This window comes from Cygnus olor, chromosome 4, assembly GCF_009769625.2.
Source record: "Cygnus olor isolate bCygOlo1 chromosome 4, bCygOlo1.pri.v2, whole genome shotgun sequence".
Taxonomy (NCBI): domain Eukaryota; kingdom Metazoa; phylum Chordata; class Aves; order Anseriformes; family Anatidae; genus Cygnus; species Cygnus olor.
In genome coordinates this window covers 15302125-15534729 of record NC_049172.1, presented here as the reverse complement: position 1 = coordinate 15534729, position 232605 = coordinate 15302125, and the positions used below count along the sequence as shown (strand labels likewise).

General features: G+C 43.1%; 1 protein-coding gene and 3 long non-coding RNA genes across 11 annotated transcripts; 1 reads left to right on the top strand and 3 right to left on the bottom strand.

Moving 5' to 3' along the window:
• The first annotated feature begins 1618 nt into the window (after nucleotides 1–1618).
• On the top strand, nucleotides 1619–230017 carry SLC4A4 (solute carrier family 4 member 4). Of its 8 annotated transcripts, none has more exons than XM_040556785.1 (27): nucleotides 1634–1740; nucleotides 55540–55613; nucleotides 72370–72549; nucleotides 123757–123892; nucleotides 130409–130569; nucleotides 133286–133465; nucleotides 139519–139614; nucleotides 144961–145037; nucleotides 164641–164798; nucleotides 173908–173995; nucleotides 175400–175554; nucleotides 176020–176133; nucleotides 177639–177813; nucleotides 183109–183242; nucleotides 187976–188247; nucleotides 193750–193820; nucleotides 198916–199104; nucleotides 201735–201848; nucleotides 202460–202621; nucleotides 207028–207206; nucleotides 208615–208687; nucleotides 213162–213230; nucleotides 214906–215079; nucleotides 217534–217695; nucleotides 222454–222550; nucleotides 224981–225060; nucleotides 225997–230017. In XM_040556785.1, the coding sequence occupies exons 1-26, from the start codon at nucleotides 1730–1732 to the stop codon at nucleotides 225022–225024; spliced, it is 3345 nt and encodes a 1114-aa protein (XP_040412719.1). In that variant the 5' UTR covers nucleotides 1634–1729; the 3' UTR covers nucleotides 225025–225060; nucleotides 225997–230017. The 8 variants fall into 8 exon arrangements, with proteins under 8 accessions (XP_040412723.1, XP_040412719.1, XP_040412720.1 ...); XM_040556786.1 differs by lacking the exon at nucleotides 1634–1740 and adding an exon at nucleotides 32065–32436; XM_040556784.1 differs by lacking the exon at nucleotides 1634–1740 and adding an exon at nucleotides 32564–32583.
• Nucleotides 151188–158220, bottom strand: LOC121070135. The gene is made up of 4 exons (XR_005819919.1): nucleotides 158002–158220; nucleotides 154112–154315; nucleotides 151390–151639; nucleotides 151188–151299 (listed from the first exon to the last, which is right to left on the bottom strand). It is a non-coding gene; the product is annotated as an uncharacterized LOC121070135 (long non-coding RNA).
• Nucleotides 179144–206386, bottom strand: LOC121070133. Its single transcript, XR_005819917.1, has 4 exons — nucleotides 206232–206386; nucleotides 200718–200776; nucleotides 184773–184889; nucleotides 179144–181460 (listed from the first exon to the last, which is right to left on the bottom strand). It is a non-coding gene; the product is annotated as an uncharacterized LOC121070133 (long non-coding RNA).
• Nucleotides 217703–226032, bottom strand: LOC121070134. The gene is made up of 3 exons (XR_005819918.1): nucleotides 226005–226032; nucleotides 222780–222789; nucleotides 217703–218172 (listed from the first exon to the last, which is right to left on the bottom strand). It is a non-coding gene; the product is annotated as an uncharacterized LOC121070134 (long non-coding RNA).
• Nucleotides 230018–232605: the final 2588 nt, after the last annotated feature.

Below are 232605 nucleotides of genomic sequence, written 5' to 3'. Positions count from 1 at the left end.
ATGCAAAAGTGAAAAGGAGAAATGGAGAACAAGCTGAGCTGTTTATCCTAGGCCCCCTGAGTTGAAAGCCTCAAGAGTGCTCAGCATTATTACGTGATTGTTCACTGTGCTGACTGTGGAGGGTGAGAGCATGGCCATGGGCCCTTTGCAACTACCTGGCCCTGCTGCATGGGCTATGAATTTCTCCATTCACTTGCCATGTGAATAGATTGGCAAGCTTTGGAGCCGAGCTGCTCAAAGCTAAGGAGGCTGGATCTGCGTGTTCCTGTAAACCAGAACCAGTCCTAACTTAAGATGTCAATCTTCTGTTTTTTTATTTATTTTTATTGTTGGAGTGTTTGCTGTTTGTCTCAATAGTAGCAATGCCATACACTTTCCATTTGTCATCTGTGCTGAGCTACAATGGCATGTGGCACTTTTTTTGGTTCAGAAAGGACACTGGAATAATGGCTATATGCTCTCATCCCCCTTTTTACCCTCTATGTATGCTGTAAAGCTTCAGGCATTGAAAAAAAAACAAACAAACAAAAAAAAAACACAAAAAAACAAAACAAGGAAGGAAGCAAGGTAGCTGGAGCTTACCAGGCAGCCTTCACCAGGTGTTGTGTGTTGCAGGCAGGAGTAGAGAATTTCAGCTTTGGAAGAGAGAGTTTGACTAAGGCAGTGAGATGTGGAAGCCCAGCACTAACTCTGAGCCAGTAGATCACTCCTGGTTTTGGCTGGTGTTTGCTCCTTAAGCAAACATCTGACACACCCAGCAAAATGAGCCCTACAGAAAAATCCTGTTTGTATGAAGAGGCCACTAGAGATGGGTGATGGGATGGATGCTCTTGCTCCCTGTGGTCTTGGAGAGATGGACTGTGTGTGGAAGGGCTGTCAGTGCACTTGAGGTGGAAGGAGACTAACTACTGAAAATCATTCCCGTACTGATCCTTCTGATGATTGTCCTTGCTCCCAGGTTACCTACCTCTGGCTGCAGGTTACAGTTTCCTAGTGTGTATGTAGTGTTTTTTTCTTCCTATTTCTTTCCTTCATTTTTTTTCCTCCTTTCTGCTAATTGGCTACTGAGCCCTAGGTCTTGTGTGCTGATGTTTATTTTTCCCCTTTTCCAGTGAGTGTGCCTTAGGAACAGACTGGTTAATCTGATACATTAATGACTGCCACAATAGCCCCAGTTACTAGGGAAGTTATAGCAGCACAGATCACCCATTTCATCCATTTCTTTGAGATTCCCTTGCCTCTTTCCTACTTTTGAAGAAAGAGGAGACATTTGCTGTATAGGCAAGGAAAGGTAGGAGAAGCCCAGTGCTTGTGATACAGTAACAGTCTGACTGCCTTCATTAACTCCCACAGTTGCTTGCCTTGACCACAGAGAGAAAAAGCTGCTTGTTGCTCCATGTTAAGCTGGTCCGGTGTCCTGGTGGGAATTCACTTTCAGCAGAGCCCCAGGGCCTGCACAGGTAATTGAGAAGAGTTTTAAGCTGAAGACTGGATCAGCTGGGCTGCTGACTGTTTCACCTGGCAACTGGCAGTCCTGTTTTGCTGCAGTTTGGCCCTGGGCCCTTTCAGAGGCCTCTGAGCACAAGATAAATAATCTCTTTTATTTGTCCTAGGCACCTGTACAGCTCCTGGTATGGCTGGCCATGTCTGAGACTCTTGCAATCCTCCGGTGTGTGCTGCTGTAAAGCTGCAAGGTGACTTATTCCAGTTGTACAAAGAAAGAGCAGAAATGCATCAAAGGTAAAGGAAGTCCACAGCCATGGTTGTGGTCATCAGTTTCTGACCAATCTGTAACCATTGTATGCTTCAGCTGTACACATGACTTAATTTTTTGGCTGGGCACATCCATCTTGTGGTTATGTGACGGGAAGAGAGGAAAAACAGACTGATTCTCTAGTGTTAAGGTAAACAGATGTCCTCTGGTATGCTTGGGACAGTGCCTGTGGGCTGAGCAAGTGTGCCCTGAGTTGCAGCCTGGTGGGGAAAAAGTCCTGAGGGAAGAATCTCTGTAGCCCTGTGACTCTGAAGGAAAGTAGGGTTAGAATTTCGGGTTGTGCCGTGCCTGAGTAATGTCACAGAAGGAACTCTGGTCCCTTCAGGGTTTAAAACATGGTCTTAACAATGGGACACTGTGTCCGTGCTACTGTTACAAAAGGTTTAAGTTCAAAGACCTGCCAGCATTTAATTACAGTTGACTTTTAAAATAGTCTTTTGTAGGTAAAAGAGCGTTTTATTATTAAATCTGAACTTACCTTCACAGACTCAGGAATTCTGGGTTTTTAAATTGACTGCAGAGTCAATTAAGCACCTAAATCCCTTTTGAGATGAGATCATGCCAGTTCTTTTCATAACAAGGGTGTACAGTGTTTATTCCTCCTTTTCACAGAACTGCCATTTATGGTATTTTTTCTCTCCTCTACTCTCTCTTCTCTCATAGAATCATAGAATATTCTGAGTTGGAAGGGACCCATAAGGATCATCAAGTCCAACTCCTGGCACTGCACAGGTTTACCCAAAATTTTAGACCATGTGACTAAGAGCACAGTCCAATCGCTTCTTAAATTCAGACAGGCTTGGTGCAGTGACTACTTCACTGGGGAGCCTGTTCCAGTGCGTGACCACCCTCTTGGTGAAGAACCTCCTCCTGATGTCCAGCCTAAACCTCCCCTGCCTCAGCTTGACACTCTTTTTTTGCCCCTCCCTTTTTTCACCTCCCCCTTCCCCCCCCCTCTTTTTTAGCCCCCCCTTTTTTTGGCCCTCCTTCTTTTCTCATTGTCCTTTGGCTCAGATAACTAAAGGTAATGTCTCTTGTTTTATTATGTTCACTGAGGAACCATTCCGTTCTTAGATATAAGGGCTTCTCCCTAGAATGACTGTATTAAATAATGTTTTGAATGTGTAAACCACAGGAAAATATACAAGGGATATCTGTGGCAAGCAAACCTGATGCCGTCTGAAAACAAGGGACTCACAAGATTTCAGAAATGGCCACTGTTTGTGGTTATCTGTCCTGTTAGGGATCTGTCCTGTTAGGGGTTGCTCCTTTTAGAATCAAGTTCCACTTTGTCTGAGAAATCACCTGCGCGATTGAAACAGAGGGAGTTCATGTAACTTTTTATTTCTGAAAAATCTTTAACTTCATACTCCATAGTTCTTCAAAACGCTGTCTGGAGAAAGGGCCACTGGGTGGTGCTGTTGTCTTGTGATTGGCCAGCATAAAAACCCTGATACTTCAGAGAAATGACCTAAAACGTTAAGGAATTCCACTAGAAAACCTGTCTTGTTATAAGGTGATGATCTGGGATTCAACACTGACAAGCATGGTAGTGATGATAGCATTTTACAAGCAATTAATGTCACCTGAACAAGTAGGGAAGGTTAAAGTTGCCTGGTTAGTCAGGAGCATCTGAGAAATCAGATTCATAAAACTATGGAAAGATTGGCAAACAAAGCAGCAACACCACCAGTTTGGATGAAAACCCCAAGCCTCTAAGGCAGTAGGTAAGTAAGGATTTGGTCTAAACAGATGCTTTTGAGTTGTATTTTTTTTTGAGTAAGTTGCTCACCTGAAAATCAAAAGACCAATGAGGAGTTAAAAAGAAAGAAGTCAGAAGTTGTTTTGGGAAGGCCATTTATCCCAGAGAACATGAGTGAGAAAGTGGGAGGGAGTCTGCTCACAGACTTTTCCAGAGGTGAATAGGAATAACTTTAAAATCAAAGTTACGTGTCTGTACAGTTCACGTAGTTAATAAGTCAGAAACAGAAGCATTTCAGAAGAACGTGGCATTTGGCTTTGTGAAAACTTGTTTGGTCTAACTTCATCCTTGTTGTTGCCTCGGAGGAGCAGAATTGCAAAATTTGAGCCTCAGATCTGCTGATCCAAATGGTATTAGGAGCAGCGATTGCAAGCAGTCAGGGTTCAAAGTGAGATCATGGAATTAAATCCTGATCTAACTGATGGTTTGGAGCATTGTCTTGGAGGAAAGTGCTTCTGTGCAAGAAGTTTCCAAAACTTAGTTTGCTCTTGTGCTGTGACAAAGATGTTCGCTAAGACATTTTTGTTCTAAAAATGTTTGGTGGTATCGAATATCATTGCTTTCAGGTGCACAACCTGAGATTATTTTTTTGTCCCCTTTCTAGCAGTGAAGAAGGGGAAGACAGTTACTGGAAATCTTCTGCTGTTTAAAAAAAAAAGCAAGGCAGCCAATCAAGTGTGTCACTGGACTTTACCACAGGACTTTCTAGAGCTCAGTCATGCCACTTAATGTTTTAGCATCTGTCTTTTACCATCTGCTTAAAATGGAGCTATTGATAGTTATGTCTCGTTAGGAGGATAGAAGAAGTAATGTTTATGGCATACTGTTTAAGGCATGGAATTCCTTCGGAGGAAGAGATTGGAACTGGACTGCTTCCAAACTCCAATTTTAATGAACTATGTGACACTTCAGAAAAGGAATAGTTTCTTCATTTTTAATAGCTGTTGTAATTTAAAAAAAAAAAAGTGTGTGTGTGTATATATATATATATATATATATATATATGCATACATACAGACATGAATGTTTTGTCACTGCTTTCCGCAAAGTTTTAGGATATGGAACTCTGTGACTTCTGGGTTGTAAAAATCAAGCAGCAGAATGAATTGTTTTAAGGGCTGGCTTGCCACCTGTTCTTTTGAATTTTCTTTTATTTATTTATTTTTTAAAATCCACCATTTTGGGCCAACTATTTGCAAATGACCTGAATCCAAAGAGTGAAAGTGTGAAAGCTGAGAATACAGAGGGTTAAGTGTTTACTTCATGAATTCGGGGCTAGCTCATTGCCTGGGATAGTGTTTCAAATGCAGTCATGCTTCCAGTGCTTTGTTTTCTCAGCAAAAGCTATCGAGGATCTCATTTGTGGCTGTTTCCCCCCCCGGCATTCAGGGAAGGGCTAACTCTGCCTCTTCAGCTCACAGCCATGACATTTCTAATGAAAATTTCTTAACTCTGATTACTCAAAGCTTTCCCTGTTTTGTGTCTGTGTAAAGGTTTAAGAAAGTTTTTAGGTGCTAGTGATAGCCAGAGGGCTGAGAATGTAGCTGAAACTAAAGGCTTAGATGGTGTGAGGCGTTACTCTCCTTGTGCTTGTCACAGTGTGCTGCCAGCTACTTTGTCTGCTTGGTGTTGTTTGGACCAAACATGGCTTTACTCCTCTTTGAGAGGAACGCTTGTTGGCACAAGCAGCAACTAGTTTTGATTTCTCAAATGAGAAACTACAGCTACTGCTTTCTTTTCACTAAGTCTTCTGTGACCTTGTAGGTGAAGTCAGCATTTAAATATGAGAGAATGCCTTAAAGTTGCTGTAGGAGCAAGTTTGATGTATATGGTGTGTTCAGAGTGGCAGTTGATGATAGAGATTGCACTCAGTGAAGCAGAAATGCTGACTTCACATCAGGGTGGGCTTGAATATTAGCGGTGAGCTCACTGTAGCATCTATTGACCGAATTGCAAGTTGTCTCACATTTAGTTAATTTTGAACTTGGTGCATGGAAGATAACCCTAAGAAAATAAACCTGCTTTGCTTGCCCCACTCCTTTTCCCTTCTCAGCCAGAGTGCATCATGATTCACTGGTGACTGGGCACACATTTCTATCTTGCTGTCCCAGCAGCGGGGAGCATCTGTGCCGCACCATATGGTTCCCAAAGCCACTTGGGTTGCTGTGTGGGTGAGGCGCTGCTGGTGAAGGAAGGAATTGAAAGAGGATGTGGGTCACTTTTTAATTTTTTTTTTAAATTCTTGATCACATATGGGTTATGGCACAGTGCCAGTTAAAAAGTAGACAGCATTTCAAGTTGAGTCATGCCCTGTGCTTATTATAGTTAGGTTGTGGGATTCCAACAGCTTGCCAAACACGGGTGCCTGTCATTAGACAGTCATCCCAGCAGCAAAGCAATCTGCCTTGTGGGTGGGAAGAGCCCCTGACAGCTGGCTTGGGAAGAGCTGATGCCCAGACAAATGGCATGCTGATCCTGAGTAGGAAGGGGCTGAGATGCCAGCCACACAGGACAGGAATTGTCATCAGGCAGGTGTCCCCAGACCCAGTGTCTACCCAGAACAGGCATTTCTCTGCTTTGGCAAGTGCTGGCTATCCCAAGACAGTAAACACCTGGGCAAAACATCAATAGAACTGATGTAGGTAGGAATGTAACTCTGTTAAGCCTGGGTGCCTATGAGCATAGCTGGGGAGGTTAATGAAGGCGTCTCTGCAACGTAAGCTGCATACAGGAAAATTCTGCTGCCCAAAGTTGCTGCTTGCTTGCTGAGCTTTGACCGCAAGAATAGCTAATAACTGAGAGAGAGAGTTAGAGAGCTCTCCAGGAAATGAGCAGTAGGATGGAAGCACTGTGCTGGAGGTTGCTTTTCAGCAGTCGGTATTTTCTAATCTGAGGTTACAGCGCAACATTTAAACAAATAATAAAAGAATACAGTTGCAAAAGTGACTTGGAATGCTGAAGGCTAGTTTTGCTTTCTGGTTTTCATTTAGCTCAGAACTGACTTTGAACGTACTTATGTGATGAAGACATCATAGCTGCACAGTTGTTCAGAATGAGGCGTGCATTCTAACACAAGCCTAAGCTGATGTAAACATCATGCAGAGTGTTCTCAGCACACTGTTAGAACTTCCTGGTAATTGCATTGGTTAATTTATGGCCAACTGCATTGAAGAATGACCTCTTTCCGAAGTGGTATTTAGTGAGTTTCTTTACTATGGTTTTAGCAAATAGTCTCCCAGACTTGGCAGTATGAAAAGTGGCCTCATTGCACAATAATCTAAAATCTCATTAAAACCAAAAGAAGCCTATAAGTTAATGCAATAACTTTGATTTATTAACTTGGGGTAGTTATAAACTTTTTCCGTCTGAATCTTGACAATGTTTGTCATTAAATGGAGATGCCTGTCGGTACATATTTACAGGAGACCTGGGATCTGTAATAAGTATTGTAGGCTTCTTTCAGCCAAGTCAACCTCTGATACATCCTTTAGTACCGTTAAGCTGAAACTAACTGAAAACCCATCTAGGTAAATGGCTGAAAACAGCTCAGGGATGCTGTTACAGAAATAGACAGGAGGCTCTGAGGTGTTGCTAACTCTCTCGGTGTTGGAGGCCTGGCTTACCAGCAGACGCTTCCAACTGGGTTGCGTCGAAGGGCCGTGCGGAAGGACCTGGCCTCTGCCTGCTTTCGCCCCCGGGTGCCGGGCTCCAGCGCTGGCCGTGGTGCTGAAGGGCAGAGACACCTGGGGCAGCTGCCCAGGCCCTGTGGGCAACCTGCTCCTGCTGGGGGCAACCGGGAGGCCACACGGCTGCCTGGTGGTGGGTGTGTGGGGCACAGCTGTCTCTCCCTCCCTCTGATGTGTTTGGAAGTTCTGGAGCTGTGTTGGGAATGCCCTTGCCTTCTTTCTTCATTCTGCGAGAGTGGAGGATCGTCCTGGAGGGATTTCAAATGGAGTGTGGTTTATCAAAAAGTGCAGCGTTCCTGCTGGGTCTCATTTAAACCAGCTGAAGGTTTGGAATGCAGTTGGTGTTTATTCTCAAAATGTAGAAAAATGGGTATCTGAAAGTCCTTGTGAGCAGATGTGCAATTGCTTGCTTGCCTGGAAATTGTGTCTCTTCTAAGAGTTGCTTTGGGACTTCAGAGTGAAGTCTTTTAATGGGAGGGATGATACAACCCACATAGCCTTAGCCCCAGAACTGCATTTCTGTGCTAGAAATTTTTACCTGTATAGAGTGGAGAAGAAAATTCATCTTGTTTCCTTATGCTTATTTGTTTGAATGACTGAATGTGTTCAGGATAGCTGTTACATTATGTGGCAAGAAGGATCACTGACACATTCAAAGCAAGTTTTTCCAGGGCTTAGGCTTCTGCAACTGTAGACTGTGGGGGTGCAGGCTTAGCTAGTAGTACTAACAGCAGTGTTTTCAGATGGTTCATCTTTGGTCTTCTTCCAGCCTTTATTTCTGTGTAAAAAGTTGTCGTACAAAACACCTTGCAAGGGCTGATCCCTACAACAATAAGCAATTAAAAGGAAGAGCTGGATCCTCGTTCTGGTAGAAAAGTGAAGCCAGAGGCTGAGCTTCCAAGGAACTGTGTTTCTTTGATGCCCTTGATAACAGTAATAACAGTAAAGGTCATGATGGCTCTGCCATCCTGAGTCGTGCTGTTGCTTGCTTAGAACAGTGAACCCTGCTGAGACTAAGATCAGGTACATCTGATAAGGGTGGCAGAACCAATGTGTTTATTTCCAGAATGTGTCAGAGAACCTGTTTCTGGTCCTTGCTCTTTTATAAAAGGCAGGTATTTATTTACATGATCTGAGACTCAAAGGCTTCTTCCGTAAAAGGGAGTTAATACATTAGAGCAGTTATTACTTTTCCTTCCCCTGCTGCATGTTGATGGCATGAGATTTTAGTAAGAAGAAGGGGAATGGGATGTTGGGAAGTTCCTGATCTAAGATTCTACTGTTACCAAGAAAAGCAGTTTCACCCTGACCCTATTTGCACATTCCTGTCCCTTTCCCCACTGTGCTGGGGGAGCAGGGTAAGTTGGGATTAAGCCCCAGAGTTCTGGTTACTTTCCTTCTTGCTCTCAGCATAGTTTAGAGAGGTTACTTTTTCCTTGGTAGGTGACTGAATCTGAGGTCCAGTACATCTATGGATATATTGCTTTAGACAGCAGTTGGTTACCTTTCAAGCAATAAAATTGGAAATTCTGGTGTTTTAAAGTATTATTTTGCACTGATACTGTGTATTATAAAGTATTATGCAATGGGCACAGAAATATAACAAACTATTTGTAAACAGTCAACAGCGTGTTTTTGCTTTGCGTGCTAATCAACCCCGAGGAAAACAAAAGAAATCAAGCATTTAATTGATAGCCTTACACTGAAGAGAGAGCAAGTTGAAAAACTTTAAATGGGTTAAACATGAATCTGTGCCTGGGTATTTCATATGTTTAGGATATTTATATATTAGAAATATTTGCAGCAGCTTTGAAAATGCATTGAGAACACTACATTTCCATTCAAAATATAGATAATACATATTAGAAATCTTTGAGCTGTTCAAGCAAGTAAAAACTAAATAGCAGGAAGTCTGGATGCGCTAACACAGGCTGTTGTTGCAAAACCATTACTTCTCCAGTTGGAAATAAGAAAGCACCAATAATGTGTAAACTGGGAAAGGTCTTTATTTTAGAAATCTGATTTCACATTCTGTTGGTGGTGGTTGTTCTGTCTTATTTGTTTTTAACACAAATGTCTGTACAGCCATGAATTTGTTATACAAATTTTTGTTACTTCTGTCCTCAGTGGGTTCAAACAAGGTGGGACACAACTTACAAGTGCAATAAAATGCTTTTGTGCTAATGAAGATAGTCTTTCCTTAGCAGAAGGATAGCTGAACATAACCTGAGGTTATTGATAGACACTTGTCTGTTGTTATCGCCAGGACTATGTGACTGTGACACATTTTTGGTCATTGCAACTACACCCTCTGCAGTACCATGCTGTAAAGCAAGGTGATAAATGCTGGAGGCCGGTGACTGGTACTCTGTACAGTGTCCATATGGGGTACCCTGTATGAGTTGGGCACTGCTCTGTAACTGAGGCGAGTCCTTTCTGTGCTGCTGTTGCTTCCACTGTCTCTTTTTATAGAAGGTCCACAGCATAATTACTGTCTTGCAGCTGGTAACAGAGGGAGGTAACATAACTGTGGATGCAGGCAACTGTGTCCTCTTTCTCAAGATATTTAGTGTGTTACCTATTCAATTCCATATGGCTGAGGAAAGCGATATGGACTTCTTTAAGAGACACAACAGGAATGAATGAGCAACTTGTATTTTTCTTTTTCTGTTTCCTATACTGCAGATAAATCCTATTTATGTTACTGATAGGATGCTGAAAGAGGAAAAAGTAGGCCGACTTTTTCATGTCCCAGGTTGTGTGAGTTTTCAATCTGATTTCAGACCTGCAAGCAGTACTTAAAGTCGGTGTGCACAATGATGGTAGAAGCTTTAAAGAACACACAGGTGAAAGAAGTTAGTCTGTTAGGACCGAAAACTGTTTTCCTCTTGCTGTCTCCTCCATTAAGTCACCATTAATTTATTAACTGGGAGAGGAAAGGGAGTAGATCTGGTGTTCATGGAAAAGATGCTGCACCAGATGCTGCATATCGCTGCTTGTTCATTGTAAAGTTTCCTTGTCTGGTGCTGCGTGCATGATAACTGTTAGGTTGTGATGAGTGATTGAATAGGGATGACGAATGACCAAGAGTGAGAGGTAGTGTATTCTTAGGAGTTCAATATCAGAAGAGCCGGACAGGTGAGCAGAGCACTGCGGAAAACAAGATATGGTGGATGAGAATGTGTTTCTGTAGTACTGGAGTTTAATGATCTCACCAGACGAAGGCAGATGGGGAAAGGTTAAAGGCTGAATAGAATAGTCAGCTTTTCCTGCCAGACCACACTTGTCCAGGGTAGGCAGAGGAGAAGTGAGTAAGAAGAGGCAGATGTAAGCGGGCCCTTCCAAAAAAAGGGAGAACATGGTATTATGAAGCCAACCCTTGAAATCTGTCCTAGAGCCTGCAGGAGAGATCCTGGGACTATTTCTGTAAGCAGAGACTCTCGCAAGGGTCATGGAGAATGTGTTTCAATTGCCAAGTGAGCAGGAATATGCTACTTAGTAGATGAGGGATTTTACCAACAAAGTTTAGAAAACTGTGCAAGATCTGGATACTTTTGTAGTTTTAGGCACTTCTCTATACAGATCCAAGACAGGCTGTTTAAAGACTTCCAGGAACGCTTGGTCACAAAATAAATGTGGATGCTAAACATTTCTTAAATATTATATCTTCCTGGCTGCTTTGGTAAGAAATGCCTGAATTGTTCTGCTTGCCACTAGAATGCAGCCTATTCTGGGAGACAGGCTAAAGCTCAGTCAGCAGCTATGAAAAGTACAGTAGCTTGGGACTTAAGTGGAGGAATTTGTATAGCTGCAGTGCAGTCCTCTATATAGGATTGTCAATCCAGTGTTACACCATTGTACATAGGAAAAGATGTGTTACGTCCACGGGAGCTGTGTTGAGTGCTATTTTCTGACACAGCACCTCCAGCAGCAAAAGAAAAGACCGTGTTTGGTTGGTGATCAAAGCTACCTTTGGGGAAATTTAGCTACCAGAGGAGTTTAACAAGGCTCACGTAAACTTTATGGCATTGACTGATGACACCAGGAATATTTGAAGTGACTCAACAGAACACAGGGCTGTTGCACTATTAAAAGTTGCTTTCTCTTTTTGCTTGATATTTTGAGAACTCCTTCCTCGCACTTGACTGAAACCTACTTCTCTTGTAAGTTGACTGATAGTTAGCATAAGGTTGGAAATGGATATGCAGAAGGATGATGGGGATGAGAAAGAACTCTTCCAAAGAGGTGCCCAGAATTGTTTTCCATTTCAATAGTCTGATTAGGTTCAGGTGACTTTATTAAGCATATGGGAGAAGATATCTATAACTCTTGAACCTGTAAGGTTAGTAACCTCCGAAAAGTATGGGATCATTGTTGGGATCTCAAAGGACAATTTTAGTCCTCCCATTGTAGAACAGCGTGGCATCACCAAGTGACTAAGAAGCGAGAATCAACCCGCCCTGCTCCAGCAATATTAAGTTCCCTTTGGTTTTATTTATATATTAAAGTGCCACTTTTCACGCTTATACAGTTCTGTTAGTATTTCAAGTTAGTTGTGCTGTATTCATAACAGCAATTTGTATAAGGTTTTAAGAGGTCTTGATACTTGTATTATCCTTACACCTGTGGCAAGGATGCTGCAACGCAGAAGGTAGCTTGTCTTATAAATACTAATCTTTGTGAGAGGGCTACATATAGGTGGTGGTGTCGTTTTTATCAAAATAATTAGGGACAGGAAAGAATGGTTATGTTTTCCTGTAGTACTCTGGGGATCTTTATTGGAACACATTTTTCCTAAAGGTTATGTAGACTCAGAGAAACTCTTCTGAATCCATATCTGAAGGTTTTTGAACTTTCTTTTACAAATGTGTTTAGACAAACGAATGTGGTAAGCACATTGAGATTTTATTGTGTGTGGTTGTCATGTAGGTTTTTGTTCTGACTGTTCAGATTTGCAAGTAGTATTGCGTGAATGTCATAGATGAAATGCTGTGGGCTGCAATGGTGGTAACGCATTCTTGCTGCTTCCTGGTATTCAATAAAACCGGTGGACTTAAAATAAATCATGTTCAATTGCTTTAATTTTAGCGTAAAATTAAGATAACTTGTTGACTTAGCTTTATTGTTCCAAAGAATACAGCATTACCCAAGAAACCAGCAGGACGCATAGATGTGTTCTGCTGGAGAGGGTTCACACAGTATTCACCATAAATTGTTGTCTGTTGCTATGATACAATCCGAAAAGATCAAATGGTACATAAACATTGCGCAAGTCATCAAAGAGATCTAGTAATGTATACAGATAAGGGATGGAAGTAATTGTGGCATTGGTAGAGACCAGGGGAGAGAGGCTCTTGACTTGAAGAACAGTACCAAAATGTCGTGTGCTAGAGAGCAAAACAGAGGTAGATTAAGAACCTTGATGATAGAGGAAAAAGAGAGGATGCCACGTAGGCAGGAAGGAATAGGCATCCTGGTTAAAATGCTAGCAAAAGCTCTTGTAGGAATCTCTACCCACAGTGCTTTTTTTGGCCTGCAATATCTTAAAAGGATTCCTCTTTCTTCCCATACAGGGTAGTCTAGACAGCTTCCTAAGGACACCTTCCTACAAAAATATTTATGGCAGATGTTTAAAAAATTTAGAATAAAATAAGAAAAAAAAAGTCAATTTTATTGATTAGTTAGATGGTTCTTCATCTTAAAAAGATGACTACTGTCTTTGTGATGACTGCTTTTACTAATGTGATTTTTTTCATTGTGACAGAGCAGCTAGGTAACAACAGAGTTGTCTTCCCAGATCACCCCAGATTCCTGCCAGCTGTTTGTTTCTTTCATGTATTTATGCAGATTTATTATGTCCATTCTTGTCTTCCCTTAGCACAAGAGATGAAACAGAAGATAAACCACTCATGCCTGCAGCAGCACTCCCTAGTTGCCTAACTGCCTATTCTTCTAGACGCACCTTACTCCATCCCACACTGGGGAAAGTGCTTTGGTGAATAGCCTGGCTTTGTACTGTGTTCTCAGGGTCAACGAATGGAGAGTCTGGCAGGTTGACAGAAGAGGGAGGATTTTCTAGGCAGCCATTAAATCACCACTGAAAATACCTTGCCACTCAAATAAGAGGGAGTACTCTAAACCCTTCGGTTGACTAGCTGAAAATAACAAAACAAAAAAACAAATACTGCAGGGTCCATTTTAGAGCTCTTGTTTTTGGTGAGCTTTTAACAATGCACAGCAGGACTGGAGTTAGCAGTGGTCAAGTTCTCTGGCTTTAGAAAAATGAAACCTATTTTCAGAAGCTGGACTACTTTGTCCAGTGATATCTGTGGCATGTGACATTTTACAGCATCCCAGTGACAACAAATGTGTCAACTAGGTGTCAGCATGGAGAGGAAGAAGCCTTTCTTATGTCTTTGCATCACATAAATTCCCTCATGTTTTGAGTTGTGGTGTCTTTGTTGATTAGTCATGCACAAGTGTGAGAAGAAATACTACAGAGTGAATTATAATCACTTTTAGATCTTGCAGCGACTCCAGCAATAATTTTAAGGATATGAAAAAATATAACAGCAAGGATAGAGTGAAACTTTGTATATCTGGTTGGAAGGGAAGAGAAAATGAAGATGGAAAAAAATAATACTTGGATGTAGAGCACCACAAGAATTGTATCTGAACGGTATGCTCAGAAGACAGGGGTCTGGCTACTAACAACCAAGGAGGTACCCAGGTTGTTTCTGTCCAGCTTTTCCTCCAAAATCACATATGTGCCCTGCTTAATAATGAGGAGCACATCAATTCAAGAGATATTCCCCGTCTGACCAGCTTGAAAGTTTCCATCCATTCCCTGGAGATGAGGACTGAATAGGCAGAATCACTGACATGGGAAAAAGCAGGGAGGGGCCTGCAACTTTCATAGCTGAATTCTTTTACACTGGCTTGAAAAGGAAAGTCATTCCTTGCAGGTTATTTTTATGGCTGTGTTCTTCTTCCCCCTGCGCCTCCATCTCCAATTTTAAGGACCACTTAACAAATGCTTTTTACCAGATAGACCTGGTAGTCTAGTAGGCTCTTTCTGCTCCTACCTTTGCAATAGGACTGTCAAAATTAGAAAGAGGGAATTTCTTGCAAGGAGAAGAAACAGGATTTAGGCTTCCTTTTTATCCCACTTCTATGCCAGCAGCTGGGAGATGAGAACAGAAAGTGATTCAAGCAGTGATCAAGTCCTTTAGTGGTGGAAGGCAGATGGGAGAGGGTAGATGACACTATTGGGAAGGTACTACTAGCTTAGTAAAGCAAATCTTGATTTATTTATTTTTTTTCATATTGGAGAGCAAAGGTTTACTGAACCAGGGAGAGAGATTGGTAGGGATTGATTGCTGTTTAAACAGCATTTGGGTGTGTTGAGATTTTTTCAGGATTTGGAAATTTAGTTTGAATATTTTCTCTATGGATCAATAGATGATGCACACATTTTTGGAGTTTGGTGCTATTTTGGAACTGAAATGCAAAATGCCACAGGTCTCTGTGGTAGTGAGCTTGTAGATGCAGCACTCAAGCCATAATGCCCTCCTGCAAAGCTATGTGCAAAGAAGTGTTGGAATAGAAAGGCCTGTAAATATTCTGCTGATATTTGGGAACTTGGAAAAGTAGCTAACAAAGGAGGAATTTCTGACGAAATTTCTGGTTGTGCAGGAGTGTGAACTATTTCTAACTACCTTGCTATGTCCTGAATGTGAAATAGGCCTTAGAAAACTGTTACATAAAAAGGTCTCACAGAATTATCTGCTTAAACCGTGTGCTCTTACACCCCACCTGTAGTATTAGCAACAGGAATGAGTGGTGTTATCCTGTGAAAGGCAGGTCTTGTACATTACGTATTGCCATATGGGTGGCTGTAAGTCTCCTGTGTCTCTTCTATCTGTGATTCTCATTATCAAAAATGCAAGCGCATAAAAATTCTTCCCCTAAGTGGACGATATATCACTGTTGTTGGATAAGCCATGCTGTAGTTTGGTTTGCCATGTGTCAAAAGAGTGAACAGCAAAAGATAAATAGAAATCCCAGGAGAGTAATAGAAATTTGTAAGAGCTCTCAAGAGGCAAAAGAACTGGATACTCTGTGGTCTGATGGACAGTGTGCTGACTGAAGAATAATTAGGGGCTCTGATCTTTTTGGAACAGTCAAGCTCCTGCACGTGAAAAAGGACATGTTGCTTTATTCCTCCTTGTCTTTGTTTGCTTTCCTGTCACTTCCCTGTTGAGACCTAATTTGTCTATAAGCTCCTCAAGCCAGGGATTCTTCCACCAAAGGCACAACAGGACTATGAGTTCTACTCGGGCTGTCCTATAATAGTCCGACAAATGATGATAAAACATTTGTTGCCTCCCTGGCAGCCAGAGCCTTGTGTCTGCACAGCTGATTTCTTTGAACCGGTGCCTTCCTCCTCCTCTTGAGAAAGCAAGCTCAAAGGTTTTCAAAACCTGAGTTTTACTATTTTTAACTTGATGTATTAGGTGTGTCAAGTTGTGTCTATCTGCTGTGCACTGTAGCTTATTTAAAATCTGTAGAGACAATAATATGCTGACAAACATTATGCTTTTTGCTTCTGACTTAAAAAACAAATAGAAACTTAAGTTTTTAATTTTGTTTACTACTCAGTGCCTCAGACTATTCAAGTATCTTAAAAAACAAAGCAAGGAGAGGAAAAAATGTTAACAGGAAAAGTCCTTAAGGAGTACCTTAGGAAATCCTTGAACTTGTAAATTGGTGTATAACTTCAAACATTCCAGAAAAATAAACCTGTACTTTTAAGGAGGATATGCCCTACTTTTCTTTCAGGATGGCTGAAATGCATGGCTGAGAATATTCTCCCTTCACTTCAGGGCCTTTGCTCTTTTATGTTCCTTAATTCTCAGACTCTTCAGAGAAGGCAGTTATCCTTGGTGTTTGTGCAATGGGAGTTAAGGCATAGAGAAGTTAAAGAAACTTTGCCAGCGTTTCTGGGCAAGTCAGCAGTTTTTTCTGAAATTCGTGTCAGGGCCTCTGACTGAAAACCTGGTCCCAGTAGCAAAATAACAGAGGGGCAAGTTTCTGCACTTCTTTTCTGCTAATAATGCACATAAATGAATTTCTACTGATGTTCTCAAAGTGCGTTATAGGAGTCAAGGATCTTTATTCTGATTGTAAGGACAGGGAAAGTCAGACCATGTGCAACAGTGCAGCATTGTTCAGGCTGTTTCAGCAGGGCAGTGGCATCCTCAGGAATAAAATCTACGTTCTCTGTGTTCCAGGTGGGTGCCCCAGCCACTAGGTGCCTCTGCCATCCCCTGCTACACAGTGCTTGTGCAAGCAGCTTGTCATCTCTAGGCAGGATCTGAGAGGAATAAATGGCAGCACTGGTAGCATGCTAGCCAGCCAGAGTCATTTTCCTCAGTGCACTGCCTGCATGTAACCTGAGATGGTGGAAGCAATGCGTGCAATGTTATACAAGAACCCGTGTGGTGAGGACAACGCATTTCTATAAATACAAGCTGCTAGAGCAATCTAGATGGTGTAATTCCTCTCACAGATACAGGATTTCATTGTTTCTGAAGGGCTGGGACAAGTACCCTCCTTAGGAAAGCAGAAGCTATGACTTAGAGCGTAGATGTTCTTCTGTTTCTTTGAATGCTGTTTTTCCCTTCCTTCCATCAGCAGTCTTAATTTTGGGCCATTTACATCCCTGCTTTCTCTCCTCCCTATTGTTTCCTTTCTATTTTCTCCACTGCTGTGGTGGGACTGTGGGGTCCTCTGAGTAATCTCTGCAGGTCTAACTCTGCACTTCAGGGTCGCTTTAAGTCAAAACTGTGTCTGACCGAGCAAGAATGGTGACAGGCCCTCACTAGGGTTCTTGACAATCCTTCCCCTAATACTAACTAAAAATCAGAAGAATACAATATGTTGAGAAAGCACGTGGTACAAGTCTCCGTTCCTGACAGGGTATATGTAAACTAGTAATAATATAACATACAGATGTAATGATACTTTTTAAAGAGATCTGCGCTGCTACCTCGACAACAGATAAAACAGGTTCATCAACTTTATTATTAATGTTTTAAACACCTCAGAATAAATGTGTTTGGGACTGAATTTTGTAAGTTTTCCAAGAGAGTGTGTTGCTTTTAGTATGGATTTAGAGGGCAGTACTGATACACACATGCACAAAAGCTAGTAGAATGGGATGGAGCTGGCCTGAGCAGTGATCTGACTCCAGCCTGGCATCCCTGTGAGGTTACAAGCCCTCAGTTGGGTGCCCAGAGGTTTGGCAAGAAGAATTGGTGCAAGCGGCTTCCTTCTCTCTAGCCAAAGGGCCTTGCAGGAAGGAGCGCAGAGCTGGGCATGGAGCTCGGATAGAGGCTAGCACTGCTTGGTCCCTAGGGGCTGGGTAGGCTCCTCAGTTCTCTGGCTTCTCAGCCGTGTGGGAGTGATGGACCTCTGATGTCGAAAGGAACAGAAAAAAGTGACTTGCAAAGAGAGGTAACCAAGAGAGAGGCTGAGGACAGCTTTTTTCTGGCATCTGCTATGGCTGAACACAGGCAGCTGAGCTGGGAGAGAGCTTACGTGTGTGTCTAAGAAAATGAATGCCTGGTACCTCTTCTCTTCTTGTCACTTGCAGGTAAAGAGAAACTGGTAGCAATGTCTTGAATTTACATAAGGGAGAGCAGGCGAGCTGCTATGCAAGGAGCTCTACCTCAGCTTTCAAACACATCTTTTCAGGATCAACTCCCTGCATTCAGAGTGCATTCCTACCTCAGCTTTACACCAATTTCCTGGCACCTGGTGTATTCCTCACCTCAGCAGCTGCAGGTTTTGTATGTCCTGTGCTGCAAAGCAGGCTCTCAAGAGAAGGAATTGGCTTTCACTTAACCTTTGTATATTGTTCTGTGATTTATTTTTAAAGATGCTTCCCAAGTGCTCAGTGCCACAATACGCTGTGGTATGCCCTATTACTTGTCTGAAAATTGTTCTAGCTGTAGCAGCCAGAAATGTACATTTTAATACTCAGTTAAAAATAGCTTTGTTTGTTTTAAAGCACCCTCCCCTACTTGGTATTAATTTCCATGGAGTTGAAGAATTAGAAATTCTCTTGGTTTCTGTGATGGCTGCAGACTGAATTTGGAATAGCACCTCTTCCAAGCTGAGTTTTAATGACATCAACAGTAAGTTTCTTCCAATATACCGAAATCCTTACCATGATATGTCTTAAAGGAGACATAACTATGAATACTCTTCAGTGTTCTCCTATGTTTTCTCACTCTTCTTTTCTGTCCTTTCTTTTACGTTTGGGTTGAATGCAATTCAATTCTTTATTAGGTGTTCTTGGACTGGTAGCAGTACTGCTTTGGCTTTCTTCCTAAGCAAAAGTTAATGTAAGGGTGCCATTCCAGCTTTGCAAAGGAAGAGGAGAAAAAAAACACATGCGCGCACACAAAAAAAAAGACTAACCAAAAACGGTATAACCTGACAGGCTAGTTATCAGACTGCGATTACATATTGAGGTGTATCAGACTTGTATGTTATCAGATAGTTTGGCAGTATCAGCTTCTTTTGAACCAGGCATGACAACACAGTCATATTTCTATTTCGTAAACCAGAATACATTAGAGCACATGGTAGCTGAGCTGGCTGCAGGAGAAAAGATGATAATCTAGTCAGTCTTGAACATTGTTCCATAAAACATGCATTGGTACGGTGAGGTTGTGCAGCTTGGTGCTTTCTTTTTTGCCATGTGGCCATGGAGTTCTTGTTCTGCTGCAATGCCCCCCAGAATCAGGCTTGCTGTTTTCTGGCACTACAACTTGTATTCCTTATTTGTGTTGCTAAGTTTGGCGAGTTACTTGGAGAGCTTTGAGTGGGAAGATGTAGTGACAGGGTTGGGAGAAACCTTGTTGAAGGGACCTGCATGTTAAGAGCTACATTAGAGCTGAGATAAGTGTAAGGTCCCTGGTAAACTTTGTTACCTTAGTGGGCATCAGAAATGCTTTTGAGACGCTGCAGCTGTGTATCCAGGCTTGAAAGGGAGCTGGAATACTCAGCATACGTCGTGAGCAGCTTAAGAAATTGCTGAAATGAGGCAATAGGAGGGTTGGAACTGTCTGTGAACAGGAGAGAGCAAAAATACTAGAGTAACAAAGGGAGAAAGCAGTTGGAAGGCGATGTGCTTGGAGATGTGTCAGGTGGTCATGTGAGGTAGAGAAGGAAGGCTTCTCTGCATCAGGTACTCTCTGAAAGACACTGGAGGCTGTAAGCCCAGAACCTATTGCGTTTTATTTGATTCCACCACTGCTTAAGGGAACAATACCTTGGGTAGCTTTGTAAAGAAAAGGCCTTGTATCACAGTGTTCAAACCTGCTGAATTTTTCTTTTCCTGTAGAAACTCTCAATTAGTTAATTTTCAGAGTCAAAAAACAGATGATGCTTTCTGCGTTACACTGCTATCTTGCTGGTCTAAATGTTCTTTCTGTTCCGTATTACCATTCTTTAAATCACAGATCTTTGGTTTTAAAACTTATTTTATCTACTTCCCCAAAAATTCTAGAAAAATGTTAGCAAGAAAAAGTAAACATTATGAAGAGTTAATTATAGAAGGAAAATCTCCTCTGAGCCTTAACTGGGGGCTAATAATGAGTTTCCATTGCCTGGAAGCATGTTCCCATGTCATAGAGAAGAAACTGGGTGACGCGCTGGAGTGGGGCTGAAGTTGGTTTTGTTCCATCCGTGCTGCAGATGAATAAATCAGTTCTTTGTACCTCCATCGGTAAAAGAGATGATAGCACCTCCTTAGCATGCCTGGTCCACTTAGATACTAAACATTTTGGAGCAGAGGCTGTCAGTGAGTCTTTGTACAGCACAGCAGGGTCTCAGTCAGAGCAGTGTGCTGGCAAGCTCCACGCAATAACATCCAAATGTTACAGTCAATGCTGATGTTTCCACAGCTACACAGGCCACAGCAACTTTTTTTTTTAAAAAAAAAAGTACTTGAGCCATACATGATCTGAGCTGATTCATGTGAAATGAAACTATTTCCAGAAGACTTAGTGTCCAAGATGGAGGGGAGATAGGAATTCCTTGGAAAGAGCTTTCAAGTTTTGTGTTTTATCTTGTATGCAAATGTGCTCTGTTTGCTCGTCTGCCCAGAGAAGTCACTGTGAAGTTAGGTACAGCTTACTTCTGGCTACCATACCCCACCACGGAGAGAGGTGGGTGGGACGGCTGAAACCGATGGCCAGAATGGCCTCCAAGCCACTTCTTCCTCCCTCAGGGTCAGGGCTAGCAAGCTCAGCTCTCTGCCTCTCCATCCCAGTTCTGTTGCTTGCCCTTTTTTCCATTTTGTTGGCAGGTGTGATCTGGCTGTCTTCTGCAGCTTAGACGCAGCTCTCCTTTCTCAGCATGCAAAATTTATTATTGTTTATGCTTCTTGGCAGCCTGAAGCTAACTGTGATCATGCCTACGTCCATATATATGTGGGCATGCAGCAGTAAGGTGATGGGGTCCCAAGAAAGGAATAGAGGATTAGAAGTTTAGCTGGTTTGTGGAGGGAATGCATTTCCAGGAGCAATACGTGAGGGAAGGGATTAAATGAAGTGAGTGGGGTGGAAGGTCAGGTGGTTGGAGAAGGCCTCCTGGGGGCAGGGGAGAAGGCCAGTCCAGCTCCCATCAGCCCCAAGAAGTTTGGACCCCAGACAGATAGCTGACACGTATTAGTTTCAATGTCACTAGGTGAAGGGCTCAGCTTACACGTAAGGGATACGCAAGGCAAATTGTAGTAGTGGGATATTCCTATTTGTTCTGGACCCCATGTCCTGTTTCCTGGCAGTAGAAAGTTTAGGTTTTTCTCAATGTTGCCCCTACTACGTGTGCTCACCCCAGTGCCGGCTGGCGTTGCTGCTCTCGACTGGCCTTCAGTGGCTTTAACAGAGACACTCCCACAGTTGATTGGTCAAATGCAGCAAAATGTCACAGGGGGAGACTATTTTGATCCCTTTCACTGGGGGGGCAGAGGGGAGGGAAGCAGGGGGCCAGAATAAATGTCATAACAGACCTGAAGTTTAAAAAGTGTTCCTCTGCACGTGGACAATGCTTGCTGGGCTCTGACTCCCTGTGAGCTGGAGCGAATGTGGAAGGTGACCAACAGTGAACGACTGTTTCTCCTGCTAAGGGAACCCAATGGAACAGCTGGATGTGTGGGTGGACTGGAGGTAGGTCTGGGCAGCCTTGTTTCGGACTGCATGCTGAGAGGCAGGATCCCTCGGGACGGATGCACCAACTTTCAGTCAGAACTCCCGATGCTTCCTTTTCTTTCTGTGGCAGACTTTATATTTCACAGAATCTCCCTTGCTGATACAGGATGCAAGCAGTACAAGATTTTCTCAGGAGCAAGCTCTTTTGCACCAGGTTCTGTTGTTTTAATTCAGGAGAGCTTTCTAGACAGTCTTAGGAGCTAGAGAATCCTCTGAAAGCAAGCTCTGGAGTTTCCTCAAGTAGCTGCTAAACCTTGCGCCTTGTAACACGCTTGAAAGAGTACAAACATCCAGTGGAAACCTGTCCATTTTGTCTTGTGTTACTGCTTGCTTAGGAGATGCTATGTTGATGATTACAGAGTGATTTCATGAAAATTCATTTTTATCCCATGTATGATCTGTCTAGCCCGTGCTAGCATATTACAGTTACTTCTTGGATAACATCAGTGTTTGTGGTTTGTTGTCAGTGGCAAATGCTCTTGGTGAGCCAACTTTTTGATCTGTTTAAATCATTAGGATGAGTAGCATAACATCTCCCTGGAACCCTGTGATAGCAAGATAAAGTGTGTTCAGTGTTAGGAAAAGAGGGGTTGTATGTCTGTCTATACCTCTCAGAAACTGTTGAATGTTTTTAGCCTTAATCTGCAGCCTTAACTACCCAGCTCTACCCTGCAATTATTAATTGGGAGCAGAGCCAGCAAACACCGCAGCACTGGAATTGATATTCTGAGAAGTGTGGAAAACAAAGCTGGGGAGCAGAGCAGCAAAGGCAATTGGTTTGTGATAACTGCACATACAAGAGACATGTATAATGGGCTCTGTTTCTTGTAGAGACCTAGTCAGAAAGATGTGAAATAAGTATATCTTTGAGTCATTCTCCTTTCTATATTTGAAAGACTCCTAAACATGTCGTCACAAACCATCTGCATGCTGAAGATGTGCAATTTGATAAGGTATGATAGATTGTGTTATAAGTGTGACAATAAGGGCATGTCTAAACACACAGCAAATATTTTCCTTCTCCTCTGGAAAATGTTTACACATGAAAGCAGAGTTTAGGTTTTGTCAGCCAAAGGAGGAGGAGATGACACCAACAGCAGATGCCTCTAGTAAAGCTGATTTGTTTCAATAACTAAGTGTATAGCTGATTTGTGCAAACTTCGGGGTGAGGGGAAGAATGCTGGGAGTCCATTTATATCTCTGCAAAAGGTATGTAATATGCTAGTACAAGAAGGTGAATGACTTTCCAAAGTGCTAAGCGGCAAGGAACGAGGTCACATAGGAAAGAGTCAATGGTTAGTTCTTGACCTGAGAAGGCCCTTTTTTCTCTTTGGGACCAGCCTATGTTCCTCAGTGAGTTCCTAACCTGAGTTAGTGTGATGTGTTGCTCCTGCCACAGGAAAGGAAAGGATGGGGATGGCAAGCTGGGGGAGAGATCTGGAGAGGAAACCTAGCTCCTCCTCTGCGGGAACTGCTGCCCCACTCTCTGGTCTTTCCTCCCCCCCCCCAGCTGCATGTTGTGCCCACTGCCATTCTCCAGCACGGATGTGAGGGCATGGGTGGCTGGGATCTGGCCAGAAAACACTGCGTTAGGACAAAACATTCTCTTCCATGATGTCTGTGCTGTGAAACAACTTGTGGGAGTACTCAGGGCTGCTCTAGGCTGCAGCACAGGTGAGAAAGCAAGGAGCATAAAGCTGGCTTACAGCCAATGGTATTTCTTCTTACCATTCTTCCTCCTTCTATTTTCTTTCTCCACCCTGAAGCATGGGAATGTAGTAATTGAATTTTGACCCAGTTTCCAAATTCACTGTAGCATGGCCATTGCAGGGAGAAAAAAAAAAGACTTAAGAATGAGAAACAGCCATTAACCAGTACCAGTGGGGCAGGAATGTCAGCATGCTGTTGGAAGTATGCTCTAACAGGCTTGTAGAACAACTGTTATCCTGCATGTTTTTGTTGAAGAGAAAAAAAAGTATTTGCATTTACATTTTTTGATATTTGATCACTGATACACAAACCTTATGAGACTGATTTCGGGTTGACTTCAGATGAAGCACTCTAAGCATAGGTGCTTGTGTAAAGTGCCTGGATTTTCAAAACTTGGCCAGAGATTTCATGGCAGCCTTTCTTGTGGTTATTTCTGGCACCTCTGGCTGCCAGTTGGAACGCAGGGCCGTAGATATGTGTGGAAGTGGAAAGGCATGGGTGTGAGCCCTTGTGTGGAGTAGAAGCCTTTTAATAGAAGCAGGCTTGATTTAAGATGGGTATTTTTAAATGAGCAAAGATTTGGGGAGCAGATGCAAGTATGAAATCCAAACCAATTTCCTCATTCCGGCTATTAATACAAGAGGGGGAAAAAGGTCCTTTGAAGTGATTTCAAACGGCAATTAATATCCCTTGGAATCTCCCCAACAACTCTGTAAGAAGGCTTGATAGGAGGAGGAAGCCAGAGCTTAACCTCGTGAACTAAGGCAGGAAAGAAGAAAGAAACAGTCAGAAGACTGTCTCGAGGGCTGGGAATACCATTTCCCTTGACTTGTGCTGCATATGTGTCCTCACTGTCTCTGACGCTGTCCTGAATCAGTCGGCTGCCTGGCCCAAGTAACAATGCCTATTCCTTTTGGGGCAGGGAACTGTAAAATCCTCACTGAGGGATGGCAGGAGGCAGCTGAGCACTGATAGGAGAGGTTAATCGTGAATTCCTGATGGTGCTTATTTGGGACCTGCTTTCTGCAAGCTCTGATCCCCTGCCTTCCTTGTTGAACCCTGTGATGGGCTCACAACCTGGTATCATCTCGGCTCTCCCTGCTCTCTATGTGCTTTACCCTGGCTTCGGTTGGGGTGGCCTGTCCTGTCTGTCGGATCGTGTCAGGGAGGGCATCACAGAAACGGGTGCTGCAGGTGGAGAGTTTGTTTCCGTGCCTTGAACTGCAGCAGGATGTTGACCCTTCTAGGAAATTGCCATAAAATGCATTAAATGTTAATGCATTTCAGGGGGGAAAAAAGGTTGAGCTAATGCTGATTCTAATGCTTAGGTGGCACCTGGAATAGTTGCCAAATAGTTGTAGGGAACGTATCATGCTGTCTGCTGCAGCGGAGAAACAGAGGGCCCAGTGCCCTGGGCTGCATTTTCCCACCAAAAGGAAGACTGAAAGTGAAGAAAAGACTGTGCCCTGGAAGGCAACTCTTTGTTGCTCCACTGCAGCCAAGATCTTCCTAAGAAAACGGTCCAGTCTCAGAGGACTGAGGAGGTGCCTTGAAGATGCCCTCTCCTGTGGTGGGAAAGGATGAGAGCTGTGAGATGGGACCGAGATGGTGGGAGGGGAAACACAGGTGAAAAGTTCATGGCTCTGAAAAATGGAGATAGTCCTCTTCTGTTTATACTAATAAAATGAAGTGTGAGATACTCCAAAGGAAATATTTTATTCGGGTGTTTTGTAAGCATAAAATGAAAGCTTGCCCTTTGACAGCACTACTATTTTCTTAAAATGCTCCACCAGAACATGCTGTCCCTTCATATCTGTCAATACTCTGTCATGCCCCGAGTCCCGTAAAGCACACAGAACAGAATGTTGACACAAGACAGTCATCTCCCGTTGCTACATAAATGTTGAGGCGAATCCCAAGTTTATTTGTTTTTAAGGCAGAAGATATTGTTTCTGCATATTTTTACTTCATACAGTGCCTTAATTTCCATTAGTCTTAGGCTGATATGCCTTGAATGTATTTTGGTTAGCAGAAGGTAGTATATGTTGAGGCCAACTGCGTACTTCATCCCTAATTTGTATGTGGCAGCTTGGCCATGTAGGCAGTTCTTGCAGATGGGTGGTTTCTGAGGTGCTTCTCAACAACACGCCACTGTCACGTGCAGGGCACCAGGCAGTCCTTGCCCTTCCTTTCCACTCGGAGAATTGCCTCCTTCCCCCGGAGAGAGGTGGGTTTCGCTCTCGTGTGGTTTCCTCGCTGCAGCCTTCTTCGAGGACTGCTGCTGCAGGTATAAGCAAAGGGTGTTTAAAGAGGTGTTGTGTTCAGCAGTAGGTCGTGTGGGTGGATTGGTCCCCATTGCAGTGTCTCTGAACTCTCACCGGTTTTGCCTTTTGTCAAGCACGCAGCTCTGCCATCATTCCTCTTGGGCCTCGACTTGGGAACAAGTCAGAAGAAAAGGCAGGTTCAACAAGGGAGGCTTCTATATCTAAAGGTGTCTAGCTGTGGGACTCAGGTCTTTGAGTGGAGCGTGCTGCCGTTAGGGGATTTCAGCTCAAGTTGCTTCTTTGTGATGGGTCCCTAGGGTTTGGGGCTATGCGCTCCTGAGCCCCATCTGTACAAACTTGCAGAAGCGGCTGTGGCAGAAGGCTGTGGGGCCAGGGCGAATGTTGAAGGAGCAGCCAGCTCTCTGCGGTACCTCTACCCTTGAAGTCTCGAGGCTTTTGAGCAGTCACCCTGCAGGCAGCATTGCAGCATCTCCCTTTCCTTGTCTTTGCATTTCTTAGTGCATTTTGATATGAGAAGGGCTCCAACAGCTGTGCTGCTCCCTCAGGAAATATTGTGATGAGAGGGGGACAGCTGTTGGTAGTGGTTTCTGCCAGGATTTTTCCATTGCAAAGATAGTTGCTTAGCACCTGCAACTTCTTGCATGAACGCTGCCTGCAACAAAGCAGTAGCAAAGGTGTCTCTGTGGCTGCTGGGGTGCTGCATTTGCTTACAGGAGAGGGAGAGAGCAAACCCTTTGTTAATAACACGATCGCTTCTCTTGAGATTGCATGTAATTCCTGAGCGAATAAGAGCAAAAGCTCTTTCTGCTGGGTTTGATTTTTGCCTTGCTTTGGCTTGAAGAACACAAACTTATACAGTTCTGCTTTTACTCTGCATTTTTTTCCTAGGACACTGTTTTTCAAGCTCTCTTGAAGCGGCAAAAACCTTTGGGAGTTGCATGGGCTGCTGAGAAATTGTTGTTTGCTTTAAAATATTCAGTTTCTATTGAAATTACCAAACAAAACATTTCAAAACCATTATGTCCTTAAAGTTTTATTTATATAACATACATTTCTGGCTAGATTTGACCTGAAAATATTTGCTTTAAGTGTTTTATTTAGCATATGTTTACTTAAGAAAGTAAAGAAGGAGCAAGAGATGTGAAAATCCAAAATAGTGAATGATAATGCTGTTATTTAATTCTTTGGAAAGCAAAGCCAACTTTTATGATGACCCAGATTAGACAATGGGGTCACACTGAAGCCCTTCCCAAAAGAAAAAAAACAATCACCTTTGGTATGTAGCATTATAAATTGTCTGGCATAAAAATGACTTGGAGTTCAGAAATGAAATGACAGAAGGGAAACTATGAGTGAGTTACTGTGAATATTAACTTTATTGTACCACTTGCTCCAACGTAGCCTTCTTCTCAGTACCAGAAGAGGGCACCCAAGGGAAAAAGAGGCAATACTTTAAGAGCTAAGCAATGGAAACCCTTTTGTTCACTGGGAATCACAAGTGTGCCTTATTACATTAGGAGAAATGTTAAAAAGCTGAACTGAGAAGGTGATGAGGTAACATTTAGATGAATGTCTGTTGTTTAAAGCAACTAAGTAAGGAAAAATGGTGTTCTAAGAACATTAACCCAAACAGTTCTGGAAATCAAATAATAGTTAATTGTCTGGAGGTAGGTAATACTGAGAAGGATACTCAGGTGTATGTATATAGCTGTGGAGAAGTGGAGAATCTCAGAATTTACCAGTACAGTACCTGTGGAAGTGATGCTGCCGTTAGAACAAGAGGAAGCCACCCATGCCCTGAGTCTGGTTGTGGAGATAAGCGTTTCTATCCAAGGCATTTCCTATAAATATTCAGTCTGTGGCTTATTCTGCCAAACAATTGTTGTTCTGTTTCAGAAGATTCACCCATATACAAAGTCTTCCAGTTCTGGCAGCGTAGCTCTGGGTGGGTTTGCCTTGTGAGGAGGGAGCATTCCCCAGGAAGTGGGATTTCACAAGGAAGTTGCATTTTCCTGTGGCACGCTGCATTTCACATTTCCTCCTGCTGCCATTTGGCATCTCCAAACCTCGGGGGGTGGCGGGGGTGGCTGCAGAATATTTTGTCTTGATGGAGGCTCAGATGTAGGGCACATTTTGGAGAAGACCGTAATAGCTGGAAAGCTGTTAGGTTTGAATCCCTTAGCTGAGCCTAGAGCTACCCTGCGTGTGTCTTGTCAGTAACTGCATCAGAAGGAAAGTTTTGTTTCAGAGGCAGCTTACCATGTCCCACCTTTCAGGCCTTGGCACCGTTATGTATCCAGCCGGGATTTTTTTCCTGTCCGGAAAAAGGTGTGGCCTTGGATTAGAAGGGGATAGTAGTGAGCTGGCATTCCAGTTACTCTTTCCTACAGGATACTCTGTGCTCAAGACCAGATGCTATCAGTGTAGGAGAAGCAAGGGTTTGGTTTGAGAGGAGCAGGCAGAGTTTGTTTTACTGACATCCGCTGGTCCCTAACGCTGCCTGTCACCATCTGCTCGCTGGAGGGGATCTTCAGCCAGGGGACAAGGAAGCTGGTTAAGGGGGCTGCTGTTTTTTGGCAGCTTTGTGCTAGGCATGGTGGGCTTGGCCTGACACTGAGAGTGGGTAGAATGTCTCCATATTCTTCCAGTCAATGCTAAAATATGAGAAGTCTTCCTAAGCAGGTGCACAGTGAGAAGGATTTTGCTCAAGTTTGTGGTTAACACTTTGTAAGGAGTTGGTGCTCAGAGGGATCGGTCTGGACCATGGTGCAGGTGCTGTACAAGTGGACTGAGGGCATGCTGGCCCCCGCCTCGTAGCTTTCGTGCTTTTGGCCCAGGATGCCATGAGCTGAGGAATGAGGAAGAGAAAAACTGATCAAAGTGACAGCTATAAATCCTCCTGACATAAATACTGTCCCTCTCATCGGCCCTTTTCCATTGCACAGCACCAACTGCTTCCAGTTCTGTTCCTTATTATCCGTGCAGATGCAGTTTGCCTTGTGCTCAAGGGGGCTGCCTCTACCCTCATGATTCTCACATTTCAGGATGGGGAGAAAAACCTGTGTCCCTCCTGAGCTGCTGGCTGCACGTCCTGGCTCCACAGCAGAGGAGAGACAACATGTCAAAGCACTTCACTAGGCTGGGCTGCCCTATTCCTTTTTAGCCCCTCTCCTGTTTCCCTCATTCTAGAGGGGGGGAGTATGTGTTGTTTCACTATCCCAACACTTGTAGGTGGCGGAAGCATGTGTTTCAGCATCCTATGCCCCGGTGGTTTCTGTGGGTGTAGAAACAACCGCACTTTTACTGTAACAAAGCCCTGCGTTTTTGGCTCTCCGACCAAAAGCTGCCTTGGCTTTGCGCCCTCCAGCAGCGAGCACCCGAGAGCGGCCAGGGCGCTTGGGGAAACCCACAGAAAGCTGCTCTCGCTCGCAGGGAAAGGCAAAAACGGCACGGAAAGACGGGGGTCGGGGCTGGGGCTTCGTCCCGGGGGCAGCTTTCCAGCAGAGGGCCCCAGCGCAGCGCCGCCGGGCCGGCAGCCTCGCAGCCCCTCGGCTTGGGGAGCCTCTCCAAAGGTGCGGCATCACGTACGGCTGTCGTAGCGGCAGGATCGCTCACTCCTCTCAAGCAGACACGATGTATTATTAATTATAATCGCATCAAGTACCCGTAGCAAAACTGTAAGTCTTTGGCTTTCAATTCTGTTTTGCTTCAGCTGGATGTTTTCCATCACCTCTTGTTTCTGCCTCCTTCGAAAGACAAAAGTGTGACCCTGTGCAGGGGAAGTCAGCAGGAATGTGAAGATTTGCTGCTTTGGCCCCGTCTGCGGTTGCACGGTGAGTGGGCAGAAGCTCAGTCAGGATGCTGAATTAGGACTAATGGAGATGGAAAAGTCAGCTCCGCATTGAACGGTGTTTTCATGGCTAACTGAGGCAGGACTATCAGAAAATGCAGAACCTGCTAATCAGGTTTCAAAAGCCAACAGGTTTACTTGCATTATACCTTTACCAACCAGTTATCAGCAATTCTTGCTGAGATGTGACCTATCTAGAGTTCCTGGGAAGTGGTTTGGTGACTTAACACCAAACTTGAAGCCACTTTGGTGACTTGAAGTGGGGAATACAAATATTGGAGCTACAGAATTGTTTTTCATGCTCGCCCTTAGAAATTGACGCTATTGGACTAATTCAGCTCTAATACTGAGCTCATTGTGTAATGGAGGAACTCATTCTGCAGAGTTCAACAGCTAGAGCAAGCTGCATACCTCTATCTTTTTTTAAAAAAACAAAACAAAAAAACCCAACCCCAACATCCTTAGGAGTAGCCATGACCACGAGATGAGTCCTGACGACATGCCTGACTGCTATTGCTCATATAAAGAGGATTGCCTGCATGCACAAGTGTTTTCAGGGTTGAGCCTGCTGTTGTCAATGATGACTTAGCAATGACCATTTGTCAACAAAGTAAAGACACAAAAAGCCTCATAGGCAAGTGTAGCTGTAGTGTCTCTGCACCTAGTTCTTTCTATTGAAATGGTTTTATCCTGTGAAACTCTTTGATTTGCTCAGAATTACTCCTGACTTAATCCAGTGCAAATATTTTTTCATGCAGTAGTCTCCACAAAACCCTGGAAATACAGGAGCTGCCAGTTTCCATCTAGTTCAGCATTGTCTCTGACATGCTGTGGTCAGCACAAGCGGCTTCCTAGAAATCTACCAGAAATTCTGCAAGATATATTTATGGAATAACCTGCTCACAGGCAAAGGTTTTTTTCTTTCCAATTGCGCTGAGCATGTGCGTTTATGTATTTTCTGCTTTTTACTATTGTAACTTTGGCCATTCTCATTATATATACAAATATACAATATATACATAATGTCAAATGCTGTCATTGATGTGCATTTTTCTAACATTCTCAGAAAAACTGTATGCTGGACAAGAAGGCAGAGGCATAACTTGTGTATATCAGTGGGCATTTAGCTGAATGTGGCAGCCTGTCCTGTGCGATTGTTTATGCAAGCTGTATCGCCTTTGTCGTGAGTTGGAGGCTTGGTTTAGTGATGGCTAGGCTTCAGAAGGCCATTGGGCACACCTTGGCTTTGCTACATCTTTGTGTTCAGGGCTTAAGCCAGTGGACTGAGAAGGTGTGTTTAAACAGCCAGCTGGAGACTTCACAGATCCAACTGCTTCTTCAGTGCCCGTTTTGTGAATGGGAAGTTGGCAGGCTTTAATCCGGAGCGACGAGCACATCTGAGTTTATTAAATCAAACAAACAAACAAAAAACCACACTGGAAACAACTGGATGATTTGCAAAAATCTGCATACACACTGTCATATGAGCTGGGTCCAGCTAGTGGCTTTTGAGTTTGCCCATCGCACTGATGGCTGGGACTATTAGGTCATTTTACTTGGGCGTTTCTGTGTATGTAGAGTGCGCTCATTTTCAAACTTGGCTGAGCTAGCTGCCTTGGCTCTTGATGTAAGGACTCCTGGAAATGTTTTTGGTAGGGTTTTAGATCATTATGTGTAGTGATGGTGTATTTAAAAGACCGGCTGAAAATCATGCATCGTAGCGCCAAAACACTTTTTTTTAGCCAGAAAAATAAATGCGTAGGTTTAAAATGACAGTATTTGAAGGTATAACGAATCATGAGGAAATGGAATTGCAATGGGAGTTATTGAGATTTGTTACTGAAATAGTGAGCTGAGAGCCAGCTGCCCAAGGCAAGCACCAAGAGCTGCTTTACCGAGGGAGCTCAACACTGCGTGTGGGGGAAGAATTTGCTAAGTAGAAAGAAACAACACCGATCTTCTGCAGTAGCTAACATCTTTTCTTTGGGACCTTTCCCTTTCAGTTGTAGGTATAAGTGAAGTTGTAAGTGTGCAAACTGACGGGAATATCACTAAAAGTTAAACCATGGAGCGAGTAAACCTTGGCGCTGAGCTGCTGGCACGGGGCAGGATGTAATGTGGTGTGGGTTGGAGCTTGGCTCTGTAAAGCTTCTCAATGCAGTTAGTGCCTTTCTTTTGTTAACACAGGGCTGTCACTAGCTGGAATGAAACATCGCTCAGAAAGACTTGGATATCACAGACAGCTGAAAGCCTTTGCTATGCTGTCAGCGACCCACTGGAAACCCACTGCTGGCTTAGAAACAGCTACTTAAAGGCCATGAGTTCTTAAAGTGGAGTTGTGCTCTCCAGACCTACGGGAGTCCCCTTTTCTGTCCGTGTCCCTTGCTGTTCTGCCGCGAGCCTCGGCGCTTGGAACTATCTCGGGGCTCTCTCACCTGCCCCCGAAGCTTTGGGGTACAGCGATGAGCGCAGACTTGCTGCAAGCCGCTCTTGCTCGCAAACCGCTAATTGCGCCGCGCCCGGCTGCGAGGGGGCCGCGGGCAGCCCCCGGCACCTGCCCGGGGCCGGGAACGGGAACCGGGGCTGGTGCTGGGGGCCGGCCCAGCCTTCCCCGGCCGGGCAGCAGGCGGAGAAGGCTCGGCCGGCCCCCGGCCCCATCCCCGGCCCCGCAGACTCCTCCTCCGGGCTCCCCGCCCCGGGGCCCCGTGACGCCGCGCCGCTGCCCGAGCGGCCGGGGAGGGAGCGGGGGCTGGGATGGGACGGGATGGGAGCGGGCGAGGGGACGGCCGAGCCCGCGGGCGCCTTTAAAAGCGGCTCTGGCCGGCCACCGCCACCACAGCCGCTTCTGCCGGCGGCGGCTCCGTTCCCCCTGCCCTCCCGCTAGCAGCCCCCCGCCCGGCCGCTGCGCGGCAGGCGGCTGTGCGCGCCCCCGGGCGCACGGGTGCGGGTGGCCATGCCCCGCAGCGCCTGCTGAAGCCTCCCCGCCGTCGCTTTCTGCTCGCAGCTTGCCTCTCTCCGCTCCGCCGCCGCCCTGCGGCCCCCGCCCGCCGCCAAGCTGGAGGAACGCCGCAAGCCCGAGCCCCGCAGGTGAGGCCCCAGCATCCGCTCTCCTGCCCCCAGCCGGGCTGGGCTCGCACCCACCCGCAGCCCCCCGGCGCTCGGAGCGATGCAGAGGAGCGCTTCCCCCTCGCCCTGCTTCCTACAGGTCCCTAACACACCCAGCTCGCCGTGCCGGTGGGTTAGACACAGCGCTTTTTTTCTGCTTTCAATTTATCTGCGCTTTAAGAAGTTGTCAGCAGCGCCCGCTCCGAGGAAATGGTGTTTCCTCGCAAGTTTTCAGTGCTCTAGCTGGAGGCTGGCCGTACGGCGGTATTTTCCCTGCCCTAAACCGGCGGAGGAGAGCTCCTCACTTCTTGTCTTCCCTTTTGTGAGCTTCCTGCTGCGAGCGGCACTCGAGGTGCTCCACTCGAGAGCGAACATGGAAATGGGAATTTAATCATCCTTTCGCTTACACATACCTTTGTCGGGTTTTTACACCAACGTTAATTATTAATGCCTTTCCCCTCTGGTAGGAGCGCATCCTTTGAGTACTTGCTTCCAAAAGAAGCTGGCATACTTACACCGGCTTCCTGGGGTGCCCAGTTCTGGGGGACAGAGGAGGCAGCCGGGGTCCCGCAGGTGCTTTTGGGCCCCCAAAGTCGTAGGGCTCAGGGAGCCCCAGGCACGACTCGCCGTGCAGCCATCCGTATGTGCAGGAGGGGCTCCATTTATTCCTTCTGCAGAAGTGCTCCTGGAAGGAAAGTTAGGCGCATGGAGGTAACGAGGCTGGGCCCTAAGGCAAACAGTAACAGCTCCCTCGGAAAACTCTTCCACTAGTGGAGATAGTTACACTCTTTTGTTTCACAGAGACACAGTTTACTTTGCATCTAAAATGGCATTGTACTTGTAGGCTGCTAGCTGCTTGGTGGCTTTGCTGTTCTGGATATTCCTGAAATGTACAAATTCATTATTAAAAAAAAAAAAAAAAGGCTAGCTGCATTTAACAAAATGCAAGAATTGCATATTGTATGCAGGAATAGAATTTGCTACTTGCTAATTGCTGATGTGATGGTCTGCAGGAATATGCCTGGTTCTTACTTTGGCTGGTGTTCAAAAGGAAATTATTTGTGCATTAAGAGTGAGGTACAGACACCTCCCCCCTCCAGCAACAACAAGAAACCCTGAAGGCTCCCAAACCCCAGCAACTATTTCATGGTAGAATTAGTTTTGTCGTAATAATTTCCAGTCATATGCTGAATGTTTAAATGGGGTTGTTTGCATCGCCGTGTGCGCTTGTCTGCGTGCTTGCTTGCGTGAACTAACCAATTTGTATTGGTCTCTGTTCATCCTTCTGTCGCCCGTGATCCCGTGCTGGAGCAAGTGCTGAAACAGTTTTCCTAGTGACTTCTATCATGCCAGAAGATCGTAGGGTCTAGTTTTGCAAGGCTTTATTTCAGCTACTGACTTCAGTTCTCAGTAAACTAAACAGGATGGCACTTCGCCTGCCTGTGAGCCTCAGTATCATCTGAGGGGCGAATGTTAGTGCAATCTGCAGTGATGCTTTTTATGTGCTCCCCCCGTTCAGGTGCAAATGAGAACTAAAATTACTCTTACATTTCTAAAGAAATATGATGGGAGGCATTTGCTTGTTAAATTTCCTTCACTCCTGGAAGATGGGAATTTCACATTTGTAAAAGCAGTGCCTGGACTTCAGGGAGGAGGCTATGCTAAGCTGCGTTTCCAAGCTTTCTATGAGCTGACAACTGTAGAGGAATTACTGATTGCTTAGAAGGAGTTGACAGCTTTGTGCCTTGCTGTTGTCCAGAGGTGAAAGTGGGGTGAGAAGGAAGTTTTGGCTTTTTTTCTTTTTCATTTTTTTTCCTTTTTTTCTTTTTCAGTGGGAGGAGAGGAAGGATGAACTTTTCATTTGTGTGCACAGGGCATTCCTAGCAAGTTAACACCTTGTGCACATATCCATTCAGCTCCTAGCAAGGTCCAGCAGTGTTTCCTGCAGCTGATAATCGTGAAGACTTTTTCCTTTAACCTTCCATGTTATGGTTTTTAAATCTTGAGATGGGTGTGCAGTCAGAAAAATCCCTCATATACTTGTGTTGCATTGTGATAATTCGTTCATAGGAGGGTTTTAAAAGGAATTCAGTAAGGGAACTTTCAATGTGCTTTTGCAATCCTACTGTCTGAGTAGGGCAAATGCTTCAGTTACTGATGTATTATGCTGATAAGAAAAGGTTGAATTTGTACACAAAGTGCACTTCAAAGGACATCATCCCCGTGAGAAGGGAAAATCTGTAACTCCTTTTCTCAGATCTACCTACTTATCAGAGAGGGCGCCTTACTCACGTATAGACGTGTTCTTTCAGCAGTGGTGGAGAAGCAGTTTGTGTTTCCGTCTGAAGGATTTTTAACTATACTGCCACCTTGAAGACCTGCAATAAATAACAAGCTGGAAGTTGCTTTGGGCAGGGTTGTGAATGAAAATTACCATGTGTGAGCATCAAGAGGAAAACCTACGTTTCTTTTTCTGCCAATAAGTTTGCTAGCCTGTATTTTCAGGTAGCACTTGTTGGAGTCAGAGATTTTGTCCTGCAAAAGACAGGCAATTGTGAAAGTGAGATGTTTACTTGATAGAGGAAGGATTTCCTGGGTGAAAGCAAGGTGGATCTGTGACAATGCTTATTCGTGTGGGTACAGAAAGTGATGCTCCTCCTGCGTGCCTATGTGCCAGTCTGGTAGAGTGGATTTGGTAGTCTTTTGCCAGTTATTACACAGTTATAAGGAGCATGCGTCCCTGTCAAGAAAGCAATTAAAGTTCTGGTTAGTGCCTGAGTTCCTTCTTCCAGGCTGGGAATACCAGAGGACTTCAGACTGGGTTTAGAGATGCCTTGCTGAAAACAATATTTGCAGCGTTCTAACTCTGGTGCCGTGGCATTGGGCCATGACTTCTGTCGCACTGGTAAAAATGACTTCATTGCCTCAGCGAGATAGCATCCATGTCACTCTTCAGCGACCTGCTTTACATGTATTTTCTTTGTGCGTTAGGTTTAGAATTTGGAGCCTTGCTTTGAGGGAATTAAAAGAGTTCTGATAACTGCTATCAGGTTTTCTCGTTCCAAGTCAATTAGCTGCTTCCAGCTTCAAATCCATTTAGAAGGCTCCAAAGGAGTGCTCTTTGAGAATCCGGTAATAGCAGTTTCCAGTTAATATTGATAAAGGAGTGTGTCTCTGTGGGTAGCCTGATGTTATTGTGCTAGTCTGATGAAAAGGAAAGCTTTTCTTTTGAGCTGCTTGTAAACAACTCGAATGGGAAGGTAGAGGTATTTCTCTTTAAGTATCTTTAACTGTATGGCTTGAAATGAAAATACAGCAATAATATTATTATCAGGGTTCTGGCGAAGTCCTGCTACCATTCAAAGCAGTGCTTCCGCCCTGCCCTTGAACTTTGAGTTGCTGCAGCATCTCATTTCTACTGACTTTGCTCAGGGTTGTATGTTGTTTGTGGCAGGAATGGTTTTTATTGCTGTTGGACAGCATTGAAGATGGTTATGGCACCCAGTTACATGATAAAACCGCGTATGGCCAAGGTAAAAACCAGGGAATGTAAAGATACCTAGTTGAATCTGTTCCCCAGCCTCTCTTGGTTAGAGCTGTGCCATTGTCTCCCTAGACCTTCACGACTCGATATTGAATAGCAGCTTCGAGCAGTGGCCGCAGTCTTTCAGGTCAGAGCTTGCATGAAAATGGAGCTCAAAGATGATATAACGTGGAATTAACCGTTAATGTTAGCCTTGGAAATTAGTGCAAGGCATGTCTTATGATGAATATACTTCCTGTGAAATAAAAGTGCTCGGTACAGTGTCTAGTACCTGTTTACCTGGATATTCCATTGCTCGGAAGTGCTCTTGCCTTCTGGGTCTGGGAGAAGCCCATCTAAATGCAGCCCGTCTATTGCATTGGGCGTTTCTTAACTCTGATGCCCTGCCGAGCCAGGAAAAGCACATGGTATCATCCGTCTTCTTGGTTTTCATTAAGAGAAAAGAAAAGATAGAAATGTCTTTCAATTTACTCTCCTGCAATTACTAGTTTTTCACATAACTTTTGAAGTTGCCGCAGGAATTACCAGTGGAGGGAATGGCCATTTGTGTGGGTTTTATGGGACTAGCAGAAACCTGAGAAATACAGCTCTCAGTTTTGTTTGGATTGGTATTGCAGATTTCTGTCCAAATTTATAGCTGTTTAAGTAAATGGAGAGTAAGGCTCGTAGCAGATGATGGTCAATCTGTGAACCACACTGCTGTGTGAGTATGACTGATCCTCCTGGGGTCATCGAAGGTGAGTGCCAGCAACCCTATTTTCAACAGCATTTCTCACCAGAAACGTCAGAAGAGGCGATCTGACTTCACCAATACCAGAATCCTTTTCATTTGTGGCTCAAATGAACTTTCAATATCAGAATTGCAGAAGTGTGGGCTGTTAGCAGAGCTAATCCTGCTTGAGAAATAAGAGGAAGACAGAAGGGGGAAATGTGTGTGTGTATAAATATATATATATATATATATATATATATATATATGTAAGTATGAGAGAGAACCAGTTAAGTTTGTTGGTGGTAGTGTCTTCCAAGCCACAGCATTTCAACTCCTAGTTGTATTATACAACTGCACTTACAGGGAGACAGGTTCGTACGTCTATTTTGCTACTATATAATATATGCTGGCTAAATACTATATATTTAACACAATTTGAAGTAAGTTTTAGTTGTCCTTAAATAAGCCCTGATCCGTGTGTCTCTCAGCTTGAAGTGAGTCTTGAACGTTTGAACTCGATGATGGGAACTGTTCAAATGACTTTTTTCAGAGTGAGGTTTACTAAAACAGCTTTATTCCCCCATTAAACATAGGTTTAAAAAAATGCTTCATTCAATTCTAATGTTACCATGATAACTGAAAATACTTAAAGATATTCTGAAATTTAAAATGCTGTCTTAATGCGTTATACAGCATTTGTCTCCTAGTAAACAAATCCATACCTGCAAGGTACAGTCCACAGTGAATATTTCCTCTGGGTTTCAGAGGAGAAAGAGATGATCCATCCAGAAACTATGAAACAAATAGCGTTTATGTATAAATTAGAGCAGGTTTGTCTGTGCTGCTGCTTTTTAGGCTTATTCAAGGACTGCTTTTTCAGCTTCTCAGTTACTATTTTCACTTCCATTAGCTACAGATTTCTTTGCCTTAGGATTTCTGGGGGTGGTTTTGAACTTTATTTTTTGATCAGTTTGAGTGTTCATACTGCTAAGCTGGGAACTTGGATGTTTCCATGATCTGCCTAGCTATGGACACAAATAACTGGGTGGCAAAGTGTGCTCTGAATTGTGAGGGCCACAGTGGGAATAACTCTTTCTGACCTGTGAAAGGTGACCACTGCTCATCTGCCGAATTAATGAAACAGGCTGAAATTTTGTGTGATTGTTCTCCAGCAGAGATGTAATTTTGTGTTCTTTTTCAAGCCATCACAAAGAGCTGGTGTGACGCCAAAAATCCTAGTGGGTTTGCATGTGCAACAACTTTTTTAAATATATATATTAATTCACTTCAAGTTGACTCCTCTGGTTTATCTTATCTTTTTCTGCTATGATTTTCTGAAGAAAGCATGCAAATCTTTTTAAATTGAAGTCTATGTCTAAGTACAAGTTTAGTCAAAGAAGAGGAATGGAGTCTTGCATGTCAGATAATGACCTTTATTAAAATATTCATGTTTTGTCCATTTTGTATAGTAGGTGCAGAAACAGAACTTGGCCTGTCATCGTATGTGGTGTGTGCAACTTTGAGATTAGAATACTTCCGCCTTAAGTTTCTTTATGCTTTTACTTTATTTTAATCACCTCTTGAAGTTTACTGATCTCAGTCTCTAGTCTCACCTCTTAACCTTGAACAAAAGGTTGCAGTTAACTGCTTTTATTGTACCTGTGACTATATAACGCTTCAGACACATCATCAACCTTTATCCATAAGCATGGAGATTTTTCGTCAAGGTTGCTAAATATAATAAGACTTTGTGTTTAGATTTGAAGTTGGGAAATAGTTACTCAATAGCTCAAGGAAAAGTAGCGTTTGAGCATATTAAACCTGTTTCGTTGCACTAGAATTGAATGCAAGTATATGGGAGCTGTACATGTAAATCTTACTTAGGTCTCATAGTTGGTAAATTTTTTGCTAATGAAGTGAATTTTACCCAAATTGTTGTGAAATTTGAGTAGTCTGATATCATTTCCATGTCTGACAGTTCCTGCTTTCAGCAGACAAACAGAACAGCTAAAGAACAGTAGCACTGTTAAATAGCCCAGCTTGTGTGTCTTTCAAGGCAGAAACAATAATAGCAATGAAGAAGTAGATGGGTGCTTTGTTCTCTTCTGTCCCCAATGAAGCTTCGTTCCAAAGCCTTAATGGCACAACAATACAGCGTGTAGTGCCCTGTGAGTAGTTTCACATAAATTGTTTAACATCTAGTGATCTATTAGGCCTGGGTTGTGAATAATAACTGAGTTTGAGAAGCAGTGTCCTGGGTGAAGGGTCAATGTAGTGGGCTGTGGAAGTGGTGCCAGATGCCCTTGTAATGCTGCTAATACACGTGCTTAAAACAGCGCTGAGCTGGATGGAGCTGTGGTCAGCATCTGTATCGGTGCACAGAGGAGGTTTGGAAATCCAGAGCCTCAGAACAGTGGCTCTGATTTTCATACCTTCCTGGTATGGTTCATGGTATGGATCATGGATGTTGATTTCCGTGGGGCTGTACCTTTAATCCCACAAAGCTCTTCACCACAGGTGACTTCTGCCCTTGGAGCAATTGAACTGATGGAACTTCAAGGCCAGCTTAAGTGCTTTGCTGGACTGAGGTCTGTGCAAACAGCTCCGGTGCTATGAGCGAGAGAAACGTGTAGTAAGATAGTGCAGTGAGTGAAGAGAACTGGCAGAACTGGGCCTGAAGGGTGAATGCCAACCTTCCCTTTATTCGGTCTATGGACAAAGTCCGGATGCAACCATAAATTGCTTTTGAGGTAAGGTTGGAAATTGGTTGAAGTTCTATGCAAAGTATTCAGTGCATCCTTGACTGGGACTTTAAGGGTGGTGGTAGAGTTTCTGTTTCAAGTTTCAGAGTTCACCTGTAGTACTGTCAGATAGTATCACTAATTTTGCTGAGAAAACATCTTGAATAGACAGATGGTGTTAGCAGAGTATTAGGTTTAAATGGTTTCTGTTCCAGAGTGAGTACATGTCTCCAGTGTGTTACTGACACACACATCACCAAAATGTGCTCAGAAGAAAAGATCATTCTTCCTAAAGAGCAAGTACATCTTCTGAAGGAATATGATAGATGTGAAGTTTTTCCTGTTGCTGTGTAAATACTTCTTACTCAGGTGAAAATAGTATTGGCCTTTTTATGAACAGTATGTGATAGGTTTACTTATTGGATGGCTACCGTTGGGGTTTTAGAAGGAAAGGCAGCGTAGCTCCCACAACTTCTGCCTTCCCTGGCATAAAAGCTTTGAGGGTGCTTTCTGTGGCCTATTTTACACCCAAATGTGCCTAGAGAAGTGGATTTTGATATTGTGATAAGATGAATCTGAGGCCTGAATATGGTGTCATGTCAGACAAAAGAGGGTTTGGGTTAATGTAGTGGAGGAAAAGGTGAGCATGTGACTTTTCTGTGTTTTGAAATTGGAAAACGCTTCCTTCGATTAACATCTTAATCTGCCTGACACTTCACTCTGTTGAACTTCCATAGCTTGTGTAACTGTAGAAGGACTTAAAGTTTTAACATTTAAACGGAAAACAGATCCATTCAGAAAGAGAGTGCTTTTAAAAATTGTGTTACATGGGTGAAGGAAGTGTATGAAGTAAATTTAGCTAAGCCTTGAATGCAGAATGAAGGAAGGCTGAGTACTCAAGGAGATTCAGTAGATTACTTCTGTCCCTTGGATACGTGACTGAAAATGTGGAGGTCCACTCTCGTTCCTGTTGCGGTGAGAATGACCGTCGCAGTGGGCTGCAGGAGAAAGGACCGACCTGTGGCGCACCGAACTCTGTCTCTGGCAGTGTCACTCTTTTGCTTGGAGCTTGAGTCTACGAGTAGGTGTAAGCATGTGAAGGTAGACGGCGCAGCTTCCCTTGCTCAAAGCCTTGCTTTACAGGTGGAGCATCCATGCACCGTGCCTACACAGAGGCTGGCTCGCGGCGCCTGCTGCTGTGCCACAGTGTACTGGCTTGTACGTGTGTGTGGCCTTGCTGGTGGCATGAAGGAAAAGTTGGGTCTGCTGGGCTTTGTGGTAGGCCTCAAATTTTCCTTCGGAGAAGTGCTTGGAAGCTGAGGCTGAGCGCCTGCTCGCGTGGAAGGAATGTCAGCAAGCCTGGGCTTGAGTGCAGGCTTGGGCCCGTGCTTCGCTGACAATGTAGGCAAGCCCAGGCACCTTTCCTTCACTTCTGTGGGCACTGAACTGCAACTGTGATGCTCTGGCTGCTCAGTTCCATGGGTTATCCCTGTTGGCAGTATAAATTAAAGGAGTGGGCATGTAACCATTTCATGTTATTACGGTGTAAATGTTTCACAGAAGCAATGAAATGGCAGGAATTGTTGCAAAAGAGAAACCTTCTTATTTTTAAAGTTTGATTTGGATCACCCATCTCTTCTCTTTGCCAAAAATGCACTGTATGTTTTTTGTTGAAAGGGAATATGCCGCAAAACAACTCAGTGGAAATCCCAGCTGTGTCATACAGTGTCAGAATCCTCTCTGGACAATGAGTAAAGGGAGATCATGTCTCCAGTTTTTACAATAATTACTCAAACGAAAGATCAAACTAGAGGAGCCCAGAGCCTGTGCAATTCGTTGAAGGTTAGGTATAGAACTTAACTTACAAAAAAGCACTTCAAAACCCTCTTATGGTCATCATGCTGAAAATCTGCTGGCAAGTAACGTGAAGGTCCTTTGAGCCTTCAGTGCAGAGAAAAGCAGGAGTGCATAAAGGCTTTGGCGAACTCTGCAAACTTCTGTAATTACTTTTCAACAAATGAAGCCATCTTCTTTAAACCTCTTTTTGCCTTTTTAATCCCAAATTATGAGTAAGACACCTTTGCATTAAGTATTCCTGGTATGGTGATGCCTTGGCTTGCAAACAACCTAGTATTTTTCTGGGGAGGCTTGCTTCGTAACTCGGGAAGGGTACCTAATCTTTTCCAGGAGGAGTTTGGTACTGTCCTGGATTTGACCCGTAATTTGAAATTCTCAGAATTGCGTATGTAGTCGTGAACTGTGGTATCAACCGAATTTCTCTGGCTTTGTTCCTCGACCAGTCATTCCACTCAGCAAGGCAATAAAAAATGCGAGATAATGGTGTAGATAACTGGGACTTAATATTATCATGGACTATTTTCCTTTTACCTTTAAACAGTCATATTGCAATTAGGTGCTGGGCATAAAGCAGTTCTTTGTTAACAGATGTCTCCACGAAATTTGTGACTACGTCAAGTTTTACAGGCTTGGTTCAGCAGTAGGTGGGTCTGCTCTGCATTTAAGAAAGTATCAGCAGCTGGTGGTTAAGGTGTGTGTGACTTGGCCAGAGTCACCAAGAAGTATCTTTTATCTCTTTTGCTTATTGAGGACCTTATCTCTGGAAGGACAAAAGGCAGCTTCGCATCCAAACTCTGTTGAAAATTATCTGGAGTTAGGAACAGCTGCACCCTCTTTTGAAGTGAGGATTTCTAGTTAAAGATGACTAGTGAGGTTTGCAGGTGTATGAGACTTGTGCAAGTATAGTACGCAGGACTGCAGGTAGAATGTTTTAGGCCTGTCTGGGAAGTTTGTGCGTAGGGACTAAGAACCCTGTCATGTTACTGGAGTCAGAAAGAGTATCAGCCACTGATATGTAGAGAGAGGAACTCACTCTAGTGACAGACCTGCTTGAGAGGCTGTGAAAGTGCTACAAGAGCCTGTGTAATGTGGATAGCCTTCCTTTGGCCCAGAAAGATGCAAATGGTCTTAACTTTTGTTGCTGTCTTCACAGGAAAAAAAATATTTTTTTCAAAGGCCATTCCTAGAGTGGATGAAGATGTATGAAAGAAATAGCTGTGGTAGAGTCACATTTTCTCTGCTCTTCCAGAAGTCCCCTTGCCCTTCTTAGACAAGCCTGTTAGGCACCGCACTAGTTTCTGGGTTACTGTGGAGGACCCAGGACCTCCTGCAACAGTGCTGCTTGTCAGCATCACTGCTGCTACCGGTTTCTTTCCACAAGTGGCTCTTCGTGGCAATGATCACTAGAATGGAGTTCATAAGAAGTAGCCATGAATGCTTTCTGGCAAGGAACTAGTTTTCAGCTCTGGGTTATTGTTTTGTTCTCTGTCTTGTTTTAAGCTGACATGAGTAAGTCTATTTTGGGCTGCCCTTAAATGGATGTCATCTAGAGGACAGTCTTGTTAAAACTTGGATGTTGCCTGTTCAGCAGTTCAGTTATGTGCTCTTGGCTGTGGTTGGAGGATACTGTAAATCCAGCTTTAGGGCACTTAGAACCAAATGAAGAATATTACTCTCCCATGAAGCAAAACGTCAATCCAGCAGCAAACTCATTTTGCTGGTAAAGTGAGTTTACCATTTTAAATGGGTTGACTTTATGCAGGATCGTGTGTTGTCTGCCTATACCCCTCTACTTTATGCTGTGTCATGTTCCCCCTGTTCTGGTGGCAAAAAAAATCCCCTATCACTTTGTTTGCTGACTAATACAGCAGAAATGCAGTCATGTGCCCCTGCGTGGTCGGGGCAAACTCACTTCTGGCTGATTGATAGTCTGCAGGTCCAAGATTAAAGATTATGGGCTTGGTATGTTCTTGACCAGCACCACACTTGAAAGTCAAGGTAGTAGGTCACTATGGCGTATCACTCTTCGTCACTCTATCAACTAAGCACACAGGAGGGCAAGGAGCGTTGTGTTAACGTCAGCTGCTTTCTCACTCTTGTCCCCTGCTGGGAATTTGGTTGAGAAGTGTACAAAATCTCTGCTTGCTTTCTTTGCAGGAGCAGTCAAGGGAGTGAATGTGTGGATGAGCTCTTCTGTGAGGCTAGTAGTCATGGCAGTGAGGTTCCTCTAGACTGTGTTTTATCCCAGCTGTTGGTGCTCCGTGACAGATATTTTTTCTAATCACACTGGAAAAACCATGCATATACATGCCCCTCTGATATCACCGTATAAAATGTTGAGCAACAGAAAGGTTTCCCTGCCTGTGGGTGCAAGTCTGGTTAGTGATAGCTGGGGATCAAACATACTTGATTCTGTCTGATCCTAACTCCTAGAAACACACTGGAACAGTCACAACTCTGCTGTGGTGATGCAGAATGGATTGTCACTTGCAGTCACATTTCCCATGAATGATTCTTGTGGGTGTCGTTCACAAAGGACCTGCATCCTTTGGGTGCTGGGGCTTATGCTGGCATAATTAGTATTTTGTTAAATAATTGGCGCACTTAAGAGACAGAATGGCTCTAGGCTGTGAGCTGTGGGCTGTGATTTGCTTTTTTCTGTTGTTCTGACAGGAGCTTAAATTGGTGGAAGTGAGGAAATTCTTCTTTATTTCAGTTGCTTCCCAAACAGCTCTGAAATGACTTGCTTTTGCTTTGCTCTCCTCTCTGGCAATGTTTCTTCAGCAAATTTGTACAGTGTCTTGTTTTATTTTACTATTCTCTTGCAGGTGGTGGAGGCAAAAAAGGGCATTTAGCTTGAAATTTGGCTGTTTGCATTTCTAGCTATTAGGTCTGCATCAATTTTGATTGACTGTTATTAAATTAGCATCTTTATGCATGCACTGGGTATGATGCAAGTGTCCTTTTTCAGAAGAGATTTAATCTCCCTTGGGGAGCAGTCTCTATAAAATGTGGACAAGCAGTTGTCGCCAGGTGAAGGTGAGGTGGGCTTGTAGTACTTTGGTCACTGAACCCCCTCGTTTTCGTTGCTCGTCTAATACTTTTGGAGAAGTTTTCTTTCCTCTTTGTGGGTTGTGCACACACTGATACTCAGATCTGGTGACTCTGCCTTGTCTGTCTTATTCTTACATCTGTGTGCTTTGATCACAATCTTTTTGATGCGATCTCAAATGCTACCACATCCTGCAGTGTCGAGTAACTGTTGTCTAATTTGCAGAAATGACTTATTCTTCCAGAGACTTGCATCTAGTCACCAGTTCCAGGTTGCAGAGGTCCGTTTCCCCCCATCGTTGCAGGAGGATTTCAGTGATGAGCAGTTCAAGAAGTTCCTGCCCATGGCATATGGTTCTGTGCTGCTCAGTTGTGCCACATGGTGTGCGTGTAAGGTTGACTATTGAAGCAGATTACTGAAATCATCCCTGTTAAAAATATCCTTTATGCTGGATTATATTTTTGAGACCAGCATATCATGAAACCTCCTATCGCTTCGGCGTGCCGAGTATTGGATCAGAGATGCTGCAGCTGCACTATGTGAAGTGCTGAATGCACAGTAGCTCCCTTGGCTGCTTTGGATGTGTCCAAAACATTTAATACAACCAGGCTTTCTGCCTGGTAGGGGCTGCCTCTGCCAGAGCAGTTTTGTGCTGGATCAGGTATTATCAGTCCTCCTCGTAGCAGAAAGCTGGCTTGTCTCAGACCTAGTATTAGTGTTGGGGCCCAAAGTTTTGTGATGCTTTTCTGCACCTCAGAGATGCTTGGGGAGGCAATGGGGAGGAAAGCACGCAGCTCTAGGAGCTGTGCATTTGAGACTGTGAAACTTGAAGGAAGGGAAAAGCTCCAACCTGTAATTGCAGAAGTGAAATTAAGATATAAGCTGGTTTCATGCATTTAGTGGGGTTCCTGCTATGGAGAGAAAACTTTCCTCCCAAATAGTCACATGGGAGGACCAGCGCAGGAGCTGCTTGCTGGGAAGCCGCGACTGAAAGCACTTGATTGTTTTCCCTGGAGAAAACCAGATCTGGGTTAATGGTGTCACTTGGTGTGCTGCTCCACCCCACATTGTACACACTGCCTGTTCTTTCGCTGAATGGGAAATGGACGTAAACCGAGGAACTCCCATTTCAGATAATGTTTTTCTTTCAAAAGGCAGTCTGGCAAGACCGAGAGACCTACTTTAATGTCCCTGTCTACGGGTAGAAAACCCTGTATTAGATCCATGCTATCCATACATTGATTTTGACACTCTGTGTAGGTATATTCAGCAGATGCTGGAAAGATTTCCCACAGTTGCTGTTTCCTTGTCTAGGTTTATATATCCATGTCTATTTATATATAGGTGTATACAGGTGCCCTGTTTTATTTGCGCTTTTAAAGTCTGCACTCAGTTTAAACTTCTTTGCTGAGCTGATGTAAAGTACATGCTTATGATGTTGCGGGCAGTTCTTAGTCCACCATACCTAGTCTTATGACATGACATACTTCTTTAAAAGAGCTCTTACATGAGGCTTGTACAAAGAGCAGCTACTCTATAAAACAGGGATGGATTTCAATAGATCCTGGTTTGGGTGAAGAGCACATGAATATGCTCTCATAAATCAGCCCACTGGAGCACTTTTGTGTAAGGGTTACTGAACCTCAAGTCTTGTACTATGTCATGAACTTGTTGTACACACTGCCTAATCTTCTTTAAGTGGAGCAAACAAAAAATATGGGCAGCCAATTAGGCATGCAAAACATAGTCAAATAAGAAGTTGCCTATAAGGCAAAAAACGGTAAGAAATCTATTGCAGGACATGGCATTGTCACAGTAATAAGTGGCAGAAAAAAACCAATCAGATCCTGCAGGCAGACTTGAAGTAATTTTTATGTGAAATCTGCTGCAGCTTGTGGCTTTAAAAACTGACACCATTCTGTCTCCAGAGAAAACTTTTTTGTTTTATATTTCATGCTTCACAGAAAGTTAAGCAACAAAAGTGCCTGGTTTACATTAGCTTCACGCAGATACATTCATAATATTTGTAGTCAGAAATCACTGCTTCCTGTTGAAAGCGACATCCCATAAAACTCCTATGTAAGCACAGTCTTGAATTCCTCTCACAGTGTTTCATTACCCTCTCCTGGCTTCGGCTACGTTCAGTATAGCAGGTGTACGTGGAAGACAACAGGAACCAGCACCTCAGCTCCAAGAGGTTGCCCTGGTCAGCTGGAGGGAGTGCTTTACCTGAGGTGCTACCAGTTAAAAGGTATGGTTAGATGAAATATGGGCTTCTTGCTGGCTTCGGTTCAAGTTACCAATCCACGAGTTTCTTTAACAGAAGGAAAGGAAAACAAACAGGCAGCTGACTTGTTTAGTTTTTGGAGTTGTGTCATTTTACGGTAAGCAATCTAAACATAATAAAACAATGGCTTCAGCTGCTGCACCTACCCTAGGATCCAGTGCCAATCCTCCCCCCCACCCCATTGTATTTCCCTGTATTTTGATAACATTACTTTCTTGTCTGTGCAGAAGAAAGCTCTTCTCTCACTAAAGTTATGAGAGTTCTTCATAAACCCAAAAGAAGAAGATTCAGTTTCGTTCACTCCTAATTATTATTTTTTTTTCTGGTAGTTATTTTTGTGATGTATCCAAATTGAAGAGTTTTCTGCAGCTGACAGATTTAAGTTGAAATCCAAATGATATAATTTAATTTGTCAAAGTAAATTTAGACAATTCTTACCCTGCTTTCATAGGCTTTACCTGTGAGTTGAGATGGACCTTTAGAATTCCTGATGTTTCAGTCGTAAGGGTTTTTAAAAACAAGAACTGAGACTTGTATTTAAATCCTGTAATGGGACTTGGGTAGATTTAAATATGCTGAAGGATTTCAGCAAACAGGGGCCCAGCCATGGTTCCTCTTTAACATCCTAAGAAATCTTGCCTGTTTCAGAATTACCACAGAGCTTATTCCTTCTCAGAGTAAAAGCAGCAGAACTTCACTCTGGATATAAAAAACAAAACCAAAAGCAAAAACATGCAACCAAATAATAATAATAATAAAAAGACACCCCAACAACAAAACAAAAGCTGTAGGAGTACAACTGATCAGAATAAAGCAACTGGAGAAATGCAGTTGTTTACTGACTTTGTTGACTTAAGAGTTTGGGATGATATCCCAATGAGATGATATCAATTAAAAATCATGACAAATTCTGTAATTTATAATTGCATTATTCTACATTAGTGTGTTCCAAATCACTCCTGTCTAAATATGTCAGGATTTATACTTAAAAAAGAGGCTAATGGTCTATTTTAAATCTCAAATTCAATCCCTGAAAACACCTCTAGAGAGTGAAATATTTCATGTAACAATGAGGGGACTTACTTGGGCATTTAAAAGAACAAACAAATAATACCTCCCCCACCCCAATTTTCAAAAATGTCTCATTAATACTAAAATCACTGAGTAATCTAAATAGCACAGCACAGGGATACTGAACAAACGGGCTGCATTTTCCTGGGTGGAATCCATGTAACTGAGAAATTTCTGATAAATAACCTGTATAGGGGTGCTGTATTCTGCTTGATGCCACGTGTTTGATCAGAGACACCCAGTAGCCTTGCTGGCATTTTTTGCTAGGTCCTCACAACCAGCTGGCAGCACGGTGTAAGTGGACAGGGAAAATATTTAACAGAATGAACAGGCAGCAGTGTAAAGGTGAATGGCTGCCGCAGCACAGACACCTGGAGCACTGCTGGGGAGGCAGCCTCTGAACAACAAGTTTTTGGAGGGACGAAGAAGCGCTGAGAGAATGTGTCTCATTAAATGATGTTCTCAAGAGTATCATCGGACTTCCAAGGAAGGACCTGGAGCGAAGGGGAGGCAAGGAGCATAACCTCAGTGATTTACATTGGCTGTTGAGGAGCATACTTACCCTGTGTTTGGTTCTCCTTTTTCCAAAGCCCCTTTAACAAGTGCACGTCGGTGTCAATAAATGAAAGGCTTATGTCACTGTAGTGATTGAGAGATGTTAGTGAGCAGCAGAGAACCTTTGAAAAGACAAGTAACTAGAATATGCAGTTGTAAGATGATAAAGTTGCAAAGCTGTCTTGCTCTTTGCTTCCTCCTTCTTTCCCTCCAGCATGCACAAGTAACAAGCAAGCCTGTCACCTGCATCATGGTCCAATGCATGCAGCCAGTCATCGAAACGAGGAAACTGGTGGCAATACTGCAAGCAGTAAAGCACAGCCAAAACCAAATGAACAGTCTGTGCTCCTTTGAGGTTGTATGTTCCAGTCTTTTCCTATGTGTCCCACACTTTTAGAAAAAACGTGTGCTTTAGCACCTTCAATGTGTTCACAGATTTTAGTCTTGCAGCACCTATAGTGCTGGTGTTTTTATCTCCTGATTACTCAGAGATTGGCAGTGCTCTGGAGAAGGGAAATGGTGTTCTCCATTCAGACAAGTCTGCTGGAGAGGGAGGAGATGAGATCAGTCCTTCTGCATCTGATGGCACTGTGCAAAGCAGTCACTTCGAGCATTTGTTCCCTGTTGGAACGTTCTTATTTTAAAAGAAGCTGGGTTTGAGTTTGGGTTTAAAACTACCTTAGTGCAAGTTCTTTGTGCAGAAGGAGGAGGAGGCTTCTGTCCTCATGGTGAGTGCAACCTTTTGTTGAGAGAGCATGTAAATAAATGTTGGTTTCAAACTGACAAGGGGAAATGCATCCAAGATAAATATGTCAATCTGTTCCGTGAGTGCATCAACCAGAGTGTGCTGAGTATAGTCAGAAGCTCATTTTTCTGTGCACTAGAGTACAGGTGCAGGTATTTGAGGAAAAACAAACAAACAACAATGTAGCCCCTAAAGATGAATTGCTCATATTAGGTCTGTTAACTCAAACATTTGCTTATGGGCTGTAGGGGAATCAATTGGGACCAAGTCTCCTTCATGATTTCCTGTTTACTTAACCACTGCCGTCACAGTAGCTGAATGCTTCACAGGTTGCAGAGAAGGTAAATAACATCTCAGTCTCCTCGGTCTCTTGATAGAAGAAGCTTGTTTAACTTTTTGATTCATTATCTTTGAGATAGGTGTAAGCATACACCCTTGGCATCCACCTTCAGCCGCTTGGTGAAGGCACTAGTTGGCACTGACAGCAGGGAAGCTGTTGGCGGCTTTTCTCCACCTAGATCCAGGCCCTGCTCATCCCGTCTGTGTGAGCCTCCAGGTCTGGTTGACACTGGTGTTGTTCCACCTGCTGCTGAAGGTTGACTGATGCTGTTCATCCAAAGTGGCAGGCCTGCCTCAGTTGGACTGAATGCCAGCTTGGTTGTCATGAGCAGGCCTTTTAAACCTCATCATGAGCAGTGCAGAATGGTGCTGTGGCTGGATCTGTGGCTCTTTCTCATGAGCCACATCATATTTCTCTCCAGGCGCTCTGGTCATGATTTCTAGTAGCAAAAGTGCAGCCTATGGGTATGTGCCTGTGGCTCTCTCTGTCTGCTCCTAGCAACGCCGAGGAATCACAGAGCTGGAGGAGTGCTTTGTAGTGGCTCTTGGAGTGTCCAAACAGATCAAGCTGTCAACGGCAGGTGTCTCTTCTGCTGGGAGATACCGAGGCTCCTCATCTGAAACCTGTCTTCTTTTCGCTCCTAAGAGGAAAAAAGGGCTCTGTGATGGACAGAATCTCCCTTTTGTGTTTGGGAATTAAAAGGGGTGTGGGGATGGTTGTTTATGTGCAGACTTAAGTGTAATCCTTGCAGGACTGTGAGACCTGCCAAACAGCTTAGCAAGCAATGCCTGGTACTTTACTTGTTTTTGTCTTTTTTTTTTCTTGCCCAGTGTCCCCATCCCCAGTACTCCCGCTTCATTGTACGGATGGCAATTTTCTGGGGAAAAAATCCTGGCGGATAAATGATGGCAGGCTTTGAGAAGCGCCAGGAGCTGTTTGATTGTGTGTGCTCATGAAGATCTTATTTCATTTGCCTTGCCCACGAATGACCACAGCTTCCACACACCTGGGTGCGAGCTGTAATGAGGAGCAGGAGCTGCAGTGCTGGGGAGGCACATTTCCATCAGCGGGGCTGCTCTGAGCCCCATCAGAGCCCTGCCATCAGGGCTTCTGGTTTGGCCGGCCAGCGCTGTGGCTGTGTGACCCGACGGTAACAAGCCTCTCTCCTCCCTGAAGCCCTTTACGCGCTCTGCACCCTGGCTTATTGCAAAAGGATTGCTCTTTAAATGTGACTTTCACATGGGTTATGTGTTTTGCTATCCGTTCCAGTCACAGAGCTGGCTCGGTTTTTCCTTTATGCAGTCCAGAGTTTGCTCTGGTTTCTTCCTGATTGCAAAACGTGTTTGAAAAGGAATGGATCATAAAAACTTATCAGCAAGTAATAACTCTCATTTCTTACTCTCCAGCTTTGTTATGTATTATTTATTCACTTGGGTGAGTTGTATCTCCAGACAACAGCTAGCATTGCCACATCAGCCGTGCTGCTTTCTTTCAGCCAAACGTGACATTTACTCTTCCCATGTCATAAATCGTGAAGTTATAAAAAGTGCGAGTGATGATGACAGCGGGAAGGTGCCGATGGTCTCTGTCCCTACAGCTTGTTCAAGCTTGCAGGAGCTTGGCGTGGTCCCTGCTGCTGTGCGAAGGCTGCGTGGCCAAAAGGTGGCAGCACTCCATCTGCTTAGCTCGTCGGCGTTTGGGGGAGAAAAGAGGTTTTTCTGCAGGTCGCTGGTGCAGAAGGCTCTGCTGTCCCATTGTAGGCTCTCGTGTTGGCAAGAGAGGACCCTTCTGCACCCTGAACATTTCCATGTGCTGTAAGGAAGTTTTCATAGGCTTCCAAATGCAGGTTTTTGTGCAGAAACAAACTTTAATCAGATCATCTGTAGGTTGTGGTTTGTTTTTTTGCCTTATTTTTGTTTGTTTAGAGACTGCTTCTAGTGCTGTAAACTCAGCAGTGACTTCTATTAGGGACACCTAAAACACGAGAAGCAGTGGAAAGAGCACAAAGTAGAGTCATGGCGTTATTTTTCCTCACAAGTCTGGTGGCTTTCACATAACGATCTCAAAATAAACCTGGAGCCTTGCTACATCTATGCAAATAAGGCCTGAGTTATCTCATCTCAGTAATGGCTGGGGACAATAAAGCTAAGGTTACTTGCTACCTTACACCGCTTTGAAGATGTTGCAAGTGTTTGGTGCTATAACAAGGCGACCTGCAGGAAAGATTTATAATGTGATGACAAAAACAGAGGCTGCAAGATAAGCATAGCCAAGGGGAAGGAATCGAGGAGTTTTGTGGTAGGTTAAAAGAAAACACTAAACTTAAGTAATTCGGTCTTGAGCCACAGTTGTTTCCTTTGGAAGCCAAGTCAGGTTTGCTCTGTTAACATGGAGCGTTTGAGAAGTTTTCACCTCAAAAGTGGTCCCGGATCACACACATATGAGCACATATGAGAGGCAAACTTATGTGCTTGTTTCTTAGGGAGTGCTCTGCTCATTGTGGAATAGCTGGCAAATAGGCTTTTCATCTTCTTTTCTGCTCTGTGCTACTTAATTCCCTTCACTTTTGCCCATCTATACTGACCTTTCTCTAGATCTCAAATTCTGGAACTCTTTTGGGGTATTAAATTGGTCTTGTTTGTTCTTCTTTGTCTGGCAGGCTGTTTCTGGGAGCTGTAGTTGAGAGTGACCTGCAAATTTAGGTGTGAATTGCATGCTGTGTTGGGTTGGCTATGTGAGACCTTTGTCTAAATCCTATTGATGTACAGTGTCGTTTCAAGAAACGTTGGGTATTGATCTAATTATGTACCCAGAGAGGCCAATTACTTGAGCAGCTTGTATTTCTTTTTACTGAAGCATACTGTGTTGGAGTGCGTGACTTGCTCAGATCTAGGCCCTGAAAATAGAAAGCCATTATTTTTAATTATTTTGGGGGTTTGTTTCCAAAGCACTGCGATAACAATAATGAGGATGTCAGACTAGATAAAAAAGTGTCTAGGTGTCCCGTCCTTTTACCTTACTCAAAGGAGCTAGTAAGCCGAGCTTCAAAGTAAGGCACATTTCTGTTCAGAGGCCCTAAAAACATTTCTGCCCTTTCTCACTTGTATCCAGTGTATCCCTTTCTCTTCCCTGGGGTAGTGAAAATGCTATTTCTTGCTGCAGTGCTGCACTGCTAGGACTCTGCCACTGAAGATTTTCTGCTCTTTCATGTAACTTATTTTTTTTTTCCTGCAACTCTCATTTAATGTTATTTGAAAAAGTCCAAGGGATTGAAATATTCCCCCTGTGCATGTTCATAAAGAATGGTTCTTGCTAGGTTTTGGCCTGAAGAAATCCCGCAGTAATCTGAGAAGGGCAGAAAAGACCAAGTCAAGGGAGGTGGTGCTTCGGGGTCTAATCACTAAACTCCTGTGGATTAGAGTCGGGGCGCCGTGCCAAGGCGGCCCAGGCTCTATTCCTGGCCCTTTAAACCCCCTAGCTCCTTCGGATCTGCCCTGGGCATGTTTCAGGGAAAGCATCAGGCTTGCGATGTGTCGTCAGCAGTTTTTGAGCCCTTTGCAAGCTAGGAAGTGCGGCCCTTAAATGTGATGAACTGCCCCAGGGAAGGAGAGGTGCTGGTGGTGGGGGACAGGGTTTTGGCAGGGGTGGGGATGGCGCTGGGGGCTTCACAGGGCACCAGCAGGACCCCATCTGCCTGCCATTTGAGCTGATCTGAGCAGACATTTCAGTAGCACCTGGTGAATCCTCGGCACTGTGCACTAGAATTTGCTCCTCTCTTCCCTTTGCCCTCTTCTCCCTCTCTCCCAATGTGATGTGACTGTTCATTTGCAGCTGCTGTGCACTTGGACCGATGCTGCCAAAGTTGGAGTGGAGAAACCAAGCTGGAAACGGGTGTTTGGGCTGGGGCTGCGGGATGTGCAGGTGTGGTTGCACGCATACACGCGTGCTGAACGGCCTGGGTGTGTTGGTGCACAGGGAGCAGAGGCGAATGCCAGCACTCTGGGAGTGAAATGAAGAACTTTGTGGAGTAATAAAGCGCGTGCGGTTTGTGTTTGGTCTGGAAACCTAGCCCTATCTGTTCCAGATGTTTTCAGTTGTGTTTATAGCAAGTAGCTACTGTGCTACTCTGGGAAAAAAACGTAATTGGGGTGTGCCTACACAACCGTTGCATGCAGGCAAGAGCGGCATTAACAGCGTTGAATAATGTAATGGAGAACTTGAGCTTTCAGGAAGGCTGCTGTGTGTGCGTACCTGTGTACTGGCTTGGTGTGTTTTGTTGGGAAGAAGCATGTCCTACCCCTCCACGCAGGGCAGCAGCTGCTTGTGAAATGGTGCCTTTCTCAAGTCAGAGAAATTTGCTCTTCCAGTCTTCCAGCTCTCTTACATACAGTGCAGGAAGAAACAGCCAGCGAAGGAAAGGTGGGCCTTGCTTCAAACTTCTGGGTTGGATCTGAACTTAGTCAGGAGCTGAGGCTCGTGTTCGTTTCTGGGTGCGGTGCTGTAGTATTGCTGCCATCTGGTAATCCAGATGAAACGTGTATTTCCATATGCGTGGTCAGTGGTTTTCAGTCTGAGCTTTTTTGCTTCTTCCTTACCTGCAAAATATCTGGGAGTCATTCACGTGAGCTGAGCTGCAGACTACGAGTCAAAGAGGAGGCTGATGGGCTGTGTTGGTCAAGGTGCTTGAGGTGGGGACAGGGTGTCACAGGTGGGAGAACTGCTGCCTGGGGACTGATTTTAGAAAACGAGGGCTCTGCTGCTCTTGTGGCTGAATGCTTCTTTGTTCGGGTAGACATTGACATGCAGTTGCAAGGTAGATATCCTAGGATGTATTCATTGCTTCGTATTTACCTGTTTGGGTTTTTATACTGTCCTGAATTTGAATGTGCCTCTAAAAATCTCTTTTAAGCATTTGCTGCTACTGCGCTTGAAGCATCTTGTGGAATCCTAAGTGGAATATAGATGTGAAGAAGGTTGAAGCGTCTTTTTCTTTCTGTATGAGGCTTGCCCCTATTCCATCTACAGAATAAAAGGAAAAGGTATTGTTTTTCAGTTGTTACCCAGACATGCCAGTTTCTTACCTTTAGTAGGAAAAGAGGTTACAAACGGAGCCTGCAGTTCTATTGAGAATTATACTGCTATTAAGCTTACACAGCTCATTGTCTAGCAATGAGCAGCAAATATATGCTTAGCCTCCAAGCGATATGTAAGTAGATTATTTAATATAACTAGAAATGTTTTCTTTGTTATTTTGCCATTTTTATATTTGCCGGTCAAAAATGAGCTTGCGGATGAGCCCTTGGAAAGCATGCAGGGTCTTTATTTTGTGCATGAAATAGAGCAGGGCAAGTTCTGGGCAGTGCCAGAGGAGGACTTCTTGGCGGAGGTGTAGAATTTAGAGCCTCCTCTGTACAGAGGAGCTGGTAAGAGGTGGAGAGAGAAAGGGAGGGGAAAGAAAGCAACTACTAAAATCAGTCCCCAGATGGATGAATGAATGAGTGGCACACATACATGACTGCCGTGATGGCCTGACTTACTGTAGCTTGGTCTCTGGATAATCCTCGTATGTCAGATTTCTGTAAGGCCAACATGTGACACAAAGCTTGCCTCTCGACAGACAAGTGTGCTTTGCTGGTATTAAGAGGCTGGCTGAAGCTGAGTCTCCCACTGTGCATGCGAACGCGTGTGTGTGTCTGTGTACAGTATGCATGCTTGCTTGTATACGTGGCTCTGCAGCCAACATCTTTTAGAAGAACTTTAAAGGGAAACGGGAATTCCACAAACTCTTGGCTCTCGCATAGACAGTCCCAAACTTGCCTGTGTGTGTATATGTCCTTGTTAGAAAAAAAGAAAAAAGGAGGAAAAAAAAGAAAGAAACAGGAAAAAGAAACAAGGAAAAAAAAAAAAACAACAAAGACTTCTAGCCGGGATTACCTTTCTCACACCTGTCAGCAATGATGTCCTCTCAAGGTTAGAATTCGAACGACGTGAGGCCAGCTTATACCAAACGCCATTTGAAAGGAGCTCTATGAAGGAACAGCAGGCACTAGAAGGAGAACGGGAGTGCCCACAATAACATGAACAACAGCTTGCAAGTTAACCTGCCCAGGACCTGGGCTGTTTCAAATAGCTCGCTCCAGGAGAAGTCTGAGCATTCCTTTTTTCTTTTCTATTACTATAGGATGGAGGACGAGGCAGTACTGGATAGAGGGGCTTCCTTCCTTAAACATGTATGTGATGAAGAAGAAGTGGAAGGTAAGAGACTGTGGACTGCTGGGGAGAAAGGGTATCTTCACAGTTTGTATTTGTATATAAAATTGCCAGTCGGATAGCAGAGAAAAAGGGCACCTTTGTTTCGGCTGAGTAATTAATCCTAAAATTGACTGAAACACCTATAAGCTTAACCAGAGCGAAACTGACTTTTAAATTTAAAGACATTCTCTTTTTCAGTTCGAGAGTGAACGTTATTGTGTGCTCCTGGCATGTTTCCACTTCCCGCAGAATCGCGTTCGCTGTCTCTTGCACAATGGCTGTGAAACATTGGGGCTTTTTGTTTTTCTTTCCCGTATGAGCCTTCCAGCAACAGTTGCATATCACCACTGCACCTTGGAGTGCTGGAATACGGTGGCAGGTGTCACAGATGGCGAAGCAAACTGGAAAGAGCGGCAGAATATGTACCGAGTGTTGGGGGTGGGCATAAGGCAGCAAGTGGATGTTTTCCTGGGTTATTTTTTTAGCTTAGGAGGTGGAAAAATAAGGTTTTACCCTTGGGAGAATAACTTTTTTAAGACAGCAAAAAAGTTTCCTCGCTTTTTAGGAAAAGAGTAGAGTTCTTTGAAAATGTTTTTATTTTCTCTCTGAATAAAAATATTGTGAAATCTGAAAGGAGAAGGGAGTTCACAGGAGTTTACCTTTTTAAGGTTGGTTGTGGAAAATTCTTAAAGCTGATAAGAATGAATTATTTGCAGCAAATTCTGTTTTTCTTGTTTTATGAGGATCAACTGACAGTGTGTTTGATAAACTAATGGAGGAAGAGGAAAAGACAATAGGGTATACATTCTAGCTAGAAGGGAAACGGGACCAGAATTTCACCTCACAATATTGTCCTTTCCCTTTTGACTTGGGTGCATAGTTTTATTCTAGTTTATTTGTAAACAAACACCTGTGGCTTTCAGTTTAAAATATTTTGAAAAGTGTAGAGTTACAGCTGTGTCACTGTCACCAGTGGTGGACACCAAAGGATCAAACAGTATGGAAGAAAATAATCTGCAGCAACGATCGATAAGAACACTTCCCGGAAGTCAGAGCAGACATTTCCATGTAAACGCTTCTGTTTTCTTCCCCTCTTGTATGAAGTGATCTGGGCTCAGTAGCTATAAATCATCATGTTGGGTTTAATGAGGCCATTTGCTGTCTGCAGGGATGGAATGACAGGGTTTTTGTATTGCCTTCTGCTCATGGAATAATTGATGCTTTGGCACAGCGGAAACATTTGAGAGGGGAGGGAGGGGGAATATTTCTTGTAATTTACTGCCTTAAACGTTGCCACATGCTCTTATGGTATGTATCACTCATATGTGATGCTCCAAGAATATAATACAGATTGTTGTTTGTGAAGAGCAGTGTGGGAGCGACTGTTTTAACTGTCTGAAGGTGCAGTGAAAAAGGTTGGGTTAATGTTTTAAGTATTTATCTCCATGTTGCAATGCAGATATCCTCGTATGATTTACTTGGGCTAGCAGACCACTTGCTGTTCATCTCACTGGGGTAAGGGGAAGAGGAGGTGAAAAAATATGCAGTGTTTCTGTTTGCACACAACAGGCCTCTGAGAACTGTAGCTGCTTGTCTGAATCTCCAGAGACTTGGAGCTGTGTAACCAGCTAATTCCCTTGTTCGTGCAGAGGGCAGTGCCTTGATTCTCTCCAGGCTCCTGTGAATGACCTAGCTAAATCACAAAAGGAGTCGCCAGCTGTGCCAGAGCCAGTGCTGATGCTGTAGCATCTGTCAGTGTCACGCTGCAGAGGGGCGCATGTAAGATTCGACCGGCAAGTTGCTGCTCGGCCACTCTGCTCTTCTGCACGGGGACAGCCTTACATTCAGAGCTTGCCTTGCAAACTGGAGGCATTACCACAGTGCGAAGAATTGGTAAAGGTTTTTGCACTTTGAAGGGAACTTATTTGCCTCATTACAGAAGGTGTGTGTCCCTAATTATACCTAACTCTTTATGCACACAGCTGTATGTCTGTATGTAAGTAATGTCTGCGTGCACCTAATATGCGTACATGCACCCCATGTACAGTTACAGTCTGCATATATCTATTGGAAGGGTTAAAACGCCAGGTTGAAGGCCCTTGGCTGACACTTGGTGCAGATGGTTTTAAGTCTCTTTGCTAGATTTCTGCATTAGAGGTGGAGTAGCACAGTTTCAAGGAGGAGAGCGTTTGTCTAGAGACCAGGAGGTGTTAGCTTCAAAACCCTCTCCATTACATCAGCCAGTTCTGTGGTGTTGTTATAACTCACTTTTCTGAATAGCTTATGCTGGTGGCATCCTCTGTAGAAGAAAGTAACTGCAAGCAGAATTGTCACCTCCAGATGTATTTTATTTTTTTACTGATAGTTTTTGTTTTTCACCCGATTTCATGGAGGAAAAACATACCTCTGACAGTTGTTTGCCTCTTTCCTAGTCATTCCTCTGCCAATAATTTATTTTTTCACCAAGTAGTCAATTTTGATCCAATTCCTTAGGAAGGTTGCTTAAAGCTATTAATTTCACCAAACCTGTAGGAAAACAACTGAGCAGGGAGGTGAGGCATTATGATACGCTTAGAAAGCAGGCTGGTTTTGTTGCTTTTCAATCTGTTTGATTTAAAACAAATGAAGACAGTATTTGAAAGTCGTCATTCTGAGCATCCATCTCTTGCATATTAACTCTCCAGAATGCAACTCTTGAAGTCAGTCTTTTATTTTTTATTATTTTTTTTTTTACTGGCTGGTGGCCCTGCATTATGTTTGTGAGATGGAGATAGCAGCTCTGGATTAGCATGTTGCTCACTGATTTGGTTATGTAGTGGTGTGGTGTAGAGGGAAGGACTTGGTTAAGGAAGGGGGGGAACAGGGCATTTCTGGTCAGTAGGATGTTGAGACATTTTCAGCTTGGAGCGATTGTCGGTCATGCCCTTGCTGAGTAAATATAACATTAATAGAAACCCTACATACATTACAAAAGTATGTCCCTTTGGCCTAGCTCCAGAGATGATTTAATGCTTCTCTAAGGTGGCACCTCAGTCTAATCCTACACTGCATGTCATTGCTATTTTATTAGTGATATCAGCTGTTGACATTCAAAAATGATTCATTTGCAGGTACCCCCGTTTTTCAGTGAGACGGCTTAGTTAAGAAATTCACTGCATTTTAGTTACAAAGAGCTGCTTTGCTGTCCCCTCACTGATGTGGAGCAGAAGTGCCCCGAAACATGACTCGGCGAGAGAAGGGAGCTCCCTAGGTCCAGTTCAGAGTGTAGAAGGAAAGTAAGTGAGAAAGCGTAGGCTTTCGTGGGGGAAATCAAGAACAGGCACTGCCCTAAGCTGAACCTCCTGTGTAAGAAAGCCATTCCCATTCATTTAGAGCACTGCACGTTCCTTTCCTTGAAGGTAATGACATAGTGCTGTAATGCCACTGTTAGGAGTGCTGGTATGTGTGACATGAACAGATTACTTAATAACCAATTTTGCAACAGGGGAAAAGTAAAGCTCCACCTTATCCTTTGAGATAAGGTATTCTTGGCTCTTTAAGTGTAACTTCCCTCAGGCTTGCTGCCGCCCTGACTCTGCAGTGGGGTGGAGGATGCTTGGTTTCAAGTCTGACAGCTCTGTTACTGGAAGGCCAGGGTAGCTCTGGCTGTGTCCCTTAGGAGAAGGGGACCAGCACTTCCGTCAGGTGTTTTGTCCCACATTTCGATTGATTTGCAAAGTGAAAGTGTGGAGAGTACATCTTAGAAAGAACTAACTTCAGGAAGAGGTTCTGTTACAGTGAAAACTTTGCTGTGGATCCTGTTAACATTATGGGATTTAAACCAGGGTCTTTGTAGCAACTTGCAGTGACATCCTTTGCCATTTTAGCTGACTGCTCCCCACACTTTCCTCCTCCGTTCTTTCTATTCTTGACCCTGTAGTGTCATTACACTTTGCTGGTAGAAAGCTGTGTTATGATTTAAGCCTATGATTATTTCTTGATGGTTGGATCAATGAGGAGAGAGGTTAAAAGGGCAAAGATGCCTGTGAAAATCTTTACCTTTATTAACAGCAGGCAGAAGGTAGGAGACATAAGTTATGTTTGCCTATTTAATTTGTTTTTTTCTTCTTCTATCCCAACCCTCGGTTTTTGATCACTGATTGTAGGCAGACCTTCTCTGTTTTCAGAAATAATCTGTTTTATATCAATTAGTTTTTATTTGTTTCTGAAATGAGTACAATTAAAAAAATAATCATGTAAAATCCAAGTACGCACTGTACTTCATTAATTTGCTTTGGTGCCTTTAATTTAACTGTAGAGGTAGAGTAGGCTGTATTTTGTTTTGGTGAAACTGACTCAGGCTATGCTTGTGCAAAAGCTTAATGATGAGGACTTAGGGACTGCCTTTTTTCTCTCCTCCCGTACAGCAGATGACATGGCTTGGGACCAGCAGGCACAGATTGGGACCTGAATGCTGCCCTGTACAGTTAGTAAAAACGGGGTGGGTGGTTTGGATCTTCTCAACTGTGCAGTGTCTGAATGAAAGATTCCAGTTTAGACTCTGTCAGGACACTTTACAGGATGCTGAAATGTGCCGTTATCTGGTTCATGATAAATAGCAAGGTCCTAGTGCTGTGACTTCACTGCAGACTTTTTGACAGTATGGTAAATCCCTATGGAAAAGTTGGGAGCCATTTTCGTGTGTGTGGATTAGTTAAGTCGATCGTGTACGTGCTGCAAGGTCTGTGAAATGTAAGTCACCGGTGAAGTGGTTTGTTCAGAACTTCACTCTCATTAAGGTAGTATCACTGCTCGGTCACTTGGAAGCTCGACACTAGCAAACCCATGAGCATGTTTATTACTGGCACTTTCCAGCCTGTGTCTGTTTTACCCATTGTTGTCTGAGGTATTGTTCTGGTCATTGCAGATGCTTTTCAGATCTGTTGGCAGGAATCAGCGTTAGCTTTAAAGGTGCTGGAGTTGTGTGAGAAGGTGCTGACACCCACCTACTGCACACTTGGTGAGGAAGAACTGCAATCAAAATGGAGGTGATGATAAACTGACTTCACATGAGGTAGTGATAAGTGGGCTGTGGTTATAGAAGAAATGGAGAAAATGGTTTAAGAACAGCTGAGTCAATAGATGATGTGTTGTGCCCATTGCAAAGGAAAGATTGTGTTTGCTTCTAAGTGAGGGTAAGTTTTTCACTGTGCTCGTTCTGAGCCTAAGGTACGTGGCAGTGTAGGAAGGGGTTTCCATACCACTCTGACAAGTGACTACCCTTTCAGTTGGGTCTCGTCCCTTCTCCAGTTGCACAGCGCTGTGAGAACTTTCTTAGTATTAAAAAAGGGGCTGAAAAGAGATGTGGAAAACTTTCGTGCTTCCTTGAAGGAAGCATTGTGCCACTGGAGAGATGTCAGGAGGCCTTTGTGTAAATGCGGCTCCCACCAGTGAGTGCCCTGTGGTTTGCATTGCATCCTGGTGCCCTGCTGGCAGCTGCTTGGCCTCCACCTACACCCAGCTCTGCCCAGCAGTCTGTCTCATAAAACGTGCTGTGCCCTCTCACTGGTTAGTTATAACTGCAGCCTTGGAATCAAGGTTTGTTTGCAGCAGGGCCATTTTCTTATCTCATGATTCACTACTACAGAGTCAGGCAGTTAGGAGGACTTCCCCTGAGCTGCCTGAGACTTGCCAGAGGAAATGGGATGGTGGTTTAGGCAGACTTCTGCCTGGCATGTCGCAGTTGTGTATCTTGTTTTTGTTGCTGATCTGTGCTCAGTCTTCACAGTTGGTATCATGATGATGGTGGCACTTTTAGTGTTGGATTTTCCCTCAGAGAAATGGATATTTTTTCCTCTCTGCCTGTCCCTGCCTTGAGTTTGTAGGGGATAATGTTGAAGCTGACCAAACTGGATGCTAGTTGTGTCCCTACTGAAAAGGCCAACATTTAACTTCTCTGCATAACCACAAAAGTTACCCTTGTATGTAAGGGAGGGGAAGTCTCTCTCTGATAGACTTGCATGAAGCAGTTCATCAGTATTTATAAGACTCTTGGTCTCCAAATAATGCAGTGCACTTTGCCTGTAAAATTCAGAGGAAGAATGTTAGAAGTTGTCCCGGAGTCAGTGGCCTGGAACAAAGTCAGTGGCCTCCCACTGAATACCTAGGTACACAGTCTCAGCAGCTATGAAAATTGAGGCTCTTGCTTCTATTGGAGAGTGGTCTAAAACCTACCTGCATGTATGCGTTGAGCAGTGCCAAGTACAGCTTGGTAGTCATTTGGTCAGCCTTGGTAATTAATGAGATGGAAATATGGGAAATAAAGTCAAGATTTTCAGCCAAGATGGGTTGTTCTGGGCTGTATCCACTTTGGGTGGTAATTCGGGCCATTTCAAAAGAGGACGTGATTTTTTTAAAGGAGCTGTGGTCAGCGCTGAAGGTGGATGCCAGAAAATCCAAAGGTGCCATGTTTCTGAACAGCTTAGCCTAAAACTTGAAACAAACAGCCCTGCCCAGCACGGCTCCCTTCCTCTGCCCTGTTCCCAAAAGCTTTTTTTTTTTTTTTAAAGTTTCTTTTTCTTTCAGTAGAATCCAAGCAGTACTGGCCAGATTAGATCAGATAACAGCAAGACAGGTTCGGTGGCTTCTGTAACCTCACACAGCTCCAAAGAAGAGAGAAAGAAAAGCAGCTTATGGGGTTGTGGGTAAGAGTCTAGCAAAGGCTTATATAAAGCTCAGTGAGAATGCCCCAAACATGTTTATTGTTCTGTCTAAACAATGCCAACCAATTAATTTATTGCGGTACCTTTTAGCTGTCATTGGCATGTGTCTTCAGGGCTTCATGGCACAAGTTGTGATCCTTTCCTAGCAATGACTAATTAATTTCCTCCTTCTGAACAAACAGGGTTTGTAGGATCTTCAAGAAGCCATATGAAGACATCGTTTTATTTTTTCTCTTCCTATTTTAGACCTTCTTGGCTTGAATGTAAGTTAGCTCTGTGTTTCAGAGCTGTGCTGTTCTTCAGGGCTAACGCACCTTTCAAACACGCTTCACTGGAGCAGCCTCTGAATCTTGTTAGGAATCTGGCAGTTTGTCTGGGTCATTGGTAGGTAGCAGGTGAGCATATGTTTGAAATTGAGAAGTGCAAGCGTCAGACAGATGGCTAGGAGCACTTTCTGTCTGGCTAACTATAGTGTTGTTACGTGGGAACCTTTTAAAGACTGCAGAGGTCACTTTACGTAAAGATTAAACTGACCTTTTGAAGATATTGAAGGTCTAGGAGCCTGATGTTACCAAAAGATTCTCATGTTTGCATGATATTTTTCACTGCCTAGCTCAGTTCCCTACCCCTTGCAGTTACTTTAGTAAAGGACTGAATACTGAGGTGTAAAGTGCAGTAATACAAATCCATAAAATGATCTTTGGTCAAGTTTCCTGCTTAATTGAGTAAATCATTGCATCTTCACTGCCGATGCTGGGTGCTCTCATGTGCCCTTCCATCCTAGCAATGAATGTGGGGTCCTTTTGCCAGAGCTGGCAGAACTGAGGAGAGCCTTGTTGTTTCTAATCTTGTCCCTTCCTATTTAATCTCTCTGTTGAATTGTAGCTTGGGTTTTGTCTCTCTTGGAGTTTCTGTTTTGCATTCTACTGCACGTTGCTCACTGCAGGCTGTTCTCCTGATGGCCTTTATTAGGTTGTGAACCCCACACTCGGCCATATGTAGCCTATTTATAAGGATTTGGCCCCATTCCTCAAAAGCCCGTCATCTGATCGGGTCACACGGACCCTTCTCTTTGGCCAACTGCCATATAGTTGTGAATTAGTTTATTGCATGTTACTATTGGTTTAAAGACCCTTAAGCCTGAGGGACTTCCCGATCTCAGTTTGTTCAGCTACCTGGTTACAGATTTTTGCAGTCATTTCCATACAGACATGAGTTTTTCTGCCTCTGCCACTCAGCCCAGCATCCGTTGTCCAATTCTAGGCATCCACCTGCTGTTGCTGGTCCTCTGAACCTGTGTGCTCGGTCCCTTAAAAGACCTTCGGTTCCCTTCACGGGAACCTCTTGCAGAGGTCATTTTAGTGCCCAAGCATTACCATTATGAGACATGCATGCTTCTGCACTCATAAAATTGTTACTGGGACCCAAAGAGCCAAATCTCTTCAGGGTCTAAGGTCTGCCCTCAGTTCAGAGGGTTCTGGTGCTGCTTTGCTGTGGGGAATGACAGTGATTTGGGTCTGATTTATCTCCAGCTGGAATGTTACCTTGTTTAGATTTCATTCAAATTTCAGCAAACTTTTCAGTAAAGCCTTGTGAGCTTTAGGGTAAGTTCCTACTCACCTGGAAAAGCAGTGACTTGAGTATTAGGGTGAATACTGAAACACTGTGAGGTCCTGTGAGGACCAAGTGGTGAGCCCAGAAGTATGCTTGGTCAGCCTATCTAGAGGATTGCTTTTAGTTTAAGTTTTTGCCTCTGTGTTCAGATTCAGTAATGGGAATAGTACTTGGTGCTTACACTGTGCTGGAGGAAATAATTGTGTTCCTTGTTTCTAATGCATGAACCAGCTGTGTTCACTAACAGGCCTTGTGAATTTCCATGGCTCTTCTCCTACCCAGAGTACTTCATCTTAATGCATCATTGAAAACATCCCGGCCTGTCTGTTGTTTCTTGGAGGCCTGTGTTTTCATCTGTGGGGAAATTAATGCTCTTCCAGATCCCTCCTGGGAAATTTCAAGGTGCCGTATGATGGGAAGGTTATTTCTGTTCCACTGGCGCTAACTGTTCTCTGAAGCAGGGTGTCGCACAGGCTGTGTCCCATCCTATTTGCGCTTGGGTACACGCTGTGATAGCCGCATCCTGGGAGGTGGAGTTGGTTGGGGTGGAGGGCCTGCAGCTACTCTGCTGCTGGTGCTGGTCCAGAGAGGTGTTTACTACCTGTAACCCCTTTAAATCAGGTAGAGTTAAGTGCACTCGGCACACAGCAGCATGGCCTTTTGTTCTTATTTCTTGAGCTGATTTGAAACTAAGCAGGGCTTACTTTGGAACTTGCTTAGTGCTACTTTTAGTATCTCCCCTTTAAAATGGATCATCCCTGTGATTTATTTGTCCTTCTGGACCGTCAGCTCTTTCTGTCATTGATTTCCTTAGATTCTTGCACAAAATGAGAACCCTTCTGTTGCCACCTCCGGTTTTGAAAAGAAGCCACTAAAAACTGCACTAGACTCTCTCTGGTCCTCGCAGTGTGTTGACCAGAGCCACGTTTAGCTGTGTGCTTGGCAGTACACCAACACTTCCTTCTTGCCCATCGAGATACAAAGGTGTGACATGCGGTCTTCTGCTGATGAAACTCGTGGCAGGCTGCATCCCCTGCCAGTCTCATGTGATTTCAGAGCTGCTGTAGGTGCAGATTGCTGAATGTTGGGCATCTCTGTCGAGCAATTTTTCATAAAGTTAGTGACTTGTTAGCAGTAGGAATAAAAGCCATATGCTCTAGGTATGTGTCAGGAAGCCATGTGCATACCTAAAGCTTCCTTACCCTGGGGTTAAGCTGTGTGTCAGCTCCATCCAGGTTTGAAACTGATTGTTAGGCTATGAAAATGGCACACCTTTGTCTTCCTGTGTTATTAGGTCAGCCCTGTCCCAAAATTAAATGACTGGAGTGTGCTGAGCGAAGCCCTTCGTTCAGGCAGCCTGAAATATCTGCCCCAGTCTTCTCTGAGAGCCTGGATACACACAGAGCAGGAGGTGCAAGTGGCCAGAGCAGCTGGCTTATGGAGAAGAGGTTGGCTGTAGAGATGTCTTAGTTGTAACCAAGTGAGCTTGTCCAAGCCTGATGAGGTTTAATGTAACTCTCCCTGCTCTCTGGAAAAGAGCCTTGAAAGTAAAAATAAGGACCAGGTGAAAACTAATACTCAGCTCATTTTCGTTGCTTTATAAATTTTTAATGTTAGTTTTTGATCTTGTTTCCTTCTAAGGTGCCAGTCTGAGATTCTTTATGGCCATGCTCTAAGTCTCAACAACCCTGGTCATGTGGAAAGGATTCCTTCTTAGATATGCACCAAGCAGACTTTATCCTTTGATCCTGTAACTTTCAGCTCCTTTCTTGAAATGACCAGGTTTTGTTTTGCTAAGCAAAAGCTGTTTCACTGTCACCTTTTTCTTAAAAGAAGAGAGTTGGTGTTTTAAATTGAAGAGGGTATTGTAAATAAAGTGTGATCTCTTTCTGCTTGTTTGTTTGGCTGTAGATAACCGGAATGGAAGAAGAATTTCAGTCTTACACAATGTTAGGCTAAAGTCTGTCCTTGGTCCTGCACTAAGATGTCAGGACGTGGTAGACTGAGCTCAGTGCCCAGATTAACAGAGACCTCAGGCACAAAAGTTATTGCTGTATTTAAATAATCTAATCATATCTGCTGATTTTTTTTTCTCATGCTAAGGCAATTATTTCAGTTTGCATTTCTGCCAGAAAACACAGATTTTCTGGTAGTGCCCTACATTTGGATTACTGCCATGGTCACTAATACGATGTTACACATACGTGTTTCTATATACCATCCAAAAGGTTTTGTGAAAAGGTTTTGTTGCAGGACGAAGCTCCTCAGAACAGCCTAAATTCAGATTTTTGAGAAACCTGAACTGCACAGCTATTCATAGGTGCATGAGACAACAGATTTAGTCTTTATGATCCTTTTGGGGAAGATTCAGTTTTTTATCAAGGAGATTGTAAGAAGCAATAATGCTTTTTGAAGCAAATATGGTTCCAGAACTAGTCTAGGAGGCAACCGAACACCTGATTTCTCTCTCTCTAGGTATGTTTTGGCCATTTGCCAGCAGTATTATAGCATGAATAGATCCACGTGTTTTAAACAGTATAGACAGTTTGTGCTCCAGAGGCTTTGGGATGTCAAGTTTGGGACTGACGTGATTGCACCGAGAGTAATTCCCTGCTGCCGGCACACTTCCCATGTGGGCAGATCCCAAGCTTTCTTCATCACTTACGTTTAGCCAGATACTCAGCTGACTGTGCAAGACTTGTCCTGGTTGTTTCACAGGGCTGTATTGCCCCTTGCTGAGCAGTGAGCAGACATTCAGCGTGCATGCATTGCACATGCACCCTGCCTCTCAGTCTCTAAAAACTGTCATCCTTTCTTCCTTGGACAGAGAAGCATCCTCACTGACAGACTCCTCAGGCTTGACTCGAGATTTGTGCCACAGCGACTGCAAAAGCCGCCAGGCAGTGTTACTGGTATAGACCCATGGGAACCTGGTCTGTTTCTTACACATGTACAGGGCCTGCCTTGTTGCACTGAGAAACCCCTGTGAGGCTTTGTGCGAGCCTCAGTGGGCAATGAGGAGCAAACACCTGAATGGAGACTGGGGTTGTGCAGGTAGCGGGTCCTGAGGCCATGCTAACACACAAGTTTAGCGATGTAAAGGCATGCAAGTGACTCATGAATAGCAGAAACTTTACGAGGTCAGAAAACTTCAAGCCTGCAGATTTCTCAGTTTTTATTTTTCAGTACACTTTTTTTTTTCCCTCTCCTATTTTTCCATTTCTTTAATCCCCAGGTTCCCTTAAATGGAAGAACTCAGAAAAGGACTAGAGAGCGTGGTGTCGCATTGTAGCAGCATGCTTGAGGGACCTGACCCTTTGGAGCAGGGTGTCTTGGAGCTGCTTTCTTCCGTGTGTGCTGTCAGAGTGCTGCTGGGATCAGCGCGTGAGCTTGTGTGCTGTGCATGACTTCAGATCCAGGCAGTTTCACTCCCAGTACTTCAACAAGACCATGCTTGGCGAGGACAGAGATGAACAGATATCCTTGCAGGCAGGGATGGAATTCTGCATTTTACAAAACTTAAATTTGGCAATGTGTGAGTGGGTTTTCACCAATAAAACTGATTCAGGGAGACTCGTGTGCCCGTCCTCTAAGTCTGGACTCTGAATCATGAGCTGCTTTCTTCAGTAGCTCTTAATGAAGCAGAAGTTGTGGTTTCAACCAAAAATTTTCCAGGGGAAAAATACCTCTCTGATGATGACTGCTTCTTGCTCTATTAATAATGAGATGAACCAATTTTGTTTCAAATTTGGTACACAGTAAAGTTTATCTTCATGCAAAGAAAATTTAACTTTGAAAGTTTTATCTACAGTAGGAGTAAGTGTGAGGAAGCTGTGATCCATTGCTGTGCTTTGGAAGAGAAAATGCAGGCTGCTTTCACCTGCAGGTCTTGCTGGGCATCTTACCCGTGAGATTTTATAGCATTGTGAAATTCATGCCTCTGGTCAACCAAAACAGTTCTGAAATTAATGAGGTGCACACAGAGACTAGTCATTTTCCTGGGGGAGAGTGGGGTGGGAGGGAGGAAGAGGTTGTGAGTGCAGCAGGGTCTATAGGAGGAAACTTGCAAATGGCCTCCATTGTGTGCATGAGAGAAACCTGTGGCTCGGTGGGACCTGGATTATCAGAAGTTTGCCGCTCGTCTCTGCTCCTCCCATCCTCCTCCAAGCTGCAGGATAGTAGTGAGGTGCATGTGTGTCATGTTGGATTTATCAGGCATTACTGCTTGTAGTAAATCGTTCTCATGGGAAAGCTCTGTTAGCCCAGTGAGTAGGAAATGTCTCAGAAACCCCGTGCATTGAGAATACGTGTCAATTGTTTCCTTCCAGGCACTTTGGGAAGGGAGCCTAGAAGTTTATCTCAGCGTTCACAACAATGTAAACAGATGCCAAGCACTTACTTCAAGTATGCAGAAAAGGAAAATGTCTTGCTTGGCCACCCTGAACATGCTGGGAGAGAAAAAAATCAAAACTGAAAAAAAGGGGGAGGCAGGGGGAAGGACAAAAAGCTGCATTAAGTAAGTGTCTCCCATGCAGAACAGGGAAAAGCAGCTAAGTAATGCAGATATTTGCCCGCATATATACAACTTAGTTTCATATCACCAAAATTTGCACTGTGCACACGTGATCAAAAGATTAAAGAGATTGTCTGGTTCTGTTGGCAGCATATTAAAGCATTAAGACTACAGGCTTACTATGATGTATTTTTATTATCAAGCTGACCACAGAATTAGTGATTCAAAAGAGGACCGTGTCTAAATACAAATAGCTGGAATTGCCCCATCCTTTTGCATCTGGCTTTTGGATGCGATTTGGTAAGAATTCCTTGGGAGCAGCTACCACTGCCTCGTTTGTCCCAAGGGCCACCCCTACCCTACAACTGCTGCTTGTGCTCAGATAAAACTCCCCCTTCTCTCTCTCTATGCAGCGTTTATGCCATCTGCTGTGTTACGGCTGATATTTCCAGTTGCTGGAATAGCTTTCCTGGTTTTGCTTGATGTGCCAGAGCTAAATGGTGTCTTCAGGTGCTGACCTGCAAGGTCTCGCTGTAGGTATCCCAACGTTGGCATTGTGCCTCTGCCCCTGCCCAGGGCCCTCAGAGGTTTGAGCCCATTTCTGAAAGATTGTGATGCTGGCACACTGGGCTGGAGGCAGCAGATATCGGTCCCTTTCCTTCTGCCACTGTTGTGCTGCCTGATTTTTGGACCTTGCTTGGCCCTGGATTTCTGTTTCTTTTTTTTTGTCCTGTTCCCTGAGATGACAAGTTATTGGTGGCTGGTACTGTGCCGGGCAGTTGTACAGCTGTTAGCAGCCTGGAGCATCGGGTGATGCACACGTAGCAGTGAACTTGTTGGCTTTTAGACTGCAGGCATTGGTGGAGTTTCTGCAGTGACCCTTTTGATACCCTAGCCTAGACAGTACTGGCTAAAAAGTAACTTTGAGAGGTTTTCACTAACACTTCATATCTGTTAGTTGATATCTTTGTATCACTAATACTCTATGTAGTTGTATATCTGTTTTATTAATTTAGCGTGGTCTTCTGCATAGTTGCAGCCAGTACAGAAACTATAGCACATGAGGCACCAGAACGATGATGTGATAGCTTTCAGGGCCATCGCCAGCACTTGCAGCCCCATTATGGCTGTGGGTGAGCAGGGAACTTCTTTGTAAGCCTCTGCTTTCTATTGCAATTCCCTCCTAACAAATTACTTTGGAGCCAAAATGTATCACATTTACTGCCAGTCTGGGGATGAGTCTGTTTCTTTAAGTCATCAAATTGGGGAAGATTTTTTTCCTAATCTTATTAGTCTCTAATAATTAAGAATGCAGTTTTTAAAAAGCCCTTTTTCAGATGTTTTTCTGTACTTTAGTGACTCAACAACAGTTTGCACTTAATTTCTCATTTCTCCTGTGCTTGCTTTCCAAAGGAGCTACTGTTAGAGGTCTGTATGCCTAAATAGTCTTACTGGGCTATGAAGTATGTGTGTAGATGGGGATGAGACAGTGTAATATGCATAGGGCATGAGCTATTTTCATAAGCTTCTGTCCCTGTCTTTGCATACAGCTCGTTATTCCATTCTTTGCAAAGTCCCTTAGCAATGCTATTAGCTCTTTTCAAGTTGCTATCAGAAAGGGCAACACTGGTCAAGCAGTCTTTTAAAAGACCTCAGATCATTTCAGCAAGAAAATTCATGTGCAGGGAAAGGGAAAGAGTCTCCAAACTTTGCAGCTGGCCTCAAGAATATGTGGAATATGAGATGGCAGATGTGGAGTCTGAGAAGATATCTCACAGATAAATCCAATGAGGAAAGGTGGGAGTACCAGAAAAGCACAAACACACCTCAAGCGCAGAGCTGCTTACAGCAGTTGAGCAGAAAGTGTCTCAGCTGTCCCTGTGGAAATCTTCAGTTAAAGATCAGTGTAGTTTTTCCATGGCAAATTCTGAGTTTTCATCAACATCCCTCCAGTCTTTATTTTATTTAGTATGTTGTATATACATACATATATAAACACAGACACGTATGCCTTTATGCCTGCACCGTATACTTTTGAGAAGGGATTTCACAGGCTTGTGTCCCACATACAGCTCTGTGGGCTGCCTGGTCACCCTTCACCACAGATGTGGTGATCCATCTCCATCTCTTGGTGTCCTCAGACAAGGTGTCTCATTAGAGAGGAATATTTTGAAAGGCTGTTTTTCATTGAAAAATTAGTTTGTTATGGAAATCAGGGATTTTGTGATGAGATTTTCAGTTGCTCAGTCTCAAAGACTGGATTTGACCTAATAAGCAATTACACGCACATGTTTAGCAGTGAAATTAACTGGTAGCTGCTGTCTCTGCCTTTACTGTTGTGCTGGCATTTCCAAAGCAATTTCCTGCGTGTTGCAAATAAGTGGTTAATCTGAAACCAAGTGATGCTGCTGAAAAGCAAACAACAGTAATAGGTGCAGCTTGTAGATGATAGCAAAGAGCAATGCGTAGTCTGTAATGAGGGAGAATCAGCAGAGATGGGTAGACAGCAAGGGCCACTTTTCTCCCTAACTTTCCCAAGTGCATGACTGCTTTATCAAGTGAAGCCTGGCTTTCCTTACTTGCTTAACTCCATTCTCCATTCCTCGCGGGGAGATGCCCCCCAATGAGTTGGGCTGGGACAGTGCTGCAGGAAGGATTTGAGTGTATAAAAATAGGCTTATTATTATTATATTTTTATACTCCCCTAAGGCTGTACCCTCTGCCTTCTCTGGAATATTTGATCAGGTTTGGTTGCATGGGGTTTTAACAGCCATGCATTCATGGGAGGTGTAAGTGTCTAAGAATAGATGTATGTGAGGTGCTGAGACAGTAACTGCAGAGGGGTAGCTTGGCAGAAACTGCCGTTTCTGGGTGTGAGCAAAAGTAGCTGAGTGAATATGCAAATAAATACACTTGTTCTCATGTGCATTTGGGGCTCCTTCACTCAGAGAAATGTACTTCAGTAATATGGCATGCGTGTTTAGCTGCACTTGTCTGAGAAATCAGTGGGGAAACCAAATTTTGTCCAAAACATCAAAGATAGCTATCATTCATCAATAGCTAAATCTGAAGCAGCTGTTTTTAAAGCTTAAACTAAGATGGCTGAATTATCTAGGAACAGAAAAAGACTTGTAAATGTTTTCTGTATGTACAAGGAAAGATGTTTATTCCAATCTGGTAGAAGTGCGGAAAGCCCTGAAAATAAAGCATTTTTAATCAAACTCATAAAAAAGAAATAAGAATTGGTAGATGTAGTTTAAGGGCTTTATTTTTGAAAGAAAAGCCTATATGAAAGGGAAAAGGCATAACTTGTGTTCACAGTGTGCATACAAAATTTGGTACTTAATTCTTATTTTGGAAAGCATCAAGTACTTAGAAATTTGCAGTAACTTATCTTGGTAGTCCTTCCTCACTGCTGTATTAAAGTACCCTAGTGGTACTTTGATACTTGTTGCTAAGTGGACTAGTCAAGTGATATAAATTTTGTTGCTCTGTGCCCTTCAGTTAAGCTGGATCAGTTTGCAAAAGTGAGTGCGTAGTCCAGCCAATGTATTTAGTAAAACAAATGGGAAAAAATAATGTGGAATGTTTTTGAAAATGATTGTATTTTGTATTGCAAAATTAGTTTGATGGCCTTCTGTGGTTTTTATTTTTATTTTTAAATGAGTCACAAGGACTGAATAATTATCAGCAAGTCTGCACTGGAATGTACTCTCAGAAATGATTGTACAAAAAATACTTTTCTAATGGTTGTTCGAGAGGTCTTAGCTCACCTTTGGAGCTAAGAAACACACTATTATTTAATGTTAGGCCAGCGACAATAGATGCTTCACTCACCTATTTGAATGAAACTCAACATGAACTGTACCTATCAGTTGTGCACGAACTGTATGCAGTCCAAGTTAATATTTTCTGTGCTTCTGTTCCTTAGGTCATCACACTATTTACATTGGGGTCCATGTGCCGAAGAGCTACAGGAGAAGGCGGCGTCATAGAAGAAGACCTGGGCACAAAGAAAAGAAAGAAAAGGAGAAAATTTCTGAGAACTACTCCGACAAATCAGACGTAGAAAATGCTGATGAGACAAGCAGCAGCATCCTCAAACCACTCAGTAAGTGTTGGTGTTGGTTGTCACTCACTACAATGGTCTGTTGTCTAGTGATTTGCTCCTGATCTGATCACGAAGGAGGAAAGTGGATCAAGAAAAACAGTCCTCTCATGTTGCAGGGTCAGAATAGTCTAAATCAGTTGCTATCGAATGGTTGCTGTGGCTTGGAAAAGGCCGGAGAGGACATTTCATCCCTCTGTATCACCTGAGTTTGCTACTGAGCTAATGCCAGTCAGCAATAGGACAAAATTTTAAAAGCAAGTTGACACTGTGTGTAAGGAGATAGCAAGGAAACACAAAGACTGAGTATGTGCCTGGACAGATCGATTGCAGCTTCTGCCCTGGCTCTCAGGATGAAAACTGTGGTTCAAGCACCCTCTGGTTTCAGCTCGAAACAACCTCATAGGAGCAGGTTGATAAGAAGCAGCAAGACCATGGCTGTAGGCTCTAAGAAACAAATCCCCTTGGGCTTTGGCTTCATTATATTAATAACTTATGATGCTAATAAGTCTTTCTTAACTTTGGTGATTGGTCAGTTTAAAGTTTTGTACAGAAAAAGGAGAATAAAAAGTAACATGACTGTATGTTTGAATATCTGTAGGGGATGAATATCTAAATTTTTGATAAGCAGATGAGGTCTGTTTCTGGTGCCTTATACCTACATGCATGCTGGAATTGCTAAGCAGACAAGAAAGAACTGGTGTCATCACTATGTCTCTTCAGTAACGTAAGAGACTGTCATGAAGTCTGATTTCTCTGTTGGCCAGAAGCTTATTTTGTAATCTAGAGGATATCTGCTTAAATAGAAGTGGGAGGAAGACGGTGACAGCCTGTTAGAATGGATCATGCCAACAAGGTTTGAACGTAGGGGAACAGCTCAGGACGGTATAGCTCAGATTCTTGAGGCTAATTCCAGGTAGTTGGAGTTTCAGTAAACAACTTGCTTGTAAGGGAGAAAATGCTTTCTGAGCTAGAGGGAGAGAGGAGTGAGCAGGGGTTAAGACCTGATCTTTGAAGAAACTCAGGAGTTATTCATTTTGAAATTGTGCTGCTGCATAGTTGCTGCATGTAAAGACAGTAATATGGGATCAGATCAGTCATGTTTTTAGCCCAGGGCCTGTTATTCTCGCTGGTGTAGATACTTCAGAGAATGATTACTGAAAAGAAAAGCAAGTCACCGAGACCATTTGCTCTTTGTAGCTGTAGTTCCCTAGTTGTTCCAAGGAAGTTTTCTTGTCAACACTCAGAAACCAGTAATTGGTTTTACAGTGAAATAAATAATTATTTGTCTTCAAGAACTCTAGGTATTTATGATTTAATTTTTATATGTACATCTCTGTTCTTTTTTGTGTGTGCCAGTGACCAAATCTGAAGAAGATACCTTTTGGGGTTCTGGTTGTATTGGTATCCTAGGGAAATCATTTCCATGGGCTAATTGTACCCATGGTTGAAAACCTGTTTCTTCCATCAGATTTTGATTTGCTGCCTTTTGTTTTGCTAATCATTGTTTCAGGTTCCTTTCATTTCAGAAAGGGTTAACAGTATTTTTTCCTCTGTTACTGTCACAATTCAGTCTGTTCTTATCTGTTCTTCTTCAGCATGTGAACACATGCAGTCTTGTCATTTCTCTGTGCAAGAATTTCCCCCATAGCCTTTTCTAGCCTGACCTCTCTGCACTGCCTATTTTTGGAATGGGATCACTTAAATCCCACACAATATTCCAGGTGTCCCATGCAATGGTGTTAATACTTGCATCATTTGTAACTCTTTCTGTCTTGTTCACCATCTCATGTGTCCATATATATTACCAGGTTCTCGCAGTGACTTGCTGTTGCGCACTGGTGGCCGGATCTTTTTACGAGCTGGCACAGTTAATTTAGAACACTGTAAAGGATAGGAGTAGTTCAGATGACTGTCTTGTATTTCCAAACGTTGAGTTACGTGTTGCCTCATCATCCCAGGTTTTTTGCCTTCTGAAACTACTATCTTCATAACTGACCTGAATTATTAGTTTCCTATGTTCTTTTTTGCTAGCTACCAGCCCTCCCTTCCCTCCTTCCACATCTGCAGTAACACCAGGCCTCCTTCAGAAATCTGTGCCGTTCTGCTTTTGACATTTCCTTTCATTTATAAGTGTCTCTTTATTTCCATTTAGGTTTCTGTTGCTTAGGCAGTTGCTGAGTTGAGACAGTTGATGGATATTCGGGTTGTGTCAGCTTTTGGTGGCCCTTGCTGGAACTCGGATGAAGGCTTTTTGAGGGTCTGGATGGCTACTGTGCACCATGTATCCAGCTGCTCTGTTCACTCTGTCATGGAAACTATGTCCAAGAGAAGAGCAGTTCTCTTCAGGAAAAGAAAAGCATGCCTCACCAAATTAATCTGATTTTCATTACTGGCAAGAATGGCATTCTTGCCAATCATGGCAAGAAATCTCAGTAGAACCGTAACTTTTTATATCTTTGTTCATTGTAATTGAGTTAAGGCCATGTGGCTAAAGTTCATTTTCAAAAGACACCTCAGAACATTAGGAACAAAGAATTGAGGATTTTTGAAGGGAAATTCTCTGGAGTTAGAAGATAGCTGGAATGAAATATCTTGCATGTATTTGAGACAGCTGTCAGAAGAGTGTATGTGACATACGATGAAGTATCTTTTCTGACTCAACCCTGTGGCTTAGAAGAGTGGGACAGATGGAAGAAGTCTGTGAGGGAATTAGGTGTATGAGTTGGCAAAGAGAAAAAAGGTGGCTGCATTCTGGCCAGGAAGGAGGGAGTGTTGGATTTTGTGTTTCTTCTCTGAAGGGGGAAAACAGCAGAAACTGAGCAAGAAGGGAAACACAGAGTTTGGAGACAACCAGAGCTGACTTTAGAGAATCTAAACTTTTTAGAGAATTTAGAAATCTAACATGCCTTAGGTTGTTTTACACTGATGGATGGTTATAAAGGGGACTGCCCTGGTTAGAGGTAGGTCAGCTGTGCAGGGGCTTGCTGGATATTCACAGGGGTACGCAATGTTTTGATGTCATCAGAAGAGTAGAAAAATCTGTGCTGGACACTAGGGAAAGCAGAAGTCTTGCACCCACTGTGGCATCTTAAACAGTTCAGCGTCTGCCTCACGAAGGGACCCAAGAATAGAAGGGCAGAGTGTGTTGCAGTTTGCAGGATTAAGGGCTGCTGGGACAGCTGTGTTAATGACCTTTGCATAACGCTGCTTTGCACGATGGCTGGATGTAACCGGCACTAGCTGTTACTGGCTGTGCTAACCACTAAAAATGGTATCGGATTCCTGCAGGTTTCAGAGACCTTTCAGACACTGGGGCTCAATGAATACTCAGCAGCAAATATAATGTGTAAGACACGTCTTCAGAAAGGCTTCAGAGGGGGGTAAGAGGTATATGTCAGCATAACAAGATAAAAAAAAATAATAAAAGTGCTATTTATGTAGTTGCTGGTGAAATAAGGGGACTGAGCAGGAAGGTATTTGAATCTTTTCCTTAGAATTGGAAGATATTGGATTTATATATTATGTGTTTTTTTTTGTTTTTTTTTTGTTTTTTTTTCTCAACTATACTTTAAAACAAGCAAACCCTACTTTTAAATTAAGGAAACACAGACTTCTTGGAGAAATGTACGATGTGTCTAAGTCTATAAAAACAGTAATGTATATAGCTCTTTCTCTTTGCTGATTTTTGTAATTGTTAGCTTGGCCAAGCATTAGACACTGTCAGTTCAGCTTGTATGTGCTTCTTAGTTCATTTTGTCTTCAAATATAAGGACAATCATAGAAAGTCATTCACAAAATCTGAAATAATGAAGTTGTTTTAACTATACTGAGAGCTTTGTTTTTACTGAGCAGAAAGCTTAAGCCAGTTTCGATTTGATACATCAGTTTTATTTCTTGATCTGTCCCTAATGACTGTGAAGTCTAAACTCAGATATCTTACCCGAACAAAGGTGATGCCTCAGCTTCTTTGGTGAAAAATCTGCAATCAGATTTTGACCGAATCTGGATTTGCATCACCAGGTCAAGCTGCTTGTACCACAGCAAACGAACCTGATGAAACATGTCTGTGGATACAGAGAAGCAAGTAAACAGTCCATAAATGCAAACTTGCCTATAAACATTTTGTTCCAGTTCAAAACCGGTCTAGCTGCACTTCAGTATTTGGAAATTGGTGCAGTCTAGAAGTGTCAATACTTTTTTTTGAATAAAATCTGTGTCCAGTTCAGTCAAACAAGCTAAATTCTATGAGTTTATAAACAATCCTCAGCTCTCCCATCTGGAGAGAGTTAGGGAAACTGAACCCATACAGATATGTTGTATCTAAAGTCAATTCAAAAATCCAGACAGGGATATCCTCTGATACATGGAGGAGGAGGCATTAAGGCAATGATCCCTCTCCAGAGCCCTTTCAGCATATTCCAGGCCTGCAGGGGCTGTCTCTGCACTCGGAGAGAAATTGCTGTTCACACCCTTGTTCTCAGGCAGGACTGCTGACACTGGTGCTAGCTGAAATGTGGCTTCCTTTAACCGCAGACTATTACAGCTCTCTGCTCCAGATGTACCAGCACCTTATTTCTAAAAGTACCTGCTTTAACTGGCCTTGCCCTGGCTTCCACTTGTGACCAGTAAGAAGGAAACACTTCCTAGCAGTGGTTCTTTTGCACCATCCAGGAAGCTGGCATGCAAGAACTTTGGGGAAAAATTTGTATTGTTATTTGTATTTTCATTACCTTAAGCAGACTTTAAATGCCCTCTTTTTGTCTGCCTAAAACGTGCTTGAGAGTTAGAAAATACATAAAGATTTATGTTGTCAGAACATTGAATTGTTTCTAGAATACCCAACCTGCAGAAAGAGAAGGATAGCGTATTGAGAGAGTTTGGGTGAAACAGGGTTTTCAGGGGGAAAGTTAAGTGATTTTGTAACGCTAATGGCTGCAGTATTGACCTGCTAGGGTTTTAGGCACAATCCAATCTGCCAGGCCTGGTTAACCCACTTGGTGGGGTGAAGGGAAGATTCAGCTGGACAGAGAAAAGAGTCAAAGTGCAAAGCCACAGGAAGCTTGTCAGCTGGCATATGTAGAGGTGTCAGGCCTGATTCTGCCTTCTCAGGTCAGCTGATTGCTTATCTCGATATGAAGCAGATGGTGTAGTTTGCTTTACTTGCAAGGGATGAGACAAGGGAGGAACAAGAAAAGCAGATAGATGCTGCTTCTTCAGGACAGGCTGCGATCTGAACCCATTTCCCTCTTCCTCATTCTTTACTACAGACGTGTGGAGATTTTCCCATGAGGAAACGCATCTCTGCTTGATCTGGGAAGGGGTTTCTTCTCATTGTCTGGTTGCTCTCCAAGTTTATTTGGCTCGCCTCCCTGATACTTGTTTGAGGTGGCTCAAACCCAATGAAAGCGTGTCTCTCGGTAAGCACTGTAGCAGCAGGCAGCATGTAGCACCGTGTTAAGTGTACGCAGCAGCATGAGCTTCTCTGCAGAGATGCCTGCACTTGTGCAGAGCTTGCTTGGATTGTCCTGGGTCTGGCCCAGCCCTGTGCCCCTTAGACACACAGCAGGTGTAGAAGGTACATGTTAATAAAGATCCAAATCTGTGTTTTGAGACTCTGATGTTGTGTTTTGAACAACAACTCTTGGCATATGTGGTACAGAGTTAGGCTGATGTGAGCGATACGGCAGAAACAGAAGTAGAAAATGTGTGATGCTTTGGCAGAATGGAAATCTCTCATCTTTGTTTAGTTTATCTGCTCATGGCTGATGGTTTCTGGCATCTAAGAAACCGTCAGCATGCATTCATGGCTCTGAATTCAGTGGCTAGGGTAAAAGCCCTTTTGTAGGCAAAGGAGATTCCAAACCAACGGAGAGCAAGAAGCTCAAGCTATAAAAGCACCCATCTATTTCCAAAATATTTTGGGGAATTTCATCTATAGTCAAGGACTCGTATTATAAGCTGTAAAGTAATAACTTGCAATACTACACCTCACTTCAAGCCCTAAGGCATTTTACATAAAATAATCACAAAAATGATACCAGCAACACAGGTAGCGAAAGATTGAAAATTCTCTATTGTTCAGACTGATTTTAAAGCTAAATGGCAATATTCATCCTCAAACCCTGTTTTCAGGAGGTTAACTACAGTTATGACTTGCATTTTTAATTTTTCTTTTTTCAATTTAAGAAATAGGAGTGAGAGGGAGGTGGGCATAGCTCTTTTGTGCCTTGTGTTTGTGCAAAATGTTGTTCACTCCTCTGCTCTGTAACATTTTGCAGAGCTGTTAATGCAGCCTGCAGGTCTGAGGGGGATGACAGCCTTCATTCAAAATTTATGGAAAGAAGGTAATAGGCAAGTGGATTGCAGCATTTTATGTTCTTGAGGTCTTTCCTCTGAATCACAGTCTCGTTATCCGCTCGACTTGAGGGTACCTTGCTGAACAAGGGTACGTGAAAATGGGACACTGGAACAGTGTTACTGAACCAGGATAAAGAAGGAATTTGCTTTGATGGGACAGTAAGCTGCCTGCTGACTTTACTCTTCAGTTGTAAACACAGGACGTCTTCATCCTCATACTAAGTACAGGATGTCCCATGCATATGAAGACACACACCTTTGCATATGTCTGTACTCCCCTTCCCCTCCATAGACCAAGAGGAAATCTTCAGCAGTTTCCTCTGCTGACATTAGATGAGATTGATTAGATGAGAAATCTATGAGATTAGATTTTCCTCATATGTTACTGCTATTGGCCAAGTGTGGAGGTTTTATCCCACAGGTTGTGGGATGTCGAGCCTTCCTGCGATTCTGTATGGCTTACTGACTGTTTTAGTTCAAAACCACTGGCAGGTCTGAAGAGTTGTTGTTGCCAAAGTGAGGGATTTGTCTGAACTCAGTGGAATGCTTTAAAAAAAAAAAAAAAAAAAAAGGTTGCAAGGAAAAGAAATGTAATGCCCATTTCCAGTAAACTACAAGCACTACAGGGTGCTCAACCCCATTCAGTGCCAGACTTGGGAAATGTTTGCGATACCTAGCATTGGCAGTGGATTCCGCAAGGTATGTGGGCCCAAAAGCAACAAGCAATAATGAGGCACCTGTGAAACTGATAAACTGCTTTATGTAATAGTATTTTCTTAGGACTTGCATCCTTGTAGACAGTAGAATCTGCTTTTGGCAGGAGTCAAAACATGACAGGTGGATAAATATAACTGCAAAATATAAATTCTGGAAAACCTTAAGAGGACTAAGTAGCTGCGAGTTGAGGCCATCTTTCATCTTACCCTGTTAGTTGCAGCTGTTATGCATATGGTCGCATGTGGGCTAGGCGTACTGAAGGTTTTCTTAACCAGTTGAAGGGTGTAACTATGGTTCTGTTTACAGGACACAAAAGCAGAAACAGGGGAGAGAGGCTGAAAATCTGGATCTGTCTGTTGGAGTGGTTTCCAGAGGACCTGTATAGCAAGAGAGAGGGAAGGGGTGAAATGTCATCCCATCAAAGGTTTGTAAAGGTTTGCAGTTTGCTGAGAGAAATTCCTCTTCCACCCACCACCAGTAGTTCTTGAAGGTTTCAGTAAAAAAAAATAAAAAATAAATCACTCTTGAGCCCTCAGATGTGGGTTAGGAGGAGTTTTGCTGAAGGAGAAAACTTCTGCAGCAGTCATTTCATTAAGGTGCTATTTGAGGCTTGTGCTGCCATTCTGGATGGAGTGCATCTCTCACAGTGAAGGTGAGGTTTGGTCTGGGTAGATCAGATTTGTTATGCAGGCAGCCACCGTCACCCCTGTAATGATGGTCGAGCATCATCCCAGGCTATGGTTTAATATGCAGCTTTTAACAATTCTTATTTAAAAGGCAGCTTTCTCTCAAAAGTTGTGTGTAACCTGTGGTATGGAAGCTGGAACTCTAGAGAATCCAGCTTTCTCGAAGCTTGCTGTAAGTTTTGGGTACGTGTGCTAAGACTTTGCCACCGAATACCTGCATTTAAGTAGTTCTTGGTAGGATGTTTTACATGGAGAAAGAACTGTAATTATCTAAAATGGGTTGTCTGAACCTGACAGATCCTGTAACATCAGCTGGCACCTTATCTGAAAGCTGGTTAATCTGTTCTTGGTTTATTGAGATGCCTTAGGGACATAAAAGATTTTGCGGTGAGCAATCTTGTAGCATGAATTCACCATGCTGATTTGTTTAAGTGGAGGCTTTTTCATTTTTAATCCAAGTACAACAGTTTGTCTATTGGTTCTGGCTGCTGCGGAGCACGCTGAAGTTGTTGTCATTAGTATCCTTAATTTCCTTTACATTTTGTTTTGCTTGTTGCTTAATGAATACTTTTTTGGCCCTTTCAGGTTCTTCAGGTCTTCTGGTGGGTGTAGGTGCCTAGATATGAGTGGTGCTCTATGTATGCGTATAGACACTTTGGGCTGTCTGTCTTTCCAGTGCAGTACCTCTGACAAGGTTCTAGGCAGGGATCCGTGGAGGCCAAGCTTCTCTATTTTTCTGGCATTTTCTCTCACTCACCAACAAGATGTTTATCTTAAAGGAAGGCCCACCTATGGGGTTGGAATCCCAATGGATTCCTTGGTGCCCTTGATTTTTTAAGTGATTTATTGCATCCATAATTCCTACTGAAATCCATAAGACTTGAACATGCATCCAGGTGTTTCTGGAGAGCTAACTGTCCCACCAGTGGGTCAGATACAATCTGTTCGCCTTATGCTTTACACTTCTTTAGAACCATTAGGTTTTGAGGTCTTTCTGCCCCTTTGTTCAATGCCTGTTCTTCTAAACAATTTGCCTACACACGGCCTGAAATGACATTTCACATTGACTATCTTAAGTGGGACACTGAAGTATGCAAATCTGTCTCTTGTAAATGCAGGAGGTGAAATATTCAGAGCAGTGTGCTGAGGACAGTGCTGTGAAACACTCCGTGCTCGGCCTGCAGGGACCAGGGCTCTCTACTGGGGACAAGTGAGCCTTCACATCCAGGAAGCACTTGCCGTGAGCAGGTGGGGACTATGCAGCAGGCTCTGTCCCTGGCACTGCCTCTGAGACAGAGACGAGGGTTTATTTGAAACCACTCATGGAAAAAGCAATTGGAGACATCAGTAATACCTTCTGGAGGGGTTTTCCAGGCTTTCTATTGCAGGCCTCTCCTTAAAAGGAGCAAGCCTCACAACTTTCCAGCACAAAATTGCCTCTTCAGGAGCACTTACACACAAAATGGCGAACAAGTTGTGTGCAGTGTTACTGAAGTGATAGAGTAATTTCAGGGCAATATAGCAAGCCTGATCTGTACGTAAACCTGCCTGCAGCCTGAGCCAGAGACTGCTTGTTAAAATACACGTCTTGGACGCTTATGGGCTTGTTCCCATTTGTCTTACACCTGAGTGTGGGGTGGCTGTTTAATTGTATTTCTTTGTATATATATTCATGATCTTTTTGTCTTTTCTTAAATGGACATCCTATTCTTTAAATGCAGTATGGTTTATAATAAACTAAATTTCTGGTATTGCTTCCCAACTCAGAGTGCTTGCCTTGCAGGCGAAGATCCTGTGTTGTGAAGGACATCCCAGTTGATTATCATTGAGGAGTGGAAGTTGCCAGTCCAACTGTGGAGCAGTCCATTCATAATGAGATAGAATTAATTCAATAGGCATATTTAAACATCAATTTAGGAAGGCTCAGGCTTGGTGTCTACCCTGCAAGTTCATTAAACCAGCAGTTATAAATAGCAGGAGACAGCTACAGGATTGAAATAAATGTACCTACTTAGCAGAGCAGATGCAGCACAGTCCAAGGGTGTGCCAAGAGTCCTCTTCCCATTAATGTGGTTGGATTTTTCAGCAATCCAATTTATTTCCTGGCTCTTTAAGACAAGGGGTGGGATTTTTCAAAAGCTTTTAGCTTCAGCTGACTACAGTGAGAGCAAAGATAGATTAGTGTTGAGAGTCTTTGAAAAATACTATTGAGGATGGCCAAGTATCTTAATTTTTGATATGGATATTTTACATAAGGAAGATCAGGAGGAGGACATTCCCTTAAGTGTGTGGGTATCTGAGGGCCTTTAGAGTTTTGGTCTTGAAAAGCTACTGGATTTGTCCAAAGTGGTGGAGTTGAAGCATGCCTTTCTGCTGCTCCTCAGATCTCTAATGCTGCGAGTAGTGTATTTAGGTCACATGTAGCACAACTGCAGAGGTAAATACAGAAATAATTACTGCTTCAATTGCAAACATGCCTGCTGCGTAGCTGGGGGCCCATCGGAGTGGCTGTTTGGGTGCAGCTGGCCAAGTCAGTGCTGAAGGGTATGGGAAAGTGCTCAGGGGAAGGCAGGCTGTGGGAGAGGAGCAGGTGAGGAGGTCAGCACCGCACCGCATGCTGACACAGCCCTCGTGGCCGCTCTGACAACGCAAAGGAGAGATTGCATAATGCAGGGAGAGACCTCCCGATACCTTCGTGGCACATCTGGCTGTGCAGGATGAAGATGGCCACTTTCTGGCGCTGACTGTTTTGTTAAGGACCTGCTTTCAGTGGGTCGGACTCCTCTAAGACAGGACCCCTTTCATCCCTGGCAGCTTGGCTTGTTCTGCGGTTAATAGCAGTGAGTGGTAAGGTCAGGAAGCTCTCTTGCCTTTCGCTGCAGGGGTTACAAAGCATTAGGTTTCAAGAAGGATACTTTTGCGTTTATGGCTGGGTTCAGGGAAGAGGCTGTGACCTCAAAAAATCTGGAGGAAAGAGGGGGGGGGTACTTGAAATTTTGGTTGATTGGCCTATGGGAAGACTTCTTGTAGGTGTGGGAGTGACAGAGGAGAGACATTTGTAGGAGGAGGGTACTTCAAGCATCAGATAAAGACAACCCCTTTTCCCCCACTAATTACTCCAGCCCTTGTCAGTGGGGGATTTTCTGGATGTTGTTTTTTCCAGTCTCTTAGGCTCTATTCTGCTAATTGCAAATTCTTGCAGCTCTCACTGTAGCACTTTTATGGGATGAAGGTACATGGTGATATGAGGCTGTGTCTAGATTTGAACTGTCACCCTAGGCAAAGACTTCCTTGTTTTCTTGGCAAGAATAGAGGGTTTTTCACAGCCAGTTAATTAAAACAATTGCTTTCTTTGCAACACCTCTTGATTGAACTTTTTTTTTTTTAACTAGACTTCTGCATAAGCTGATCATATAAAGACTTCTTATAAACACCTATGTTTGTTTCAAACACTTTGTGCTTCCCTTACATCTCACATCCACCTCATTTAGGTGTCTGTGTGGCTGAAATTGGACTTAACGCACAGAATGGTGCTAACGGGCACAGTGGTATTGCTTTGCCTTTGCTGTGCAGCCGAAGGCCCTCTGTGGTGAGAGTGGGTGCCAGTCAGACGAGATGCACTGGGGGAGCTGAGAGGAGCAGGCAGTTTCTTTTTGTTCAGCCTTTCTGGCTAAGCAATCAGTGCTTTTTATCGCTGCCAAGGATGTTCACTGTTTCTTTCCTGCACCCCCGATGTATTACGTTTTCCCCTTTTCCCCTTTCAGTGTATTTTTTAAAGTAGTTACTGAAGTGTGCTAATATCTCATTCTGACATAGAGCAAAACTCTGGTGTCTTTGCCAAGCTTTCATTCCTTGCTTGTGACAGTTGGGAAATGAATATATATTTTTTTTTTTTTTAACTTGCAAAGTCCAGGTGATGAAAGGTAAGGCCAGAGTGTTCCTCCTTGAGTGTGTAATGAGACTCCCACATGTAATAACAGAAAGCGATCGTTCTTGGCAGTGCTGGTTGTTAAGGAAGATACTGAGTGTCTCTGGTGCAGGGAATTAGTTATTTTCCTGTCCAGGAAGGTATGGTATTTGCAAATTCCCCTCTAGGGTCATTTCTGAAGTTGTTTTTGAGCTGGGGAAAAGGAGCAGTGTCCCTGAATTACGCTATGTGTATGTTAGGTCTGATTAAATATAGGTATCAGGCTAGTACCCATAGCACTTTGGCACACCTGTTTGGATGCAACACATAGCATCTGAGTGTTGCCCTTCCACCAGCTGCCCTGTGTGCCTTTGGCGAGCCCTAAAAGCCTGGTGTTGAAAATCTTCAAAGGGACAGTTATGTCAGGGATCTCGCATGAGTGAAAATAAATCTCATCTTAATCTACCAGCATTTCCCACATTATCCTCTCTTGTTGACACTCTTTATAGACGCAGTTTTACATCTCACTCTGGCAAATCCTTTACTTTGAAAAAACCTCCTGCCTGAGTGAAGCTCTGAAGCCTGCTCCCCATATTTTACTTTTTCTCTTCCTCTGCTGGGACATCTTTAGCTCTCCCCACCATGCTTCTGCTTCGTACCAGGGCTGAAAATCAAGGGGATAAAAGCTCTTGGGCTTCCTTTCATCCCAAATGCTGCCGTCAGCGGAGTGCCAAGGCTGCTGGGCACACAGGGGTCTGTGTACTGAATTTTTCCCTGGCTGAACTTGGCAGCTTGCCTCTGACATTGTTCTCCTTTCCACAGAGTCAGTAACTTCTCTTAATTTCCAGCAACATTTAAGCTCTTTTCCATGCATTTCTCCAGCCCCTCAAGTGCCACTAAAGAGTCCTTAGGAAAGGAAGGGCTGCTTAGCCACACGAAAGCAGCTCTATCTTTGCCATCTTGCATGGTTCTGTAGAAGTTGTTCACAACACAGACTGAAATGTCACCCTCAAACTTTGCTTGTTTTTTGCTTGTGGATCGTTTCATATAGTGGTAATGTCACTCGGTGGTGGTGTTAGTCACCTTTAATTGTGTCAAAGCTGGGAGGTATCCAGTAGAGCTTGCTGCCTTACAAAGGTTTATTCAAGTGACTTAGAGGTGTGTCATGTAGGACTCAGAAAGCATCTTTTAATTCTAGGATTTCAATGTTTCTTTGGTTGTGATGCAGTTGGACCGATGCTGAAAAGTGACTTGAGTTTGTAAAGGAGTTTTAAAAAAATTGGGATTGTAACATGCCCTTTCAAAGCAGTCACAAATGCCTGGGCCTGGAATAACATGAACATGCAGGAGAGAATTTTCCACCCAAGCAGAGGCCAGGGTGAACTCTGCAGATCTGAATTCTGCTTTCAGAGGTTTCTGGATGTATCTGAGATGAGCAGCCACTGCAGTGGAAGAAAAGGCAATGAATGTGATCATTTTCTTCTCCAGAGAAATGATAATATGCTTTTGATGCAGATTATTTATAGGGCCAGTGCATTTAAAGGCACAGTGTCATGTCCTCAGGTATTTTATTGAAAACCTGCCTCCCCCGGTTTCTTTGTTAGAAAACAAAACACAAGATTGCTATGGTAATAACGCCAGTACAGATAGTGGAGCTGTTGAGCAGTTCAGCTTAGGATATTGTCAACTTCCATGAAAAATCCATGACCCTGAAAGCACAAGACGAATTTGAATATGATTTATATGAAATAAATATATAAAAGTGGAGTCACTTCAGCTTGCCTTCTGGTTTTCTCAGCCTGATGCTGTTGCAGCCCTGCCATACTTCCATGTTTTCTTTGCAAATTGAGGAATTGATACAAATATTTTTGGTTAAGTGGAAGTTAAGATTCTCCTATAGCAACTTCCCTCTGAGAGGAGAGTTAAAATCATAAAAACCCTCCTGGCTAATACTGAATTACTTGGTACAAAGTTTGAGGTAAAAGAGTTACAACTGACTGCTTTGCATTTGATACATATGATCGGGGCATAACAGAGGAAATTACGTATAAAATAAAGTGATGAATCATTCTCAAAATATCTTCATTTTGCAGTAGGTATGAGTGATTTAGTGGTCACTTCTGCCTTGATTAACTGCAAGTTTGCTTGCAGCTTTACACGTAAGCCGTTCTTGATTAAGAATGGTCTTTGCTTTTTTTTTCACCAGGCAGTTTTATTGGAAATCTGCCTTGACCAAAGGTGACACGATTTACCATGCCAGATGTAGAGGAAAGTAATTCAATATAAACTTGACGCTGCCTTTAAAGCCACAGGGTGAATAGCTGTCTACTTTGTGGATTTGAAGTGGTTCTTCAACTTCATCTTGAAACTTCTTCAGTTTTCAGAGGAAAAAGTGCCTCTGGGAAGTTTTTATGAGTTGTAAACTGCCACTTTGACGTGGAATGTTACTCACATAAACATTGTTTTAGATGGACAAAGTAAAAAATAAGCAATTCCTTTCACGGTATGGGGAAGACCTCCTTTAACTGGAAGCTCGCTGTGTTAATCTTCTGTCTTGAACTGATAGCATGTGCCGCTATAATTACCTAAGCCACCTTAATTCTTTGCCTAATTCTGTTCTGTGCATTCACGTGAAACTGCTAAGGGACAGAAAAGTCTAAGGAATTTACCATGTGAAAAAAAAAATCTCATTTAGAAGCATTTTGATTTTAAGCCAAAGATATTTCCATGGCTGAGAAGGGCTGAATGGCGTAGGTGATGGTTGGTTACTCTAAAGCTGCCCTTTTGGGATTAAACTCTATGCAAATCTGTTGGACAGTGTGGGAACAAGCTATCTCAAAGCTCTGGGTTTCTCTCTGTGTATATGTAAACAAGAGTTTGAAGCACTTCACAGCATAAACACTGGACCTGTCCATTGAGCCTGGTAGCTATTTCATCATTCCCCTTACGGTTCGTACAATGCGTTTCATACAGTGAGTTTTCTGACTCATGCTTTACCAGAAAGCACAGCTTTGTTCAAACGAGGCTCTGTCTTACTGATAAACAGGCAAACTGGTCAGCAGCGGTATCACGTTGCTTCTGCATATTTACTTTGTAGGTGTGTATAGCACGCGTGCTGCTTGGAGGTGACTTGGTGGTTGACAAGCGCTGTACTGGTAACGAGAGGAAAAGTAGAGACCATTGAGATTCTTACTAACTTGATGGTAAAGTTGTGTATCGGATCTTCGCTGCTGTCCCTGGTCAGTCACTATCGCCCCAGGCAGAAAAATGCCTCCCTTACTGTATGAGTTGATCAGGCCAGTTGCATGCTAAGTCTTCAAGATGCCCCAAAGTATGTTTTTTTTGTCTTCTTCCCTTGTTTGAGCAGATATTCTTGAGGCGACGAAAGAGTTTTGCAGGCACTGTGATCTCAACAAGACTTGAAAACAATTCTAAGATGGTTGCTGCTCCACCATTTATTGCCTTTTCATATACAGGGTGGCTGACGGCCTAATTCCCCCCCTGCATCTCTATCAATTTCTCTCCCTTTGGAAGCTCTCTGATAGAAGTGAAGCATACTGTTAATAAGTAAATGGCTTTAGCCCACCATCCCCAAAATAATTCCCTCTTTCTAAATCCAGTAGGGCAAAACAACACTTGGAATTAATGGGCCAAGCAGTTCTAGCAAGATGATGAGGTGAATAGCATCATTGAGGAAAGACTCCCCGAAGGGGTGCATCTCTGGCTCCAGGAATCCAACCTACCTGCCCTAGGAGTTAAAGCAAAAACTCAATGCCCCAGGGCTATAATTATCTCTGTGGCACTTCAGCTCCATGGATAGGAGCTAGTGGGAAGAGAGCAGCCAGCTGAACTGCAGGTGTACTCTGGGCAAACTGGGATGTAGGATGCCCTTAGTGATACCACCCTGTGAAAAGTGTTATCCCCAAAGCAGAGTTGGGGAGAGGATATGGGCTTGGTTGTTCAGTGCACAGGGGAAAAAGGGCTGGGCTAAATTTGCTGCATGCGGGACCAGTTGCAGCTGATGCAGTTGTGGTTGTGCTGGCAACCAAGGAAGGGAATAGTCACACAAGCAGAAAAGTGGGTATTTCCAAAGACATCCACAAATAGCTTGCTTGCCAGAGAGACTCGCAGAATGAAGGGGCTCTGACTGCTGTACGTACCGGTGTTGGGGTGGAACAGGGCATGAGGCAGGATCAGGGAGCATTGGGAACAGAGCTATGAGCTGGTAAGTTCTTGTTCCCTGCGAAAAGTGAAAATAATGTCTTCATTCTTATAAAGTCCTGACGTAGGCTTAGTGCAAAATCCACTAATGTGAACGTAACCAACATCTGGATTTTCTTCTGTAAGCCCTGCTCTGTGTTTTCTGTTGCCTTTTGTGAACCTCACTGAGCTGTTCCTATTGGAGCCTTCTCAAACGCTGATCCGTAGTCTGTTTTTTTTTTGAAACTCCTGTCCTTTTCTTCCTTCCCTTTTCATTCCACACTCCGACATCTGCTTATCCATCAGCAGAGCTGAGGATTTGCTTTTCCATTCACTTCTTGCTTCTGCACTGGGAAGAAGGCAGGTCAGCCCCTTCTGGAGGGACTGACGCAGGTTGCCGTTGAGGTCAGCTGGCAGGGGAAGAGGTAGACAGTGTAGGGATGGGTAAAGAGGGGCTCTCTGAGTGCCTCCCGTGCCACAGAGCTGAGTCTCGACTGATCCCAGGAGGTGAGGAGGATTATGCCTGTGACCTACTAACCTCCTCCAGTCAGGATTGGGGGTTTTGGAAATGAGTGCACAGATGGCCACTCTCTGGATGACAGCAGATGCTACCGATCTAATGAGTAGGATCAATCAATGTTTTAGCAAAACTGTGGTGCACGGACGTCTGTAGAACCGCAGTGCTTCTCCCTTCTTCCTAATACCCACTGCTTCTGGGCCCTTTTTCCCTTCTTCCCTTGGCAGCCCCCCATTTGTCTCCCCCTTTGGATCAGGCTGGCACAAAGACGATGCAGATAATTTTGATTGCACAAGGAAGCTGTTAGGGAATTAGAAGATTAAGAAATGTGTGGAAGGAGAGCCAGAGATCTTGGGGCCAAAAACTTGTTTTACTCGGATGCCAGTAGGTTGTTATGACAAAATGGGTGTTAATGAGAAGAAGAAGGAAATCAATCACATACAGAATACCCTGCTGATAGCAGAGCTATAGTCTTTCTGCCTCCCTACAGAGTATTGCTCTAGTGTGAGCTTTACTGGAGCTTTGGCTTGTGTAATCGTGAACCCTAAAATAAATGTTTTTGTCATCATTCACTAAGGCAAGCTTTGTCTTTCCCTCACAAATGCTTTTGAGGAAAGCCTTTTATTCTGACTGTCTTCTGCAGCTGTAGGTCTTGTCCCAAGGACCCACTGCAGGGTGTCTCTTTCTGTCAGGATGATTTCAGGGATGTTGAACTTGCTGTAAAGTTTCTGTTGTGTTGGGGCAGATGCTGTGTTGTGAGCGTGTTCATGCCTTGAAGAAACAACAGCTTATCGAGAGGCAAGAACTGCCTTTCCTTTATCTCTTCTGACTCTCATATCTCTCTGACTTTTTGATAAGCCCAAATGAACTATTTCACCTGTGACCTGCAGGAATGGAAGCCAAAGAACTGCCAGAAGAAATGGAAGTTAAAGGACACTCAAATTTCTGAGAGACATTTCATCAACCTGAAGAATAAATAAGATAGGGTGAAAAAGGTCTGAGTCCTAGTTCATTAGTCATGGCAGATGATTTCCTTTCTTCTTTATTAGTGTCAGCCATTTCCCAGGAAAATAGTATGTTCAGTAAAAGAATTCTGTGTGGTATCTGAAATGAAAGCTCTGAGAGCTGTGCTTTGAATCCTGATCCGACGTCTGTTTGCTCAGGGGAGAGTCTTTCTGTTTGGATTTACTTGCTGATTTGTTATCCACTGAGTGAACTTTAAAATAATGATATTAAGTGTATCAAAACTACGTGTGGGGAAGAGCATTGCCATCTGAAAGCTGAAGAGGAAAGCAGATGTTAGCTGAAATCAGAGCGATTCTTTACAGATGTGTTTGTACTTGTATTGCCAGATTTACATCTATAAAAATGCAGATCCCTCTTGGTGCATTTTGCCTTATGGTTTGTGTAATCACTGGAAGAGTAGTGTAGACATCAGCAGTTAGATGGAAATAAAAGTATGTGTTAATCAGCGGAGACTTTCCTTCTGTTTGTAAGGAAACATATGAATGGACTGGTCCCAACATGATCGTGGTATTGGGCTTGTGTTCAATTCTTGCTTCCAACTAGGGACCTTGATATTTAAATATAGTAATGGGAACTGAGTGCATCCAGCTGAGGAGGGGTGTTTGATTTAGCTCTGAGCTGCTGGTATATAATATCCTGTGAATTACATGGGTGTGCATGAAAGGAGAGGTATTTTGAGCAGCCTGATCGGTGTAGACCTCCAGCAGTTACTCGCTGTTGTGTTCACGCTCCAAGAGCAGTTTCATAACGACGTGACTTATTAGGCTTGGATTTCAGGCTCTGATTAATAACTTGGCTCCTCTGTGCTGAAGCTACATGAGAGGTTTTTTTTTTTTTTTTTTTTCTGGGTGAAGTGTGTGTCCTTATTTCGCACTTGCAGTTCTACTAGGGGAACCTGGAATCAGCAGCAGGAGGGTGAGACTGTTAAATCTGTGCTTTTGCTTGCTTGGAACCAAACAGATTTCGTGGTTTAAAAGTGGTGGCGAGTGGAAGGATGCTGGAAATAAGAAACGGAGCAGAAAGCATATGTGTCGAAACCTGTTTGCACTCAAAAGGAGAGAACTGGGCTCCACAGTGAGTCAGCTGTACACTCAGCCTCAAAGAGCCGCTCATCATGACAGAAGTATGTCTCAGGGCCCCTGTTCCTGAGGGAGCTTTGGGCAAATATGGTCTGCCAGGGATGGTAGAAGATACTGATAATAGATAATAAACTTTATGTACATAATAAATATAGTAATTACACAAGTCTACGGTGCTACAGTGACATTCTGGTCCTTGGCAGTAGAGCACTGATAGCATTGTGGGTTTGGGGGGTATTTTACTTTTTGGTTTTGTTTTTGAAATGGGTAAGTAGCTCTTACAAGGTGAATGAGCATTCAGGAAAAGGGGAGGACACACTAAATAACAGCACTCACAGGGAAGAGTAATCAGCAAGAGTCTGCTGTAGACAGTGAAACTGTGCACTTGGCTTTTTGTGCAGAGAAGTCAGAAAGGCTATTCTGAAAACAGAAGATTCAAAGCTCAGGACATTTACCAAGCATCCTGCACCAAATCTGGGCAGAGAGAGGTGTCACATCCTCAGAGACACTAACTTAAGGTTTTGCTGGGTCCCGCAGTCCAGATGAGTGAGTATCCCCATGAACTGTATGGGAGTGGAGGGTGATGAGCCTCTGTGGATTCTCTGCTGAAGCTGTCTAAAATAAAAATGGTCTCAAAGAGCTTGCACTGGGTAGCACTGTTCTTTGCAGTGACATTGCACCTTACTTCTTCCACAAAATGCTCAGTGTGCTGTGCTAAGTGTATGGCAGCATCTCCATAGGAGGGTGGTAACCGTATCTCAAGGTAGCGGTGATGTTTCACATTTGAACACTTTGTGTGGTTACTGTGGTTTGTGGATAAGGATGAGACCAGCTTGTCACCCAAATTCTTGTCCAAAAAATAAACGTGGGAGATGGCAAATGACAGGTCCACAAAGTTCCAGGAGCCATCCTGGGGGAAGTTATGTGGCTTGGGGCAGATCTGCTCCCAGAGGGGAGATGGGCTGACAGAAATTGCACAAACTACATGGTTTCAAGCGCATGAAGGCAGTGGAAACTTGCAGGCTAGAAAAGTTTCATTCCCCAGGATGTGGGAGGATTTCGATGTGTGGCTTTGGCCTTTTGGTTCTTGGGCCTTTAAAGAGCCATCTGGGGAGTCTTGCAAATCTGCCTGGCTCTGCTGCCTCTGCTCCAGATGCTGAAGAGAAGAGGAAGTCTTCTTCCTGCGCCTTGCTCTGAGGCAGAGTGCTGACTTGAATATTCAGCTGGGTACTGACTCTTCCTTGTGCGCCGGGTATTCCTAGAGAACATGTCTGACCCCGTTTTGTTGGACTCGCTCTTATTTGGGTTTCCCTTTATCTGTCTGGGACTTGTTCTGCCCTCTTTGAATATCATGGTTTTCTTGTTCCAGCCTGTTTCTATGTAAATTGCCTAGGATGGGAAACTTCAGAAGGATGAGTCTATAGAAAAAAGAAATGTAGTCAAGTGACTTCATTCCAGCATGCATTTCATCGTGGGAATGAGAGCTCGCTCTGCAGAAAGAAACTGCTCACCACCAAACAGTGTAAACTTATTTAATGGCAACAATTGTTTGGCAAAGCCTAGCTAAAGCTCTCTAGGGGGATTAGTCTAGGCTTTGCATTAAAGCTGGACTGAAACATACCCCGCATTCCTAGCGGAAGAAAAGTGCCATCCAGAACAGTTGTTTCATGTATGCTTCAAGAAATGGGGATTATTTGGGAATGGACTATTTCAACTAAGTGACTGTTATGGCCTGTAGAGTCATAATTGCTGATTAGGGACAAAAGAAACAGCAATATAACCACAGAATATGTTGATGTAAATTATTCATGTGGATTTCTGGTGTTAAATGTTGTCAGCTGTACAGTTCAGGTATCAAGCTCATGCTCTAAGCTTAGAATTGGAAAAACTTTTCCTTGGGCTTGGCCGTGAGGGGTTTGCAGCTTCTTGGAGCCCCAAGAGGTGATGTGTGTGTGGGTAGCCTTGTACCATGGGTATGAGAATGAGGTGACAGGATCCGTGCTAAAAATCTAGCTGATGAACTGACTGTTCTGGGATCTGTACAAATAAATGGTGCTGGTTTCTTTTTGTTAATCCGAATCTGGTTTCCATTCTAGCTGCGTCAGTGTGGGTTATATTCAGTGGTGAAAAGGGAAGATTTCAAATTCTTTTCCCTGATCTACTTAAAATATATATGTAATATGTAAACGTATGTGCCTGTTAAACAGGCAGTATTTTTTTTAATTAATTGCTTGCCTTCGAATTTAGATTGCTTTCTCTCTTGTGGGTTACTTTAATGCTTTGGCAATAAATAAGAAGCTTCCAACTGCAGACAAAACCACATTTGGGGTTAAATGCATGTGTTTTTTGATTGTTGGACCTTTCATTTTGGAAAGAGGGCTAAAGAATGTCATTTTCTCTTAGGGTTCGGTCTTGCTTTGCTGTAATGATCCGTGTGACTTCAGTGGTACCAGGTCAGGTTGTCGGTGCATTATCATCTGTCAGCACCTGCAGGAACAGCACAGGCAGAAGGAGAGCTGTGATTCAGGACAGCTCTGAGGAACAAATGTAACTTCAAGTATATATTTAAGCCTGGTTGTTTTCAAGAAGATTTAAATCCGTATTTAAAGCTCAGCATCTGTTGAAGTGCTGTGCAGATTGCTGATATAAATAGTTTGCTGAACTGGAGCTGCTCTGTCTACGTGGGGAAACCTAGGAGCAGGCAGATTTCAGGGAGCGCTTTCGGCCTCTCTGCCACGCTGGGATGATGCAAGCAGAACGGCTTTGCCAGATGACTATTTCTGGTATAGGTTCTTGCTGTCCTTTTGCCTTTCCCTTAATTCACTTTCTAGCGAGGACAGCATTTTAGGACCAAATAAGCATTCATTTTGTCACAAGAGGGAGAAGTGAAGCATGAAATGGGTCTGAAGCTTGAGTGTTGACTCCCTACCTCCTGCCCACCCCCCTGGCTGACCCCGGACTCATGCAGGCTTACAGAAGTGTGGCTCTGCTGAGAGTCCACCCCCCCCCCCACCCCCCCCCCCGCCCCCAAGTTTATTGTAAACCGATGCTGGAAAGATGAGCAGGGCTTTCTCTTCACTGGAAAGCTGCCAACTTGCTCTATATAGCTCACCCTAGGGTCTCCCTTTGTAAGTGGAGAAATGGAAAGAGCTTTCTTCTCCCAGCATTACTTTCGAGGAGCATTCTCATTTTCCCTGCTACATTTACTTGTCTGAATGTCTGGTGGTAAGCTGTCACTAAATTAAATGCTAGGTGTCTCTGTAGTTTCTCACTGTTGAATTCTGGGTTGCTAAAAAGGGAACTCCAGTGGCCAGACCCCTGTGGGCTGAGATCTTTCTAGAGTTGGACAAAGTTAGGGCGATGAGCAGCTCCAAGTTCCCCTTGGAATCAGTGATTCAGTTGCTGACCTTCTCCTGAGTCACAAGTGAGCCAGGCTGCCCACCTGTTGCTCCGAGGTCGTGTGCTCACTGACTCTGACTTACATCCAAAAATGTACAGCAAGAGTTGGTGGTGGTCGCTGCGCCTCTACCAACCCTTTCCTCTAGCACTGCCTCGGGCAGCTCTGCTCATCCTGCTGTAGTGCACATTCCCTTTGCATTTCATTTTCATTTTGGGTTCCTGGCTATGCCCCTTTTCAGCGTGGTAACATGTGGATTTTGTCCTAAACCTGTCTGTGCCTGTGGAATATAAAGCATTGCTTGCTCTTATGGGGTGAAGGGGGTACTTAATAATTAGCTGATTAAGAGAAGCAACTTTTCGTAAGTTGTTTATAAAAGGCGTAAGGAAAACTTGAGGAAAACACATTTCAGCAAACTGTCCTCATTAATTTGTTACGGAGAAGCCAAGTACTGCAGAGGACTCGAAGGCTAACAGCTTGCAGCTGGTGCAGCCCATGGAAAGTGATGACTTTCGGGACATCCCATATTTCACAACAGTTGGAGTTGTAGGCTCATAACTGGAACTTGGCAGCGTTTAGGAAGCTCTGTATGTATTCTCTTTCCCTTCATTTTCTGAACATTGATACAACAACTGTTAATTGAAGGGTTGGGGGTTAGTTTTGCCCTGCTGGCAAAGGAAGTGTAGTTATTTTTGCAGCAGAAAGTAGTCTGGTGGATCTATTTCTTCACATATTTCCAAAATTGACATTTTGCACCATAAACGAGCAACTTTATCCTCCCTCCGTGGCTAAATCTGAATGCTTTGGAAGGCAATGCATATCCCTCAAGTGCAGTTGAATGTTATTTGGGGGTTAGCAGAATAGTTGAAGTTTGAATTCTTTACACTTATAGCTATGGGTTTATGATGAAACTCTCTGCAGTACTGTCCTGTGACTAATCCCATCATTTTGTAATTTGTTAACAGAATTGTGTAATTTAAAAAAAAAAAAAAAGGAAAATGAGACGGTATTTTCTTCATCATTCTGCAGTGGTTATTGCATACTTTTCATGGCTAAGAAACCTATTGATCAAAGTTGTGATGTTTATAGCCATTTTTGCCAAGTAATTTGGCACAGAAATGAGCAGGGCAGCGAAATGGAAGTTGTAATGCTTTGGGGAAGAACCTGTTCGTTCCTGTTGTCAAAAGGGAATGTGGCTGCTTTAATCAAATTGAAGGGCTTTGAAGATATAGAGAACTCTCAAAATATGAAGTGATATTAATATGCACATTTTCTGAATTACAGACAAGATTGCTTTCTGGGAAGAAAAGAGGAATTGTGTGTTTATAGATTTCAGGAATGCTGTGCAGTACTTCACGTTACAAGTGTGTAAACACTCCATTGATAAATGCTTATATTGGCTCATCATTTTTGAACCCTTGGTGATGATTATTTTACAGCATTTTTTGGTTAATGAGGCTGAGACCAGAAAAAGCGTTTGTATTTCTTTTCATCCATTTTCTTTAGATGGAGAAGTACCATATTCGTACTAAGGTCTCTCTGAAATTTGGAGACTTGGGAAGTTTATTAACATTTTGGCTGTAGCATGCTGTCTTCAGCACGTTTTAGAAACTGATGAATATTTTGGTTTGCTCCGAGGATTCATCTGGGAATGGAATCTCAGAGGGAGGGCTTTGCAAGTCCTGGGAGCTGGGGCTACCTCTGTTCTTGGTTGAGCTGGAGATGGAAGTCTGAGTGACTGCAGCAGTCAGGTCACCTGCCTGATGACTGCACTCAAGAGTTATGCTCCGTAGCACAATCACTTTCTCTTTTGGTTGAATCACAGTACGCTTCTGCTTCTCACTAGCGTTAACGGATGATGCATTGTAGTGATATAAGCTTGTCTACTTGCGAACTATTTATTAGTAATTGTGAACTATTTATTAGTAAATGCAGCTTTTTAGAAGTGTTTAAAGTTCCTTCAGGTTTTCAAGGGAAGTGATTGTTTTTTTTCAAGTCCCGTTCAGTGAGAATAACATTTATAAACTGTTTCGCACATTTAAAAATGATCATCATTTAAGTCTGAAATCACAGTATGCGTAGCCACAGGCCTCCTCTTTGATTATCTGCTGTAATTTTACATCTGTTTTGACTGTGGGTCTGTGTCGGTCAGGCTTGTATTTATTGCAAATGGTTTAACTTACTGCCTGCACTTGTCTGAAGTATTTGGAAATGCTGGTGACACTGTTTTTCTACAAGCATTTTAACTCAGTGCCTGTAAGAAATGGAACAACACCTTTTTGCCTGGTCAGCATTCACGTGGACGTCGCGTGTGTAGGAGCTACAGCTGGTAGTGACTTCTGGCAGGGAAGGGTCACCTGGACACTGCTGCCACCGAAGCTTCAGGGTGTGAAAGGAGGGGCCATGGGCACATGCCTTAGGAGAGCTTGAGACCTCTATGGATGCAGGATCGCATTATGTGGTATATCTGTCTCTGAAAGAACATCCTTGTGAGCAAGTCGTGTGAGAAGGGATGCCCTTAGCTGCTGCTTTCAGCTCCACCATAAACTGGGATTCTGCAGGTGTGATCCATGTGCTGTGGACATCAGCATGTGCCTTTGGGGAAAAATCAGAGAAGTGGTGCAGCTCCTGAGGATCTCAAGAGGGAATTCTGGCCTCCCTTGAGTTAGTCCGTGGGAGGAAGGAAGGGAGGGGAGGGAGGAAGAACAGCAATTCTGTGGGGGTATCCTCAGCCCCGCCTGTTGGCAAGGTTCATACGGTGATTTAGAAGAGAGCAAGCAGCACTTTGTTTGACAAATGGTATCTTGGAGAAAAAATCCTAACACCAGAATTTCTGAACTTGGGAAATATCCCAGAAGTAAGCCAGCATGCGTGTTTGTTTGTATGGTTATCTAACAAGGTTATCTGCCTACTTCAGGTTCTGCACTGACAAGTGCCTTATTTCTTAAACGACCATTAAAAACCAGGACATGTCTGTGCCATGGAAAGCAAGGAAAGTGAAACGGCCAATCCTTTCTAGTAAGTTGTCTCAGGACCAGACCACACTGACAGTGACTTGTTTGGGGAGCGGTTCTCTCTGTTTCGCTTGGCACACACAGTCAGAGTGGTCCCAGGTTTTCAAAGACTTCCATTTGTATTTAGCTGTAGGCACGCCAGAATTAATCAGCCTTATATATTACACTTCCCAGGCAGTACGCTTGCAATTTGTTTTCATGCTGCTCCCGTGAATGGATGTGTTTTTTGATTAAGCTACTTTCTGCTGTCATGCAGTCATTTGCAGAGCTCACTGGGATGAGCTCGGACAACGCCAGGCCTTCCTGGGGGCCTCCCCAAGTACCTAGGACTATGGCTGATGTGGCAAGCCTTGTACATCTCCTTGCTGATTCCTACAGCTGGAGAGCTCGGTGGAGCTCATCCAAGTTGAACTGCAGCAGTGCCGTTCTCCGTACTGGTACTGAAAGGGGCACGCCTATTGCAAGCACCTGCAGCCAGGAGAGCACTTGGTGCGGAAGAGAAGGTGCTCTGTTCTTGGAAGCCCAAGGCTTCCGAAACATAAGGTCAGCGCCTAACTTGTTGTACAAACATCCTTCTCCGATTAAATCTGGTGTGACATTTCTTCGAGTAATGTGGGTTTGGTGTCCTTCATTTAGGAAGAACAGATTTTGCATAGCAAGAGGAAGAGTAAACATTTTGCAAGAAATATTTTGCTTCCTACCAAGGTCACGTATTTTCAGTTATGCAAAGCATGTGCTTAAAATGGGAATCTCCAGTTGAGGATAGCTTTTAAATGCAGTAATCTTAGATCAGAAATCCTTGAGGTTTATTGCTTACAATTTCCTGTCTCTTTGAGGGCTGGGAGGGGGGGGATAAAAGTGTTTTGAAAAAAGTTTTGTTTTGTTTTGTTTTTAAATCTAAACCAGGTCCTCTTTTGTTTGAGAACCTGCAGTGAATGGAACTATTCTTCGACACGATGTTGTTTGCAGACATATGACTTCATCTCAAAATCGAACAGAAAAGCTTGTGTTTGAGGAAGCAGGTACTTGAAAGAGCCGTCCACTTCTCTGTGGCTTGTCGACTGCCACAAGGTTGGGAAACACCTGGAAAATAGCTTCTGCCTTATTTTCTACATGTTCCTTTATTTAATGCATTTGAGGGGTACGTGTAGCAGGAAGCCCCTGCCTGTTTCTTCTGAAGTTACTTTTCTGTGTGGTAGAGTTGCCCTTAGGGTGTTCAACATCATTAGGATATTGAGAAGTGCACAGCATTCACATGGCTGCCTGTGGGTGGAAGAGGTGCTGGTGTAGTCTAAGTACAGCAGTTAATGCACAGCAGATTGCTGGCAGGTTTATTTCATAATCTTTTTTCTTTCTTTTTTTTTTTTCTTCTGAATTTGCTGCTGCATGAAAATCCATTTACTAAAAACTCAGGGGAGGAAAACAGATTGATGTTGATAGATGAGCACATGTGCTGTCCTCAGTTTGACTTCACATATGCTGCTGCATCAGTCAAGGTTTTAAAATTCTTTGAACTTGTATTTTAAAAGCACGTTCTAGAAGGCAGCAGAGGACTTGTATCATTTCCTCTGTGCAGATCAGTGGAACCCTTCGCAGGGGACCATTTTCAAGTTCACAGGCGACCCTTTTTCTTAAGGAACTGTTGTACAAGGGTCTGTCAAGTTGTTTGTGGCACCAAGCAGCTCTTCTGCCTCGTACATCCTGTGCTTACTCTGAAATAAATGAAGTCCCCTGACAAGTTCGTGTTTCTTCTTCCAAACTTCTTCAGCATAAGTGACCTAGCAAGATATGGTGATGGCGGCTCCTGGAAAGGTGATTTAAATGGCATATATTCATGTTGCTCTTAGTTGCAACCCTGGTGAAGTTTGCATAGCACTTTGGATTAGAGGATTGGGGAAATGAGGAAATTCCTCTGTCTGTGCAGGGGCTTGGTTTTACATATAGCTTTAAGCAAATACTTTGAACTGAGGGGCAGGGGGAGGAGAGGAATTGTATTTCATAGCTTCTGAAAGTCAGCTGCATATTTCTTAACATAATTTCCCCATCTCTTTAAAAAAGTTCAATAGGTTTTAAAACCAAACTTTTTTGTAAAAAAAAAAAAAAAAAAAAAAGAAGGAAAAAAGTCCCTTCTCTGTGTGTATTTGCATACGCAAATCAAACTGTTAAAGTTCTGCACTCTGAAATGCATGAGATGAACACACGTGTGTCTTGGCATGTGTATTGTGCGTTTCAGTGAATTCCTTTCTGTTCTGCAGCCTCACTGCCGCCTCTCGCTTTTGGACTGCTCCCTCCCTTGTTGATTGGGGTAACGTTTCATTCTTCCTAGAGTCATAGAAACGTGCCTCTTACTCTGGCTTTTTAAGTCAGTAGCTGAAGTAATGTATGACACAGTTCATCAGGGAGCATGGTTTGCCCTAAAAAAAAGAATCCTTGTGTCACAGGGATTTGAATCAGTGAGTAGGAAACTTTAATTTAAATAATGGATTTTAATCTGGCTATCTACTTTTTATGATTTCTTAAAGGAAAGTTGATTCTCAACAAGTAATTTGCTATTAATGTTCCTTTCATGTTGAATTATCATTCCATTCTGGAAGCCAAGTCACGCTTCCAAAGATTTTTTTTCAAGCTACAGTTATTCAGCGTGTTAATTTGTGTGCATTAGAAAGTAACAACTAATGCACTTTTCATTTACTAGAGGCAGAACACAAACACCTAAATTTAGGCCTCTCTGTGTGGGTGTTGACGTACAATGTGGGCATTTATAAACTCCCATTATGGCCACTGGAGATGCAGCTAACTTGCACAGTCAAGCCTGGAGAGTGATTCAGCACACCCTGAAGTAGACACCTTCTGGCTGCTCAGACGAATTGCTCCCTCAGCCCTTCTGCTTCTGCTGACTACATCGGCTTTGGCTCTCATAGGAAGGAGCCTGCACACTGCGTGGAAAAATGTGACACGTAGATGTCAGATGTTCAGTTTGGATTGTTTTGCTGGTATCTGGCTGGAGATTCAGAGGAGTACTATTCTATATAATCTTTGTCAAATTCTGCATGGATGCAAATTCAAATTCAGTTCAAAATATGCTAGGAAGGCCTTGTTTAATTGTATTATTGAACTACTTGATGAGTATTTTTTTTGTTTTGTTTGTTTGTTTCCAATTAAAATCAAATTAGGAATCAAGGGAAGTGTTATCTGAGTTAACGAGCTGCTGGAGTTTTCTGTTCTTAGATCTCATCTTCTTACCCTTTCTTTTTTAGCTCAGAATTCAGAAGAAAAATAAAAGCTCTCCTGTTTTGTCATCTCCCATTTAATTTCTTTAATGAGTTGGATAATTCAGAAAATTAAACTGCCAGTAATATTATTTCTGCACTATGGAAGGAGATACCCATGTCAGAAATGAGGCGAGCACATTTGCATAGTTTTGGCTGAGATGCCTAGCTAGTGATTCTCACTTGGATTCAGCAATCTGACTTGCCCTAGTCTTTGGAGTCAAACATATTTTCTGTTCTTGGTTCAGCGCTGTCTTACAACTCGTAATGTTCTTGGTAGATTGCAGGAGAGTGCAGGTCTTTATATCAGTTTTAAGTTTTTATATCAGTTTATTAAGAAGACATTTAAAGGCAGATGTTTTGACAAAGCTATGAACAAATTCTGCATCGCTGTCTTGAAGAAGTAATGATTTGGTGCTCTACTTCAGTGACATCTCAAGTGACTTTCCAATTTAGCTGAAGAGTATGTAGTGGTTGGGAAGTCAGTGGAGAAATATGTGGCCTCTGTAGCAAAGACCACGTATGCTTTGTGGCTGCAGAGGTCTGCTCCGTTCTTTGGATTTGAGAGGAGTTGACTTTGAGCTAACTACTAACACCAAGAACACCTCGTAGCCTTCCATGCCTAAGAAGAGATGGTGGCTGGTAGCTCACAGACCGATACTGCTGAGATTCCTCCTGGCACTCCAGGAATTTGTCACTGGGGTGTGCCAGGAGAATTCCTCCCCTTTCATCCAGCAGAAAGGGGAGAGAAGTTGTAGTCCTTTATTATAAGGATGTGATCTGACTGTCCAGCCATGCAGCCCATGTGCTTGCGCTGTGATGGATCTTCCCATGTAGGAATGGAATAACCTACCCACGTTACTTGTGTGTGGCTTGGGTTTTGTTCTTGTTGTTTTTTTAATACAGGTCTTATAAGCATATGAAGTCTTTCATGGTAGAATGTGCACTGTTGTGATTAGCAAATGCTCCGTGAGCTCTGTGTAAAGGAGAAAGAAGCAGTTACTGTCACGAGTAGGGGCCTGGAGAAGGTAGGAACTGTCTGCTTGTCATGCAGGTTGCTGATGTGGTAGCAGCTGCTGACAAGAGCTAAGGGAAGGTAACTAAGAGTAGAAGATGGATTGGTAAGATTGAGATCATTGGAAGCTCAAAAATTAGCCTGTAAGCAAATAGATAGGTTTTTAAAGCATGTTCTGTTTAGGCAAGTTAAAATGAATGTGTGGAGTTGTCATCTGTACAAAATCACGACTGTGATGAATGCCGTGACTGGGATCTGACTGAACTGACAGTTTAATTGTGTTTTTTATGAGGGAGGGATCGTCACCTGGAGTTAAAAACAGCAGCCGGTTTGCTTCCTTTAATCTGTGTGTATGTACCAACAGCATAATTACTGCAGAAAAGGGCCAAGTCTTCTTACTCTTCCTGCGAGAGACAGTTGACAACTTAGTTATCCTCACCGTAAAAGCAGTGGGTGCTGACGTCTGGTGCGGGATCCTTGGATGCTGCAATTTTTGGCTCGTACTTGATGCAGCAGAAGGAGGAGAAGCAGCAGCCCAGGCGCCTGCACAGCACGCTCCTGGCAGAGGAAGCACACGTGGCGTTACGTGATCCAGGGGTGCTGCCTGAGCCCCTGTCACCATGTGCAGGCAGGGTCTCTATTGATAGAGCTAAGATCCAGGTGATTCCTGGCGTTACGTGAGTGCTGGCTCCGGAGATTATGGGGCAGGCGCTGTGGTTTCAGGCAGTCAGTCTGATGGGACGTGTGTGTTTGCAAGAGAAGTGGAACCTCAGCTATGACAATCTTGAGATTGTCTTTAAGCTAAAAAGACACATTAATGTGGAGACATACTGTGATGAAGAGAGTTTGGTTTTTATGTGCAAGCTAATTAAACTAATTTCTGAGTAGCACAGAAGCTTATGTGCGTATTTGGTGCGTAGTTGCCACTTCTCAGTATTTTGTTAAACTCCTGGTGTGGGGGCTTGGGAATTAGCTGATATTAGTCGGGCACATGAGACATAAACCCAGCACATCAGAACTTGTTTCCCATGGAGGTCGGTAGTGCATGCTGCCAGTACTGTTAGGTGTAGCATATTGTAACTGTGGGGTCAATCACTGCATCAGTTGTCTCCCAGGCTTCACTTTTAGAGGTGCTGTAATGACAAAAAGATGTCCAGTGTGGAAAGGTTTTAAGAAGGAGGTCTGTGCTTAAGCATTTCTTTCTGACAAGGCTGTATCACAGCTGTAGGGTAGAAAAAAAAATGATATTGTCAGCTATGTTGACTCTAGAAGTCATTAATGACAACTTCTTAGAAAATTCTGTGATAAATTCACTGGGGGTGTGATTTGCATTGTAGAAATTTCAGGGCAGTGTAAGAAAAAAAAATAAAGTGCATTATTTGCAGTTTCCTTCCCCATAAGTTACATGATGCATGGTTTTAGAATTGTAAAGCAAGCTAACAAAAGCAGTGAAGAAATCAGTGCACAGAGGGTGGAGCATGAATGCTATATGCAATTGCCAATAGGTAGGTCCATACTGCTCAGTATCCACAGTCATTATCATCATTTCCAAAGGGCTGCAGTAACAAAAAGAAGGTTCTGATTTTGGTTATGGCTTGGTTCATTGTTAATTTTCATTACCTTGTTAGGCTGTATTGTTGTTTCCAGCTGTTGTGGTCTTTACTGTATGATCAAACTATTTCAGCAGCTATGCTTCCGAATAAATTAGCATTAGATTCCTCTTGATTTCTAATTTCCATAAAATAGCGTCTTCTGTTTCATACGGTCCTCTCTACTTGCATCCAAGTAGAGGGGAAACAGGGAAACCTTGAACTTGGAGTACTTGTGGGACCCTTACGGATAAACTGAGCAGGAACATAAACTTGTTCAACAGCAAAGGTAGTCTGAATATTGAAGCATCTGGTTAGATCATTGTCTTTGGGTGGTAGGTTACTCTCATCTTTGCCACCTATACGCTAAACATAACATCCAAACAGTTTCTCAGCTCCTTTATTTTAGTTATATGATAGCACAGAGTTAAAAATGAGAACTGAAGGTCCTGGCTATTTTCAATTACTTGTATCTTTGCCAAAATATAATAATGAGGACTTAAATTTTCCATTTTAGATAGCTACCTCAAGCTCACATTTCTTCTTGGGAACAGGAGGAGGAAGGAAAGCAGAGATAAATTTTTGTTTAAAATTGTGGAAAAGGTTTCAGAGAACCTAACAAAAAGAAGTTTCTAGCAATCTTCTACTCTGGAAACTAGATCACACCTGTTTCACATCAGATGCTTGAAATTAATACCAGGTGGCTGTGTCTGCCAGGCAATGTCCCAGGTGAAAATTTGTCCAAATTAACCAAAGCTACAACCTTTTGAAAGCCTGTTTGCACATGTGCAGTACAAAGACATTTGAATTTAGTAGCTGTGGCCTCTGAGGTCTTTTGATCTTCCCTGGGAATGATTCAGCCCATGTCCTAAATACTGATCCACGTTATGGGCTCACATCTATGTTTCCTACCCCCAGCCTGAATATAAAGAGCAGGGATTCAGCAGAACTCGCACTGGATGTTGGACAACTGTGTCATTATGATCTTTGTCCACACCTCTGGGATCTGAAGAGAGAGCAAGGAACACAGCAGTAAAGTGGAGGTAGGCTTTGGCTGGACAGGAAAGGGCAGCCCTGGGACCTTGCCCAAACGGGCTGTGTTTGCATGGTTGCAGAGCTCTACAGAGAGCCGCAGGTGAAGTCCGTTCTCTCTGCAGTACATAGAGATCCTCGCAAGGTCACACAGTGACAGGACTGGAGGGAAGGAGCTGAACTTCTCCAGGGGGAGCTGAGTCTAGGTATAAGAAAAAAAATATCTTTGCAGTGAGAAGCAAATGGTGGAAGTGGTGGAATTCCCTGCCCTGGAAGTGGTTCAGGACCAAGCCTGAAGGGGCCTCGGGTAGCCTATTCTATTTGAAGGACCTGCTTTCAGCACCAGGTTAGATGATAATTTCCAGAGGCTTCTTCCAGCTCTGGGTTGTCTAAAATTCTGTGGTCTGCAGGTAAAAATTGGGGGGTGGGGAGGAGGGAGTAGGGGGAGGATTTTGCTCCAGTGATTCGTGACAGAAGCACTATTGTTCCAAGTAATGAAAGGTGTTTCCTTGTTATACAATGTCTGCTATGGCTGTGGCATTTTTTTTATTATTATTATTATTTTCCCCAGAGGCCTTAGCCTCTGAATTGTGTTATAGGATGGTTTTTGTGAAATGTATTTTTCCCCCTCAGTCTTGTGTTGTGTTCTTGTAGTTGGATTCGGAGGCATAAATGTCTAGTTTCTGGGTGTCTGCTTTGTCACAGTGTGTGTATTTTTCATTCGGAACCTGTTTTATTTTTTTGCAAAGAAAGGTCCAGAAAGGTAGGCTACATGTCCTATTCCTTGAAAATATTGTGCAATAGTATCTCTGACAGTTTTTCAAGGTGTGAAAGGAAGGATTTTCAAACGCTTGGCTTTATCTCTTTGAAATATGCTGTGATTTCAAGGGAGAGGCAGAAATTGCTCCAAATTGTCAGCTTCTCAAAAATCTCACCAAATCTGCCTGTGGGCTGTTTTTAAACACCAATTCTGTTTGTACACAAAAGATCTTTGGCCGGTGTAACTAAAATCAGGTTTGCAAGTAGTGGGTGATAAATTTAACTTACTGGAACAAGGGTAAGCTTTTGGATCTGCGGGTAGTCCCGCAGGTCTCAGCTCCTAACAGTTTGCTGAGATGTTCTGGGTAAGGGCAGTGTGTGGTCTGATCCACTTCCCTTCCCCTGACACTGGCAGCTGCCAAGTGGCTCGGCTTTTCCCGGCCTGAATAGTTCAATTGTTTGAAAACCGGTGTGCCTTCTGCCAAAGCATTGCCCTTATTGTGGGGAGCAAACTGGTCGTACAAATATAACGTATCCTATGTGCTGGAAGCATCAACAGAAACTTGGGTAAAGCATTTTGGAGAGCTTTTGGCTTACTAGCAGCACCATTTTGGTTAAAAAAATAAATTAAAAAAATCACATCTCTAGCTGAAATAGCTCATTTCTGGAGTTCTACTTGAGAAAAAGGCCTTGGGAAGCCTTCAAAAGCCTTCATCTTTGAAGGTGAACTGTATTGTACGGTACTTTGCTGTTGATGGTGAGAATTCCACAGTAAAATGTGACCCTAAAAGAATCTGAAGTTTTCCATAATAGAGCACACTGGCCTTTGAAAAGGGACTCCGCAGGAGCAGGAGGTTGAGCAGCTTTACACTCAAGACCACAGGCTGACAGCTCCAGAATAACAATGGTAAACAGCACATTGCTCAGACTGTTAATACTTCTGGCTGCAAGAGATTATTCACTGGGAATAATTTTGCAAGCATAACTTTGGCTACTTTTATTGCCATCCAGCTGAAAAGTTTGCCCAGAGCCTCCTTAGCTTACCTTGAGCAGTGTTGTGCTTTTGCTGAAGTTAACGTGTAGGTGGATCATAGATCCAGGATAAATGGCTGGCTGGGTAGTTCAGCATGTCTTTGGCCATAATGTTGCTTTCTTCACCATCATCGAAGTAATCATCTGTTGTTAATCCCCCAAATTTGAACCTGTGACTTCCCAGGGACCTGAAGCCTTTCGTTGATTTTGATTTGCAGCCCTATTATAGACAAATTAATGTACGTGAGTGACAGCATGCCAGAGAGAGACGAGAAGAAAATGAGTAATTAACATATATTGGGTATTACTGATTGCTTTTATGATTATCTGGATTTTGAGGTATTAGCTGGAAAAATAACTCCTAATCCCTTATTAAAGATAAAAGGCAAGTCATTAAAAGTAGAAGGTTGTTTTCAGTCCTGAGAAGCCCTGGAAATATGTCTTGGCTCCAGCAGCAAACTAACCTTAAAAGCTTGTAATTCCAAGTTACTCAGCTTAGCTGTTCTCCTCAGCAAGGGAATTTCTGAAGTTTCCCATGTGCTGGGAGGCGGAGGGGGCTGCAAGACAAAGCGACCGTTGTCATACCAACCGGGCGCTTGGCGCTGGGACAGGAGCCTTTGAATATCTGTATTAGCTGAGCCCTGCCCAGCTGCTGGGCCTTGAACTTTCAACAGCACAGGCTGAGGTCACTTAACAGCGCAGCACGCCTCGAGCGGGAGCTGCTGGGTGGTTTTTTAAGTCGGGCTGATCCCGCTTCATGTTTCCAGTGGTGGGTGACACATCTCCTGTAAGAAGCTCCCAGCACACCTCAGCTCTTTCCCTTTCTCTGTTCCTGACAGCAGTGCCCACCCGCTCTGCTGTGACCAGCTAGGTGGTTTTATGGCTGGGTGCTAAACTCAATCTGCAGAACGGGCCGGTCTGAATGCAAACCACAAATCCCAGCAGGGAAGGGGCAATGAGTGGCTGAAGCGCTGGGAGCAAGGAAGCGTTAAATCTCACGGAAGGGAAACGTTTCCATGCTATTTTTCTTAAACCCACCCTGTGCGTGTGCCTGCTCCCGGGGTTAGAAGGAAAGCAACAGCCCCTTGCTGATTTATAATAATTAATGATTTGCAGAAACTTGCCACACACCAAGTGTTGCTATGTAATCCAGCCCTTTTTAAAAAAACAAACTAGGTTTCTTATTTCTGGATAATGAAATTTGAGCGACAGGAAAGCTACAGGGGTTTTAACTTCAATTCCCCTATTTTATCAGCTTGATGTTTCAACGCATCATGTTTATATACTTCTAATTTCAAAAAGCTATTGAAAATGCAGTAGGACAAATTAAAAAGAAATGAAAATAACATGAAACAACTTTAAGGAGATCAATAGATGTAAAGCAGTTTACATTTGAGGAAACGTTTGTCCACCAAACTGTTTTGGTGGAATAAGTTTCTGAAAACACTGCTCATGCCTGATTTGCCCTTTCCATCCCCAGTTGTTTAAAAAAAATAATTAAGACTATTGCTAGCACCTGGCTTTATTTTTTTTTCTTTTTTCTTTAAGTCCTGAATTCTGACTGTGCTGCTGGGCACCCAGTGCTTTTGCAGAGGAGGCCACTTTTTTGTACTTGAGGGTGGATTGAGAAGGTACAGGTGGAGTTTGACGCCATATTTAGGTGGTTGAGCTCCATTCCCTGAGTGCAGAGAGAGCAGGTGACGGGCTTCTGGCAGCCGTAGCTGCTTGGGGCTAGAAACTCTTTCTGGGGGGACTGTGTAAAGTGCCCCCTGATGTCTGGGTGTGTGCAGATATGCAGGTCGGTTGGTTACAGGGTGCAGATCATGTAAAAGTTTTCCGAGACCCCTTCCTGCACCCCCTGCAGCTCTTGTTGTATGCACCTCCAGACTAAGGGTCCAGTGTCTTTAAAAGCTGAAGATTTTTATTGAGTGTTTTGTTTTGAAATGTTGTGTGTTTACTTTTCCTAGCACATGTGCTAAAGGCATTCAGTCTGTAACGTCTTTGTTTCTGTAGAGAAAATATTGAAAGAGAGGATAGAGCAAAACCAAGCTTGCAGAAGAAAGTTGTTAGTGCTGAAGACTCAGGTCATGCTGAGGAGAAATCTGTCTTTAAGAAGATGTGTCCAGAGTCCATGTTTTCATGCCAAACTCTTCCTTGGTTCCCTTGGACACAAAACATGTTGCATGTGTTGTTTTGCGGTCGTTGTTTTCCTGTGGCTGATCTTGAGGGACAGCACGTGGAGTCAGACTGGTGGTGCTGGGGCAGCTCTTCGTGTTTCCAAAGAGGTAGTTAGCCTAAAGCGTCCTGAAAAACATCTTCCGTTGAGTTCAGAATGCAGTATCTCCTCCAGTGAAGAAGTATCTGATAAAGGTCACTTCAATTTTCAATGAGAATGTCCATACAAGAAATTGACGTGATTTCTTTAATTCACTTTAAACCCAAGCCTCCAGTCAATTGGGTTTAATTGCTCCTGCTGTCTCTGTTTAGATGACTTCTGTATGTCTGTGCAGTAACCAGAATAATTTGGGTGTGGACCCTGAATGAAACATTTTGGGGCTGTGTCATAATAATAGCTCCATCTCACTATGAGCCAAAGAAGTTGGAGATGAGGCACTGGGTGAGAAGAAGCCATGGGAACACTTTCCATGGAAAAGATAGCAAGTAAATTTACCAAGTTGGATGCATTTGTGTGCAAATGCTTCTAATATACAAACTTGGCTCTGTGTTGCTACAATTTCTGATCTCAACTTCCATCCAGACCAAGATGTCAAATAGATCATTAAAAACAGCGTGGAGTTTCCAGTCGCTTTGCATTACTAAAAGTTCTTCTGAAAGCCTGGCAAAGCACTCATGTTTGGGCAGCAGATGTGATAACTGGACTGGAAATTAGCTGGATGTGGAGTTCACTAATGGAATAGAACAAATCAGGTTGGAAGGCACCTATGGAGGTCATCTGGTCCAAACCTCTGCTCCAAGCAGGGCCAACTTGGTAATTATGTTATTAATGTTGGTTTCGAAGTTACGATATAATGCCCAAAGTACTGTTTCATTAGATAAAAGTGAAGGCAGAATAGAGCCCCAAGGAGGCACACTGCTGTATTTCTCACAAGTCACTCTGGTCTGTTTGGATGCGTCGGGGCTGACTGTGCTCCGAGCAGACAACAGTTACATGTCCTTGGGAGCCCTTTTAGCACCAAAACGATTCTTGCCCCCTTACGGTATTGGGATGTGGCCTGGGTGTGCTCTTTCCAAGACACTTGGAAATCTGGGTGCTTGCTGCTGGTTGTCTAGGGAGGGCCCAGGCTCTCCAAATCCTTTTCGCCGTATGGTAGAGAGCCTTCTGATGTGCCTGGGGTGGAAAATGGCTTTGATTTCAGCTGAACGGTGTGTGCCAAGTCACTGGTGTGAGTAGGGAAGCTGGGATTCAGCTCCCTGTTATGGCAGCCAGACTTATCTGTGGGACTTTGCGTGTGCATGTTACAGCGTGTGTGTGAGACATGGGCACCTTGCTTTGTGGAGAAAACTTCAAAAGCTTCCCAAATGCCTTCTGCTGTCCAGAAATTTAGCAGCGTTGAGCAGTGTGCTGATACTGCGGTAACATCACGATTCAAAAAAGGCTGATGTCAAATGACTGCAGTGTTGAGTGGATGTTAATATTGCCAGGACAGCCACGGTGTTAAGTCTTGCGCTGTGCTCTGCAGTCCTGTGTGCATTGCTGGTGTGCTGTGGAAGGAGATCCGAGGCCCGATCCAAAGCCTACTACAAACCGTAGGATTCATGTCATTATCTCCCTCCCTATCCTTAATTCTTATACAAAACCAAACAAAACTTGGAGAAAATAATTCACCGTAGCCTTCTGCAGAAATGTTCATGGACAAGATGGGTTAGCCAGCCTGTACCTCTCTGCGAAACATCCCTCTGGATCCTTCTTGTGATGTTTGCTCCATCTGTTTTGCCTGGAGTGTGTTTAAAACAACTTGCCTGTTGAGTTCTTCATGCCAAGCGCAAGGAACTGCATCTTTTCTCTCTCTCCTCCTATGGTTTCATCTATACTTCACACACACATGCTGTAAGCAATGAGGTTAGTACATGAGTAGTCCTGTTGTATCCTATCCTCATAAGTAGAACAAAGGAGACGTTGTGATCCTGTAAAATAAACCATTCCCTTGCGACTTGGCTGCTTTGGGGCTAAACATGGGGTTGACCATGAGGAAGGTCAATGCTTATGCAAAAATCACCCCCATGCATTTTGCTAATTACAAGCAGCTGTTCTGTTTGGTCCAAGCCATCCTCAAACTGACCTCCTACTTGTTTTTTCCTCCCAACTGTCTAATAATTAACAAACTACTTAATGCACGACAAAAGACCAATTAACCCTAAAGCATTTAGTGAACTACATGTAAATTAGTTGTAAAATGTTGCTGTAAACATTAAATGTTAGGCAATTACATAAAAAAATAATTGATACAGTTGCATTTAGGAGCTTAAAAGAAAAAAAAATCTGCTTAAGTAAGTGCTTGGGTTCTGAGAACTCTGCTAATGGTTTTGTTTTTAACTGCAGCAGCCCCGGTCTGTGTAAGTCCGAACAGGCTGTGGCAGCTCACATTTGCTCTGCTTTCAGTCGTGGAAGAAAAATAAAGGCATGCTAACCTTGTGCACCTTTTGAAACCATAATGTGGGTGAACAGCAGTAGAAAACCTCCAAAAGGCAGTACCTGGCATCTAGAAAAAAAGGGAAATCAGATAAAATAATGAGTTTTTTTTTTTTTTTTTTCTGGTGGGCTTGGTGGGATCCAGTGGTAAAGTGTGCTAGATTAGCTGGGTACCACTGGCTTGATTGTAGTGTTTTCAGTTTCGTGCTGTACAAAATGTTCCAGAGCTTACTAAAACCCCAGTGTTGGTCAGGGTCCTGCTAGGATGAGCACCAGGAGTTTGGTCATTTATTGCTGATGAGTTTGTCTGTGTCTTCCTGTTTCTGCACTTTCATATCCTAACCGCCTCACATTTTAGCTTCTGAAAAATCATCTTTCCACTCACTGATGTGTTCAAGTTCCACACAAAGAAGCTGTTTTGCTTTTCTGCAAAATCTTTAATCCTCTTAATTGGCTCTCTCACTCCATGGTGGTCCCCTTGATCCACCAGTTCCCAAGCTCCTGTTGCTAATATTCTTAAATAATTAATTTTCCTTCTTTGTCTTATGTACTTGTTTTTCAGTTTGTTTGAGTCTTTGTTATATGTCATGTTTGCCAGTTTTGCTTTGACCTAAGCTTACTTAGGACTAACATATTCCTAAATCACAGAACCATTAAGGTTGGAAAAGACCTCAGAGATCATCTGGTCCAACCATCCCCCTGACACCTATATCACCCACTAAACCATGTCCCGAAGCACCAAGGTGCAGTGAAGTGGAGCTTTGATACCTTATTCTCTATAGTTGCCCTGCCTTACTGCTTTCTAGCCTCTGATGTTTGCTGAATGTATATCTCCATGTTGCTTGCTTAGAATTCTATTCCATATTTGTCTCCAGATACCAAATTTTCCCCCCTTAACTGAAAAACATTAGGTTTGTTTGAACTAGCTCTCTCCCTTCCTCGGTTTTGGCAGTATCCTTTTCCTGAGTATATTGATCTTCATTACAGTACAGTCACTTACTGAAAGCTGGCCAGTGCTTAGTTTTACTGTATAAATACTTTGTATAACGGACTATTATTTTTCTCGCACACAGTTCTAGTATAAATCCTAGTTGTATTCCATTCCCAAAAGTGGAAAAATCTTTTACCTGCATTTGGTTGATTTAATTACAGAACTATGCTTAAAGCGGTAAAACTACTTTCCAGGGTAGGTGAGTCCTTAGCAAATCTCTTAAAGTTACTGGCTTGCCAGAGTCAGTTTTCCTTCTTGCTCTTTGGAGTTAGATGAGAAGAGCTCTTTCCTCTTCTGTGCGGTAGACGCCAAGGTTAACCACAAAATCTGGCCGGTTGACTTTCAGCCAAGGAGGGGTATGCATTGCTAGCCTGAAATCGTTTTTCATTAACATTTCATCGACCTTTTTTGTTTGTTTGTTTCACAAGCTTCCTTGGTTTAATCTCAATTTTTCTTCCTTTCTCCAACATTCGCTTTATGCTGTTGCCATTTGCTGAAATGCCTGCTGTGTGATACCCTGCCAGTGTACATCCCTTCCTCTCACTAATGAGAGATCACCTGCCATTTGGGGGCTTATATATAATGGATCAAAATACATACCTCCGTGCAACTCTTGTCAGCAGTTGATCTAACTATGGCAACTTTCAAGTTCCCAGCGCTCCTGAGTTTTATTTGGAGGGATGGGTTTGCGTGTCTGGGCTCTGCTGAGTGGTGGGGCACAGCTGAAGGTGTAGACCTTTGTGCAGCCCGTGTCTGCGGAGCAGCAAGCCTGTTGTTTTCCAGCATAATCATGCTCTGGGGAGGTTTGGTGCTGATGTTGGAGGTGGGGGTGAGTCTGTGAAGCTAAGAGGAAAAAGGAGGCAGAAGCTTGAACGCTACTTGCTGTTGCAAGGGGAAACCGGCAAAGAACAAGAGCTGGAGAAATGTCACCAGGCTTTCAAGAACAGGTTAAATCAGGAGTTTCTTTCTGGGAAGCCAGTTGGAAGGAGTGTATTGCTGGCAGCTTGGAGCCACGCGGAGCCTGAGTTAACGGTTGTTAATTTTTAAAGGCAAGAGCGAAACTGGTTATTGTGTCTGTATCTCAATAGGGTCTTTCTGCTACTGAAATACCACTGCGAATGCCCTCTTCTGAATTGTTTTGACTCAGAGAGAGAAAATTCTCTCAGAGAAACAATTTATCCACCAAAATCTTTGCTTTGCCACACTAGTTACAGTACAGTGACAATTTTTGTCAGGGTGATCATAACATCTCCAAGGATGCCAAGTGAGGGAAGTGCTGAGGATGGGCTTTTGGTAGGCTTTAAACGATGGGATAAAGGAAGCTGCCCAAAGTGCAGGTCTGAAGAGATGGATCTTCCTTGCCTAACTTGCTTTGCTGCAGCAAGGAAGTGTGTGGAAAACCAGCATTAAAGCATGAAATTAACTAGTTTTGTAACGATTCGTCAGGCCAGATCCTGCTGCTCTCAAAGTCAATGAAAGCATTGTCTGAATTCTCGTGCTGGCTTTGTAGCTTTTTAGATAAGTGGCTGTTAACCTTTAAGAGCCAGAAGGGCAGTTTGTCACTGAATGAAGCTTTTCAGAAGGTGATGGAAAAAAAGAAACGCTGAGCATTTTCAAAGCATCTCAAAGGCGGCTGGCGCCTTATTCCTGCTGATATTCAAGATGAGATGGGCTCAGAAGCGCCAAATCGATGTAGGCTACAGAATGCTCGCATTAATGCCTGTGCATTTGTCAGAACAGCCAACAGACACCGGTCATCTCTGTCACATCCAGAACGATACAGTCTTCCACCACAACTACCAGCTCTGGTGAAGACCAACTCAAGTCATATCAAGGATAAATATACCTTTTTGTTTGTTTGTAACTTCTTTTTCCCATTTAAGTGTTTCAGTGCCTGTGTGCTGCATACTCTGTTCAAACCAAGCAAGAGACCTGTATTCAAGTCTGCATGTATGCAAAGCAGTGGCAAAATCAGACCTAATTTATTCAGCTCTGCCTCTTTCCTCTCCCCCAGCAATAATTTGTGCTCTTGAGCCTCACGGCTAACAAGAGCCTGTGTTCTCGGAATGGCATCTCTCTGCTACACCAAGTTTGACACAAGGCAGTTGATCATAAAGAAATAAGAGTCTGCAGAACCCTCTCAGTGCATATATGTTGCTCTCAGACACCAGTTGGTCTCCTGCAATGCCTGTAAGGAATATTAACACCCTTTTCCCTCCGTGCCTGAAGTGGATGAGGTATTTGGCAACATTTAAAACAGAGGGGGCAGAATGAAAAGAGTTGAAAGCAAAAAGTGTTGAATGCCAGAGACATTCAGTACTCCTTGAAATACTGCCTGGCAACAGAGATCAGCTCAATTTCAGCTGGAGACACTGCTGAAAAACACATGGAACGAAGGGCTCTGCATGCAGGAAAGTTGGAGGAGTAAAAAATGAAAATTCTCGCGTGCTTGTGTTTGGCTTTCTTCCTCTGCGATGCTGTTCTGCTCCATTGAGCCATTGCTGAAGAAAACTTCTAGAAGTGCTGAAATGGTCAGAGCTGATGTGGAGGATGATTGAACGGGACAAACAGACTACAATGAGATCCTGCTTGTGAGAAGAGCTTAATAGGCATAAAATTGTCTCTTGCAGCCGGAGGGCTGGTTTTAAAGCGCAGAGAGGGAAGGGAAGGGTGACTATTTCTTCTTGGCACTGCATGGAAGTTTAAATTCAGACAAAGAGTCCAGAGTTGTTATGGCTTTGTCCTTAAAAAGATCACTGCACCCCACTATTCATTACCTAAAAAAAGGAGGTGCAGGTAAATGATCAGTGGTGAGCTCAAAAATGAGTTAATAGTTTGGTAGGACTCTTGTGGCCAATGGATGGGAATGACAGTACTAAGGGACTGCATCAAATCAAAATAGCTTTAAAAATATCTTAGAAGAGAGCTGCACTGCAGTGTTGAACACAAAAGCACTGTCTTTTTTTACTCACCAAATAAAAAGGAATTTTCTCACGTACTATCTTATGTTGAGTAGTTGCTTCGTGCACGAGCTGTGGTATTAATGCCCATGGAAGTACTGGAGGAGCCACATATGGTCATGAATGTGATTAAGGGCACATTTGAGGTACTAGAATGGGAGGGCAGGACTACAGGGAGCTGAACAGCAACATCTCTGCAAACAAACTGTGAAAGCCATACTGTTTTTAAAAAAGGAAAACAAAGAAAAGCCCCCCAAAACAAACAAACAAACAAAAAAACACTGAGAATTACAGAACAGTTTTTGAACTTTGCTATATATGGCAGCCACTGTGCTGCTAAATTGTTTCACTGGAGACTTGACTGTTGTTCAAGTCCAAGCGAGGTGTGATTCCAGACAGCATCCCAGATCCGTGTGACAGTGGGATATGTTACAAAGCTCAGAAAAAAAGCTAGGCTTTCTCTAGATGCAGCTTTTTCTTTATTAAGGTCTATTTGGCAACTGCTCAGTAATAGCTCCTTAAAAATGTGCTGCTGTTGCAGTTTCACATGACTTTAGGTAAGATGGCTGACCTCCAGAACTAGTCAAAAAATACCTTTGTAATCCATATTTTGTACTGAATTGGTTGTTGCATGGCTTATATCATGCCAGGGCTTATAAACAGTGTGGTCTGTCATGATGCATAGGCTATGGTACAGAAGGATGGGTTAGCTGTTCAGTAAAACAAAAGTGTCAAAGGCATCACTGCCTTTAGTGCTATTTTCAGTTACATGAGATGAATCCAGGGGAGAAAAGAAGTGATAAAGAGAAATCTCCTGGTTTTTCAGGCAGTTCAGCACCTACTAATTGGTAATTGCCATCTAGCTACAGCAGGCCTGATTCCAGACCAGCACACGGAGGATCACGCGGTCTACGTGCACCCGACTCTGCACCCTTGAAATCAGTGGAACCTTCTGTGGATCTGAGCAGGCAGAGACCAGAGTGGTTAATACATTAACTATTTGGCCTGGCTCAGCTTGCTACTGATGTATCTGAGCAAGGCTGTTAATAATGCATTCCATTTGGAATATACAGCTGCCTCTGCCCCTGACATGTTACATCACTGTTATTTTTGTTGTCTGCAGCTGAAAAAAGCAGGCACCGATTTTTAAAGACAGTTAACTGGCAGTGTTTCTCAAGTGGAGCAGTGCTGGGAAAGGTTCATAGCCAGACTAGAGGTATAGCATGCAGTGATCTCTCCATCATAACAGTGTGTTCAGAATTAGCGGTGTTTCTTCTTCTATAGGCAATGTCTTTTATATTAAGGCTGACTGACTTCTTCATTAGCTGATGGTGTTTTTGCTTAAGAGGCTGCCAGACTGACGGTCCGCATTGCTCACCTTGTCCACTTGTCCCTATCTGTTATAAATGAGTAGATTTAGGACATTTTTGGAAGAACGGTCTTTGCTGTGTCCCTGTATCTCCATAGAATGTTTCAATAAAATACCTGGAGACATAAGTTCTGTGCATTGTCACAACACCGCTGAAGACAGACGGAGCTGAGAGTGCTCAGCAGATCATTGTATAAAGGCTGCCGTTCTGGCTGTTGAGAGAATATGTTGTTAGTAAGCATTTGTCTAATACTGATGATTTTTTGCAGATCAAAGACTTAAGATATGCCACATGCTGCATAGGAGCTTACAGCAGAACATGCACCATCGTGCAGTACAGTAGTCCAGCAAAAAATGGATTATTCAAGAGGCAGTCAGCGCTATTCATTACGTGTTGGAAAGGGTCATGATCAAGGGATGCGGGATATTTGCTTCAGGATGGATCAAGTGGCTTGAATTGCCTTCTCTGCTTTTGTTGTCTGTAGTAGAGAGAGCGATGGCCCCAAAGGGGACCTGGTAGCATAGTGAGTGCTCCCTGCAGGCTGCCAAGTTCATCCTGTGGGCAAATCTGATCTGCCTTATTACCAGCCAGCACTGTGTGCAAGGTCAAAAAGGAATCATTTTTCTCCATAGGAAAAGAAACTTCTGATGTTGGCTTGTAGTGATTATCTGGAGAGTTGGTCATCCAGAGGTGGATTCTGCAGGAGCCTAGGGCAGGCCCAATGTGTGGTCTCTGAGCAATGTTTTAAGGTGCAGGCATTGCTGTGAAGCAGATTCCGTGTGTAAATCGTTGTCCTTACCTATACAAGTGCAAGAATAGCACAGAGAGTCTGTGTGCTGTGCTTCAACATGAGCAGTGCTCCAAACACATTGAACAGTGTTACGAGTAAACTGGGAGCAGGTCCTTTGCCTTGTCCCCGTGTCAGATACCACACGTGAGCTGTGAAGATGTCCATGGTAACAATCTTAGACTCTGCTTTTAGCCATGACTCCATGTTGGTTAGTGTTTCATGGAAGCTGGTAAAGCTGTGAGCTGTGAAAGCCTTCACTGCTTGCTTTTAGTTGGGGGAATTCCATCTCGTGTTACAATCTCCCTTTCAAATCTTACCTTATTTTCGATTCAAAAGCTTTCTTCCTCAATTTTTGCCAAATTGCGTGACCAAACTACCTTGCTTATATTAATCAAGCCAGGTAGATGCAGAGCAAAAAATCTTGCTGCAGAATCAAGATAGTGTGAATTCTGGTCTTATCAGTAAGGTGTTAATCAGCGCTGGGCCAGGTTACTGCTGCTTCTCATTACATCCCTGTTGTGAAAGGAGATCAAGGGGAGATAGTAAGGGTCTACAGTCTGCACTGCAGCTGGAAGTTGTACGAAGGGAGAGTCAAAATTAAAGGAGCTGCCATTTTTTTCCAAGCTCCCCTCCTTGGGAGCAGCTTTTCCACTGTCCTTGTATTCCGCAGCTCTGTGCTTGTGTTTAACTTCTTGTTATCTGCTAGGTACGATGCCTAGAGAAGGGGTTGTGCTGTGGAGGGGAGCAGACCAGAAACCTGTAAAACTTCTGTACGGGATGGGCCACGCCATCTGTGTTATTGTTTCATGACTTTTGTGAAGACTGTCTGCTTCATTGTTCTCATTAGTAACATTGACTAAAGCATGGTTTTTTGTCATCAGTTATCCTTAGTGGAAACTTGCCTCTGGATAGTGCCTTGAACTGTATGTAAAAGTGTTCAAACTCCAGGGCGTGTCTATGCAGGAGTGCTCAGGAATGTGAATGGGAACTGATCAAAGGTATAAATCTTCAGAGAAAGGATTAAATGGGATAAGGTCTTGTAGAGACATTAACATGCAGAATTAAAGTTGTTTAATGTTAATTGATTCGTTTTGGAAGTGAGGTCAGGTAAACTAGAAAGAAAACCACCTAAAATCTGATAAGAACGTCCACACAGGTGTTTTACTCAACTTGTTCCCTCTGACTTGAGATTGATTTGAACTGAGTTTTGGCTGACTGAGGGCAACCCCAGAAATTAATGGGAGTGTAATCATGTCCCATTTTAATAAATGTATTTGGAAAGCATGTTTTACAAATAACCCTCTTTGATAATGTTACCACAGGCTTTGAGGCAGGATTTATGCCAGGTCTCGTGGGGATTTCTGTAGCTGCTGGTGTACTTCAAAGTGGTGGAGTACCTCATGTTAGACGGGCTCTTTGGCCTTGGATGGAGGAAGCAGTCGACAGAGGTGCAGGTCCCAGCGGTATTCAGAAACATTACTGGTAAAAACAAAATGAAAAAATGCATGGAAGAAACACTGCTGGCTGATTTGAGAAGAGGCTGTTTTAGTTGTACATCATCACAAATGGGTACCCCCCCAGTTAATTCTGAGGAGGCACCGTACACGTGGAGGGCCAGATTATAACCATCTTCCTCGCTGCATCACGTTTCACCTATGGCTAGTGAGGCACTTGCAACTCAGCACTGAAGCATGAGGTGACTTCAGGATATTTGCTGCTCTTGTGAAGCCCCCTGGTATTTCTGCGAGCTGCGGGGAGCCCTGCAGGCAGCGAGCTTGCTGCTTTATCCGGCCGGGCTGTGAGGGAGGGCTCCCTGCGACAGTGAGCAATTGCAGAAGTCGGGCTGACGTTGGGCTGGGAAGTTCAGCTGTGGTATTTTGAAGCCGTCGGGCCACAATGTGTCTCTCTGTATTTCTCCCTCAGATTTCTCTGTGTTGATGGAGATTGATTTTGCCTTTGGGAACCTGAGGGTATAAATTGTACTCATAATTGGCCTGAACTGAACTAGGAGAAAGAGCTGATGTGTTCGTTCTCTTCAGCAAGTGATTTGTTTTATAAGCTGCTTCATGGACCGCTTCTGCCTGAATTTGGGAAAAGGAAAGGGAAAAGGGGGAGGTAGGAGGTGCCGTTAGTGGATGCCAATACTTGTATTTAAATGTTGCATTGGAGCATTCTACCATCTGCAATTCATAGCTTAATTCCTCTCCCATTCAGGGAAAAATATAATCCCAGCCATCTAAATCCGTGGATTAGCATTTTCTCCAATACTTATGTCTGTTGCTCATCAGGTTGTTGCTGGAACGAGACAGCTGCAAAAAGAAGACCTCTCAGCAGTGGCAGCCGATGCTGCTGTCGACGGTGCTGGTTTCAGCAGCTCCCAAAGTGGCTGGGTTAGGGAGAAGCGAAGGTGATGGTCAAGGCTTGGGGAGGCCGGTGGGGCCGGTGCTCAAAGGTCGGGCAGGGGGAGGTCTGCAGGGTTCACCCCCCAGGTTAATTGCTCTGCAGCTCTTAAGCCTGATACTCAGCTGTCCACCCCGCGCTTAGCACACAGTGTTCGCTGGGGAGATTAAGATGAAAATATGTTCTCCTTGCTAAAGAGCACATAAACAACCCATAAACGGCCCATTAACCTACAAAATCGCAATAAAGAACATGTGGTAAAGCAAAGCCATAGGAGACCTGTGACCCAGCAAATTCCTTAATTGGATTTTGAACCTTATCAGTTGTGCTAAATGCAGCTAATCTGAAATTAGCAAAAACAAAAGGAAGAAGAAAAAGAAGGGGAGACTTTGCTTGTCTAGTTGGGGTGGCAGCATTTCTGCAGCTCCTCATATGATACAGCCCAGTGAGCAAACTTTTCTGGCCAGTTGTGGAATTACTGTGTTATGAGATCAGGCATCAGAGTAACACTTCCACGTAATACCAAATGATAACAAAATGAGTGAAAAGAGAGAATTTTTCTCGTTGGCTGCAAGCAATGCCTTCAGCAGTTCTGTAATCACTTCTCTCACAGGCTGCTTAATGCACCAGCCTCTTGCTGTGCTCCAAGTTGCTTTTTGAAGCTGTGGGATATAAATTTATTTTATAGCTTTTCTGGCTGTGATATTTAAATTCTGTTAAGAATATATTGAGAGTCATTAGTGCAGATTGAGAAGGAAGTTGATGGAACATGTATCTGATGGGTTTCCTGCCAGCAGGGCTTGGTCTTCATCTGGAGGATGACTGCAGAGTCAGACACTATCAGCAAAGAGCTGAAGCCTAAATCACCTAGACTCTTTCCATCACTGTGAAACCACCAAATGGCTGGAGAATGGCAGCCACTTACTGTTTTTTTTTCTTGAGCTAAATTCACCCCAATGAAAGGAAGAGGAAAAAGCATGTTGTGGAGGTCTGCACATTCATGCTATAAGCTGTTTGGTGTTATTTTGGCCAGCTGTCATCTTTTTATTGTCTGTAGTGTGCTGTGGAGGGGGCACATATCTATGTACATGTCTGAAGCACTACAGCAAAAGAAATGGAAAAAACCCAAGTACTGATAAACAATCTGCCAGTACAGTGGTATTTAAAGGCCTTAGCTGAAACTTTGGACTCGGCCTTAGTAGGTGTTTTCCCGTATGTACACACAGTGAGATCTCTGCCCTGAAGCATGTGTGATTTGAATAGAGCGGGAGGAGAGAGGCTGGTATGTGGCAGTGAGGAGCTGAGGTCCTGAGCAGCGAAATGATTTACCCCAAGCCAAAGTGGTGTGGAGAAAGCAGAACTTGAACTGTGCCTCCTAGTGCTCAGGTGCATTGGTTTCAGCACAAACTCCTGGCCCTGCGGCTGATCTGAGCTGACTGTATGAAGATGAGCTCAAGTGTTACACCTATTTGGGTTTTTGAAATAGGAAAATCTTAATTATTTATACTAATGTTTATTTTCAATGTGTTTTAGATGCAGATTTTTAGTCCAAATTGCTTTTATAATTGCAAGGACGATTTTCATGCATAAGGCTATGTGTTTGCAGATATATTCTGGAACTATTCTGCCAAGAGCATCTGTTACATCCAAGTCAAGTAATCAAATGCTTGTTATGCACCTCACGGATTGTGAGAAACATTTCTGAAGAAAAAGAAAAAAAATTGTAGAAACTAATGCTTATGTAAGAGTGCTAATTACCAAAAGGGTTAATGTGTATTTTCCAAGAACTAAATGTCTTTTTAAATTCAGCTTAGCAATATTTTTCTCTCTTTTTCAGGAATATCCTGTGGGAATGTTTTTGCTTTTGTGGGAAACTATAGATCTTCTCAAAGGAAGAACTGAGCTTTGTGTAGTTAGTTTGGGAAACTTACTGAATCGCGGGCGATGTTGCTTATGTGACATAATGGCAAAGGAATGGATCAGCTGGTTGTGTGAACTTTGCTTTCTACTGATGTATGTTTATGTTGCTTCACTTACGTTTCATACACACACCTTACACCTTGCTCTCAATCATGGGAGCAAATCGGATGCCCGCTGTGCTTTGACTTGCAAGTCACTCAGTGTGACTGGTAGCACAGGGGGAGACAGCAGCAGGCAAACCCTGCCTGTCCTCAAGCTCTGCTGCCTCCTGGGCACCTGTCCCATGAGGCCAGGAAGCTGTGATGATCTGTGAACTGTGCAGCGATCTACAGGGTCAAGCCCTATTGTCCTGCAATTAAAAGGCAGAAGGATATATGTGATAGTGCCTGTGTTCATAATGGTGACACACAGGCTGGTCTAGTGCATGTCCTGAGGATGTTGTGCTTGTGAAATGGTACCCTTGAAATGATGGGCATGGGAAAGGGGCAGCCATGAGCAGTCATTGGGATGCACATGCTGTAATTATTTGGGTTTAGGATTGAGTTGTGCTATGCAGTTCTGTGAAGAAGAGCTGTGGCCATGTCTCAGGGTAGTGAAGCTGGTGGGCTAAATGGTGGATTTCTGGAAACAGTTCTGGACCAGCACCACTTTGCAGAGCCTTAGATGTTGTGACTGTGAAGACGTGAAGATAGCTTTGGGAAGCACAGAGGTTGGTGCACCTAGCTGGCAGGTGCTTCTGTGAGGAAGGGCAGTGTTGCTGAGGCCTTTGTGATGGGAAAAAGGAGAATCGCAGGGGCAGCTCACGATGCACTGCTGACCAGTGAGCCTGAAAAGCCTTAAAGGAGAGGAAGGAGGTGGAGAGAAGTAAAATGGACCTAGCTGGAAACCAGGCTTCTAATTCATGTAGGTATTTTAGAGCAAAACTCAGATTTGTGAAACAAAACGTTTTCAGCAGTGCATTGCTTTCAGAAGGAAGCCTGGTCTTCTCTCTCACTGCAGGAGCATTCTGAACAGCTTGAGCAAAAATTGCAATTGGCTCTAAAGCTTTGGGTAAAAAATGTTCCCTTCAGTGAGGTATGTCCCTACTGCTGTATTACTGCAATTGGGAGCATTAAAACCAATGCAACAGGGGGAAAAATGTCACCAACTGCAAAAATAATAATAAGAAAAGATAGTTTCATTAAATTATTTTCTTTAACTGTAAATGTACTTTCAATAGGAAAAAAAAGCTTTTTTATTACAAAAGTATACTAGCTGGTGAGAAATTAAATTTGCATCAATGTTTGCTTAATAATTGAAGAAGAAAACTATGAAGGCTTCTTTAAAAAACAAGAAAAAAAAAGACAAATGAAAAGGCCATGTTTCCTATTGGTTTCTTTTTTCACATTACAAGTTGAGACTTTGCTTACCCTGGAAAAATCAATGGTGATTGGACACCTGGTGTAATTAATTATATTGCAACAGCCAGACAGCTGATCTTTTGAAAAGAAAGGAGTTTTTAGCAGAACTGTTCAAAGTTCATAGTCTGCTGTTTAACTCTAATGCTAATAAACATTCAGCAGAAAGGATGTCTGTCTTAAAATTGCCCAGTATCGCACCTTCGTTTTAAGGTGATATGATAAGAAAAAAAGTGTAGACCCCAAGAGGTCCTCCAGCAATGCTGCTTTGGTTGCACGAGCCCCAGTTGCCTCTGGGAGTTGCCCTTAGGTCTAGGCATGTGCTCAGTGAGGTTTTCAGTTTTTAATTTTGAGTCATGTCCGTTTCTTAACCAGGAGGGGGGTTCTGCTCATTCTCCTTTAGGTAGAAACACAAATGAACTTCACTTGCACTACCAAAAGAGCATGTGTTGTTTCTAGTTTCTTCTGCCTAAATGGGCAGTCGTTTCCCCATGGGTACAGGTGTGTTTTTTTTCAGTGCATTGGTGCCTGACTAAATGCATTCAGGCACATTCTTCATGTATAGATGGCACAAACTTTCTGTTAAATATTCCTGTGTTTTCTAGCAATAGGTCTGGGAAGGTTATGGCTTGCCTTGCAGGCCAATGAGAGCATGAGCCGTGTTGACAGGGAGGGGAAAGCTGGCTATGGGATGCTGTCACAGTAAGCCCCAAAACAGTTTGGCTGAAACTGGTTCTACGTCATATAAAAAAGGGGGCTAAGGATCTCAGCTGATCAGAGTACTAAAGGTCCTTGGGCACGCACCATAGAGCATATTGGTTTTGAGCTTGATAGCTCTTTTTTTACAAGGGCTGCAAATTGCTGTAACATAGTTAAGGACTGTAGGAAGAGACAAGTTTTCCTGAACTTTACTCCCAGCTTGAAGTTTTAAGAAGTAAGTGAGAAGCAAGGAAGGGAGGAGAGGGAGATACACAAACCCTCCCTCACGCCCCTCCAACCACAACTAGGATGTCAAATGGAAAAGACAGCCTGGAGAAACAGCTGAATGGCTTTGGGGAGAAGGGAAAGGAAAAGAGCCGCACGTCCCTGGTCATCTCTCAGGCTGTTAACCGCAGTATTTTCACCTCTGCAGTCTCCCCCGCTGCCGAACGCATCCGCTTCATTCTTGGAGAGGAAGATGACAGCCCAGCGCCCCCGCAGCTTTTCACAGAGCTGGATGAGCTTCTGGCCGTTGATGGACAAGAGATGGAATGGAAAGAGACTGCCAGGTGGGTTGTTTTTAACTTTACCCTGAAAGGGAAGGGCAGCTACTCAGAAATCCCATGGAAAATTCCTCTTTAGCACTCAAGGGGGGTAATGTCCACGCTACAGAATGGCTTGGGAAGTCCACAGAAAGAATTCCTACAGGTGAATTTACCTTTCTTGGATAACTGAGAGAACTCACAGATTTGTGTAAATATTAATTTAAAACAACAACTAGAAAAATCAGAGTGCCAGGTTGACTTGAATGGGTTGCATATGGAGACCCAAAATCGATATGGGCTTACTAGTGCATTGCAAACATCAACAATACCATCGCCAAACTAAAGCTTCTGTAAATGTGTTAAAATTACTTAAATTCTATTGCTATAATTACTTAAATTCACACACCACAGATTGGAACATTTTGACCGCATCCTTCTCCTAATGAGTTACTGATAAAATTAACTTTAAATTGGCAAAAAATCCTCAAGGTTTTTATTTTTTTTTTCCTTCCAAATTATTCAAGGTGTGTTAAATTCTGGATTGGATTGCCTGCTTTGAGTTTCTTGACTAAGTTCTCTCCCTGTCTCTTTAATGGTGCTGGTTTAGGACTGGCATGTTTTTTTGCCCTGTTTGACACAAGTTTTTTATGGCTTATTTCTGAGCAACATAGAAGGAGCCATTGGATTGGATTCAAGATCTAAAGGCTGCTTCCTGCCTTGTGTAGTTTTTCTACAGCAAAAATCTTTTTATTGGGTTTGCCCTGAGAGGTAAAGCCCCTAACTGCAAAGGTCTGAAACTTTCCCCTAGAAAGAGGTGCTTACCTAGCTGGTGAGCAGCCTGGGGTTTTCCCATCCCTGTTCCCAATCCCCCTCTCTTAACTTTGGGCTTTTCGTTTTCCTTTATTGTGGCTGTGCTAAGCTCTTTCCCCACCTTCCAGTCTTAGGGGCACCTACTGTGTTTGGAGGTAGCCAATGTTGTTTGGCTACCTTAATCTTCTTTACCTGTGATTTAATGAACTGCTCCACCGCCTACCCCCTTACCCCCTTATCTTGTTTTATTTTTACTTCTCGGTCACTTGTAGAGCCTATTTAAAGACTTTTCACCTTTACTCTTTAACTCCTTTCTTATTGGTCATCCTTTTCTCCCTTTATTTCTTTTCTTCCCTCTTATCATTAGTTCAGTACTTGCATGTTGTCATGTGTACCGCCCGCCTCTGCTTTTTATGGCAAATTATGCGTTCCTCTATGTATAGGCCTTTGAGAAGGGTTTTTAATGACAGTTTGTTAAGGCTCTTCTGCAGTTCAGACCTTGATGGTGTGCTTCATATTGAGCACTATATTGGGTCTCTCCTTTGTAATATAAAAATTGGGAAGCTCTGTTTTCCTCAAGTCCACATTAGCCATTGGGAGGAAGATACCCCATGTCCTGCATGAGAAATGACAAAACATTTATATGTCTTGAGAAGCATCCATCAAGAGCCCTCTGCTTTTACGTTCCAAGAACCTTACAGAGGGATATGCTGGTGCTCTTTTACCATCAGGCAGCTGTAGAGAAAAAGGGAGGTTTTCTTCCTCTTTGAAAATGCTTTCTGATTTCACATGTGAAATACATCTTCAGTAGAAGTGCTAGATTCAGCTGTATATATGCCTCTCTCCCTTGAGTGATACATATCTATATTAAATACTTGAAGAGGGGACAACCTCTTGAAGCACAGTGAAATTCTTAACCTTGGCTAACTTCCTGACTTTCATGGTAATTTGTCGATGGTGATCTTGCACAGTGTATAATTGTTCAGGATTTTTCAGTATCTTCCTGAAATGACTTAATCTAGCAAAACAAAACCTGCTGTAAGCTGCCGAGTGGCTCTTGCTGCAGAATATACGAGCTAGAGCTGGCCAGCTCTGCTTTGGTAGTTGAGGAGCTGCATGCTCTGCCGCTCACTGCAGCTGATGGGTCTAAGACTTGACATAGAGTGGGAGCTGTCAGGAGAGACAGGGTTTAGCAAATAGTACCAGAGGAGTTCTGATCAACAGAAAAACTGGAACATGGCACGGAACATTTCTAGTAGCAACCTTCAAGATACTGACTTTAAAATGCTTCCAGAAGAATATCTTTAATTGCGTAGCTTGACTCTTGATCCATGTGACTTCAGCTGTCTGTGCTGCAACCCCAGTGTAAATGGGCTATAGTTACCCCCCTGCACTCAGTGACATTTCAGATAGTAAGTACATCAGTCCATGACCAGGGCTTGAGGATGTCTTACTCCTTTGTGTGGTCCTGTCACACATTAGTGATGGGGTCTGGTCATGATTAACAAAAAAGAGAAGTTTTGGAAAAATATCTTTATTGTAGAGTGTTTCATAACGCAGCCCTGTAAATGCATTAGAAATAGAGCAGTAAAAGGGAAGGTTTATTGCTGTTAAAAGGTAACCTGAAGATTTGGGTCACTGGGTGTTCCTTGTTCTGTCTTTTTTTTTGTTTTTGGTGCTCATAATCGATTTGCTTGGTGTGGATGGACAAGTTGTTGCACCAACATGTGAATGTTTGCCTTTCAATAGTAGTTAAAGGATACAGAGCAAGCTGGTAAAAGGAAAAGAAAGACCTGAAACAGCTGGAGGCCACCAGCTATTTTGAGGCTCAGTCCATTACATTTGGGAACGAAGATGTGCACACCATAGTGGAGATTGTCATTCTGCAAGGCAGGGAGATGGCAGAAAGATCCTGGTGACAGTGACAAGGACTGAAAGGGTTGTAAGCTGGCGGATAGGCTTTTAAAATCTTTAATTACGGTTGCTTTTTTATGCAAGCTCTGTCAAACAGTACATTTACATCCTTCACCTCTTTCCTCATTACAATATTAACATGCCTTTTATGCAATCCTTTATAGGGCTTTAAAAATAAAAAAGATGAGTCCTGCATACTGGCTAGCAGAGATAATAGCTGTCTTCATGGTATGTCTACGCTGAATATACTGAAGGCTCCCAGAGAAGCATTTGAAGAGTAAGATGTTATTCTGGAGGCAACCAAGTGCACTGGTGGCAGATTTTTCTTGCAAATCTCTGTCCTTTGGAGCTGGTGATGCCTATATGTTCCTGAATTCAGACGTCCACAGTGCCAGCTTTGCTGGAGCTGCCAGTGTAGTAAGGTCCAAGAGGTGTAACACTACATGGGTGTTGTTTGCCGTACCTTGCTGCTTCTCTGATGTGGTCACAAGAATTTTTACTAGCTATTGCAAGTGACTTAAAAGTGGCAGAAAGGAAGAATGTGGAGATGTAAAAAAAACAGAGGGGGATAGAAATAATAAGAAAGAAATTTGGTTGTTAATTTTCTCAAGTAACAATGTTGATAGTTGTTTGCCCTGAAACAGCATCTTGCTGTTATGCTGCCGATAGAGTTGCCTTCAACACTCAGGAAACTCTGTTTTGAGATGTACAATTTGAAATCCACCCAATAGGAAGCATTAACCCTACATCTCTCTCTTTTGTCCTTTCCACTCTCCTCCACCCTAAAAGTCAGACACTTTGTTCCAACGTTCAGAGGCTGCCCATGCAACTTTCTGGGTGTGAGTGAGCTTTTCTGTGTGGTCTTGTGTCAATGGTTGTTTTTGATAGCACATTTTGTGTCCTAGTTTGCAAAGTCTTTTTTGATGATACTTCAATGACCAGGTGCATAAGTATGATCTTTGCCATAGCACAGATGTACACTGTACAAAGTACCAAATTTCTGTCTTGACATGCTTTTGGCTTATTTTCTGAACATTAACAGATATTTCTGGTGTATCCTCAAGTCTTTATCAACAAGAGGGGATGCGTGTAGCTGATGATAATTTCACAGTAGCACGATATCTTCTGGTAGGTTAGTTTAGGAAAGTATTGCACCAGGAGTGGTCTTTCAGTGATTTCCCCTGATGGAATGAGGAGTGACCACGCAGTTCAATGTCCTCAAAGCCACATCTGCCTTCAAACTGGGCACTTCTGGCTCCTGGGAGGTGTCTGGGACTACCTTTGCTTCAGGTTTGGCTCATTTTTATCGCTTTAGGTATCATTTGTGAGTGAAGTAGCACACCAGATTGGTTCAGTTCAGTTCACACTGAAGATGCCTCCTTGTAAACCTCTCCTTTGCTTTGCATGGTCCTTGGCAAACCAGTGTATTTAATTAGGTGAAGTATATAGTAGGGAATAATAATAAAAAGCCCTAAAGAAGAAGACATGTATTAAGCATAAGGAAAGCCATGTGGAGAGCATTGCTTAACTAAGTACTGGCATTGGTTTGCAGAAAGCAAATATTAATAATTGTGAATTATACACTTTCACCAAAAATACAAATGCTTTGTAATTTGCAGCCTTTATGCTGTTGCAGGGTAAGCAGCATCTCACTGTCTTTGATATGATCTCAGTAACTGTATGATCCAGTCATACGCATGTGGCCATGTCACACACCCTTTGAACTCCACAGATGTGCAGGTGCCCAAGTCACTGTGCTTTCCTAGCAAATACCCAGGTGGTGTGAGCTGAATACAACCTTGTTACTCAGAGCTCAAATTCAGTCTCTTCGCGTGGGTTAAAAAGCAACTTCTGAATAATGAAGTCTCAGAAGAGATTATTGCAGTTGAAAAGCATAATTGATTAATCCTCAAGTAATACATTTTTTAGGAATATGATTTCACTTGGCATTAATAATATTCTCTTGAACCACTTTGTGACTTCCTTACCTTCACATGTATGTTTTCTTTGTCTTAGTAATCCCCTTATATTACTCAGTAGAATTTTCATTTAGCCAAGTATATTAAAATAGTATCTCGGGACAGGATTAGAATGCACTTGTACTTTGCAATCAGGTTGCATTAAAACATCTTCCTTTCTCCTGCATTCCGTGCTCACAGCGCAGCCGTAGCTGGGTGCTGCAATAAAGGAAAAGGCCTGTGCCATTTCTTTTCCTTTTATAAGTGCAGCAAAAGTCTGAGCCAGGTGAAATTTCCTCCTGTGGGTCCCACAGAAGTTGTTGTTTGCGCAGGCCCTGGCCGGCCACCTGTGCAAACACCTTGCTGGCAGTGGCAGGAGCCAAGGGCAGCGCGGAGCCACAGCGGGTCACGCTCCGGCTGGCCGCCTTCGGCAGCGGAGGTTAGGGTTGCGATCCGTGGGGTAAACCTCTTGCTTGCCTGCTGTGATGACATGGTTTTAGGGGTGTAAAGAGTATTTCGCACAGAACGGCATTTAACCTTTGCTCTAATCTTCAACTAGAGAGATGAGCTTTCTGTTTTTTCAGACCTACTTTGTTAAATGATTAAACAATGGATAGAGAACAGAGAGAAACAACGAAGCCCTTAATTTGTCTTTTCCATTGGTGGCTCACTTGTTCCTTCCAGAACATGTTTGGATCTGTTTGGGATATGCTGCTCTCCTCTGCCCTTTGCCTCCTGCCAGCCTGCTCCTCTTGGGCAGCACTATGCAGTGCTCCTGACTGTTGGCCAGGCTGCCGAGTTTTGGCAAAGCCCTGGTGCTTCTCCTGTGCTCATACACTTGAAGATGACCCGTGTCTTTGCCCTACTCAGGGGACCTGTGGCAAGGAGAATGGGCAGCAGAGGCTTCTCTGCCTCCAGCTGGCAGACCACAGATTTGAGCTCTGGGAAGCAGGGGTGTGAAACTTTTTGTGTGAGTTAAATATCTGCGCTGTGCCCCTGCTGCCCCACTGCTCAATACCCACTGTTATGTGCAGCCTTGGTAAAGGCTCTGAGCCCTAGAGAAAAAGGGGCTATGTTAGAGCAGGGTGTAGTTACAATCCCATATAGATACTGCCTTTTTGTTTACAAATTGTGAGCAGATGAAAGAAGAGGAACGTAAAAGCTGAGGTCCATTTACTGATATTTATGCCTTACCTTTCTCTGCAGTTTTCTCATACTTTTCCTGCCCCAAGCTTACCTGATTCCTTAAACAGGAGGTGAAGCTTTCAGATTTTGTTGTCTGGATCGGAACCCTTGAATGCAAGTCACCTTATTTCCAGAAATGTTGATTTTTTCCATCCTTTCCATCAGCACCTCTCACCACTGGCTACTTTTGATTAGTTATTAAGTGTGAATATACTTACCTGACTTTGATTTGCTTGGATCTGGTGGAGCAGTTGTACTCAGAGTGATGCAGAGCGTCGTGTTAGGGACTGGGTGTGCAGCTGAGGGAGGGAATTAGCGGGTGTCAGCTGAGTTGTTGAAACTACCTCTGTATTCTTGGCCTGGAGCAAACATGAGGTAAACTGTGTTAGTTTAAGGCTTGGTGAAAGCTATTAAAGATAACATGTTTTACCTTACATTTGGGATAGTTTACAAGCAGATACAGCATTATCACTGCTCAACTAACACATACCAACTCATTAAGCCTTTGCAACTTGATCATGGATTTGTGGCCTTAAGGATGTGTGGGAAAATGTGTACGCTTGAACTTGTCAGTATGTTGTGATATTTCAGCTGTTGCTTCTTTCAGATAGGTCTGCACGGATTGGAGGGAGCAACAACTTCAACACAGTCTCATTGCTCTGCCCTCTTGCAGGTGGATAAAGTTCGAGGAGAAGGTAGAACAAGGTGGGGAACGATGGAGTAAACCTCATGTGGCCACATTATCCCTGCACAGCTTGTTTGAGTTAAGGACGTGTATAGAGAAAGGCTCGATAATGCTGGATATGGAGGCCTCTTCTCTCCCTCAGGTGGTGGGTAAGTAAGTTTCCTTGGCTCTTTCCCTAAACAATGCCCTACAACTTTTAATTAACCTTGATGATGGTTTCTTTTGAAGGCAAGGGACTGAGCGTGACTGTTTTTCCCCCCAGAAAAACACATGAGAATTTATTATTTCCACAGTCTTCCTGGAATAAAGTGTGAAATAACCATGTTGGAAGATTCCAGGCTTTTTCCCCTCTCTTTGAGGCAGTCCCTCCATTTTCACTGCCTGATGAAAGCACTCCTTTTTCCTTAAAGAAGTAAAACAAAGAAATAATCCTCCTAGGAGTAACAGGGAAAACTAGAAAGTGCTTGGAGGTGGATAACCAATAAACGAAAGGGAGCCTTCTCAATTTGTGAAGAAGAGTGAAGGAATCCACTTCAGTGATAATTATGTTTACCTTGAACTATATAGAATCAGTTGCATCTTGAAGTAGATATCCGATGTTTACCATGTGTGTCTGAAAGGAAAGGCATACACTGACAATTGATGTTTACTATCGGAAATGTAGCATTTAAAAGGCTACCTCTCTGTGGTTAGAAGTGTCCAGCAGGTACTGCTTTGAGAAGAACAGTTGTAGTTTTGGGCCCTCGTAGTCAGACCACAGACTGGTTTGGGGTGAGTTTCCAGGGTGGGCTGCTAAAAGCAGGTGAAGGGTCTGTGTGAAATAGGAGCACTCCCCTCTGGCAAAGGAGGGTGAAGAGCAGTCACAGAATCAGCTGATTCTGATGAATGGGATGGCAATTTTTTTTCTGTCAAAATAGCTGTGGCCCAGGATGACACTCAGTGACATTGCCAAGAGCTATACCATGTTCCCGATGACATGTAAAAAGGCATCTAAAATAAACCTAAGAAATGAGCCATCCAGTGGAGGTACATTTAAACAATACACTGAGTTTGATAGGCATTATGTGAAAGAGGTGTAGAGGAACAAAATGAAATAAAAACACTCCAGAACTCAGTGCTTTGAATCATAATCTCAGGACTCAGGCTTAGTGTTGTCCTGGCATAAAATTATCAGATGACAAGTGTTGCATTAGTTTGTAAGACTTGGAATTAGAGAAGCTGCCTCTGATATTGTCTACGGAGTTTTGAACTTTTTTTTGTAGGTGCTTGTGGTGGCATTTATTTTCTTTTATTTCTGTGTCTGTATCCCAGTGCACAGCATTGCAAAGTTTTTAAAAAAATAAGTTATTCTGGATGAAGTCACTTTGAGATATCACCTCGAATAACCCTTTTCACCATCCAAATCAAGCCTAATTTCTGAGAGACTAAATGACAAATCAGTGACTGCTGTTGCTGTACTACTGTCCTGAGTGGGCTATTTTTGCTGTTATAGGTCCAGGTCCTTTAATCAGATACAGAGGGGTGTCTAAGAAGACCACAGACTTGCTTTCCAGAAGTATTTAATCATGATCACCTTGTTGAGGTTCAGTAGTGACAGGCAGGAAAGTAAAATGCACAGAGCTCTCTTTGTTGACTTGAGTTATATCAGAAGCACGAAAGGGAGTAAATACTTGCCAGATGGAGAAGGATAAACTTGATGAAGAAAGGCATTTTGTTCTGAAGGAAGTATTCCAAAAATCACTGACAAAAAATACGAACGAAAGCCTGGAGAAAAACAGCATCTTACAAAAATAAAACTTTTGCCAAACATTTTTGTAACCATACCTACATGCTTATAGTCATTCTTTTCTGAGTTAGGGTGGAAGGACTAGGCTTTTTTCCCTAGTGATTTGAGAGGCATTAATTCTTGGGTAGCAGCATATAGAAGATGACTTTCTGACTCACTGAGTTAGCAAATGTGATGCATGTTCTGCCTCCACTTTCACATAACTTTTATTATTAACACAAATAAAAAGTTACTGGTAGACAAATAAGAGCTACCACATTCCCCGGGGGGACAGCACGTTAACTGAAGTAATAAAAGGAACAGCTTAGTGTGAGATTTAATGCACAATAGTGATTTTTTAAATATATCTGGCTACCTCTCCCCCTGGGACAGAGGAACAGAGAGGAGAGAGTTGATGGAAAGTGAGCAGTCTTTGCAGTGAGTTGGATGTTGTTCTTTTGTGGTGATTCAGTTAAGGGCTAAGCCCCATAATATGGCCTGTGAAAATGGGAGCAAGTTCTGCCTTTTGTAGTTGCTGTCATTTTACTTTAGTTCTAAGAATGAAAGATTTAATTAGTGGCTCATCTCCAGGACTTTTTCCTGGAGTTAGATTAGGTTTTTATCGGGGGCCTGTGAGGTGAACTCAGGCCTTGTTGAATCTAATAGAAGTTTAACCATGCTATTTTGGGGATCATCCTGGAACTCACAGTGTAGCTGCAGCTTCTTTACAAAACCTCAGGGTTGGAGCAGAGTACCATCTCTGAACTAAGAACCATCTTATCCAGGGAAGAGTTGATTTGAAGCCCTCTGAGTGGCATGTATGGAAATAACACAAGGGAGTTTGGGTGGAAAAGGTGTGTGTTGGTGGCTGATGGGTTTTTCTTGATGAAAACACTGCTTTCATTGCAAAAGAAATGATTAGAGGAGATTGCCTTTAGAAATAAAATGGTAAAACCTGGTGGTAGCTTTGAGATGGGAAGGAAAGACTTCAAAATAGGAGGGTGACAATTACTTCCCTCTCCTAGCTATCCCTTAATGTAGCCAAGTTCTGTGCTTTGTCATTCATTTTCCTCTCTTCCTCACCCCTTTGTGTGCAACAGAAATGATTGTTGACAATCAGATTGAGACGGGGCTTTTGAAATCTGACATGAAGGACAAAGTCACCTACACGCTGCTCAGGAAGCACCGGCACCAGACCAAGAAGTCCAACCTGCGCTCTCTGGCAGACATTGGAAAGACCGTCTCCAGTGCAAGTAGGATGTTTACCAACCCCGATAATGGTAATGCAGAGGCTAACTGGCTATAGCCTTCCGTTTTAAAGCAACCCACCAAACTTGCCCGCCAAAAACTAACTCCGTTGCCATGATAATGCTTTTCTAACCCACAATTAGTGTAGCAAGACCCATACTGATAACACATCAGTGGTGGGCTCTGATGGCTGCTTCTGCCGTGGCACATTGCTCTAACCATATCTTCACTGGACGGAGTGGGAGAGGAGGGGAGGTGGCAGGTAGGCAGCAGGATACAGCAGCACAGGAAAAGCGGAGAGGTGCTCCCGCAGCTGGTGTGTAGGAGGTGAGGTAGGAACAGCATTAGGAAAGGGAGGCTGACAACAAACTCCAAGCGTGCCTGAACCAAAAAGGCTGATCCTCTGAAATGCTTGTGCAGAGATGAAGCTTTTGTGCGTGTTCGATTTCTGTAACAGATGGTGTCGATGGCACTCTAAATCAAAAATTATGCGAGAGTAAAATCTAGCTTGCATTTTATTGCCATGCAATCATTGTCCAGTGTGGGTAAAGCTGATTTTCCATTTTGCTTTATTCATCCTAAAATTGCTTTGTGGTATTATGTTGTATATTATGTCTCTGTTTCTCTCTAAAAATTACTTCATGTATAGTGTTGTGTATATTGTGGTGTCTGTGTGTGTGTGTGTGTGTGGATACAGACAGCAGTAGAGGCCTTGGCAATGACACTGTAGTTATTCAAACAAGGAAATTTGCAGTCATATTAGTGGGAATCAAAAAAAAAGAGGATGTTTTAGGCCTATTTTTATGTCTTGGAGTTCTGCAAACTGCCTCATGTTGCAGTATGGAAGCTTGTCTAAAAGTTACCATTTCAAAATATCCAGAAACAGAAATAAGTTGATGGTCATCTTGCTACGTTGAAGGCCTCTAAGCTTTCTGTGTTCTGCTTCTTGAACTCACCCTAACATTTCTCCCTAACTTATTGTACTTAATTAATATTTCCTGCTTTCAATTGTCCTTTGCTTTTGCAACAAGTGTGTATGCACATGTGAAAAATATTTATTGCTCTTGATGATGCATCTTATCATGTACCAGTGTCTTGCTAATGCAATGATTAAATGAGTAACACAAAGGCACAGTAACATGAATCAAGGAAATGTCCTGGATGTGCAGCTTTTCTGTGAATATCCTTGCAGGAGCCCAGTGGAGCTAAGATAGGGACTGTGCTTCGGACTGTTGCTCCTCAAGACCCCCTGCTCATTTCACAGTAGCTTCAGACAGGTGTAAAATTTGTAGGTGCCCCAGTTTTTGCCCTTAAATATGCCAGGCACTTCAGATCCTTGGAGTATGCCTTAATCATGTCGGGACTGGGCACCCAGCAACTAACTCAGATTTGTTTTCAGCTGGGATCAAGAAACTGATTTCTTCCCAGCACATGCTATGGGGCTTTCCACTGTCTTCCCACTGGGCTCCCAACAAACTCCCCACTGCCCCACTGCGTGCATGGAAGGCTTCTGCTTTCTGTGTGTGTGTGTGTGAAAAGTGTGTATGTGTGTGTGTGAAAAAAAGTGTGTGAAGTGTGTGTGCAAGGAGTGGGGTGGATACATCTGTTGCAAGTAAAATGTATTTTTGTGGTGGTGTCTTTCTGGACCTTTGACAAAGTGAGCAGGCTTGCTTTGAGGAGAAGGATCCTGCACTTGGAGCCATGCGGTATGGGAGGCAAAACTTAAGACAGACATCGGCTGCTTCAGTCTCCCTGGGCATGGTGTAGGGGATGCACTTGGTTCTCAGCTCTAGCCCCCAACCACGTGCCTAAAAGTAGGTGCTGCAGCACCCAGGGTTATGGTAACAGACACAGCTATGGTAACAGACTGGCTGTTGGTACGTTTACAATTCCACAAGCAGGGCAAATGTCTCTCAAATTGCGTAGGAGGCTAGAAGGGAAACTCCTGGATGTTGGCAGCGCCTGTGCGTTTGGGCAATGATAGGCTCTTTTCCTATTTTATGGTTAAACAAGAAATCAAGCGTAGTGTTTTATTCAAATTACCTGTCTCAGGGAATTCCTAAAGTATAGAAATGTAAAGAAACCTGTACAATTGACTGTATTATATTACTTTAATTAGCACCTCTTTCATACACAGCAAGAATCTAATTGAAGGGGTTAAGACTTGCTCTGTTTACAACACATATCCACCTTCCACTTCTGTCTTGCATCTATTTTTGCTGAACAATATGCTTGTAACAGCCTCCTCTTTTTTCAGCAGCTGGTGAGTGTTGAATTCTTCCTCTGTGCAGTTAAAGTCACTCATTGAGGAGTCATCAAAACCTCATGGAGTAAAGAGAAATTAAAACTTACTTAGGAGGTTTGAAGGTAAATCATGCACAGTGTATTATTTAACTACACCTCAGATGGTTAGCCCTGTCTCTTCCCCATACGGAGCCAGACATTCACTGCTGGTTTAAAAAGAAAATAATAGCTTGCTTATCCCGGGAGGATGATACTGGCAACGGGTGTTCATCTAAGTTCTCACTCCAGCCCCTGCTTATTTTTCATGGCTAGGGACATGCTTTGCTCAGACAGTCGGTGACTTAGTTTTTCGTTCGTTTGTTTTCGTGTTAGAAGGGACTGTGAGGGTCCTGTCTCTGTTGAACTGATTCTCAAAAAACTTTCCTGGCTTTGCTTAGCCTCCTGACTGACCTTCAGCCACTTCTTCTGTTTGTTTTTGCCTCTGTTTCCCCACCTGGAATGTTTCTATGTTGTGAGAATACGTAATGCGTTCTGTTTCATGACAGTTGAAGTGCTTTGAGCATTAAGGAGGAAGAGACCTGCATACAAAGGGAAATACTTCATGAATAGTTGTTACTGTTATTTATTATTTACACTTTAATGAAAAAATAACTCAATGAAATACATTCTGGAGTTATATCACACTCCATGGAGTTCAGTGAGTGCTCTCCTGTGATTCTGAAGGCAGAATTTGTCCTTTAGACAGATAAAAATTTAATGAGGCCAACAGGAGTGCAGCTGCCTTTCAGCATGGCTAATAACAATAATAAAAGTGCCATCAGCCCCAAGCGCTCATAAATTTTCCTGGAGTTTCTTTCCAGGTAGATACTTTCTTTCAGTTTCTACCTTCTGTTTCAGTGTCAGTGAAACTCTCATACAATATTCATGCTGCATCCAGGTTAATGAGAACAACAGTCCCTCAGGACACGAGACCTGGGAAGTGCTTACTTCTCACCTCTATAGAATAGGATTTTGGGCTGATATGTTTAGGAAGCAGCTTGGTGTTCTGCTCGACTGATGTTTACTGCTGTTGTTAAAAAGGGTAACTCCTCATCTTTGGTCCAACCATAAGGCACGTTGATGTAAATTACAAGGTGTCCTGCTAATTTAGCTTACACAAGCTCTGTGTGTTTGTTAATGAAGCAGGCATGAAGCTTAACTAGACCCTGCAGTATGTTATGTACAAAAAATGTTACGCAACTTACTGCCTCTTACTGGGCAATCACACTTTCCTCGGAACCTATGATTCTGTTAAGTATCTAATTGCATTCAATTACTTTGCAAAACATTTATTTAGGAAGCACTTTAGCATCATGTCATTAGCAGGGATTTTGCCCATGAATTTCCTTCATATTTTTTTCAAGTAATGCTACAGGTAAACTTAAAATCCAAATTAAATAGTGACAAATTTATTCAAGTGTATACGATAGGTCTGAAATCTGAAAATATCCCCTGGATCCATGGTTGTCGAAAATACATAGGTGCCTGCATCTCATCAAAATGATTAAGTGACAAAGCCTTAAAGGCTTGAAAATCGTTTGTGCCTTTCTTACCTTTGCAGTAAACCTGTTATAGACTACTCTTGTGGTATTTAAACAGATTATTCAGAATTAAAAGTTTTGAATGTGTCCTAAGAGATTCTTCATGCATAAAGCAGGAAAAGAAGGTAAAGAAGCAGAAGTTGCTAGGACTTAGCCTCTAGAAAGGAGTGTACCTTCAGTCTGTTGTGTACTGTTGTGACTTTCTTTAAAGTACCTCAGGCCTGGGCATTCGGAGCTGACTTGTTGCATGAATGAGGCAATGCAGTTTGCAAACTGCATCGAGAAACTGTGTAACCTCCAGAGCACCCATCTGCCTCCCCCACGCTGCAGCGGCTCAGCGCTGACCCTCTCCAGCTGATCGCTGCGTGTTTGGAAACCGCACCCAGGATGACCGCGGCTGGCAGCAGCGCAGTCATCCCACTCCCACTTCTTTCGCTTCGCTGCTCCTCTTGATGACAGTCTAAATAGCAATCAGATTGGCAGAAACACTGAACTTTTGAGCGGCAAAGGTGTGCAGTGTGTGCTTTTTATTCATAACCGTGTCATAAAGATGGGTATTTGGCCTTGCCCAGTGGTCGTGTTTGTGGGAGGATGTTTTCTGGGCAAGCCCTTTGCTCTTGGGAAAGAAATTGTGCAAAAGATGTTAATTTCTTGTTTGACGCTTGATGGAGGAGGATAAATCAAAGCAGTTCTTTGCTGTCCATTCAACAGGAAAAAGATGATTATCAAAAGCTGAGCAGACAAAGCTGTACTGAGCAATTACTAAAAGTTACCTTACAAAGACACTGCCCTCTTCATTTCTTTCTATTGGTAGAAATTTGAGATGCACGATATGTTCATCAAGGACCTCCAGATACGTTCCAATTGAGCTCTTGCGTTTTTTTTTTTGATGTTTTTTTTTGTGTGTCTTGTTTTGTCAACTGGCTTTCTAAGAGTTCTCTGTGTTAATTCAGATGTGTCCTTTCCTGGCACAGGATACAGCATTTGAAGCGAGCCCCTGCAATAAATAATGTATATGCTAGAGGCTATCCAGCAGTCTTTGCCCATCTGGCACACCTTTGGGTTGTAATGCAGATCTGCCATTGGTTTGCCACTGTAGAAAATGAGACCAATGCTCACCGTTCCTTGTGCAGGTGCCTGAGGACTGTCTCATAAATGTTTGCCAGTACTTTGATGATGAAATTTGCCATGCGGTGCATATTTTCAACGGTTTTGTTTAAAAGTTTCCTGCCTGCCAGCATTTTGTATAACTTAACACCTGCGAGAGGCTTTGGCAAAAGTGTTGAAGAGAAGCGATCGAATCGTACTGAAAACAAGTTGGCAGAGGCTGTAGAAAACTGTGATGTGTTTATGTGTGAGTATTTAACCCTCATAAATAATGGCATGCTACCATTACCATGTGAATGGTGTCTGCGCTGCCCAAACACCTAATGAATGTTATTTATTTCTGCTGTGCTGACAGAGAAGCTTGGAAACAGTTGAGTTAAAATAACACTTGCACTGTCCTGCATTGGCTGATGCACCGAGAATGGCAGCTAGTAGCTGCTGAAAACTTCTCTGATTTTATTTTGATTCTGTATTAGAGTTCAGCTTTATCCAACTGAGTGTTTTTCATAGAAAATGCATCCTTGATCCCTTCAGAGAGCTGAATGATACAGTGCCAGTTGAATAATAATAGTACAGGAAGAGAGAGGTTAAGCCATAAATGAGATACTTTCAAAAAAAAAAATCAAAACAGTGATGTGTTGAGCTGTTTGCATTATTTGAAGCATTACAGAAGAAGTTATGTATTTCCAAGCCCTAACTGGTGTATGTCTGGGTATGTATACAGTCAGGACGCTGAAGTTGGCTCCTACAGGGAAGTGACCTGTTTTTTTCCTAAAGTACTGTGTGTCTGCCATTCTTACTGACTGTGCTGCTACCTGGCACTGCTCAGCACAACTCGAATCGCAGCTGCCTTACCCACTTGCTTGAAATCTGCTTCTAAGATGCTTGAATTTTAGACACCAGGGACGAAACATTGGTTCCAGAGCTGCCAACAGGGGAGATTTGTGCTCCTAATAAGTAGACTTACACCTTTGGTCACTGAACTATGCAGAAAGATGCACTTATAACTGCGAATGTTCGAACACTGTCACCTAACTCGCTTGCTTGTGCAATTGCTTGAGCGTTTCTTTCTTTTTTTTTTCCCTTCGACTTCTCAACTTTGCTCTCTTCCTCCTCTCTGCTGCTGCTACTGTCTCCTGCTTGCAACACAAAAGCACGCAGCCCACTTGAGAGCTCCGTGCCCTGCCTAGCGACACGCACGCTGGATGATGAAATCCGAGTGCAGCGCAGCCCCAGCGTGGGATGGCTCAGTAAGTTGGGGCAGGGGGACAGGGGAGCGGGCTGGGCTACTGCACTCGGCTGGGGAGATCTGAGGAAGAGCAACGGGAAACTTGTACTCATTGGTGTCTTAATGCTTGCTGCTGTATTAACAGTGGGGAGACTGGAAGCCCATTCCTGGTGGAATGGCTGCTGCTCTGTCTGTCCATTTACTCCCACTATCCCCACTCTGTGCTCCTTTTTCACTTTTTTGCTTCTTCCTTTTGCATTTCCCATCTGTGCTGGAACAGGTAGGTCAGCCTGCGCTCCCTTTCAGGCAGTGGTCTCTCTCCTAACCCATCTAGCAAAATTTCATACACGTATTGAAGTATGCTTTGGCCGTTAAAAGGGTTTCATGAATTTTGCAATCAGTGCAACACTATAAATGCAACAAGCTTAAATATTTTAATTTCCATACAAATTAAAGGCAAGAATAGGTTCCCTTTGTCACACAGCTCGCAGGCACCACCAGCTTTGTCTCTCTGTGATGAGCTGGGCTTTTCTCAGGCCCTGCTTTTCTCTTTTTATCCTTTGTAAAATATTACTCATCAGGAACCTTGCTGATCACAGAGGAGTGTGCTGTTCCCACAGGAAGGCACAACTTACTGCACCGATGACGCAGAGATGTTCTTTATAGCCACAGCAATCTGTAGAAATCTGAATTTCAGGATATTGACTGTGAAGGATGGCTACCAAGCCTATTAGTAGAATGAGGCAGTAACACAGAGGGGTTTGGACTGATTGCCTCACTTTTTGCACCACTTTTTGCACTTCACTGAGCACAGCCAAGGAGAGGCTTGCATTGCCTTTGCTGGAGAGACAGCAATATAAATGAGGCCTGAATCAGGAAATTACCCTTAGCAAACTGTGTAAGGGTGAACATCATGAGCCAAAGTCTTTGGCTGAGGTCTCAGCAGCGGAAACCTTTCACTTCACTGGTTTGTTCGGGGCACTGAGATTCTGCAGACTGATAGGCTTGTTGCTTCCTTCTGCTCCCATATTCTGCTCTATTCAGGGGAGTTACTCGGCTGAGGACTCCAAGTTTTTAAGGTCCCCCTCTTTTTTAAGTCTCTCTCAGAAGTGATGTTGCTAGATTTACTACAGACGTTACTTTGTCACAGGAAGCCCCAAATATCTGAGCATCCATTAGGAATGTGAGTTAGAAGGGATTTAGGCTGTACAAATTTGAACAATGATGTCCACAAAGCCAAATGGCTTTTGATACAGGTTTGCACACACCACGTTGTGCCTTTGTAGTAGCACTTTTCTCTTACAGTGATTTTGCTTGGCAGTCAGGATACATTCAGGGATTTGGGGAAAATTTCCAAATGCAAGCAGGGGCACGGTCAGGTTTCTTAGGTCAGCAAAGCAGGTTGAAGGTGATGTTTGTGGTTTCCAATCTGTGTTCCAGAGATCGTCCAAGTCAGTACTGAGTGGGAGTAATCTGAATTTCAGGACCTAGTAAAGCATCTTCAAAGGATGATATGCACAGACACCAAATTTTAGGGAAAAAGAGTCATATTGCATGCTCAAGAGGTTTTGGCTGTCTGAATTTTTGTTGCAAAGAGATGGAGATATGAATCATGTTACCCTGAGAGCTCTGTTTAAGCTGGGATTATGAGACACTTTCTACCTCCAAAGAACAAAGAGTATCTTTTAAAGTTTTGGTACTCAGATCTTTTAATGCAAGGCCAGTCTGACAACTGAAAAAGGGAGTGAATAAAGTCTGCATGTTTTGCCAAGAAGCTGAAGTTATGGGTAATGTGCTCGCAGCTGCTCTTGGGATTAACTCAGAAACAAGTGCAGGTGCAGGCTGGCTTTCTTCTCAGGCCCAGGTCCTTCTGCCTGGTAGGCACTCTGAAACGAGTGCTATCATACAAGCAGTTTCCTTAGAGAAAGTATCAGAGCAGTGCTGAATTGCCAGATAGGGTCTTAAGGGCAGGAGGGGGACACTCTTCATCCAAAAGGAGTTTCTTGAGACACCTCCACCACAGAGGTTTGTGCTTCTTGTACAGCATTTAGTCTGATGCCCTCACTTCTGGGCTCCAAACATTTGTCCTTGCTCGGCCTTGTAGTGGCAGTTACAGCTGTAGCAGTGATGGCTTAAGAGTATTTGCAAGGTTGTGTTTGTAGGGAAAGGTGGTATCTTTATTAAATCAATAAGTACAAGCAGAGAAGATGCAAGGGTTTTCTTTGGCACATTTGTCTGTCCAAGTTTGGAATAAAAATGGAAAACCTCAAGAAAAGTATGCCTTGAGAAGAGCTGCTGTGAGTTTGTTGTGGTTATGTTGATCATGTTGGGAAATTCAGAGAAAGGGTAATTGGCATTTGAGAAGCAGAAAGAGGCTACTAGCAAGAGGTGATAGTCATTAGCCACTTCCTCTAGCAAGAAGGGTAATTATCTCCTAAGGAATGTTCAGTCCTGGATGAATAATAAAAAGGGAAACAAATGTTGTAATCCAGAAAATGATCAGCTATGAAAGCTGTGGACTCTCATTTTAGTCTGTTTATTCCAGAATTGGACCTAGAACTTTGGAAAACCACCAAAGCAGTATGCAGAAAATGAAGAGAAAGCTTCAGCAGATGCCTTTCTCTACAGTTATGTAGTGCGGCTCTTCCAAATAAAATGCATTAAAACCACACTAAAAACTGCAAAAAATAAAATCATCAATATTTTCTGCACTTCCAAAAAGCTTTTTGGAAGCCATACTTAGTCCCTTCTCAGCTGGAGGCATTAATCTTGCCAGGATTCAAAGGTCTCATGGTAAGACTGGAAGACGAGGGAATTGATCTCTGCAACACCATCTCTCCATCAGCATCAGAGGAACAGCTCTCCTGAACTGGCCTTGTGCACGTGGGCAGTGTGGGATACGCAGCTCTGAGAGCAGCCTGCGAATAAGACCTTCTCAGTAGGTCTCTGAACTTCTCCGGATCTGTTTAACTCTGCTGAACACTTTGGTGTTTAATTTCTGTCACTTCGTAGCACATAAGTGGACTAATAGGAACTTTGCTTTGATTCACTGAACTGCATGAGACCAATTATCAGTGTGCACTAGCTTTCACATTTTCAAGAAAGTGCTTCCCTGTTTCTTTAATTGATTTTATTGGCTCAGATTTGCAAAACAGCCATGTGTGTATCTCTGTATAGAGCTTCAGTCTTTCATTTTAATTTATAGGTACATTTATGTACTTGTCAAAGATTTCCCAGAGTTGGCAGTATCTGAGCAACCTTTCACAGATAATTAATTGCACCATTAAAAAAAAAAAAAAGGAGCCCTGGGTTTCAATAATGGGCTTCAGGTTTCCAAGAATCTTGTTTTATTTTGATTATATTTTCCATCTTTGCTTTTTACCACATGTTTATTAAATATTCATATCACAGAAGGTGTTACGAACACCTTTTTAGAAACACTTAAGTAGTGTCTATTCCATGTAACAGACGCAATACACATGAACAAGTTTGAGCACTTTTTCGCTGTTTTATTTATGTGCTTATCTCCTGCCTACAGATTCATATCAAACAGTCAATCAAACATTGTAAACATTTCTAAGTCTGGCTTGCTAATAATTAATTAGGAGAATGGTTACTAATATATGTAGCTTAAACCAGTCTTACAAGTTGCATTTCTCACTTGATGAGTAAACATACTTGTAAAAACTTTGTAGACATAGGTGGGGTCTTAAACCTGGCTGGCAGTAACAGCAGGAAGAAGAAGAAGCCGGGATCCTCCTTTTATGACATACACTTGTGCTCTGCTTTTGCTGTGTTGTCATCCCTGGTTGTGGCAATAACATGCAGCAGCTATACTGTGATTCAAAGTGGCTCAAAAGAAAGAAAGCCCGTAAGTCTGCCTCCATATACATTGAATATGTTGTAAAGAAAACCCAGCTCTGGAAGTCCAGATCTTTTACTTACTACTTGTTTTTGATTTCTTTTTTTATTATTATTTTTATTTTTTTTCTTGGTATGCAGATTTATTACAGAGCTCGTTTTCGGTGGGAGTTGATGAACATTGCAAGGTTGGACTTTCATTTCATTACGAATATAGAACCATAACTTTAATGAACATTGTCTGAAACCATACCCTAACCCAGAAATACCTCTGTGCCATTTCTTTTTGAGTGTTTTCTGTCCTTCCAGTTCTGTTCACGATCAGAAACTCTGTGATAATGGCTCCTGTTGATACGCTTGTGGTTCCTGTGAGAGTGGAAAAGAGGGGCAAAAAAATTCAGAAGTATTAAAAAACAAAACCAAACAAATGAACATGCTGACTGCTGGGATATCATGCCCATTCCAGAAGTCTTCTTTGCCCTTTAATGATTTTTCTTCTTACATGATTATGGCTATTTCTGTGTTTCTTCAGTTTTAAGACTTTTAGTGGCACTGTAGAACTGAGCTCTCAAATCATGGTAGGGTTGTTTTTGCAAGATCTTTAGGATTATTTTCTTAGGTTTTGCTAGTCCTTGAGAACATAAGAAGTAGGGTTGTTTTTGCAAGATCTGTAGGATTATTTTCTTAGGTTTTGCTAGTGCTTGAGAACATAAGAAGAAGCATGGAAAATGGTCTGTAAAAGAGCAAGCAGTTCCTGACTAGCTCAGCTGACATTGTGTAAGGCTTACAGATGAGCAGTTAGTCTCTGAAAGAGAAGTGGAGGTTAAATGTTTCAGCTCTTGGTCTCTGGTGCTTTTCTCTCCCTCTAGAGAGAAAGAGAAGTCTCACCACTCTGCTGGTGTCAGGTGCTGGGGACTTTTTGGCTTTCATTTTGGTGCACACACAGTTTTAAACAGTAAAACGTTTAAGGTTCTTAAGTTTAGTTAACATGGTTACCTGGGGAAAGGTAGATTTTGGTTTTTGGCTGTTTCAAAAGACCAAGAGCTGCCAACCTTCCTCACTGTGTGAGCTGCATCCTGAAGTCTCAGATGCTGAGGAGTGCGGGGCAGATGCTACTTAAGTAGGTGAACTACAACAAGGGCTTGGCAGGGAGAAGTGACCATGAGGGTTTCACCGATCTGTTGAGAGATGGGTTTGTGATGGGGTGACCCAGTTGCATCCATCTCAGCAGTGATTTGCTACTCTGCTTCCCACCCTGAGACAGGGATTATGGGAAGTCCTGAGAGATTTCTGCTGTCCTAGGAGCTGTGGATCAGTGATGACCAAAGTTTAGCATCTTTTTATCCCATGTGCCACGTGAAGTTACAGAAAGCAGCCTGTCAGGGTCTTAAATTGCCCACATCAACCTCCCTTGAGCATGGAAAGGTGTTGCTGTAGCCTGAGCCTCTGTGTTCTTCTGACTGGATTGAAACAGGTGCTTTAATTGGTATTGACATTGTTCTTACAGGCAGTCCAGCCATGACTCACAGAAATCTGACTTCCACCAGTCTGAATGACATCTCTGACAAGCCTGAGAAAGATCAGGTAAGCTTCAGATTCAGACTTCACTTGGTGATGTGTGTGGTTAGGAGCCGGGTGTTGGGGAAAGAGACTTTGTACCGGAAAGCTGAAGCAGAAGAAGAGAGCGAGCAAGGTGAGTCAAGTATTTCTGAGTCCAGTGACTGGATCCTCCACTTATGAAGCATCAGTCCCTGAAATAAGGAGGTTAAACTCTTGCAAGGTGTGAAGCAAGTGGCATCATGTATGGAAGCTGTCTGACATCCTGCTGATATCCATGAGAAAGGAATGGATGACCTCCAGGTCTAGATGTCTGTCTGGTCGTCTTCTTGCTGAAAAGAGGGTCTTAAGGGGTTTCAGCAAGGGTCTCATGTCACATGGCACAGTAGCTATGGTCACACAGCATTCAGGCATGTATTCACACGGGAGACAGGGTAGATTAGGAGTGTTTAAGGGGATGTGTCCCTACTACAGCAGCTGGTGTAATAGGGTGTGTTGCATTGCTTCAGAAATGCAACCCTGCTAAAAAAGGTAAGTGTGGAAGAATAGCTTCAAAATGCAGATGAAAAACAAAGTTATAATTGGCCTTTGTACCTGCAGAACTGAATTTGACTAATTTCTTAGAATAGGGTAATGTTTATAGTTAATCATTGGGCTTTCTTTTGTGTGTGTTCTCGTCCTTACTGAGAGCATAAGTGTCTGAGGGGTAAAGAGTTTGAATTTGAACTCTTAGAAAACTGGTGTCTGGATAAGGTCTCTGTGCAAAATTTGTCTTGTTTAAAAAGTGGGTTATTCTCAAAGCATGATTATTTCTTTTGGAGAATCTTTTTCCTGTGTTTTTCAGTGCTCTCTACTCCCATGGTTATTCTGAATGCAAATGACAGTTACTTTGGAAAACTATTTGGGTAACACAATATATCCAGGCCAGCTGAGAAGGACTCTAGCTAGGATTCAGCTATTCTTCAGTCCAGTCCTCCTATCTTTTCTCCCTCTCCTGGCATGTGATTTATGCCACTGTTACTTCCAGTTATTTATATATATATATGTATTACCTTCCCATATGGTATGTGAAAAATCCATGTAAAAGGAAGAAATGGCTGGTAAGACAAAAAGCCTCATAATGCTAAATGTGCAGAATTTATATAATAGTGCAATGCAAAAATCCTCCTCTAGTACCTCTTTTAATACGGTGGAAAGAAAAAGCGTGCCGTGTGTTTTGCATTGACCACATTCGTTCAAAGTTGTCATTCAAAGTTGTACCATACAGCGGCATTGTTTATATTTTTTTACTCCACAATATGTTTTCATCATTGTATTCCTCACACAGGGAAGGAGTACAATTGTAAAACAGCTTTTTCATTGGAAAGACTGCTGTTTTGCATTTTTAGTCACACTGTAATTGGGGTCTTATAGACAGAGTAGCAGAAAACTAGGTCTGAACTTAGCAGCAGGCTTCTTAGATTTTAGCGCTACAAACAGCCTCAATTGTCCCTCCTGCTGAAATGTCTGTGGACACATACAGATAATAGACTTTTTGTGTAGAATTGAGTATAAAAATAGATGTCTTGGTTGGGCTCCTACTGAGTTCTGTTAATAAATCCAATTTGGAAGTGTGCTCCAAAGTTTTAACTTTCAGAATAGATAATACTTGACTGTTTATAGTGAAAACCGTTACTTTAAAACTAACTAGTTCCAAAAAGCTGTTTAGTTAATTAGCCCGTGTCCTGCTGATGAACTTTGCACAATGGAACCCTTGTACTGTATGCTTGTTGAAGCTGGCCTGATAGATCACCTCAGACCTCAATTTTCATTACTGATTGACTGAAACTCCTGTCTTGATAAAGTCTGCGAAACTCTGATAATGCCTGGCAAGTTTCTGGAGCAGAACGTAGCATGCTGTACAGCCATGAGGGAATAATTCATGGTGTTATGACAACAGGAGCTGGAAAGAGAACAGATTTTCTTGCCTTGACAGCAGAGTGACTGGCTTTCATTATCTTGGTATCCCATCTGGAAGCCTGACAGTTATTGAGGCCATCCAGTGAGATACGAGTCTGCTAAAGAAAGAGGCTATGCCATTTTCTATTTATTTGTGTATGTGCGTGTATATCAGAGGCCAGCTTGTCTTTAAACTGCGACAGGTTGAAGTTAGTTTGTAACAGTTGCTTGGAGCAGGATTGGGATCTGAGCTCTTTGATCAATCGCTATTTTTGCGAATATAAAGCAGAGTATCGCATGTGTGTGTTTTAAAGGAAAAAAGGCTTTGAACAAATTTTTAGATAACATCAGTAATTTTTCTGCCTACCTAGATCCTTACTTTCAGTTTTGTAACCTTTAATGCTAATTGGAATGGTGCAATTAACAGTAGTGACATTATAACCAGAATACTTCCTTTATCTGTTTCAATAGGTTCTTACTGAGCAGAAAGACACCTAGGTAAAATCGAAGTAGAGGGTTCTGGATGCTCTCTCTTCAAACTGCAAAATGTGCTCCTCAGATTTTTTCCTTCTTTCTCTCTTGCCCCCTGTATGGAGAAGAGTTGGTGGCAAGTGCTTTGCAATTATAGTACGACCTCCAGCTCTCCCTTTATTTAGTTTGGCAGAGTGGGTTTTGTGATTGCCACATGTGACTACACAGAGAGGGAACAGTGGAGCATACTTTAGAACAGCTCTTGCCCTGTAGAGCCCTGCTAGCTCCTGCCAGTAGGTTCAGGACTCTCTCCTACCTAGAAGCAGCTGTAGCACTTTGAAGTAGCCATACTGACTAAGCCTCTGACCCCAGTGATTTTTAACTTTCTGCTTCTTGAGATGCTGTCTCCCCATTCAGCAACAGTTCCCTCGTGTACTGTTGGAAAAGCAGGCTGGTCCTGGGCATCCACCTGTTGCTTTTCCCAGGCTGCCTTAAGGTCAAAGTTGAAAACCGGTGTCTCCCATCGTATGACGCTGGTATTTCTTTGCAACATTTGTTTGGGATTGTTCTCTGTGCACCCAAACCAGGAGCAGATGTCTCTTGGCACGCTGCAGTTGCCTCATCACTAGTGGGTCATTTGCCTTTAGTGGGGACCTTCCAAGTTGGCAGGAGGTGGTGAATCCTCTGCAGGCTTTGTGAAGACAGAGTGGTGGTTATGTGAGTTTTACCATAGACATTGGGTTTACAAAGTGGGGATGTGTCTGCTTTAAGTACTGAATCATTGAGTTCAACTCTATGTTTCTAACAACTGAAGATTTCCAAGAGTGGACTTTGAGGTTAGAGTGAACAAAACAAGCCTGGAAAAGGTCAGAAGAGGAGCCTCTAGTAAGGGGGAAGCTCTCTGCAGAAGAGCGGAATGCGTTGGCATGTTATCTAATACACTTGGCCACTTCTCTCTCCTCTAGGAGCTGGCCTACTACTGGCAACAGTGCTTCAGTGTGGTCACCTGGGCAGTGCTGCTTTCAGGTGGCTTTTTTGTTGTTGCTTTTTAAGATAGTTCAGTTAAGGGGCAGTAAGTGGGCAGGACCTCAGCTACAAAGGCAAAAGCCTGAGACTGATTCTTCCAAACACAAACACTTCTCCAAGGCATCGGCTTTCACGCGTGGTCTCCTGAGCCTATTTTTCAATCTGTGTGGGGAGCTGGGATTGCAGAATCAATTGAGGTTTCAGGTGAGCTGGTTACCTCTTGCACAATTGCCTTGCTATGTGGAGAAGCAGCTATGCTAACACAGCCCTATTAAGAGACTTGAGCTAAGACAGATGCATGCATGACTTAGTGAGCCCATGCCATGGCAGCATCTATTGGAGGTAGCTGTATCTGTCACAGCAAGATGGAGAGGTGTTAAAACTGCCTGGGATATAGCTGAGGACGTGGCAGTGGAGTGTACTAGAAAGCAATGGACAATATTTGGGTTTTCCTTGAAGATGTTTTAGAGAATCCTCCCTGAGGGATGCCTTCCTTGAGGTTTGCATGAGCCTGTTTTGTCCTGTCCTGCAGAATCCTTGTGAGGAAATCAAATGCCAACATTTAAAGGCAAGTACATGGTGGAGCAGTTGGACTGCCGTGCTTCAGGGTCAGAGGAGTAATAAGTGACCGAGGGAAGTGAGAGAAGACAATAACCATCAGCTTTCCCATGACTGAAACCTCTATAATGAGGAGCCAGGCTTTGCTTCACTACACAGATGCTGGACCTGGTTTGATGCCCTGCTCAGCTCTGTGGCCTTCTCACAGAGTGCAAAGATAAGTTTGAAGGCTGGCAGCACTGGAAAGAGGCACATTAGAAAATATTTACAGTGGTTTCAAGACTCACTGACATGAGTACAGGAACTGGTAATAACAAGAGATAAGATTTTATTAAAATCCTACATAACACTCAGGTTTACCTGTATTAAGCTTTGTGAGGTTGGTTCCTCTGCCCTTAGGGAAGGGACTGTTTTATGCTTACTTTGGATTTACTTTGATCTTGGTTTTGTTTTGTTTTTCTCATACTCTTTGCTGTCTTAATACAGTTTTCAGAGTTAATCTTCCTTACTGGGTAACCATTAAGCTGTTGTCAGAGGCAAAGAAAATGAACTTAAGATCCCTCTTGGAAAAGGCTGGAGTCAGGAAAGGACGCTCAGGCTCGTTCCAAAGGATCGGCCGAGCAAGCGCTGCCCATTCCCAAAGTGCCAGGGCAAAGAGCCATCAGCTAGAGGAAGGAGGAAGAGGCTCCTTGGCTGAAAGGCAGTGAAGGAGCAGGGACGCAGGCTTTACTTACAGATGGGTGCTTCCAAAGGGTTCACCATTGGCCTTGCTGTTTGCTTTGAAACCACCAGCATGAGCTCAGTCATGCTAATGCTGAACCTTTCTTAAAGCTGCCATCGTAAGTGTTCTCTGGTGGACACAGATGGCTGTCTGCAGACCTCTTAGCCTGAAAGGAGAAAGTTTTGTACATAGTCTGTCCCCAGAGACAACAGTTTGTGTACACTTAAAGAGCACAAGTCATTTCTCTATTGGAAAGTAAGAGAATGTGGGGGGACTGCAGTTCCCCATTATTATATAATATATAAAAATATTATATATATAATCATTATAAAAAAATAAAAATATTATAAGATATGTAAAAGGCAGTTCTTCATTATGTTAGTTGCCTCTATTTTAGACCTGTGACCTCTGCTACTTACACACTCTCCATGTATGCCCGGTGCTGGCACCTGTAATTTTGTGACAGCATTTTTATAGCAGTAACCTTCATCCAGATCTGCTCCTTGCAGTATCTGACAGGACAGCAGCACAAGTGTCAGTGCTGGGGAAGCACTTCTTGGAACTGGGGCTGAATGTACAAACCCAGCACTCTACAGCTGACCCTGCTACACCGCTGCAGTACTTCAGACCTGTGCAGTTGGTTTATTCTTTGATAATTTTAAGATCATTGCACTAATATTTACTGTCATCTTGTTCTCTGAAATCCATTTCAATGTACCATTATTCACTAAACAACAACAAAAATCTTACCGTAGCTTAAATGTCCATTTATTCTCTCTTTCCCCTCTGACATGAAGTGTTTATGGACATGTGAAAAGCAATTAAGATTAGAAACTTTATCAAAGGAGAGATTGCTTCATGAAAAATGGAGCTAGAACTTTTTCATTTGCTTTGTGTAATTCTGTTTTGTATACTTCAGACTAGATGAAATAACATTGCCATCAGAGTAAGACTGTCAGGTCATAAAATGATATAGAAATCTCAAAGTAATAAAGCCCTGGGTTATTTGTAAGGTAGGTGTCTGCAACATTTAAAATGCCATAGTATGCTTTTTTTTTTCCCCCTTAAATTTATGGAAAGCAAATGATTTTAAAGCTGAGACAACAAAAAAAGGGGCTAGTTACCAAAATGCAGAGTTTGCAGAAAATCTTTAAGTATGTGTTTACTTGTCACGAAAGCTACATTGATCATATTGATACAGATTGCACACGTCTATGAGTCAAAACACAATGCTTCCATGCTTCCTACCTCCACTCCATCTACTGGTTACTCTTCATACACTGGCAGTCACAACTGATGGTCTGGGGAAAGGGATATTAATTATGACATATTTTATTGTCTATTTTGGTAGTGCAGAGTCATAATGTGTGGACATCAAAACTTCGCTGTAACAGCTGTATGGTCAGTATGGTGGGGTAGTATCAAACCAAGCTTCTTTGTACCATGCCTGAACTGTGAAAAACATCAGGCTCTCACTCATTGTGTCCTGGTTTCTTGGATCTTTTTGCTTCTCTCTTTCTGCCTCTGATTCTTTGTCTTTTCACAGGTAAGTCATGGGAAAAGGCTGAGCTGCAACTGTAGGGGGAAATAACTATTTTCCTCTGGTAGAGCACAGCACTGTCCCCATTAATTCATTTTCGACTTTCACCAGACCACTCAGCTCACCTTTTCTGGCCACTTGCATAGAACAGATTGTACAGTGATATCCATAGGCAGCAGCAAGCCATAATTTCTGGTAGAGCAGAAGTATATGTATTTTCTCTGGGGCATGTTCAGTCTTGATTTAGTCTTATGCTGTTATTTCAGGGCATTGGGATCTGTTGACGATCACCAAAGTAATACAAAGCTTTTGCCAGTCAAGTCCCCAGTTGAGCTCGTAGGATAAAAAGCCGTGACAGGATGTTTAATCATCTCTCTACAATACAAAACAGGGAGGTTTACAGGGGACAGAAGCGATGAGGGGAAGAAGGCTTTTCTTCCCATTTTTAATGCCACTTGGTAAACATGCTGTGTTTCAGGAGGTGTAACAACAGGAAAAAAAAAGGGGAGCTCCAAAGGAAGTCTTCCCTTTCCTCCTCCAGAGCATGTGGGAAGCTTGCCCTGGAGCTAAACAAAAGGCTTGATTCATTCCTGCTGCCAATTTCATATCTGTCAGCGGTGCTAAGCACCCAGACAGCTATGTGTGGTTAGCAGTGTATTATTTATGAATATTGAAGTTAGATAATTTGCATGAACCGGCTCCTCTCTGCCATGAGAATGACAACTTGATTCATTGTACTGTATTGCATTTAGATTGCAAAAGAGACTGGTTCAGCATCCTGAGCGTCTTTCAGAAGACGCCAGGGCCCTGACTCAAATTGCTCTAACGATAAGTAGCTTCAATAAAGGGCACTGATTTTTGATTTTGCTGTTTTATCATGTTTTTGTTTCGGAATTGCTTGATGTTTTGGCAGTTTATAAGGATAATTAAGGAAGAGGTGGTGTGTTCTGTTTCATTGTATTTTTATTGGCAGAACAGTTCTTTTTGAGGTAGCAGTGTGGAGAAGTGATTTGCCTTCATTTGTCTTATTTTATGAGCTGTTTTCTGCAGTTAATGTGCTGGTCATTTGCAGCTAGATAGACAAGCAAAGGCAGCAGGACTTTTGGACAATTTCTTTTCTGGTTTCCAATTCAAACACCAGTGCCTCAGCTTCCTGTTCTCTCCCAGGCTCTGGGCTCTCTGTTGCCAGGTACAGCAGTGTGACTGGAGAGGCACCTGAAAGACCAGTACTTCTGGCAGGAGACTTCCTCCAGCTCTGGAAGGTCAAGCTATTTTCTGGAAGTCTTTCACTGACACTGTGTTGAATAATACTAATACCAAATTCAAAATCGAAATGAAGGTTTCTTGGGCTGTCAACAAGTAAAACCTAGTGGTTTACCCTAATCTGGTCCACACTAGAAACAGGTCTAGAAGAAGGAGATGCTTCTGGTGGGCTATCCAGCAAACCTGAGGGAAAGTGAGAGAGAATATACACATGTACATACATTTTAACTGCTTGCTTGTGTTGGGCTGGCTGGATACTGGCATCTTTCCTGCCATTGTGTGCTCGATAGTAACTGGTCCAGTAGGTGGGGAAGTTTGTACTAGCCTAGTGCAGAAAAAGGGACAGGTGTACTGTAAATACACCTTAAAAATCATGCTCTGGTAAATTTAAAAGGATTGTCTTCCTGCCTTAGATTGTTAAAGCAACTGTAGTTAGAAAGGGTCACATTTACTCCTTAATGCTTCTGCAGTCTTAGATGCATGTTAGCCAAGTTATACATCTTCTGTATTTAATGCAAACCAGCTATTCCAATATGCTTATGTCTCTCAGCCACTTTGGAGTTTTAATTGCTCTTGTCTGAACTCCTGCCAGCTTGCAAATGGCCGTTTGTCAAACGGGGTGCCCAAAGCGAGGGTAAGGAGCAAAAGGGCTGTGCAGCTATGACAGTTAAATCCTACTAATAGGACCAGGTGATGGCGTGCACAGAGGCATCCCAGACCTCACTGCCTTCTTTGTTGCTGGTGGCATCCCACGCTCCTGTCTGATTTTATTAGAGCCCTGTCTGTACTTCCAAAGGCTGCCAGTGCAATTATGCCATACTGGCAAGTCCACATTGCAGCCCCAAAGCCTGTGCTGGCTGAAGCCACCTAGCTGGATGACCCATCTAGGTGCCAATTGGTCCTTCTGCTGCTATGAGCTCTGTGAGCTGTGTAGACCACAAGATTTTTTTATTATTTTTTTTTCTCCACACAGATGACTGATGTGGCTACACTGACAAAGCTTCTACGTATGGATAATGGCTAGATCTGGCACATTGACTTCGTGCTCCTGATTACTGGGCTCTTCCTTCCTGCCGAGCATGTGCACCTTTGTGGAAACTCTCTGCTCAGATCTATACTAGCCTTTGCTTTGTCAGTTACACTTGTGAAGCAGAGACAGCAGGTATCTGTCAGCCTAATGGCACCTTTGCCAGCCATGACAAGAAAGTTAAGTTTCTTTCCTGGTCTGTCCTGTCCCTGGTTTTAGTCCCCATACATTCAACTGCATTGTTCCTCTGCTGGTACAGCTAACGCTGTCTGCTTGCCCTGCGCTACCTGGGGATTTTGCTGGCACTCCTCTTCCCTCTCTCTAATTTTCAGTACACCTACAGATACAATTTTCCATGCAGTTTTTAGCTTTCTAGACAGTTGCAAACTATGTTCCCACACACGGGCCTGTAGCTGCAGTGTCCGAGTCACAAGCACTTCAGGAGAATGTTTATAAAAGCATCTCCACATGATTAATCCATGGAAATATTAATGGCTTTGCTTATATTTAGTATTGCTTAAGCTGTGTTTGGGATGAGCTCTCATTTGGCAACGTACCTTTGAATTTCACTTTGCTTATCCCATGTGAGACTTCTCAAACCACATGGTGCCTGCAGCTGGATCAAGGGCTTGCTCCTCTGTTGTGAGGCAAGAGAGGTCAGACAACGTGCTTATAGTTGTGTGGGAAGCAGGGCATATCTCTAATCCCAACTCCCACTTCTTCCTGCAGCTCAAGGAACATGTCTTCTCCATTCAAGCAACCTGTTGGGGAGGACAAGGTTTTCATGGTATTTGTACAAGACACAGTTTGTTGTTCACGGGGTTAGGGCATGGCTTTGTCAGTTAGCTTTTTGGAAAAAAAAAGCTTCCTTTTCAGCTCAGAGGACAGAGGTTTATCTGTGAACAAAAGTTATTTAGAAGACTCAAAACACAGCCTTTATGAGCCCCTTTATAGCGTAAGTGGACCATAGGAAGCTGGGAATGGTGCGCTGTTCCTAGTACTGGTACCACTTCTGTTTCTTGTCCTGTGAGAAATCCTTCAGTCGTGCTTTGTTCAAATGTCCTTGGCATCTCCAAATGGCTGAAGCACCAGGACATTTTTAATGCTCAAGATGTAAAATAAAAGGAACAGTTAAAGAAAATCTGTTTTTACTGGGGACTTGTTATTGCTGAGCTGATGAAACAGCATACACAAAATAAATAATATATTATATAAGGGGAGTTTGCTGACCTGGTGTTATCTCCAGCTTCAAAGGGTTTGTGTATGGGGATAAAAAACAGCTCTGAATGAATATGGTCAGCTGGAATATTTGGTCAGAGAGAGGCACAAAACCCTTCTTATTTGTTGTGGTGTGTGCAGCGCTTGTTCAAACTGGTGTTTCCATATCAACAGGAAATCTGTGCCAAAGCAAGCTCTAAAGTTAAAAAGAAATTGGCCTTGCTGAGAGAAACCCTCATGCCTTTCCTAGGGGGACTGATGGACGGGGAGGAGGGAGCTGATGGGATCCCACTGTTTGGAATGAAGTCCATTGATTAATGGTGAGAGCAATTCATTGCTTTTCCTGTTTGAACAACATCTCCTAATCTCTGCAGTCACAAGCAGAGATTCCTAATTTCTAGGTCTGTCAGCCTGGATGACCTACTTTCACTCCCTGGAGCTCAAATGAAAATAACTGCCTTCCGGTATAGCTCACTGCCACCTTTTTTAAAGGAAAGGAAATGTTTCTAGGAAGTTTAGTTAACTGGTATTTCATTTACTTTGGCTTTTTTTCTTTATGCAGAGAATAGTTTTGCTTGCGTAGTTTTTCCCTACAGTGTATCAGCAGAGCACGTCTCAAGCATTCCTGGGTAATGGAGTTCTGTACATAGACAAAACACAGAGCTTTAACAATATCCCTTTAGGCAAGCATTCATGGGAAACATACATGTGGATAGATACAGAAAAAGAGAGAGACAGAGACAGATATAAATTCCTGGGGGATTTACCCTTTCTAAGTACGAAAGCACTATGTGTCCATGCTCAGATATGAGAACCATTTGAATGAAACAGTGTGCTGTGATCAGGTAGGTGAGCACACATACCCCTGTGCAGAATAAATGGAAGGTAGAGTCAATTTTTATATGGCCTCTCTGTTAGATAATTTAGCCCTCACCTCTTTTTTATTTTTATTTTTTCCCCTGTAACTGTGAAGTAGTTTCTTCCAACAAGCCTTTGTTCACTTGACCCAGTCTCCTGTGCTCTCAGGCAGTCTGTTGCTGCCTGGCAGATTGGAAGATCCCACATGTTGCACTTGGCTTTGATGTAACAGGAGTTTGGGGAACTGGATCCCTTTTCCCTGTGATCAGGGACCGTTAAGCCTTCATTTAGTTGTACAAAGCACTGTGTGTGCAGTTAGGGTTGTGATGGTAATCTGTATACCAGCATTGATTTTGAATGCTCATATTTTGCTGTAGCTTTGAAGGTGGGTGGGGCAGAGCTGCGTTTAATGGGTTTTAGTGAGAGCTCCTACCTTGCTCAGAGAGGAGGTGAACCATTCATCTTGTGCAGATATGGGGATCAGCATGGCTGGGGAGCCCCAGCCTTTGCCTGAAAGGAAAACAGCAGCCAGTTGTGCCAGGGCTGTGCCTTGCTGTGCCATGTGCCTGTGGCAAAATCATACCCTAACCATCACGTGGATTCCTCCCTCCTTTTTGTCCCAAAATTGAGCACCGGCTATTTTTAATACTGCAGTGCTGGAGGGTGTAGTGAACTTAAAAATGCTGTATGGTAGGACGAAAAAGATCAGGTTAAAATGGGTTCTCAGTTGGAGATGCTAAATATGACTTAGATGTCTTCAAATTGATGAAGTGTGACTCAGAGAAGAGGGAGATTTGTAAAATGGTGAAGGCCAGAAAGAAGAGGAGGATCTGAGCATTTTCTCACTGGATGGGATAGTGCCAGTAACTTTCAGCAGGCATTTCCACAAGCTGCCTTCTTGGGATTTAAGGCAAAAGCCCAGAAACTGTACTTTTCATTTCTGCAAGATAGAGAGAGTTCTCAATTTTTCATCCTAGTGGTGTTTACTTCGATCCTTCAATTCCACTGATAATAGCAACTAAATGATGCTAATTGGGAAGAGGAATTCAAGTTTGCACTTCAGACCTTGCATGGCTGGAGGATGCCATGTTATGAAGTTAGTATCTCTTTATGGCTTCCTTAAGTGAAGTCAATGGATGGCCTTTCAGTTCTGATTGTGTTTTGTCACGGTAAGGATGGGAAGAGGGTTATTAGTTTTCTGCTCTACCTATGCAATGTCACTAGATCTGAATAACGTTTTTCTTTTATTTTTCCTTTTACTGCAAGGATGTTTGGGGCTTCCCTGCTGCACACTCAGCAGCTTCTGTGAGGTGAAGGCAGTTGTGATACCCATAAAGGCAGCTGCCTTACCATAGTGGAAAAGCTAAAGCAAATTGTGGCCTTTACTAACAGATTTTCTTTTGCTCTAGTCCTCTTTTCATTTAGGGCTGATTTTTCAAACACGGCGTATCTGCAAAAGCTGTATAGTGTGGTAAAACAGCTATTTGATGACACGTGAGTGTACTAGCTGTGACCCACGTCAATTAATCAGGGGTACTCTCTCCATGCAAACAGCTTTTAAATCCAAGCAATGCTAACAGGCTGAGTAGCCAAAGTCAACAGCAGGCACTGATCACCGTGCCCAGTGCACTAAGGTGTCCTGTGCAAATGCAGAGTTAGTTATAGACGCCATATGGCACACTGCAGAACGCAGTCCCAAAAGAGCAATTTATTTTAAGCTTTCACAGACTAGTAACCTCAACTTCAAAGGGAACTGTTCCTGAACAGGTGGTGTGCTGTACCTAAACTTCAGCTCACACAGACAGAGGTTTTTGTTCTGTAACTCTTCCTTAGGCTAGGGGTGACCAAATAGGAGTATGAAACATGCGTACAGACAGATTCTTGCAAAGATCAGTGCCTACACGTTACTTGCATGCTGTTTTGCAAAGACTGGAACATCATTACAGTAATGTGACTAGCTACAGGGCTTCTCTAGTTGTAATTTTAGTGCTGCTTCGTGTGTGTGTTTTTTTTTTTTTTTTGGTTTTGGTTTTCTGAAACTTAAGCTAATGACTCATTTAATGGAGTTTCCACTTGCCTTGGGTATCCTCTTTGCCATGGACAAGCCTATAAAAGACTTTGCAGAGTGTGTCAGGGGTCATGGGCAAGGGCCATGTGTTTGTTCAGCCATGTGCTCCTTTTTACCTTTTCTTGCTCTTCATTGTTAGGCAGCTATGCTCTTGGTTGTGCTAGGAGCTCCCAAAAAATGAAAGAGACTTTACACACTTTACAAAATATTTGATCCTGTTGAGTGACGTAGGAAAGTTAAGTCTACTTGGCTTGTTAATTTATTTTTGAAATTTTTGCCAGGAAGACCAGGAGCATAACTCACCTGGCTCCTTCTTGGCTCTGTTGACTGTAGTTGCTCCTTAATGCCTCCCCTGCTCATGAGCTGTCTTGCATTTCCTTCCCATCTGCGTTTCAGGCTGGAAACTGCAGCAGTTTGGAGCTGCTTCATGAGCTGCGCAGCAGTGTCTTATGCAGGGAAAGCAACATCTGTGAGAGGACAAGGCAGACAGGTATACAGCACAGTAAAATCACTGAGAGTAAACAGATGTAATAAAAGCTGTGTGTATGTACTAATGGCTTTCGTTTCCAATAAATCTCAAGTGATGCTGATAATAATGGACTGTTAAAATACATTTAGGGAAATGGTCATTTTTCACATTGCTGTGCCCTTTTGCAGGTACAGCACTGGAAGTCTTTGGCCTTTAACATAGCATTAGTGGTCAGGTTAGAACAATGCTCAATTTAGCATTGTGGAGAAAGTGAATAAATGTAGTGCTTCAAGCTGCAAGGCCTCCTTCCCTCCCTCCTCTCTGGTGCTGCTGAGGACTCAGATCTTCTCTGAAGCTTCTTCAGGGAATGGTTCAAAATGGATTTTAAGTGCTGACTGCACCATTCCCATCTTCTATCTGATAAATGATTTAAGAAAGTGTTGAGTGGTGCTGCAAAACTTTTGGAGCAAAAAACACCATAATGATCTCTCTTCAAAATTAGTCATACTGTTCTGTTGTGCTAGACAGCGGGGAGGATAAACACGCTGATACCCACAGCTTCAGGAGCTGATTAGCCATAGCCCTCGAGATTCTTCTTGTCAATTTTGGTTCAGAAAGGCACGTTGGTTTTGAGTAAACGTTGTCTTTGTTTAGGAAAACAGGTAAGAGGATGACCAGCCTATTCAGCAAAGTTGAACATAAGCTTTGTTGTAGAGTTGCCACCTTCCCGGTATATTTTTTCCCTACTTTCCTCCAAAATGCCATTCATAGCTGGTAGTGCTTTTCCAGGCTTCCTCCCCAGAGCTCCTCAGTGTTTGTTTAATATTTTCTCTAGTGGAACTCCTATCTGAAGTGTGTAGCAGTAGGATTGTTCCAGTGGTTTTCTTCCTGCTGAATCAATAATTCATGCCCTTTCATGAGACTTTTTCCATTCTTCTACTTCCTTGAGCTGCCTGGCAAAGCGCAGTGCAAGGCTCATTGTGGATTCGTAGCCCAGTTTACTGTTACCCCCGATCTGTGTTCCTGGCAGGACGCCTACCCTCACCATTCACTGTTAGCCAGGCGGACACAGAGCATCTCCAGAGATCACCCTGGGTGAGGGGCTTTTTGGGAACCAACCGAGGGCATGGTTTACAAAAGACTTCAACTTCACATTAATTCTGCCATTGCTCAAGTGGACAGTTAAAAACAAAGCTGTCTCAGGGCTGAGCACACTCAGAAATCCCTCCCGGCTATGAGGACGCGGCCTGAGTGCTAAAGCTAGATGGAGGGTCATACACAAGAGTGGGGCAGTGGTGCCCCCACGAGCGTGGCCAAGGCTGCAGGAGCTGTTCTGTCACTACTGGGGACGGCTGTGGCTAAGAGCAGAGCTGCTCAGATCCTTCTGCATGCAGCAGACCTGCTGAGCTAACTTAATAACCGAGCAGAAAAGCAATCTCATGCCAGGCTGTGGCCTCTGCTCAGAAGACTTCAAGTGCCAGGATGATACCGGAAAAGAGCCAGGAGAGGCTGATGTTTAAAATACTGCTGGTGCAGTGATTGCCCATTATCAAATCAGAAGCAACTGATGACATTTCTCCATAGTTTGACTTAGATAATGTTTTGTCAGATAGATGATGCATGTTGCAGTGCACTGCGAGCCTGCTCATGTCTGCTGTGGTACATTTATAGTTTGTAGGTGCAGAGACGAGAATAACCTTTGGGCTGTAAGCAACTATTTTTAGTATGAAGCTATAGCTACACTTTGAGAGAAGATGTATAAAGGAGAGTAACTGTGGCAGTTGGCTGGTGAGAAAGATGCTGGTCAGTAGATCTCTTCTGGCACTCCGATCTAATGGTGATGAGCATAGAATTAGACCTCAGATAGCATGCTGGAAATGAGTTAAAGCTTTTTAGATCTTCTTCCAAGCCTGCTTTCATACAGTTTTGAGCCTCACTGTTCAGTAACAAAACAGATGCTTTGTTGCATTTCTAGAAGTGCTGCTTATATTGTGACTCAAATCCCAGTGCTGCTTTCCCTACTGGTGGATTCACCTTTTGTCAGCTCCTCTGGGGCCTTGTGCAGCAAGCAGGCAGCCCTTAGAAAGGACCTTTGGAGCCGAATGACTACTTTGTACACTCACAAGGTGTAAGGAGCAGAAGTTCTTGCTCTTTTTGGTCTCTCTTGTCCAGTCAGAAAATGTCTTAATTTTACTTTGTTTGATCTGGTTTGCTTGTTGGAATATCCACATGCAGTAACTCCCTAATGTAGGAGTTGGAAATAACAGCTGTTTTAAGTTCAGCTATATTTTGACAGGGAAACGAGAGGAAGATTTGGATTAACACAGAGCTTTTTCCTCCATTTATGGCTGCATGCATATCCTAATGCAGGAACTGGGGTAGTTATCTCTAGATCAAATGCACAGAGCTTATTTCCACTGGGCATTGACAAGGTGCCTTAGGTGAAACAGTGCTGACTGTGACTTTGTCATCTGGGGTAATGGTGTTGGAAGAGATGGGAGATGCGATGCATGCACCGCATTTAGAGCCATAGTTAACACTGGGCCTGCTATGATTGAAGAGTTAAACTCCAAATACAACAAAAATGTGTATTCCCGTGTGCTCTCCTCAGTGCTCAGGCAGAAAAAATAGAAAGAGAGTTCTACTAAATATTTTTATATGATACAGTACAGTAAATAGTAACTATATTGTTTTGCTTTGAGATGCAACCTCACTATTTTTTTCTCAAAACAAGAGATCAAGTTCTTTTGTTTGTCAGTAGGCTAACATCTAGATCTAGAGTATGAGAAGGCTTGAAGATGAGCAGTGCAATTGCAGTGGTTTATGCTTATGGTGACTTCACCAACTCCTTTTGTCATGTTTCTGGCATATCTGTTGTCATTGTTAACGAAGGTAACGGCAAAGATATAGATGGATAAATGGAGAGTTGTATGTTAGCTTAATGTGTGCAAGGGAGAGAGTGAAAAATCAGTAGAAAAAGCCCCTTCCTCCCTAAAAGCTGGACTTTGGGGGTATGGGGAGACAGAAAATAAAAAAGCTGAGATAAGAACTCAGGCTCGAGTTACTGAGGACAAAGGAGCAATCAGAGGTGATAAGGGTACAAGGAAAGAATAAGGCTAGAAAGGCATCATGGGAAGCATGTGTTGAAATAACCTGGGTAAGAAAACCAGATTAAGAGAGTGATCAGGAAGTAATTTTCGTCTCACAGTTGAATTTCTTCTCCTACAAAATATTTGTTGAAATGGGCAAGTTCGTTGTATACTATCTTCTCTAATTACCTCGTTGTATTTCAAAAGAATCTCTCTTTTTCCCTAGATGATTTTGATCTTATACTCTGCTCATTCCTTTACCATTCTTTAAAAAGGGTAACCTGAGCCTTTTGGGATAAACAGCTGATCAGAGCAAGCCTGATAGCTGGTTTTGTTCCTTATCCCTAGGTGATCATTTTACAGAATAGTTAGAGATCTTTAATCTTTTATCCTCATGCTGCATGCAGCTCAGCAGCACACAGTGCCTTGCTATTGGCACAGCCCTACGTCGCTCTCAAATTTTATCATAGCCCAGAAATTAAGGGTTTCAAAGCATCAGCAAGTTGCTCTGTCTGTACCTTCAACCATGACTCTTCCAGGAAAATGAGAGGACAAACTAGTCATGAGGGAAAAGCTTCTGGTGAGGGTGGTGAAGGTTGTTTTGAGACGTCTTGCTTTGATGGCCTGGGAGAGGGGGTGTATCTCTGCCACTTACAGGTGCTTGGGGGAAAGCCCCCAAGGTGCTGCCTAGAAAAGGAGGGCAGAGGAACATTGTCCTCCCCTGCTGCTGAGCCTCTGACCATTCTTCTGGCAGCTTTGCCTTTGTTCTAGGTATGGTGGATGCTGTCTGAGGCAGTGGATGCTGTCGTCATTGAGGGAGGACAGTTGCCTGCTTTTTCACCCCACAGACAATTCCTGGCTCAGCAAAGTCGTGTCAAATTGTACAGAGAAGCTTTCAATTAATGAGCACCAGATTTCCTTGTCAGATTTTGCTGAGCGTGTCCCTAAAAGTTGTATGTCTGAACATTTTGTCATTTGCTCGTTCTTCCAAGGGATACATTATCCAGTAGTGAATAGTTGACAGCATCAGTTTAAAGTTACAAGGATTCTGTTGGGGAATTACCATATGCCTCATTTTCTTCCTTGTGCGTTTAAGGTTTTTTTAGCTTATAAATATTAAAACTATCACTCAGCATGTACTTTGGGAGTTATAAGAGCCTGTGGAGCCAAATTGTGTTGTGAGCTGCTGTGAACTGTAGGTAGCTCTGCTGAAGTAGATTTCTTCACTTTGCCAGTGGGCCACACTGATTTCTCAACAGTTCATGCACAGTGGTACGTGTGTACTCCAGATATTAACAGTTCTTTTTCTTCTGGGCAAGACTCTTGAAAACTCTCACTAGTAGAAGGGTATTATGTGGTAGAGGAAAGAGTGGGATCAAGTCAGGAGTTGCTGTGGCAGAATAAAATAGTAGCTGCAGTAACTTGATCGTGAAGCAATGGATGCTCAGCTGATGGTGGAAACCTAAGAGGCCTTATTAGTTACATAGTGATTACTAACCTTTCAGTGTTTGGGTTTTATATGTATTTGAGTTTTGTGCACACAAGAACCTTCCTTCTCATTTCTCTCACACTCATCTTGGCTATTCCAGCCAGGCCTGGTGCTTTTCTTTCCCTCTGAACCCCCCTCTGATTTCCCTCTTCTTCATGGATGCCCCTCCTCACTTCATTTCTTCCCAAGGCTTTCTCTTCCTTTCAGATCTTTGGGGGGCTGAGGGATGTAGCAGCCATCCAGCATTGCCTGTTAAGAAGAGGGAGAAAAGGGTTTCTTCTGCACAGGGGTCAGCAGTTTGTTTTCCCCCGTCCCCCTTCTGCCATGCACTGCTCTGGTTGCTGAAACCTGTGGTGAGGGCTCAGGGCTCAGGTGGTGACGTGGGAAGCAGTAAGGAGCCAGTCTCTCACCAGGACAGTCACTGAGACTGTTAGCATAGTTTCAGAACCAGCATGCCTGCTACTTTTGCCCAGTGACTCCTCATGTACTGGCCTGCACAGGCAATGGGAATAGCAGCTTTGGAAAACCTAAAGAAAAATATTAGATTAGGGCAGAAGCCACAGACATAGGAAACTTGCTTCTAAAAGCCTGCACTAAGTGTAGTCTTTCACTTGGAACTTGAAAAGACATGTACACCACGAAATGCATGTGCCCAGCTCCTGGCATGGTCTGCTGGAAGGACATCCATCCTTCAGGGTTTGTTTTCCTCAGGCCAGTCATTTCTGTAGCAGCAACCGCAGATCCTGAAGTTGCACTTTCACTCACACAAAGTGCGTGCCCTTCCCTGGCGTCCAGATGGCCAGGCAGCAAGTTGATGCAGTACTTCTTCCTGAAGCTCTGCCCAGATCTAGTCATCTTGCTCAGTCCTGCACACCTTTTTCTCCCCAAGCTAACACCATCTCAGATCCAGAAATGGTAACAATAGCTCCAGGAGGCCTGATCTTCTCAGCGCTGGCTTGGATCCAAGCACCAATAGCAGGATTGCTCTTCTGGTGGCTATTTTCTTAGCAGGAATATTCAACTTTCTAAAGGGTAGCATGAATACAAGGGTGGTCATCAACTTCTCTGGTCTGGCTTCTGCTTTACATGTATAATGGGGAGAGGTCTACAGTAAGTAGCAGTGCATTTGTCTCTGCCTTAGTAGACAGCATGGGGATGACACTTACGGGCCAAAAATAGGTTCAGGTCTGTTGTGGTTTAGCCCGGCTGGCAGCCAAACACCACACAGCCGTTCGCTCATCCTCCCCCCTCCCTCTCCGGGATGGAGGAGAGAAACGGGAAAGTGAAGCCTGTGAGTTGAGATAAAGACAGTTTATTAAGACAGGGAAAAGAATAACAATAATAATAATAATAATAATAATAATAATAATAATAATAATAGTATTAATAGTAATAATGTGTACGAAATAAGTGATGCACAATGCAATTGCTCACCACCCGTTGACCGATGCCCAGCCTATCCCCGAGCAGCCGGCCCCCCCCTCCACCCTGGCTAGCCACCCCTATATATTGTTCAGCATGACGTCAGATGGTATGGAATACCCCTTTGGCCAGTTTGGGTCAGCTGTCCTGGGTCTGTCCCCTCCCAGCTCCTGCTGCATCCCTAGCCTGCTCGCTAGCAGGACAGAGAGAGGCTGAAAAGTCCTTGGCTTGGTGTAAGCACTGCTCTACAACAATTAAAACATTAGCATGTTATCAGCGCTCTTCTCATTCTAATCCAAAACATAGCACCCTGCCAGCTACTAGGAGGAAAATTAACTCTGTCCTACCTGAAACCAGGACAAGGTCCTATGACCAAGAGGAAATGTGGCTGAACTGGGTAAATTTTATTGTACATTTCTGTTTGCATGGCTAACAACCTTCATTCTATTTTTCGTTCTCTTTTACTGATGCAGTTGAAGAATAAATTCATGAAGAAGTTGCCCCGTGATGCTGAGGCCTCCAATGTGCTGGTTGGGGAGGTAGACTTCCTGGACAGTCCTTTCATTGCCTTCGTCCGGCTGCAGCAGGCAGTTATGTTGGGTGCTCTGACTGAAGTCCCTGTACCCACCCGGTAAGAGAATTCTGCCCCTAGCAGTGCTGATGAATTGGAAACTGCATTTGCACCTTTTAAAATAATAGCACTAGGCCAAAAGAAGACCTTCTCCATTGGTTTCCATCATATGACTTGCATAATGGTCATACATTTTTTCAGGATTATTGGTTTTTAAAATAGCAAAAACTCACTATGGCTGCCTGATAATTTTCAGGTCTGAAATTTGGTTGTAACATAAAAGCTGTGAAAAGCACACACACTATACAAACACATTAATTTAACAACTTAATGGTAAAGGACACTACCAATGTGAAATGTGACTGCTGGATTTTTTTCTACCCCTCATGACTCTTGCCACACACACATTATACATACCTCAAATTCTCTCTGCGTGCTTTTGCAGTGCATATTTTTCTTCTTAAAAATTCACATTAGATGAAAGGATGCAGTTCTGTCCCTGCTGGGGGGGGGGGGTAAGAAAGAAGTCAGAAAAACTGAGGGATAAATTCTTTCTGTGATTGTCACACCAGATGTTTCTTTGTATTTCACAATGGCTGAGAAAAAAAATGTAGTGCAAATATTTTATTTATTGTGACTCATGTTGCAAATTAATCTGCTGTGTCACAAATACAAATATGTTGTATGTTTTTATGTATTTGAATTAAATTCATATGCTTGTCATATTATACACACACTAGGTAAGAACTATGAAACTGATTAGCATGAAAAGGTAATGAAATGAACTATGAACAGACCACGGCGGTGTTTCAGGGAGGAGGACAGAGGCTGCACTGGACACACTGCAGGTGCTCTGCAGTATCCTGTTTCATCTCTGCATGGGTCTCTGTGGTGCCTTGTTACTCGGTGCTGCTGTGTGGATGCTGTTAATGCTGTGCACCTGGGCTCTGGCGTGCTTTTGGTATCAAGTTACAAAGGATTTACTTTGCATTTTACTTGTAATTACAGAGTTCACACTGCACCTTTCGTATCACTAATGTGCAAATACATATTTTATATGAGCAGTTTTAAGAGCTTTCAATACAGAGTGAAAATTCTATGTTGAATAATGTCTAGAGGGTGAGAGGCTATATGGATTAATACCCTGTGAGAATGGGCGTATTAACGCTACAGAGGCGCATCACTAGGGCCTTACTCGTACTGGCATGAATCACAGCCATTGTATGGAATGAAAGTTAAATGGATGTTACAATCTGTACCTTATTTTAATATATAAAACAATGGAGAAAGACGGTCTAGTTTTGCTATTTGTTTAATTGCCTTCTAGTAAAGCAGCAGTGTTTGTATCTCCTGGAATCTGTTTAAGTAGCTCCTTACAAGAACCACGTCACTATCTGTTTGCACACACTGGGTATTCTTTCAGCAGTATAGGGAAATCAAAGTGCCCTAATTTTATAAACGGTAATTCTTCGTTCCTCAGTATTACTGAGCTCTGTATGCTTCAGTATTTCAATTTCTCTGTCTAATCCACTAGCTACTTTTTTTATACACATCTCAAAATGCTTTTCAGCAGAGGTAAAATCAGGTATTGTTTGTTTTGGTAGTGGGAGCCAGGAAGTTAGATCTAGGATTGTTGAATGACCTCATTACTCAATAGCATTAATCAAGACAAGATGTCCTTCCATGCCAACATTTTTTTCCAGGAAATAATATTATCCATTTGCTGTCCTCCAAACCAAATGTTAGCCCTAATCAAAGTAGGGAAGCTCATTAGATTGCTTTTGTGAGTAATGAAGAGCCATTTGCAATGGCTGCATCCTGTGAAATTCAATCAAGGAAATCCCATAAGGGCCCAGACTAGTTATGATGGAGTGTCTCCTTGCTCAGCCCTTAGTTTCGGCCATCTTACACAGTGGGCATTTCTGTTGAAGACGTGCACTTAACAACCCACAGAGTCCGCAAGATGCTTAGCTGGAGCCTTCAGCGTTCTTCACTCCTGTCCCTCAGGGTTTCTCCTTTTATTTTGTTAAATTATCAAGTTCCTGGTAAAATTATCAAAACCATGCCAGCAAAGTTAGGCCATACACAACCACGTGGGGTAGGGGATGGTTCTAAATAAATGTGAGCTAGTGTTTCAGTGCTCTGGGTTGCTTTAGAGAAGTGTTGTGATGCAGGTTTATCGAGTAACTGCAATGTGAACTGCATCAGTCTGTCTCCAGAAAGCTGGTTGCTTTCATGTAGGGACCTCTGTAGGGTTCAACACCCAGGTTTCAGCTCTCAGCTTTGGGAATCCAGATTTGTAATACAGAGGGGAGGTTGCACTTGTATAGCCATCTAATTCAGCCTTCACAGGCAGTGAAATGCATTGCTGGAGGGGTGCTTGCACAGCCTTTCAGTTCATGTTTCTGGTGTGCTGTGTTAAGAAATTTCATCCTTTTTAGCAACTACAGATGTACTGAATATTTCACAGGAGCCAGCAAAGTGCCCTGCCCTAAAGATGTTACAGTCACAGGGCTTGTTGGATCAACGGCAGAGGGATCACGAACGCCCTCCTGAGAAAGTGAAAGCAGGCAAGAAGGGAGAAATCATTCCCAGTAATATCATCATGTCACATAGGTTTCAGAAGTGCATGAAGCCATCTTGATGCTTTACTTTTCACAGTGCTAACCTAGCAGGGTTTGCAGGGAGAGGGCAGCAACAGCTGATTATCAAGCTGCATCCATTAGCTGGACATCTACGAAATTGCCACAATCTTTTGATGTAGAAACAAATATGACACTAAGCCCTGCAGAGGTGAAAGGCTCGTGGTATCTATAGTCCCTGCCCTGGTTTGGTTTATTCATATTGACCTAGTGCTGTAGAACAAAAAAGGATTATTGTGTGTGCATAAGGAAGATATTATTCAGCATGTAGACTTCCAGTTAAATAGGTTACTTATTTCTGCTGTTTTCTTTTTTTTTTTTTTTTTCTCCACACATTCCTTGGCTTGGATTTTTCTTCTAAGCTACAAAATTTTGGACGCTTTATAGAAATAAAATTTCCTTTGTAGAAATGGCTCTCCCCTAGATAAATTTTATATATATGTTTCCCTGCACACTTCCTTGCTAACTATTTTAAGTATTTCCTTTACTTAAAAGTAAATTTTCACTTAAAAGAAACAAGCAAGACCTGATGAAATCTCCAGGAAAAGTTTCTATGTGGTATAATTTCATACAAGCTTGGTAATAAAAATCAGGGAACTTAATTTGGTGTAGAGAACTTCCAGCCTTTTGCTCTGTCATCTTTTCTTGCTACCACTCAGACTGAAAATTATTTATGGATTTTGGTCTTCTCCTGTCAATTTTAATTCCCCAGTGCTGTGAACTCCTTATTTTGGTGAGCATTTAGTTACTGTACTTGCCCCGTTGCTTTGGTGTGGCTGCCTCTCCTCCTGACAATGCACCAGATGTAGCTTTTTATTTTCATAAAACAGATGTACAATTATGTGTTTAGGTCTGTTCCATTAATGTAATGATGATGGGGAAAAAAGATAAAGAATGAGCAAGGGAAAGATTTTTTGGAGATAAGCTGTACAGACTTGCATAAGTCTAATATGTAGTGCTGGGAAATTGCTTGTGTCTACAAGTCTCAAATGAAATGAAGTAACTTGCCCAAGGTCTCTCAGAAAGCATGTGGCAGAACCAGGAGTCATGCTCTCCTCTCTTGCTTTCTAACCTGAGCTTTTAACTGCAAGGGCATCTCTTCTTTCGGTAGGCAATGATGAAGTGTGTGTCTTGTTCCTTAATTGCAGCACTGAAATTGTTTTTGGGGCTGTGTCCTTTAGGAGCCATTCCAACAGAAAGACTTGCTTTTGGACATCAGAGCTCTGGCAACAAATGAATTTTGTCTGTATTCATATGTTGGACACCATGTGAGATGCCTGCAATGTTGGTACATTGCCCAGAACTTGAAGGAGCAGCTGTGTGAAAATTGAAGAAGGACCAAACACTTTACCTCCTTCTCTCCTTACTGTAATTCTAAGGTGTGGTCCCTTCATTACAGAGGTCCAAGCCTTGGACTCTGGTGGAGAAGCTGGTCATGGGGTTGTTCTTTCAGCCCTTGAGTCCATCAACGTATATCGCGATCAGGAATGCTGGGTGACTTGCAGGCATCTCACGTGCTGTCCAGCAACAGGAGGACATCAATAAAAACATCTTCCACAAGACCTTACTGAGTTTGCTTTATGTAGGTGCCTTTAGCACTTACGGAATTGCAGCTCTCGCTTTCTCCAGATCCGGGAAATAGGCAGGGGTGAGCAGGCTGAATCTGAATGTTGTTTTACTTGTTCTTCCTTTTCTGTGCCTGTTTGAGGGACCTTGTCTTCTGTACTGGCAATCAGCTTGTAAAGAGACCATGGTGAGGTTGACCTGGCCCTGGGGCAGTTTTTACTACAACTCCTACCCCATATTGGTGTTTGTTAAAGCCATGGACATGACAGATTTTTAACAATGTCTTAAACGGAAAACATTAGTGCTGCACTGACTTTAGAGCCTATCTGTGTTGTACTCATTCCTCACCTCCTAAGTGTGCTCTTCATGTGATTTCATGGACATTTCTAGCCAATTTTCTCACAAGCGCAGCGCTTAAGACTTTGTAGTCTCCTTCAGCAATCTGGATTGAAATTCCACCCTGCAGTCTCTGGAGTCATCTCCTGCCAGGGTCCAGAAGGGTTCTGATCAGGCGGCTCACAATGTTATAGGCTTGCGCAGTGTTGCTGCAATGCTTTGTTAAGGCCTTTTCAGTGTGTGGGTTGTGGGTACAGTGCAGTGGCTGGTGCCCATTTGTCTGCTTGGATAGAAGTTACTCATCTGTAAAAATTAATTTATTCTTGTTGGTTTTGGTGGCATCAACCATGTGATGAAGAGGTTAATCAGACACAGTCGGTGGTCATCATCTGCGTAAGGGGGGAAAGTGTCCAAAGTGACAGGAGGAAGAGTGCTTCAGGTAAAAAAGAATAATAAATTAGAGAGTTTCTGACTCACTCTCAGCTTGGAAGCAAAGGAGTGCTGTGAGGGTGCTGTCGTACAAAGTTCAATACGATGCATTCTGGGTGAGGACTATCAGCCCTTTCTGTAAGCTGTTGCCCAGGGCATTTGGAAGAAACATTGAGTTTTATTACAACTTCAGAGAGACTGTGAGCTAAGTGGTAGATGGTAAAATCTCATGTTTTCTGCATTGAAACATCCTTAGAAATGTTAAGTAACAGAAATGAACATTTGATAACTCACCATGTGTTGCGTGAAGCGGAGAGTAATTCTGTGTTGGTTTCAACCCAGCAGATAGAGAATGCCACAACTCCCAGTGAGGGCTTTTTTAGCTGTACAAACTCTTAAGTAAATGCTACTAAATACATGCAAACATAATCTAGTCCACACCACTAAAGTACATTAATGTTTTTGTGTTTGTGTGTATGTGTGCACATGCATGTTTGGTGCTTTAAAAAGTCTTGTTCTACAAGCTGAATCAGTCAGGATGAAGAATTTAGAAAGTCTCACGAACAGGATGTTTTAAAGAACATTTAGTAAATGCAGGAGCATTCAGGTGCTTCTGTTGTGCGTTGGAAGAGAGCCAGGTGATGTAATTATTTCAGGAGATGGTTATGAAAATGTCTCATTCCTTGGAAATTCAGGAGAATGATGAGCAGCAACCTCTGAAGTTATGAACTTTTTCTAAAGTTAATGTATTTTGGATAATTTGCATCCCAGAGTTTTAGAAGTCTTGGCTGAGGAACAATTTCTCTTTAATTTTGTTTTATAACAGCCCTTGAAATGCAGGGAAAGTTCCAGGAGGTAAGAGGAGAGCAAAGGACATGACCTAGGCGTGCATGGGTTAGTCACCTCTGGGTGAACCTTGAGCAAAACTCTTGAAATCCTCATGCAGAACTTGATTAGGAAGTGTTACAGTTAGTAATGCCAATGAATATGTATTTATGGATCCTGTCATACTAATTTGTCTGTTTTATAGGACTGTAGATTTTTAATAGAAGATATTTGCATATAATATGCTTTATAAAACAATTGACTTAGTGCGTTGTGATGTTTTTATTTATATATAAAAATGTATATGTACATTATAAATATGTATATAATTATAATTACAAACTTATAAATTTAAAATTAGATTTATAAAACATGGTCTGAGAGCCACGTTTTTCTAGACGATGCTGTAGGTCAAAGGCTGAGGCCACACCTGGGTACAGCTGACATTTCCGTCGGTGCTGGAACCATTGAAACCTGGTTTCCTTGAGATACCTACTGTGTCCTTTCATACCACCATGCAACAATCCCAGCTTTCCCCTACTGTCCTGCCATTTCCCAAGATTCCCATATTTGTCTACTCATTTTTTGTTAATTCCTGAAGCCCAGTAACTCAGTGTTGCTAAACTGCCAATGGGGTAGGACAGGCCAACTGCCAGACCAGGTTCTGAGCTATCTCTGTGCTGATCAGCCACAGGCTAGCAGAGTAGAAAAGTAAGGTCAGGCCTTGAATTTCTCTCACTGACAGTGCCTGTTTGGGTCTCCTTCCCCTTGCAGCCACTGGCTCTCCCAGCGCTTGTAGAAACATGATTACATTTGGTATCTCTGGGCCTGTGTCCCGTATGAAGTTGGCCACTGGGGTCAGAAAGATGAATGGACAGTGTGAACACACAACTTAATTTTCCTGAATGTTCCTGAGTAGCGATAGTTATTTCATCTGTATGTTCACACTGACAAAACTGCCAGCTCTTGGATGATTTCTCTGAGGAAGACATTGGTACATTAGAGAAGGTTCACAGAAGAACTGTTAAGTGACTAAAGAGAGGAGAAAAGCCTCAAATTACTTAGCCTAAACGACAGATGGCTCAGGGTGAATGGATCAATAGGGCAGGATATTTTAAAAAATTTAATTATTAAGGGTTATTCAATCTAGCTGTAAGAGCCAACTGAAATAGACGACTGGAGTTGGAAGCTAATGTTTCAACTGGAAGTATTCAAACTGGAAGTAATGCAAAGGGTTTTAGATGAGATAACTTACCAAAGGTTATGATGTGTTTATTTTCCATTACTGATTGAAAGGTATGGCTGTACTCGGAAAAACGCTTAATTCAGGAAGCTTTAGGGGTGTTTTGAGCAGCTATTAGTATTTCTGTTTGAAACACAGGCTTACAGAGTTTTCTGAAAATTGCCCCAATAATTTACAGCCTTTGCTAAATTAGGTGAAATGGAAAAGTTGGTCTCCTGCCCTGTGGTTTCTTTTGTTGCTAATTGCAAGGGTGAGTCGATGTGCGGGTGAGAGAGACTCTTATCTCAAGGTCACTAGTTAGATTTCAGCTCAGGATGCACATGTAAAATGACACCATCTGACCAGCATGACGGTCTCCACTGAATTCCCACAGGCCACTGAATGGTGGCGATTGTGTGAGATTGCCAATAGTAGTAACAGAGCTTTCTTAACAAGCCAATTGGCAAAGAGATGAGCATAAAGACAGATGTTTTTTCATCACATAACCATGAAGCAATTCTTTTTCTGGAACAAATCTGAACAGGAGATCTGTAGGAAGCTTGTGTTTCTACAGCCAAGGTGTAGGTGTACAGCATTCCTGTAGGTGTTGTGTGAGTAAATAGTTGCCAGCCTGGATATTGTTGCTGTCCAAAGAGATGATGTAAGAAATGAGCTCCCACTATTTTGTACATCTGGTCAACCCTTCTTATGGTACCTACAACAGGAACCCACACCTCAAAAATTAGGTTGCCTCCTTAAGAATTAAGCTGTGACTGCAAAGCTACCAGATGGGCTTACGGGTCTCTGGTAAGTATTGTATGCTCTGAGCAGAATTTCAAGGCATACAAGTTGGGCTTAATTATTTATAGCTAAAGCCCTATTTAGAATTAATGGTTTTCCTTCACATGTGGGTAGCTGCTATAGGTGCTGAACCATACAGCGATCTCAGCTCCAGCAGAGCACTAATAAGCAAACAGAGTGCTATCTGATAGCTCTGGGAACGAAGAGAGGAGTTTGGAGAGAGATGTAGTTTATGGTAAGCAGTGTGGACAGTTAGCAGCATCTTACCTCTGCTTTTCTATTTGCTGGGTTGAATGCTTACTTCTGTACCCGGAGCTGTGCTGCCCTGCTTCTTCTGTCCCTTGTGCAGAGAGAATGTTGGGTCAGGGTGGAGCTGTGTAGAGCAAACAATCCTTAGGTCATCTTCTGTCCTCTCCTGGCTGTTTGGCAGCAGTTACATCGCTGCTACTGTCACTTCAATGACACTGGAATAGCAACAGGGAAATATTTACTGCAGTTACGTATGCAACGATTGAACAGCTACAAGTAGTCGGTAACATATGAGCAAATCAATCAATGGAGGTGGATAGGCTTTCTGTGATGCACAGAGCATGAGGTCTGATGCACTGTGCTGGAGCTGCATCTCGTGCATAGTTCATTTCTGGGTACTGGGCATTAGACAATGTCCTTCCTTCCTCCTGTGTATTTGTTGCTGGATGTTTTTGTGTAGGGCTGCCACAGCATTTGACCAAAGTGGTCTCAGGGTTAATTTTACAGCTTTTTGGGAGGAAAACTCTGGGTAGTATCTTGCTCGCTAGAGCAAGTATGATTGGGATGCAGGGTGTAACTTGTACTCCAAGATAGCTGAAGTGGAACATAGTGTTACACAGAGAAAAATAAATGCACTGGATGAGAAATCTGAACAAGTCCTGTGCTCAGTGCCTCCTGTGGATGCAAGGCCTGGATATTGGGGTTGCTGAACTCCCATTGACTTCAAGGGAGGTGACAACTCTGAAAACTACCATATGGTGTAAATGACATAGTAAATTCTTCCCTGTGTTTGATGGAGATTGAAATGTAGAAATTTCACATGGAGTAGCTAACATGGTTATCCTCTGGGTTCAGACAGATAGTGTCTAGGGTGCTCTTCACTCACTAACCTCTGTGGCTGCCCAGAGCAGTGATGATCTTACCTTTCACATCAGTGAGACTCATTAACCACTGGCAGCTTCTGGGTCTCTCTAACAAGGGGCAAAACTTTTTTTTTTCTTTTTTTTTTTTTTAAGTTGAATTTACATGTAGGTACTGTATAAGGAGTAAGTGATACATTTTTCTATCCTAAATGGGAACAATTTGTATGTTTTGTCAGATTTCTCTTCATTCTACTGGGACCTAAGGGCAAAGCAAAATCCTATCATGAGATTGGCCGAGCCATTGCCACCCTGATGTCTGATGAGGTAGGTGCCTTTTACAACTAGATCTCTGAATGTCCAACTGAACTATCCCATCCCATCCCATCCCATCCCCTGCTGAAATCAGTTCTCCTGGGTATTACTTCACTAGTAATAATGACGCCTTTTCCTCCAGCATGGCCGACTGGAGCATGCCTGTGGGTGGGATGCACGTAAAGCTGAAATACCCAGATGTCACTTACAATTCCATCTGTTTACATAACTATTTAATTTGCCTTCATGATTTTATAAAAGCATAACTATAGGAAGTTTTTGTCCATCATGCTTATTTTCCTGCTAGCGATCGTTCTTTTAAATAGATTTTGAATTAATGTATGGACTTCCGTTGTGGTGTGCGTCTTGTGTCACATTTTACAATCACAGTAACCCACAGCTGCACTCCAGGTAATTACTGCAGAAATGTTTACACCCAGGATATATTATTCTGTGTTGCACTGTATCCCAGAGCACTTCTTAATTCATGCAGTGCTTATATATTATCCACGAGTAGCTAGCAATTATTTGTTAATCATATACCTCAATAAGATGACTGTGCTTTCCATATACATTTACACCTTTTTTTCTTCCAGTGTCTTTTAGGTTCTGTGAATCTGTGGCTGATTTACGTTATGTTTATTTCTTGCTATCTCCCAATCTTCTGCTTCTGTACAGTTCACTTAGCTAGTGCTCGCCTGGTCCCAGCTCTTTTGTTTTCTGTCATCATGCCCTCAGTGTTTGGAGCAACGATCTAGTTTCCAAAGTTCTCTCTTACCCGACCATTGACTCTTCTGTTTTTTAAGTCTTATTGCATGTTCTGGTCCGCCTTCCCTCCGAGCAGTCCAAAAGATTTCTGTAAAATTCAGCATCAGTGCTCTTTTTTTCTCTCTTTTCTCATTCTCTCTTCTAATACTAATACAAGGCCTTTCAGTAAACTGGGTTTTATGTCTTGTTTTTACTTTGGAGTAAATATTGTCATCATTTCTATTTCACAGATTGAAAACCAAACTTTTTTTTTTTATAGGCTGACATAGAAGATAGCAACAAAAAATTGTCATTGTTAAAGTGTATTTTCAAAGTATAATTGACACTCCTTATTTATTGGAAAATTCTTTTTTTGAATGAAGGAAGTAGGTAATTGCTTTGGTAACATTTCTGACAAAGGTTAAAAATGCACAGTTTGCTAAAAATCAGAAATGCTAAAGAAAAGAATCTTTGTCATTGCACAGCTGAAGAAAGGACTTTCCTGAGGTTCATGCACCCTTGTGGCAAGTGTCCTGATACATTTTCGAGAGGTTTTTGAGACTTAATGAGTTTTTTTTTTTCATAGAGTAAAACTCAGTAGCTGCCTATGGAGTCTGGGCTGCAGAAGACACAAAGCTTTGCTACATGGAGTCTTTCCCTTCCTTGCAGGTGTTCCACGACATTGCCTATAAAGCCAAGGATCGGCAGGACCTGATTGCTGGCATCGATGAGTTTCTGGATGAAGTTATTGTGCTCCCCCCTGGGGAATGGGATCCAGCCATTAGGATAGAGCCCCCCAAGTCTCTTCCATCTTCAGATAAAAGGTACCGGCAGGAGACAGGCAGGGTTATCTCTGTGATGAAGGACAGCACGTGTCACTTCTGAAAAGCTGACAAGAAGACAAGCTGCACCGGGTTTATCAAGTAACTGCACTGTGACCTGTGTCTGTGCCTCCTTCTCTACAAAGCGCTAGAGATATTTTAACGTCTTTCTTAATAAAGTGGAGAAGGTTGTTCTTGCAGTTCTGTACCCTTTTGAGTGGTGGTGCAGGGACATAATGATATACATGATATAATGAGTATCCAGATACTCTGGGGGTTCTGTTTGCTCTTTCTAATGTGCTATGTTCCATTTGGGCAGCCAAAAGGCCAGCTTTCAAGTCTCCTTCATATAACATGGCTTCAGGAAAGGCTGTCTAACACTTGGCTGGCAGGACTCTATCTGTATTCTGTTTTGTGGAGCCATCAGGCAATGCACTGAGCCTCAGCTTGGCTTGTGTTCTTGCTTAGGAAAAACATGTACTCTGGTGGAGAAAATCTGCAGATGAATGGAGACACGCCTCATGACGGAGGACATGGCGGTGGGGGCCATGGGGACTGTGAAGAATTGCAGCGAACTGGCAGGTCAGTAACGCTGCTCAGCATGATGTAGCTGGTGTGATCCATCCACAGTGACAATGTTTACCTTTCAGAAAAGTTTCATCTTTTCAACTGTGCACCCCAGAATACTGTTTGAATCTACACAGGTTGAGCTGTGACCCCCCCCCGGAATACATCCTGTGGTTTTGAGTGCCCAATTTGAGACTGAATGGTTTTGAAATCCAGCCCTGAAAAATTACTAAGCATAGGCACTCAAAAATGAAAGGAGGTACTTGCTGGCTATTGAGAGTCTGTGTGCCTGTGAAGTTAGACAAAGCTGTGAGGGATGTAAATGTGGCAGGTACAGTTCCATTTTGCATTCAGATTGCTGGAAGTGCTTTAGCCAGAAGCAGCGAAGTTGTCTTTTCCAGACATTCCTGTTACAGTGCAATTGAATAGATGAAGGCTTTTATAGGATAGAAATACATAAGGTAACAGAGCCTGAGGCCTTCCTCTCTGCTTTATTGCTCTGTTTCTATGCCACATAAAAGTCCACTGGAGTGTGAATGCAGGTGACCATAAAACAGCACACTCAGCACTTCAGCGTCAATTTATTGTGTTGCTGTTGTAACCTCCCTCCCATGCTATGTTTTTGAGGTTTTAGTAGAATATCTAAATTCTAGTGGAAAAATCTGAAAGTCTGAATTTATACAGTAGTGCATACAAAGCAGTTAATAAGTCCTCGTTCTGGGTCAGAATGTAATATGTGCTTACCCGCCCCGTAGCTCTGCGTAGTGTCTGAACAGTCCTGCAGCGATGCTGGTGCGGGGTTTTCTGGCCGGTGTATAGCCCAGGAGACAGCTGAATTGCGGTGTGTCAAATACATGTGAATTAGTGTTGGTGGTGAACTGCATGCAAGGGAACAAGAGGCAAAACAAAAACAATTTTCATGTTGGTAGAATCAGAGCTATATGGAGTTCCTAAGAGTTAAATACTGTCTTGTCTAGATTGTAAAAATAATAATAATAAAAAAAAAAAGTCTGGAAGTGCAGCTCTTTTGCTGTCCAAGATGATTTCACTTAGTTGCATTTTTACTCCCAGTTCTTTTTCTGGTTAATAGGTTGAAGCATTTTTTCCATTTAGCAGATTGTTTGGCTCACCCAACCATTGTGTCTGCCATGTGGAGAAATTTAGGCAAGGGTTTAGACTAGAGTTAATATATTTTATTACATCAACCAATATAATTGTAAAAAAACAGACAAGCTTCCTGAACTGCAAACTTTTGTGGTCTGTTTAAGCAGAAGTAGGACTTGTGTTTCTGAAATTTGTCTCTTTCCAGCAGCATCACGTGGTCAAGATACTATCTTTCTTTAAAACCTTATCTCAGTGATATCCCTGGACCATCGCCACTGTGATAAGACTATTATGTAATATGATGACCTCACTCCTTTCAGATCATCCTTCACTTCTGGCAGTGCTTCTCATTACTTATCTTAGTGACTTTCACTGTAAAACATTTTACACAAGTCTCCTCTTGCTTGTCTTTTCAGGTTCTGTGGTGGCTTAATCAAAGACATAAAGAGGAAAGCACCATTCTTCGCCAGTGACTTCTACGACGCTTTAAATATTCAATCCCTTTCAGCTATTCTTTTCATTTACCTGGCCACAGTGACCAATGCTATAACTTTTGGAGGACTGCTTGGTGATGCTACAGAAAACATGCAGGTTAGCAGTAGCTTTCAGAAGCAACAAATCAGAGCTGACCTGTCTTACTATCTACGGTCAGAACTGAATTCTGGGTACAATTAACAGAGGTATCACGTACTTTCACTGAAAGCTGGCTTTCTTTCTCTGCTGTTGGATGGCTGTCATTTGAAAAATTGTACAGTTACCTTAAATGGTGTTTGAAAGATGGCCAAGCAACAGAGAATTTAGCATCCTTGCTCCTTCTATATAGAGAAGTTCTTTGGATCTACTCTCTGTGTTTTGTCTTGGTTGTACTGTTTCAGTCAAATTAAGTTTACTAAGTCTGATTCAGACTTTCCATGTCATCAGAGCATAGCGCTGTATTCTCTGCATGATTCTTGCAATCTCTGGACTTCTGCCTCTCTGGTAGAAAGGAAATACTAAGATTCATAGGAAAGCAGTGAATTAGGTGATGTGGTAGCAGAAAAAAATGCAAGTTCTTTAGGAATACAAATTCTGTGATAATGGAAAATATGGAAAATCAGATTCTGGGAAGCATATTGCATATCTGGTGACCAAATGGGTCAGTGGTAAAGACAAAAGTAGGGGCTTCAAGGCATGGCTCAGTTTTACATGAACTCTAAAGGAAGGGATTCAGTTTTAGCACTGCTCTAGATTGTGTTTGACAGAGCAGAATTATGCTCTGAGAGAATGCTTTAGTATTTCCTTTTTTTTAATGAGGAAGAAAATGTAAGAGCTTTTATTTAGACAGATTCAATGCAGCCATGTTGAATGTTCTAACAATAGTCAAGCTTGTAGCAAGTGACTGAATTATTCATTTATGCAAATTTAATTTAAACAAACATAGAAAAGGGGGGCATCTATCCAGACCTCTCAACTTCCCTATCATAAATTACAGGCTAGAGGAAGAGTCAGTGGCTGGTGGAGTGCCAAACATCCTCGCCCCGTACACATATGGTTTTCCACTTCCAAAACTTAGCTACCCAGCAGTTGTGCGAACAGATGCATGATGCACGCCCTTAAAAAGAAATAATAGCACATGGAAGCAGAGAATGAAAAAGCCTCCAGGATCCACCACAGATCATCACTCTTCTATCATAAAGCAGCAGGGGTATGTCTGCCTGCTCTGTACCTGTACATGGTACAATATTTAAAGTAGGGAGAGGAAATGGAAATGCTACCTGATTCAAATTTAGTGCACATAATCATGTACTTGTGCCAAAAAGTCCTTCTGAATCCCTTTGTATCCAGTAAACGTCTACTGTCAAGTTGGAAAATATTTTTGTCACTGGAACGGACAGTATAGTTTCTTAATGCTCACAGACAAAAAACAACCCTCAATAAATTATTATAAAAACAAAAAAAAGCACTCTGCATTTCAAGAACTTGGAAATGTGTCATTCGTCTTACAAATGGTAAAACCACTGCCCCATTAAGCAGTGCCAGTCCTGTTGCTTGCACTTGGTTATATTGCTTGAACAAGACACATGCACATGCTGTCTTTTGTTTTGGCTGCTGGATCAACAGAAAGGAGGAATCTACTCCTTTTTGCTCTGCAACAGGAGGAGATTATTACGTTTGGTACCTGTTTCCCAGCAACATGGGAAACACCAAAGATGGCCTCCATAGGGGTCCTCTTGGTGGTTTTCCCTTGTCAAGATTTACTCGATGGTGCAGCAGTGCACAGACTCATAAATGGTTTGCAACCATTATTTGTTGCTGCCCCTCTTTCCTTGGGAGAATTTCTGCGGCCAGGGTCCACATTAGAAAACTGGGAAGGAAAGCAGAGATAAAACAAGGTAGGCCTCCAGGAGAAGAGCTGGCAATCCCTGGGCTCTGGGAGGACCCCTCTGCTGTTTTATACTTGCCAGGGATTGATGCATAAAGGTTTTTTGCTTACACATCTCTTCTGCTGGGGTGAAGTTCTTCCAAGAACCTCATAAACCTTCTTGATGTGATTATATCTTGAGTACACGACCTTCCTCTGATTTATTCTGGCAGTCATCTGTTGAACATGACAGTCTCGTTTCACCAAAATATTTTTGAGACTGAGCTGTATAAGAGGGGAGACACAATGTGGGAGAAAGGTGAAAGAGAAAACACAGACTGCATTTGGTTCATAGTTTTCTCTGCAGTAGATAAAACCCAGCATGAATTTCCCCACTGCTCAGAGAGAAAAAAGAAAAAGCAAGTCCCTAGAAAGACAAAAGCTGCAGGAACAGCTTGTTTTGAGCTCAGTGATTTATTCTCCATGGTGAAAAGGGAAACCATTGATGCTTTGCAGTTAAAAATATCACTTTGGTAACAGGGAAGTTCTGGAGCAAATATAAACACAGCGTAGCCGTTTATGACAAAAGTTCCAGGAGAAGCAGAAAGAAAACACAGAGGTCCTGCTGAATGTTTTGTCCCTTGCTTCTCAGATGTGTGTTCTCAGTGAGGAGGGAATTATCCTCTTGATATTTCTCTCCAGGCATAGCAGCTTGCAGAGCTAAAATTGGCCTGTTCATACGTTTTGGGGCCCTGTTTAATTCAGTCTTTCTCTAAAATTTCTCTGCTGAACCCGTTCCTCATAGTTGCAGAAATGTTGAAAGCTTCCACAGACTCACAGCAATCCTATGCAAGTAATTTAAAATTGAAGTACCCCCAGTTTCTCTGAACAGTTCACTGATGGTCCAAGGTTTAGAGAGTCTGGGCACAACTGTCTTTTCTTTGGCCACCCCATTCAACAAGCCTTTATTCACCATCATTGTTTGAAAAGGAGTTGGGTTTCTTTGGCTGCTGTGGGAGTCTGGAAAGGATTTTGGCTGCTGGTTTTCAGCAGAAGAGTCAAATTGTGTGTTCTTTATGCTCAAATGCTCCTGTGCTGTTAATCTGAGTGAAATGTCCCAAGCTACCCAGTTCAAGTTGCTCCTCCAGGAAGCTGCTCGGTGGGATCAGAGTCCGGGTTCATGTCAAGTGTTCTTTAAACCATTCTGTATTTCTGCAGTGGAAAAAGTTAGTTCAGAAGCATGCTTTTCTGCAAGACGTCCAACGGAGTGAGCTGCACTGAATCTTTACAGCCAAAAATGCAAGGAAGGGAAAGTAATGCAGGGGCAAGACCTGGCCCTCACAGGAGGCTCCAGTGTTGTGAAGAGACAAAGAGAGGGCTCTTTGTCACAGGCCATCTTCCCCAGGATGTTTTCACATTGGCAGAGCCTCATTGACTACTAGTTTACATCAGCTTCTACGTCTGAGCAGCAGCCTGTAAAAATTTTCCTCCCAAACATTTTGTCTTCATAGAAAACAGTAATTTTGAGACTGCCACATTTGTGCTTCTTGTTTCATGTAAACAGTTATGTGACCACCCCTGGATCAGGTGCTCAAATTGCCTGGCCCATGCTGTCTGTCCTGGAGAGCCTGACATGGCCAACATTTATTTAAAAGCTCACTTCAGAGTTTTATGTTTCTGAGAAAAGACACTATTCTTAGCTGCAGACATGTGGAAGAATGCAGGGGAAAAGAGATTCCAGATGCACTGGCTGTGAGGGCCCTCTGTGAGTAATGCAGAAGGAGCGGAGGGGGATCAGCTGCACGAATGCCATTCCTTTTGCTGAGAGCAATTGTCTCATCCTCACAAGTCCCCCAAAGGCAACAAGCAAATGCTTGTAGGCTCTCGTCTGTATCCCCTGTAAAAAAAAAAAAAAAAAAAAAAAAAAAAAAAAAAAAAAGTGTAATCTTTGTATGGTAGTACAGCAAGCAGATATGATGGGCTTTACCAGTAGCAGTTAGGAATGGAAAAGACCAAGAATGGCACCTCCTGCCAAGGCAAGGTTGCTTGGGTCCACTCAACTCACATCAGTAGTTTTCTTAGATTAACAGGTGACTGAACGCGTGGCAGAAACCAGAATACTTTTAAATTTTCCTGCCTTTTGCTTCTCTGCACAGCTGCCTTACTGGTGCTTTTGTTAGCCAGCAATAGCAGTTACCTGACCGCTGATATTTTGAGATCAGGTTTGTGGCCAGAAAAATAGTTCCTGATGGCTTCGTAGAAAGTTCTCCTAGTAATTTAGTAGATAAAATTTTTCTGCTCTACATAGTGACATGCTGGTTTGGCATGTGACAGTATGAATATACTTTTCTCACTGTAAACAGAAAGTTGGGTCTTTCCAAGACACAGAGCCACAAAACTTAAATTCTTTGTGTTACCACTGATAAGTCAGAAAAACTGCAGCCCCAACCCTGCAGTTTGTCATGGATGGAGAGAAGGATCTGCGTGTGCCTCTAATTGCTGGCTGCTTAGCACGTGCAGGATTCAGGCTGCTGATTCAGACAGAACCACAGTGAGGCATGTAAGTCTATGCTGAAATCTGCCCCTGGTTGTTGGGTAACTACTCTCAGTAAGGGTGACAAACACAGCTTAAATAAAGAGTCTAGGTTCAGTTTTTAGTTGAAGAGTATCTCGCTTAAACGCTAGATGTATCAGATTAGTTTGCAGAAGAGCAAATGAGGTTAGGTCCACCTATTTTTGCCTTTTTTGTTAAATGATGGATGCTCTGTCAATAATCATGTTACCGGCAAGAAAATACGACATTTATATTGCACCCGCAGCTTGCATTGTAAAAATAGGTATTGCCCAGCTATAGTTTAGATGAAAATCCAAGAACACATCAAGCACGCTCATTTATCATTCCCCAGTGAAGCTGTTTTGCCACACATGCCAAAGGTAATTGCAGAGTCCATTATATATGGAATTTATTACTTGCTGGTGACATCTGATGAACTTGGGTCTCGACACATGAGTGCTGGATGAAGTAGCCTTGTTTGGTTCGTGTCTCACTTACTAGAATAACTATCTGAAAGAGAGGCATCTTGTTTATCTAGGAGTATCTGTTCTTTTGGAGGAAGGAGAAAAAAAGCCCTCTGATGTTCTGGAGGACATCAGCACTGCTCTTTAGCCATGCTCTGCCCTGGCTGAGCCATGCGTGCCTTTACTGTCAAAGATGTGGGATATCTTCAGTGAGTTCTCATATCCTTTTAAGTGGTCTTTGAAAACACTTTATTTCCTTTATCAAAGATAAAATATAGCGTTATTAAACTCTGGGCCTCAGAAATAACTATGGGGGTTGGTGGTTTTCCTGGATAACTGTGACTGTTGAGATGAATACCTCTTTTTGTGTGGCTGCGGGAGAGGACTGAAGATGTTCTTCCCTTAGTCTTGGACATAGCAGCACACAGCACACTGCAAGTCACTGCTGGAACAACTGATTTTCTTGCAGCAGTGCTAACAGAAAGGGTTATTCAGTAGAACTAACATCTTCACTATGTCTACCGCAGGGTGTGTTGGAGAGCTTTCTGGGCACAGCAGTCACCGGAGCGATATTTTGCCTTTTTGCTGGTCAGCCGCTCACAATTTTGAGCAGCACGGGACCTGTCCTTGTCTTTGAACGGCTTCTCTTTAACTTCAGCAAGTAAGTGAAAGGGTGGAGGGCAGGCGGGAGGAGGGGAGTAATGTCTCACACTAATAAAATACTAGTTAGGGAACGAGATGGCTTGTGGTGGGGAAGGAGGGCGGTTAGTGCATGAAGTGAAACATCGCTTTGTTCCTTGTTGAGACTTCAGTGCTATCACGTCTGAGATTTTCACAGGCACGTGTACCCCCGAGCACTGCCCGGTGTGTGGGTGCGCATCTCTGTTGGGCCTCTTGGAAATGCTTTGCCAAGTCTGCGCTCGATGAGAAGTCTGCGCTACTTTCAGTTAGTGTGCTTGTTCCTCCCTGACTGCTGCATATGTTTTCATGATTGCTGTGTTTCCCATCAGAGCAAAGAAAGCAATTCCAACCCTCAGGGATTTCCCTAACAGGATCCCTTAGGTCTCCAGGTTACCAAAAATTTGTCCTTAAATTAGTATTCATTTGAAGTAATTGCTGTAACTAATAAAAGTAAAAGTACCTATGATGTAAACAGCTACACAACTCTGTTTGTTCCCAGAATTCCTAGGTGGAGTTGTGCTGCATTAAATGCTTCTGCTTTTTTTTGTCTTTTAACTAGCATAAAGAGGTTCTGCTCCCTCCTAACAGCGTTAGCACATATGCTGTGCTAACAGCTGAAACCCAGAGCTAAGGGGAAGCCTGTTCTATTAGGTGTTCTCATTTGTTATTTCCATATCTGCAATGCTGGGAAAATATAATGAGAATCCCTAATGGAATCAGCATATTCATTGATAACTTTACTTGTAGGACTACTGATATTTTGGAGGGTGTTTAGAAAATAGATAACATTGAGTTATACAGGAAATACCCCAGATCTCATGGCCCTCTTTTCACCCATCAGGGAGAGTTCACAACATTGCAAATACTTGTATTTCAGGACAAAAAATCAAAGGCTTTTGGATTGGCGTTGCTGAGCTTTCGTTCAAAAGCAGTCACCCATTATGTGGAACAGATCTTTTTCCAATTGTAGTTATTTTTAGAAAATGGCTGTTGAATTACTAAGATAAACATGGCTGCAGGTTGCAATAAGGAAGGAGGTATGGTACAGGACTGGCTCTTTAATCTCCTTCTTCATTACACGTGGGCTATGTGGGTACTTATTCAGAAATAATTGAGCAGATCCAATATTACCGTGCCTTTCCTATGAAAGCCCTACACATCAGAAAAGTCTTCTGAGGTACAGAGCTTCTGGAAGGCAGACAGTATTTTTACACGTGATCCCACTTACGCAGTGCTACAGTGGACTCCTTTGTAGTGAGCTGGTTTCATCTGGTTACTAAACTCCATTGATAATGCTTGTGGCAGCATAAGCTGTGTGTGCAAATGTCCTGCAACTCCGGGTGAAATGGGCACAGTCTGATTCTTGTGCCACACTGTCAAAACTAGTGCTATTTTAATCAGTATTATTGGGTTTGAAGAGCCCATTCTGTCTTCATTAGAGCCATATTTATACCAATACAGGCAGAGGTTCATCTTGGAGTCAAGGATGCCAGGGAGAGACTTCTTGCACCTTAAAATGGTATGCTGTCTCCTCCTGCCTGGCTCTGGGACTGCCGTTGTCCTTGGCACTGTCTGCACAATCACGTCTTGTTTGTGTCTGGTTTGCAGGTCTGCCCAGGTGCTGCACCTGGAAGAAAAAAAAAGCAAGATGGAAAAAAAACATCCTGTGGCTTTGGGAGGGAGAAGGTGGTTATTTTTAACTAGAGGAGGAGGTGGTGGTTATAAAAGCTATTGTCCTAACAACCTGCTGGAGCAGAAGGGCAGGATTTTTTGAGGGACTCTTTCTCACAAGGAAATTGGAATCAAGTACTGTGATTTTCAATAATGCATTTGTGGTTGTTCATATTCACAACACCCTGTTTCCTGCTGGGAGCAAAATGAGAAAGACCTCCCATCTACTGATTCAATTAAAGAGTGTGTGTGTGTACAGATACCTAAGAAAGCCTCTGTTGAATGACAGCAAGCATTCCCAAAAGCAATTCAGAATACATCACAATCAGGTCTTCATTAGTAGCACAGTGCAGTTGTGTATTGTCCTATTCTGCAGATCCCATCCTATTTCTCTGCTCTCCTCCCCCCATTTAGAGTAGTAAATCAAACATTAAAACTCTGCTGTGAAGAATTTGGTTGGCAATATATAATAAAACACTTAAATTTGAATTTAACCTCAGTTTGCTGCTGATTAAGATAAAGAACTGAGGACTTAGGTTACTCTCAGTTATCACCCTAACGACCAGGTAAGTTGCCTAGGCCTGGTGCTCCCATCTTACAGCGCGGTATCAGCCCATTTGGGCTGGGAGCAATGGGAATATACTCAGCTACGCTGAAAGCACTCCCAGCCCTTCTGCCTTCCAGACACAAAAGTGGGGTGTTTGGAAATTATCTTCTGCAGGGATGCCAGAAAAAGAAATGAACCAAGGACGAAGTGTTTCGTCTGCTGTATTCTGTACATGAAATGTCCTGTGCATTTTCATTTGCTTTGTAACTTTCAGAAGTGCTGCGGGAGTTTGAGGGGTAAAAACAAAATAGTTCAAAACTTTCGAACTTCTTGAATAGGGTGCAGTCAGGACAATATCTGGGCTTCTGCCAACCATCTTCTTCACACTTGTCAGATGGACAACAGTTACTTCTCTCTAAGACACCGAGTCTGGATATTTCAGAGAGCTGTCACTGGGATCTTTTTTTCCCCTTCTCTTTTTCTAAATCATCACTTTATTTCTTGCTTGCTCCTTACTCCTCTTTCCAGGTCAGATTCTGTGTGAGAAGGCTGCAGCCCTCTCTGAGATTTTTGTCTACAATAAGGAGAAAACATTGTGGAGACTTGTTTTGAATGCAGATGCCCGACACTGTCTGAGCCTACATGACATCGACCCAGGATCCTCACAGAAATGCCCAGTAGCAAGCCTTTACCTGGGACCTTGCCTAGTCTTCAGCATTGTCTCCAATTTTACAATTACGAGGTTGTAGTTTCCCCTGTTTAGGTGTAGTTCCCTCTGTTCAGGTACTCTTTTGTTCTCCACTCTGCAGTTTTATACCGTACACTAGAAAATTGTCCTCAAGCCCCTCTGTCTGCCAGCATTTCTGCTGGGGATGGGGTAGGTGCTGGGTGAATCCCAGAGCACAGTACCAAACTGCTGCAAAGTTCAATGCCCGTAGATGAATGCTGACAAAGGATAGAGGTGCGTAAACAGCACACCGAGTCAGACCACATCTACTTGGGTCACTCCGACTCCTGGAAATAGTGCGTAAAAGCATGTATGTGGGCGATGCAAGGTTACTTTTCACTATTACTGCAGGAAGTTTGAGGGAGTCCATCTGCAGTGGGGACTTGAATATACAGTAGAACCAGCTTGTTGCCAGTTCTGAAGGCATCCTGTTTTGCCAGGTTGCAACTGCTCTGCCAGGTGTTTTGCCACTGAGCTAAAACCACCCTTAGTGCTAGGAGCTAAGCCATCCCTGAGGCACTCACAGTCCTCAGGAGGAGCTGATGCTGACCAGCGCCTTCCCTCCCAGCGCAAACAGGCCTGGAAGGGTTTGTCTTCAGGGCCATCTAGCAATTTCCTTCTCTCATGCCTTTGAGAGTGACTTGAAGTTGCTTTTATGCTGTTATATTTCAGAGCTGTGGGTGGTTATCTGGTGTAGCCTGCGTTCCTAAGGTGTTTTGAAGTGGGCTTTTATTCCTTTTATTTATTTTTTTTTAAGGAAAGTTCACAGGGAGAAGTGCTCAGGTTGTTGGGGGAAAGCAAGGATAAACTCCCGGGCTCTGTCTCCTCTCCACAGCTTTTCAATACTGTCAGAGACTTTGCTCTGAGACTTTCCACTGAAACTGTCTTCCTCCCCTTCCTTTGCACGCTGCAGTCTGGCAGGGCAGGGCTACCTGGCTTCCATGGAAAAACAGCTGGCTATTCTGGCTGGGGCTTGGCCCTGCTTCCTCCAGCTCCTTTTCCCAGAATGGTCAGTAATCTCCTTGGCCGGGCCTTACCTTCTTTGCTGTTTGATTTTCTTATTTCTTTGGGCTTAAAAGCCTCCCTTTGAACTTGGTGCTGTTAGGGTATGGCAGTCTTAAGCAGCAAACAAGGGGCAAACAAACTTCCCAGGAAGCAATGATGCGGTTCACCCCATCATCCCCAGCAGCGTGCCACATCCTGGCACCAAGGGCTGGTCATTTTCTGCTTTGTGTTTCTTTATGTGCTGCTGGTACTTTTCTGAGATAATGTAAGGGCATGAGACATGGAAATGTGCTCTCCTGAGTGGGAGGCTTGGCAGGAAATTGCTTCTCTAAAGGAGGTTTGTAAACTGCGGTTACATCTTCATCTGGTGGAAGGCTGTCTGAGTTCAGCTGCTCTTGGGCTGGGCAGCTGGATGTTTGGGCCTTTACAACTCTGTGTGTCTTTGCCAAGGGAGGATTTGTCCTGGGAAGCCTAGAAAGAGCTTGAATTCATTGGTAACATTTAGCAGTGGAGGTGGAAGCAAGATTGATCACTTGTGCAAGCTTTTCTGCTACCTCAGCTATTAAACTGCACGAGGTACTTGTATGGAGTTGACTGGCTGAAAACAGAGCTTAGCACTTGGGAACACTTTCATTTAGTCTAAATACGGCCAGGTCCCAGAGTCCACACATTCTTCTTCCACTTCTCACTAGAAAGTGCAATTCTGTATGAATTTATCTAATCCTTGATATTTTCCTTTCCTGCCACCACTGTTTTGTTGCAGAGACAATGATTTTGACTACCTGGAGTTTCGTCTCTGGATCGGCCTTTGGTCAGCCTTCCAGTGTCTCATTCTTGTTGCTACTGATGCCAGCTTCCTGGTCAAGTACTTCACACGCTTCACCGAAGAAGGTTTCTCCTCCCTTATTAGCTTCATCTTCATTTATGATGCTTTCAAGAAGATGATCAAGCTGGCAGATTATTACCCGATCAACTCCGAGTTCAAGGTGGATTATATCACACATTTCTCTTGTGCCTGTGAACCACTGGGTCCAGGTAAGAGAATGTTTTATTGGCCCTCCAATTTGCAGACAGAACATCTCATTTGTGTTGTTTTGTTTTGTTTTTAAATTGTGCTGTGGCCCAGATAATAATGTGGTAGATTAATCCTTTATCAGTTTTCTTCAGGTATCCCATCTTTGCTTTATTTTCAAGCTGAGGGATGTATTTCACCCTAAGTGCCAACTGGAATTTCTTCCTAGCCAACCTTTCTGGCACTCCTCATGTGAGCACTGTTAAGAGCGGAGAAGCTTTCTCTGTACCTGTGTCTCCTCACATCCCTGTGGCCATTAATTCTGAGCAGCATCCCTCTGAGAAGCCTGTGAAGGGTCAGAAGTGAGGGCTAGGTCACTGCCAGGGTGCTTAGGTCACTCCTGATATCTACTGTACCATTTTGACAAGTGCAGGAGCTGGATTTATTCAGGGCGTTACCCAAACATGGGCGGTTTTGCACCTTTTGGCTGTGTATGAGTGGAAAAGCATGAACAATTCCTCATTAGAGTGGAAGGGAAATATATCCATCAGTTTAGCCTATCGCTAGAGCGTGGGCTGCAAGGCAAGCATAGCCAGAATACATATAGATCTGGCAATACAACCAGGAACAAAAGGTTACAAAACCCAAATACAAACAGAAGCATGCTGGCTGTTACCACTAGGGAAGTTGTAACCAGTCCTAGGATTCTTCAAACAATGAGGACTGAGTAAGAAACTTGGTTTGTACTCAAAGTAAACTTCAGGTTATCTTGGCATACCTGCCAAACAGGAAAAGCACCTGGCTGCTGCTAGCTGCCTCTTTGCAGGAGGTGTGAGGAACTGGATCCATATAAACTGTGTGCTTACATTAGTTATTAAATGCACAGTCACTGCAAGCACTCAATGCTAGTCTAATTCTGCTTCCATCTGAATGGCAGGGTGCTTTCTCTCTTGGTGGCTGAATGGGTAGGCCAGTTATGTCTCTCTCTAACCATGCAATGCTGGAACAAATGTCTCAGTTTCCCAAATGAATGCCCAGGGCACAGACCCACTGCACAGGGCAAATGTAGCGGTACAGCTCTAATGTGAAGAGGAAACGGAGCATGTGGCAGAAACCCACATTTTTTGTTTCATTTTGTAACAGATTTGTGCCCAGAAATGCAATCTTGATCTTTACCTTCTAAGCAAGTGGTGGGAGGATTAGCATGTGTTGTTTGATAAGGTCCACAGACCCTTACTGCCATGATGCTCTTTTCGTCTTTTTTGCCTCCTAGCCAGATGTTTGTTTCAGAGGGTAAAGATGACTTAAAATCAAGCAATTCCCAAAGCCTTGCTTGATGTTTCTGTGTAGTCACAGCAGAGGTTTCACACAGTGGAAGTCTGGCTTCACTGGGCACTTGTGCATGCATATGCACGCATTCACCCTTACATCTGCGTGCGAGGTCCCAGGTCTTAGTGCCAACCCCACCACATCTCGCCCTAGGCAGGGCAGGGCCAGTAGTTGAGCACAGTGGGCTTAGGTCTCCTGAAACAGGAGAGTTAAGGAGAGAGTGGTGGACCCCTTGCTGGGCTTGAGGCAGTGGATGGATCCTGCTGGCTGCATCATCTGGGACTTTATCAGGAGGGTGGAAGTAGTCTCATCTTCAAATGTTTCTTCCTTAGTTTTTCAAGTAACACTGAATAAACCTTGAATAGGAAGAGTGAGCGCATAATACTGGACATACAGACAGCAATCTGTACATGTAGCCCTCCGGGCCATCTCTCCAGACACACCAACTACTCCTGCATAGACCTGTGCGAGTCTGTGGCACCTCAGGCATGAAGACTTTAGCAGTATGAGTAATGTCTGAGTTTCAAAAGCTGCCGATGTTGAGGGAGCAGATTGGAAACAACAAACTATCTTGGAACAGAGCAGCAAACAGTGATCCCATATTTAAACTCAATCTAGAACAAGCTGGAAGAAGTCTTGTGCAAGTTGTTGGGGTTAAGGTATTCACAGAGCTAGTGACAGTAGATGGGCCCTTCTGCTGTTCTCATCCTTTGGTTGGGGACAGTTCAGCACCTTTCACAGGACTGAAATACAGTGATGCACATGTATCTGTATAGCCGTGTCTGTGGATAAACCAAGACAGCACGAATTTAATTCCTTCTCCTTACGAAAAGGCAGCTTTCCACATCAGCTGCTCATCATCACAGTTACAGAGGAAGTTCTCTCTCCTGCCATGCAACAGGTATCAGCAGCAAAGTCGCAGACAACAGCCAGGAAAAAACCTAAGCTAAATGCTTTCAAAAAGGGTTCCACAGCTTCTCTTGGTTTGCTCATTTTTGAAGCTAATGGATTGCTCTGTTTCCATACCTATAGACATGCAATAGGAGTCAGTCTGTAACATTTCATGCACAAAATGGAAGTGGCCTCATTCTCCATGTCGTGCATTTCTTAATGTAGAAGCAGAATATCATTGTTGGTTTTCCAGGGTATTTCTACCTGCTCTGCGTGGTGTTGGTGGCCATGCAAGGCTCAGGGAAATGGTGAATTGTGCCCCAGCAGCTGTGTGTATTGTTTATTCTTTGGCTCTGAGGTGAATTCATTGAGGAGGATGCACAGCGTAAGCAAGGAGTTCTGAATGTAATCCGAGGAGTGCTCCAATCACAGCTGTATTGTGAACATCTTCAAAACAAATCTCAGGACTGAAAAGGCTGGTTGCAGATTTTGCAAGCAGATATCAGAAGCCCATTAGGACATCAATTACCATTTTTGAGAATATTTACCCCCCCAAAAGTGTGCGGGCTTTCTCTAATATATCAGGAAAAGGAATAAAAAGGCAAATGGCGGATTAGCAAAAGGGCATGCCCGATTCTAGGAAATGATGTGGAATGTGGTAGCAGGCGATTGCTTTCCAGTGTTCCTCCTATAGTGCAGATAACATACGTTGCTGCTGGGGGTGTTATTAGCTGTGGTTGATAAGCTGTCAGAGGTTGTGCTGGGGACAAGGGGAGATTTTCTGTTGTTTTTTTTTTCCCCTCCTGAAAGTAAGTGCAGGTAAAGCTGTATTGACTTTGTCACACTACAGCTGGCTGTTCTTCTCTCATACTCTGATTCAGGCTTTTTACAGCTGTCTTTACTCTCTGTCATTGAGATCTGGCACCCGAGTCTTCACATCAGTGCTTAGCCTGCATTGCTCAGCTTCTGCACTGTGCTCTGCACGCGCTTCCGCTCACAGAGGCCTCAGGAGGTTGCCCAGCAGCATCTCACCAGCCCCATCACGCCTTCTGGGGCAGGCAGTTGTTTCTCAGCCCACTTGCAGGGCCTTGGGCAGGCCACCAGCTTGTGCGTGTTGACACTGCTCATACGGATGCTGCTGTAATGATGTTCCTACGGACACGTCCTGCTGACAGTGGGGGAAGCCAGCCAGGCTGCCCGCCTCTAGCCTGCAATGAGCAGCGAGCAGGGACCAGATTTAGGTAAGTGTAGGAAGTACCATCACCGAAGATGCCCTACAAGAACTTCAGAGCAGTCGATGCCGCTCTATGTGTGGGATACGCAGGTCTCCCACCGCACAGAGCTGTCCTGCAGATTTTCTTGGTTTATCTGGCAGGGTGCTAACTCGCTGGGGGTGTTTGGGTCCCTCGGGGTTGCTCCGTCACAGAGTTTGTATGTCATGCCACTGCCCATGTTTTGGAGAAGGTGAGGAATTTTTTTTCATTTAGGGCCAAATGGCCATTAGTTCAGGTGTGTAGGAGGACATCGCACAGGACCTTAAAGTAATGCATTTGAAATCACTGATGGGATTTTTGCATGCTCTGGAAATAATTAAACAGTGTGCCATACAGGGGCTTCCCTTTGATCCTTGTACCTCCAGTCTGTGTCTTTGAGCAAACATTCACTGTTTTATAATGTGGGTGGAGAACTTTAAACACAAAAACACACTTCATCCACTTTCAGAAACGTTATCATCCACATAGCAACTAGTCAGAGCTGGAGTTAAAAGGACAGCTGCGGAAAGTTTCTATGTGTTCCAACAGAGAAATCAGAAGCAGCAAAAGAAATCCTCTGCACCCTTGGTGCATTCTGGGGAGGAAAAAAAAAAGAGAAGAGAGATTTTTAGATTTTGCTGACACTGTGCATTCCTGTGATATCACACAGGAGTGGAGCAGACAGCGAGGCAGGGAGGCACTCTGAGGCTGGAGTATCTGGCAAAGCATAAAGGCCATGTGCTTGTTGCTCATTTTTTGGTACTCGTGTGACAGTGCTGCAACTCTTGTTGAACTCGCCATGCTGCACCTGTCTGCTCAGAGTGGACAAACTTTTTCTATACAAAAGGTTTTTTACCTGATCAGTCATGTCTCTGGAGAGAGTTTTGATGTGACAGGATGCCAGAAAAAGAACACAAAACACTGCATTAACCATCTCTTCTCAGACCTGATGTCTCCAGAAAAGGATTGCATCATTTTACAGGCTCAGCTCCATCCTCGTAGCATGGCTTATGGTTTGGCACAATTCTCACACCCAGCTGGTGTCCTCGGGGTTAAAGAGTCCCTTGGCCACTCAGCATTTCTTTACCAGGCCTTTCTAAAGAGATTGGTGCTGTTGCAGGGAAGATGTCAGCACCAAAATCTGCAGTTCTGCTTCCAGGCATAGCAAATTGATGCCTTGACAAGAATCATGAGATGTTACAAGGGTCTGGGAGGCTGCCTACATTTAATGTTGTTGTGCTAGTTATCTAGACCCCATTATGATTTCAGTAGTGTAAAAGGTGCGCACACTTACACTTTCTCCAGCTAAACAAATGTGCCCTATACGGTATTTTAACAGAACTTTAATATTGTTACCAGACATAGAAATACTTGCAAAATTTAAATAAAATGGGGGGACATAATTGACGAGCCTATTTTCAGGCAAGATTGCATTTCTAACTGAATTTTTAAATATAGATCATTTCTAATCCTATGAATACAAAAGGAAAACATGCAACTATGTCACAGTGTATGTCTCCCCTTTTTAGCAAAATAAATGATCTCTATCATGTTAATTACAAAAACTCTTATCTATTTTTTAAAGCCGAAAAGTGGGATTATGCCACATTCTGCAATGCGTTTTGCTTTTCTTGATATTTCGAGGACGTATATAATCTTAAATTAATAGCTATGAGAATTCTGTATTCATTTTAATCCAGAAATTATTGGGAAAATACTGCAAAACCACAAAATAGTATGTTGTCTTTCTATTTTTGTTATTTACAATGAACTCCAAAAAAAAAATATCCCAGTTAGTTTAGTTTTGAATTGTCTCCCTTACTCTTTTTCCCTTTCTGAAGTGACTTATGACTGTTGCTCTTGAGTCACTCCAAAAAAATACTTTTGACTCTTTGCTTGAGAACAGAGATTGCAAACAGTGATCCCGTATTTAAACTCTGCTGCTGCTTTACCAAGATGGAATAACGAATGATTTAAGAACTTAAATTTGCTTTCTTTCTGGGCTGTTTCGACACCATGCTCTCAGCATTCTTTTTCTGTTCTCTCTTTCAGATAATAGCTCGTTATTTAATGGGACAACTGTGCCGTCAGCTGATGGGCTGCACTATTCCTCTGCTGAGATGGTAAGTGAGGCTTCTAGGAAGGCGGGCTTTGAAAACATCAGTGTGGTGTTTGGTGACTGGGGAAGAAATTGGAGCTGGCATCCCTCCATCGCTCATGCTTTCACTCAGCAAAGCGACAATATTTAAGCAGCTGGCCAGCCACAACAGCAAGAGAGGAAATTCTTACTAATTTTTTTTTTTTTAATGTTAAATAGAATCAACTGGCAGTCCCAAAATTGGGAAAAATTAATAGGTATTTATTCTGGTAGTGCTGTTCCAACCTTCCTTTGGGAACGTGTCCTCCTATAACCTGGCAGTTTGTGGCCATGACCTTCCAGAGTGTTGACGTAAGAAAAGCTTGCACAGTTGAAACCGAGGGCAGCTTCCAACCCTGCTCTCCTCACTGAGCTGTGGTATGACAGAGCAAGCAGTTTACAGCTTGGTTTTATTTCAGCTGTTCCTTCCAGTGGCATTGATTGAAAGTGCAGTTCATGGGCTTCTTCGTAGTTTGCCAGGAAATCTGCTGCCTGTTTTCACAATGTATTTCTCTTTCCCACTTCTGTATTTTACTTTTCTGTCTTAAAATACACCTTTGCAAGGACAGGGACTACAGTCTTGGAAGTCTGTAAGGAAGTGTTTCTGCTGGGCCAAAGAGATCAGTAACTGATCACATGAAGAAAATCCTTACACTGACACACACACCCCTTTGCCTGTGACACTATGAAAATGTTACACCGCACTTTATCCTCCAAGGATTTCTTGTAGTACCACATACAGAATACTATGTGTGCAATTTGATATCAGTAATGGCTTGCGCATGGCGGCCTCTTTCTTGCAATGGAGCTGTGTGTGTTAGGAAGCAAGTGGATGTCCCTGAGGATTAGTAGGATCCTCGTGTGCAAACCTCATCATGTCCAGAGCTGTAATGACACCAGTGTGGCCAGCCCTTCGTTTGGAAGGTCCTGTTTCTATCCTGTTCTTTGATTTTCTGTGGCTAGCACTGGCTTTTCTAGATTTCCCTCACATGGTGAGCTTTGGATGATGAGAAAGAAACAGATCTTGATAGGTTCAGATGCTTCTGTGTTTCATGCATAGGAAGTTGAGGGACAGAGTAGTAACCTTAGGCTGAAGAATACAGATCCTACTTGTCTGTATGTGGTGGCCACTCTTGTGTGGCATCAGGTAGCCCAGCAGAAAGGAAAGGGTTTCTGGGTTTGGCATGCTGTGCAGGACCACTTCAGGTACTAGAAGTTAGACATAAACCTGAAGGAAAGGGCATCCCCCAAGGTCCCAAAAGGGTTGGCAGCAGCATGAAGAAATAGAAGCGAGGTCTCCTGATGCTGCACCTGATGTGCCCTTTACTGCTCCTTGACATCTTCCCAGCCCCACCTCTGTCAGCTTGCTGTGGTTCTGAGCATCTGAGTTCACTGCTTCTGGAAGGGCTGAAAGTGAGGGACTAATTGTTCAGCTGCCCGTCACACAAAATAATGCTTGGGGAAGTGATGAGCAGCCCCAAGCTCTCATACAGTGCCAGCCGTCAGGACGCCTAAATCCACCTGTCAAGAAGAGAGTGCCAGTTGCCACTTCTGTTTCATTAATAAGAACGACTCTTCTCATTATTTGTGGATTTAGCATTTGATTGACAGTCTCGGGAGAGAAGAGGCATGCATTAGAGGAAGGCAAAGAACCAAACTCAGGCCGGGAGACAAGAAAAAAAACCAACAAGTTGTGTCTCCCAACTGTCCTTTGTTGGAACAGTAATTTTGACATCTCAGCCCTCCTTCCCCAAAACCCCATTTTGTGACACCCTTCCTGCCACCCGGTAGAGCTGGAGGCAGCTCCTGTCAGACCCGATTGTATCTCTGGCTGATTTTGCAAAGAGCTGGGGGGCCATGCTGCCCCTGGAGGAACTGAACTCTCCTGCTTTAGCCCTGGTCCCTGCTGGGGAAGCGAGCCCCTGGCACAGAGCTTGGCTGTTTCCTTGCCTGTGGCAGAGCAAGCTGGGGGCCAGCACTATTTTTTTGTAGTTTCAAAGCAAAATGAATGTCCAGGGACAAGAGACGAGGGTGTTGCGAACAGGAAGAGCAGCCCTGCTACAAACCCCACCAGACAGCTGGCCAGGGAGGTGAACGTGCTGTGACAAAGCAGGATCACTTTGGGGGGGGGGGGGGGGGGTGTCTCCTATAGCTGGCAGCTCCCTGGTATAGGAAATGGCGCATCTCATCCATCCTCCTGCGCAGATGGCTTATCCATGGGCTTTCACTAAGGGACGGCTGTAGTACAAAGTCCTCTTCTGGTGCCCCAAATCCTTGTCCCAGCCTGAAAGCTGCAGCAGGAGAGCTCGCTAAATAACGTATCCTGGTGCTCAGAGCAAAGACAACCCAAGTAGTCCTGGAGTTTTCCAGCTATTTACAATCTGCTGGTTGGCCCTGTATTTGTGTGCTGCCTTTTGTACGCCTGTCAGTCTCAAATAAGCTGCCAGCCAAATGTTTGGGTGGCGGCGAGCACTTCCAGGAGGGGCCACTGATTCATTTAGGTAGTAGGGTTGTGGGAAAAGGGATGTCCTCTTGTTTCTGCTCTTTGGTATCCCAAACAGCAAACTTAACTATTGAACGCTCTTTGGGTTTTATTTCTGTAGCTCTAAAAATGCAAGTGCTGGTGGTTTAACTCTGTGGGAGGTATGCATGCAAATGCACGGTGCACAAAGTTTGCTCCCAAATACCATTTTTTCTGATGTCTGCTCTCCCCTCTGGTACAGCCGTGAAGCCCAACAGTCAGGGCAGACCTGCAGAAACCCTGTTGATGAGGGACAATTTGGTGCTGCTTGGTGCCACTGAGAGACGCAATGCTGAGAGCAAATGTGTCGGCATCATGTCAAAACAAGAACATGGCTGGTTTTTTGTTTTGTTTTGTTTTGTTTTTTTCCTCACTGCTATCACTGTCAGCACAATCATGCCTCGGTTCGGCTAGAGCTCTTTGGAGTCACAAAATTTGCTGAGGAAACTGAAGTTTATCACATGCAGCTTCTGACCACTTGATAACCATCCAGTGTTTGGAGGCATATTTGACGTATTTTACAATATACCCACATGAACAAGATACTAATAGATACGAAATGAGTCCATGAAGCTTTAGTCTTCAGTGAGTACCTTCAGTATTTTAAGATTTCTAATATAACTTTGCTTAACTTACTTGTTGAAAATTTCCCTTATAAGCAACAGCCTATTTTATATCCTACAGTTTTGCCTAAAGAACATGCTTTTTCTGGTAAATTGCATGTTAGTCTGAATTATTCTGTGCCCATATTTGCAATAAGTTTTCTACAGCTGAAGTATCTGGAGTAAAATAAGCTTTTCTCTCTGTGTTATTTATTCACTTAGAGTTTTTGTTAAATATCCATTATCTCTAATTTTATGGTTCCTGGGACTGTGATTTCCTTCATTTGGGTTTTCATACAGAAACAGAGGAGTAGAGACAATGTGATTCTAAAACTCCCCGGACTGGCAGAAGTTTATAGGTACCTAAAATTACTTGAAACTTTTCTTGGTATTAACACACATGCTCTGAATTCCCAGTCTCCCCCATGACGGTGCTCTCTGGGTGCACCCGGAATAACCTCGCGAGCTCACTGCTTTGTGCACATTTATAGTCTTGGCCTCTCGTGTATTTGTATTTGTTCTGTCCTCATGGCTCTGCTGATGTTATTATGAATTATACAGGCTCAGGGAGAGGAAAAGACACTTCCTCAGGCTCAGCTTACCTCAAGCATTAGGAAACAGATGATCATCTAACATGTCCTTTGTGGCTCTGGATTCCACAATGGCATTTTAAGTACAAATAGTGCCTCCCTATCTGGCAACTGCAGTTGGTCATCTTTAGTAACAAAGTATTCAAATCAGGATGGAAGCTATTAAGGGAAATTCAAATGTGGGAACTTATTTGCTAGTACTGTAAGGAAGAGACCCTCAGCTCTTGCTGAAATGAACTGAAATGATTGTATTTGTGTACACTGCATTGAACCCCAGCAGGTGAGCTGGTGCTGTAGGACATTTCTGCGGTTTTGAGCACATTTTACCAGCTTGGCAGAGACCCGCTCTGTCACTGCCCTACTTTAGTAATTCTTATACCCTGCTCAGGGACATTTACAGCATGCACTGTATCCAGAGTACTTTGCAGGTGGTATAGCAGAGAGTGAGGTTGGACATCAGCATCTTCCTGGCTGCTTTTCTGTAAACACAGGGGATTTGTTTTGTCTCCCAAAATTTGCAACCTATCAGCACAAGCTGAATTCAAGCAAACAAAAGCAAGCAAAACTTAGTTTTCTTTGCTGAGCCTTCACTACCATAGTGCCTGTCTTTTAGCCCAGGGCAATTGGCGCTGCTTGGTGGAGGTGCTCGGAGGAGCACCACCTAACTGCAGCGGCACAATGCTGGTTATGCAGAAGTCTCTTGCTGCCAGCAGGCATTAGGCAAGCTAAAACCTTGTTTCTGTTAGGCAAGGAGAGCAATTTTCTGCTGTGGAAACTGTGCTCATCTTCATCCAAGAGAAGCACATTCGGTTTTGGTGTTGCTTGTACTGAATGAGTGATGGAGAGTGGATGTAGAGTTTGTCGTAGGCTTCTGCATGAAGTTTCTGACGTGGCACTTCCCCTCCAGAAAACCTAGAATTGTCCAGCAGAACACAGCTGAGGCAGACTTGGAATGGGGAGAGTGTCTGAAATACCTCTCTGAAGCTGGCAGTGTTTAGGTTTGATTGTCAGCCCAGACAGCGAGCACCTTGCAGTTGGAAGTATGATGTGGAAAGGTGCTTCATACACAAAATTGCTATGGGAAGAGATTCAACAGAGACCTTAGCTTTCTCCTTTTATTTATTGCCTATTCAAAAGATCTTCTTTCCAAGTTTGAAGGTGTAACTCCTGAGTTTGAAAGTTAACACCATCCTCTGTTTGGGTTAAAATCCATTCTGTCTGCCCAAAAGAACGGAGATTTTTAGCTTCTGTTCCATGCCTCCATTTTCTTCACAGTATTTTTCCTGATGGTCTGTCTCTGTTCCCATCGTAGTGTGGGTAGTGTTCATGTGAACGTGGCATTATGGAAATGTTCCTTTTTTTCTGCAGTACAACACCACCATTGACTGGTCATCTCTGACAAAGAAGGAGTGCTTGAAATATGGAGGACACCTTGTGGGCAACAGCTGTGATTATGTCCCTGACATCACCCTCATGTCTTTCATCCTCTTTTTTGGCACTTACACCTGCTCCATGGCCCTGAAGAAATTCAAGACCAGTCGCTATTTTCCAACCACTGTAAGTCTCTCCTTTCACCCTAACAGTCTGTTCTTTTACTCTTTCAGAGCGCAAAGTTAAGCCTTCCTCTTGGTATAGTTGTCATACAGAGGGGCAAAAGCTTTGCAGGGAAGCCAGACTGCATTTGATGCAATGAAAACATGGTACTGGTTAACCAAGGTATATCCTGGGTTTGCTTAGCTTTCACACTCTGTGTTTCTGGAGGACACAGGTAAGTCAGCAGAAGAGCCAAAATGAGCTGTAATCTGTCATTGAGATGTGACGGTGATTTTAAAGGTACTGAAGACAACAATTCCAAGCGAAGATATGCAATAATGTAGTTTATCAGTCTTAAGAGTATTTCAGGCCTATATAGTTTCAGCTAGCTATTTTCAGAGCCAGATACAAAGCTCAATTTATGTACTGACTCTGGGGTAGGTTGGGTGGACATTTTACAGAAATCAAATATGCCAAAGGGATGATTAATCAAATGTCAGAAGTTTCCCTGTTTATAGCCTAAGGGGAATGTTTGGGGAGGACAAAAGAAGCCCTTTGCTTTGTCACTGAAAAGTGGGTAAGCTAGTGGTCTGTATAGCATAGAAGGGATGCATCTTTCATGTTAACAGGTAGCATTTGAAACACTCAAAAATGTAAAACTTGCCTACAGTCCATGTCTGGCATACCTTTTGTGGTAGGGACTTGAAGCAGAAATTTCATTTCTTTTCTTAAGATCAGATGCAAAATAAGGATGTCCTGGTAACCTTTGCCTTGATTTAAACAAGATTTCGCTCAGACTTAGAGCCAACTTGTATGTATCTCTCAAGTGCATCTGCTTATTCTGTCTTTGTCATGACAACTGTTCAATGTTCAAAGGCAGGGGAAAGAAACAAAAACAAACAAAAAACAGTCCTTTCAGCTGTGAGGGGTTCATTTGAAACACACTGGACAAGTAGCTCTGCCCTCCCCAAGATTCAGCCTTTGCCAGTTTCATCAGTTTGCATCTGAAAGAAGACACGCATGTGAGCTTCTGTTTGTGTAACAAAAAGCCATGTTTGTGTAAGACTTGTCCCCCATTTTTGGCATTCTGACAGAATGGGATTTATCCTGCAAGGATTTTTATTTACTGTTTTGCTGTGTTACAATCGAACCTCTATTATTTTAATAAAAAGGAAATGAATTCCATCTATCCTGGAATGCCACTCAATTTATCTGTAACTATGTGAACCTGGGAAGCCTGGAAGGAACAAATCTTTAAAGATCCTGCATAGTTCCAGACAAGCACAGTGGGGCCTGCCCGGTTTAGCTTCAGAGCCCAACCGGTGGCAGCTTTACACTGTGATATTGCATTGACTCGGGTAAAGTTGCACTCCTCAGAGTATGTAGAGGATTTAACCAAGAAACTGAGTTTCTCATCCTGTCTATGTGGGTTGACCTATTACTTGAACAGAAAACAATGCCATTTCAAACTCTGCCATTTACATGGAATATCACATCAGTCTTGGAAATTTGAGTTTTCCATTTTCTTCAATTCCCCCCCCCCCCCCTTTTTTTTTTCTTAAATGTACATTGCAAAATCAATCCTATTAAAAGAATGGTATCTGGGCATAACATATGTTTTTGTGAAAGGCACATACCTTAAGATTTCTGAGATAACACAAGAAGCTCAACTTGTATCAAAATGCAGTCTCCGTCCCTGCAGAGAAAAAACATGAATATGAGAATCCTAAAGAATCAGAGATCAGAAGGCAAACAGGAGGAGACAATATTAAATAATGTGTAAAAATGTCCCTACTTTTTTAGGCTCATATGTAATTACTAAATATCTGTTAATGTTGGAAGCTGACCTTGAAGTCTTTCAGTAAGCAGTACGACCAGTATGAGAACATATGCAATTATTTAAAAAAGAAACAAACCTAAACCATCTCAGAATTCTTCCCAAGACATTAAATAGTTCTCAACCATTACTTTGGCAGTTTGGCTAACCATAGCAATCAGTGGGCTGTCCTGGCCCCCCAAACACTCCGAGCCTCCCGTGTCCCTGCATGGTCCCCATGTGCCTTAGCCTCAGGCTGGTGCTTGGCACCAACAGTCGGAGAGCAGTGCAAAGCGTGTGCTAGCGGTGGACTTGCTCTGCTCCCGGGCTTGCTCAGCACCTTGTCAGGAGAGGAATTGGGAGTCTCGAGTGAACTCTTCTCTCCCTACTTTTTCTAAATGCATTTCATCTTGCACAGGAAGTTACTTATTAAAGAAAGGACCTCTTTTTCTTGATAGACTTGCATTGCAAGCTTTTCAGACTCCTAGGCCTCCATCCTGGTGGTTGTTGGCTGCTGTTGAAAGCAGTATCAGTAAGACTGTTCTGAAGAATTCATGTGGGAGTTTCTTACAAAAGCAGTTTTCTTTTTCCTTAGGCTTGTTTTCATACTTCCATTTAGGCTTAATTGTTTGGCCTTCAGACAACACAATGAAGTACCAAGGCGCATTTTGGGAAAATGGAATAAGACATTACAATGTGTAACTTTGTTTCTACGTAAAAAGAAATAATTAGTTTGTATTGCCACCAAATGCACACTTGGAATATCGCAGAGAATCTAAGGCATGGATAAAGTGGTGCCTCATAGTGCTAACTATTACGATATCAACTTCTGTTTCAGGCCAGGAAGCTCATCAGTGACTTTGCCATTATCTTATCCATTCTGATTTTCTGTGGAATAGATGCCCTGGTAGGTGTGGACACACCAAAACTAATTGTGCCAAGTGAATTCAAGGTATGTAATTGTCAGCTCATTTTGTGGGCTTTGGAATAGGTTCCCTTTTCCACCCATCTGCCCTGAATAAAATGCCCTCAAAACAAGAAAGTAGTCAGCTTGCTGGAAAGGACCATTTCACTCAGCTGATACCCTTTCTATTTGCTTTGGCTGGTTGATTTATCTCCTAAATCCTGCCTCCATACTTTGAACATAGGCCCAGCTTCTCCTACCTCCTTTGGGCTGGTGTAAGTTCTTGCATCCAGGACTCGTGTGCGCTGGGTTATGTGCTCAGTCACCCCAGGGACACATTCCCTCGTTCAGCTCCTTGGAGGCATTTTGGAGAAGCTGCTCAAGGGTGCTTGGTGGCACGTTCCTCATACCCCCCCTTGTAACCTTGCTGCTAATCAGCTTGCAAAAGCTGGTCCCCCATAATCAATGCTTAATTATTAAGGACTTTTTGTTGCTGTTTCTGGGAAGGATTAAATTATCACAAACCTCAAGTGTCTCTCTGTAGCCTTTTAATGGAAGGAAAAGCCCTGTTGCTGGAAGTGTAAAGACATTTATACTATGATAATGTCACTCATATATTGCAGCTCTAACACAAGCTTTCCTTTCCTTGCCCTTAAAAGCCCACCAGTCCCGAGAGGGGTTGGTTTATCCCACCTTTTGGAGGGAACCCATGGTGGGTGTACCTGGCAGCAGCCATCCCTGCACTGCTGGTGACTATCCTCATCTTCATGGACCAGCAAATTACAGCCGTCATCGTCAACAGGAAGGAACACAAGCTCAAGGTGGGTGTGCTTGGTGTCTCGCATGTGTGCAAAGAGCTGTCCTGTGCTGCTTCTGTGCTAGAGATGGAGGAGGGCTTGCGGCAGGGCTGCATATACAGCATGGTTCAGCACGGACAGGAAAAAGAAGGAAGCCACAGTATATCCACGAGGTCAGGATCTCACTCAGAAGAAAGCCTAATGAGGGAGGATGGTGCAGCACAAGCTGTAACCGTAAAAGGTAGAAAGAGCTGGGTGTGTGGGTTTTTCTGCTGTGCTGGGTAATGCCTTGAACCCTGACACCAGGGAGTTTGAAGTTCAGTGTGGACGCCTGACACCCTTCTAATGATTGACTAATGATACCCTTGAGTATCCTCTTATGTCACTGTGTCGGGGGGGAAAGGATGAAAGTTAATTGTGGAATAAATAAACGGGCATGCGTGGATCTGCAGAGAGCATTCACTGTAGGAGCTCAGGCTTGCTGCTGGGAGAGCCCGTGTGCTTGAAAGGTCCTCTGCTCCAGCCCGAGCTGTGACCTGATTTTTCTGTGGACTGCATCCAAGCCAAAATCTTTCTCACCTAATCAAAACGGGCAAAGATTTTCCAGCTCTGATAAGCCCCTGTTAGTGTGCTAATCGTAAGGCCAAGGGGTGTTCCCAGAAATGGAATCATCAAACTGGCAGAACAAAGCTCTTTGTGTCACAGCCAACCCATACGTGAGGCTGTCAGCTGCTCCAAAGGGAGGTCTTGGTGTGCTGGGGTGATGGCAGAAACCCACCTCTGGTGGGTACGGCAAGGGATGGCCCAAGTATGGCAGCCGTGGTGGCTTTATGGTGCGGTAAAATACAAGAAATAAGCTGAAGAGATCTTGGATGTATCAAAGGTATAGCCACAGTTGGATGTTATTGAAAGAGAAGCTTTATATCCGCTGACATAGACCAGCCTAGGATGTAGTAATGTTTTTAAAATAAACTTTCCAGACCAGCGCTATGCAGGTTTTCATGCCTGTAGGGTTTTTCCTTTCCCTGCATGGTCAATTCTATTGAAAAATATTAAATTCCTGTAAAAGAAGACTCTCCCTTCCTGCTAACAGCACACGTTTCAAGTGTTCTAACCTATGAGAGCAAAGACTTGCTCAAAACATGGCTAATGCTGGGTCATTGTTTAGCTAGCCAGTTCATCAGTTATACTGAGAGCTGTTGGAAATGTAGCTCTCCTGTGAGTCGAGCTCTTACTTGAAAAAGAGGAGGATGTTGCAGTTCGAATAGTCACTTGTGGGCATTAGACAATCAGTGTGATTTAAGACTGACCTGGGGGACAGAGAGGGCATGGGAAAGGTTTGTTGTGCAGACTGACGACTGCTGGCTGACCACTGTCTTGCAGGGCTGGATTGAAATAAACCTCAGAACATCACTTCTTGCCATCTGGAGCTGGGCAGTTAAAATTAATAGTGTGCCCACATCTTCCTCAGGGGGAGGCTAATCTTTACCCTGCCCTTGAAGCACACCATTAGGTGAAGGTGATTATGGAGGCAGGGTACAGCGTAGATGTCTGCAAGCCTGTCAGACAGGGCTGTCAGCATACACTTGCTTTTTGCAGGTGTCTGATTTCCTCACCTGTATGTTCCCTGAACACGGCCTCAGTTTTAGGTACACTTGAGCCCTCACGATACGGCCTTCTGCTGCTACACGGATGTAACCATATCCACTCCAGTTATAGCAAAGCTGGGGAAGGCAACAAAAGACTGAAACCCAGGGATAATCCTTTCCTGTGCAGAGGGCATGCAGCCTTCTGACCAACATGTGTCCTCCTCCCCTCGGCCTTGCAGTTTCAAGGTGTACCTTCCCTCGTCTCTGCTTCAGCTTGTAGGTGCTGAACACAGTTATGCTATCAGCACTGGGTGTACTTTTTTAGTAACAAAGTATAAACATTCCGACAAAGTACTGTTTAAAATAAAAATTTGTTTCCTGCTTCCTTTGTTAGGGTTGTGAGAATATGCTTTTGTTTAAATGGGGGTTCACTAGTCCGACCCTGCAGCTCTGCACCAAAATATACATCAGTACAGAAAATCTACTGTAGGCCCAAAAGAGGACTTTTTTTTTCTTCTTTTTTTTTTTTCTGGTGCCTTGTTAAAAGTATTGGCAGGGTGTTGCTGAGTGCTGCTGGCCAGCCAAGGTAAGCGGTATGTGTATTAGGAAAACAATGAGTACTATTCAAAAGGAGTTAGGTTGCTTTCCCTCTTAGGTCACCAAGTAGGTCTGGCTCATTTGTTCTTTCCAATAAAATCAAATTGAACAAGTTTAAAAAAAGGTTAATCTTCTTTAAAATATCAAACCTTAAAGATTTCTCTAGTATTTTTCTGAAGATTCCTTTCTTTGGTGGCTCTTCTGTTTCTTCATTTCTACTCTTGGCATTTGTGACTGGTGGATTTCCTGTGTTAGTCCGTTAAAGGATTTAAAAATAATAGATAAAAGCAATAAAAAGAGAGGTGTACATTGTTTGGGAAAAGCTTTTTGGGCTAAATTCACCCAGTGTTTTGCTAGCAGGCACCAGTGTCTGCTTCTGACAGAAATTATTCTCTTTCCAATCTCAGTTTCCACAGGAGTTTATTTTCAAGCCCATCTAAAGAACAGAGGTCTTTAAGAGGGAGTAAAGAATGAGGGCAGCTTTCTCCTTTTGATAGGTGATGCAAGGCCATCAGCTGCTCTTGTTGCTTTCCCCAGGACAGCATAAAGTTGGGCGTTCAGTACCCAGTGTGATCAGCAGTGCTCAGACCATTTGCAGTCCTGACCGAGATTCTACAGTTGCTTCCTATCTTAAATATAGGAGTTCAGATCTTGCTCTGAGATAGGAAATGGTAAATGTTACCTTTTGGCAGGCACCATATACCTGTAAGATTGCTTTCAGGTAGGTTTCATTAAGTCATTACATTGAGAGTTATTTTACAACAGCTGCTTAAAACTAAAATTAGGCTTTGGGCTGGTTTTTTGAAAGGGTGGTTTGGGTGTTTGAATCTCTGTGCATATCCAAGCTGTCACTCACACAAACGTGAGATGACTTGGCACATAAAGGAACTGTTCTAGTTCCTGATGCCAAATTAAAAAACACTTGGAAATGGAAGGAGCTGTTGTACTTGGAAGAAAACAAGGGACCCGCGGGAGGAATTGTGAACAACTTTGTTCTCCATCGTACAGAAGTGTGCTCTGACTTTTGGAAGTGGCCCCCAAGTCCAGTTAAAGATAGCAAACGCTGTTCATCTGCCGTGTCTTTGCAAATCAGGATACCAGAGAGGAAGAGAGAAACTGAAGGAAGTGGACAGAGTGAACACAGCTGGACAGGGATTTTTCACCTTGTTGTCTATTACAGATTCCGGAATAACACGTCACTTTCCTAACACCGGTACCTTCGTCAGCATTGCTCCTCCCTCCATCATGACTAGTTAGTTATTCAGGCTTCACTCTGACTGTGATGTTTGTGTGGAGGGCTAGACTCGTATGAATGCACAGTTGGTGAAATCCTGGCCTCCCACTGTATAAAAAGAAGTCCCGTGCACTTGTAATAGATCAGTAGGATAACAGCTCACAGTGTCATAAACTGCTCTCTTGCTTTGCAGACGATCCTTGCATGCACTTACCCTGTCCGAACGCTCTTGTTGCCGTAGCTGTCTCATGCTGTGAAAATGGGCTGCTCTGTTTCTGCATGCGCTGTGGGCAGTCAGCAGGGGGTTGGGATGGTGCCAGGCATTTCATTTCTTCTCACCGTTTCACCTCACATTTAAAAAAAAAAAAAAAAAAAGAACATTTAATTATAAAAATAGCACTATATAATGGGGTTTCATTTGTGTTTATTAAGAGGCAATGCAGAGCTCCTTCAGAATACTGTGAGCCTACTGTAATCAAGGTAAATATTTTTTGAGAGCTTGCTTGCTTACACTGTTTATAAGATAGGATGTGTAGCCCACCTAGTATTTTTCAGTGAACATTACGTCTCTCCAGTTGTATTTAACTCACGGTCTGCTATGTTCAGTACCACTGTGCTGAGCTACCTGACTGGCTGCAGGGCTCGCCTTGCACCATCTCAACCTCCAAGTACTGTACAGCATATACAAGGTGCTTGTTCATTTGCCAGACTGCTGCTTTCCTATACTTACTGCTTAACCCAGTTGCATTGTTTTCAGAGCTTGCCAGAACGGTGTCACATACCTGCTTTCCCTGCTGAGGCACGCAGTTTACCCATTAAGTAGCAATGTGTCCTACTCTGCTAACTGCTTGTGAAAACTTCTGTCTCTGAGAGCAGGCTAAGAAGTTGGTTAAAGATGTTGTAGAAGGAAGTGCTCTTGGTTGTTGTGCTTCTTCTCCTGTGCCAGCGTCCTGGCTATTCCTTATCTATTTAGAATAATTAAAGCAAAGGTTGTCTGTCTCCCTTCACAGAAAGGTGCTGGTTATCATCTGGATTTGTTCTGGGTGGCCATCCTGATGATTATATGCTCCTTTATGGGTCTGCCCTGGTATGTTGCTGCTACCGTGATCTCCATAGCTCATATTGACAGCTTGAAGATGGAGACAGAAACTTCAGCCCCTGGAGAACAGCCCAAGTTTTTGGGAGTGAGGTATGTCAAACCAAATAGGCCTTCATTGCCTTGTTTGCCTGCAAAGATCAGTTGGTACTATAAATGGTCTTGCTTTGAACAGGACACAGGCAGAGGTTCAGGGGAATAGCTCTTAGATTTGCAGTAAAACTTAAGATCAGCTGTGCTTCCCTACAGCTTTTTTTCCTTTGTCCTCAGAGGTTATATCCAGTTAGAAGATTATCTGGCATAGTCCTTCTGTAAATAGTCTTTCTTGAAAAGGAAGAAAACTGTTCTACCATGTGTGTGTCTGTGTACAGGGAGAGTATGAGTGGAGGGAGGAAAACAAAGAAACTTCACATTGGAGTTGAGATAAATTCTGTGTCTACTTTGGGCATGCACATTGAAACCACCTCTAACTACACAAGACTGTACATAGCAAGGTCTGGTGCCAATGGGATCCTGCAAAGTTTTCATACAGCGTTTAAGGCTTTCTTTGTATTTCCAAACCTGAATGTGAGATTAGGCAGTGCAGCTCTCCATGCAATTCCTCAGAAGTCTATCCAGCCAGATCAGAGAACGTTTTCCAGTGTTTGAGAAAAGAGATGTATTTACTACATATTTCTTTATGCATGGAAACTAGACAGACATTTATAAGCAAACATAGTGGTAAAGGATTTAAACGTGTTGTGGCTAAAGCAATCGATTCTACTAAATTAAACCATTTATTTTGTATTTGGTTGCCTTAATTAAGTGGGCTGAAGTGCTTTCAATAGAAGCAGCAGCACTCCTGGAAATCAGGCCTCTCACTTAAGCAAATAATAGAAATGTAATGGCCTAACTTGAAGTCCTCAGAAATACTATTCGCAAAGGCATTTTCAGTTGCAGGGAGCAGATGTGGGTGCCTCTTAAGTCAGATGTCCAGCAACCCACAAAGGCCCAGACCAGGGAATTGTGAGTCCTCTTTGCACCTGGTGTGCGGAGCGATGTACAGTACGGCACCGATCTAACTGTTGGAGTACTATGACCAAGCTCTGAAATACGCTGCTAATTTAAGAGTGGAGAGCTAATGATTTATTGCCTATTTGCATGTTGTGAAAACTGCCGTGCAGAGAATTTGGTCTGCTGGTTAACAGTTTCTAATGTTTAACATTTAAACACACTCCTCATTACTCAGTAGCAGTACTCTACTGATCCACAAACACTGGAAGTAGGAGAACAAGCAAACATACAAAAACTGTTTTGGTGTGTGAAAAAAAGATGTGTGTGAGGCTTGGTCGTGAACAAGATACCTGCCTGGTGGTGGTGGCTTATAATTGCCCCTCAGCTTTGAAAATGTGTCTGCAAAAATGTGGCTGCCAGATTTAAATAGGTTCTGAATACTCTGAGAAGGGAATAAAATCAGAATGAAAGCTGAAGCAATACTGGTAACCCACTGATTTTGTTTCAGGGAGCAAAGAGTCACGGGAGTCATTGTTTTCATTTTGACTGGTGTGTCTGTCTTCATGGCTCCCATCTTAAAGGTAAGGATGTAATTTTTTCTGCTTCCTTCTGCTCACACAACCAAGTGGCCAGGTCCACAACAGGCTATTTTTATTCTACAAAAAGACCCTCATCGTTAAAGTATGGAAAAGAAGATTAGTGAGAATCACTGGTGCGGTTATGCAATTTATGGAGGCTTAAATGTAAACTTTCTGAAAGGAAAAAACATATTTATTGTGTGCTACATAGTAATAGTGCCAAAGTTCCAGGCTGGTGGTTTTGTGGCCATGACTTTTTTGTTTGAAGATTTTTCTTCCATGTTTATGTATGGTGAAGTTTTCTTTTATATTCTTATGCTTCTTCTGTGCCCGTGTTTTATGGAAGATATATTGTGGATTAAGTTTGAGAGCATACTGGTGACGTTAACAGAGGGAGTCAAGAAAAGTACATTTGCATGTATGCGTGTGTGTGCACATCTGCGCTAGGTCCACATACACAAGCCCAAATGCTTCTACAGTGGCTTTGTCCCTTTGTGCATAGTCCAGGTGAGTAAGATGGTGTGAGCTCCAGGAGTGCAGCTTGGCAGAGCCTTCTTTCAGGACTCTTAGGAGTCCTCCAGCAGCCAAGAATGGTTTTGTTTTGTAGCTCTGGAAGAAGTTGTCAGGTGCAGAATTAGCAATGCTTCTATACCATGTATCAGAGGGATGGACCTGACAAAAGCCTCTTTTTTTAGAGGAAGTAATGCAGCCTGCAGATATCTCTCTGTTTCTCATTCATCCTGAAGTCTAGCTGTTTCTAGAGGATAAAGTGACTCCTGCAAACACCCTTCAAATCTTCATCTGGCGCCTACTCATAGGTTGTGTGCATGGCCTACTGAAAAGAAGTAACTGTGATAAGAGAATATGTGGAACCGATGTCAATGAGCAGAGCCTACAGCTTGATAGTATTACTCCATGAGAAAAGTTCTGGCCAAAAATCTTTGGGACTGCTGGCACTGCTTTAGTGGAGCAGGAATTTTGCCCTGCCTGTTAGGGCTGCCAAAGCACGTACCTCAGCAGTGTGAAGCTCCTGCAGCTTGCCTTACTTTTAAAAGAGCCAGCACAACAATCAAATTTTCATTCTTTTAGGCTGGATCCTCCTAAAATAGCACTTTCCTTATTGCTCAGAAGTGATGCCTGGCTCAGCAGTACTTAAAACATGTTTCTGTAGGAAGCAGTGCAAAAAAATGTGATTTATCTCCTGATTTTTTTTCTCATGATTTTAGCAAAGGCTTTGGGCACTTGTGCTGCTCGTGTACCATCTAATCTAGATAGGTAGCTATTTTTCAAGTTCTGATATTTACTGGCACGTAGCCACAGAGAAATGCATCCTTAGTGGATCATCAAATCATAGAATCAAACTAGAAAATCTGCTTATCTGTTCCTGGGGGAGGACACTGCCTTTTCTGAGGATGACTGAAGTGGTGCCGTGTGCAGGCACATGGTACAACAGGAGATTTCAGCTGCAGAAGGCCACCTCCATGGATCCACAGACTGGTGCAAACAGTTAGCTGAACGGTAACATACACACGTAAACAGTGGCACCATTCGTTGTAACTCAGTGGTGGAGCAGATGGGTGTCTGGAGGAGCACTTTTGGAGGAGACAAATTAAGTTCGGTTGAACCTGAGGGGGCTGTAAGACACAGTTTGATGTGAGCCTGGAGGGAAGGACACAGGCAGAGAGTAATGATGCTGCATGTATATAAAATGAAGAAAGTGGCTTTAAGAAGTCAGTGTTCCTATCCTTGATTTGTGAGGTTGTTTTTACAATTAGCAAATTTTTATTTCTTGGTTATAGTTTCCTCCTCTCCACAAACAAGCATTTCCATGCCCTTAATTTAATGCCTGATTGTATTAATACTGTTTGTTGGTTCGTGTGACCTTTCGTCACAAGATCTCTCTTCCTCTATTCTGCTGAGCTCCATTATTTCCCCTGCTATTGCTTCATTCATAATTTTTCTGAGCTTCCCCAAAGCACGCATACAGGCAAGATCCTCACGCAAGGCTGTCTGAGGATAGACTGGCACGCTCCTTGCCCACGTGCCAGTAAGAATTACCTGGCAGTGTTTCAGGACCTTCAACAAACACCAGCAGTAGGGTCTCCTGCTACAGAGAACTGCTTTGCAGAATGTATTGCAGAACATTTGAGTCTTCTCATGCCAGCAGCAAATTGAACACTAATGGTCCCAAACTGAATAAAACTGGCAATCCACAGAATAATCCCATCCTTGTTTTTTGTGGGTGTTGTGGTGTTTGTGCTGTTTTTGAATGTCACTCATCTTTCTGTTCAATTATGGCAGATCTCCACCAAAACACCCTCTACCCTTCTAGGAGAATCACAGACATTTTCCTATAAATACATTCTTCATTCTGTTGGCTAGCAGCAGGTTTGCTCTGAGTACCTGTGCCAGCAACCCCATAGCCAGTGAATACTTTGCCAAAACATAATCTTCCAAAATGAAAGTGCTGCTTCCTACTCTGCAAGATAATGTGCTGAAGTTTCACCTAGGAATGACTGACAGGATTAATTAGCATGGAATGGTGAAATAACAGTTGGACATTCTTCTTTCTAGTTTTTTAAAAAGCAAAGGAAAAAGATTGGGAGAAAAGAAAGCAATGTAAATGAACTAGCAAGCTAAACTCTGAAAATTTCCTACCCAACTTGCTGCAGGAGTTTGTCTTGTCTTATCTGATCGATTCCTCAGATCCAGTGAGGGTGTTAAATCTCTTGGACACCCACAACTATGTAAGCCACACACTGACTCCCCATCTCTCCCCACTGTGGTGTGGGGTAGTGGAAGACTGTTGAAGTCAGCCTGCAGGAGAATCGTTTGGCTTTCAACATGTGCTACAAACATAGGTCACTCAAGGCCACAAATAAAGGCAACAAAAGGATAACTCAGCGGTCAAGGAGCTCGGAGGAGTTGAGAGGGAGTGAGACTCAGGTGAGGCAAGGGAGGAACGCAGGCAGTGACTCTGATCTCCGATGACATTGCAGACGTGGCTCTGGTGACTTTGGTGCTTCTGTGCCCCAGGTGAAATGCATGCATTCTGGATCAAGGCCTCCACGGAAATTTGCATGGCACTGTGTTTATTACCTAGTAAACGATTAGTAATGTAGTGGGGAATTTGATAAACACGGGTTATTTGCTTCTTTAATGAGTTACGTACACAGGTTGGAAAAGAAACGTTCCTACCTCAGAAGTCCTGGTGACACTTGGAGCAGGGAGACTTTGGGTGTGCTGTGTCTGCCATTCAGTGGCAGCTGCTTGTCACTGCACAAAGGCTTCCCTCACCGTGAGCAGACGGCTGCAGAGCTTTCTGCTCTTTTTGGGTTTCAATAAATTACACAAAGGCCTTTATTCAGATCCCGAGTTTGATTTGTGCCCAAGTATTTCCATTCACATCACGCCATGCTGATTGCACATGATTTTGTTGTTCGGCTGAGGAACGCTTTCCCCTTTTGGGAACTGCACCATTGTTTTTGCCATTGAGAAAAGCTTTGTGCTTTGGGTCAGAGGGCCAGGTACTTTCTTCTGAGGAGCACATATGTTGTTTCCATGTGCAGGCATATGCTGTAGATGGAGGCTGTCTCCTTTGCAGCCACCTGGGTTAGTGCAGATGCTGGCTCAAGTAGCTGGGCTGGTCCTCAGGCATGAGAGGGGAGGTTTAAAGTGGCATTTGTTGAAGTAGGCAGGAAGATGGATTTAGTGATAGCTGCTCTTGCATTAAACCATGCAAGCTGTCTGGAAACACGGCTGTGCCCCTGCACATCGCTTGCTTTTCAGCCAAAGGAAGATGTCGCCAGCTGCATGTGACAGTGATGAAGGAATAGGCAGTGCTTAGCACTTGAGGGAGAAGAAATTGTCATTTGAAAAGGCATCTTCTGTATGTGAATAATGTAACTCATCATCCTGTATTTATGGACTACTATTAATTAACATGAGTTAAAGTTGGAGTAGTTAGAGATTTGGTTTGCATGACTGTCATTACTCATCTGGGACTCAAGAGGACAGCCCTTCTGGACACATTTCCCCATCTTATTAAGTTGTACATATCCCAGGATCGTGATTCTCATCTTCTCTATCTTCTGCTTCTAGTCTCACCAGAAACCAAGAGGTGAAAAGTAGTTTGGGGTTTCCTGGAACACATTTTACTCCACTTTTTCTTGAATTTTTTGACTACCTGGCACTGTCTGGCTTTGTTTCCTTTGTTTCTTAGAGATACTTAAAAGTTGCACCGAAATGGGAGAGAACAGGGCTCATTCGGCCTCTGCCCTGTTCTTCCAGCTATCCAATGATAACAGAAATGTTCTTCCAGCTCTCAAAATACAGCAGAAAGATAGCTCGTGTCTATTACTTTGCATTATCCACCTATAGGTGCAATTCAGATTTATCGTGGGTCAGGGATTACGTCCCCCTGCACGTTAACAGTGTGTTGTGTATTCACTTGCTTTCTCCTTCTCTTTCCCCCCAGTTTATTCCCATGCCTGTGCTCTACGGCGTCTTCCTGTACATGGGTGTCGCTTCCCTCAACGGCGTGCAGGTAAGCTCCCGCGGCACCCAGGGCTGCTCTAACCTGGGGTACCTCGTCCAGAAGATGGTAATCATTAACTGTTCATTACAAGGTTTCTTTTACAACTCTCTGGCCTTTCCCTTCTCCTCCACCCCCTCATTTTCGTTTCCGAAGAAACCCAGGGAGGTTAGCAACTGTTTACAAATATTGCCGCACACTGGCTGACTTGAGAATGAGACTAAAGGCAAGAAATCTGCTCAGCAGGAGAGCAGCCAAGTCTTGTCCCCATAAGCAATGAGGGGGGCCTTTGTGAAGACCCGGGGTCTTTCTTCACCCCAATTTACTGATAGAGAGGACAGCGTGTGCTTGCAAAGGCTCCAGGCTCTCTTCTGGGATGGTTCGGGTCCTCTGCTGGGACATCTGTTGCAGACTGAAGGAAAACAAGGCAACATGATTTATGGTGGTGGCATTATTCTGTGATGTTAATAAGTGGGAACATTGCTGCTTGCACTGGAAGGGAAGCCAAGCCCCCTTTCTTTGTCATTGAGGAAATATTACGTAAGGAACGTTTCTCACAGTGCACTATCTTTAATTGGTGCTAGGAAGCTGGAAGTGTTTTTGTTGCTTTCTGGCACCCTATTAATTGTGGCCTTTCTTTTTAGTGCTTAGTTGTGCTCTGATGGGAAAAGACTCTGTGTTCTGTGAGCGCCATGAGAATTTACTTGGGTATTCTTTAAAATGGCCCAGGCTTTCATTCACTCATTTGAGATTAATCTCGTTTCAGAAGTGGGCAGCAAGCCCAAGTTCTGGCAGGAGACAACAGGGGGATTGTAATATTCATCCTTGGGTTGGTTCTCCTGGAGGGGATTTCCCTTGCTTTCTGGCCCAGGTGCTCAGAGAACTGTGCACTTGTTTTCCGCTGATCAAGGACCTCACTCAGCGAGAAATCCCCATTCTGGTTTAACTCCAAGTCCATCCAGTTCAGCACGGGGCGAGGGACACTGCCTGAAAAGCTGCCCCTTTTCCTCTCTCTTCAGTTAGCTGCATTTCTGTTCTCTGGTAACATGATGTCTGCCCTCACCTCTGGTGACCTCTGCTCCCAATTGATTTGGAAAAGGCACTGTTTTTAAATGCTGAACATCTTTATAGTGTTCCTTGGCAGTAACAGGGTGGTTGACAGAAGTAGCCCAAAGTTTGATGCCGACCACAGTTTGGGCATTCATCATTTTTCTCTGTTTTGTGGGCAAAGAAGTCCTTTCTTCAACAGGAAGTTCCCCGTGTCCCCAGCTGCAGCAGATCAGCCTAGTTCTTTAGAAGCCAGCAGAGAGAGCTATTTCCACCGATACCTTAGTTTTTTGGTTTAAATAATGATCATCAGAGCACATGGATTCCTGCTCCCTAAAATAAAGGCACATCAAGGCCTTGCATTGAGAGATGCTTGGCTCCTGTGTCTGTTTGGGTGCCAAATGTAGATGTGGGAGCTTAACGTCAGACAACTGACTTAAAATGTTTAGCCCATTGCGTTAAATTAAAAGCGCTTTACTCAGGAGAGAGAGGAGCTGTGCTGGGTTCTCTGCTGAGTTTCCTTTACATCAGGAAAGCAGGTTATTCAAGGTTGCACTTCATAGTTTAATAATACTATTGTCTTTTTTTGTGAATCCTGCATTTCATTTATATGTATGCTGCTTTTCCATTTTCCATCCAGTTCATGGATCGGCTGAAGCTGCTCTTGATGCCTCTAAAACACCAGCCTGACTTTATCTATCTACGTCACGTCCCGCTGCGCAGGGTCCATCTGTTCACGTTTCTGCAGGTGGTGTGCCTGGCCCTCCTCTGGATTCTCAAGTCAACTGTGGCTGCTATCATATTCCCTGTCATGGTAGGTGATGTTCTCCTTCGCCTTTCCTGGCTGTGCCTCCCTTTCAGAGCCTGGGCCTTCCACACACAGGCATATGCTCCCTCAAACAGGCAAATCGAATCCTCTTGCAGTAAAATCCCTAGGCTGGGACTCTGAGCTCCGTTCATTATACTGATATAAGACTGCACAGGGTGAATGTTCTCCACATCCTCTCGGTTGCTGTGACTGCCTTCACATAAATCCTCTCGAAGAAACAAGCCTGGAAAGTTAATTTTTTTCCAGAAAGGTGTAGTTAGTTTTGACCGTCCCTGGCTGCCAAGGTTAGATGTGCTGTGTTTTGTCCTTGAGCTGCTTGAATGAACGAGAGGTACACAGTTCCGCTTTTTCAGTCCACACCAGTGTGTGTACAGAAAATGTCTCCCTTGCTTTTAAATAAAACAAACAGGCAAAGAAAAATGAGATGGTAGGGCTGTGATCACTGCTCAGATGAACGTCAAATAGAGGGGAAGTATTGGTTAAATCAAGAGCAAGAAAAGGAGTGTCTTTGTTGTCTTTTTACTCAAGTTCAATGTTGATTGCTGTGTTTCACATCTAAGGTTGCTATATATGTTTGTAGGATGCATGTCCTCTAACAGTGGGTATCAGAGTCATGTTAAAAGATCTTTCGGATGATGAATGATAAATTATTGATCACACAGAACTATTTTATAGATATACCCTGTGCAGCCAGTTCCAAGGCAGACCGAGTCTCAAAACCTTTGGCCATTTACAGGTGGTCTGCAGGTGGTCACTGGAGCAGTTCAGGTCCAAAATGAAGCAGCAGAAAGTGGACCCTGCTCTACCTCTGTACCTGACCTATAGCTCAGCTAAAACAGCTGGGAATAATGTCACCTTACAAACAAATGTATCCAACATGACCACAGCTATGTGCACAGGCGTTCTACAGAGCTTGATCTTTGGCTTGGAGATAGGTCAGACTGCTGCAAAGTCAACACTATATGAAGCTCCCTTAATTATATTTGGGCCAAATCCTACACACACACACACACCGGTTTCAGGTTTATGAATGTGTAAAAACTCAGTCATGGGTGCAATTACAAATTGCAGTGCTTATTTAAGACAGAGAATGAAGGAAAGCGGAAAACAAAACAAGCACAAGCATTTGTTCTCTGGTGCTGGTGAAATTAGAGGAGAAAAGATGATTCAAGTAAAAAACAAAAAACACAATGGGACACATGCTGGGACACATGCTCATATATAAAGATGTTAAAAGTCAGCAGTTCACATGGACATGCTGTTCCATTCCATTTTTATAGCTGTGCTGTGCTGTTGAAAGCTGAATTTAAGATCTGGAGACACCTCCTCTTTGCCCATAATAGAATCTGAGCAGGCTGTAAGTTTGCTGAAGTTTGTTATAATGATGCAAACTCAGTGGAGGTACACTGACAACTTAGATGTAGCAGGATCTGATGACAAAACCTGACTTATTTGCACTTGTGAACAGGAAGACTATGAACTTCCAATTTGACTGTGAAGATCTAGCCAATAGCCAGCTCCCTCCTTACTTGTAGGGAAAGCACTTTTAATAAAGAAGTAATTTATAGTGGGATAATCATGGGTGTCCGCATGGCATCTTTCCACTCCACGAGTAATTTTTCATTTCTATAATCCCATTTTATGTTACGCAAGTAAAAGTTTGAGATCCATTTCTAGGAATAATTGTGCCATTGATCCTCACTGCTTGGAGCAAACTTTTCCATCTTAAAATCAGTCTTCTGTTGCTTGTAGGAGTGGGTTACATCTTTTTATAGCTAAGCTGAGCTTTTGGTCTGTCAGTGCACATCTTGGTATACATCTGTTGGTGATGTTAAATTCAGCATAGGCATTGACACCTATTTCAGGCATATCCCATATTTTTCTCCCTACACAGAAAAATCTTTTCCTTCAGTTTCTTGCAGCCACAATCCCAGCAAACTTTATTCTGTAAATTCTGAGCGCACACCTAGGCTACTGTCTAATTTTTAAAGAGTTGTTATATCTAGAGAAGTGGTGAGAAAAAAGTAAAGAAAATTACTCAGGCTGCCCTTGTGAACCTGTATATTTGGCTGAATCCCAAAAATAAATGAAAATATTCATCTTGGGTTGATAGTTTATTTCTTTGCCTGATGCCTGTCAATTTGTTGTTAACGATGACCTTTGTCTTTACAGGAGCAGTAAATGGTTACCTTACTGCTTCTGTACGTTGCTCCTGTTTATTCTGATGTAAAACACCTGCTTGAGGCCTGACTCGGTTCCAAAGTTTAGGTTTTCAAGTTGAACAACTGGAATATCTCAATCACCTTGTTCTGTACATGTTCATTTACAACCAGAATTGAAGCGTTTGGGATTATGAAGCAGCATCAACACGAATGCAAAGAGTGTTCCCAATTAAAGGTAAAATGTATCTCAGTGAGAAGTCCTTCTCTGCCTTTTCAGATCCTGGCACTTGTAGCAGTCAGAAAAGCCATGGACTACCTCTTCTCCCAGCATGACTTAAGCTTTCTTGATGACGTCATTCCAGAAAAGGACAAGAAAAAGAAAGAGGACGAGAAGAAGAAGAAAAAGAAGAAGGGCAGTCTGGACAGTGACAATGATGATGTAAGGAGCTTTTCTGCTTTTGTCAAACTACTCATTTCTAGCTAATCCTGGGTGATGGTTCCAAGCCCCTCTCCAGCACTGGGGGTGGGGATTTCCCAGCCTCTTGAAGCAGACCAGCACAATCCTTACCTGCTGCAGCAAATCGCCCCCAAACAAAACTTCTTTTCAATGTTGCCTTCCCTTTTCCAGATGTCACCAGCCTGTGGTAGGTGGTACTTGCATTGCCAAGAATGAAATCACACTTTCCACAAGAGCCCTAGATACCTGCTGACATGTCATTCCCTTTACTAGAATGCCTTTCATCACCCTGCCTTGTTCATCTTTCCCTCCCTCCTCTGCCTTTCTCTTCCCCCTCGTTGTCTCTTACATTTTAGGAGGAGAATGGTTTTCGCAAGCAGTTCAGATGCTTCTGAAAATATCCTGTTTTTCTTTTTTTATTTTTTTAATTACTCTTTTTAAAAGCACAAAAAGATAAGACTTGTCATGTTGCAGGAAAGGCGTTTGTTAATACTCCTGACCTAAACATTTAAAAAGCATACATGCCCTTTCTGCTGTGCACTCTGCTCTTTGCTCCTACCTTAGGTTGCAGCATGCCCTGAAAGAGTGCAACTTAGCTTGCTAATGTCATTACTAAGTGTGTTGACCTGATTAGACTGGATTCATGTGCCTTAGAAAATTCTGCATTTTATTGTATACGTAATAAGATGAAATGTAGTTCTTGTGCCTTTAAACATTCTCCTACCCAGGCCTAATACGAGCTGAAATTCTGTAAACTTAAATAGAAGTGCTGAACACACAGATTATAGAGCACTTCATATGGCAAGTGTAAACTGCCTTTGGAGAGCTGGCTGCCTCAGTCAGCACTATCTTTTGCTCCAGCTGGAAGACCATGTTACAAGGGCACTAGGTTTTATTAATGATGAGCCACACAGAGGGTACTGAGCACAGTGTCAGTTCTGCTTGTGTAATTGTCCAGAGTTAATGAAGAAAGACTTTTCCTGTGGTTCAGACAAAGGTAAGATCACCTGAAGCTGGAAAATACCAAAATTTCAATGTGGCAGGAGACATAAATGACAAGGGATCACACCCTTGGGAGGAGGAAGTTAGCAGGAAAAGTCAACTGCCCCTTTCTCACATGTTCATGCCCAGCTCCCTCACCTGCAGCCAGCAATGCCCAAGTTTTGAACTCCACTGTGGTGTGGCAGAGAAACAGCAACATCAGTTGTTCATCTGCTTGCTCCCTGGCCTACTTAATTGGCGCAAAGTGGATAACAGCAACCTCAGGAAAAGGGAATTTCTGAAGTAGCAGCTGCCAGACCAGTGTATTTGTCAGGAGCATTTCTTACAGTGAAGCCTGAAGGAGCGTGTGAGCCATGGTCAGCTGTGGGAAGTACTGCTGCCACCACACTGTAAGGTCATAGGTGCTGCAGTTTTTTGTCCTACTGTGTTTGCTTTATTTCTAGTGTGTATTATCCGTATCCTTCCTACACTGAGCAGATCTGCCACATTAGCCCCACTTAGGCAGGCAGGTGAGTTAGATGATAAATTCAGTGTCTTCAAGAGTAACAAGGCAGCTCTAGGAGTTCCTCTGGACTGTTCCAATGCCTGGCCTTACCCAAGGTTTGCAGGACAGAAAGCGCAACCACGATCCAGGTGGAGAACAAGCCGTAACTCAAGTCCCTTATGTGAGAGCTGTGTAACACCTCTGCAGATCTGTGTTAGAGGCAACAAAGTCAGACTGTTCCAGTGAGAAAATATACAATGGCTTTTCTATAGAGAATGTATGCTGTATAAATCAGAACGTATACAGTAAAAGAGACAAAGCTAGGAATTTCATAGGTGAAGGTGCTGTGATGTAGGAGGTAGCCTGGATGCACTCTTTCTTATTAATCAGGCTGAATCCCAACAGGGAAGACTGGTCCTATTTCAGACAGCAAGCTCCCCTTTCCCTTCCTTCCTGGCAGTCACTGGTCATTAGTCTCCTCTGTTCCTGCACTCTTTTTTCAAGAAGCCCTGTGGACCCATCCCTGTTAGCAGTGCAGCTCCTGATAAGACTTTCAGCCCATCTTCGTATGCCTAACAGGGAAGGCAGGAGCTTCGAGCATCAGGAAAGCTCTCACATAAGAACATGCTGATGACACCCAAGACATGCACATTAGTGGTGTCACATCACCAGGAAACCACATGCACACATTCCCACACTGTCCCTCTCAGCTGGGTGAGACAAGGTAACAAATGTTTTGTCTCTTCTATTAATCCAGTGGAGCAGGATTCAAAAACTCTGCCACTTAAGTTTCAATGAAGTGCCTTCATCTCCATGCTACGTTGCCCTGTGGTATGTGCATTTATGTATTGCTGTGTGTAGCAAGCAGTTCCTTGGACAGGCTTCCTTTTCATTTCAATGGCTGTCATTCCTGCAGCACCTGGAAAGCCGAGGTCATGGGTTTCCTTCAGTAGATAAATTTGTACAAACCAAAATGAAAGTCATTCTGCTGTCCATAGTGAACAGTCAACAAAGGTTTAACTCCATTCCTTCGGTATGACTGATCTGAATCCAGCAGCATTGTATCCTGAGCTATGGCTCCTGTATCTATGGTATGTTTTAAGCTATATTCTGTCTTCTCAGGCTTTTAATGAATTTCAGGTACAGTACTTGATCTAGAAGATGATAGAATTGATGCAAAATGTTGGTTCCTAACTGTTCTTATTTTTTTTTCAGTACTTGCTTTTACCGGCTTCCTGAACATAAAGCACTTGACGATATTGGTTTGATTGTTTTCACCCTTTCTGCTCCAGAAATATGCCCCCACACAGTTAGGACTGTGGGATTTTGCAGGCAATTCACTGATTAGTTAGCTGAGTGAAGAGAACTGCTGGGCATTGCTAATTCAAGTGGTATTAGGTAAATGAATGCAGCAAAACCTGGCATTAATGGAGACCACTCTCTTAGCCTGAGTTAGGACTCACTGTTAAAGTTCTCACTGGGGGGTTTGCTAGCAGTCAGGGGCAGTGAAAAAAGAGCTGCAAAGAAAGTTTTTCAGTAATCTCATCATGCTCCCTCCAACTTGTTTTTACAAAGTATAAATTAGTGAGACTAATTGCTGCATTTGCCTAAGCTTGTACGTAATGGAAAGTTGAGCACCTTGGTTTTCTCTCAGATTTTATGTCCAAAATGCATGATCTAAGAAGGGCCAGCAATTTTTTATTTTATTTTTTTATATTGGGATGGTATATTTAATTTAAGAGCCAAAAATGATGTGTAATAGCCTCTTCTCTCCTTTGGGGCATTTTTGCCAACCACAGGCACTTTCTTTGTCTCTGTTCATTTTACACAGTCAAGTTTAAAGCAGACTCCAAGCACCAGCACTGTCATTCTGCAGGTCTTCTATATCAAAAACATATACCAAACTATAACTATACCAAACCAGTGATATGCTGGAAAGATTACCTAGCTCTTATGCTCATTTACAGTATAGCTCCAAACGGATGGGGATTTGGGATGGCTTTATTGCCTCCTTGGGTCTTCTGCTGAATCTTTTTTTTTTATTTGAGCTATGCTTATCCCTAGGCTGTTTAGAAACAAACAAAAAAAATACTTGTGAGGAAACATTCTCCTATTAATTATACGATATTGCACTGGATGTCTGTAGCATTAAAAAAAATACAATAATCCAGGGAGAAAGATTAGAGATTCTCTGGCTTCTGTAATGTTTTCCCGCCCTGACTTTAGGTCTTCCTTCCTCCAGTGCAGTGTTATGCTCTGTGCTGTGTCTGGTTCTCTCCAGGAACAAAGATATGTTAACATTTCTGGCATATATCACCTTAATTTCTTTGCCAAGTTAAGCAGTATCAGCCCCTCTTTGGTTACGAGACATTATTTAAAAAACAAATCAAACTAGCCCAGTAATTCAGAGTACCTTCTAAGCACAAGCAAGTGCATTATTAAAGGCAGTGGGGCATAATCATGGAACTCCAGGGGACACTGTGGTTATGGTGTGCTGACGATTTGAGCAAAACCTTGCTGAATTTAGCAGAAGGGTGTCCTGGAGAATGACTAGCTAATGTACACCATTTTTTCTACACTTGTAACTCTTGACCGGTTTGCCGTATCTCCTGTGTGGCTGGGATTATGTGAATTTTTAAAAGGACCCTGGATCTGATAAAAAAACAATCTTATTGTAAATACAGGTGTAACTGAGACTGGGTCTGACTTGACTTAAATAAAGAGGACTTGAAACAACACAGCTTAAAGAACCTCTGCCATATCATGTCTGGCACTCTTCCTCATAGAGCAGTTTGGAAGGGAAAAAAATTACAGAAAGTCCAGCTGTAATTTACAGAAATCACAGCAAGATAAAACTCTGTGATAAGATTTCACAGAAGCCAGTGCCCTTTCATTTCTGCGTACAAATGCATTTTAATCTGTATTTCCTGCAGCCAACTCCAATCTGTATTGGATGGTTTCTTACAAACTGGTTGCAAAGGAGCTGGTGAGGTGGGGAAAGGGAAAGATAACACTTAGACAACATTACTCTTTCTGTTTTATGTCCATAGTTTGAAGGAAGAGGGAAAGTGGAGTGCAATAGGGAGCCAGTGAAAACGAGCAGACCACTTGGCTGGAGAATTCCTTTTTATTCCCCCCTGTTTTTCCTCCTTTCTCATTCCTACAGAAACAATATGAAGGATAATTTTAATTTGTGGGAGACAGTAAGAGAGCAGTGGAAATTTTCTAAGACCTTTTACACGTTTTTTTCACAGTCTGACTGCCCCTACACAGAAAAAGTCCCAAGTATTAAAATACCAATGGACATCATGGAGCAGGAACCTTTCCTAAGTGATAGCAAACCTGACGACAGTGAGTAGAACTAACCTATTGCATGCCTGTGTGACTCTGACTTGCAGTACGAAAAAATACAGAGAATTAAAAAAAAAAAAAAAAAAAACCAACAAAAACCTTTTCTATTACTTCCAAAGTGTTTTTTTTTTTTCTTTTTGAATTTCCAGGCCTCTGGTTTTGGCTTTGTTTTTATGTGTTTTTTGTTCTTTACAAAACATATGTTATTCCTTCTGGTGCCTCCAGCTACTAACACGTCTCTTGGTAACTTCCTCTCTCGCCTCTTTAACTCCCCCATCTACTCACTCCATTTCTGACCTTTGCCATTTTGTGTTACCTTTGCTGATGGTTTGCATTTATTTTTTCTCTGAGCCTAGTGTTCTGGATTTGCAGCATGTCTAAACTGCATCGCTGTCTCATTACTGTTTATTTCCTTAGGTTCCAAGCAATTGCAAAACTCAGCACTTTAAAAGAATAATTAAGCGAGTCCTTGATCTGCATTATGTGTTAAGCAGACAAGGCAGTGATCATGTGACCATTAACGTATTTCCCTTCTTCGGTGATTTGCTTTTGTGCTATTGCTTCTTTTTAATTACCTGTCTTAGTATCCATGGTTGATTATTATAATCTTCATTTTCATTTTCACTTCTCATATTTTAGTCTTTTAAGTGAGGAATCAGAAATAGCATCCAACTTCAGCTTTTTTGCCTTTGCACTGACCTCTGAAAATACTGTGAGCAACGGGTTCAATCTTGAGATAAATATGCTGTTTTGTCATGAGGTGGGAGTGGAGGAATGAGAATGATAGTAATGTATCAGTGCTGGTGATAAGATTTCTAGCAATAAGACCTAGAAACACAGGTCTTTAGATCCCTTAATTACCATTTGTGTTTAGGAGCTGATACCTGACTGCCTTCGGTTTTGGTGGCATTTGGCAATCCCAAGCAGTGAATTGTGGTTTTAGATAAAAGAACACTTAGAGATTAACATTCTAAAATGAAGCCAAAGAGAAAGATGATTCCTTTACTATTTTCATATTCTTTGCGTTTTACTGGCAAGTAAAAGAAAAGGACAGAGAACAACCTTGAACCAAACAGATCCTCCTCTTTTTTTCTGTGAAAATGCCTTGGTGCGCTAAAACCAAATTACATCCTAAATGTTGTTACACGGGATCTTATGATCAGGTACGCTGTTTTCAGCATCATTAAGGCTGAAATAATTAAGGAAAAGTTAATACTTCTGCCACAAACCTGTTCACTGGAATGCCCTTTGAGACAATAAAGGGTAACACACCCGTGTGCCAAGCAGCAGTTAGTTTGTGTATTTGTACATTTTAATGATTGGGAAATTGATTTGCTGGGTTTTATTTAGAAACAATGCAAAAAAATAAAGTCAGGCCCTTGTACTAGAGAAAGTAGCTGGAATCCATCAACACCATGGTATCACCCTAGAATATAACTGTGCTCTGAGACTCAAAGAATATTATTACTACTACTACTAACATTCAGTACTTGAGCATATTTTGCATGTTCAGAGTGCTTGACAAACACTTAATTTACCCTTCAACCACTAAGGCAGAGAAGTGGATTCCAACTGTTTCTCAATCCAAACACGAAATTCATTTTTTACTCCTTAGCTTCCCTTCAGCAATAGCAAGAATAGGATTATTATTAAAAAAGAGTACACTTCACCACGCTGGTCAGGAAAGGAAAGTGATTGCAGGCAACAAGCCACCTATTTTCTCGCAAGGAGTTTGGATGCCACAGTGAGGAGCGCAGGGTAACTAAAGACGTAGATGAAAGGTAAGTATCAAGATCTAAAGGTGCTGAAACGAGGCCAAGAAATGGAGTAATTTTCCTGAGATGGAATCTGGGAATTTCCCAACTCGGCATTGCACGCCCAGGCCCTGCTTGAGGGATTCCCAACCTCTTTTTTTGTTAGGCTGCTCCAAGCACTGCAGAGGGCACGGAAATGCTCCTGCCCATCCTGGGCTGAGGCTGGCTCTGTGGGGAAGCGCACCCCAGCCAGAAACCCTTCACCAGGCTACAGTGCAGGCCTGGTAAATACTAAGCAGGTTTTCCTGCAGTCTGTTTTTTCAGAGTGATACAGCTGCCTCTTGTGTGGCAGATGGGCGACTGCTCGTGATTGTACAACTCCATAAGTAGTTGTGTGTCTGCATGTGCAAAGGCATGCTGCTGAACGCAGCTCGCAAGGCAGTCTTTGGAAATGAGTCTCTTGGCTGTGTTGGCAGTTCAAGGGTTTATATCTTGGAGGAGAGACTTATTTTTTATTTTTATTTAGAAGCTGTGAAATTTATATGGCAGGAAGTCAGCAGTAAAAAGCACTGCAAAATACATGAGAGTTTACTGGACAAACTGAGGCTGGGCTTAAGAGAATATAAATGCTGCATGCAATGACAAAAAACGATTTTCTTTCTCTCCTCCCTGACAGGAGAAAAATCACCAACATTCCTTGAACGCCATACGTCGTGCTGATAAAATTCCTTTTTTTCAGTCACACACCATGCCAAGGTAAGCAGCCTTAAAATGCAGTTTATAACGTTTCCTCAAAAACATCTCAGCTATGCTAAAGTGTACTGAAATTAAACAAGGCAAAGCTCCTGTCCCCCTATAGGAAACTCTTAAAAAGCACTTAAGCACTTAAGAGAGTTCATAACATACAGTTTCCACATCCTAAGTTTATTACAGGCATGGCCTTACAGTGTGGAGACAGTGGAGAGTCTGCAGGAGACATAAGTACACCACTGGCCTTGCTTCAAGCCCAACTGCAGTACCAATGCCTGTTTCGGTGACTAAACCAGAAAAAAAGTTGTGGAACAACTGTGAGAAGTCTAGAAAACATGTCTACAGGGGAAAAAATAAATGAATTGGGATTGTTTAGACTTCAGCATATAAAAATTCATACAGGCAGTTCATGAATTTTGCCACAGCCTGGTGTGAAGCACAAGTGCTAGATATTTGGAGCTCCTCAGTCAATAAAATCAGTGGTTTTAACCCCCCAACATAAGTAGCGTTTGGCCCAATTCATTAAAATAATTTTATGTGATGCACAGGCCTAATGAAAAGTAAAGGTACATAGGACAGCTGTATATTACCACTGCCTATTTATCTGATATCTATATGCTGTCAATTTCAGAAAGCTATATTGTACTTGTGTGTGCTAATGAAAGGAACCTGATCCTCAGTACTGGGAGTTGGGAATTTGTTCCACTTCCAGATGTGACACTGTGTACCTTGTCCAGTAAGAACCAGGATCAGCAGTTTTCCCAGTGTATGCTAGTTGCCACTCTGTCTTGTTTATAAAATGCCATTTTTCTTTTGGAGTTGATCCCTCAGAAGGTGTATTTTTTCCAAGAGGAGGTAGCTGAGCACTGTAGAATGCATTAAGAATTACTAAAAAGCACAAAACTAGTCCATGCGCTTACCTTTCCTTCTTTTTCTTCACAGCCCTCCACGAACTCCAGTAAAAGTTGTGCCTCAAATTAGAATAGAACTTGAGCCTGAAGACAATGGTTATTTCTGGAGGAGCAAGGGAACAGAAACTACTTTGTAATTTGTCTGTCTGTTAAATCTTATATGGAATTTATTTTGTCACTAGCCAAATATTAAAATGCTCTCTGCTTCCCACCCGCATAGGTAGACAAGACATTCTGCGCTTCCCCCTCCTCCTTTACACCCTGCAGATTTCCTTTTATTCCTCCTCACCCAGTTTTTCCACTCTGACCAAGACTTGTTTTTGCCTTCTCTGTCACACGCACGCATCTCTCTCATTTTCAAGCAGAGGGCAGAATTATTAAGGATATAATATAATACCTTTGTGAAATGTCAGAGGAACTGGCATTACTTTAGTTGTGAATCAGTGTTCGTTTGTTTCTTTGTTGTCTGGCAGAACAAAACTGACCTCCAGGCTAATTCAATGTCTTTATTACACTGCTCTGAGATGCTGGAAAGTGCTGCTAATACTAACTTGCTCTTAAAGCCTGTACTTGTAGTAACACAAGAAGGAAAACTAAAAGGTACTTCACTCCCAGCACAGACAAACTATTGCCATCGTTGTAGCATGTGTTTTGAAATGTCCCTTTCCTATGCAATTTTTTTTTTTAAAGAACACTTTAATGGACTTAATCCGTCAGGTACATTGAAGAGTGTTATTTTCCTAGATTATTTTGTTTAAATTATGGGGGCCTAACCTATGACTTTTTTTGTCAATTTTTTTAACCTTTTTTTAATTACTGTAAAGAAAAATGAATTTTTCCTGCAGCAGGAAACATATAGTTTTGAGTAGTTCTACCTCTTATTTCTAGATGCCAGGCTTTCTGTAAAAATGTATTGTACCATATATAATGTGATTTTTACAAAAAAAGGAAAAAAATACACAATCTCCAGGACATGGCATAGGGCTGGATCAGTTTTATTAACACCTACTCTGAAGCATCTGTTTTACTTAGGGTTATTTTATTTTTTAATAAATAATCTAACTTTACTATGAAGGAGACAGGATGTAAGTCAAATATCTTGTGATCTAGGAAGACTCTTAAGTTTAATGGTGGTAAGTAAAATACTGACTGGTTAACAGTGTCAGTAGACAGATGCTGATTGTATTCATTGTCGATTTCCTGTGCAGTATTGTTAGAATTATTTAATTTAAAACATCCGTGTGTGCACGTGTGTGTATGTGTGCAAATGAAAACACCCTGCGTGCAGTTTAGACATAATGATGCAGCAATTTAGGAGAAAGCTGAAGGTAACTTATGGGGATATTTATCCCCAAACCCATATTCAGGAGGCTTACGAAGATCTACATCCTCCTTGTGGATTGGCAGCACCCCAAATCTATTGACCATCATGTAGAGAATTTACCCTTAAACTTGATTGCTCAGCATTCCCTTAGGTAGATTGATCCATCCATACACGGTGATGAACCACTAAGAAACTGGCTAGGCACAGTTACATGCAGGCTTTTGGTTTTAAACCAAGCAAGCATCACCTTGCGTCAGATACTTTTCTCTGTAGTGTGTACACAACGAACTTGTGTATGAATATAAACATGCATTTGGGAAACTGGGCTTCACCAGTGTTACTTTAAGTGTGAAGATTAGATGGGACGTGCTGAAAAGGGTTTATTTAATTAATAAATAAGTAAGACAAAAGAAAAAAAAAGCCTAGCTGTAAGGGCTAATTCCCAAGGGGTAAAAATCCCCTCTCCCCCTGAGGATGGGCACATTGCTTGCATGCAAGAAGTGCCTTTGCTTGCAGCAGGTATGAGATCAGGGGTCCCCACCCCCAGAAGGCAGCAGCCTGGCAGGCCCTCGCTGGTATTTGCCGCTCCCTGCATGCGGCACATTTGGGGATTAAGCAGGAAGGGGAGCAGCTTCCCATCATCGGGGGTGGGAGTTGTCCGTAAGAGCCCCCACCACCAAGCATTAAAAATGCACTTGCAGAAACTGCTTTGTAATGCCTAACGTGGTTTTGTTTCTTTTATTTCTAATTTAGTAAAAATACTAAATATAAAAGTAGCACTTAATGGCCTCCATACCTGTTGTAAAGAAACCAAAGTCCGTGCTGATTAAGGAAACAAAATTTTATCGTGGTGCTGACAGACCTTAAATGCCAAATTTTAGCATCTACAAGTAACAGCCAGTAACAGCCAGATCACTGATCAGACCTGCAGAATAGGGCTGTTCTTTTCTTTCCCAGATATGGGATCTGGTTAAATGATGCATTGATATGGACCGTAATAGCTGTTAGCCTGATCTCGTGCAAATGCTCTTTGCTGCACAAAAATGATGGAGTTGCAGAGGAGTTGGCACAGCACGCGCACGTGCACACACCTATGTACATTCCCCAATTTGTTATCAAGGAATCTAAATTTCTGCTTACCTAAATTTTTGTTTACTGTGAGAAAGCAGTGCAAGAGGAAGGGAGAGCAGCCGCTCTTCTTTGTTGCCCTGAGAGGTCAGCAAATCTAGCCCAAACCTGCTTCAGAAAGGTTGAGGAGACATCCGAAGTGGCCATAAAAGCAGCCGCTATGTGATCCCTTCTGCTGCCTGGTAGGATTAGCTGGAGGACAGATAACCTGGGAAGTGCAATGCTAACTTAAATGTGTAGAAAATGGTTTTCATTCCTTGGTGAACAGAAGTCACTGACTACCAAAGGGGAAACAGACTCAAGTGTCATGTACAGAGTACATGTGAGCTTTTACGTTTTGCCCAGACGTTTTATTTGTAGAAATCCAAATAAGGAAAGATCAAAATAGAATAATAGAAAGATTTCCTTGAGAGAGCACTGACAGAACACCACCCCCTGCCTACGGTATGCTCAAAAGGCAGCATACTGCACACATGCATATACGCACACACACAATGCATATCTTTTCATCTGCTATTACCTGGTGATTTGTCTCCACAAAAATGAGGTCTTCCACTTTTGAACCATGTTAAATGTACTTGAAATGTATTGACTGCTGATCTAGATCTTTTTCTCTCTTTTATTTTTTATTTTCTCCAGACTGAGCTGTTGTACAGAGGGTAGCAATGTTCAAGGGATGGGACAACGATTTCTGTAGTTTTCCATGTAAAACAGAACTCTGGTGACAGGAGTGGGAAATTTTTCATTTCCTGCTTCCTGACAATAGCACTTCATTGAAGGTTGTGTGTCCTTTGTTGTTTTTTCCTTTAGAAAAAATAAACCACAGAGACAGCAAGCAAGAGCTCTGCTGGCACCAAGAGACGGAAGGTAATGAAAAGCAGCCATCTAATAGAATTTGATGGGCTGACATCACCACAAGGAGAATTTTACTGCACTTTGTAGGCCTTGTGACAATAAAACTAAAACTAATTTTGGTTCAGAATTGGGTGTTTGGAGAGAAAAGGCTGGATGAGCAACTCCAGCTTCTGGAAAGGCTCCTCTTAAAGAAGAGTCCATAAAGAAATGAGCTTCCCAAAACAGTTTCTCATAGAAGTCCTACAAAACCAGGTACCAACTCAGGGCTGATATCCTGGAATCACCCAGCAAAAACAAACTGCAGATAGCTTTGTCCCAGCCCCATAAAAATGGTGATTGTCTGCCTCTGTAGCCACTACTTATTTGTCGTCATGGTCGACACATATTTGTACTCATTACTTTTTTTTTTCCTCGGAATCGACATGCACTTTCAGATACTTTTATTATTTTTAATTCTCTTAAGTCTGTATTTGCTTTGGAGGAAATAATAAAAACTTAGTTTAAAATGAAGTGGATCAAGATGGTGGAACAAAAAGGAAAAAGCAGAAAACATTTCAATATATTAAAATGATTTTTTCCAGTAATATAAAACATGAAATTCCTTATAACATTATAGTATTTTACAGTTTTATGAAGCTTTCTATTGTGACTTTTATGGAATCAAAAGATGAAGATGATGAGATATTTTAGCATTTATATTTTTCAAAATTAAATGTATACTGAAAATAAAGTAACTTTATGCATTTATTGGAGAGTCGTGGATTTTTTGTATTTATTTATTTTTTGTTACGTACTCCATTTAGTTTGATTGAATCAAGATTCCTGGATTGCCGTTGTCATCACCACTACTGCCAAGGCAAAGTGTTTCGCAGGTCCCTGATGGAGAGGATGATCACAAAGGGACCCTCCAATACACATGTAAAGAAATGTGGCACCAGTCTTCACAAACCACAAAGGGGTTTAGAACATACGTCTCTAAAAGTGTGTTTTAATGACAGAAATACTCTCTTGAGATAATTTACTGAATCTTTTGAGGGAGTAAAATGTAGTTGTTGTTCACAAATAAAGGTGGAGAGACCATCTCCATCTGAAGCTGGGACTTTTGTCTTCTCTCAGGAGCACCACTTCTCAGGAGATACTGTTGGCAGTGGATGAGAACCAGCAAACCAGACTACCTGAATTTCACACAGCCTTCAAAGAGGTTCACAGATACTTCATACAGAGTCTGGGCTTTTTTAATTTGCACTTACCCAAATGATCATTCCCTGCAGGAGTCAGAGTGTTCTTATTAATAAAACAGAGAGGGGGGGAAAAAGGTAAATACATACTAGGTAGTAACAGAAAGAGGAAGCCAGCTACAAATCCCAGTCCAATATAAGTTTTGTTTGTTTGGGGGAAGTCGTGATGTAGGCGCTCCCCAAGATGTTGGTGTCAGAGCACTGGGAGACTCTCTGACCCAGGCCCCGTGCCGCAGGAGGCTGAGTTGAAACCGGGATTGGGCAAATGGATTGAGAACAGGTCTAGGAACAGGGATGTGCCCCCTCCCATCCCTAAACCCGTGATGGTGGTCACCTTGCTGGTGCCAGGTGCTTGGTCAGTGATGGGAAACAGGTCTGATGGGCTCCTTTCTAGGGACTGGGGCATCTCCTGCTTCTTCCCCATCAACAAAAATGTAAAACCAGCTAAAAGGTATCACCTGCTGCTTTCATAGAAAGTGGTTTGCACAGGTTAATTTAACTTATGCAATGGCTTCAGGCTAAAGCAGCTTACAGGGCATTGCTGGGTGACCTATGCAGTGGGGATGTGGTCAGTCTGCCGGGCAAGCATAGGGCTATTGGAGCACAAACAAATTAACCCCCTGGTTAAACACACATTGTTGCTGGTCTTGCTCTACTCCCTCCTTCAGCCCCCTGATTTCTGCATGCAGCCCCCTGGCCCCAAAGCAGCAGCAGTCCCAGGCAGAGACAGTGCTCGAGCTTTACCTGTGTGGCCCCTCTTCCTGCAGCACCCCATTGGGGCTGCTCCTGCCCCATCATTGCCCAGGTTCAGGCATTTGGTGAGGGCTGAATTGTTCTGTACATTTTTAGTAAAGCACTCAAGGCTGTTAGGATTGAAATCATGGGTTTGGCAAGGCCTATGCCATGTATATTGTGGAATAGTGAATAGGTGAATAGTGGCAATGCTATAGAAACCTCAAATTTGGTCCTGTCTCTGCCTGAGAAGACACCTGAACTGTTTCACCAGGAGGAATACAGAGTCCCCAGAATAAAACTATCCTAGACTGGAAAACCAGTGAGAGCTTCTGCCCTCAGTGCCCGCAGCCACCCTGTTCAGTGTGGCACAGTGTCAAGACGAGCGCTTTAGGACAAGGTGGTTTGCATTGCTTCCACGAAAGCCAACAGCTCCCAGTAGTGCAATAGTTACCATCATGCCACACACCAAGATAGATAGTCACAATGAAGACTTCCGTTGCTGCTTTGTTCCCTCCAAGGAGTCTGAAATTTGTTGCTGAGTCCCTGTGAATTTTGCACTCCTCCTGCCTGCCAGCTCAGCGCTGGGTCGATGTTTTGCATCTGCCATTTGCAGCCATGGGCTTCGTTCTGCCCTGCCATGGCCCAACCAAGGACATGCTGCCCTCAGCATTACACAGACAAGGTGTGAGTGCATGGTGTTCAGGATCCGACCACGCCATGGGACTGCCTTCCCCTCACACAATGTGGGGCTGGCCCACCGTGGGCCCTGCCCTGTGCCACGCAGCAGTGCTCACCAGCACATCCCATTTCACAAAGCTGCGCTCCAGAGGCAGCAGGGAGGGACAGTCAGCAACTGGTATACAAGGAAAACAGAGGCTGCTTCAGGTGGCTTGAGACAGCCAACTCCATTCTAAGAGCAGGGTTGGAAAACAAAACCCTCAGCCAATGTTTCAGCAGGCTTTGGTGTGAAAAGGGAAGACCCTTCTGCATCCCCTTGCAGCACCCACCTTAGTGGGCTGCAAGCTTTGGCCATCACGAGCCACAGTGTGTGGGAGAGGCTGGGAAACCCATAAAACCAGGAAAAAAATGAACTGTCTGTCAGGCAGCAGCTTTGTGCCAGAAGCAGTTGCTCGGGTGAGAGCTGTGTTTATGGATTTCCCTGAGCCCTTTTTTAGCCATGTGTTTATTTATAGCCTAGTGCCCAGCAGCAAGGGCTCCTGCTTCCCGGATTACAACTTGTGGGGGTGTTACGCTGCCTGAATCCCATAATCTTTTTACAAGGGTTTTTCTCATTATCTGGTAGGCAACGCCATCCCATGACACCGTGGTGCACTCAGCCCAGTGCAGCCCTCCTGCCATT

What these genes read in the sequence shown, in the direction of transcription:
- SLC4A4 (XM_040556785.1), top strand. An exon ending in ACTATTCCTCTGCTGAGATG is followed by an intron (nt 193,821 to 198,915) that starts GTAAGTGAGGCT and finishes TTTTTTCTGCAG; the next exon opens with TACAACACCACCATTGACTG. An exon ending in CTTCCCTCAACGGCGTGCAG is followed by an intron (nt 213,231 to 214,905) that starts GTAAGCTCCCGC and finishes TTTTCCATCCAG; the next exon opens with TTCATGGATCGGCTGAAGCT.